The sequence below is a fragment of the Parasteatoda tepidariorum genome, chromosome 4 (genome assembly GCF_043381705.1).
Source record: "Parasteatoda tepidariorum isolate YZ-2023 chromosome 4, CAS_Ptep_4.0, whole genome shotgun sequence".
Classification (NCBI taxonomy): Eukaryota; Metazoa; Arthropoda; class Arachnida; order Araneae; family Theridiidae; genus Parasteatoda; species Parasteatoda tepidariorum.
This window is the reverse complement of record NC_092207.1, coordinates 55,738,921-56,027,278: the sequence shown is the minus strand read 5'-3', so window position 1 is coordinate 56,027,278 and position 288,358 is coordinate 55,738,921. Positions and strand designations below refer to the sequence as shown.

At 28.8% G+C, this 288,358-nt stretch overlaps 7 protein-coding genes across 9 annotated transcripts in view; 2 read left to right on the top strand and 5 right to left on the bottom strand.

Moving 5' to 3' along the window:
* Positions 1-101,983: 101,983 nt before the first annotated feature.
* On the bottom strand, positions 101,984-219,288 carry LOC107449023 (formin-like protein 1). Its single transcript, XM_016064418.3, has 14 exons — positions 219,105-219,288; positions 176,023-176,108; positions 158,343-158,533; positions 156,547-156,697; positions 134,090-134,140; positions 133,903-134,001; positions 131,513-131,665; positions 129,611-129,727; positions 124,395-124,523; positions 113,464-113,490; positions 112,405-112,449; positions 111,370-111,423; positions 108,571-108,982; positions 101,984-105,014 (listed from the first exon to the last, which is right to left on the bottom strand). Exons 2-14 carry the CDS (start codon positions 176,095-176,097, stop codon positions 104,572-104,574), a joined length of 1,947 nt encoding a protein of 648 aa, XP_015919904.1. The 5' UTR covers positions 176,098-176,108; positions 219,105-219,288; the 3' UTR covers positions 101,984-104,571.
* A 12,621-nt stretch (positions 219,289-231,909) lies between these two features.
* LOC107449019 (glutathione S-transferase kappa 1) lies at positions 231,910-240,719 on the top strand. The gene is made up of 8 exons (XM_016064411.3): positions 231,910-232,169; positions 232,314-232,395; positions 234,215-234,315; positions 235,182-235,310; positions 237,821-237,856; positions 237,945-238,061; positions 240,054-240,147; positions 240,248-240,719. Exons 1-8 carry the CDS (start codon positions 232,098-232,100, stop codon positions 240,298-240,300), a joined length of 684 nt encoding a protein of 227 aa, XP_015919897.1. The 5' UTR covers positions 231,910-232,097; the 3' UTR covers positions 240,301-240,719.
* Positions 240,720-247,333: 6,614 nt separating this feature from the next.
* Positions 247,334-252,502, bottom strand: LOC107449011 (adaptor protein complex 2, mu subunit). Of its 3 annotated transcripts, none has more exons than XM_016064403.3 (2): positions 251,988-252,502; positions 247,334-249,086 (listed from the first exon to the last, which is right to left on the bottom strand). In XM_016064403.3, the coding sequence occupies exon 2, from the start codon at positions 249,066-249,068 to the stop codon at positions 247,761-247,763; it is 1,308 nt and encodes a 435-aa protein (XP_015919889.1). In that variant the 5' UTR covers positions 249,069-249,086; positions 251,988-252,502; the 3' UTR covers positions 247,334-247,760. The 3 variants fall into 3 exon arrangements, with proteins under 3 accessions (XP_015919889.1, XP_015919890.1, XP_071035978.1); XM_016064404.3 differs by having other exon boundaries at positions 251,689-251,994; XM_071179877.1 differs by lacking the exon at positions 251,988-252,502 and adding an exon at positions 250,430-250,536.
* Positions 252,503-256,997: 4,495 nt separating this feature from the next.
* On the bottom strand, positions 256,998-263,106 carry LOC107449001 (uncharacterized). The gene is made up of 3 exons (XM_043053101.1): positions 263,095-263,106; positions 260,068-260,163; positions 256,998-258,366 (listed from the first exon to the last, which is right to left on the bottom strand). Exons 1-3 carry the CDS (start codon positions 263,104-263,106, stop codon positions 257,008-257,010), a joined length of 1,467 nt encoding a protein of 488 aa, XP_042909035.1. The 3' UTR covers positions 256,998-257,007.
* A 7,490-nt stretch (positions 263,107-270,596) lies between these two features.
* Positions 270,597-282,093, bottom strand: LOC107449007 (ribonuclease H2 subunit B). Its single transcript, XM_016064399.3, has 11 exons — positions 282,013-282,093; positions 281,707-281,752; positions 280,405-280,455; positions 279,460-279,564; positions 278,095-278,159; positions 277,781-277,895; positions 277,534-277,698; positions 275,780-275,861; positions 272,602-272,653; positions 272,338-272,412; positions 270,597-270,730 (listed from the first exon to the last, which is right to left on the bottom strand). The coding sequence occupies exons 2-11, from the start codon at positions 281,744-281,746 to the stop codon at positions 270,641-270,643; spliced, it is 840 nt and encodes a 279-aa protein (XP_015919885.2). The 5' UTR covers positions 281,747-281,752; positions 282,013-282,093; the 3' UTR covers positions 270,597-270,640.
* A 4,165-nt stretch (positions 282,094-286,258) lies between these two features.
* On the bottom strand, positions 286,259-287,811 carry LOC107449014 (chromatin complexes subunit BAP18). The gene has a single exon (XM_016064406.3). The coding sequence runs from the start codon at positions 287,525-287,527 to the stop codon at positions 287,054-287,056; it is 474 nt and encodes a 157-aa protein (XP_015919892.1). The 5' UTR covers positions 287,528-287,811; the 3' UTR covers positions 286,259-287,053.
* Positions 287,812-287,933: 122 nt separating this feature from the next.
* LOC107449002 (rhomboid family intramembrane serine protease rho-7) overlaps positions 287,934-288,358 on the top strand; it is a 13,329-nt gene continuing 12,904 nt past the window's right edge. Inside the window, exon 1 of the mRNA XM_043051894.2 lies at positions 287,934-288,118. Coding sequence (XP_042907828.1) covers positions 288,078-288,118 — 41 coding nt within the window. The 5' untranslated portion in view covers positions 287,934-288,077. The remainder of the gene's footprint in view (positions 288,119-288,358) is intronic.

Below are 288,358 nucleotides of genomic sequence, written 5' to 3'. Positions count from 1 at the left end.
ATTGGGCATTTACTTAAATTTAAAAAGACATCTCTTCATTGGATTTTTTCTTCATTTTCTCACTGAAAAAAATCATCAATTTAATTAAATCAAGTGCAGAAGCAATTGCCACGAAAAATACTTTTAGTTTTTGTCAACCCTTTTATATCCTCAATGAAAGTACTAAAAAGAAAGAAACTCTTAATTCTCGCACCCCCATCCGATGAAGTGGTTACAGAAGAGATGTTGGACCCCCGCCCCCATTGCTGACACGTTCACTAACCCCTTAACAGTAATTATCTTTTAATTAAATTGTTGCTTTTTTTTCCTTCTTTTACGTCCCCCCACCCCTTCTCCATCCTTTTAACTCCGCTAGGACCCGCACGACGATGTTAATTCGGCTTCACTGCGCGAATAAAGTTGATGAGAAAGGGCACAAATCAGAAAAGAGTTGTTTGAAAAAAAAAAAAACTCTCACCGCATACTATTTAACGCAAAAAATTTTGCCAACATTTTTTTTTTTTTTTTCGTTTCCTTTCTTTGTCCTAGGCGTAACATTTGTAAAAGAAGGCAAACATACCTTGTTTGTGTGAGCTCGCAAATTTATTTTTATCGCTTCTTATAAAAAATTCAAGTTGAGATAAATATTTTTTTTCCCTAATTGCTCAGAGCAGAGCGTTTCAAACGCTGCAATATTTTGTACTTAAAATTAAATGAGATTAAATAATCTCATAAAAAGTTTTCAGATCTTTTGCGAATTAATAAATCACAATATTGGTTAAATATAACAATGATTTTTCCTGTGAAATAAAACATGGCTTGTATGCATGCATTTACATATTTATTATAGAACAGTGGTTGCCGACTGGCGGCCCGCGGGCCACATCCGGCCCGCGAACTGAATTATATTAGTTGTCATTATTTGCGGACAATTTTCGTAGAAAATCTATATGGGTTTAGAGTGCTTTTCTTTATTTAAAAAAAAACCTAATTTCTTCGTTTCTATGAAGTTTAACATACCAACGCTGCAAGCAATTTATTTCTCAGGTAAAAATCTACTTCTTAATTTAATTTGTAATTCAATACTTTGTTTTGTACCACATGATAAATATCTGACAGTAATATTTAATGTTCCTTCAAACATAAAAGAGTCCTATATAAAATTTCAATAAAGTTGAGGCCTGCCATTTGACTGGTGTTTTTAATTGCGGCCCCCCGCCTCATGTAAGTTGGAAACCCCTGTTATAGAACTATATACGTACATGTTTTTTAAAATGTAATTTAATTTATATCTATATAATAATCACTGGTGGTATATTTTTGGCCATATGATAAATCAAACGCTTGAATTTATACGAGATTNAAATATATTAGTTGTCATTTTTTGCGGACAATTTTCGTTGAAAATCTATATGGGTTTAGAGTGCTTTTCTTTATTAAAAAAAAAACCCTAATTTCTTCGTTTCTATGAAGTTTAACATACCCACGCTGCAAACAATTTATTTCTCAGGTAAAAATCTACTTCTTATTTTAATTTGTATTTCAATACTTTGTTTTGTACAACTTGATAAAAATCTGGCAGTAATATTGAATGTTCCTTCAAATATGAAAGAGTCCTATATAAAATTTAAATAAAGTTGCGGCCAGCCGTTTGACTGGTGTTTTTAATTTCGGCCCCCGGCCTCATGTAAGTTGGAAACCCCTGTTATAGAACTATATACGTACATGTTTTTTAAAATGTAATTTAATTTATATCTATATAATAATCACTGGTGGTATATTTTTGGCCATATGATAAATCAAACGCTTGAATTTATACGAGATTCTTTATTATTATTATTATTGTTGCTATTATTATTATTATTATTATTATTTCGTTTATTCAAATATATTTTTTGTCTTCGCTGTGTTGGAGCATTTAAAAGAATTTTCGTTGCAAAAAATATTTAGCATAACTAAAAATCGTTAATCCCTAAGTCAAAAATTTGGAATATTTTTGTATATAAATAGTTTTGAAATTTTATTTTCTATAACAAACAGTCAGAATTAAATTGTATAACTAGCAAATTCACAGAATTAAGTTCCATAAGATAAATAATTTACAAAAAATTTTCGAGTGTATAAGCTGGCCATGTTTTTTTCGTGCTTGCTCCGTAAAAAAAAATCAGATTTATTCCATAAAACTTTCATGAAAAAACCATAGTTTATGAATTTCATTATTCAAGTAATGTTAATATAAATAGAACCATAAGCCAGAACCATGTTATAAAGTAATATTGATGTAAATTTAACGAATCTTTATTATCGAGCAGAAAACGTCAATAGAAGACCAACTCTGGCTGGTAATTTTGTGTAGAAATGTAGATTGTGGACTATGTTACATTGTTTAATTAAATTGGCGACTTCTTTAATATATATTATGAAATAGTTTCACTAGCTTAGTCTATTAGCAACAAAAACCTGAAATTAAGTTTCATTGTTGCTTAAGTCCTTTTATATTTTAATATCATTAATCTATTTAGAAATTTAGTCTCATCTTATGTTTCGAAATTACTTCTCTTTCTACTGAAAATTTTCTACTTTTTCTCTCTCGTAGCCATTTTATTCCAAAGCTACTTATTTTATATCTTCGATACACATCAGCTTGTCCATCTCCTTTTCTTTCTAATGCCGTACTCAAAACATAAACGAATTCCCGACTTCAAAGGAGTTTCAGCTATCCTATGAAAAACTTTATTTAGTTCAAATTGCCTTTGTTTACCTTAGATATGGAACAAAACATCGAAGTTTTTCTGAGTTCAAACGAGTAGCAATGCGACTCTTACACCATTTTAATTTCAGCTGAGAATATTTTTTGTCAACACTGTGGTCAATGTTGGACAGGAGAAGGTCATAAACTAGCCTATTATCTAGGATACATATGAAGAACCATAGACTGTGGGTTGTTATTAGCTAAGTTCACATCACAGATCTTTACTATTAATCAATTCTAAATCGTCAGAAACTGCGTAGTTTCTCCATGCTCAAACCAACGGCAATGTGATACTTACACGTAATTTGTTGTAACACAGTGTCAATGTGCGCCATTAGTAGCACAAAAATCAACCAATCAACTATGAAGAACCACGACTGTGAAATATTGTTAACCCTGTCTCGAACCCTTTCTGAAATCGCCAGAAAATAGTCAAATGCTAGATATTCTTCATCTGTATATTTGTCATTGTTTTAGCTGGATGCGTCAAAACCAGCCATTTCACATCAATGATTCAGATAGTTGGAAGATCGGTAAAAGTGCTGACAAGTCCCGAGAAATCTTATCACCCAAAATTATCTCCCTCACCCCTCGACATCCCAGAAGTGTTCCATCAGTCACATGAAAGTTCCAATCAGTGGAGCGGAAATTGCTGGCAACAACCATCCCTCTTGCAAAACAGCTTAATTGAAAACAGTTTTCCTCAAAAATTGAAGTGCTCCAGCAAACTAAAAGTGGTAGAAAGTATACATCCACCACTCGCATATTAAGGTGGAAATTCAATAATAATAAAATTTTCTGTGTTGCTTGCCTGCTCCCCACGCATCTCTTGTACCTTTTATTGGACGGAAAAGGAGGGGGGGGGATTATTCTGTCCCTCCCCATCCTCCGCTTCAAAAAGATGAGCAAACACGTGCTCCTATATTTTCTCGCTCTTTACCTTATTTACCCACCTCAACATTTTTGAGCTGTTCTAGAAAGGATTCCTCCTCAACTCCTGATTGGTGACCGAGGAAGAGGAGTGACGTGTCGAGAGTTAAGTGACAGGTCATTGGAGACACCTGTCAGCTTCTAGAAGTCTTATGGGGCCGTCCCTCTTATGTCACGTAAATGCCGTGAAAGTGTGAGATTTTAGGGAAAGATTGCATTGACTTTATATCTGAATTGAACAATCGAGAATTGCAAGACTGTGTTCTTTTCCGATTTGAAATTGCAGCACATTTAATAGGTTAAAAAATAATTGCCAATAAGGCAGAATGGAATATTTCTGTTATAATACATTGTAATGACATTTGTTAATTTATAATTTTACTTTTTTCTGTAATTTGGTGAAAGTTATTAATTAGTTATCAAATTATTAGTTTTTATGAAAATTTCAAATATACATGCTCTGAATTTTTACTTCGTAACTAATAATTATTTTTTTTAAATTAATATAGTGAGTTTTCCTTATGAATGCATTTTGCTATTTGAAATTAACTCGAAAGTCAAGAATCTAGACAAACACATATCATTAAAGAATATCATTCAATGTCGAATTACTGTTAATTAAAAGTATATCCATATTTATCTCTTCTGTAAAAGGGTTCACACAAGAGGTATTAAAAATTTGGTCTATATATTGTCATCATAAAGGAGTGATCTAATATAACTCTATTTACTAAAACCATTTCCTAACTAGTACTTGAGTTGAAATGGTTCTAGTAATCATAATGATCTAGATAATGGTACTGGTAAATAAGATTTAGTGAGTCAAATTACCCGAGCTCGCCTGACTCAGAATATTAAACTTTGCTTTGTTTTATTGCTGTCCCTGAAATGGTTATACAATTTTACAAGTTTGGATTTATAAATCTATTTATACTCGTCTGTCTTGGCTTAGACCAGTCGATGTTGTAACTTGAGTTAGTAAGCTGCATGTTTATCAGTCAGCAACTAGAAGGATTTAGGAATGTTTAAGGTTACACAAAACTATGGTCACATTTACATTAAGTAACTACCGACTTTATAAGAAACGAAACTTCGAATTCAAACATTTTTAACTTGAGTTGCTCTTCCTGCCGCTCATAGAAGCATTAATTGTTTCTCATTTTAACCTCTGCTTGTCATTATCTTCTTGTAATGAACCTTATATAAGCCTATTTTAGACCATAATTCACTTGGTATTCGTTAACATTGCAAAGCGTTATGGACTTATGATATACATTATACAAAAAAAGTGAAATAATTTCATTGCTATTAATAATCTTAGACTACTAACTTAAATTTTAAATTACTAGAAGATATTAGTTTTAGAATATATACTTAGATCTGTGTATGGTTTAAGCCTTAATCTTTTAAATGGTACAATGGCTTTAGTAGTTAAATAAATGACATATAAAATTATACGAATCATCTTTAACAAATCAAATTATCATTTGTTATCCAGAAAAAAATGCGTAATCATTTTATCAACATTCCTTCATTCTGATGGGTTTTTTATTGTTTAAATTTTTCGTTTAAACTTGGCTATCATTAGAGATATCTTCAAAATAATTAATAATATAAAACGAAAAGCATGAAAAATTTGCTACTTTTTTTATTTATTTGTTATTATTATCAATGTAATCTAGAAAATATAATTCGCCTGAGAAAAAAATAAATAAGAGTGTTATTTTTTTTAAATCTTTTTTTATGTCTATATTTAAATACATTGTTGTGGATTTTACAGAAATTTGTTCGAATTTCTGTTCTACCAAATTACAACTACGTGGATCTTTTTAATTGATGACCTTTTTATTGCGTGACATTCTTCATGAAAAAACTAAAAACAGCGAAGTAGTTTACAACATCTTTTAATGTCTTACCCCGTCTTCGCTTAATAACTGTGAATTTAAATGTTCGTTCACCCTATTCCGTGGCTAATTTAAGCCATAAGTGGTTTAATATATCAAGACTTAAAATATAAAATCAAAACACATCTAAAAATAGCTGTTGCAAAAAGAAAATCCAATTTTCGTTCCCATTTTTCTAGTACCATAATAAACAACTGAGTCTGTGTAACACCGTCCTCTAACAATCTGCGATATCTATCATAACCTCACGCCAGCCAACGTCCTCAACCTTTCGGACAATAACTCCTTCCCAGTCTTTAATAAAGACTGTATATATATATATTTCTCATATTTTATTTCCTCCGTCCCCAAAATATCTCGTCATATTTCTCCCCAACCCCCTACCATCCCTTCCTATGCAGAGATGAGGTGATTTATGCTACATGGCCTTAAATCATCGCCCCATACGACAATGCCCTGCATCCATGGGAGGGTGTTAGGGGTTAGCGAGCGAGAAAACGATTTCATGCCTATCTGAGGCCCTTATTAATAGCAAAACATCTTCATGGATATCCATAGAACCCCCATACGCATTTTGCTTAGGTATTTCCATTGAGGCATTATGGGGCGATGCGTCTTACTCTTAATGAGTTTTGTATGGAAGCGCAGATTTTATTGTAGATGCAACGCGGTTTTTTCTCCTAAGGAATGTACCTTGAATATCACTTTAAAACTAAAATGTGATCCAAATTTATAGGTATAAGATGCAATTTTAAAATAAGCGTTTGTATCTTCCCCCCAGTTGTACAAAAAAACAATAGTTTCACTTTTAAACTACGTTATGGTTCAAATTTATAAGCTTGAGAATTATTTTATTGCCACCGCCTAGATGATCAAAAAGTATTGAAGAAAAATAGAAATATCATTAGTTTTAAATCAGATTAATATATAAGAAAAAATACAAAAAATCTTCCGATGCATACTCATGTCTCAAACTTTAAAAACTAACACATATTTGCAGAGAATTCACAAAATAAATAAATAAACCTATTCAAGTGTAATTTTGTATGAAAATACATCAAAATAGGGCAAAGACGAGGATTAAAAAAAGTAATAGCACGAACGCAAGATCATGAATTAATGAGTATTTCAACAAGATAATCAAAAAATGTAGTGAAATGTAAGAAGATTTAATATTGGTAATTCCCCCCTTTTAGAACTGTAATGCAAATCTCACAATGAACTCTCTTATTATATATGATGTTAGCAAATGTTTTGGAGACTCTAAACGCCATTCCTACATTAAGGCAATTCTTGCCCCAGGAGAGTTTTTTGGAGATGTTTGGTGAATTACCAATTTTTTGCCAAGAATATTCCAAATATGCTTATGCGATTCTAGATCAATGATCTGACTGATCGTTCCATTTTGCACCTCTGGCTTTAAGATATTCTTTAACCAGTCCAGCTCAGTGTTGTTTTGGGAACCGACAGAGATTCTTGCAAAAGGTTCGAAAAATCTGAGCTCTATACCTCAATTACTCGCTTAAAATGTGATGGCCCAAGATAACGTAACACCTGAAGCAGAGTAGTTCTCTTTCATAATGTTGAAGGCATGGTAACGGATCCCTGTTTTTCTCCGACAAAGCTGGTCTTGAAGCCGAAGATATTCATCGAATGGAATGAATGGCCAGCTTGTTCCTGGCAGAGATATTGCAGCTGGCTGCATTCCTTCCTTCCTTCCTTCCAGAAACTTCCCGAAGCTGATAGGGCTTAGACCCCTCTTTAAAACCTTTAAAAATACAATTCTGCATCATCATCTTCATCTCCTTGCTCTGATACCCATTATTTTATGATCTTGCCATCATTCCATTTTTGTTCTTGTAATACACTGAAGTATTTTCAAATAAAATTTCAGGTGATTTGGTTCACTGTTTCTTAATTCTGCAATGTATTTGTAAATTAACTTTTGGACATGAGTGATGGCTGTACTTACAATGCATAAGTACATCTACTTATAATATATATAAGGTCATAAATGCATAGTTTAATTTTGGAAAAAAAATTCTTTGATTTTTAGGAATTAAATTATAGATATTAGCAATGAAATCAAAAGTTTTAAAATTTGGGTGTGGTATCGATACAGTATGTGTTTGATGAAAAGAACAAAATGAGTATAATTTTAAAAAAAGTATTGATATTATTCGTTTTGCTAGTAAAAACACAGCTAATAAAATTTAAAAATAGTTAATATAATACTTTTGAACGTGAAAAAGAGTTAGTATACTTTGTAAAGTAGAATACCGTAATTGGAATTTTATTTTTTTGGAATTATTAGTTTATTGGAATTTTATTTTTAGAATTTAGAGGAATGTACATAAATATTGTGAAATGTAACAAAATGGAAAAAAGTAAAATAACGAAAGTAAAGTAAATTATTAGATAAAGTAATTATAAGTAACATAATATGAACAAAATTGATAGAGTTTGGGTGAGGTATTAAAATTGATAGAATTTCTATGCCATGTCCATACAATCGTTTTTATTTTTGTAAACAAATTGAATGGGTTTCTGGGGACAATACAATTGTTTAGCATATAACAATACAATATGTTTAACATTGAAAACAAAATTTTAAAAAATTCGAAGAAAAATATCGATTTCCGTTTTAGTAAAGGCCAAAAATATTATAACCTATGTTAAAACCAAGGCCAAAAAAAATCCCTAATTATTCTTATTACATAGATGGAAAAAAAATTGTTGAAAAGAATATTGCCTACATTTGATTATTTATTGTGCATTTCCCGTTTTGCGTATTTTTTAATTACGTGCACTGCTTGCCGATCATCAAAAGAAAGTTGTGGTATAATTCTTTTACTGAGTGTTGTGATGATGAAGATAAAGAATGTGAATTGGCAATATGTATTCCCAATATGTTGTTGTTTTTCTAGAATAAACCAACAAAATTTATCTATTTCTTTTTTTCTTCTCTTATTTTGAAGCCTGCCAATTTTTTTCTATTAGAGCAATTTTTGATTTTTTGATTTGTCAAATTGTAACGTTTTTTTTATTATCTCACTTGTATTGTTTCCTTTTATAAAGTGTAGTTAGAATAAAAAATATGACAAATAAAATATAAATATAAGTGAATGAACGCTTTTCATTTTGTTTTCTTAATTTTACTAGCGATTCTTACTTTGATTTTACATTCGTTATGCTTGGAAGCAAAATGGTGTCATTACAATTAAATAATGTTTGACTCCAATGCTCTAATACGTTAAGAACAAAACTATCAATGGCTGAAACATTTTCTAATCAGTATGTTGGACTTGCTGCAGTATAATATTTGTCCTTTCTATGTTGTACGTAGTCAAGCTCTTATACCAGCCAGCAAGTATAATCAATTCAATAACTGTTTAGACCAGTAAAATTTGTCACTGCCTAAAAAACCTGTTAACAGTGTCTGTATTTTAGCCTGAATAAAATGACACGTTTTTTGTCGCCTTTCCAATCTGATACATTTCGATCAACTCTGAGCGCTTCTTTTTCATTTGCTTTTACCACACTGTGATTCAATTAAAAGCAACAAAGCACAATCAGGGCGACTTCACCTTCCCATGTCCCACATTCTTTAAGAATTTCAAATAAAAGGCAACTTAAAGAGCCTTCCGTCCCTCAAAACATTATCCAGAACCTTTCACTTTGCCTCCCTTCTTATCGACTAGCGTTCACAGCATTCCGATAGTTTCGAAACCTTTTAGATTTAATTAACTGAAATTCTTATCCAATTATTGAAGATGCTGCCACGACCTTTAAGTCAATTTAAGGCGCATATATGCGTTGTTAATGTACCTTCTTCCGCAGACGATATTTTTTTTAACCATCCTGTTCCTTTTCTATCGTAGAATTTATTCCATTTTGTCTTTTGGGTATTCTCGACAAATAAAACTAATTTGCCGGAACTATGTCCCAACAGAACGAAAATACGAGGTTTTGTTCTAAAGATAACTCATAGAAGTATTGTCATTGTACTGAGTGCTATCACACATTTGAATTGTATTCACACATTTGTGAATCTATATTTTGAGGTGCCAATGCATACATAGAGCATAACATAGAATTATTACATACATTACAACGTGTATACGAGCATCGAGAAAAGTATATTAACTCTTTTTCTGCCGATTACTTGCTTACTTTTGTCGCCAAGGTGTGATGTGGCGTAATCGCTAAACTGCCAATCACACGCCAACGTGGAGGTGTAGAGTAATGCCTCGGTAGCCAGTCATGTATTAACGCAGGAAGTGCTAAGCCTCAGCATTGAGCCTCCGCTTCATTCAATCATTTATACAGAGAAAAAATTCTGGTTATATTACCGTTACTATATGGTAATGATATTTCTGGTAAAAAAATAATTACTGCATATTTAGTAAAATCGATAAAACTAAAATGTAAATGTAACCGAATAGGTGGTTTTTTTAATGCTATGCTGTAAGGTGTCATGATAAAACTACAAAATTTTACCAGATTTACCAAATTTTATCGCATATTATAAAACCATATTCTATTGTTAATGTTACCAAAACGTTTCGGTGAAGATTACCGAGCTTTTTGGTGTTCCCGTAGATCCAGAAACATGGTAAATGTGTCATATTCTGGTAATTTTAACCATACCTTTTTCTTAGTGTACAGTGGGGAAATAACTATAAATAATCGTCTCGTGACTGGTCGTTAATGTGTTAAAATAGTTCTGTTTGTGTAAAAAAAAAAACATGTAAAAGGGACAAAAAATCCAGCTCATATCATTTTTTGGCTACTTTATATTTCAAAACGAAAATAAAAATAGATCGCAAAATTTAAAAAATTAAAATGAAAAAAAAAACGTATTTTAAAGTGGGAAAGAAGTTTTTGTCATAACTTGCAAGTAATTATATCATATTAGTGCATTTGTTAGTGCATGCTAATTGCTCTGCCAAATATAATTGCGTGAAAACAAAATTGTTTCTAAAAAAAAATTTAATAAATTGGACCAAGTTAATGATTTTTAATTTTACTGTTTTGTTTATTTCAATAGATAAACATTTTCTTTTTGATATTATTCATAATATATATTAAAAAAAATTTTGTAACAGGATAAACTAATTTAACATACTTTTTGTCAGTGTCTATTTTTGTCTGTTCATGATTTTAATATTTCTCTTAAATTTCATCCTTGAACGCGTAATGCATTTATTAATGTCAAGGCTATCCTATCACCTAACAAACTGTAATTTCATTTATTTCTATTCTATTGTAAGTCTCAATTTTTATTTTACATGCTAAGAATTTATAAAATACATACATAATTGGAATATAATGTCAAAAGCTTTTATGTAACGCATTTTTCTTTTTCTTTACAGCTCCAAAATAGAATAATTAAATACAAATTACTTTCCTCCGTTTTTGGATTACGACTTCAAATTCATTCGAAACAAACCAACAGGTAAGCAAAAAAATCAAATTATTTTATCGTGAAATGTGTTTTTGATTTCGACTTGAATTTCAAAAAGGAAGAAATTAGTGGTTGAAATGTTTTTTTTTCTTATGGAAAAGAAGCACGGTGAAGTTGTAAATTTAAGGAATAATTTTCTGTTCTTTTTGGAATGCTAGAATGTGCATAAGAATTATAAAAATCTAAAAAAAAAACTTATTTAAACTCAAATGCTCTAAAAATCTTAACAATTTAACTTTAAGTCTTAACAATTATTTGTGGTATAATTATGCTAAAGAATTTAGAACAAATAAAAAATTATGTTTTGGAATTAAAACTTTGATATAGATACTAAAAATTAAATTTTACTTGAAATATTTTATTCCATTAAATAATAATACATAGGCACACTTTGTGACAAACATTTCGTCGGTGTACATAGGTTTACTTTGTGACAAACTTGCCTTTTTTGCAGTATTATTAATTTTAATTTAAAATATTTGTTTAAATTTTTGTGCAATTTTTTGAATTTGACATGATTTGATTTGAATATGCTTCAATTAAAACTGTTTATTTTTTAATATAAAAGCGTTTTATATTGTACATAACCATTTTTATTATCTATTTAACCTCTATCAAATTTAATGTATCTATATTTTTTCATTGTTTTGATAGGAAAGAGAGTAGGTATAAAGATTATTGATTTACTCTCTGAAGAAAACAACAAAAAAATAAGGATTATTTTAATTTTATTTCCTAGTATGTAATTTTTTTTAACACTTATTAAATGAAAAATAGGAACATATTGCATATAACTCAATTTCAAAAATTCTAAACAAATTGGAGAAATACTTCTTTAATATTTAATCAATATTTTGGGGTTATAACACTTGAAAGTTGTACAAATGCCAGGGTTTTAGATATTAGAGTTCGTATACGTTAGGCGTTATTTCTAAATATTTTGTTATCAAAAACTAGCTGTCATAAAATCAAAAATTATTATGATATGGGGCTTATGTTCCGTTAGATAACATGCTGGTTTCAAAAAATTGCCCTTGGCTTATAGAAATTATGTTTTTTTATAGACCTAGTGTAACAATGGCGCCAATGCCATCATTATACTATTTTTTAATTATCCAAAATAATAAAACAATCACATGTATTAGCATCGTAGGATTTTTTTCATGTCTTCAAAATGAAATTTTTATTTCTATTTTTCTACATTTTTGCTTACTAAAAACTATTACACTTGTTCCAAACAAATTGATCATTAAAGCGAAATTTTATTACAACAACTGTTAAAAAACAGTTTTGTTAAGAAAATTTGCCTTTACTTTAAAAAATTATCAAAGTAGCAAATTACATTTACAATTAACATTTACTGAATCATTTACAATGTAGAAAAATTTATTCTAGTGTTATTTAATTTTTATTATCATGAAAATTTCAACAAGATCAAAATTGCCAAATATTTCACCCTGCCTGATTTACCTGTTTTTTTATTTGAAAAAAATCCAGCTTATGAATAAAAGAACTATTGCAATTTGACGGTTTTTTGTTTTTATTGTAATTGTCTCCCATTATCTGTAGGTTTCCCGTTCAGCATTTATATTACAAATAAGATGACTCGTTTAATTTTGAAAAATGCCTCAATAAATCGGTGCCATACTTAACCGAAACACTGTTTTCTTTTGAGGTCGAACGTTTTGAGGTACTTTAAGTTAGCGCTTTGAACCCCCATTGCGCTACTTCTTAAAATCTCTGACAAAATCCAGGCTTTTCTAGTAACTCCCGCCGTCAAAATAGTCGTCGACATTTTCCCTCCATCCTGAATTGTCACTTACATATGCAAAAAGAAACCTCTCTTTCCAAATCGAACGTCTTTAGAAGAAAGTTCTCTCGATCCAAAAACACCTCGATTTTTATACCTTGCCCACCACCCCTTCATTTCAAGTCAACTGTTCGAACGTGACGAACAGCCAGATATATTTGAAGTCACGTAAAACTCCATCCCCCCTTTCTGCGACGGTAAAAGTCACCATTTTTATCCCCCCCCCGCATCTTTTTCTTTCACGATTGAAAATTTCCCGTATTTTAGCTTCATCGTCATAGCGACCAACTCGAAAACCGATTCCTTTTTTTTTTCCTGTTTTTATGCATTTTTAGGTCTCTTGAGCTAAAAAGGAATGGAAAAGTTCGGTCTTTTTTCTCCTTTAAAGAACGAAATATTTTCCATGTCTAGAAATTTAATTTGGGATATCCTTTATAAACAATTAATATATGATTTAGATGTCTTCTGTAATGTTTTCTTACTTACGCCTCGCTTACAAACGCCTCGATGCATCCTATTTCTTACATACTGCTCTTAACACTCCTTATGAATTTGTGACAAAAATTGGATTCAAAAGTCCTCTATCTCATTTCATTTTCTTTAAAGCTATCGACAAATTTTGAGGATTCCTTAAAATTCTATCGTTTCCGATCGAAGAATAAGTCGTACAAATTTCATTCTTCATTGGTTTAAAGATATGAATTTCGTCAAAAGTACTACATGTATTGACATGATTGATTTAAAAATACAACAGAAAGTAATAGGCGTATCAGTGACTGAGTACTGAGTCAGCAATAAGATTCGAATCTAGAATACCTGCTTAAAATGCGAGCGCACTAACTTTTATACCATCCCGTCATATAAATCAAATGGTTTCAAATTCAGATATATTAAAAATACTGGTGAAGATCTAGAAATCACTGAGATTACCCATGTTTTAGAAAATCAAATTATCAAATATTTGAGAATTCAAACTTCATAAAAAATCACACGATTTCGTGGCAAAATGATTGTCAAAAATAACGAAATACAGCTCAAAGACTGCTGAATCCTTAAAAATTAGTTGTTTTTTTTTCCTCTTTTTTTATTTATTATTTTTTATTTATTTATTTTTTATTTATTTTTTTATTTATTTATTTTTTTTTTTTTNTTATTTTTTTTTTTTTTGGTAAGGGCAATGATTCGGATCCGTCATACAGATAACATATTATTTTCTGACAATGATTAGATTTTGGCGTGCTATACGTTTTATTTCCTATCAATGATATCATTAAATCATTGATAGACAGACGTTAAATGTTTTCTTTTCTATCGATGATTTAATTCCGTCATTTATCACGTTTTATTTCCTGTTAATGAATAGGTTCCGTCTTATGACGTTTTCTTTTCTCTCAGTTATTAAATCCTAAGCTAAACTTTATAGTTGGGTCTCAGTACTATGACTGTTATCAACTACTTATAAATTGTATCAAAATTGTAAACCCACAATTCAGGAAATAGCAGAGCATTCTATACTGTTTACTTATGAAATGTTACAATATTATGACTTTGAAGTTTTTTGTTGGAAAAAGATGCATAAAAGAAGATTTCAGTGATTTGTCATTTGCAAAGTTTGAAATCAAAATAAAGCAAAGAAATATTTTCTGATCTACTACTTTGGTATTCTTTTTTAAATTATTTTTCGACTAATGAAATATTGCAAAGAATTCGCAACCAGTTAAAATCAGAGTTATTGTATTTTTTTCCTTCTTCGCATTTTATTAGTTTTTATAATGTCTTTTTTTATCATTGTTGCACGGAAACAAATATCCTGGTAAAATTACCGTACTGTATTGTAATAATTCTCATTTCTGTTAATATATGTATTATTTTGGTCAATAAAACCAAAATATACGGTATTTAGACCATTCATTTGGAATTTTTTCATTTCATATGGCAACGACTTACCGTAAAGTCGTAAACCGTAGTACCGTATTGTTCTCATTACCACACAATTAGTAAAAAAATACCAAACTGAAACGCGAATTTAACCGAATAAATGGTTTTCATGTCATGTTTTAAGGCAGTGGTCGGCAAACTTATTGGCCAAAGAGCCAAATATGAACATTACAACAATTTTAAAAAAATTTAGGAGCCAAATCTGCTTGTTTAGTAAACTTTTGTTACACTAAATAAGTAATACACTAAATAAAACTATTTCATACTTAATAAATATGTATTAATGCGAACAATGTGCTTGCATCTCCTTGGAAAGTTTGAGTAAGTCAGGTTTGTATATTGTTGTTTTTAATTTTAGGCATGATTCCAAGTTCTCATCAATAAGACGACTTCTCAGTTTACTCTTGACAATGTTCTTGTTGAAAAAGATTGTTCGCATATATATGTAGAACCGAAAAGGGCAAGAAGAGCAAACGCGAGTGCTGGTCTGTGATGCCAATTTGTACCCCCACTACTTTAGAAAAAGTGTACGTGCATATGCTTGTGGTATTTTTGTATCACACCGGAGTACGCCGAAAACATACGAACAGTTTCAGCCGGTAACTTGTGCATTGTTTGTGTTTACGTTTACGAAAACTAATAAAATTAAACTCGATGTTCGTTACGTATTTTTACAACAATATAAAATTTTAATTACCTATCTATCTTTTAACTTAAACAAAAAATTATACATGTTCTCGATTTATAGAAGAATTTTATTTTATCAAAATAAGATGCAATCTTTTTCTTACCAAGTTTTTTTTAAATGAAGATATTATGGCACCTTCCGTGGATATTTGTGCCAGAGCCGCACTTAAGGAGACAAAGAGCCACATGCGGCTCTGGAGCCGCACTTTGCCGACCACTGCTTTAAGGTATCATGATAAAATTACTAAGTTTCACCACATTTGTCAAAATTTTTCCCATATTGTAAAACCATATTTTAATGTTAGCTATACCGAAATTATTACGAAAGTTCTTCGGTAAAAATTACCGAACTTTTAGAAGCTACCATAGACCTAGAAACGCGGCAAATTTTATTATATTCATAAGAATATGATGAAATTAATAAATTAAATTAACAAAATAAATTATTGTTTTGGCCATACTTTTTTTTCTCAGTGTGTGCTTTTTTTAAAAAAAAAAGATTTTATTGAATTTTCATCGTTGTATGATTTTTTTTATCTTTTTTAATAAATTTATTAATTAATAATAAATTGTTTATTAAAACTAAAACTTATATTTTTAAAGTTACTTTTTAGTGTTTTTTTAAATAAAAATAACTTTTGAATAAAATGAAGCTTTTTAGATAAATTAATTTTAATTAAAGACATTTTATCGCATTAATTCAGTGCGTTGAAACATATATTAAATACAAAAATCAGTCTTGAAAGTTTGTACCGGCAATCTTACTATTTTTATAGATAAACTAAGTTAAAAAATTTTAGTTGTTAGTAAAGTATAAGTTATTGAAATAGAATACCAGCATTATGAATTGTGAAATTCTGTATAATATGTCTTCAACGCCAAATCGAATGAAATAGTGAGATAATTATTTAATAACGAAGTTTATTATGGTTGTTATCTAGGAAAATAGTATCAAATTTCGATCATTCTTTTCAACTGCACTATTCTGGTTACAAAAACAATTCTTTTTATCCTTAGAATGTTTCTAAAAGAAATAATTTTTTTTTAATAGTGAATTGGGATATGATATCCAATTATATTCTTTTCCTTCAATATTTTGGTAAAAAAATGATATTTTGTAAAAATAACGTTGATATTTTTTCCATTAAACTGATAGTTTTTTATCTATGAAAATCCCGTTAATGATGCTCATTAGATGATTTTAAAGTATAAATGTTAAATTTGTGAATGATTTTTATACTATTGTTGTGTGCTGATATACATGGGGGAAAATATTGTTGTAAAACTACCATAATATATGGTTATGACATTCCTAATAAAAAAAAAACTCTTGGTAATAAAATCTAAAAAAAATAACAAAATTTTTTTAAACCTTTCATTTGATTATTCATATGGTAACGGTTAACCAAAAATGCTGGTTTTCAAAATTATAGTTCTTATTGCGAAACATTTAGTGAAAAAAACAAAAATGAAAAGCACAGAATAAATGTTTTACAGAATAAATGAGATTTACACCGTGCTCTAAGTTATCATTGCAAAATTGTTAAATTTTACCACATTCATCAAATGTTATCACATATTATAACAACATATTTTATCGTTAATTTTATCAAAATCAATACCAAACGGCATAGGTAAAAACTATCGACCTTTTTGGTGTTTCCATTTAAACAAGAAACACGGTAATTTTACCACATTCTTGTAGTCAATCTGTATAAATTGGTGCACATGTACTCATATGATCAAATTAACTCTTATTTTCCAGACTTTACTAAAAATTAAATAAAAGCCAATAAAAAGTTAATCTGGTAAGCTAAAATGGCAGCGTAATATAAAAGCACGAGTTATTTAATGTTTCTCATTACTATGACACTTATTTGGATTTTAAGCTATAAACTTAATTCTTTAATATTTTGTATTTGTTAATGTTTTCTAACCGAAGACGTTTTTTAGACTATTTAACGTGTTTGATTAACTAGTTTATTAGCACCTAGTTATTTTTAAGATGGTTTCCTTTTTTAAAGCACGGTACTTTAAACTCGTGTTGTTACGGCAACTGATACTATTGTTGATTCTTAATATAGCGATTTAATGTAGGAAGGAATCAGTAAAGAGATTTTGCGTAGCGTTACGGTTTTCTGCTGATGTTATTTCAGCTTAACAGCGTATTCGACGAAATTTTCCAACAATTTGTAAAATCGTTTAGCGTTAAAAAATAGGGTTAGTGTTACGATTAAAGTAAAAAAGACCACTATTCAAAATTTATATTATATTATGATTTCGGGTTCTGCTGTTTCGTTGTCATAGGGAATCGGCTAACCACGGTGGCTCAAAGGATAGAGCGCTTGCCTCCCAATGAGGCGAGACTGTTTCGAATCCCAGCGATAGATGGCTCTGCTCCCGGCTAGCACCAACCACAGTGCTAACGTAAAATGTGCTCAGTTGTACACTGAATTAGATCAGTTAGAGTCCTCATGCCGTCTGGCTAACCGTAAGTGGTTTTCGTTATTTTTCTCTCTCTGTAACACAAATGCGTCTTAGTTCCATTAGAAAGTATTTCACGAAGGCTAGTTTGTCCCTAGTGCTTGATGCAGGAGTTCCCTTGTCTTCTGGATTGGGTTCAAAATTACAAGGCTACTGAGTTGAACATTGATAGTCTTAAACTCGGTATTGTATTGACTGTTCAATGCTGGTTATAAAAATCGGTCCATAATTAAATATAAAGGCTTATAAATAAGTTTTTTCTGGAAAAAATTTTTTAAATAATATTTCGACGGAGCAATATTTTTTTCTTTTATAGAAAATCTCAGTGTACTTATTTTTTAAAAATACATTATTTTTTATATCTTTTTTTTTAAACAAACATTTTTTGTTGGCCTCAAAGTTTGTTTTCGTACTCGACTTCTTTTTAACCTATAAAATTCTTTAATGCTATCTATCATTTTCCTAACTGTTCACAATGGCTTAAATACTTATGTCAAAGAATAAAACGGAAGAGAAGAGTTGAGCTGTTCCCTGACTTTGTTTTCGATAAACAAGGAATAAGTTTCTCTTTTGCTCCACTGAACAAAAGGGGATACACTGTAACGAACACGATAGTTTTGTATGCTTTTGTTTTTGTTGAATTTTTTTTTTTATTCTTTTGATGTCTTCTTCCTTCAAGTATGTATTATCATTTTTTTAAGAGTTGGATAAAAATGTGTAAAAAGTTTTTTTTTTTTTTTTTTACTCTGAAGATGAAATGTTTTGATGTATTTTTTTAGTTGGCAAAATGGCTGAAATATTGAATTGTTTCGCTTCAATAGCTTTATTGTTGTTAAATTAGAGTAAATATATTTTTCACGCTCTCTAATTTTTGTAGCATGTGTCATAATTATGTGGAATTTTGGCGTTGTTTGTTCCAGTATACTGTTAGTTAATTGTATTATGTTTATTTTACTTAAAAACCGTAGTTGAACAGCCGACACAATTTTGGATTTACGACTACTAATGTTCAACTCCATATCCTTGTAATTTTGAACCTGAACCAGAAGACAAGGGAATTTTCGCATCAAATATTGGGAGAAATTTGCATTCGTGGAAGACTTTTTGATGGGACTAACCCGCATTTGTGTTACGTGGAGAGGAAAACAGTGTAAACCTCCCTCTGTTAGCCTGATTTCAGGGGAACTCAATCCATCTACCACCGAAGATATTTTGCATCAGCACTGTGGTAAGTGCGAGCCGGGTGCGGAATTCGTATCGACCAGCCACCACTAGGATTCGAACCCGGTTCACCTCATTGGAAGGCGAACGCTCTACCCTTTGAGCCGCCACGGCTCATTGTAACGGTCTCTAAAATGTCACACTCAGCATTATCTCAAAAAAAAAAAAAAAAAAAAAAAAAAAAAAAAAAAAAAAAAAATTTTTTNAAAACTAAAAAAAAAAAAAAAAACTTTTTTTTTTAATCATAAAAAAAATTTAAACTTTAACAATTAAAGAATAATTTGTTTTTAAACACCAAAGCATTATAAATTTTAATAACAAAAAAAGAGAAAAAAATTCCGATAAAATTTATTATAATTTTTGGACAGCAAATACCCCTAAAAATGCACCGCAGACCTGTATTTTTCAAAATATAATTAATTTACGTATTTTTGTCCTTCAATACGACTCTTAGTTATATCATTATATGGTTACATCATTAGCTATGCTAGTTATGTCTTTATATGGTTATATCAGTTATATTATTAATTATACTAGTTATGTCATTATATTGTTATATCGGTTATATCATTAGTTATAATTATATCGTTATATGGTTGTTCAGTTCTACGTCCGAAATGCCTTTATTGATTAGCAAAGTAAAAGATACTTTACATACAGATTTTGCCCATACTATGAATTATTAACCATTATATTAACGATTTTAATGCAATAAGGATAATTATGATTTGAAAATTTTATGAGATGGTTTCCCTTTTACGTTTCAAAAAATTTCAGTACTCAGGCGTGTATCGCATGACTGTTTTTGTTTTAGCTTAAATAATTTTGTTTTAGCTTAAATAATTCATTTGATATAAATTTCATGTTAACGTATTTAAATTGTACTGGCCAAAATAAATAGAGTAGTAAATCTTGTATTATATTAAGGGCATGTCCATTAAAAATAAATATAAATGGCCTTTTGGAGGTAATTTCAATCGTCTACTAAAGGCTGGGATAGCCTGGTTGGTAGGGTATTGGACTCAAGTTCGTGAGAAAGGGAGTTCGAATCCAGCAGGCAAAGGAATCCTCGTGTATTAAATGGTGACTGGTGCCCGTTAAATTTGTCATGGTCACAAAGTCCTCGAAATTCCGTAACAAATCAATACGTCTGGGGGGAATAATCCGGGAGTTCCCTTGTCCTCTTAATTACAAGGCTACAGAGTTGAACATTGGTAGTCGTAAACTAAGATGTGTGCCGGCTGTTCAACGACTGTTATAAAATAAAATAAAATCGTCTACTACTTGGATCTATCTTCCCCGCCAATCTTATCAAATTACAGTATAAAGTTCTGTCTCCCTGTGTTCTGCATCCGTAAAATCTTTCTTTTTTTTTTTAAATTTTATATCGTAATTTTTACTGTACTATTTATTTAATTACTTTTATTTTTAGGGTAAATATTAATGTAAAAATTACGGTATATCAGATTGTTTTGTTCCATAAAATTCCACCGTAATTTGATCTGAAATTTTTTACTATGTAGACTCCAATGTGCAAACATTAGGAACTGGCTGCCTTTATTAAATAGTTCAATTTGTCTCAATTATATAAGAATAACATTCTATAACGAAAAGTTTATAAACTACTGCTATTTTTTTAATAATAATGAACAAACATTTTTGAGTCTTACATCGGAATGTGTATTCGAAAAATACTTACTAAAGATTTCATATTCCTTATTTAGAAATATGAAATTAGCCGTTTTTCAATTTCATTTCTTCTCTTTCTTTATCTCTTGTTGGCTGTATGCAAGTTGGAATTTGTTTTACTTTGAATATAAGAGAGCAATAGCTTTCGAATAATTTGATTCTATAAACTGCATATTTCTATAACTACATATTTCGATGACGAATGTCTGTAAATAAAACGTAATACCAACTACATTCAGTTTCAAAAATTAAAACTTAAACTATTAAAAATTAAACACTTAATTAGGTTTTAGAAGACCTACTTTGTTTGACTTGCCTTAATTTTGAAACGGTAATATTTCACTGAGTGGCTCAAACGTGCAGACGATTTGTAAAACCATTTATAGAAAACGGATGAAACAGACACATACTGTTTGCCACGCAAATAATTCATCATGTTTCAAAAGCCATGATTAATTTCATCTACAGATGATGATGCGTTTACAGCAACGTTTTCTACAGCATTTTAGATCATTCAAAATACTTTTAAAGACATTTATTAATTTTTTCTTAAACTGTAACATCTTGTTGCTGTAAAAAGTGGTTATAATGCTGACATACTTTTATGGTTGTTAACAGCCTGCAGCGCCATCTGTTAACACATTGTGTTACTAATTTCAGTAGTATTTAAAAGACTGATTCTCTGAACAGAAAGCAGCAAATTGTGCGCCTCTATCCCCTTTTTATTTCATTCATGTTCCCAATTTTCGGTAATTCTTGGAACATATGTTATTACACTTATAAAACGTAGATACTGCTTCAGAGTGTTTATAATGCAATCGATTTGTATATTACAAAAATTCTTAATGGCAGTATACTTTCTATTTAATTAATTTAGTTTGCATTCAATTTCAATTCTCTACTTGTTTTATCCACTGCAAATAGTTATAGACTAATTTTGCTTTCTTGTATCTTGAATGCAAAAGGCATGGCTATAGAATTTCCCACATAAAAGCGATAATAGGAATTACAAGTGAATTTCGGCATCTTTCGACAAGGAATGCCTGTTAGCGAACAACTACCTCCTATACAAGGATCGCCTATTAGGGAAACTAGAATCTGCAAATGGAATGTACAACAGACTCCATCAAAGGAGGGTTTCACTAATTAACCTTTAGAAATCGAGTTATTTTCGTACATCTTTTCCCTATGCTGCAAAGCCTGAATTGGATGGGTTAAAATAATTAACAGATTAAGGAGAAAGCGATTCGTTTTCCATTTTAGCAAGGCTGCGAAAGTTCCAGAAGAACTGTACGAAGTTTGTTTGCATCACCCCTCCCCGTTCTTTTCTCGAATGAAAAATGGGAAAAGAGTGTATGGGTTTGCAAGGTTTTGGAAAACGCTTATACTAAGATTAGCGTTTCATTTAAAAATCATGTATCTTATCGGAAAACGCTTAACTTACGTCTGACAGTGAGATACATTAATATGAAGGATGGGCTGTGAAAGAGCAACGGACGAACTGAAGTGAAAAGAGTGAAAATAAAAAAAGAATGACTCAATTCTTTGCATGTTTGGGTTTTGATGTATTGGTAACGTCAATCCGCGCTGTTTTGGAGTACAATTTTGATTTCTAAATTTGGCAACGCAAGATTTTTCATTTTGTTATTATAGGTTTAGTTAAGCCTAATTTTTTTCGCCTTTTCCGGTTTTCTCGAAGTAATTGCGAATCTTAACGCTTTTTTTTAGTTCAACAATACAAATACATTTTTATATTGCCTTTTTTTGTTAAATTCAATAATGCAGATAAATATAGGTTTGCTTGTTTATTTTTTTTATTAAATTCAATAAATCAGATAGACTTTTGTAACGCTTTTTCATTGACTTCAGTTATGCAGATGCACTTTTTCATTGCTTGCTTTATAAAATTCAATAATGCTGATAGGTATTTGCTAAGTTTAATTTTTTTTTATTAAATTCAATAATGCAGATAGACTTTTGTAAAGCTTTTTTTTTATTGAGTTCAATAATGCAGATGTAGTTTTTTATTGCTTGCTTTATAAAATTCAATAACGCAGTATCTTTTAGGTAGTAGTATCGCTACGTACGTACGTAGGCATACGTTGTATGTAGGTACGTATTATCGCTTTGTTTTTTTTTTATTAAATTCAATTATTCAGATAGATTTTTGTAAAGGTTTTTTTTATTGAGTTCAGTAATGCAGACGTAGTTTTTTATTGCTTGCTTCAAAAAATTCAATAATGCAGGCAGATATTTGCTAGGTTTGTTTTGATATTATATTCAATAATTCAGATAGATTTTAGTACAACTTTTTTTTATTATTTTCAATAATACAAATGCATGTCGGTATTACTTTTTTTATTGAGTTCAATATTGCTAAAAAAATTGCACGGTTTTTTTTCTTTAAAAAAAATTCAATACTATAGATAAGTTTTTGTAAAGCTTTTTTATTGAGTTCAATAATGCAGATATAATTTTGTAAAGTATTTTTTATTACGTAGATTTCTGAAAACCTTTTCAATTTTTAAAAGCAGTTTAAAATTTATTTCATCTTTAATGTCAATAATTTTGGTTTCACTTTTTACTAACAATGAAGATTTTGTTAGTTTCAACTTAATAATGTAACTTAAAATTATGGGGTTTTTTTAATATTATTTACGTCAGTGACATTCCAAAGTAATGGGTGTCGAACGATAATCAAATTCATAAAACAAGAAAACTATTTGCTGAGTTAAGTATCAGGGCAAAAAGAGCCTGTTTTGGGGATTTTTTTAAGGAAACTAGCCCGCATTCTTGTTAAATGAAGAGAAAGTATGCGTTTCATAAGAGGTAGTTTCAAAATCTGCGCGTTACATGAGTGAGTACAGTTACATGTAGAGAAAGTATGCGTTTCATAAGAAGTAGTTTCAAAAGATGTGCTTTACATGAGTGAGTACAGTTATATGAAGAGAAAGTATGCGTTTCATAAGAAGTAGTTGTACAGTCACAGTTACGCGAGTGCAATTAAGAGAAAGTATGCGTTTCATTCGAGGTAGTTTCAAAAGATGTGCGTTACATGAGTAAGTATCGTTACTTGCAGTAAGAATATACGTTATATTGCCTGAAAGTTTAGCTTCAATGAAAAGCCCAACTTTAATGGGAACAATTTCAGGTCCGCCTACTACTGTTGATTGTTTATTTCAAACACAGAGGGAAGCAAATTCTGGTAAAATTACCATACTGTATGATAATGACGTTACTTGAAAAGAAAAAATTACATTACAAACTGAATAAAAAGAATATATAATTCTGAAATTAAAATCAAAACATACGATATTTAAACCATTCAGGCGGTAATTTTTCCGTTCATATGGTAACGGTTTAGCAGAAACTCTAGCATTCAAAATTATAGTTCATATATCACACATTTAGTAAAAAATGCAAAACTAAAAAGTAAATATAACCGAATAAATGGTTTTTATGTCATGCTCTAATGTATCATGATAAATTAATTATCAGTCTTTACCAAATTTTATCAGATATTATATAACAATATTTTATTGTTAGTCTTACCAAAATCATTACCAAAGTGCTTCGGAAAAATTACCAAGCTTTTTGGTGTCCCCATAGTTAATTGCTGGTAGTTTTGACCATATATATATATATATATTTTTATCTATGCACTTTGCTTTATACAGGTTGGTCTTAAAATAATTGAATTAATCGACTTTAACTAGAAAACGAACCCAGATCTCTTGTATGAGAAATGAGGATTCTATTTTTTTCAAACTCTCCCGGCTCTTTTAGAATTAACCAGACTAGAACTAACTCGAAAAATATGCAAAACTCAAGATAATCATGAAATAATTGTTTGCCTTAGCCTAAGTGTTTAATGTATAAGAAGGGTTTTTTTTTAATCTGAAGATAAATAAATTTATATTTCCATAATATATATTTAATACTTCATTGCCTAGCAGCTACTAAGCATTAGATGAAAAAGAATGAAGGTTCTTGTTGGTTATAACTATTTATAGTAAATATTTATAAGATGTGGGTTATCGTTTTTTAATCCCAAAGTCTTCAATTCTTTGCTTGTGAAAGTTTGAAAAACAAAAAATAGTGTATATCGCTTATTTCAACAAAACAAGTGTATTTTGCTTACATGAATTCAGTAGAATACCTTATTATGGCATGGTAGAGTTTGATGTTAGGGAAATAAAGAGAAGTTGCCATATTCAATAACGTCATTCAGTTTTTGTGCCACATGATTGATTACTTCTCTATTTATCTCTAAGTAATTCAATAATAGCTAACAAAAATGGAATTTCGAGTGTTGAAGTATTGATAAGTTTCCGTCTTACCATATAAAGACTTTTTTTTTTGAAGTATTGGCTGTCATTTCATTACGGAAAAAAACACTTTTTTTATAAGAATATAGTCTTTAATCTCCTTCAATGTCAACAAATAATGCAAATCATAGCTGCAGAAAAAGTGCTTGTTGCGTCTGTCTACAGAATTTTAGTGCCAAAGTGTAAAAATTATTAAATCGACTTTTATTTTTCATTCCTATAACATAATTAGTTTTCAATTTCTTTTCAGTTATTTTGTATAACATTTTTTCTTTAATTTAGTAAAAAATAGCAACTCTAAATTCCTGTTTTAAATATAATTAGTTAAATTTATAAATTCCAGAGACAATTAGTTTTTTTTAACTGCAAAACTGTTCGCTGCAGTCATGGTAAAGTATGGAGATTGGAGCCATTTAGAACTCGATTCCTTTACCAACTATTGAAACTTTGGTGTTTATAACGGATAAATACAGCATACTCTTTTAGAATGATCCGTTTTCTCCCTTTAAAAACTTAAATTGTTAATCTAGAATAAGTTTATATTTGAAATTAGTGTAAACAATTCTTGTTAATAGATCGTATAAATTCAGTAATAAGAACATTTAGACTTAATTTTAAGTTATTACTAACAAACAATTTTAAGCTCAAGACAATCTTATTGTAAACAATTTCATTATGAATTGAATAACATCAAAGATAGTTTGCAGTGTTTTTAGCAATTTTTAATTTTATAGAAATATTTTCTTATCACCTTATAAATACATAATTGTAAAGAATAACAATAGAATCCTTTTTTCTTAATTGAAAATTTTATTGTTTTCCACCTACAAGATAAATATATAGTCTTTATATAAAATAAAGGTTTATGAGCCTCGAAAATAAGTTAACACTACTGTTAAAAATTTTACTGATCACCCCCTCTGCTCTAACTTACATCTCAAAGCATAAAAACTGAAGCAGAGGCGCCATATCCATTAAAAATTTTCTCCCTCATTCGCAGAAGTTGTCAAGATATTACGCGATTTTGAATAATTGAGAGCGCCTCTCCCCATAGGCAATTTCCCTTCAGCAAAACTCGAACAGAAACCTTATGCCATATATTTAGTGGACGTCGTCACCTAGACTTAAAACAGCCGTGCAAATATACGATTTAAAAATCATCACACACAGAAGTGCATATAAAGTTAGTGGGTTTTATGGGTTTCTTAGGCAAAAAGAAAGGCGTCTAAGAAAACTGCACTTTACACCCAAACTTATATACGGACGTGATAAATAAAGACCGATACGAGTTATCGATTTCGTTCCAACCTTTGGAATACGCGAGGCTTGAGAGGAATTTAGCTATTAAACCTAGGCAAACTATGGTGGATAAATTCTGTGAAGAGGTATAAACATCAAGGGAGAAAGTAATGGAGTAACGAGTAAATAAAATACAAAAGTCTATACGCATCCTGTATGAATAGATTGTTTTGTTTTTCCATCATTCTGATTTTCTTTCTTTGCTTCAACTTGCGCGATTTTTCAAATCAAAGATTGTTGTTTGGTTAGTAATATTTTTTATTAAAGGAATTGTTTAAAAAATGCCTAAATTTTACGAATTAAATTACTTTTTATCACTATTTTTAAACAATGAATCAATACAATATTTTGAAAATAAATTGATGCCACACTCATGTATGGTATCAATTAATTTATTTTTCATTCATTTTTCATGGCTCATGTTAAGAAATAAATTGATACCAAAGTCTAAATTTCACCGAATTATTTAATGATACCCTAGTCCAGAGGTCGCCAAAGTGTTCTATATAGACCCCCAAGGGTCTATTTAACAAAAGCGGGGGTCGATCCGAGCCAGGGAGTCGAAGAAAAAACAGTTCTTAATACGCAAATCACACATACTTAATTGAGTATGTAAAATTTGTGATTTTTTTTATAATTGACTAAATCTCACTTAATAACTCAACACATAAACTCAACATAAATTAATAAACGTATATTTATTCGGATGAAACAAGAATTTACGTACCAGCGAGCAATGGCACGAACTCTGCACTTCTGGTTTATAAGTCATATGCATATGTGCGATTGTCCAAATGTCACGTGTGACGAGCATTGACGTTACAAACGCAAATATCATACGCAGTTTCAGCTATCTTTGCAAACTGTGAACAGTGTTGAATATTTGCAGTGTCATTATTAAAACTTTTAAAGTTTTGGATAATTAGTTGTTGTTTCGATAAAACCATTCGTTTAGTTTAGATATCAATTTTAGTTATCAATACATGTAAAAAAAAGGTAAGCATTAATAATATGGATTAGTACAGCCCGCTAAGATTAAGAAGCAATAAATTTGTAGTCACTTTACTTATTATTCCTACTTATTTATAATAACTTATTGTTTAATAAATATTAAAATATTTAAATTTCAACATTAATATATTTTTCATAAAACTATTGTTACACAATGTACTATTACTTTAATAAATGTTTAAAATCATAAAATAAATATACAAACACAGTATCTAAGAGAGTTTTATTTTAATTAACAGAAAATTACTTCTATGGGGGTCGATGGAGATTTCAAAAAATTATATAGGGGTCGATGATCGAAAAAGTTAGGCGACCCATGCCATGCCCTAGTCCACGTTTTATTAAAATAAATTGAGTTGTCGACTTCGTTCCAAACTTAAAGAAACTGGAAACTTTTAACTATTAAACCTAGACATGAAGTTTAATAGTTAAAAGTTTCCAGTTGCATAGAATTTAACTATTAAACTTGAACAAACTATGGTGTATAAATTCTGTGAAAGATATAAACAACCAGGGAGAAAGTAATCGAATATCGAGTAAATAATGAAAGAAAAAAAGTCTATATGCGTCTTAATGTATTTTTTTCACTCTGATTTTTCTATATTTACTTCAAATTGTACGATATTTTAAATCAAAGATTACTGTTTGATTGCTAATCTACTTTTCATTGAGCAGTTGTTTCCCAATGCTTTTAGTTTTCTAATTAAATTACTTTTATAAACTATTGTTAGAAAATGAATCAATACTATACTCCATATTTTATATGATTTGATACCAAACTCTACATTTTACCGAAGAAGCTATTGATGCCCAACTCTATATTTTAGATTTTTGAAGAAAAAAATTTTTTTTCAGCAGAACTATCATTTTTCTTTCAATTTAAGCCTCACTTTTCATTTCGAATACTATGCGTTTTTTGTTGCTGTTGTAGTTTTTTCTTTTTTTAAAAAAATTTAATGGCAAATGGACCTCTATAACGATTGCTTATATTCTATTGTACACGTAGAAAACATTTCTGGTCAAATTACTGTACTATAAGATAAAAAATAAAATAAAAATTTAAAAAAACCTAATTTTGGTTAATAAAATTAAAATTTATGGTATTTACACCATTCATTTGGTATTTTTCAGTTCATATGGTTTACCGAAAACTGGTTTTTTAAAATTATAGTTCTTATTACCGCACAGTTAATAAGAAACATTAATAATAAAAGATACAAAACTAAAAAGTAAATTTAACGAAATGAATGGATTTTATGCCGTGGTCTAAGGAATCACATTAAAATTACCAAATATTACCAAATTTTATCTCAGATTACAAAACCGTATTTAATTTTAATTATACCAAAATTTTTGCTAAAGTGCTTCGGTAAAATTTACTGAGCTTTTTTTGTGATCCCATAAATCCAGAAACAACTAAGATAAATTGTACCATATTCCAGTAGTTTCGACCATTGTTCTTTTCTAATAGAAAAAAGTCTGATATCGCCTGATATTCTTTTTGTCATTAAAATAGGCGTATTTTTATAATTTTTCATAAATTAGTTGTAAATTACTTTTTTTTTTCTTTTTAAACTTTTTGCTTTTTTAGTTATTTTTTGAACTTGTTACTGCCCTTTTTTTTGTAAAAACTTGTTAAATCTGTTTGTAAGTTTGCATCGATAAATCGTTCGCATAATAGCTTAATATTCTTTCGACCTTAAAGTTGAGTATTTTATTTACTTATTTTTTTAAAGAAGTATTTTTTTCCGTTTTTGAGCAAAATAGTTTGAAATATATATTTTTATAGCTTATATTGACATCTAAAAAAAATATTTAACTATTTATGTAAGTTTGCAATATTTGCATTCTTAAAAGCGTTTGTAATTGCGTGTTTTTTTACCTTAAAGTACAAATTTGTAATCTTTTTTTTTTAAATATACTTTTATTTTTTTAAAACCTATAATGACATTTTTTGCTGTTCAAAATTTATAAGCATATATATCTCTTACCTTAGTTACTGGAATTTAAAAAAAATACTTCAATTGAAGCAAACATATTTCTGAATAGTATATCCAACAAAAGAAATTATGATGTTATTCTATTGTTCCATAGAAAAAAAAACATAAAGATTTACTTTAATTAAGAAATGAGTAAATTAATTAAAATTTTTAAAAAAAACATGTCACGATGCACGATAATAAAAATAATAAAACGAAGCAAAATGTTTTTGAAAATCAATGCTGCTGTGTCTCAGAAAAACAACATTAAAGTGTAATGTCATAATTGCCTTTAAGTATAAACAAAATTTCAACGGATGAAAATTGAAAAAAAAATTTTAATCCGCACGATAATGAAATGGGAACAACACATAGCAAAAATGTTTTGAAACTCGATTCACTAGTGTTTTTAAGAAAAAAGACGCATTCATTTTTATAGAGGATAGATTCAGATTTCTTTTAATTACAGAGAATTTTTTTTACCCTTTCTAAAATTTTAAAACTTTTAAACAATTTTATATGTATTTTCTGGGTTTATTATCTCTGGGTATTTTATGTTGTACAATACATTAAGTAGTCGAATTAAATTTTTATAGTTAATCCTTCTAGAATAAATTTTATATTTTCCATTCGATAATCGATATACGACTGTGGTAAAATTTAATTATTAATTTGTTTATTTATTTTTATTACGCTTTCAACATAACTAAAAGTGAATACCAAAACGTTAACAGTTTGCTGAAATAAAGACTTGGAATAAATGCTATTAATAAGATAGAATTGAAGTTGTTAATCTTTTAAGAGAATTATTATTTTATACATTATTATACCCAGCTTTGTTTTGTTTTAGAAAAGAGATATAAATTCTTTACCTTCCAAAATATTAAAATAATTATGTTATTTTCTCTTGTCTTTTCTATTTCAATTTTTCAGTAATATTTTCTAGGAAATAATACTTTAAAAAGTTTAGATTGTTTTTAAAAGATTGTGTATTTGTTTAGCGACCTTTTATAATTTTATAACATAACCAAAATGCGTGCATCAGACTCAAAATTGCGTTTAAGTTTCATAACGTTTGTACGATATAATGTTGTAGAATCATAATGTTTGTACAATATAAGATTCAGAAAAAATTCCATTTGTGCCGGTGAATAAGGTTTGTTAAGCAGAATTCTTTGATTAAAAATAAAAGTCAATATTGTTAGAGGATGTACCTTTGCATAATTTCTACATAAATATAAAAAAGAGCCCTATATAATAAAAAGTATATTAAATCAATGTCACTTAATCAAAGCTTTATTCCAAACAGGCAGGTTCTACTCAGGTCCAAGAGATCCTACCAAATACTGAAATTAAGAATAACAGAGAAATGTTAATGTATGCAACAGAGTAAAAAAATTGAATTAAACTGTGTCAAAATATCCCCGAGACAAATACTAGTTAATTTTAAACCCGTGGATTCAAAATTAAAACAGCATATACTCATTTATTAACAAAATGCATTTTCTTAAAAGTGATGTGGGTGAAATGTATGAGAGAGATATTCGTTGACTCAGGGGATTCGAATCAAGGATCTCCAGGTTCGCAGTATGATGCTCTAACCACCTAGTTATACACCCTAATCGAGATAGTTAGGGTGCTTTAAATAGTGGCTGTCGTAATAACACATCATGGCATGTAAATTTCCAATTTCAATGGTAGAAAATCAAAGGATTGCAATTTAGAAACCCACTAGTTTTTTGGGAAATTATAATCTCGGTTTTTGCTTATTTCGCAATTTTATAAAATCCTTTAAGATAATAGAATGTACGTCATGGTGTCTCGTTGCGGCTGCCATTATATAAAGTTTCCTAACTCATCCTGGTATTGGGTGAACAACTATAGTGGTTAGAGCATCCTGCTACGAACCTAGAGTTTTTGTTCGAATCCTGCCAGCGAACATCATCTGACACATCCCCCCCCCCTCATATCACTTTTGAGACTGCATTTTGCCCAAAAATGAGCATACGTTGTTTCAATTTTGAATACACGGGTTTTGAAATTCGGCTATTACTTATTTTCTTACTATTTTGAGACATTTTTTAACAGTTCTATTTTTTACAGTTTTATATTGAGTTCTTGATTTTGTTTTGTGGTTTAAACCATACCGTTTTATTGTTGTAAAAAAGATTAAAATTATTAATTGAATTTATTGAAAATTATATTAAAACTGTTATTATTTGACTGTAATATAAAATCAATTGTTTTTAAGTTAAGTTTATCTACTCTTCTAAAGTAACCTTAAATCTACTTTCTCTGTATACTGCAAGGGTTATATATTGCAAAATAAGTCGCAGCATGTGGAATAAAACTATTCTATTTAATTCAACAATGTATAAATTTCCTTCTTGTCACATGTCCAGTACGAAACGATTGTTCTCAAAAAATAAGGCCAGTCTCAACTGTCAAAAACTTTTATCCGAAGTGGCAGATCAGGCTCTGTTACATTTATACTTTTCGATGATAGTTTTCTTTTTTTTTCCTCCAATTCTTTCTGAAGATTAAATCTAAAATTTAATGTTGGAAATTGCTTTTTTATACTCACAGATGCAATGACTTAACAACTTGAGCAATTTTTGTTATTGTATTTCGTTTCTGTACTTCTTACAAAAATATCATATAATAGAAAATTTAATATTACGTTTTGGTTTAATATTTATAAGCACTGATAGTTGTTTGAAAGTGCTTCGCTTTCTTAGAGTCTTGTTCTATTTTTCTTAAATCCAGAAGGGAAAAATAAATGTGTTTTTTGGATGAGAAACTAATAACAAAATAGTGACCTAAACCTATTAAATTAATATTTTATTTATTTGTATATTTTAAAATATATAGAAATAAATAAATGACTCATCAAAAATAAGATAGGTAATCTTAGTTCAAATATAAATTTAGTAGTAAAATTTAAAATTTTGTAGTACCGAACCGTTAAAATTCTAAATTTTTTAAACACTATTTAAAAGTTTGAATAAAACTTGAATTTTCAAAAATAAATGATCTAACAAAAAAAAATCTTAGAAGAAAAAGGCTAATGTGTTAACTAATTACACAAGTTAGTTATAAAACTGTATGAGAATTACAAATATTTTTCTTTCTTTTTTTTACTTATTATTTATTTTTATAATGTTTGAAAATAAGATTTCTGTTCTTTTAAAAATGCTTCTATCAACATTACGGCTGTTAACATTAGACTTCGTTGTCTTGTAATTTTTCCCCAAACCAGAAGACAAGGAAGTAAACACTTGGCCAGGCATTTGTGACAAACACTCTTCCTTGAATGACGCTTATAATGATAAAAACTTTCATTTGCGTTACATAAAGAAAGAAAACCATGATACGTCCACCAAAGGGGGTATTGGTTGATGTAAGCATAGAACAGTATTCGAATAAACCAGCAATGATCGAGATTTTAACTTGAGTCAACTGCTGACGAAAATCAACAGTTCCATTCCCTCAACCAGCTGAACTTAATCTGCATGATGACGCACCCTTTCTTTTTTTTCTTTCTTTTTATGCATGCATGGGGCTAATTTCAGTTTTGAAGAATACTAACATATCTTCAACATTTTACATATTAAGTTTAAAATTTACTGGTTTTATCCATTTTTGCAAAATTTGTATTAAATTTCTGTTTTCCAAACTAAATTATAGGCCACTTATTTCATGTTTATAATTGATATTTATTGCTGCATATTTGGAAGTGCAGTGAAACCTTCAATAAAGACCACCTCAATGTAGACGACCTCATCTATTTACCTTCACTTTTTGGAGGCACGGAATTTTTTTCGATAGACTCTGTGCTATGAAAACCTCTCCCAGAAACCGGGAAAGCCTCTGCACCAAATACTGAAAATGATCTAATAAGGAAACTCGAAAAATTATCGAATCAAAAATATTAACAAAACAAATAAGTAGGTAAAAATGTATTCAAAATATTTGTTGCGTGTTCTTATTTAGAAAACTCTTTTTAACGATCTTTGAAATAAATCTACAACCTCATGTTGCAGTAAGAAAGACAATGTTATCAATAATTTATTTTTAGAGTTGAAAATTAAATTTAAAAAAAATATTTCAGACGAAACTAAGCATCTCAAGCAAACAAACCTCTTCTCATTTTTTAAAGTTAACTAATTTTTATGATACATAATTCAATACAAACTTAAACGAAAAACATAATTGCTCATTTATTTAAAATAATTCTATCATTCATAATTGGGAAATTTGTTTTTACTCATAAGTATATCAGTAGGGATCATTTTTATTCACGCTAAATTTATTCATATATCCGGTTTTTAATTTTAACACAAGTGGCATTTCCGCACCAAGAAAATGACACTGACTAAAATTAAAATCGTTGCAAAACAACATGTACTTTCGATAACGTTTTGAAGTCAGTGGAGGTGACTCCTAAGGACAACCAACCTCCACTAACGACCGTTTTACTGTGGACACGAGAGTTTCACTATGTATCTAACCATTGCTGTGTTCCATTATATAAAGTCATCAAGATTAAGATGAACCATAAATAGCATTTTATTCGAAGAAAAAAAATTTTAAGTGTTGGTTCTGTTTAGATCGGTAATTTTTAACGAAATGCTTTAGTTATGAATTTGCTAAAATTAGCAGTAAACTAAAGTTTATGTGATAAAATTTAGTAAATGGGATGCAATTTGGTAAATGTTGTAAAGTAGGTAAATTTATCATGATATCTTAGAGCAAAGCTGAAAAACCATTGATTCTGTTAAATCTACTTTTCAATTTTTTTTTTTTTTTTTACTAAACATGTAATAAATAATTTTGAAAACCAATATCTCACGTACTAAGGAATTGCCAAATGAATTTTTGCACTAAGGAAAAAGTATGGTCACAAACTACCCGAATATGGTAACATTTACTATATTTCTGGCTTTATGGAAATACCTAAAAGATCGATAACTGTTATCGAAGCGTTTTGGTAAAGATTTTGGCAAAATTAACAATAAAAATATGATCTTGATATAAGTGATAAAACTCGATAAACGTAGTAAAATTTGTTTATTTTATCATGATATCTTGGACATGGCATTAAAATCATTTATTCGTTTAAAATTACTACTCAGATTTGTATTTTTTACTGAATGTGTGGTACTAAGAACTACAATTTTGAAAACCAGACTTTCCGGTAAACCGTTATCATATGAACGGAAAAATTACCAAATGAATGGTTTAAAGACCGTATATTTGGTTTTTAATGACAGAATTGCTGTTTTATGTATTTATTTTTACCAGAAATATCATTTTCATACATTTCGGTAATTTTACCAGAATTTTTTCTCAGTGTAGAAATTAAGCNTTTTTGAACAATAAAAAAATTATTTCAGAAAAAGCAAAGCATCTCAAACAAATATACCTATTCTGATTTTTTAAAGCTAACTAATTTTTATGATACAACATTAAATGCAAACTTAAAACAAAAAAACATAATTACTCTTTTATTTAAAATAATTCTATCATTCATAATATTGAGAAATTTGTTTTTACTCATAATTATATCAGTATGTATTATTTTTATTGACTCTAAATTTTATTCATCGATCCAGTTTTCATGACGCCAACACAAATGGCATGTCCGCACCAAGAAAATGACACTGACTAAAATTAAAATCATTTGCAAAACATCATGTACTTTCGATAACATTTTGAATTCAATGGAGGTAACCACTAAGAACGACCGACCACCACTAACGACCATTTTACTGTGAAATAGAGAGTGATCGCTCTCAAGAGGTTTAACTATCTTAATGATATAACTGTGCTTCATTATATAAAGTCATCGGGGTTAATATAAACCATAAATAACATTTTATTAGAAGAAAAAAAATTTCAAATTTTGATTATGCTTAGCTAATTTTTATCGAAATGCTTCGTTAATGAATTTTTTAAAATTAACAGTAAACTTTAGTTTTACATTATGTGATAAAATTTAATAAAAAGTAGGTATATTTATTATGATATCTTGGAGCATAGCTGAAAAACCATTTATTCTGTTAAATTACTTTTCAGTTTCGTATTTTTTACTAAATATGTTATAAATGATTTTGAAAACCAGTATTTCCCGTACTAAAGAATTTCCAAATGAATTTTTCCACTAAGGAAAAAATATTGTCACAAACTACCAGAATATGGTAAAGTTTACTATGTTTCTAGCTTTATGGGAACACCTAAAAGATCGGTAACTGTTATCAAAGCGTTTTAGTAAAATTAACCATAAAAATATGGTTTTGTAATAAGTGATAAAAGTCGATAAACGTAATAAAATTTGTTTATTTTATCAGGATACCTTAGACATGGCATAAAAATCATTTATTCGTTTAAAAATACGATTCAGTTTTGTATTTTTTACTGAATCTGTGGTACTAAGAACTATAATTTTGAAAACCAGAGTTTCCGGTAAACCATTAAATGGGAAAATTACCAAATGAATGATTTAAATACCGTATATTTGGTTTTTAATGACAGAATTGCGATTTTATTTATTTATTTTTACCAGAAATATCATTTCCATACATTTCGGTAATTTTACCAGAATTTTTCTCCATGTAGAAATTAAGCCCTGTTTAACCAGGGTTCCTGCAACCTTTTTGTACCCAAGTACACATCCTGGATGACCGGTTGGACAGCGGACACCGTTACCTTCTCTTAAAGATTTTTTGCTTTCATAGCATTGTATGTACTTTACTGTGTTCCCTCAGTAAATACGTAAAAGATCGACAATTGCAATGGTGCCGCAAGTACGGAGTTGAGTACGGCTACCCTTAAAAAAAACCTTGGTTGTGCCATCCTGTTTTACATAAACATTTCTTTCCCTTATTGTATGAAAATCAACAACTAAAATGATTTGCAAAATGCCTACTTTTTTATATAAATCTTTATCCTCCAATTTTCTTCCCCGTCCTGTTACGGATAATTCCCGTCAATTGAAGCCAAGTTGAAAGCTGAGAATGAGAAATTTACTCTCTCCGACTATAACGTTTTTCCTGCCTTGTCACAACGATAACCACAAACACCGTTAATCTCAAGTTTTAAATTCTTTCTGCAAATATAGGGAAAAAATAAAAATGTTAACGTCGATGATGGGATCATCAATCAACATGAAGAGAGAGAAAGAAAAATATTATTCGCCAAGTTTTTTACTTTTCTTTTCTTGAGAAAAAGTAATAATTCTACATTCGTGTGTGAATTTCTTCCATTTATCGAGCAAGAAAAAGCCTTGTGGTTTAACTTTTTCTTTTCATCTTTTATTTATCTGAGACCATTCTATTTATTCTTTAGTGCTTTTAGTTGAAGAGAACATTTGTATTATGTATTTTTCTCCCATTTCAGCCGATTTTGCTACCACTCTTAAAATAATTCTTAAGTATTATAAATGAACACAACTTTCAGGTGGTTTCTTTATTTTTACAATAGCAGTGTTAGGAAACGAAACACGCTTATGAATGTATATAGCAGTTTTTAAATATTCACCACGTCCATTTTACTAAGCCTTTTATATAGACAGATAATGCTGCTTTATATGTGTATTATCAACTGCTTTATGCAAAATTTTTAATACCAACATTCCCTTTATATGAAATTTTTCCTGCTAACTATTATTTTCTGTGAAATGTTTAATACAAACTATTCCTCATCTTTCTCGATATGACATTTTAATATTAATTATTAAATTTTGTGAAGTTCGGGGCATTTTACAAAACCTTTTAAAGAAAAAATAATACTGATTTATATGCATATTATCAATTGCTTTATGTACTGCTTTATGCAAAGTTTTTAACGCTAACATTCCTTTTGTATGAAATTTTTACTACTAACTATTCTTTACTATAAAATGCTTAATAAAAACTGTTCCATACCTTTTATAAGACATTTTAATACATCAATTTTATGGATTTATTTTAATTTCAATTTTATGAAATTCGAGACACTAATTTAGCAAAATTTTAGAGTTAACTACTCTCTTTATATAAATTTTTTATTACAGATTATCCCTATACACTAATAGAAATTCGTTAATAGAAAATGGTTAAATAGCAATGTATTTAATCGTTATTTTTCCATATTCAGCCAAAACCGTCAAATAACCAAAAAAAGATAATATTCAAACTGTTAAGTACGGGAAGAAATTGTTATTGATTATTTTTACGTAATACGGTTTAACGACCAGAAATCTATCTGCGTCAACTAGGCCCACCTTATGAAACCATTTTGTTCCGTGCAGCTAGATATTCTGTGGCTAAGATGGCTAATCAGTCAAACTCATAAACGGCTGAACAGGGATTCGAATCCCAGCGTTGAGACTACAATATTTCTTCCATTCCTTGAATATATGTAACGTTTCGAGTGTCCTGCACTCTTCATTCGATGACTCTTAACTATTAGAATACGAAACTATCATTCACGCATGAGTGGCGCAGCACATACAGAGCTCTAATCTCCGTTTTATTTGTATGGTTTAAAAAACTATGCTAGTTGTAAATGGGTCCAAAACCGTTTAGTTTTGTATTCATGGTTTTTTTACTGTACCAGTCGTAAACGGTTTCATAACCGTAAAAATAATGTTCCTGACTATAAACTTTACGGTTAATCGGATGAACAGACTGCTTCTGGTTATTTTAGTTTTTTAGTTTGCATAATCGTTTTTTTTCTTGGGAGGGGGTGGTCCAAAAAAAGATTGAGATCAGTACTTGTTTCAAAATAATTTTATTTTGAAAAACTATTTAAATTTGAAAGGTATTGTTGAAAGGGATTGAACGAATTGGTTTTCATTTACTAATTTTAGTTTAACAGAACACAGAACGGTTTAACAGAAACAACCAACGGAACTTACTTTATTTCAGGTTTAAACTTTGCTTTAAAACAAATTAATTAATATTTAACTAAAATGTCTTGCTTTGAAATGCTGAATTATTATCACTAAAAACCCCGTGTTTTTTCTCCTAACAAAGTTAATCCCGTGATTAACAAAATGCGATCGTTGTAAATGCTTTTGTACTGTTGTTGATGTTGTAAATGTACTTTTTGTTCAAAAATAGAATGATAAGGACTGATAAAAGTATGGATTGGAGTTCTAATCCTTGTTTTCGTTGCTGAAATGGGCTTTGGTAAGAGATGTGTTAAAACTCTTCTCTTTTATGACGAAAGAGCAGATGATTGTAATACATTAAAAATGTGATTTTATTTAAATTCGATATAAAGATAGGTGTTACAATTTATGAGGCGGTATTACGAATTCGAATGATTGGTCTGTCTTGCAATTCTTTCGTTTAAATGGCAAAATAAATGCAATTTACATTATTATATTTTACTCTTGTGTTTATGCCGTTCTTATGCTTAAAACGCAATTATTGAATGAGATCTAAAATTTAATTAAGAAATGTAAAATTTAATGAGTTGATGATAATTTTTAAGCGATATTTTCTCGTGTTTTTGAACAATATTTAAAATAATCCTTTAGAAATTATGTAAAAAAAAACTACATTTATTTTTATAAAATATTTTACGTTATGTAAATCTAGTTTGAAAACCATCCCTAAAAATTTGATATGAATATTTTTTGAATGACAATAAACTTAAAAGTGTACAGATAACATTTTAGCATGTTGCTATTTTATAAATATTTGTTCTCTTAATCATAAAATAAACATTAATCGTAAGTAGTCTCATTTAAATTAATTGTAAGTAGTCTCATTTAAATTAATTGTATAAACATTAATGCAAATTTTATTTAAACGAAAACTTGATGTTAATTTTTTTTCTTCAAATATATCTTTTTATTACTTTTTTTTCAATCTACTATATATTTTTAAATCTTTTAAAACAGATATAGAGTGCACATCTTGCAAACTTAACGTAATTTTCTGCGTTATTGTGAAGTTTACTAAATTAAAACTTTTAGAATTATTAAGAATAAAATAATATTTTAAACATGTTTTTTTTAATTTAAACTCTTCACTAACAGAAAGTGAACTTAATTTGCATAAATTGAACTTTTTTTCACTAAAATAAATTATCTGCGTTAGTACTAGCATTATTGCAAAGTTTACCTTAACGAAACTTTTAGAACTCGCGAAGTTGAAATAATATTTTACCCTATTTCCATGACTTTTACGTCTTTAACTTCCATTTGAGCTCAAATAAATTCAATCTAAGACGATTTCGAACTTTACTCTGAACAAAAATCATGATTGTTGTGTAAACATTCGAACAATACTCGTTTCCATGTTAACATCATTCAGTAGAAAATGAAGGCTCAGTATTGGGGAGGGAACAACTGACGCAAAGAGAAAGCTTCTATTCTTCTTCCTTTTCATTCGTCGCTCTGCATCTTCCTTTTTAGACTTTCCGTTCTAAACCACACAAAAATCTTTCCAACTTTAAAAAAGGACTCGTGTTTGAGCTTTTAGCGCAAACGATGTCACGGTTAGAAGCCATGCCTCTAAATTTCGTTTTATTTTTTAGTTTGTCGCAGGTGGCAACGGCGGTATGCAGGCTAAAAGTTGCCGATTTTTTCCCCCTTCTTCTTTCTGGCAACTCTTTTAAAGCAGACGATTCCTTTCTTTTCGAATCGGATTTTTGGCGGAAATTTACATGCATTGGAGTTTTGTAAATGTATGTGTTCAATACTTCTTTTACAGTGAACGTGTTCATGTGGCCATGTAATCACGTGATGGAGATAGTCCCCTTAACCCCCCTTTTCAGTGTGAAAGCGGGGGTGGGTCTGATTTCTTGTGAGTAGTATCTTATTCTACATAAAATAAAGATTTTTCTTAAATGTATACCAATGAATTCTAGCTCAGGTCCCCCCTCCCCTACCCTCCTCTTGTTCAATTCTAATAGAGAAAAGAAGAATTCGTGCAGAAGTGGCGAATATTAACTCTTGAAATAGATTTGGAATTCGAATAAGTTTCATTTTTCCGAAGAATTTGCAATAAAAAGTTTTGCAGGAACTATTATTAGCTTCTAATCATAATTAATTAGCTTTAATTATGAAATGCAAATTTCTATGATTAGCTTCTAATCATAATTTTTTAAACAGTGTTTGACCTGTCTTCGCCGAGTACTCTTTTTTTCAATGCTTCTTAATTATACTTTTGTCTCTGAAGACATTGTGGGACAAAATTTCCACAAAAATCTGTAGCAAATTTTTTTTCAAAAACTGAATAATTCACGAATGAAGTATCCCTCTAAAATTTCCTATGAAAGCACATGAAGACATTGATAGTGAGATATATTTATGTATGCTCTGGTTAAAAAGTCAGTTTTTGAAAATGAAAATATGAAATGCGCTAAGAATTTAAAAGGAAAGATTTAGTTTTATATCGTCACAACTTTGCAATAATTATAGATGATTTCGATTTGAAAAGATATAAAATTGGAAAATGTTTTTGTTGTGTAAAATATTTTATTTTGATAATTATCAGTTATGAAATAGTTTTTTTGAAAAGATTTTCTTTAACTGAATTCAAAAACTTAAATTGCTTTTCATGTTCTGCATAACTTTCAAACCAGCAGTTTGTAATTTATATAGATAAAAATATTTTTTTACATGTCATATGAATAGCTAAAACATTGGGTTGCACTTATACGCCTTGCTGATATATAGTAGACAAAAGTATATTTACTGTTTCTTCAAAATACTTACTAATAACAAAACATTTGTACGACTTTTACTATTTTGAGAAAAGGAGGATTCATTTTGAAAGGTTATCTTTGTATAAATGAGTTAGATAGCCAAAATCCCGCTTATCAGTGCAGATAACTCTTCCATATTCAACAATTTTCATCATAAATTCCAGACAACAACCTGATTCATTTTTATGTTCATTACAATAAAAACGTCATTATTTTTTTTTTTTAGAAGCGAGAATTGTTGACACTTCATCGTTCCTATTTTGGTTTAAATTTTGAAGCGGGAAAGTGCTATTCCATTTGAACACCCACCAATCAGCACACTCATTACCAAACTTTAATGGCACACTAATTTTTAGTACATATTCTCTACCTTTTTCCTAGACCCTTCAACACCCCTTTCTCTTCAAAATTACACGCACCCCCTTTCCCCCATTTACTCGACTCACTCAATTTCTCTATCCCTTGTTGAGGTTGTTGGCGAAGCATTGTTGTGACTTCCCATATATCGAAAAGGGGGGGTTGACAAGGGTAGAAGTCGTGTCATATTTGTCATCATCGCCAACCCTCTTCCCAAAAACCACTGGCCAATCCCACTCTGGGGATTAAATGAATTTTCCTCCCAATAAACGCTCTATGTTGGCTTTGCTTCCTTGTTGAAGATGGACTCTTGCAGAAGACCCTTTTAGTTATGATTTATTGGTACATTTTACTGGAAGTGTGTCGAATAGAATGTTCCGCTGCCAAGCAGGAGATTTAAATAGGATAAAAGTTGTGGTAAGTCCATTATTTCTTGTTGCTTACTGAAATCTGACTCAAAAATAAAGAAATTAAGCATTTAGCCTTCGAAATTACCTGTCCAATAGTATTTCTCCATTACGTAAAGTAGAGCGCATTCCGTTTGCTAGGTAGGAAAGCTTGATTACAAATACTATTTAAAAAAAAAGATTTTTGTCCTCATGATTTCTTAATCCTCTGGCTAGCTTGCATGTAAAATTCCATCTTCCCCTTTATATTCTTTTCAATAAACTATATTTTTTGTTTGCTAAGATCTGTTTCAAAGGACTTAAAAGAAAGAAAATATGCCTTAAACTCTCGAAAGTTAGTAAAAAAAAAACTCCCTGTACAACAGTGTACCATTACATAACGTTGGGAACATTTAGTTTTCGGGGCAGGAAAACAATGAAAGTGAAAGGTTTAATTACAAATACTATAAAATGAAGATTTTTGTTCTCACTATTTCTTGACCCTCTGACGACCTTGCACGTAAAATTTCACCTTCCACCTTATATGCTTTACAGAAAAACAAACTGATTTCTGTCTTTATAACACATGGAAATTGTCCAGAAAGGAGAAGCATTCTTACAAAATAGTCGTTTTACACCGCTTTAAAAAATCTGTCGATTTTACTCATCAAAATTCTAAAATTCTTATTTAATTTCCAATTAATAATAGTAATAGGAATTAATATTATGATAATATAATACTAATGATAAAACTTAATTGAAAACATGGATACGTATTAAATGATTACAATCTGCATATGTTAAAAGAAAAAATACTAAATCTTTTGTGGGGCTCTACGTTGTTGAAGTTCGTGACAAAAATTTATTTCAAAGTTCATTAAATAAACCAACAGTTTTAAAATATCTATAAAATTATCAGAGTGTTGCATTTGAACTATTGCGTAAATTCCATATTCTAAAATTTAAACCTGTGGTGCAGATTTTATAATAAGTATTTAAGCTCTTCATCTCGCATTTTCCCTTATTAATTTATTTCCCTAACAGAAAAGTTTATTATTGTCATTATTATTAAAATTATTATCAAATTTTACTTCGACAATTTCAGCCAAATGTGAATTTAGAGGCGAAATCCTATAAAATTCTGGTGAAATGGGATGTTTTACTGAATTGTTTACTTCTTCCAAAATTAGATTAACTTGTGTGCACTTTCGCAATTATTGTCTGAAAATTAACCTTTTATGACCGTTTTGTTCCTTTTTTTAATAAACCTTTTTTTTTTAATAAATCAGTTGTCATCAAGTATAATCCCATGATTTCTTCTTTTAATATTTACACCAAAAAGTATTATTTAAATTCTTACTATTTTTGAATTAAAAGTATTCTATACACTGTTATAAATATTGAATTTAACCAAATTATCTTACAAATGTGAAATATTAATCGCTTCTTACTTTGCTGGTTTTTGATTTGTCATTCTATAGAAGAATGCCTCTGCATTTTGTGAAATTTTAATCGTTTCATACATTACTTGTTCTTAATTATTCATTTTGCAGCATGTCTGAGAAATGTATGAAATATTAATCGTTTCATACTTTGCTGGTTATTAATTAGTTATTCTGTAGAATGTGAAATATTGAAAGTTTCATTTTTTGTTGGTTTGCCTTTAGTCGAACTGTAGAATGCCTGTGCAATGTGTGAAATATAAATAGTTTTTTAATCATTCAGTTGAATGCTTGTTCATTGTGGGAAATATTAATCGTTTCATACTTATATAGATAGATTTTTAGAATACCTGGGCATTGTGTGAAACATTAATCGTTTTGTATTTTGTTGGTTTTTCATTTGTCATTCCATAGAATGCCTTTTTAGAATACCTGGGCATTGTGTGAAACATTAATCGTTTTGTATTTTGTTGGTTTTTCATTTGTCATTCCGTAGAATGCCTGAACAATGAGGAAAATATTAATCATTTCATTCTTTAATGGTCGATTTTAAGCATTTTGTTCTATATATTGACTATAACTTACATTATAGCAAAAAATATATGTTTTGCGAATTTATCATTAAAATAGTCATTTTGCTATTGACTTATTCCCATAAGTAAAAATTCGTCAAGTGAAATAAAAATATTTAATAGAATTTATGTATATTAATTTTGTATCTAACTTACATAGTGTTATATAAAAAATTTATATTAATTTTTTATATAACATCAATGTCTTTTTTCTATTTCTTACTGTTTTCGGATTATGAAAATAGTACCTTCTTAGCAAATTTGAATGTTCATGTTCTTAATCTAAAATCATATCCTTCACCTTATTCACTTTTCTCATTATAAGAATCTTTTGTAACTTTAATTTTATTTTTAATTAAGAGTTGTTGAGTAAATATTAGCACTTAATGTTTTAAACTACTTGATAATGAACCGTAATAATAATCTTAAGCCGTTTGACTCCTGGGTTAAAAAAAAAACTCCCATTTCCGTTTGTAATTATAATTGAAAACTAAGTAATCCTCTTAAAATTTTATTTACAATTCTCTTTGTACTTGACAACTAAAAGCGTTCGCTATAGATATTTTACTGCGTATTAAAATTTGCAAGTTTTTATTTCGGAAATAACTGAAACATTTTAATTTAAATAATTTGATGGGTATTAACTTAGTTTAAAAATGGGGTTGAGATGTGTTATTTAAAAGTGAGTTTCCAATTTCTATTGTGATGCAATATTTAATTGCGTGTGAGAGAAAATTGTTTTAAATATGGAAAATTAACTCTCTAGAAAAATCTTGGCGCAGTTTTAAAAATAAGTATCGATATAAATTAGAATAATAGGACACTAAATAGGACTTTGTTGTTATGTATTTAAAGCTTTTGTGTATTGTTTGAATAATATTTTTTTTGTTCGATTTTAGAGCATTGTTCCCATATTTATTAATAAATTAAATAGTTTTTTATGTGTTAGATTGCGGAAAATGGTACATAGTGCGGAAATGTTTTTAAATCGTTCTTTTTTCATTTGCACCTTCAATTTTTTTTTTCTTCAGATTTCACTGTCGCCCGATTACTTATTACATTGATTAGATATCCAAAAAGGGGTAAAAATGACCCTTTAGGCATTCTTGAGATAATGTGTGGTCAGTGTTGCACACAAGCCGTCTATACTTCCCAGAACAAGCTGGTATCCTTCTATTTGAAGCTAGCTAGGCATCTAGTCTCAACTGAAGATTGAACCACGGTCCTTGCGGCTCAGTTACAATGCATATTTTAGGTGTGAATCATTTATTTGAATATAACTAGTGGCATTCAAAAAATTCTTTAAAATAATTATTTAAATCCTTAAATCGGACTCAATTTTACTTGGAATACAATTGAGGTATTTTGCTCGGTTTTGCTCTGTAACTGACGAAGATAGTGTTTATTTAATAGCAAATAATTTACTATAAGATGTTAATAATTTCGAAGATAATATCAAGTCATAAATTTATTTGAATTCAATCTGAGTTCGGATTATTACGGCAAAACTTTTGTTAATTTTTGAAATAAACATTACATGTTGTCGAAATCGATTACAATTTCTGATGTACTATATAAGTATCAACTAACTATAAATTTTCCGAAGAATGTTCTTTCACATTTATAAAATTTCAAATCAATACTGTAAAATATTAGCATCAAATTACTGTAAAAGTATCGGCACTCAGGGTGCCGTTACTTTTTGCCGTAAAATCCATTTTTACCGGAACATGTTACAAAACAAAAATCTGATGGATCGTAATTTTACAGTAATAATTACAGTAAAATCGCACCAATATGAATATTTATTGTAAAAATGACGGTAAATTTTTTTACAGTAAAATGGATTTTACGCATGATGCATCTAAAGTGCCAGCACTTTATACCGTAATTTGATAAGGAATTTTTTACAGTGAACTTCTAAAAGCTTAAAAATTTGAACGTGCAAGTTAAACCTGTTACTGCTTACAAAACAATACAATTATTTTTAACTTAGGAGGGAACATCATACAAATTAGCACCTTATTTAAGTTCCAGAAAAAGTACATAGTATTATGGTTGAAAGTTTCGATATTGAGTTTTATTGCCGTGCCATTACCATGAACTGAATTGCTTGAGAGAGTTCTAAATGTACGCTATATTTACGTATATCCAGAATTGTAGAGCACTTATGGACCTTTAATGAGTCCCTACTGGAAAAAAACGGGGAACGAACCTAGAGACCGAAAAAAGTCAGGTAACTGACTCTTTGTTTTCGGTACTAGGTTATTATCAAATTGTCTAAGCCCAAAGATAATCAAGTGATTAAAAAAAATCTTTTATTCTGACGTTTTTTAAACGTTTTAGAACCGTTTTTCAAATGACTTGCGCGTCTTGCACAATAAGATCTTGCACGAGAACTGTATGGCTTGTATCAAAAGCGATAACTGACACACATTATGGAATTTGCTGTAAAATCAAGTTTGAATTTTTGAAAATCTCTTTTGTGTGTATTGTGTCCTAGATCCATGTCCGTTGGTTTTTTTATTTATTTTGTTTATCCTATATCTGCATACATTAATTCTATTAGACATGATGCGTAGTGTTTCTAAAAAGTGCTTAAAGGTGCTTATTTTTGATTTTCCTTTTTTAAAAGCCCTTAAAGGTGCGTTTTACATTGGGTGTTTCTAAAAAGTACTTAATTTTCCCTCTTTGAAAATGCTGTGTTATGACGATTTTCGCCACGTATTATGTTAAAGCGTGCTTTTTCACACTGTTTAAGTCAACGTGTTCACAATTTATTCAAACCACAATCCACTTCGGCGTACCGTCGGTCCATAGCGTATGAAAGCGCCAATCATTTTATATGTTTGACGAAATACCTGCGAGCGCGTCTACTGAGCTGGGTTCGGTAAGATTATTGAACTCTCGTGTGCAACTTTGCTACATTTTGCAAGATATTCTCAATTTCGGGCTTCATTTTCACCCTCTGATATCGAACCGAAAAGTCTTTCGATCTTTTTTATGTTGGCTAATATAATTAAGAAAAGAGTTATTTGTCAGAAACTAGTAATTTTATCATGATCATGATCTTTGAAAATTATTTTGCATTTTGTTAATGTATATAGTGCTTAAAAATATTTTTTGAGTGTTTGAAAGGTGCTTATTTTTTGTTGAATGATTTGGCTGCTCACCCTGATTAGAGGCCGTGTAAGTACCGATTTTGCCTACAACTCAATTCCAGAAAAAATGTCTGTTACCTGGTTTTAATTAAAGAAATTAAAACAGTAATAAAAATTATCATTGCATTTTAATTTTCTTTCTAACCCAAAAGTTACTTCTGGAAAATCCATTATTTTTATATTATAAGAAAAAAATTTCACCTAGTGGTAAAAGCAAATAAAAACTTTATATTTTGTAGAGAAAAGGTTTAAAACTAAAATCTAATGTCGAAAATATTTTTTTGTAAATCTGAAAAATTTCATCTTACTTCAAATTCTCCACTGCTTATATGAATATATATTAGCTGTTGAAATAAGCTTTCAGAATGCTTAGCAAATACTTGTAAAATACGTTTTTATTTTCTTCTCAGATTTATATGTATCAGCCGTGTAAAAGGAATTTAAACTTTCTTCTTTCCCTGGAAGAAGTAATCGATCGACGGTGTCTATGTAACGATTACTGCATTTACTATGGATTTTATGCCGTAAATGTCGTTAAAAGATGAAATCTTCCGTAAACTGACCGTTACATTTTTTTCTTTTGGTATTTTGCAATATTGAACCTTTTTTGGGGGGAACAGAGTTTTTTTTTTTTTTTTTTTTTTTTTTTTTTAAAAAAGAAGCAGCACGTTTCATTCGAAATTTAACGATAAAATTATGATAATTTTAAGTGTGTAAATTTTTGTTTTAGCTAAGCTGGAAAGATTAAGTAATAATTCTTATTCAGTTTAATACTGTGCTAATGCTATTTACTCATTGTGCGTATTAATTAACGTCACATTTTTAAGAAATTACTTATTTCGTAAAAATTGATTTGCATTACAAAATATAATTACCGCCAGATCTACACTTACAAAATTTGTGTAAAAACAAAAGCAAATTTTACTGTAAAAGTTCTTAGTTTTAATACAAAAATACGCTTAATTAATAGTAACAGAATTGCTTATCTATAAGTGGGTAAATCTTACCTTTTTTATAGTTAATAATATTTCTAACTTTAAAACAAGTTTTTCTCATAAAATCATTGATTTTCTTATTTATTATGATTCATATGTAATAAAACTTTAAAACAAGTTTTTTTCATAAAAATATACTTATTTTAAAAAAAGAACATGGAACTAAGCGGAACTCTAGGGTTCCATGGAACCATCGTTGGGGCTCTCAAGGACTAATGTTTGCAGTTGTAATAAACCATTTATGAGTTCTCAATTACTATTGTACTTCATTTATCACGCCGGGGTTCGGTCAAAAGAAGGTCGATTCATTAGGGTTCCCTAATCGAATAAAACTGATAATAAGATTTTAAAAAATGGAATCTATGGAACTGGAATAATTTAAAATGTTAAACTCCGTGCTGTTGTAGTTCTGCACCGTACTCAAAAGAGCCCCAAGTTTTGCGGAATTGTAAAACTCGCATTTGTGGAGGTCTTTCTTAGAGAAATTTTTCCGCATTGGTGGTAAATGGATAGAAGGCCTTCCACGTTTGGCCCAACATCAATAAAACTGTAATCTCTGCACTCTGCGTGCAATACTCCGGGAACTTTAAGCCAATTCTGTAACAGAAATTGTGTACAGATTTTTCAACTATCATCAAGGATTTTAACACCTTAATTATTTTCAGATGCGAGTGCACTATTAGAGCATATAGCGTTAGTCTAAGACTACTGCATCGTAATAAACATTATGGTGAGCCCGATACTTGCAGAAGGATAAGAAATGACTTATTCCAAGTCTAAAATCAAATATTTTTATCGCAGTATACCGCAGATTCGTTTGTGGAACATTTTATACTTAAGTTATTTGAAACCCAAAAAATGAACCTTCCTACAGGATTTTTATTTAGCTCATATTATTAAAAACACAAAACAAGTGACAAACATTTCTTTCGTAGAGCACTAAAATGGCCACGTCATTCACTAGACTTGAATTTTAAGGATGTTTTGGTTTGTTCCATTTTGGTGTTTACTGAGAACATCTTTGAATATGTTGCTGACAGTAATACCCGTTTCAGATAATTATGATTACCATGTGGTTATATTAAGCCGGTAGAATATATGCACTGAGAAAAATAGTATTGTCAAAATTACCAGAATATGGTAAAATTTACCATGTTTCTGGCTTTAAGGGAACCAAAAAAACTAGGTAATTCTTACCGATGTGCTTTGGTAATGATATTGGTAAAATAACAATAAAATATGCTTTTACATGTGTGATAAAATTTGGTAATTTAATTGTATAACTTTAGAGTAGGCGTAAAAACATTTATTCGGTTAAATTTACTTTTTAGTTTTGTATTTTTTACTAAATGTGTGGTAATAAGAACTAAACTAGAATTTCGAAAACCAGAATTTCCGGTATACCGTTACCATATGAATGAAAAAATTGCCAAATGAATGGTTTAAATAACCTATATTTTGGTTTTATTAACCATAATTATAGACTTTTTACCGGAAATATCGCTGCCCTACAGTACGTTAATTTTAACAGAATTTTTCTCCTCGTGGTTTACACTGAATTTTATTTGTTCGATTAGTTGTTTTTATTTAATATTAGTTAAAAATCTCCATCGATTAAAATGTGAATGAATTCTAGCTCAACTTCCCTGTGTTCATAGGAGTTTTAAAAAAAAACAAGAAATATAGGAAGAAGTAGGAAACATGCTATGTAGCGTTTTTAAAAAGTGCTTAAAGGTGCTCATCTTCGTTTTTTTTAAAGCCCTTAAAGGTGCTTTTTCATTGGGTGTTTTTAAAAATTGCTTAATTTTCCCTTTTTGATAATGAGATTTTTTTTTCTCTGCTATACCACGTATTATGCAAAAGCGCGCTTTTCACATTGTTCTATTCAACGTTTTTACAATTCATTTAACCTCAATCTATTTCAGAGCACCGTCGATCCATAGCGTATGAAAGCGCCAATCATTTTACAGGTTTAATGAAATGCTTGCTAGTCCGCATGTGCGCTGGATTCTGTGAGATATGGCACTCTCACGTGCAACTCTTCTGCCTTTTGCATGATATTCTCAATTTCAAGCTTCATTTTCCACCCTTTGAACTCTCTTGCTCATTTTTAATGGCTAATATAATTTTTAAAAAAAAGTTAATCAAAAACTAGTTATTTTATCATGATAAATTATTTTGCATTTTGTTAGGGTATATAGTGATTAAAAATATTTTTGAGTGCTTACAAAGTACTTAAAAGGTGCTTATTTTTTGTTGCAAGATTTGGCTACGCACCCTGGGAAAAATATGAGAAATCATATATTAAAAGTTATAAATGAGAAGAGAAAAAAAATCAAATTCACGATATTGTAGTGTAATTTTTCATTTGTGTCTAACTTTTCATTTAAGCGGTGTCAGCAATAAAATTTTTCTCCTCTTCAGAACTACTACTGCTAGTTGAAATGAAGGGGGGTGAGATAAAAAAAAAAATTTCACAACTCTTTTCATACTCTCTTCCATTCAATCTGTTGGTTAATATCGGGGACCAGCAGTACTGGATTCGCTTTACCCCTTTCCCAACCCCCGACGAAGCAAACACTTCTTTCTGAAAACTATTCGTATGAAAGAGTTACGTAGCCTCTCGACAAGCTGACGTCAGCGCCCTCTGCCGTTCGAGAGGGCCGCTTTATTACTGGAGAATTTGCGGCCTGCTTAAGCCTACTTAGTTTTTGAAAGGCGTCGAAAAGGGCTGAAAAGCTTTCGAAAGTAAAGAGAAAGATGAGTGATAAAAAGAGAACGAAGCACAGTTGCTTCTTTTTTTTTATCCTCTCCCCTCCGCGTCTTTTCTTCGTCGAAATCTTTAAGGTAGATTTGTTTACCTTTATGAATTTGTCTGCTCTGCTAGGCGAGAAATATTTTCGTTTTCTTTCCATATTCAAGAAAGTCGTTTGGTTCGGAAGTTTTTCTTCTTCACCTTGTTTATTAATTTTTGACAATATGTTACACGAGTTTCATTCTTTTTTCTCCCTCTTTGAATATTCAGTTTCTGGAATTTAATTTGGTGTATAGTTAAGTAATTAATATTTTCTTAAAAGTAGTTTTGACTTCAGTTAAATACCACCTTAAAGCAATCAAGTTTCTTGCTAACTATCGTTTTAAAACTAATGAAACGATGATTTGCCATGGATCGTTTTAGAACTAAATTCCGTTGCAGGTTTTAAAATTATAAAACAACTGGATATGGATAGTATTTGTTTACTTTAAAACGCGTGTTAAAACAATGCAATACATAGCTCAAACGTATTTAACTTCTCTTGCAATTCATAACGTGGGAATCCATTTTGCTAATTTAATATACTTTTTTTTAAGTAATACATTTACAACAAAACAAATTGTTGTTTATAATCATAAACAATAAATAATTTGTAAGAATTTGCCAACAGTTGTAATTATTCTAAAAAAAAATTATTATTCATCACAGCGGATTTTATAGTGTAAATAGCAATTCTATTATGGAATTTTTTAAAGGTGACTAATCAGTTAAATTTGTTCTTTATCACTGATGGTTTATCATTGACAGTTCGAAATGTTTTCCTTGTTTAAACATAAAATGGCGTTGCTCCAAATTTTGCACTTAATGAATTAAATTACTTTACTTGACTAAAATGTATCATGGGACGAAATATCTTTCATTCCAAATTATTTTAATAGAAAGCTTTTAAAAGATAACTAAAAAAGAACGGACTATCGAAAATAATTAAGTTCTATTGAGGGGCAAGCTGATGCTAGTTGAGCCACCTCTCTCGTAAGACTTTGACGGGGGTAAAATAAGAGAGAGAGAGTTAAATATTGCTATTAGACTAATAAGGTATTATGTCTTGGTGTATTTTTTTTTTGCACTGAATCTAATGAAATGAAATTTAAGATGATTGCACAAATAGTATTAATGATAAAAAGGTTTGACTTGCGCAACTGCAATGTTTGACTTGTACTTATTTACGCATCAGATCTATCTTGACAAATGATGTACGTTTCGTACATATGTTTTTATGCTAAATCGAGCTAAGTCATACTGGAGACAAAAAGATCTTTAGATCAAAAGTTTCAAAGGTTTTTTTATGGACGAAAAGTGTTATTTTCCACTTTTTACTTTTGGCATTGCTATAAAGCGACTGTCTAGAAAAGTGAGATATTGTTTATCAGATAGTGAGATATTGTATATTATGAATCATTTAGAAGTTATTAATGTGTTATTTATGGAAGTCTAATTATTTACCTACATCAATTCATCAAACAATAATGGCAGCTCAATTATGGTCAAAATCCAAATACCCATAAACGAGTTCGCGCGATTTAAATTTCGTTGCAGAACAGACGCTAATATATTGAAGCTTGTTTACAAATCATAAAACTAGGTTAGACTGTTGGTTATTTATAGAATGAAAGGCCATTAAGGAGGCTGTATGATACAAACTAATTATTCACTCAAAAAAAATCCCATTCTGCCGCAAACTGTTTTGTACTATCCACTTAGTAGGTGGTAATAAGTAGGATCATTGAATTTAAATACAATGAGAGATTGATTGAATGAGAGAATGATTCCTTCAGTGACTGGGCAGTGCTCCTCCGCCTTTTTATGGCTCTGGACCGGTCAAAGTTTGATAATTTTTCCACGGCCAGCTGAGAGGGAGAGTAATTGTTTTGATATGATTATTTTAATTTAATTGTATATAAACATGCCTCCAAAATAAAATGCAATTTCATGCACATTATTGGTGTAGCCTTATGTAACATCTCTCAGTTCATGGTAAGTCGTAACAAACCGGAGAGAAATACACACACCACAGTAAATAAAGTAGAAATAGTTCTTTGAGTAGCCCTGTACCAGTTCCTCCACGGACCATTCCGCGGATAGAGACCATTGCTATTGCACTCAGGGCATTGCAATATTTCTTTCAATTAATGTAAAAAAGCATAAATAGTTTGATTTTAAATTTTTAGAAAATGTTTGATTCTTATAATGAACCTAAACCTGAACATTTTTTTTCAAAACCCAAGAATCGCAGTACCTTACACAGCATAAATAATTTCAAAAGTGTAAATATGATTATTTTAATGTTTGCGTGTTATACAACATCATTTCACTAACTCTAAAAGCTGTGACATGTAACTAATTTTGTAAGAATCAATTGCTAATAACATCAATAACAACAATTTGCAATAACATCAATGGGATGTTTTGCGATATATGGAAACGTAAGAAAAAAAAGCTAATAAATCATAAATAGGTTATTTTCCACTGTATAGAATTATGCAAGATTTAAGTGCTTATGAAATATAAATAGGATATTTTGTGCTGCGTGAAATTATTTAAATCAGATACTACATAAACATGAATAGAATATTTTGGGCTATATGTAAGATTCCGTTACTAACAAAACAATAATAAGATATTTTCCACTGTGCAGAATTACGCAAGATTTAAGTTCTTATAAAATATAAATAGGATATTTTCCTCTGTGTAGAATTATGCAAAATTTATGTGTTTATGTAATATGAATAAGATATTTTGTGCTGTGAAATAATGTAAATTAAATACTACAGAAACATAATTAGGATATTTAGTACTATATCTAAGATTCAAATACATACAAAGCATTAATAGGATGTTTTGTAATGTTTGAGAAATTAAGTTAGAAACAAATGTTAAATTCACTTAACTCTACTAATCTCCATTTAAGAGACAAAACAACTTGTTTTGGCTCCACAATATTTTTGCTTGAATGTAAAATCTTCCAAAAGCAATCAATTAGGTTTTTAATGGAGAGGAAAACCTACTTTCCAATGAATAATGTATAAACATCCTGTAATACCTTTTCTCTTAGAACTCTTTAGCATAGAAACTATAACAAAGTAATACGCGTGACTAAAACTTGTTAAGCTGCTTAAATAATAGTTTGAGATCCTGTTAAAGCTGTTCTTCGTTTTCTCTAAAACGGGACACTTTCTATTTTATATAAAGCTGCAAAATTACTTAAATATCTTCCTAGAAAATCTGTTTGAAATACTTTTAAGACAAAAAAATTATACCAAATTGGATTGGGTTGATGAAGAAAAATTTTCTCTTTTAGTACTTAGTCCTAGAATATCTAGATTTGTGGAATTGCAACCAATGTATTATTAAATTTGAACATAAAATGGAAAACAAGTGTTGTGTTTTTAAGATACATTTTGTCGTAAAAAATGTGCGAATATTTTTTCAATTTCTGAAATCTGATTTTTAGTTAAATGTTTAACTATTAAAATCTATATGGTTAATGAAATATGGGGTTTTATAAAATTTAAACTATTTTATGCCATGTTCCAAGCTATCATGATAAACTTAGCAAATTGTACGATATTTACCAAGTTTTATCACTTATTATAAAGCCATCTTTTATCGGTAATTATACCATGAAGCCAAAAACAGGGTAACTTTTACCATATTCTGGTAGTTTTGGACATACATTTTTTCTCGGCTTTACAAAACGTTATAAATACTTTTTCTTGTCTTAATGAATATAGAAATTTATTGATTTATTAATATGTGTATGCAGAGTAAAAGTGTGTTTTCAAAGTATGTTGTTGCATGATAATTAAAGCTTTTTTGATAAATTTTATAAATGTTACCAACTAAAAAAAGTACTTCAGAAATCTTGATTACATTGATTTGTTAAAACATCGAATGCTTTTTAATATTTTCTTCCTGAAAACGTAAATGCTTTTAAAACTACACGACGTCTAGCTTCTATGTATAATTAATTTAACGACATTGTTTAAGCGTGTCTGTGATTTTGAAATGCATGTATTTCTGTAGATGCCCCGAGTAGAATTTTTTTTTCAGGGTGTACAATTATATTTATTCAATGACAAATTAATTTATGTTTAATTTCATGGCAAACGAATTTAAGACGAGTTTGTTTAATTTCGTAGCAAGTATTTGTGTCAAATAAAAAACATCGTTCTGACTCATGAAAATAGTAAATATGAATTAATATTGGATTTATTGTCATTAAAAAATAAATGATTTTCATACAAAATTGAAATCTTCCTGATCAATTTATTTCCAAACGCAACGAAATACAATCTGTGTTTTGTGTATTTTAGGAACAATGAACAATCCCTATGGTTCGTGAGATGAAGCACTATCCAGAAACGGAGCTAGTTATTACCGTTTAAAAAGAATCTGGTCCTTAAAGTTTGTTCAAGCTGCATGTATGTGCTGTGTTTGGGAATGTTGTACTGCTGGAAGAGAACCACTACAGTTTATTTTCTGTGAATAACGAAACTGCATCACTTTCCTAAACTTACCCAGACATAGTAGATAGAGCACAGGATTATATATATGGATGAATAGAGTAGCCCAATTTGATACTGAGAGCTATCATTCGATCGGTGATCGCATGTGGATGGAATTTAATTTGGTAAGACTCATTTGTCACATTTTTCACTTAGTTGATAAGTTAAGTTTAGTTTCAATTCTTTGACGAAAACAAAGAAATAATTATTCAATAAATACTGCTAATTTCCTCCAAAAAACATCTGAAACTAAACGAAAAAGCTCTTCAAAAACAATGTATAAAATTTGAGTTTTTTTTAAGAATAACAAAAAAAATTTTAAAAGCGTACTTAAAATGTTAATGTAAATGTAATGTTAATGTAAATGTAAATCAGTGTATATTATCATATACACTGATGTAAGAAATTAATAGAATTTTCAGACTTGGTCGATTATTTCTAGAACTACTGGACCGATTTTAATGAAGTTTGATACTTTGATACAATACAGAACAAATAAACATTCAATAGTTATAATACGCAAGCATACTCGTGCGTACCACTCGTTAGAGTCGGAAATTTCTCTGCAAATTCTCTTAATTTCTAACACCAATGTAATATTAAAGTTTTATATAGCCTTATTGTTACTAAAATCAGAAAATTAGTTATTGTTATTGTAGGTAGAAATACTAAATAATAAATTCACAAAAAAACGAGTTTATAATCAACAGTTAAAAGGGAAAAATAGCATTTGATTTCGATGAATTTTGTGGCTGACAAATTAGATCCTTAGCATTTTTTAATTTTAGAAATTAACGCAGTTTATAATTTAACGCTGCGAGCATTTATTTTTTTGTTGTTATCTTGTTTTGTTTAATTGTTTCTTAACTATCAATTCTGCGTTTTTTCAACCATTTGATTCTTATGCAACGTTATAGCTAATCACTTCTAAAAGAGTAAATTATTTATTTTGTCTCCTTTTTCCATATAAGCTAGAAACAACTTAATCACATTCAGTGAATAAACAAATTCGAATAAATGGCACCAAAATAACAAATTTTACGATTATGGTGATGATATATACAGGGTTCCCACGGTCCTTGAGAGTCCTTGAAAGTCCTTGAATTTTTTTGTGCTAAATTTAGGTCNAATAAACAAATTCGAATAAATGGCACCAAAATAACAAATTTTACGATTATTGTGATGATATATATCATTCGTGTTTTATTATAGTGTCTAATGATATATCAGTTGATAACTTTTGTGTTTTATTTCGTATTTATTGAAATCAGAAAATGCAAATTCTTTTGTTTGTTTTACCTTACGTATTTTCAAAATTACACATTTTTAAAGCAGTTGTTTCATTAAATTTAATCGACACGTTTGTTTTTGCGAATTTTTATCACGTGGTTACGTAAAGATGGCACTAGTTTATTTCTTTTCTTATAATTGTTTAACCGTACAGCTTAACAATTTTGAAATTTTCTTTAAACAAAACTGTGTTTTTAACAAAGCAAAAAGTATAACTCAAAAGGTTTTATTTTTAAGAAGTTTTAACAGTATACTATTTTATTATACATCTTTTTAATCAATCGTAAACACATCACAAAATTGATCATCTTGATCATTCTAATATTATAATTTAAAATATCAATCAAAGCTTACAAGAAAATATTTTGTCAGTAAAAAATGTTTTTGATTTAATAAAAATTTTGCTTTTTTCGCGAAAGAAAAATAAAAGTTAATGTAAGAAAGTTTAATAATAGTTTGATTTTACATCTGTTTAATAAAAATTTACAAAAATAACCCTTGCAAATTTTTCATTTCTGTATCGTACCATAATCAAAAAGAAAAAAATTTAAATACGTTTTCATTATTTTTCGACTAATAAGACTGACAATGAAATATGGTTTGATAATGTGCAATAAAATTTGTTAATTGTGGCAAGGTTTAGTAATTTTATCATGATACCTAAAGACCTGGTTTCTTAGGACAGGACGCCGTCAGCTGGAAATCAGCGCTAACCTCTGATTGGTCCATTTGTGAGTTTGATAGTATACGTCATCGAACGCTTATCTTGAACTTCAATTGCCGTCCAACTCAACTGCAGTTGGATTACAACGTGACGTTAACCACAGAAGCAATGGCGGACAACATCCAACAGCACATTGAAATCAGCCAAGATTTTGATTTTGACATTAAACATAGCTTCTTCATTAAACATAGCACTCTTCATTTAGCTCAGCTATAATGTGTTTTTTCTTGGACAAAGTCATTATTTGTTCTCTAAAACACTGATCGACTAAAACAAAATCAATACAAATTCAACATAAATATTTGTCTACGTTATTAACGCATGCGCAATGAGAGATAATGTCTGCGTTGGACCGACTGCTCACGCTGAGCTAACAAAAAAGTATTTTTTTGGCGTCAGCTCTGCGTCAACTTTCCGCTGACACCCAGATAAGGCGCTTGTCCTAAGAAACCAGACCTTAAGAGCAGGGCAGAAAAATCATTTATTCACTTAAATTTACTTTTCCGTTTTGTACTTTTTACTAAACGTGTGGTAATAAGAACTATAATTTTGAAAACCAGAATTTTCAGTAAACCGTTACCCTATGAACGGAAATTTTACCAAATCAATGGTTTAAATACAGTTTATTTTGGATTTATTAACCTAAACAAGGATCTTTTTTTTTATCAGAAATGTCATTAATACGGGTAATGTAAGGTAATTTTTCCAGAATTATTTTTCTCCGTGTCGAAACTATAGCATACTTCTTGCACTCTAATATTAATTCTTAGTTGAATGCAGCTTCCACGACCAAACCAGTCTCTAAGAAGACGGTATCGAGTAAAAAATGTAAACTTGCACCGAACATCCTCAATTATTTATAAGACGAAACAAAAACATTAATATTGGCAACAGGATATGGAACACCATTGGAATTATATCCTGCTTGCGTTGACCATAAGCGCGTCTCATAGAGTTGAAAACGTACAATAATGCAAAAGCTACAATGGAGAATGTTTGCATAAATTTAAGGTTTCCAAAAATTAAGGAATTTCTCTGAGTTTATGAAAACAGAAACCTGAAAAATTTTGATAAGCCATTGTGATTAAGGTTTCCAAAAACAATAATTTTTTATAACTTGTGGATGAAAATTAAGACTTTTTTTGAAAAACAGCTGTTATATTTTTCTCAAAAATTTGCAGTTTAATAATAATTCTTTTGTCATAAGTCAGTAACCCTCACCGCTAATCCTTTAAGGAATTAAACTCCTATGGTTATTTTCTTAGTTTTTACCTGTACTACATCTATTCTAAGGTAGTTTAATTTTCTGTTTGAAAATAATATTTTTTAAATGCTAATATCGAAGAAAAATATCTTTTTTTTTTATCTTAAAATCATAAATAACAATTCTCAGAATTTTGGCAGTTTAATAATAATGGTGTTTGCATGTATTCGACACTTTACTGGAGAATTTTCTAATAGCTCATTTTATTCTACAAAGTGTTTGATATAACAGCTAATTCAAAACTGAATGAAGCTGTTTCAAAGATTTTTTAAATACTGAATCATATAATGCTATATAACTTTACAGACTGGAAAGTAACGGGATAGTTATTTAGATATGTAAATAGATAAGCAAAGTTCTGGAGGTGAAAAACCTGTATATTGAACAAAAATTAATGTCCATTATGGTCACAATTTGAGAATTTCTAAATTTAATAAAAATCATTAAGGTAACAAGCCTTAAACTTTTGACTATGCCAATTTCGTGTGTATAAAAATGGTATTATTTCTGTAAACTTTGCCATGATCTAAGATCATTTATTAGTTTTAGTAAAAAAAAAGTTCATACCAATAACAGAGTGATTTTTTGTTAATTTTTGGAAAACAGCATCTTGTATTAAATCCGAATGAAAAATTTTCCTTTAAGATAATTGTTTAACTTAAGCTTTAAAAATTAATATTCTCATAGCATTTTTTAACAAAAAATTCAAAAAGAGAATTGAAAAGTAAGACATAAATCTTTTTAAACGTTACTATTTTTTAAGTATCTATTACTTACTATATTTTAATATTATATCTATATCTATTACTTACTATTTTTTAATATTATATCTATATCTATTACTTACTATTTTTTGATATTATATCTAATATCGATTACTATTTTTAAAGTATCGTTCCTATTTTTTTAGTAATTACGGCAATTATCACTTTCATTTGAGAAGTTTAGGGGGAAAAAATTTAGTCACATGTATAACAAATTTTCAATATCGAATGTAAACTATTACACAATAAGCTAAACTATTTTTATTGAATTAGTGTTTGAATAGAAAAAAATTGATGAGATATTTTAATTTAAATATATTGAGTGATTACAATAAGTCAGGTTGTTAACTCAGTTTTTAATTTTTTTTCTGTGATTAAACCTATTTTCTTCCTCTTCTCATTTCCAATCGTACGAGAAAAAAATAATATTCCGTCATATAAAGAAATAAGAATAACTTAAGCAAAAGGCATTTACGAAATAATCAAAAATACTAATAACTAAGCAATAATAAACATTCTCAGCTTAAGACGTGAAAGGAATTACTTAACATGATTTAATATTTTTATTGAAGGTTTTACATCCACCTAATTTCATCTTACATTTTTTTAAATGAAAAAATAGTTTAGTTCATCTTCAAAAATTCTCATTTTTCATTTTTTTCCTTCAAAAAAGGAATGCCGCATCTTAAGCTACCGGCATAGAGGCTTAAAAATTCGTCTTTTGTTCTAGAATTTTTATTAATGAGGTCGTCTTTTGTTAGAGAAATCAAAGAGTTAAGGGAGATAGAACACTTGCCAACATTTTAAAAAATAATAACGATAAAAATTTCTAAACCTCATGAAACTGTGATTTAAAGCTTATCAACGCTTTAAATATCTCGATGTTTAGTCTCTCGTCTGACTTTTATCCTCAAGAGTCAGGTTGGAACTTTCTGGTAATCACAACAGCCGAACACCCCCATTTCTGGTTATCTGGTCCTCTTCATCTTTGTGGTCGTTGTCAGGACGACCAGTAAAAGCGGCCATTCGCTAATTGGTGGCAGAAAAGTTGAAGAACACTTGTCCCTAACAAAGGGCTGGCCGTGCCCTATCTCGATGGGGCGTTAGGGCGCAAGCACGTACAGGGGCGGATGCCTCCATTGTGTGAGGTTGACGAAGATCAGAACTCATTCCATTCTTCGAACATACACTTTAAATTTTCCATTGAACGAGTATGAAGATTGGTCTCTTTTTTTTTCTTCTTTCCCTTCGCTTTCTATTTTTCGACCACTTGAAGAAATTCAAGATATCTTCAGCTATTAAAACTGAATAATTCATTAGTTGTTCGAATATTTTTTGTCAATTTTATAGCTCTCTATATTTAATTGAAAGTGTCTCAAACTCAAATGTATGACACAAAAGAAGCAAAGACGTTTTTATTCTTGAAAAAAGCGCATGTTCGTTTTCTAGTTTTCCATTCTGAGATCATTTCAATATTTAAAAGTTTAATGAATGCTTAAACTAGTATATTTCTTGATTTTTACACTACTTTTAATGAATACGTATATTCAAACAAAAAAATATTAAAAGTATTCTTTTTGCTTCTTTACGTACCATCTATTTTCAAAAAACTCTCATGGCGATGAAAATTCTCACTTTACTAAAGCAACGAAGCTTTCTTTAGACGAATTAATTACTAACGCTTTGAAAGGATTTAACTAAAAAAATATAATGTATTTAACTATGTGAGAATACATTATATATTTACGAAGATTACTTCTATGGCATTTTTCACTTGTACATCAGTAAAAATCAGTTGAAACTATCATTATTTTAAAAAGAGAAATCTTTTTATAAGATGTTAATTAAAATGTCCTGAAAAAATAATTTTATCGAAAATACTGCAAAGTACTAATATATTTTTCCAGCCGACACAAAATTACTATTTTGAAGGATATCAGTTTTAATTTATTTATTTATTTAGTGTTTAAATATTGACCACTGGCATCGATATAAAAATAAGTTTCAGGTTAAGTAATATGGGTTTTAGGGCAAAAATGTATTGATACTGCAAGAATATACTAAATACTCATTTAATTTCAATCTATTCTTGCAGTATGATCTTAAATCAAAACCAATAAAAATTTATTCTGTTATTATTATAAGATTATCCCTTCAAAGTATAGGTATCCTTCTATTTCTTAAACATACACAGAGGAAAAAAAGTATGGTCAAAACTACCAGAATATGGTAAGATTTACCGTGTTTCCAGCTCTATGGGAACACCAAAACTCCGTAATTTTTATCAATACGCTTTGGTAATCATTGTGGTAAACTTAACAATATATGGCTTTATACTATGTGATAAAAATCGGTAAATATAGTAAAACTTAGTAATTTTATCGTAATACTTTTAGGCATGGTGTATAAACCATTTATTTGGTTAAATTTCAATTTATTTATAAATTTCAATTAGTTGTATTTTTTACTTAATGTGGGGTAATAAGAATAGTTTTGAAAACCAGAATTTCCGATAAACCATTACCATATGAATGGAAAAATTACAAAATGAATTTTACAGTCGAGCTGTTAAGACTGTTCAAGATTTTTGAATAAGAAAACGTTTCGTTCATAGTTCCTATAAATAAGTAAAAGGCTTTAAATTTATCATTACGAATTATTAATGTATGAGCTAATATGATAGAGGTGATTGATAGCTCAGTTTCTATTATGGTGAAACTGGCTCAAATTATAAGCTGCTGATTTATAAGCTGCTTCTGGCTCGCGCCGACCACAGTTGTGATGTTAAATATCCCCTGGAGTAGGTATAGATCATGAACCAGATTTGTCTTCGAGCTAACCTTACAGATTTTTGTGGTCATCCTCGCCATGTGACGCTAAAGTGGGTTAGTTCTAACAAAAAAAAGAGCACAATGAAAGTGTGCTTGTTCCTTCCAGAAATTCTCTCATTTTCTGAGTTGGATTCAAAAATATGTAGATAAGTAGTTGAACAGGGAAAAAATTCCAAGATAAAAAACAGTTTTGTCATTCCTGCCATTTGTTCCACTGATGTAGGCTCTACTGATGACATCAAAACGCTTTCAAGTTTTTAATGCATCTTACTATTTATGATTTTAAACGTTTTCTTCGGTTAATTTGGAATTAAGACTAATGTTTAGTTGGAATGTAAGTTCGTGTTGTCCTTATAGTATACTTTTTCAAGAAAATTATACATATTCACTTTTTAGGTCACAAATTACTTTAAAAAACGAGTTAGTAATTTGCAATTTAAATGTGTGAATTAACAAATGCAAAAAAAAAAATTATTGAGCTCCGGAATCGGGAACCATCCATATCGTTTTTCTAATTCTCATCGAAAATATGAATGTATTGTTTTCTTACATTTTTATACCAAGAGGCCACAGCTATAAAAAAAATTTACTTTTGGGAATTGCATATACAGTTGAGCAGTGATATTTCGATACTTAAGGGAAGCACGGACATTCTACAGTTATTTAAAATAAAGATTAAAATAAACAAAAATTGCGTGTACTACTAGCGGAAAAATGTTAAATCGCTTTCTTACAATAGCAATTAAATGCCATTATTCTAATTTTAGTAATTATATCCATAAAGCAATTACTACCGTCCCGAGATATGGATGTAAGTTGAATGTATACAGAAGAACACATAACCTTCTGATACGCCGAAATCATTTTTTTACATTCGTGATACTGGCTGTTTACTCTATACCTGGTTATTTATAAAAGGTGGTGGTGGCGCCCGATTTACATATTTTGTACCCTGAAAATATGATAATGCTCTTTTAATATTCATGTATTCCACAATTTTCCGACGCTCGCTTGCAATCCCTTCATCTTCAGAATATATTTAAATTTTGTATCGCACCCCTCTTTCACCCCTTTAATGCGTTGTGTCTAGGTATAAGTGAGTGTAAACACTGCCGCCGGTGAAAGGTCCGGCTCCACTTCTTCTAACCCGCTGAAAAATAACTTTTTGTTCATTTCTTATATTCTTAGACTATATATTCTGTTGTTTGATAAAGCACGTTCGCGAACGTAAACTTAAAATAATTGTTGATACTATTTTTGAATAAAGAAACGGATATGGTTTGTGGAAAGTTGCAACATTTGTTTTAGATCATGATTGCTCTTGCAAACTCAGAGCACAAAAATTAAATGAATTTTTTTTATTTAACTTACAACGTCATACAAAATGTTTTTTCAATGAATTGTGAAATATGAATTACAATAGTATTGTAGAACGTTTTCAAGTTTAATCTATTTAACTTTTTTTATTTAAATAAATGTCAAGATTATTTTCTGCAAAGTTTTAGACTAACAATAATTGCTTGTTACTTTTTAAGACGTTGTGAGCAATTCTTCATGTTTGTTGTAAGAAATATTGCTAAAGAAGCTCTTTCGTATACAATCAATCCCCCCCCCAAAAAAAATATCGTATTTAGCTCTCAGTTCACAACAACGACGATAAAAATATCTTCAATATTGGACGAATCATTAGTTAGAGCCCCTTTACAATCAGGCTAGCAGTGGGTGGTTTCTCTTAAAGTTTCCAAGTTTCTCGTTAAGTTTCCACGTTTAACTATCCACGTACATGAGATCGTTTATGTTCTTGATTCAGGAAATGAAAGACCACAAATACGATCTGATATCTTCAACGTCGTACATTTATTAAAACGAAATAATCTTCCTTTCGGGTCTTTTGGGTTCTTTTGATTTATCTATTCACTAACCAATAAACTTATCCACTGAATCAGTAAATTTTAATCACGTAACAATAGCCAAAACCCATCCAGAGAATTTAAAAGTGAGAAGCAAGGCTCAGGAGAATCGCAAATTCCTGTTTGAGATGTCGCGTCGTGCCGAGGAACCAGTAACGCATGCGCGTTTTTGATAATCATGCAAACGAAGGAGAATTTTTGCCATCCCGTGTCAGTCGTGTTCTTGTGCACGCAATCACTTTAAACTTATTCAAACATTACATTTCTATTGTTTTTTGATCAACATTAAATGACTAACATTTTGATCGAAGCAAGATGAAATGAAAATGAAAAATGTACGCTGACTATTAGAATAAAAAGAAGCACCTTTCAAAAATTATTATGCCAAACAAGTTGGACGCCAGTCACTTATTTCCCATATTCACTCTTCCCCTCATTAAACCTGGAACTAGTTCGCTCTCCTTTTGCTCCTAGCAATTGCTTGCCCTGCACTATTCATGGTTAAAAGAACTACCGGGATCTTTACTTCCATATTCTTAGATCCATCCTCACCATCAAGGCTTCACATTGACTTTGCTTCCTTCTGCAGCATTTCTCACAATTCTTGACTCTCCCACATGGTCAAGTCGGTTTGGGAACTCTTACTTGATCTTTTGCTTACGGGGCTTAACATTATAAAGCCATTCTGGTCCACTTACTGTACCAGCTGTAAGCGAAAGGTCAATTTATCCTATTCAAGCAGTTAAAAAAATCGGCATTGCACATTCAAAGAACTGACTTTTAAACAAGAGTCCAGTTTACTAATTCACGCATCTGTGACACAAAAGCTAAAATTTTTAGAAGCACAAATAATGTATTAGAGAAACACGAGGTAATTTTCTTTATAAATAATGCGGTTCAACAGTTCTCTTTAATTGTTTTGAAACTTGATGGTGCTCACATTAATGCTATAATGGTCAGTAATTACCCCCATTAATTAAATGAAACGAGTAACCACAACCTAAAAAGGGTATTGAAGAATAAAAATAATGGAAAAACTTCAAGGAATAAAACTGGTTATACCTAAAAAATGACTAAATTAAAAAATATAGAGAGAGAGATCTATTATAAAATAAAATGAAATTTCTTACAAGAAAATTCTAATCAAAAATTAAATAACCGGGCTTTCCGATGCACACATATAGGTCGCCTTCTCTTTCTTTTAATAAAATTTTATCAGTTTTTGTTATAATTATTAATTTCCTTCAACTGAATAATTAATTTTATTTTGTTTCTAGGTCTGTGTGGGATGGATGGAGTTGCTTAGAACATTCGAGGGTGGAGAAGAACACTGTACCGCACTTCCTGAAACCTGATCTCAGATGGTGGATAGATGGATCATTGGGAAATGTCTAGCACCATTTGAAATCAGCGCTTCTGGGAGCTTCCCGACATCCTAAAGAAAGATCTCGTTTAGTCTTTGGGCTACCGAGTTCGGATGGTGGATAGATGCTATTAGAAAGTCTAGCACCATTTGAATTCAGTTCATCCAAAGAGAATGGCTGCTTTCAACCCCTTACCTTCTTCTGAACTGTTGGATTGAACATTAGAGACCTATATCGGTAACTTGTTTTGATTTCTTATTTTAATATATATGTATCTATCTGTTTTCTTTTAAAAATAGTGACTGACCAGGCACTTATTTTATACAAAACAATTCAAATTGTCTAAATTGAGCCATAATGATTGACCCATGTTAGTTTCCTTTTAATATTTAGCTCCCGAAAAATCATTTTTTATTTATTTTCGTTTTTCGAAATTATTAGTTAGCTTGATACTATGATTATTGTAATTATTTTATTAAAAAAGTAGCATCTAACAAGTTAATTAATTTGCAGAACACGCTCGAAACATTTGCCACTTCGCCAAATGCAATAAAATCGTAAACTTGGCGAATAAAATTGTGTTTTGGCAAAAGTATTGGTGAAAGATTTTTTCCACTGGAAAGAAAAATATATATTTAACTTGATCCTCCAAATGATTCTTTTTAAAACAAATTAGTATTTTTTATTCGATTACAATAATTTTCGGTAGTTGCATCTCAAAATCAACTAGAAATGGGTCTNAACCTGATCTCAGATGGTGGATAGATGGATCATTGGGAAATGTCTAGCACCATTTGAAATCAGCGCTTCTGGGAGCTTCCCGACATCCTAAAGAAAGATCTCGTTTAGTCTTTGGGCTACCGAGTTCGGATGGTGGATAGATGCTATTAGAAAGTCTAGCACCATTTGAATTCAGTTCATCCAAAGAGAATGGCTGCTTTCAACCCCTTACCTTCTTCTGAACTGTTGGATTGAACATTAGAGACCTATATCGGTAACTTGTTTTGATTTCTTATTTTAATATATATATATATGTATCTATCTGTTTTCTTTTAAAAATAGTGACTGACCACGCACTTTTCAATTTTAGACAAATTAATTCAAATTGTCTAAATGAAACCATAATGATTGACCCCTGTTAGTTCCTTTTAATATTTATCTCCCAAAATATTTTTTTTTTACTTTCGTTTTTTGAAATTATTAGTTAGCTTGATACTAGGAACATTCACATTATTTTATTTAAAAAGTAGCATATAACACGTCCAGTAATTTGCAGAGCCTGCGCTAAGCATTCGCCAAATGCGATAAAATCATAAATTTGGCGAATAAAATTGTGTTTTGGCTAAAGTATTGGTGAAAGTTTTTTTCCACTGGAAAGAAAGATTCGGGGTGAATATTTAACTCGATCCTCAAAATGAATTTTTTCTACACAAATCAGTATTTTTTATTCGTTTACAATAATTTTCGGTAGATGCTCCACATTACCAATAAGAATTGGGACCAAATAATATGAGCCTGAAACAGACTACCAAAAATAGTTTTCTAAAAACAATTGCTCATAAAAAATTTTTAAGATTTGCATTTTGGCGAAGACTTTCGAAAATTGGCGAAGACTTTTAATATTTGGCTAATTTACTGGCTTATAGTTCGAAATCCTTAGCTCAGGCCCTGAATTCAGGGTTAAATATAAAGTAATTTAGGAATTATGAACTAGGTAATTTATCACAGCTTAACTAAAAGCATAATTACCAATAAAAAAAGTGTAATTTTCGATTAACTGGGCGCAAAGAAATTCAACTATTTTATTTATTTTATTTTATTTTATTTTATTTGAATTTTCTGTCTTTAAAAATAAACAGTTTTCCTAGGTCTATATTTTATTTTGGAGAGTTTAAAAGTTTTGGAGCATATTTGGATTTTTATGACGTGCGACAGTGCGGGAAAGAATCAAGTGATTAAGTAATTTATGGATAATTAATAGAAAAAGTAATTATCAACATAAAATGTAAACCATTTAAGAACTCATAAATTTTTTATAAGTTTCAATAATGTAGGAAATATGAAAAATTATGAATACAGTTAACATTTTAATAAATGTTAATTTGTTTTTATAATTTCATTCTAACATATTGTGCTTTCAACAGAAGGGTTCTAAAAATGTTTTTCTTCATCTGATACAAAAAAAATTTTTAAAAAATAAATGTGATTTGAATTACGTCAGGGTTTCCTAACATTGTTTTGCAATAAAGCACCTAAGAGATTTTATAAACTTTATGTAACAAACATGTAATTTTGATAATGAAAAACTGAATTATTCATTTATTAAAACCCGAATCAGGACTCCCAGGAGCCCTCCAAGAACGTTAATATAGCAATAAAGATTTAATTATAGTAAATAGATATTTTTGATTCCACTAAAAATTTTATAGATCACAATATATCTTATGTTTAATTTTCAATATGTGATGATGCTCATATCACACCCCTGTTAAACTGACTCAATTAAAGGTCGTTTTTCTGAGGAAATACTTACTCTATTTCCAAACTCTTTTAATTGTTTGATTCCTCTAAGCTCTTTCAATCTTTTAAAATCGTATTTTTTAACATTTGGAACATTTAATTTTTGGAATTAATAATTAAAATTTTAAATAAAGACCCATGACCAAAAGTCCTTGTTTTAAAATATGTACTCTAAAAATATTTTTTTAAAAAGAAGAAAATCGAAGATTCCGAGGAAGGGACACGTTTAACAAGAAAAATATGCTATTATTCACAAAGCACTTTTAAAGTTTTCTGTAGATTGCAACCGTGAGGTAAAAAGTCTACTACATCGTTTCGAACTATCTATCAGAATTCAGTAAACTTAATTTAAATCGTGATGACATGAACATTTTAAGAATAGATGGTTGCAAATTTCAATCCAAAAGCAAAAGGAATGTTAACCCCTCTTAAAGCAGTACAATCCAACCAGGGAGTTCAGTCTGATTACATTTTATCCTGCAGCATTTTAGAAATGGTATTTTCCAGAATTTTCTGGAAAATGTTTAACTTTGTATGAAATCGTTATTGTTTAAAAATTTCCTAATGCTTGGGAACTTGAAATTTTTACGCATAATGCATTCTTAATTTTAAGAGCTATCTGTCGCAGAATTTTGTTTCTTAAAATGCGTGAGTCTTATTTACACTGCAAAAATAATCGGGATCAAATTACGATAAAAATTACCGGCACTCATGCTGCCAGCAACATGTTTCAGACCCAGAAAGCCGTATTTCTTTTTTACTTTAATAATTACCGTAAAATCACTTAATCACTCCAATTAAATAAATATTTATGTAAAAATTTTGGTAGAATAATTTACAATCAAAATGTATTTTGCACCCAAAGTGTCGGTAATTTGATTCGTAATTTTTGACAGCGTAAGAGTACATAAAAACAGCTATCGGAGCATTGTTTCCATTTATGTTGACTTATATGTTTGCAAGTCAGGCTTTTCAATTCAGATGCAAATAAAACATATTTAATTTAAATTGACCTACGTTAGACATTCTAACACTGCACTAAGAATTAGCGAAAAATACAGGTATTTTATTGCGCAAAGTAAATTAACAATGAAGCAAAACAATAACGTGAATAAACCACACACACACATATAGACAAACTTGCTTGCTAAAATATCAGCCCGATTTTGCTAAAATGACTAAGTTGCAAAGATGAAAAAAAAATATTTACGTACATCAAAACTTTTTATTGTTCAATTTTTAAACATGTTAAAAAATAATATAAATCTGAATAAATGTAGTATATATTTTGTGAGTTTAGGAAAAGAAAAATTTACTTCGTGCCAAAATATGTGAAAACCTTTTGCTTTAAAAAAAATTTAATCTTAATTAATTTTATTAAGTGAAAAAGCAAATATTAAAGTATTAATTTTTTTCATAACATTAGACATTTTCGTGGAAAACCTGCTTAATATCAACTTGCCCACTAGCCACTCTATGTAAGAGACATCGATTAACAAATTTAGTGGTGTATATCGTACAAATTTTTACTGTTCTTTTAACCCCCTAATGATTTATGGCGACATCTGGTACGTTATAATAAATTTTTATCTATTTTCACTGATATCAAATTCCTGTTAAACAAAGTGGCTCTTAAGTTAGGAAACCTACAATTAGTCATAGTTTCATTCTAAATCATTGCAATGTAGGTATTTTTTTCCGAATGCTTGTTTTTAAATAAAAAAATAATTCATTTCGAAAGAGAGTTGAAATGTTGATCTATTTCATATCATTTTTAGATATTGTGTTTGCGTTCCTGTCTCTAAATTAAAGTGTGCGAACATAAAACTTTTTGCTAATATTTATATTACTTGAAATATCCACATCTCTTTGTAAAAAGAATTTCTATGCCTAAATGAACCCTCGTGATTTTAAAAACAAAATGATCTTTTCCTAGTAGGCTGATTAAATTAAATTAAAAGATTAAGCTTATAATGGTGGTTAATGACAAGAGCATATTAAAAAATTTAGTAAACAAAATTTGTCACTTATTTTAAATATAGAGATAGAAAGTGTAAAACAACTTATTTTGTTACTAAATGTAAAAACAACCGATGTTGACGAAAATGTTGCCAAAAATCTAAAGATTGAAATATGCTAATATAATTATTTTATTAGAAACTACTATCTCCATTCTGTCGGTCACCAACCCCGAAACTGCTAACACGGCTCCTTCCAAATAGATTCACGAGCGGTAAAAGTTCCCTCAAGTCTTGTTTAATGCCCAGGTTTTTACACCTTTATTTCTTTCATGGTTTATTTTAATTATATTTAGGGCTACACTCTTAGCTTTTTGTCGCACGCAGATACTCGGATCTAATCGTTTAACCTAATCTAAAATTAGAATAATATACATACATTAAAAAATGCAACATTTTGATTGCACGAATATGTTTAGATTCCAAAAATAGATATTCAATTCGAACAAAAAACTGTTTTATCTATTTCTTCATTTATTTTCTTTTTATGTTTCTTTGACTATAAATAAGTTTAAATTATTTAAAAATATCATAAAAGAAAATAAAAATATAAATCAAAAAAAAAAATTTAAATCGAACATTTTTAAAATACAAATTTATTCTATTAATTTTTAACCGGTAATAAGTACGCTTAAATTTTCAAATCATCCTGAAAGAAAATAAAAAATTTTAATCACGCATATATGCTTAAAAGTTAGAATCATAAAGATTTAAATCGAAAAATAATTATATATAAATAAATAAAAACATCAAAAGAAAGAGAGGGGATCACGTCATATGAATGAGAAAGGAATGGTTGGTAGATACTTTATTTACGTCGCTCTAGAGCTACACAATGGGCTATTGGCGACGGTCCGGGAAACATCCCTGAGGATGATCCGAACACATGCCATCGCAATTTTGATCCTCTGTAGAGGGGATGGCTCCCCATCATTGGTATCCCGATGACATGAGCGCGAAGTTGAGCACTTTACGGTAGAACAGTTTAACCAGGACGATACCGCGCGCCCTCGGTATCTACGCAGACTGATCAAAGTGGTCACCCACCACTTACTGACCTCAACTATTGATGCTTAACTTCGGTGTTCAACTGGGAACTGTGTCTTTACGATCAGTCCCCTAAGGGACCGAGAGAGAGGAACGGACGGCTTGGTGGTAAAAGGCAAAAAAATTATTTGAAGAACTCTTAATATTAACTTATGCTAACTAATATCGATCACTTAAGTAATATATACACATTTTTTAATGAAAGGAGTATCTTTTGCTTTGGCTCTGTCCGAAAAGATAGGAAATATGTATATTTATTAACTTTTCACAATTTTATTAAAAAAATATCAAAATTTTAAAATTTGAAACTGCGAAACTAATTATTTGTATTTTAAAAATTTTTGAAAAATTTCATATATCCATTTCGTGGCTTCGAAAAATTTTATCGAAAAATTCGAGAAAAATCTGATCTGCGAAAAAGATCATATTTTCCTCCTAACGTTTTCGCTGAGCAGAATTGCGCGACACAAACAAGAAATCTTCAACTTTGACACATACTTACTCAAAAAGTAATTACCGTAACAATAACATTCTGTTATCAGAATGTTTACTAAACATTTGTATAGAAATGTGCACCATTTCATGTTGTTTCATCGTATAGCTTTTGAGTTATTACAGTGAGAAACCCACGTTGCGAAACTTTTCTGAAACAGCAATGACGGGGCAGTTAGATGCTTTTCCTCAATCGTAGAGAGATATTTTATTTTATAACCGTCGTTGAATAGCCAACCCGATTTTTGGGTTTACGACTCCTAATATTCAATTCGGTAGCCTTGTAATTTTAAGCCCAATTCAGAAGACAAGTGAACTCCTGGCTCAAGTATTGGGAGAAATTAGTCTTTGTGGAGGACTTTTTGATGGAACTACCCGGCATTTACATGGCCATAAGTTCCTGCCACGGTTAAGGCCTGGTTTCTTAGGACAGGACGCCGTCAGCTGGAAATCAGCGCTAACCTCTGATTGGTCCATTTGTGAGTTTGATAGTATACGTCATCGTACGCTCATCTTGAACTACAATTACCGTCCAACTCAACTGCAGTTGGATTACAACGTGACGTTAACCACAGNATATTACTGAAACTATTATCATATTTAACTAAACTGTTCTGCGACATTTTCTGAATTGCACTCTATTTTGATAGGAAACCCAAACTTTTGCTGATATATAATATTCAAAAAACTTATTAGTTTATTTAGTAAGGTTTTTGTATGTTTTCGTAACTTAATTATAACTTGAACTTATATAGTTTTTTTAAGGTTGGCTTTTAAAGCCATGACATCCGTTTTGTCGTGAAATATTTCACACGCACAAAAGTATCGACTTTTATTTTTTTAATTATTAAAGCTAGATAAAATTTTAATGCGAAGTAATTTTGCAACATTCGTGAAGGAAAAATTAACAATATTCAAGTTCTTTTTGTTTGTTTGACTTTAAATGATACCAAACACAATTTGACTTGTAATTATGTATCATTAGCTTAAAAGGTATTAGAATTACATATGCATTCTGTACATTTAAAGCCTTGTTATAATTTCCTCATTAAACATTTAAGAATAATGCGACTTATCTATTCATATGAAATTCAAAAATATATAAATAGGCAAGAATAAATGAAACTTTCTAATAAAATTATTCTCAAAAATGAACTTTGAAAACAATATTTCATTGCAAAATAAATGGACTATATACTCTACACACAACATTGTAACACATAACTACACACAACATTGTCTACCCACGTAGAGTTCCTGCAAGGTAACTCATACTCTCAAATGTCATTAAATTCTGCCTTTCTCTAAGCCTGCTTTATTTCCCGTTATTTTACTTAAAATTGCGGTATATGTCCTCTTCTAAAAATGGTATTGAATGTTAAATGAAGATTTCGAGTATTGAACAAATATCGTCTGATTTCCCAAGGGCAAAGGGACTCCAGCAAGTATTTTAGTAAGTATGAACTGCCCCCCTCCGAAATGCTATGGAATGAAATTGCTCAGAATTTCGATTATGCTGTGGATTTAACTAACAAGAAGCTATACCTCTTGAAGTTTTTAAATTAATATTATTATTAGTTTTATTAGAATCTAAGATTCGCAGTATCAAAATTCACAAATTATGAAGAACTTACTCTCACTACTACACAAATAATGATTTCTTTTTTTTTACACATAATATGTATTTTGAATTTAAAAATTACATTTATTCTTTTAAAATTACTATTTGTTACCCACTATTCCGGATTTAAGAAAAATTGTTTAAAAATATTAAAAAATAGATTTGAGTAAACGTTATGTAATTATCAATGAGAAGCGAAAAAAAAATTATTATTGTTTGTCGACCAGGAGTTGGAACTTAGCTCGGCCCTCGTCACGTGGTATCCGACGATACTATTACGCCACTTTTGGGAGAAGAATGTGAACAATGCTATTGAAGATTATCAACTAATAATAATAGGAAATATCAATGAAAACAATATAGTTATTCTAAGATAACGTAACGTACATTCCTTTTACATAAACAAAAATAAGCATTATTCAAAATTCAGTTATTCTGCAGTTTGCTTATGCGTACCGCAACATCTTCCCCTGAATTTTGAATATGCGTACAGCAACAAATGCCGAGAAAGGTAGCCAGTTGGTGTACGTATGACAAAAATATCAATATGAAATTAATAATAATTTTAATACAGTTCTTATTATTTTTTGAATGCGAGTATATTTTATACTTGTTATTAATAGTATTTCTAATAATATCTAGAATATTGCAACAGCGTCAATATGCATAATGATTCTTTTTATATGACAGTAAACACCTGCTACACCTTCTTTCCAGTTTCATTACAAATTTACTATTCCAAAGGAAAAATAATTTTAAATAGCAAATTATAAAAAAAATTTAATTTCCATTTATTTTTTGGGAATGACAATAAATAAAATTCATGATTAATTTTAACTCGTGAATCTTTTTTTTTAATTCTGTAATATTGCATTCGCAAATAGTGAATTTAATCGCATTTCTTCATTTCACAAATAAACTTCGAATAATTTTTCATTCAACAAACAAAAATATTATAAAAATGGAATAGAATTATATAAAAATATTCCTTGTATTCATTAATACAGAAATACAACTTATTTGATTGAAATACTTATTTGCCTTTTAGTTGCATACATCACAAACTTTTTGTGAATAGTACCTAAATACACAGAGCTTTATAATAACTATATTTCAAACAATTTAGGAAGAAGAATAATGTACATAATTAAAAAATGAATTGTTTAATTTTAAGAAAATAGTAAAACACAAGAACTAAAAAAATTAAAAAATCTGCAATAAAGATACGTTTAGTAGTATACGGTAACGTAAAATTTCTTTAAAAAATAATAATATAACGAATTATAAACGAAAATGATTAAAGATTTTTTCAGTGAAATGGATATTTGTTTATCATTATATAAAACATGGTTTAAATTATTTCATTCATGAAAATATATTATTTAATAAATCTTTCACTTTTCTAAAAACAACAGTTTTTAAACTTAAAACATATTTAACTAGCTAGAATACCTCTTGAGGTACTGATCCAGGAGTTTCCTTGTCTTCTGGATTGGTTCAAAATTAAAAGGCTACGGAGTTGAACATTAGTAGTCGGAAACCCAAAATTGGGTCGACCGTTCAACGACCGTTATAAAATTAAAATAAAATCTCTACAACAAAAAATTTGAAATCAAACGAGTATCTTACATACAAGTTTGAAAATGGCCCACCTTAATTTAACATGTCATACTCAGTTAAAGTCTGGTTGCTGGACTTTCCTAACAATTATTCATACGCGAATTTTTTTCACATTACTTCATTCATTTTTCTTGTTTGTTTTACACAAAACTATGTTCAAAAAATAAAAAAAAAATTACAAGTTGCGGTGGCATTAAAAATAGGGTATAATAAGACAAATAACCCATATGTGATTTATTAGTGGTTCTTTTTTTCTCTCATTCATAAACATTCATGCAATTATATATTTGAAAATAGAAGTATATAACACATTTAATACACATGGTTGATTATATGTCCTAATGCATATTACTATTAGATTAACTCTTATAGTCGTAAAAAAAGAATAATTTATAAAGTATATTTATTGAAGATCTTTATTTTTTGAAACGTAGTGTTTGTACAAAACCCAAAATTTTTCTACCATCACTACCAATGAGCGATATTTTACTCTCATCACTCCAGATTACTTGCTTCCATTGATTTTCTGACCATTTAAAATGTTCTTTTGCCCACTTAACTCGTTTTTTGCGTTGCTTTTGATTTAAATATGGTTTTTTCCTTAGAATTCTAGCTTGTAGTCCAAATCCTGATAAGCTTTTTCTTATTGTTCTTGAACTTACTGCATTCATTTCACATCTAATGGCATCTGATGACATTTTTCTATCTTGAAGGTATAGCCATTTAATTTTTCTATCGGTAGTAGCACTTGTGCATTTTTTTCGGCCTGATTTGGCATCCTGAATGCCAAAAAATACATCGAAACTGTCCTGAAACCAAAATTGATACCTTCCATCAGGGATCTCTTCCCCAACAACGCACCATTTATTTTTCAGCAGGATTCAGCTCCATGCCACACAGCAAAAGTATGCAAAGCATGGTTTCAAAATAAAGGCATAGATATATTACCATGGCCAGGAAACAGCCCTGATCTCAATCCAATTGAAAATTTGTGGCGACGTTCGAAAATTCTTGTACGAAGAAAACCTCCATCCAATAAAAGACAGCTAAGTGAAGCTATAATTGATTCTTGTCACCATGTGATTACGAAAGATGAACTCCAAACACTCGTTCACTCGATGAAAAGACGCTGTGAAGCTGTCTTAAAAAATAAGGGTTTTCCTACTAAGTATTGATTGTGTTAGTATCACTTTAAAAAATGCAAATCTAAGATAGATCTTACTATTAGTTGCATAACTTTTTTGTAATACAGATATTGTAATACTGAAGTTTATTATTAAACTCTACAATAAATTACCTTCAATTTGGTATATAAACGTTAGTATTTAATTGAAAATTAATATATTCTACAAGTACACAAAGCTGTACAACATGAAACTTTCAAAAAATGTCCACACTTTTGACCACCACTATATATATATATATATAGCTATTGCTTGAAAAATGCAAAGTCTGTCACCAATAATTGGTATGACAGTATACGGCACCACAGCAACCGTTTACATATAAAATTGCGATAACTATTTTAGAATGAATCTAAAATTAAATAACTACTTCGCAACTAAGTTTTTATTTCTATAAAAATACAAAATTAGTCTAAATGCTTAACTTATAACTAACTATTCAATACTACTTAAATTATTACTTAAGAAAAACTAACAAAATAAATAATAACAATAGTACTGCCATTAGATAGAAAAATATACGAATTGCTAAATATTCGGGCGGCATGAAAGAAATAGATTTATTGATTACTAAGTGTTGCGTTTTTGAACTTTTAAAATGCTTTATTTTTGTACGACGATAACTTCATTCATTTCTTTGATATAAAGTTTCAAAGCCATCCATTAAATATGTAATCAATCATCATTACGCCCAATCAATCACTCGTAACAACAAGTCATTTATTCATAACATCTGCATCATGTTTATCCACCGTTCTGAAATAGCTGATTAATATCACACTATTAAATTCTATTTACAATATCCAGCTCTCCTGATAAATGAAAATATACCCAATTGTTATTCTCTTCTAAACGGTTGGTTATTTTATCATTCACTTATTATTCTGATTCTGAATTGATAAATTTTCATCAGCTTTGCAATTACCATTCTTGTATTAAATTGAAGCAACATTTAAATTGTTTGAACGTAATATTCTTGAATTCTCATTCAATCAAAACATTTATTTTGCAATAAAGTATACATTATTTTATGAGTGATAAATTTAAATATAAATCTATCTGAAAAACAATTAAATTACTTTTTGTCTGTTCTGATAGAATCTTTTTATTTGTAATTACTGTTTGGAGAATTTTTTAATTAACTATAAATCCATTTCAATGATTTCTAAAGTCACATAATAAAGGTATCCATGTTTGGAATAATTTTTTTCATATATTTTTAACTAAGTAATGTCACTTTTTACCTGCACTGAGATTGACCAGCAGTAGATTTCAAGCATTGAAGTACTCAAAAATTTGTGAAAACTACATTAAAATTTGGAAAATTATTTTTTTTTTTTTTTTTTTTTAAAAAAAGGATTTATTGCATTTTCAGCGTTTTTATTTTTTTTTTAATTTTCATATTTTAGATAAACAATGTTTATCAATTACATGAGATTTTTTAACTTCTTACATAATTTTATATCGCTGACATCAAATTGCGACTGGTTTCTCTCTGCAGTTTTTTAATGACATTTTTAGTCGAAATGTACAAGTTTAAAAACGTTATCTATAACAGAGGTCGCATAAAGGTTGCGACAAATTTCGATTAGAGTTAGGGCACATCCTCAGTATTTAAACTACATAGGGATGTGTCATAATAGGGAAGCCGCCCTAGTCGCATAGGACCGCATTTCTGGGCATGAGTTTCTATGCAATTTTAATCCTGATGGTGTGCCTTAACTCCCCTAGAAATTTGTCGCAAAACATTTATGCTACCTCCTGTTATATTTAACGTTCTTAAACTTGTTCATTTAGTCAAAAAATAGATTAAAATTTTTTAAGAAAATCTGTAACTTTAGAAACGAAACTAATTTCAGATTTGAAATCCCAACACCCGAACAAGACAAGTTCAAATATTTGTATAAATTCAACAAAAAAATATGTTCCCTGTTGTAGTTTATTCTATTTAATCTAACTTACTGTATGATTTCAGATGATGAACTCTTGTCGTTGCAACTAAGTACTCATCAAGAACAGACCTTGATGGGCAATTTAACGCCGTGGGACGTGCTGCGCTAAAGTTTCTGAAAAAGAAACCGACAAAAGCTTTTAGCTCACCTTCAAATTTCGACATTAGCGTTTCCCATTTTGAATTTCTGACATTTCTTGCTATATCATTGATTACCAAACCATCTCTCTTCGTAGTGTCAGTCAGAGAAATCAATAAAGTGTGTGGAAAAGAAGACGACTTTTCAAGACATCAACGATCGTTGAAATCTAAATAGTTCGTTGCAATTATGGAATAAATATACAATAAACGATAATAGCAAATAGAATGAGGAAATGAGCGCAAGAAATGAATAAGAAAAGGAAAAAAGTATGATCAAAACTACCAGAATCTGGTAAAATTGGCAGTTCCCGCCCAGTATATAGTTCTATCGGAACACCAAATAGCTTGGTAATTTTCACCGAAGAGCTTTGGTAAAAATAACAATAAAATATGGCTTTATAACGTGAAAAATATTGGTAATTTTATCAGGATTTCTTATAACATGCCATTAAAACCATTTATTCAGTTAAATTTACTTTTCAATTTTGTATTTTTTACTGAGTGCGTGGTAATAAGAACTACAATTTCGAAAATCAGAATTTTCGGTAATTCGTTACCATATGAATGGAAAAATTAGCAAATGAATGGTTTAAATACCGTATGTTTTGGTTTTATTAACCAGAATTATGGATTATTTTTTTTATCAGAAATGTCATTATCATACATTCGGCAATTTTACCAGATTTTAAAGAGCGTTTAGGAATTAAAAAGAAAAAAAACTGCTTCATTCTATTCGTACGATATTAAAATTCATAGCTCATTGTTGGCTCAAGAGAAATTATTTTGTTCATCGTAGAGTGTTCTCTTGTTTACAGAAGCAACTGTTGGAGCTGAATAATGATCATAAATCCTATTCCCAAAACAAACCATCAGGATTTCATTTCATGTGACAAAAATTGACTCTTGCCACTTTTGTGACACTCCTCTGCTTATGTCATCGTGGAGGGATGCGTTGATCTCGAGTTTCATCAGATCACAAGAATTGAAATGAATTTTAGTAAAAAGTTCAAGAAAGAATAGAGACTTCCTCTTTGTACATACACTCTTTTCTAATGTGTGCATAAAATATGCGAATTTAATGCAAATAACAAATGATTTGACTGGTTTATTAAGAGTAGGATTTTCGATATTATGAGGCTCTCTTGAGAAATTTTTGTATTGTCAAATGTGGTGCGTGATAATGTGTTGTGGAGTGATGATATAAAGTGTTTTATTCAAAATAAATATCTGTGGGGTGTTTTTAAAAGTAACACTAATCCTTACCCAATTAACTAAAAATCTCAAATTGTGTGAAAAATTAACATTGTGATTGGTTAATGAATTCCCTAAAAGCATCAGTATAGTTATATTATTAGTATATATTATTGTACACTATAAATTTCTTAATTATGAATTTTTTATTTAAATTGATTTATAAGGCCAGAATGAATAAAATTGTTTTAAAAAACAACCTTAAACACAGCCTTACTTCTAGTTGCTTTTTTTTATAATAAATTTATTTTTATTGTTATTTTTAGAAATAGTTAAAATATATTTAATTGGGTACTTGCTACGGAAGAGAAGAAATACTCTAAGAGAAGAAATGAAGTAATTATGCCTAACGATGTGCTGCTTTAAATCAGATTTAATTGGATACCTATACGCGACGTCACGCGTGTGTTAGCGAACCTGATTGACTTCTAAATCGACAAATGCCACGAGTTACCTACAATGACGTCGCTTGCAAATTTCCAAATGATAAACAAATAAACTCTTGATAAACAAAAAAACAATAATTAGGTTTAAAAAAGCAATTTTCGCGCATTTTAATTAACGAACAATGTTAAAAACTATAAAAAATTAGGTACAAATAAGACATCCGGATGCAAACAAATTGATTATCAATCTATAGTTTTACAAATGGAATCTATGTTCTTAATATCATAGCATACGTAATATCACAGCATTCTTGATAATTAGCATACGAAAATGAAGATGAGGAAACTTTACTTACTGCTATAATAAACTCGAGGTGACTTTAAATTGACTTTTTCTAATGAAAGCAGATTGAGAAGGAAAATGCATCTGAATGCAAACTTTACTAAATCTTAAATTCCTCTCAAACGCTAAAAGGACTGAAATATGCATGAAAAAATACACCGCCAGTCTTTGCAATGATAGGAAAAATTCATCAAAATTGTAATCTAGTAATTTTAATTTGTGCAATACAGTTTTTAATCAAAATGCATTTATAATATTCGGATGCATTTATGCGGTGTTGATGGTACCGGCAATTATGGTCCATGTTAGCATAAATTGCTAGAGGAGTCTAAAAACATTTCAAAACTTTCCAATGAGGGTATATAATGGTTTGGGGAGCTTTTAAAAAATTAAAGAGAACTTTTTATCCCATTCATGTGTCCAAGAGCTCTAAATATTTTAGTTTTGAATATTTTTTAAAAAAGTTATCAAACATACTTTTTAGAAGTTTTTTTTGTTGAAAAAAATATTGATATTAGTGGATAACAATTTATCAAAACACAAAACCACCAGCACCAAAATCTTATTAAATGTCCATTTAACTATAGAAAGTAACCACTCAATACCATTACCTAATCTTTAGGCTATAAAATTTGTTTTGGACATTTTAACTCGTAGAGTGTTTTAGCAAAATCATCACTTCAAATCCATTCAAGAAATTTCTTAACAGAAATAAAAGAAAACTTATTTAATCAATCGTGTATCAATTCTGCATTTTAGCATTTACTCAAAATTTGCGTAATACGATGAGTCATAATTAAAACTTTTCACCTTTTCTAAAATTAAATAAAATTTGGAAAAATTATGAAAAATAAATATGACTGTAATATCCTAGAAAGAATTTTTGACTTTTTTAAATCTTTTATTTTTATCACAAAATATAAATAATTGAGAAATAAATATTTTTAGAACTAGTGCATAGGAAAACAGTATGAAATCATTTGAAGTTTAAAAATAAAAATATTTTTTATTTATTTAAAATTAAAGAAAATTAGTATAAGGTTATAACTTTGTAGAGCACATATGCTTCAAACTTCTTTCCTGTTAAGGTATATAATAATTGTTTTGTGTATTCTAATTATTTTGTATGAATTTATTCCTCAAATACCATATTATCTTGCTTTTTAGTCAATTCAACCAATAAAATTAATTTCAACCAAAGGCTCATTCTTTATTTATTAATTTGTTAATCTCTCTTATTATAAGACGAAAGCAAGTGTTAGATTCAAATATGATATCAAAGGAAACATCTTTTTTCTTAACATAAGGTACCGAATTCCTGATTATTAATATTTCTGAAGACTATCGATAGACTTTCAAAATAAAAATAAACTTCAATGGACTCTAAATCCCAATATAATGTGTTTTAAAAATAACACATACCTTTCATATTTTTCAGTCTTCGTTCCAATTATAAAATTCTCCAAACAAAAATTCTGAAGATCTCTCAAAATTTAAAATATTATTACAAAAAGATAGTAGTTATATTTAAAGTATCATTATAAAAAGATACTTCATGTATTTTTTAAAATAATTATAAGACTTGCATGATATTCCAATTTATTTTGTCTTAAAAGAAAGGTTTTTGCTATTATTTATAAATATTTTATCAATCTAAAATTGAAAAATAAATAATAAAAATGCAAGGAAAACAATACATGTCTGACAAAAAAGTAAACAGTTCAACAAGTTACTCGCATTTTCCTCTAAGCCAATTTATTGACATTTGCTGCAATCTTTTTTTTTTTCTTAATACATTTTAATTGCTTAAATAATACCTTAAAAACAACTCAGAGTGTATGGAACAAATTTGGTTTAAAATAAAGATTTCATGTTACACATCTTGCAATTTTCTTGTTAGTTTCATTAATTAAATACCGAATTTCGCATTAATATTAATTTATAATTTTATGTTAATTGATTATTTTAAAAAATATTCAGTTTAATTAGTTTCTTAAGTCATTTGACAATACAATGTAGTAAAAAATTTTATACAAATATGAGCAAAAACCCACTTTGCAATTAATGAGAATCGAAAGTTACGAATCACCTCAACTTATCTTTTTGAAAACAAAACAATTTTTCACGAATAATATTTACTGTATAAGGATTACGAATCAGAGAATAAACTTATTTCTTCTAAGTTATTGGAAGAGAATGGGAAAAAAACGTTTCAAAGCTGGATGAAATGGAAGAAACTTCAAATGACTAATACAAACAATTGTTAAACGATAAGAATTTAAAAGAATAGTTTCAATTCTTACAAATAAAATTTTATACACTGCATGAAAATAAAAATTTTCGCTTTTATTTAAAAAGAACTATTCTTGCATCAATTATTGCAGTTTTGTACAGAATTTTCGATTTTTATATAATGTTTCCATAAGATAACAGTTTATTTTTTAATTGGATTAAAAATATTCTTATTTTCCTAAATAAATGTGTAAATTATATCTAAATGTTTGCGAATATTATTTTTAGTTTACTAAATATTCAATACGATAATTTTTTTTCTGATTTTTTCATTCATTTAAAATTAAAATGAATGTACTGTGCGCAAAGAAAAAAAACGCACCACTCTGAATAACTTTTAATCTAATGATCGAAATAAGAATCAATTCCTCAACTGTGCTAAGTGATTTTCGCATACGTTATCAGACACAAAAACGTACTTTCTCTGAATAAATATACATTTTTTGATGAATAACCCCAATCTGGGAAAGATGGTCCCAATAATTTGCTGAGGAGAGCGGTTCAAAGTTTGGACTCCTTAATGTTAATTTTACTTTTTTGTGTATTTCACCATATATTCGAAACTAATGGTGCGAATCAAAAACAATTTTGCACAATTATGAAACTTGCTTTCCCAAAGGTAAATCCATGCAAAAAAAATTTTAATTTTTTTTTATTTACTGAAAATCTAAAAAATTTTTAATTGTATGGTTTTTTACTTTATTTTAAAGAATGTAATGTTATATGTCAGTTTTTCAAGAATTCGGTGGAATAGGTTCCGAGAAACCGAATTTTGAAGTACTACTATTTTTAAATTTTGATTTTTCAGGAACTATTCGACCGATTTCGTTCAAATTTTGTATTTTGACAAATAAGATTACATTATTTAAAATGTTGTAAAGATTCGTATACCTAACTATTTTTAACAAAAGATTTGCGCGCCTATTTCAATTATTATTAAGTAAAATAACAAAAAAAATTATAAATAATTACTTTTTGCGTGATTTATCTTTGGAGCAGTAAGTTTCATAAATGTGTACAAAAGTTTTTTGATTTGCTTTATTAGTTTCTTAGATACGAAATACGCAAAACTTATAATTAAGGGTTCTAAGCTTTGGACCGCTTTCCTGATATTATCACAATATGCCTGTTATTACAAGATGCGTTATAACTGTTTTTAAAACCATTCTAAAAATAAAATTTTCCTAATTTTGTGAAAATGTAAACATTTTTGTCAAGTTTATATATTTTAGAAAAATGGAATTCTAAAATATTTTTTTAACCTAGTAACTCGTGTCGAAAAATGATCCACTATCTTACTGTTCATTTAACTTAACTCATCTGAAGCTTTAAACTTTCCTACATTGCCTGTAAAGTACGAAATACGAATCTACCAGTAAAGAGGATTCATCTCAACTGTCAAACGATGCCACTCTTTAACCACCAAATAAGAGGGTGCACGTGACTGAGGAGACTGATGTTTGGGATGAAGAGAGATGAGGAAATATAAGAGCGGGCTTGCTCTATTTGTATTACAGCTCTATGGTCGGATTGCGTAACTTAAAATATCGCATATTTGAGGTCACCCCTCAAAATATTAATATTAAATCCTAATGCGGGAACAGCCGATCATTAGCCGATCATATTTTTAGCACTGTACATTTGTGGTTTTCATAAAATGCAACGTGAGGGACACTTTTTGAGCTTAAGCTATTACCGACTAGGATAGGAGCTATGGTATTCACAAAAATTTGTGTAAAAAAACATATATTTCGACATTTTCTGAGAAAGACAAAAACGAGGAAATGGTTAATGTGAAATTCGCAAAAGCGACCGTAGCTCAAAAATTGAAAAATAATTCGTCACATACGGGTCAAAATATTCAATGATAAAAATGTCTGGATATGATGAATTAAAAGTTAATTATTTCTATCTTCACTTTCCGCAAGTATTACTGAAACTGTACAAACGTCAATGTATCCTAAAAGATACTGATTTCTTCACATCTTGCGTATCGATATACCATTTCATACAAATGAATAATCAGAAATGTTAATTAAATATATTAATTAATCGACGAGTAAATTAAATTCTAATCAAACCTCAAAGTTTATCGCGAACTTAGTGAATTAATTTAGCACTAATTAACCACCAAATTATCATTCGACTACTAAACCTTTAACCCTTGGCGAACAAAGAACACGAACAGATCTTAGGTATTCTTTGGCCAAGCTTTAACCAAACAACTAAATCCTTACATCACTAACTAAATCAATAACTAACTAAATAAATATCTAACTAAGTGAACTAGTATTGACACTGAGAAACTAAATTGTGGTCTAAACTGGTAGAATATGATGAAATATACAGTATTTTTGACTCCAAAAAGCTTGATAATTTTTGACGAAGAGCTTTGGTTATGATTTTTGTAAAATTAACAATAAAATAAAGTTTTACAGTATGTGATAAAATTGGTAAATTTTATCATGATACCTTCCTTAGAACATGGCAAAAAAACAATTTTTTCGGCAAAATTTACTTTTCAGTTTTGTATTATTTACTAAATGTATGGTAATAGGAACTATAATTCTGAAAACCAGAATTTCCAGTAGACCGTTACCATATGAACAAGAAAATTCCGGAATTAATAGTTTAAATACCGCATATTTTGATTTTATTAATCAGAATTGTGTTTATTTGTTTTTTTCTCTACAGTACGCTAATTTTACCAGCATTTTTATTCTATCTATAACTAAACAACAAAGCAATCTAAACCTAAAATATTAACCTAAAACCATAAACCTAAAGCAACGATTCGCTTAAAAACAAATTAAATCACTAAATAATTTACCAAAATGTAACAGTCAATTACTATCGAAATCACTAACAATGAAAGCAATGCTTAATCTAAATAATTTAAATATTCATAAGGAGTTAATAGCTTTAACAACAACAAAAATTGTATGTCGTATATAGATAAGGCGTTGCATGATTGTATTCAATCCACTAAAAAAATCACCACTATGTGGATAAAATATATGTATCTAATCATATTTAATGTCTATATGAAATTTAAATGATTTATGGGAGAAGCATTTATTACGTTTAGTTTTTCTTACTTTTAAAAAATACAGAATATTCATAAAAGAAAGTCTTAGTTTCAATGAATTCTTTTAACAAATTTAAATTGAACGTAAACTGAAGGTACAAATCAATAATGCTCAATAGGTACACCATTCTAAGTTATTCGGCCGAGATCTAACTTAAAATTCAATTCTTTTTACAACATTTTAGTTAAAAAAGCTTAACTAATGGTTAGCTAATGTTTTTGCAGCAAGGGATATCGTAATTAAACTTTTAACAAAACGCATGTTAAGCTGAAATTGCAGTTCACTTTTAGTAATTTGCAAAACGCGTTATAATCAGGAATCGCCATTTTGCTTAAACAATAAATCAATATACGGGCATTTTATCATCTGATTTTTAAATAGAAAAATTTAGGAAGAACTGGATTTTAAGGAAAAACTAAGCACAGTGAACATAAAATAGCAAGAAAAACTAGCTTAACTGATGTATTTCTAGCTTTTAATAATCGAAATTACACTTTTAAAATATGCCTTTGATATTGGTAATATCTTTGATGCAACATCTCGTCTTTTAAATTTCAGGGACCTGTACGGCCAATGAAATAATACGCAAGCAAGTAACTACTAAACAGAAGTTCAGATTAATAAAATATTATATGCAACCATTTCTCTCCATTTTTTAATTAAAACTTTTTAGAACTAATTTTTTTTCCTTTCTTATATTAGGACATTTTCTCAATTCATTCTCGTAAGAATCAAAAGAAATCTAGTTTTCTAAGAACGCATTTTTTAAAATTCTTATTTTTCCTTAATTGAATTCAACAAAAAATAGCCAAAAACCGAACAAATTACAGAGATTTTATTAAAATTATTTTTTATGGAGTTCTTTTTATTTTCCTTCACAAAACTTTAAATAAAACTATTATTAAATTTTTGTCTAATGAACTGTCTAAGAACTTCATTGTAAACATTTATTTTTATTTCTAAACCAGATAAAAGCTTCAATAAAATTTAGCTAAGGAAAAATGCAAACAATGCCGTTTTCTTTCAGCAGCAACGTCGATAAAAATAAAATAAAATATCCCTCGCTTTTTTTATTATTTTCAATTAAATTTCAGTTAAAAAATACTGTTTTAATAGCATTTTTAAATAAGTCGATTCTTTTAACGCTTAAATAATTAAATTTTTATTTTATTTTTATATAGTACATGAACATCAGGGGGAATGTCATTTCTTACACCAGTTTATAAATTTAATTCCAATAATTTAATGTTGTAAGAGATGCATTAACGCATTACGTTTGCTTGCTTGCTTGCATTAATTTATAATATATATGTGTACATATATATACACTAACTTATAATGGAAGAGGCACTTTAAGTTTTTAACATTTTGTTTAAATTTCTCGAGAAATACTTAAAGGATTAATTTGTAACTTTAGAGATGTTCATGCGATTTAATGCTTTCCGAGGTATGAAAGACCTACACTAAATTACGAAAAAAGAACAAGTATTTTTGAACTCCCTATGCCAGAAAATCAAGCAATAAGCTTGTATCTTGTATAGATTACTTTGGTTGTTAGTTAAATAACTGCATAAAATTTTGAAAATCTAGAGTGAATATTTATGTAAATATGTAACTTACATAACAACAAAATTTAAATTGACATTGCAAAATTTTTTTAAGAAATTAATTTTTTCACCTCAGGTTTTTTTTACTGTAACTTTATAGGTATTCAATGGAATTAAACAAAGTTTTTGAAGCAGTTTAAAATTAATTACAAAATTTTCCATTTAAAATGTTTAAAAAATTTGTTAAAAACTGCGCAAATTATGAGTATTTAAGCTAGTTCTCTCATATTACGCATACATCGAAAATATTTTAAAAAGCTTTTTCATCATTTTGTATTGAATCGTATTCGGCAATTAATAAGAACAATTTATATGAATATCTTAAGAACTTAAAAATGTTTCAAGTAATTTTCTAAGTAGTTTTTGTACTTTTCAAAGGAAAGCTCAAAATTAACTGGTGTTTTTCACAAATGCTATTTCGTATCATAAGATAAAATTTAATAACAAATTATAATACCTTACAATAGTCGTCCGGAAAAACTTTGATGGTATTGAGAAAGAAAGCATGCCAAAGAAAACGTACTTTTATGTGGGTGATCCCCCATAATGCTGGTCTCAGTTTTAATATATCTTGTTTAATACTGCAAGATTGAAGTTTGTGGATCGCTATCCTACCCCTTATCATTATATCATTTCCTATTAACTTTCTAATTTATGTGAAGAAACTTAGCTCAACTTTTACACGTCATTTTGCTTATAAACGATCTGCTGGAGCTGACGTCATAGATCACATGTGTGGGTATGTGTGATCTTCTTTTTCTTTTTCTGCCAGATTCCATTTTCAACGAAGTTAATGTTTAAACAGAACATTAATATTTTTTTAGAAATAGAAACGTTTTATTTTTCTAAGAGGCGAGATGTTTGTTTTTTTTTTTTCTTTTTTATAAACAAAAAATCGAATTTCAAGATATTAAGCTAATGTGAAATAATAAGCTGTTGAAGTTTGTAACTTTGCTAACTACAAATTTAATTTTTGATGAACAAATATATTATCAGTACTATGAGAACATTATAAAAATATCGATAATTCATCCAAATATTTAATAGAATAAAACTTCAAACTCAAACTTATAGTTTGTCATGCTAGAATTTTTCAAAACTATAATCTCTGTGAATAGAGTAGGTGTCTCAAAGGTTGCCCAATTTTTCCACTCTCCAAACTTTTCCTCTCTCTCTCTGTTGTTCTCTCTGTTAAAGCAAATTTTGCTTCTTTTGCCCTCTGTATTCCAGCATTTTACTGAAACTTACAACAGTAGGGAAAAAAGCAAGATGACCGAAACAACTATGACGTATAAAGGGAGAAAATGAGGTGAGAAGAAAAATTGCGTAACCTTCAGATACCTATTCTTTTTATGAAGTGTATAATCAAATATCCTATTAATGAATATTTTTAGAAAAATTAACTACAACTTTGGCCTTCTAATTCAAAAAAAGTATAAGGAAATTCCACAATCATATCTTTTATGAGAGTCTTTATAATCATATCAAAGTTACGATTGATGTATATTTAAGAGAAGTCCTATTTTGAAATCATATTATTTTTAATATATGGGGTGTTAACTTTACTTAAAAAAATTGCGATATATTGCTTTTTATATTTTTAGAAAACTATTCTTACATAAATATATTATATACACATTGTTTTAAAACAACCTACTAATAAGGAGCTGGAAAGTGAAAAGATTGCTTTCAAGAAAATAAATCTTTTGAAAAACACTAACATGGTCTTTATGCAAGGCCCATAATATTTGAAAAGTAACAAATACTTCAATTTATCTAATAAATCAATTATCTAATTCAGAATTAATTCAAATTATCTTAATTATACGAATGGAAAACAATGTATATGATTTTTATATATTTAAAAGATTCACCATTTATCATAAGATAATTTTCATCTTACTGTTTCTCACACTATCATTGAATAGAAAAACCACATGATATGATTATTACTAAACAAAATAAGACTCAAATTCCTTTTAACTGATCTAACCATAAAGTTAATTAATGTTATAACGATACTTATTTGTACATTATTTATTTATCACTTATTTAAAGGCATTTATTTGTTATTTTTTATTTACCAATAGAAAGATATTTGACAGAAATATGTATTTATTATTTCTTTTTTAATTACATAAAGGGGATTTTATTATTACAAGCGAAGCGAGTAGGTGGCAGAACCTCGTAGTAAATTCATAAATGTGATATATTTTTAGTTCCACGAAGTTTTCTTAATAGCATTATAATGATTTTTAAAATAATCAGATATTTAAGAGTCCAGGACATTTAATTAAATTTTCGGACGATCTAACAGTTAAATTTTAGTCCAAAAATTCCTAAACCCAGTGAAGGAATAAAAGAGCTAGTGAATTTGAATATTCTCTTTTTTCGTTTGCTTATATTAATCTCTATTCTTTTTATAAGTTCATCTTCTTTAAACCAAGTTCCAACTGCGCATGCGTATCGCTCCCATCTGTCCTGCATATGAAGAAAACTGCACTCCATGCTAACGAGATTTAAAATCATTGTCAATGAAGGATCCCTTTAAAACATCTTATCTCCCATCCCAACTAAGGCAAATTTCGGGGGCTTCTGGGAAAATCTTCTCGAGTGGAAAATCCTATTATAACCCGAAGTTGCTGTTCTTCGCTTAAAACTCTTGATTCGATTTGAAAGGTGCCTTTGTTGTTGGGCGAGGCATTTTTAATGCCTAACGTAATGGATGGATGTTAAAAAGAATTAAGAATTTTCTTCTTTACGCAGATGAGAGCAAGTTCTTCAAAGATGGAGAAAAAAACGGAAATTTTCGCGAATAGAATTTATGCATTCTTCTTGATTTTTCCCGATGAACACCTATTGATCTAGCCCAAAATAAAAATTTGAACGATTGCGATTTAAGACAATCTTGCATTCGATCTAGAAATCTTTTTTATTTAAATCCTATAAAATGTTATCGTCTGTTTCCTCCAGAGAAAGCAGACGATAAAGGGGAAAGTTTTATATTGTTAGTAATTGTTTTCATTTTCACCTGTTTTTAATCTGTTTTAAGTACCTCTTTGGAAAAATGTGTGTAAATGGAAATATTTAGCCTTTAATGGTGTTTCGTTACTTAATATTGTATTTGTGTAAGTATTTAAATCTAAATATGCAGCGTTTTAATCGATGGTTTTCAAAAGTTTGGAAAAACCTCAACATTTCCTAAAAGAGAAAACTTTTGAATCAATTTAATGGACAAAATTAAATTATACTTAGACTTAACTATATAAAAACGATTATATTATTGCTAGCCACAGTTTTGAACGAAGTTTCTTCGAATAACAGGCTGAAATATATAGATTTTTTGTTGCCATTAATCATAAAAAAAAGTTATTTCGGATAAAAGAAAACCTAGATGAATTTATATTGTTTTAATTTTGAGATATTTTCTTAATCTTATAATTAATGTTTCCTTTTGAATTTTTCTTAAGCTATGCTATTTTCATGCGGTTATGTTTATTTGCATACTACTACTTAGTTTTCTTATTAGTTATACAATTCATACTAAACGGGATAGTTGTTCATTCAGAAGATTGTTTTCAGTCTTAATATTTTCAACTATTTACCATAATCATCATTGTAAACTCTGTTTCAACAATTTAAAACCAGGGTTAAAAAAGTCTTAATTAGACCACCTTGAACTCGCATATAATAAATCTTCAAGCAATTAGAAACTACAGAATCAAGTTGGCGGAATAGAAATCATAGCATTTCTAATCATCGCCAGCAAACAAATAGCTTACTCGGTTTTGAATTTAACTCTCAATATCGTCCGTCAGTAACTAGTTTAATGCAGTTTCTGATGTCAGCAGTAGTTGAGACAAAAATACCGTGTACCGTTTTCATTCACCGATTCATTTTTGTTCAAGTCTCCCTTAATATACAAATAAATTTTTTTCTGCTTGATGATATGCTTGTTGGAATGACATTAAAAATTAACTACAGCCACAATATATCTATCTATCTCTATACACTAATGTACTATATTCCTTTTTGAGAATATTCTATTGAGAATCCCTATAGAAATTTAGTCTATATAAATCCTTATTTCTTATATTTCAGTTTAATCCAAAACAAAATTGAATATTAGGAACAAAATTGACCTAATTGTTAAAAGGAAATTATTTTGCAAAAATCATCTAATCCAATTTGATAATTTCACTAAATAGCTTAATGTTTTCAAGTCAAAAAAAAAAAAAAGATTTCGCATTTGGTCACATAGTATTTTTGTCACGTACCACTGCACAAGAATAATGTAGACAGTGTAAGGACAAAATTCACTGCAAAACTTCTAAATTTGATTCTTTAGCTGTTCGCACAATTGCACACTGGAGATTACCCGAGAGGACTAAGTCAAAACTCATAAAGCCTAGCTTCATTTTAAATCTTCCTTTTTTTATCATTTTATTCAAAAAGAATTATTTTTATTTACGTCGCTTTTAAACGAATGCAATTAGGTTCATTATTTCATATTTTCATGTTTTTCCAATTTTAATTGTTTTAAATGGAATTCATATATATATTTTATTCGTTTCATTTTAAGTCTTTTCCTAAAACTTTATTTCTTATTTTGTATCAAACATGCTACAAAACTTATAATATTTTTGTTAGAAATTTTGTACCTACAAAAATATATAAAACGAATTCCGTATAAAACTATTTACACGGTTATAATTTGAAAAATTACAAAATTCTTAAATATTTGTTTTTCTAAACCTAATTTTAAAATATTTTACTCCAAATGTGAACAGAATGATCATCCTTTATTTGTTATTACCGAACTGGTTATAATAATTCATTAGAAAGAAGTAAAACAATTATTTTTACATAAACCAAATTGGCTAGTTATTAATGAATAGAATCTAATAAATTTTATAAAATAGAGAAAAATTTAATCATATTAAGAATTGAGACCAATATTGTATGGTAAGACATTAACAATTTTCCGTAGAAACAGAAAGAATACTAAAAATTGTGTGAGAAGATTTTATACTAATAAAATAAACTTAATTGATTGGATATAGAATGTCAATCAATCTCCAATCCAATAACGTTTAAGAATCGGAACGCCTTCTTATTCAGGAAACTAAAACGAAATTCTTAATCTTAAAGAAATTGAAATTCAAATCAGATATTTTATAATTACTTCTTAATAGAATTAAAAAGCAGGATGTTCCAAAACTGTAAGGAAAAATTCGATTGAAATTTTAAAACAAAATTAGTCATTTTTAATTTTTTTTTCCTATAACATCGTGGAAGGGGCTGAATATTTTTTTTTATTTATGCAAAATTTATTTCATCTCATCTGTCACCTATACGAATCATTTTAAATCTTTTTGCATTTCAACACTTGAAACAGTGTGCTCACTAAAATAAAAACGAAACTCGTTTTGTTTGAGACTGCAAGTTAAAGAAGGAAAAAAAAACGAACATTATGCATACAACTGAAAGCTTGCAACGATGTCCTTAAAACTGCATACAAATTATTTATGTAGATTTAAAAAAATATTTTACTAGGATTTACATAAAACATTGATTAATAAAATTGATTAATAAATAAGAACATTGATTAATAAATAATACATTGATTAATAAATAAAAATAATTTTGGCAAAAAAATAATTAAGAAAATAACCTATATTCTGGTTAGTTGAAGAGATTTAAGCTCTCGCATATTTCATTATGTAATTCAAAATAAAGTTAAAATCTTTAAGTTAACACTTTTAGTAAAATATTTTACTATTGATTATAAGGAATAATTTCAGTAATAGCCAAAGTTTTGAATGAGAGTTGTAGAACTCATTTTTTTTTTCTAAAATAGTTTTACGCATTTAAAGGACTCAGTAAATTTATATTAGTTATTTCAGTTATTTCAGAGAAATATGAATTCATTTGTTCACTATTGCTTACTTAAACTTCAAATATAAAATTCACCATAAATTCTACTATTATATCAGAGAAAATAACAAAAAATATGAGTGTTGGATTAGATAAAATCGCTAAATTTACAAAAATTTTGAGAATTATTTATTTTTTTCACTATTCACTTTTTTTATAAGTGATAGTGCATAGAAGAACTTCTAGAACTATTACATTATTATTTTTGAATGGAAAGTGAAGTTTTTATTTCTTGCTACATCTCTCAAAACATTTTTAGAAAATAATCCGAATTTCGACAAGCTAAACTATTCTTTAAATCTAATAAAATGGAAATAATAATTTTTTTTTCCTTGCTCCGAGAAGAAAACCGAAAACTAATAAATATTTCAAAACCTCAAACATAGATGTCACTACCAGCGAAAAATAAAACTTCGCTAACTTCCTTTATTCGTTTTGCTGTTTAATATTCAGAGATTTCATGTTATGGATCTGATTAATATTCTTTTGAATTTGAAAATAAAAACTTTTTTCAGGTATTTAATCTGAATAAATATTTGCATAATTGTCATAATTCACTTATTACAAATAATCATTATAAACTCTTATCGTGTTTAATTATTAAAGTAACTATTACTTTAATTCCTTAATAAAAATAAAAAGTGAAGTAAACTGCGTTCAATGAATTAAATATTTTAAAAATGAAAAAAATTATTCTTACAGTGAGTAAAATTCAGGCTTTAAAATTATCACATTTATTACATTCACTTATAATTTCTAAAATAATGAAGAGCATTTACTCTTTAATAACTAGTAGTGTGAAAAGTGATGTTCTGAAAAATGGTTATTAACCAATCAGAAGATGATATTCTCGCTGCTCAGAGCGTTTTGATCAGATTTTTCTGGTTTGAAGTAAAACATAAATATGCTATGACTTGGAAATGACTGTCGAGTTTCAATAATTTGAATGTATGAATGATTACTTTTTAAATCTAAATTTCACAAATAGTTCGATTATCTAATAAAATAAATAACACAATGCGCATTCAATCATTTTTAAATACATTAATTACAATTTGCAAAATTAATACCATAATTATAATTAATAATTGCGATTAATAAATTTAAAATAATTATAATAAAAAAAGATTTTAAGGTTATGAATTTAATTAATACAAAAATTGGTTAAACAGGTTAGATGAGATAATTTTTCTCTCGACTATATTATTCCCTTATTCCTTATCTTATAATTAGCTTATTCCCATGAGCAGCGGTGATCGTTGCATTATTAGTTGCTTCTGAATTATAATAATACATTATTTAATTTTAGTCCTGGTTAAATTTGAAGCTTTCAGCAGTTTTATTTTGGTAAATGAAATAAATTTATTGCAAAAAATAATGTACCTTTTTATCTGAATTCACAAAGATAGCTTATCAGGTAAGCGGTTTACATATGGTCTTATGTGCGAAAATCTACCCTAATTTTTTAAAAAGTTACACGTGACAAATATTTTTAAAAGATAAATTTGAAATATTGGTATTGAAACTGCATTTTAATGTTCAGTAATTAAAGTGCGATTCGTCATATTTCATAACTAAAGCGAAATAAATTTAAAAGTAAATCTGTGTGCGTAGCTAAAGATTTCAGTGATTGCTTTTCTCTGCACTGAAAGAACTCAAAAGATATTAAAGTGCTCTTGAAAACGATGAATGATATAGAAGAAGGAATAGAACAGCTCAGCACTTCTATTTTAAACTCGAAATTCAACTTATGTTCAAATCCTTCTTTTATGCGAAACTTGCGAGAAACATTCAGAGGAATTGTGGCCAAGCGAGAGCAGATGGGAAAAAATTTATAAAATCTTAAGAAAAGTAAATTCAATATGCGCAGTTATTGGTATTTAAAATTGTAAAAATGAATAGGCTTGAGAAAAAAAAAACCGCGAGCAAATCTTTCTCAATCTGAAAAGAATGAAGAAAAAAAATCTACGTAAAAGCGAGGCTACGAGAAAATAAATATTTCTAAATATTTCCAAGTGAATTGAAAAGAAAATGAATCTTTGCCGTTGCTAGGGTTAAAATATGTTCCAGAATACTTCTTTTTATGTTTTGTATTTTAAAACGAAGAGATTTTCGAGTATTTTTTCGAATGAATAGAATGCGGTGGCAAGGAAAGAAAAAAAAGTTTCATTTAATTTTTTTTGTCGTACTAGGAAAAAAAGTAGGATAAATTGGAGGAAGAAAATTAAAAGCTCAGCATTTTTTTTTAAATGTTTGCATGGAATTATTTAAGAATTGTTCTTTAACAAATGTCTGCACTTATTTATTGTCTAGCTGAATATTGTTGAAGTCAGATACTGTAATGCACTCGTTGTTTTATATTAGAAAGCTATTTTAATGAAATTTGCAAAAATAGAAAACTTCGACGTGTTTTAAAATATATGCATTCAGTTTATACACTCAGTTTTACATTTTAGGATTGCTAGACAACTTTGGGTATTAGTTGTATTTTAATTAAAAAGAAAATTTTCCTCCTTTCTATGATAGTATGAACACAAGACATTAGCTTTCTAAGTTCTATGAATTCCTTCATAATTTGTAAAACAAACGTTAAAAATATCTTATTTTACTTGGAAAGTATATTTCAACCATGAACACAAGAAATGCATTAATGCGAACATAACATATGAAACTCCAGGCATATCAGATCATATAATAATAGTTATGTGACAGTGAAAATAAGAATTATAAGGAATTCAACAAACAAATTACTTTTGTAATTAGAATTTATATTATTAGTAACTATGAAAAATTATAATAATTATTAAAAATTATTGGAATTTTTTTTTTAATTAAAACTTTCTGTTGTTTTTTGTAGACAATTAGTCATCGCCATCAAACTCTTAAAACCGAAGATATTCTACAATATGATAATTATAATTTTTGGAGCATTTGCTAAATTATTCGGTACATTTATGTAGCAGGCTAATTGGAAAATCTAGCTCTTTGAAACCATTACTAACATTTAGCAATGAACCAGGTAAATTGGACATCAGTATTTTATAATCAGCATAACAATTTTAGACTTATTGCAATAAGCCCAGGTTTTTTTAAGAAATTCAGCTGGCCGGATTTATTTCAGGTCGTTTTCAATGAGTTGAAATACTTTTAGGCTGATTGATTATTGTTAAAATAGTCTGATTCACTTTTGTATACACAAAGCCAGGATATTACAAATTGCAAAGTTCATTACGATAAAGCCTAAGCAAATTCATGCTAACTGTGTAAATCATTATACAGTGAACAAGAAAAATGGGTCACCCTGAATAACTTTTGATCTAATGATCGGATTTTCACCTTCTAGTCAATCACGTTCAAGTTTCACGTTCTCAATCTTAATGACTCGAGAGGGTGATCTCAAATATGCTAATTAATTAGTGCAAACGATATTTTAAGTTACGAAATTAGGTTAAAAAAACGTACTTTCTCTAAATACGAGTAAATATACCTTTTTTTGGATGGATTCGAATTTCTGACCTCCAAAATTAGCCGCATTCTGGGAAATGTAGTCCAAATAGTTTGGTCAAATGAGCGGCCCAAATTTTGGACCCCTTAATGTTAATTTTACTTTTTGCTTATTTCGCCATATATCCTAAACTAATCATGCGAACCAAAAATAATTTTTCACAATCATGAAACTTGCTTTCTAAAGATAAATTCATGCAAAAAATAATTTTTTATTATTATTTATTTCTTATTTACTAAAAATCCAAAAAATTTGGAATTGTAAGGTTTGTAATTTTTACTTTATTTTAAAGAACGTAATTTTATACGTCAATTTGCTGAAAATCGGTGGAATATTTTCTGGGAAATCGAATTTTAAAGAACTAGTATGTTTAAATTTTGATTTCTCAGGAACTATTTGACCAATTTCATTCAAATTTTGTATTTTGACAAATAAAATTACACTTTTTAAAATGATGTAAAAATTTGTATGCCTAACAATTTTTAACAAGAGATATGTTTTATGTTTTAATTATTATTAAATAATACAACAGAAAATTATAAATTGTTACAGCAGTGACTGTGACTTCTGTAAAAAAAAAAAAAATATTTTTCGTTTAGTCTACGACTTTCGTAAGTTCTAAAATATACTTCCACAAATGCTACACCCCCTTCCTCCTCTATAGAACATTGCCGTTTTACATCTAAACACTATTTTCAAGGCCGCATCAAGTTCACTAGTTCACAGTCGCAAAATAAAATAAAAAATTAATAATTTTATGGGTGATACCTTTAAAAACAAATAAATTTGCTTATAAAATAAAAAACGTATTTATATTCCAGAATACATGTAATTTTTATCTCGTAAATATAGAGAAAATATAATGAAATATCTCTTACTGTTATGAAATAGTTACCTAATCTATTTTTAAATACATGATTTACTAATAGAAAATCTTAAAACAGACAGTAGCATCATTAAAAATACAATTCTTTGATGAATGTTCAGACGATAAATTCCTTTTTATGTGTTGCCAACAGCAAAACAAGAATAGCGTTTATGTTTAATTTATTCCACCTGAATCGTTTTCACAATCTTATTTACGCTTTTGATGAGCTGTTCAGATTTTATGTGTTCATTCAAGTCTAACAATTCCGAAAAAGCTATTATCAGTTTCTGCTCGGAAAAAATTCTGAATTCTCGAGAATCGATGACAATATTGAGTGATAAATCATTAAAAATTCCATTTCTCTCGTTTAAGAAGTGGAAAAAGTAATAAGCACTTTTCTTCAGTTGAATAAGTAATGTTGAATGAAAAATAACTATTTTTAAGTTTCCCTTCCAAATAAAACTCTTTTTTTCTCATTTTATCACCTTCAGTTATGGAGTTCGATAAATAAAGAGACGTCTCAATTACTTATTTAGAAAACTTAAAAATGTTTACTAATAAATGTATTTTCTTCTAAATTAAAGATGTGATTATTGCATTGTTAGCTATATGAGACTGCTGTTTAAAGCAAAAGATTAGAGAATCTTTATATTCTAATTTTCTATACTAAATATATTTCATTTACGTTACATGGAATATACAACATTTAAACTATTCCATGCATTAATTTACATCGCAATATGTCTAGACGTATCATATTTATTTAACAATAAAAGGATTTACCTTTAATTATTAAAACACGATATCGAAAATGCGCTATATTTGGAATCACTTGCTTATAGTATGGTGTTTTTATTTTTCATTTTGAACCCGAGATTAGTAATAAAGGAATAAAAATACAGTCTACTGTGAAACTATTGCAACGCATTCTGCTAAGTTTCTTTATACCTTGGAGCATTTTATCAACAATAAGCAAAAGACTTTAGTTAATACTGTAGATTTCAAAAGTAATCCTTAAAAGATTTTTGTTCCCTGACATATTTTTATTTACTCCAGTTTATTTTATTTTCATTTAATTCTGTTAGATAATATGATACTGAGAAAGGACACAGAAATCTACATTGATAATTTATAATAAAAAAACTGTAAAAAAAACAACTGCAAGAAATTTTAAAAAAATTAGTCTATACTTCAAAGGGATTAATGGTGCATTTTAAATGTATAAAAGTGCATAACATTCAACATGAAAATATTTATAAGAAAAATAGGGAGAAGCTGAAATATTTAAATCTAACAAAATTCAACTTTGATGCTAAGAAAAAATGTGCCTTGACACCTCATCGTTAAGGAAGAACATTTGAGAATTTTGAATTAAAAATAAACAAACCACTTCATTGTTACAGCGAATTTCTTCATTGAATTAAAAATAATTTTAAAAAATAATAAAATCATTATCTAACGAGTAGTTAAACTTACTGCTGCAAAGGGGCGCTGCAAGCGACAGAGTAGAAAGCACAAGACATCACCACGACGGGTTTCTTGAAATGATATACCTGCAAATAACGTTGTGTGGGTATCTCGATCCTGAATGGTTGTTAAACGTGGCATTCGTTTACGTTAGCAACTGTTCTTTCCATTCTATTTCGAGTAATCCAAGCCCACCAAATATCAATTCTCTTAAGTAACACATTCTATACTTTTTTAACAAAGATTTAAATTCTTTCTCTATAACACAAAGGCAAACACGAAGCCATGTAGAACATAATCAAAGTAATTATGCATTGAAGTTGCAAGGTACACAAAACAAAAATGCATCATGTTTACTATAAAACGCACAAACAAATAATAAATCTATGTTTAATAAAAGACGTAGACGAGAAGAAAAAAATTTTAATGAATCCGATGTGTCGTATTTAAATCGCTACACGTTAATTAACATTCTAACTTATGTGGAGAGCTTTATAACACGCCATCTTGTTTATAAACGATCAGCTGGAGCTGAGGTCATAAAATAGGTCACGCACGTGTCTGCATATCAGTGATAGTCTTTTTCTCGAGTTGCAAGTACCGAATTGGGTACTTGCATTTCGAGAGGAAGATTTCCCATAACCACACATGTGGCCTATGATGGCAGCCCCCAACTAATCGTTATCACCAAAATGGTGTATTAAAGTTGAGCTAAGTTTCTCCACATGAGTAAGAATGTTAATTAACGATAAGTTAATTAAATACAGTGCCGTATCGCACATCGAATTCGTTGAAATATAAATCTTTCTCGTCCACTTCTTTTACTCCACTTAGATTTTTTTTTTTTTTAATACCTGGCAACTTTGATGCATAATTTGTTTGCTTATGTTCAACACGGCTTCGTGCCTATCTTTGTGTTAAGTGTCTGTGTAAATATATAGTGAAAGAATTGAAATCTTTCAGAATAAATCTTTGTGAAAGAATTTAGAATGCGTCACTTAAAAGAATTGTAATTGACCGGCTTGGCTTACTCGAAATAAAATTGAAAGAACAGTTGCTAACATAAACAAATGCAACGTTTCAATTAACATCGAAATACCCACACTACGTCACTTGTAGGTATCCCATTTCTCTTGGTCCAACTGCCTACAGAACCCTCCAGAAACACTTAAAAGGCCTGGTTTCTTAGGACAGGACGCCGTCAGCTGGAAATCAGCGCTAACCTCTGATTGGTCCATTTATGAGTTTGATAGTATACGTCATCGAAAGCTCATCTTGAACTACAATTGCCGTCCAACTCAACTGCAGTTGGATTACAACGTGACATTAACCACAGGAGCAATGGCGGACAACATCCAACAGCACATTGAAATCAGCCAAGATTTTGATTTTGGCATTAAACATAGCTTCTTCATTAAACATAGCACTCTTCATTTAGCTCAGCTATAATGTGTTTTTTCTTGGACAAAGTCATTATTTGTTCTCTAAAACACTGGTCGACAATAACAAAATCAATACAAATTCAAAATAAATATTTGTTTACGTTATTAACGCATGCGCAATGAGAGATAATGTCTGCGTTGGACCGACTGCTCACGCTGAGCTAACAAAAAAGTATTTTTTTGGCGTCAGATCTACGTCAACTTTCCGCTGACGCCCAGATAAGGCGCTAGTTCTAAGAAACCAGGCTTTGAGCTAACAAACCAGTATTTTGTTGGCGTAAGCGGGACGTTGACGTCCCGCTGACGCCCAGATAAGGCGCTTGTCCTAAGAAACCAGACCTTAACGGAGATGGTTAGTTGAATCAGAGTGGTTGTGAAAAATTTATTACGTAGTGTCTCTGACATAAATCAGTTTTTCACAACCACTCTGATCACTCTCAAACGTATTTATGTCTGTACGTTTATAATTGTTGCAGGGATGAATAATAATTCTCAGTGATTCATTATTTTGAATTTTTAAGCTTCATTTCAATGAAAATTATGGATTTAAGATTGGATTGCAAGAATTCATTTCAATGCTTCAATTTTTTTCTTCAAATTTAGCATTTATGTTGAAACATAAAATTTTTTAATCAACTCCAAAAGTTTTATTTTACATTTTAGTTAGTTACGTTAAAAATATTTCTGTCATATTTTTTTATTCAAGTCTATTATATAAAAAATTCTACTATAAACAGAGAATATAAAAAATATTTACATTACCAAGGCTTTACCACATTTATTCTTCTATAAGGTTAAAAGGATTAATTGTGCATGTCATCTATGTTAATACGTATTGTAATCAACATTGAAATAAATTTAAAAAGAATAAAAAAGTGGTGAGATACTGAAATAATTAAATTAAATAGGAATCTACTCAGCAAAAGGAATTTTTTCTTTATTAACAAACGATAACTTTAACGAAGCATCTAAGCATTTCATAGAACTAAAATAAAACAAATAACCAAACGATTATGATGAACTTTATCGATTCAATCAAACATAATAAGAGAAAACGATTTACTCATTACTGTATCAATTTAACTGATAGTTAAGATATTTGCCGTAGCATGGCGCTAAAACTGTTTAGACTACGCGCATCGATAAAAATAAACTGGTCGCCTTTTTACATGCTCTAACATGAGAGTGGAAATTCTTCATGCATTTCTTCGTAGATTTACATTAAACGTTTTCATTATAATGCTAGAAAATGTGTAAAAGCGAAGCAAATTTTTTCTAAGTGTGGCAAAATAGAATTTCTCACCCAACTGAGTTCAACGAGACGATACGGTTAAAGTTTAAAAACTAGTAAGAATAGATGTTAAACGTTTACTTTTGTTATTTTTAATGGAAATTATGAAGCTATCTGTTTGTAAATCCTTTAGTTATTTCCTTTAATTTAATTCTAAAAACGCTTGCTTTGGACTAATATGCTTTTAGTTCAATATAATGCTGTACTAAAATTATTTTTTAAATAAAAATAATTATCCTACTTTAGTAGTTTCAAGATCTGAATTAACTTTATGATTTTGGTTATCTAATGATACTCAACACTTTTTTAATTACGTAATATTTTTAAACAATAACGAAGAAAACAATGCATTGAGTAAATCACATTTTATTTTCGTATTGTAAAAAACATTTTACAATTATTTTGAAACCAAACAAAATGACAATGTAAGGAATTTTAAAACATTTTTGTTGACAAAAATTAAATTTTTTAAGCCATCATTACACTGAATTCCAAACTCAGGTTAATTTTCTATAAAAGGCACTAAATTGCTCTTTTCTTGCTAAGTTAAAGGCACTTTTAGCTACCACATTTTCTGGATTTGAAAAGTAAATTATCGCCTTTAATCAACAATTTTATAAAGATTAAGAATATATTAGCTTATTATAAATAACATTTATAAATTTAAATAAAATGAAAAGTCATAAATTAAAAACAAAAAGTATTGATTTATTATAACAAAATTATTTGAAACTATTCGCTTTCATAACATTTTCCCATTTATAATATACACATTCATTAAGTTCGAATATTTTCATAGATATTCTTATTGTAAAAAATATATATCCTATGTAAAATCGTAATGGTAAATAAATAGGTAAAACATAAAGTTTTTTATTACTTGATGCTATAAAAATATCAACAAATTATAAAGACATATCATCAAAGCAACCCAAGGAAAATGGCATTCTGGGGATTTCACTAAAATGAACAAAAATTTATATATATGAACATTTGATTGTTTGTTTACTAAAACCAATTGTATGCTAAAACCAACTATTGATTGTTTGTTTACTGAAATGTTTGGATCAATAATAAAAAAAGTTAGTTAAAAGAGCAGATAAATTAAGGTTACGGTGATTTGAATATCTGTCAAATATTTTTTATTAACTCTTTTTATATTTTAATTTTATAATTATTTTGATGGAAAGCTAAGATATCAGCACTAGTAGCTCTGATATGTAACCTTTTTAAAATAGTAGATTGTTTCTCTCCCAAAATTTATGTACAAGGTATTGCTATATTCAGGGTGTTTCGTAATACCCACCTATAATGCATATTTATAGAACCTTCTTATAAAAATAGAAAAGGACAGAAAATTGGATAAAAAATATTATTTAAGGCATTCGAACTCTGATTAGTGGTTGAAGTAGAGGAGGGAAAAGGAGGTAATAAAATCATTAAAAACTAGACTATTAGTCTTGCTTTCGCGTTTCACAAGAAACCACATCCTCAAACCAACTGTTTTAAATTATGATTTTTTTTCCTTAAATGTTTTTTTCCTAATTATCAAAGTTTTTTTATATCAGTTTTGCAACAATTCTAATATATATATATTAAAAACAACCATTACAGAACATTCTATGCATATGTATGAAGCAATGCATATAATATCTTTGTTTTGTTAAAAATCAAAAAAAAAATTTACATTGTAATTTTACACCAATTTTTTTACGTTTTTGATAAGTATCTTCAACAGCTCTTTATTGAATAAGAAATTGAGACTCTATTTTGGAAACATTCTCAGGTTGATTCTTTTTCTAGATTCAATTTTTATCTGTTTCCAAGAGTTGTTGGAATTTAAAGTAATTGTCCACGAGATTGTTATAACAGCAAAGAGTTCTTTTGAGAAAATGTCTTTCTTTAGGAGAATCAAACCAACACCATTTAATTAAAATTGATCGTTTGCAAAAAAAATTCTTCAAATTGAAACTTTTTATCTAGAATTCATCTTCATGCAGTTTTTATAAATATGTTTAATTGTTTTGAATGAACCGAAATGCATTTCCTTTCATCAACATATTAACCTGCATAATTATTTTATTTCTTTAAAGGCACCTTTGGGTCTAAACAACATCTTTTGGATGATGAAAAAACTGCATAGACACAATCAAACTTTCTTGCATTGTACTTAATACCACCACAAAATATTTCTTTGCTTCCAGTTTAAACTGAAAGATGTTCTTACAGGATGTCTCAGAAAGAACCGACGATTTGAAAAAAAATTTAAGAAAAACTGAATGAAATAGAAACATATATTTCACTTCGTTCTGTTTGAAGAATTGGTATTTTTTTTTCTCCATATTTAAAAATTAGTTGCAAAGTCTAAAAACAGATGGTGCTGCTGACAACTAGACCTATCATGTAGCTGGCAAAGACGTCTGCATGTCGAACAAAATTATTTGCTCCGGGGTCTGTTAGTTTTGCCCTCAACTTTGAAAGCATTTGCTCAGTAAGCAATGCTTTCAAAGCAGTTAGCTATGATTTTCACAGTTAGCAATGCTTTCAAAGCAGTTAGCAATACTTTTCTCAGTTAGCAATACTTTTTGTTCAGTTACCGTCATTTTTTGTTCAGTTTATGTCATCTTTTTAACGAATGTTGCAATTAATTTTGAATCTTCGTGCGAACAAAGCGTTAGTTTATTCACACAAGTTATTCACAAAAATTACAGCAAGACGCATGAAATCGTACATTTTTATTCCATTCAGTTTTGTTTTGTTTTTAATCATCAGTCATTTTTGTGACATTCGTCAATAATCGGAACACAATACCATGATTACATTCTTTGTAAAGTTTCCTATTATTGGAGCCATCTGTGCGACCCTCTTTGGGAACATTTTGTTCCTGTCACAAACAAGAACTGAGATTAACTCTATATGTGTGAATTAACTCTATAATTTAAGGATCAAACAAGGCATGTCTATCCCTTATAGCTCTAGCGATCTCCCGATGAATCATGCCATCTATACTGCTTCCAAGTTGGGAAGCTGGTCTGGCCTGTAATTGAGTTTGGTGCTGTTTGTTCCATAGTTTGTTGCTCCCTGGGTACTTTACTGAAGAGATAGTGTGATTGTTGGCAACTGTTGTAAGATTTCCAGTGCTGTGACTGTTGTTTCTTGATTTCTCGTTTCCCGACAGAGCTCTAGGCAAGAAAGATTTTCCTCTCTCTTTGCTTCTGTCTCTAGAAGAAGAGGACGAACGCTTCTTGGTTGATTTCTTTTGGCTCTTTGGGGTTGCGGGTCGCTGAGGCAGGGGTGGAGGAATGTTTTGTACACCTAAGATGTCCACGCATTTGATTCGGTTCTGACCTGGCTGCAATATTACTGTGCCTGGAGGTATTTCTAAATGAGATAAAACAAATTTAGTTACATGCACTTACAGTATTAAACTTAGTATAACATGTGTTATGTTATTCCGTAAGAAGCATACAGGGAGCTCCTAAATAACTGTTCTTTTTTATGTTTTTTTATGTACAAAAAATGGCTTGTTTCTTGTCAAATAATACCACTAAATATTACACCACTTTAGTCAATAGATACCACTAAATTATGAAAGACAGAACAAAGATATTAAACCCGTCATCTCTACACTTCGGATTGTTTGGCGGAAAAAAAATACCTTTTTACCATGGAGGTCTCAGAAATTTTGGCAGCTTTAATTACAACAATGTGCGGTACTGCTGTTCCGCACATTGTTGTAGTTAACACATTCTGGATATGATGTAATCGAATAATAAATCCCACTATAGAATAGAATAAATAAATCCCACTATATGTTACTCTAAAGTAAGAACTGCTCTAGCCATTCATCTGGACCCGTGGCGGTGACTATGGTAACGAGGTACAACTATTTCAAGCAGGGGTGTGGGGTCATTGTTCAGGACAGGTTTTGGCACGGGTCGTCGAGAAAAAGGGAATCTTTTTCTTCGATGTACTGTGTTAACTTTAGAGTGAAGAGAAGCTACCCTCCATGAAATGCGCTATTCTTGTTTCCATAGCAGCAGACGGCCTCAGACTTAGTGACGGGGGGAGTTCTTACCGTAGACAAACATACCTCCATAAACGATATGTAAAATAAGCACTGTAGCTTAAACACTTGGAAGATTCATTTATGCTGATCTTTTCTCTCTGTCACAATTGAGAAATATATTACAAAGATAAAGATGAATAATTAATTGTCACTTTACTCCTACTAACCATTCAAAGAAACTGCCCTTTTAAATTATCCATGGAAGATTGAAAGATACTTGGTAAAAGGCATAGACATTAAGATGTTAAAGTTTCCAAATAAAAGAATAACAATTCTGAAGAATATTTTCGTAATTTTTTCGACGTGATTCTTTAGAGAAAGCGTGAGAATCATTTTTTCTGTTAAATTTGTTTAGTTTTGTACTTTAAAATCAGAGCAGTCGAAACAGTTTTATTCGTTTTCATGTTAAATCTTTCAAGTTTTGTCTTTTTACTAAGTGTGTAAACTTTTCCATCATGCTCAAACTGCAACATCCCCTGCCGGAGTGCATCCTGTATCACCTAAACATTACTGTCGAGGATCGATTTCTAAAAACATCAATAGTGTCCTCAAAGTTAATGGAACATTTGCACAATTTCAAAGATCTGGTTTAGAGCTCATCTAACCCCTGGGGATAACTACCACTACCACTTAATACATGGCAAATAAGAATTATAATTTTTAAAATCATTATTAATGATAAACCATTTATCACGATAGGTAAAACTACCAAAAAAATAATTTAAGTGCCGTAAAGTTTGGTTTAATTACCGAAATTCATTGAAATCTCTTTACAAGTATGGAAATTTTGCCAGATTTGTAATAGCTATATGAAACCATGACTCTCTTACCTTTGCCAAATTTTCCCAGTTTCCCGAAGCAATTAATTATTATAACATTTGCGTTAACATTTCTAACAGAAATTTTACTAATTAATTATAGAATGATTACAATATCCAGACGTCATAAAATAAATACTTGAACCTATTATTTTCTTTAGTAAAAAATTAAATTTTTAAAATCTCGTTCTATGAAATCAATATAAATGCTCTACTTTTAACATTTTCTGAAAACTCATTTACAATTTCTTCATAATTTACATAAACCAGTCGCATTTAGTCAATCGTTATCATTCTCTGATTTAACTAATAGTTACCATTAGATGTTTAGAATACTGTTCTGAAGTAAATGCTAAAACATCTTGTAAATGACAGAGAGTAAATATTTGTTGACATTAAATCATTCGTTAATAAGGTTCCAGGTGTATGCCAATTATTAAACAAGTATTCCTAGTTATTGAATCAACAAATATTTACCTGGCTTTTGAAATAAATGCAAAATAATTGAAACTTATATTTACACTTGTATTCTAAAAGGGGCAGGCATAATTTAAATACTAATGGAGAAATACTGTCTTCAATATCTAAATGTTCTATAAGTTGTCGTTTCGCTAAATGCTATATAGGAAATCTATATAGGATAGTGCTTTCCAAATAGCATAGAAATAATTAGCCATTAATATCGAGAATTGGTATTTTGTATTATAATAATTGTTTTAAAATACGAAATCAAACGTGAGGTATTTAAAAAATAATAATAAATCAGGATATTTTTAATTTTTTGCTCTTGTTCTTTCTCTTATTGGTAACGTATTAAGGTGGATTCTTTTTTACTAGAACGTGAAAAATTCGAAGTAACATTAATTCCCTGAGAATTTTATATTTTTACATTCGTTAAAATTCCAGCTTTAATTCAAATTTTCCACTATTATTTTTCTAGTTAGAAGTCAAATCTAGAGGAAGTCAAAACGTTTTACTATCTATATAGTTTTAAACTTATTAAAAGCTTTTAAATGATCTGATGTGCAAATTCAAGTATAGCTTTAAAAATGATTCAACATTTGAATCTAAAACTAACGTTGAAGATAAAAATTATTTTATTTTATGGATGGTATCGAACATTTTGCAAATAACGTAAAATTAACCAATTTAAACAAACAATTATCAAAATAAATAACGAGGATGTCAACAATAGCAAAGACAGCTTGATGAATGTCTGAAATATTTGATCCGATTTGATATTAATCATCGGTATTTTAATATTTATTCGATGCTTTAATATTCGATTAAGATAGACTAGGAAAACCATCAGTTTTGGAAATACTGGCCAAGCGTATACCGGATACTGGCATTTAGTTATTATTCATTTTGTTGCGTAGTCTTAGGCAATGATTTAAGGGTTAAAAAATTTACCATGCTTTAAATAATTTCAGTTGCGTATAATAGTTAGTTATACGTATATTTATTTAGAATAGTATTCTATTTTTAGAGACATAAAAACTTAATTAAAAAAGTAGTTATTTAAATTTATTTTGGATCCTTTCTATAAAATGGCAGTAGAAATTTTAAATATAAACGGTGCTATGATGCCGCTACTGTCATACCAATTATTGAGGACTGAGCTTGCCAATGGCTTGTGTATTAAACAATACTGAAGCTATGACTCCAGAGGTGCGTGAGGAAGTAGTACAGAGCGTAATAGAATATTGGGATGAGTTGTCTATCTTATCTCATGACAGAGATGACTTCTGCAGCCTATCAGGCTGAAATGTTGTAGTTATGGTGATTTGCAGATTTAATGGAGGATTTTAAATGATTACTAAAATTCAATACATAAAGAATGGTGGCAATATTTCGGACATCTGTTGAAAATTGTTAAAATTCTAAAAGGATACTCGGCTAGTCTGTCAAAGTAGGCTAGTTCTATAATAACGTATGGAAAAGTACACAAACTTTTAAATTGTTTTTAATATTTTTGTTATGAAAAACATAAATACAGAATTTTAGCATAGACTTAAATCATTTGCAATACAAAGCTAAATACGATTACCAGTTACTCCTCCACTAGACCGGGATCTCCTGCATGCTGTCCCTTCCGAGAACCTGACACGCACGCTACTGTGCCGTTTTTCCATTCTAATTCCTGGGACATCCGGATAGTGCCAGTCGTTGGCATCCAGCTCTGAATCGAGTGCTGAATTGCTGCTGATTCCAGAATCGGAGAGTTTGGGATGATTGGGTGGCAGAGGAGGTGGGGTGTCTGGTATCCTGAAATCTGCCCCGTTTTCAGGATTCAGTATAGATCCGGCTGGAATGGTGGGAATATCTATGAGTATCTCATCCAGTTCAGAATCGTGGTGAGTGGGCTCCATAGATGGTATTGTCTTGTAACGGGAATTTGGTGGGGCCGGTCGACCAGACTCTTCATCAGAGGAAGACGATGACGTGGCCATTACCCGAGACTGAGAAATGATAATATATGTATATATATATCGTGTATTTCTTTAAATTTCTACTGTTGAATAATAGTTAAAATTGATACTTTTATTATTGCGCCACATACAGAGTATCCTAGAAATTTTAATCAAGAAATAACGTCAAATGGAGAAAGAAATGATATTATAATTGTTGGCTAATATTTTTTTTAAAAAATATTCAAAATAATAAAGCAAAGTTTACAGTTTTTAAAATGTATAAACGAAAAAATGAGTGAGTGTAAATATTGCCCAAACGTTTTTAACTTTTGAATTTATTCCTTTTGAATTTAATTGCTTTTGAATTTGTAACTTTTGAATTTATTCCTTTTGAATTTAATTGCTTTTGAATTTGTAACTTTTGAATTTATTCCTTTTGAATTTAATTGCTTTTGAATTTGTAACTTTTGAATTTATTCCTTTTGAATTTAATTGCTTTTGAATTTGTAACTTTTGAATTTATTCCTTTTGAATTTAATTGCTTTTGAATTTGTAACTTTTGAATTTATTCCTTTTGAATTTAATTGCTTTTGAATTTGTAACTTTTGAATTTATTACTAATAATAATTAGTAAATGAGGAAGATAATGGCATTTAAGATTTAAAAAATAGTACTTTTCAAAATGATTACAGAACATGTTTGCATACTACTAGGTGAGAAGTTCACCAACACTCAATTAATTTCAATATTATTTCCATTAGCAAAATTTTTTACACAGTTAATGTATTGCTATTATATAAGATTATTTGTTGCATAACAATTATTTATTTATTTCTACTGTGTACGATTTTTTCCACATAAACTCTTTACATAGCTAATTTACAACTATGATGCAAGAGTATTTTCAGCAGAACTTTTTTACATAGTTTAATTTTAATTATTCTCTAACATTTGCTACGTAACTAACTCCTTTACACAATTTATTTACAACTATTTTGTAACATAATTTGCATGTAACATTATATGTAGCATAATTCCTTTACACAATTTATTTATAACTTTTATGTTAGATTATTTGTTACATTCTTAGATCCCTTTTCTCTAATATGTAGTATTATTAGCTAAATAATTGATTAAGTGTTGTAGTATAGTTAAGTACCTATTAAATGTTGCAGAAATATTTTCAGTTTTCGTTTATCGTAATAGTAAATGAAAACAGAATATGCTGTGCCAGCTACATGATCTATACCGGGTTACCATTATAGTATTTGGAGTGGATTTTGTTTACTATTCTCTCATTCTCCTATTTCCTTCTAAATTTCTTCTTCATAGGTGTAATTAGAATTTTTTTTATTTCGTCAGTTTTTTTTATTAATTTGAAACTAATTTGCTTAATGTATTATGCGTGTTTAGCGTATACGTTGTAGTTTCTAATGACATTTGGGCAAGACAAGCACACCAACCATTAGTCTTTTTTCAAATTAAGTCAGGAAGGTGCGTCTTTCAGTTGACATGAGAGCACCACAAAGATGAAAGTACCTTTTGGGTCGGAACCCAACGGATAGATGGCAGCACCACTCATCCGGGAGGCCACTTTATCATTTTAGAATTGAGAAAGCTAACTAAATACTAACTCAACTCATTAAATTGAGAACATTCATCAATTTAGTTAGTCGAGGATCGAATCCCGATCACTCAGGATTCAGGACCATCGGGGTTCTCTAACCACTCGGCTAACACGGTTCACGTTTAACGTTTTGTTTAACGTTTTACTCATTCGTTAAAGATTATCCAATTCAAATATATTCAATGTTAAAAAGTAAATAAATAAAGCTTAAACAAAGCTATGTTTTTAATTCTTTTGAGAGAATATTATAAAAAGAAATTTGTGTTTTAAAAATAATTTGAGGAAAACAATTTTACGTCGATTTCTTTAAAGTCTGATTTTCGGTTTTCTTTGTTATTATCTTGTCCTTAATCTTATTTTATCTCCGTGTTACAATATTTTCTGGATATTAACACAATTTTTTGCTCATCAAACTGACATTACTAGTTCACGCTTTATACTACTGATATAGAACATAGCTTTTTTGACAGGGCTAACCAGGTTGATTGTTTGCGAAAACGCTATATACGAAACATTACATTTTGTGTAAGCTCTTAATTCTAAATAAATAAATAATTTGTCTATGCGCATAAAAAAGGCAAAATGTATATTTTAAAATCATTTAATTATAAATGACTTTCAAAAACCTCTTTTCTGTTTCTAACTCGATTATTACAATGTTAAAAAATATGAAAAGAAATATATTAAAAATATTTTCTCCTTCAATCTGATAAAAAAAATTTATAATTTTGTTTATCATTTTATCTTTTTTTATAATTTTTAAAGAAGTAATGAAAAACAATGTAATTTTTTGTCTTTGATTCATTACCTTTAAAGCCAAATCTTGCAGTCTTTGCTCCACATTGTTCCACTGACCTTTAAGCTAAAAGAAACGAAGAAAACTGAATTAATAGGATGTTTTCTCTGCTTGTAGCGAAAAAATTTAATCTGGTTAAAAGTTTTTCCAGAAGTAATTTTCAAAAGCAGTTTTTTCTTCCTTGCAAGCAGCGTAAAATAATTTGATTAAAATGGAATGTGTTTAAATAATTGAGGGGGAAGCATTTTTTAAAGCAAAATGCAAATTTTTTAGGGATTTTTTTTTAATATAAAACAAAAGTAATAATAATAAGTAAAAACTAAATCAGCAATTAAAACTGTATCTATAATTAAGTAAATATTAAAATTTGATTAAAATACTTATTTACGAACAGATCTAAAAAAATCAAACTTAATGTTTTGGAAAATAATTAAAAATATTTAATGTAACTGAAAACAACCGAAGTATTAAATCCGATTCTCGAAAAAAAATCACTAGGGATTTTTTTTCAGAAAAATTTCTTCGAGTATGTATTTTATTAAAAGTTTTAATTAAGAATCGAACAAAAAAAATTAGGCAAGACTTTTTTTTTAGTATTTCAAAAATAGATTAAATCACTTTGACGGAATCAAAATAAGTCATTTTTGCAAGTATAAATGACGGGCATTGTAGCACAGATTCCTCATTAGCCAAAAAATTTAAGATTTAAAATATTTTCAGTTTTAAATATGCTAAAACAGATATCAATTTAACTTCTGAAACAAAAGTTTAATCGAAATCAGTTGAATATTTCTTCGAGAATAACCGATTTCAAAATTAAACTTCTTTTAAAATATCAAGTTTTATTTAACTATTTTTAACTATGTTTACAAAGTTTTTTAAGTTTTGCATTTGACCAAAAATACCAATAATAGTTTTTTTAACGTTAATTCTTCTGATTCTTTATTATTTTCAGTTCTTTCATTATTTTAAACATATATTCAGTTTCTCACATAACTTCCCTTTAATCATTTATTCTTTAGTTTAACAAAAAATCCTAAAATTTACCTGTTTGTGTATGCTAATAATCCCTTTACGTTCATCTCGAAGTCTCTAAAAAGATAAGAAGTATTTCAGTCAATTAAAAAATAAACTGTTGCTAAAATCGACAAATTAACAAATGCTGTACTTTCAACGTAAGAAGATGATTAACATTCGGAGAGTTAATTTCGACGAGAGACTGCTATTGTGCTGAAAAATTTTCCCTGGTATAAAGCGTTTTATTTGGTGCCAAATTTCCAGCCAGTTAATTTTAAAATAAATTTTCAAATACTAGGCATTATTTACCGTGTTTTTGAATTCTGAAAAAATGCTTTCATGTTCAACTCAAGAGCCGCGTTGTCTCAGGAGACTACCATATGAGGGGACCCAGGTTTGAATTTCAGCGATGACTACCAGATGCGAATCTTTCTCCCGGTTAGCACAACTACAGTTCTGACATAAAGTATCCATAATTAGTGCGATACATATTTACTTTGTATCTTTTATAAAGAAGACTTGTTCCCATAGAGGAAAAATCCGTTGTAGCCACTTATTTACTTTGCAGCTTTTACAAAAAAAACTTACTTTTGTATCGTTAAAAACCATTCAGACTAAGTGTTTCCGTCGTAGTTTTTACGGAATAAACTTACTCTTGTTTGATTTTAAAAAAAAAGAAACTTTGAGTTTACAGATTTGCTTCTAAATTTTACGGTTTCGCCCCAGCAATCCAGCTACCAGTTTCAAAGTGTTAATCTCACGGAAAAAATTTTTTAAAATTCTATAACTACTTAAATCTAAAAATTAATATGATACATATTTAGAGTCATCAATTCAAATATTGGATTAATTTAAATTAACAAACAAATGAATTTAATTTAACGAACAAATGAATTTATTTCAACAGTACAAACTTATAAAAGTTACACAAATGTCGACTTTTTTTGAAATTTCTTCTTCAATAAATTCTGAAAATTCAATTTAATTTCAGGTTATCTCTTTAGCTTTAATTGTCACAATATATTTAAATAAATAATCATAATCATCTTCGATCCACAAATTACAATGAAAACATATCATAAAACTTACTTTCAAAGCCTCCTTCAAAAGTTGTACCTAAAAAAAAGTATAACAGTTTAATTAATGATCAAATCCATTTTTCAAACAGTTATTTCTCCAGTAAACACATTGAAAGTAAACTATGAAATAGTATTTATTTCAATTAATAGATTGTAAGAAATAGAATGATTTGATTAATAACCAATTGCGCTTGAAAGAACCGATGATTTAATTTATGGCAATTATCCAAAAAGGGGACGGAATAAAATATGCCATTTAGGACAAAAAGGAGCAAAAGATTTAAAGTCCCTGTGGAGGCATTTCAAAGTAAATTATATTTTTTGTTTGCATTTCAGTTTCAATTGGAAAGTAAAACAATGCAAAATGAAAGTGAAGGTGGTATGCAAAAATAAAACTCATTTATCTAAAACTAATTCTTTGAACTGAAGTGAAATGCATGCTATTTTGAAAACGGTTCTTACGTAAAAAGAATTCTAATGATTTGCATACGAATAGACTTGAGTTTTCACGTTTCCTTAAAAAATTGAATAAAGGAAATAAAATACATTGTTCCTGTCTTTGATAGTGGAAAATGCGGATTATTTAAAATCGCGCCTGGTCTTTTGTAGTTTATAGATAGGGCATACAAATAGAAAAAATAATTGAAAACTTAGAACTCATTATGATACACAGATATCAATTAGCTATGCAATGATGAAAATGATAAAAACCAAGGAAAATTTATAAACTAAATGCTGATTTTTTTCAATCGAATAGGGAATAAAAACTGTGGATAATAAAATAAAATAAAAAAAGAGAGTGGATTTAAAAACATTATTATATTTATAAATATAATTATTAAAGTCAGGACAACATAAATAATGTTGAAAGAAAATGAAATTTTATTGTGGAATATAAAGGGATATTTCAAAATGGCAGAATGAATTTATTTATGTAACACATAATTATGATTTGTATAATGTATTATTGATAAAATCGTCATGAAAACTTTATCATCGCTTATGAGTGCAGGCTTAGTATACTAGCATTAAATAGGTTAGTATGCTAGCATTGGATAGGTTAGTATACTAGCATTATGTAGGTAGGTATGCTAGCAGTAGATAGATTAGTAAAGTAGCATTAGATAGGTTAGTATACTAGCATTAGATTAGGTTAGTATACTAGCATTTGATAAGTTAGTATACTAGCATTAGATCGGTTAGTATACTAGCATTAGATAGGTTGATACATTAGCATTAGATAGGTTAGTATACTAGAATTAAATAGGTTCGTACCTAATATGATGTTTAAATTGTTAACTGAGAAAAAAAACCGTTTATTGACTGCTTTCATCTAATACATTTAAGCAACCAGAATTTTATCGCACCAAATAGAACTATCTAATAAAGCCACTTCGTTTTTTTGCAGATACTACATATTACAACTCTAAGGGCTATTCTGTCAGTCTCATAACCGACAGAATAGGGGTTCGTATCCCAGCGTTGACACACCGATATTTTCTCCATTCTCCTCATGAAGAGTTTCCAGCGTTCTAGACTCCCCAATTTGTGAAGCTGGACTGTTAGAATACGATCCTCCCATTCGCTCATGGATAGCAGCTTCATAAGACGGCTTCATACAAAAAAGGCTAGCATTTTTACGCTAGTTGGAATTGGTTAAAAACCATATAGTTTTGTATTCATGGTTTTATTCATGGTTATAACCATACTTGTTATAAACGGTTACAAAACCATAAAGATAAAAAATGTTCTTCACTGTAAATTTTACGGTTAATTGAATGGGGAGACTACTGCGGTTATTTTACCGAACTTTTAAAATCAAAAGTCTAGCCATATAGTATCGGAGAATTAAATGTTTATTTTTTTCGTCGACCAGCAACAAAGATATAACAAATTTCATATCTTATCTACGCATCCTTAACTGAAAATCTCGTTTTCTAAGCCTTGGTCTCTTTAACTAAAATCCGCAAGATTTACTGTCGAACAGCGCCAAGAAGTTGGGTTCCAGTTTCTGTCCATGATCGATAGAGTTTTAGATGACAAAGAAAATGCTAATTATCCTTTAAAAGGAGATTTTTATAGTCCTTTAATGGATTTCTCAACTTCTCACACACTTGATTAATCTTTTCCAATATCGATATTCTTAAGTAAGCTGTTTTTAAAAGGTATTTAAGCTAGCTTGTTACGTAGCTAGCAGAAAAAAAATTCCAAACCAAATTTGAGAACAAAAATTCAATCTGCGAAATATACCGTTGACAGGAGTTTTAATTTAAATATAATGAAATAAGTTGAGTTAAATTTATGTCGCAGAAAAGTTATCAAATTTTTTTTTCAGCTGTTTCATAGTTTCTATCAACTACATATTTAGTAAACACTTAGTGAATTATGAGATTTAATCTCCTCATTTAAATATTAATTTAAACTTAAAATGAGATGCCATTAATTAGCGCTATTAGTTAAACTTATGATAACTACTTATCTGTTATTTGGAAATCAGGAAAAACTTACGACGCCAAATTGATCGCAGTGTTCAAAAATATTAAAAAGAGAGACACTTACTACTAAACTTGAACTTGTTAATAAAATACTTCAAAGAATTCAACTTTTGAAGGCTCTGTTTTATGTGTTTCCATGCGTTTCCTTTCATTAGTGTTGTTTCAATTCAATTAAATGATATAAAATTTAAAATCTACCAAGAACAAAAAAATAACCGGCTGACATGGATAATTTTCGCCAACCTTTAACAGGTACCAAGCTAATGATCAGGCATCTTAAAGCAAAATTATTTATGACTTTAATTAATAGTTGAAACAAAAATTCTGTTCAAACAAAGAAACCCACTAATACTAAAATATAATATAATTCCTACTGTTTTCCTTTGTAAATAATACTACAGTTTCGTCAAAAATTCTTAATAAAAGTAAATTTTCTACTTGAATAAATAAGTATCAATAAAAATCCATTTTTCTCTACATAAAATCAGATATAAATTCCCCAAATGCAAAGAATTAAACTATAATATAATTAATACATCAAAATTCTGATTTAATTAATGATTATAAACTCCGATACGGCAAATAAGATACGCTCAATAGTTGGTAAAGCTTTGCCTGCTACTAGAGTCTCGCGTGCAGGATAATTAATCTGCGATGATAATTATTGCATGATTAATTCAAACCCAAAATAATGAATGTCAGTCGGGTTCAAGAAACATGCTTGTCAAATGCGTGTTTGAATGAATAATATTTTCAGAAAATTTCCACGCAAATGGCAACAGCCAGAATCTCGTATAAAACGAGAAAATAAGATTTCGACGAGAAATTGAATTAATTTATACGAATCGCGGCAGATTCTTAATTCAATGTTCTGATCGAATTAAAACGCTTTCTTCGTTCGAGAACTAAGAACGACATATTCTGTGGGTTTATTTGCATATTCAAAACAGCGTGAAATCTTTTAAGAAAGGAACGTTTGTAGGTGAGTGGCTAAGCAAGAATTACATTTGAGACAATTTAAATTATTTTAATCTCGACGGATGTTGGGAATTAAGTATGGCTTTAATTCAATTCCTAGTTAAAGTTAATAGCCTGAAAATTCTATAATTAAAAATCCATTTTTTAAAAAAAAAAACAAAAATGAATTTTGTGAAGTAATTTATAAAGTTTCTAATCAAGTTGTATTTCAATTAATTATTTAATTTTACTGCAGTGTGTAAATTATTATTAAATTAAAATAATTATTTTCATAGCCTAGCGATAGATGTTGTGGTAGAATTTCTATCTATTTAGATGATGTAGTTAGATTTCTAAAACTTCTCTTTTTCTTCTAAAATAATTATTATATTGTAATTGTTTTTCTAAGTATAGATTAAAAAGGTTGTTATATGCTCTATGGTGAGTAAGAGAAATCTTAACGGTTAAAAATATGTAAACAGTATTTACCGAAAAAGTTTTTTCTTCTAAATAAATCCAAAATAAAAATCAGAAACCTTGAATAACTTTTGATCTAATGATCGGATCTTCACGTTCTAGGACTCATTCTTTATGGTTTGAGGGGATGACCTCAAATATGCTAATTTATTAGTGTAGACTATATTTTAAGTTATCAGATACAAAAATGTACTTTTTCTGAATAGACATACCTTGTTTTGACGGATTCGGGTTTCTGACCCCCAAAATATAGGGAATAGCCGCAATCTGAGAAATATGGTTACAATAGTTTAAACAGGAGAGCACTCCAAAGTTTGGAACCCTTAATGTTAATTTGACTTTTTACGTATTTCGTATTCGTTCGTAATTTTAAAATTCGCTTATTCAAACATAATTTCTCGCCAAAATTTTTTCCGTCATTTTAAAGAATACAATTTTACATAGCAAAATACAAACTTTAAGCAAAATCGGTCAAATAGTTCCTGAGAAATTGAATTTTAAACATCTGACTTTTTAATGATATTTAATTTCTTCAAATTTTATCCGATTTGCCATAAAATTTAACAGCGTGAATTTTAAAGATGTAGTCTCCAATGAAAGTTTTATTAAATAATCAATATTTTTATTAAATAATCAATAAAAACTGTATCATTTACTTTTTCGAGGGGACTGTCACGTATTACGCACCAGCAGGAAACATCTCAATCATTGTGAAAAGATAAAACTGTTAAGCATTCTATTTATTTAGCAGTTAATTTGTATATGGGATAATAATAGTTTGATTTACTTAATTCACCACTACTCAGCTCAAAAAAAAAACTAAATAGTTACACTTTGGACAAACATTGATTAGATATGTGAATAGGCTAACATTGTTTAAAGTAAAAGCAAAATAAGGCTGTCAAATTAACGATGCCTACATTTAAGCTACTACTTTTCATTTTTCCCGACCCTGATTTTTGTACGAATGCATGTATGACTCACCAGTCCCAAGAAGGTAAAATTAATCCTAAGTTAAAAAACTCAACATGAAAATTCTTATAATATTCTAAGTGATGTGGAACTTCTAGTTTAATGCAAAGGGAATTGAAAAAGTTCTAAATATGCTATGAATATTCTTGTGTTAAAGTAACTCCGGTTAAATGTGTCTTTCGTTCTATTTCCGCATAACATTTTTCACGATCAGAATTTCAACTTTTTTAGTAAATATTTTTCGGTATAAAAAGTACCTCTAATTATGCCGATTCAATTAGCTGCAATTTGAAAGATCTTTTGAATAAAATATCTGAAATAGTTTTACCCCTCATAATTGATTTGAAAATAAATTTACCAACTTTATTTTGAGAACTAAAATTCAAAACTTTGAATTTTATAAATGTACTGTTCACAACTCCGAAGATAGATCAATAATGGCTAACAGTGCCTTCTTAAACCGTGGGAAGTTTCCATCTCCACGAAGTGGAAAAAGGAGTTAGTTTGACTTAAAAATGTCTTTGAACACGAGTTTTTCTTTATAACCAAAAAAACTTCCCCTTTTGAGTTGGGTTTAAAAATAAAAGACTTCCGTAAGAACAGTACATCTTAATATTTGCTTCGAATTCGATACAAAAGTTTACAAACCCATAAAATAATTTGTAACACAAAACATATCTTGCTTAGTCTTGCATAATAATAACAAGAAGTATGAATTTTAAGTTTAAAACAAATTATGAAAAATGCATTCTTCCAAAATGTTTTAAGTTTGGCTTCTAATTTTGGATTTGGATTTCTGATATTAAATTTATGTTCCATAGTTTTTTTTATTTTTTATTTTAATGTTAAGCTGCTTAATATATGAAAAATATCCTCATTTCGTTTATTAAAAATGACAATGTAGACTTTCCCTTTTAATTTATTTTCAATAAAAAAAGCTTTTAATGTTTATAATTAAAGACTTTAGATTTGCAAGTAAATTTTATAAAAAAAAACATAAAACTTAATCTATTTAAATAGAGGAAATTGCTGCCAAAAAGTGGAAACTGTTGTCATGCGTGCAGGAATCAAAATGATAAAACTAAAAGAATTGAACACTTTCAAAGCTATAGTAATGATCAAAAATTCATGCTTCAAGAACATTACTTTAATTAAACTTTTAAAATCAAAGTTAAATAATCAAAAAAGAGCAACAGAGTCTCTTGAAAAATTTGTTATTTTAGTTACTTTTATGGCGTTTTTCATTTTATAAAAAATGCAATTGAACAAAATAATATCTTCCAAATTATCTTCCATACATAATATCTTCCATGAATTCCACACATTTTCAAAGCAAACGAATAATTTAAAATATTTCATTGTTTCATTAGAAGAATCGTCTGATCGATTGAAATTAAGAAAGTTCTACTCCTTCATTGTGATGGCATCTATTGTCCAATAAATAATTTATTCCGGGAGAAAACGAATTTTAAGGAAAAGCTCCCTTTTATCGACAAGATAAAATCGAATTAACTCGGAAATGGAATTCATTTTTCCTTCATTATTTACGCTTCTTGACTCCATTTGCGTGAATAAAGCTTCAACTACTTTCGAACAAATTTCCTTTCTCATTTAATTCACTTCCTTTTCTGATTGCTTATCAAACACTGAAATTCCTTGTTTTACGAATTTTAAAAAAAAAACTTTTAGCACTTTATAATAAGGGCTTAATATAACAGGAAACCAAATTAGTGCAAAAAAAATATTTAAATGCATCTCTCAAAAATGCATATTTAATTTTTAAATAAAAGATAAAAATGTAAGAGTGGAAAAGAGAATGAAATAAATTAATAAGTAAGAAGCACAATGCCATAAATTAGGATAAATATCGAAAACATTTATTCCGTCACTTATAAGTTTAAGTTAATTTAGCAAAGAAAATTTGACGTTTTAGTGACTCAATTTTATTACCCATTTAAAGCTTAATGTCATAGAAAATTATGGGCTTTTTTCTATGCATTAAGTAAGAAATGTATTTTTCTAGAGAAGAGCACAATAATATTTTCAACTCATTCTGAATACTGTAACACAGTGTGTTAAAACTATTTACGAATTGAAAAAAATTAAGGAATCAAAAATAATAAATGCTTTTATTTTTTTCAATTGATGGTTAAGATTAATTAAATTTTAAATTTGTAACACGTTTTTTTGAATTTACTTACTAATTAAGCGCATCAATTTACATTTAGATATGATAATTTCTTTTGAGAGAAATATGGCTACTTTAATATTTCAGCATTTTAATTTTCGATATTTAAATAAAATGCTGACTGTGGAAAATGCAAATTTTAATAATTTCCTGGCAGCTACAAGCAGAACTTATCATTATTTCACATATGAATTGAAATTATCTTAAAATTCTGATCACATCTTGATTCACTAGAGTGCTTATATTCATTTCCTCTGAAGCTTTGTTACTGGTTAAAATATCAAGTTTTAATCATCTCTTAAATGATGCAAATAAAAACGAGCTTTTGTAATATACTTCTATCAAAACCGAAGGCCAAATCAATTGTCTTTTGAAAGTGATGCAATCTATTTCAACTGTTCGAGGTCTGACAAAAAAAATCTCATTTTTATGACATTAAAAAAACGTTTTTTTTGTATTGTTTATTTCATTTATTATTCAAATATTTACTGCTTTAATCATGTATATTTTGACAATTATAATTAATTGTAAAATATGATTCTACATAATCTATACCTTTATTTTAGATATAATGTTAAGCTTTAGTACAATACATAATAATATCTGAAAATTATTGATCAAGTGCAATAAAAAGTTTCTAGATCAACTGGCATTATACGAACAACATTTTATCGAATATGTATTTCTATCATAGTAGCTCCATTTTGTAATATCTCTGGATCATCAAATAAACTTCATAATTATCATAATAATATTTTGTTATTCCCATTAACATGAGTTTATACATTATTTCCGCTCCCTTTAGCTAACGAGTCATCATTTTGAAGTTAATTTTCAATGAGTACATAAGGTAACTAAAGCGGAAACTCATCGTTTGTGCTCATTTGTCATGGCTAGTTATTCTAAACTTGCTCTATTTGCTTAATATCATAACTTTGAAGTTTTATTATGGTCTAAAGGGTCATTTGTGTTAGATTCCGTCCTAAATATGCATCAGAAGAGATATTCATTTTCAAGTACTGTACAACATTGACTAATAAAATATATATGTTAAGCCAATCTAAATATAATTAAAGTATCTACAATTAAAGTATCTATAAAAATGTTAACTTTTTTAAATATATATATACATATAATTATTATTAAAAGCATTTATTTATTGCTTAGTTTCAACTTAGAAACTGCTCTTTACAAATAAAATCGTGGCTCAGCTAGTGGTAGGATTGAATATTAAGTTTCAAAAGCACAAGAAACAGATTCGATTATGCTGCTCTAATATGAGCCATATTGCATAATAAATCAAGTCTGGTGGAAAAAAGGGGGAAATTAGAGATATCGTAAGGTTGTAGAATTTCCTAAAGTTAGAAAATTATTTGAGATAATCCATGATCGGATTTTTTACAGCAAAATATCGCATAAAAAATTTTCTTTATCATTTGTCGAAAAAATGATTTAATTTATAGTAGCTTGTATGAAAAAAGTATGTGATACTTTTTCTTTAGTTTGATAAAATTTAGATCAAAATAATTAGTTCATTAATGAAATGCAAGGAAAATTTCGATGTGTTTATATTAAAAAGGCAAATTCTTAAATTTAGTAAAGAAAACTGAAATGTATTATACGAAATGTATTTCAAAATTTAAAAGAATATCATTTGTTTATAATTTACATATTCTAAGAAAGATTATATCTTTCTTAAAGTAATTTTTATGTTTAAAATTTGTCTCACTGTTTAGAATAATTGAAATAAATTTCGCACAATGCAAATAAACATAATAAGTGCTTATGTTGGAATATTTTCTTACAGAACAATCCAATGGCATTAAAAATTTTCTTAGTTAAAAAAAGATGTGTTGTTGAAGTGTGATAGGATCTCGATTAACCATCAACCATCTCAATATCTCACTGTCTCTTTTTTATTATAATTAAATAATGCAACAAAAGCCGTAAATAAATATACATTTCTACGATTTACATAAGAGAAATTAATTTACAAAAATGATTATTGTAGTTTGAATGATATTAACTACAATAATCATTTTTGTAAATTAATTCAAAGTCAAAATATGATAAAGATTTCTTTTATTATTTGAGAGTGTAATAATAACACGCGAAAGAAAGCAAACTTTTCATTTTATGATGTGCTCTAATCTTGCAGTCTTTATTACCAAAAATTTAATATTGAAAATTATTTTTATCACAATAAACTTCAAAGAGATCAAAATATTTGGCTATGAAGGTTTTACAATAATAACAACAATATCGTAATAATGTTGAAATAAAATAATTTATCTCTGCAGTGTTGGGTTGTTTTAATCTTGAACGAGAAATCCTAACGAGCACTAATTTTAGTATTTATGAAAGCAACTTTAATCCTCAAAGCAATATTTCAAATGAAATATTTTTTTTCTGCTAAAGAAATTGAATTTATCGCAATAAATTTACCCACACTGAGAAATAAAGTACGGTTAAAACTACCAGATTGTGGTAAAATGTATAGTGTTTCTGGCTGTATGAGAACACCAAAACACCGTAATTTTTATCATTACGCTTTAGTAATCATTGTGGTAAACTTAACAATAACATGTAACTTTATACTATGTTATAAAACTTGGTAAATATGGTAGAATTTGGTTTTTTTATCGTAATACCTTTAAGCGTGGTGTAAAAACCATTTATTCAGTTAAATTTCTATTAACTTCGTACTTTTTTGTAAAATTAACAATAAAATATAGTTATATAATACTCAATAAATTTTGGTATTTGAGGCAAAATTTGGTGATTTTAACATCATTCCTGACATAGGAACCATTTATTCGGTTAAATTTACATTTCAGTTTTGTATTTTTTTACTCTATGTGTAGTAATAAGAACTACAATTTCAAAAACCGGAATTTCCGTCAAACAGTTAACATATAAACGGAAAAATTACGAAATGAGCGGTTAAAATACCATATACTATTTTGATTTCATTAGCAAAAATTGTCTTTGATTTTTTTTTTTTTTTTTACGAGAAATGTCATTACCAAACAAAACGGTAATTTTACCGCATTATATTTCCTCCGTATATGCATCGTAGTGCACTTATTCTTTTTTATATATCATAAAATATATCAAATTTAAATGCTGTTAAAAAAACTTTCACTTATATTCAAGTGATAGAAAAATACTTTAATTGTGATTTTTTAACATTTATAAGCCCTGAATTTTCCTGACTTCCGACATATAGTACTGATCATAGCAGATTTTTTGAACAAACTTTACATAATTTGTTTTGAACTACCATATCAATAATTATGTAGGAAGGAAAATGAAAGTTTAGGTTATTTTAAGAAGGCTCATTTGTTTTATATAATGCTTTTTATTTAATAATAGGTTATTTTTCTAAATATGGTCAAAATTACCAGAATATGGTAAAATTTACCGGACACACAAAAGAGCACGGTAATTTTTACTGAAGCACTTTGGTAATGATTTTGGTAAAATTAGCAACAACATATAGATTTATAACATGTGATAGACTTTGGTAAATATAGTACATATTTGTTAATTTTATTATGATTTCTTAGAGCATAGCATAAAAACCACTTATTCGATTAAATTTACTTTTCAGTTTTGTATTTTTTTTTACTAAATTTGTGGCGATAAGAACTTTAATTTTGAAAACCAGATCTTCAGTGAAACTGTTACTTTGGTTTTTACTACCAGAATTACGGTTTTTTTCCCTTACAAAAAGTGTCATTACCATACAGTATGGTAGTTTCACCTTAATTTTTCTTCCGTGAGATGAAACTTATGCTCATAACAGAGTTACATTCTTTAAATTCCTTCCAATTATCTAAAATCTCTTACCTCCTTTCTAAGGTTTATGTTTTCATGGTGTTTCTGTAGCACGTCTTGTAAATCAACGTGCAATTCTTTCCATTTATCTATTTCGCCCCAAATTCTGTGAGGGCTATTTCCAAACTTCTGCCTTAATTGCTGCAAAAGTAAAACTCATTATTTTTTCATACTGAACAATAAAAGTATTAAACTGGATTCTTAACTTAAATTCATGATTCTGAGCTAATTTGAAACGTTCAGAAGTACATTGTAAAACTTACGGTGTGTAATACTTATCCAAATTTGGTGTTGAAAATCTCAAAAAATTGAGTGAATTATTACTTTATTTCAAGTTAATACGGAATCGAGCATTCTTACACACTTCAAAAAGTGTAGTTGAATCTTAACACTAATCATTAATGAAACTTATACCAATCTGCAGATAGTTGGTAACGATGCCATTTGTGGAGCTCTGTAAATTTGACGAATAATTATATAAACTATTTAACTGAATTCTAATGTAAAATGTTGGTATGGAAAATTTTTAACATGTAATAAATTCTTTATGACCATTATTAAAAGTTAAAGGCTAATAGTTGTGCAATTTCAAGATAGTAACAATATAACGGTCAAAATTGCGGTTTGTATACATGAAGTTGGGAAGCTATGTTAGTTTTTTTTTTGTCGCATTGAATTGAAAAAATGGTCATAGCCTAATTAATACCTAATAAGTTTCGGACCTCTGTTCTAATTTATCAAACATATTGATTGTGGTCGACTATTTGGGAAGTAATTTCAATGTTCTAGTCGGATTAATTTCTCAAAAATCACTGTTAGAAAATGCATGTATGTTTTCAATTGTATATTAAAGATATTTTTGTTCTCACATGGTATGCATAAATCTGTCATATGCATAAATCTGTTCATATGGTATGCTTAACATAATTTTATGGCATTTAACTTCAATTCGCTTTGGATTTGTTCGATTTCATGCCAATACACTGTCTGTACTGCGTGTATATTTGATTAACAAACTAAGTTTACTTTAAGAATAATTGGTTATCTATCTTAAATTTATAGTTCTTGTATTTTACTGAATCGTAAAAGTAACTTTACTGATACTTATGTGTATCATATCTAACTATAATTATAAATAAAAACATTCAAGGTGTCTCACTACACCAGGAAGTATCCTTGGTTTTGGTGTAACGGAATACTCAGTGAACCACCAGTTTGGTGTAAAATAGTTGCCACTCTTTTTGGTGTTCAGATAAACGAGAACTTTTTACAGTGTATTTGCTGGGTATTAAACAACTTTTTCAAAACACGCTTTACAGCATAAATTTATACAAAAATTTTAATAAAAGATAAACCCTACGGTATACAGGATGCAAATTTTAAAAATATTTAAAAAAAATCTAATAATTTATTTTTTTTCCAGAAAATCAAGACAAATAAGTTAATAAATGAAAATATCCTGTAAGCAAATGCTGAATGAAACAAGGAAAAGATATTTTGCTACAATATGCCAGAGCAAAATAAGCGATTGCATTAAAATTTTGTAATTTGCCACTTAAAATTACATTCTTTAAAATTATGCAAAAACTTGTACACCTTACAATTCAAAAATTTTCGACTCTCATCAAATAAAATAGTAAAAAATATTATTAATTATAAGTTATCTTTTGCATGGAATTATCTTTACATAAAAGAATTTTATTACAGTAAGCAAAAATATTTCGATTCGCTCAAAAAGTGCTTGAGATATGACGCAATGATCATGAATGAGCATTAATGTGTTCTAACTTCGATCTGTCCCCTAAGTCCCTATTAGAACCATATTCCCCAGATAGCGGATACCCTGCATTTTGACGGAATCACATCCGTCAAAAAGGTATGTTAATTCAAAGAAAGAACGTTAGTGTGTCTGATTTTGTAAATTAAAATATCGTCTGCACAAATTAAATAGCACTAATATTGAGTCTTAGTCGTGAAATTGTGATCATTAGATCAAAAGTTATCCAAGGTGTTCAGTTTTCTCTTCTTTTTTATTTTTTTGCTTGCTGTACATTTATGGTCAGATTGTGGCTACCCTTCCTTCATATTTTGAGGGTGAAAAACCTCAAATATGTCGAAAGAATATATTTATTTAACTCTTTTGTGTCTGATTTAGTAACTTAAAATATCGTTTGCGCTAATTAATTGACATATTTAAAGATAAACCCACGAACCATTAAGACAGAGACTTAGTACGTGAAAATTCGATCATTAAATCCAAAGTCATTAAGGGTGTTTACTTTGTTATTTTTCCTTTCTGCTCAATCGAAAAGATAATGAGAAAAACAGAGATTGCAAAGTTTCCACAGTAAAGTTCTTAAATTGAAATCTTACTTCTCTCGTGGAAAAAGTATTCTATTTTAAATTCACGGCAAATAAAATGTACTTAACCTCTACTAAAAGGAATAATGTCAGCATAAATGTCAAAACTATTTTTATCTCTTCAATCCCCCCAGGATAATAAGTAAATGAAAGAGGAAACTATGCACAGTAAACTAGAATACCACAGGGATGTTAAGAACTATCTATGACATAAAATATATCTCACCAATAAATACATGTCCTAATTATCAACATCGCAGACGGCTTGATTAAAATCAGCCGAGCAAGACCTGGCCATGTCTTCATTTATATTAACTAAAGAATATGGCTAGATTTGCCCATTCATCCGATGTACCTTTCATCTTACCTTATCGAATATATATTTTCTTTCTTGGGAATGGCAACAACCATTAGGTTGGGGGAAATAACGATAGTCTTCATCATTATTTGTCAGTGTTTATAAAAGATTTTAAAATATGTTTGATTCACTTTTAATTTTCATCAGGAAACCAAATTGGTTTTTAAATATTTTTCATCATGCTTTTCTCACTGGTGACTCAACAGATTTCGATGGCGATTTTTTCTTGCTTAAATATTGATTTGAGAAATTGAATGTGAATACTCTTCTTGCTTCATTTTTGAAAAGGATTCTACAATTATATATTAAAAGCAGTCGCTACTGAACATTGTGTGCTTCGAACATCACGTCTATGATTCTGAAAATAAGCTTTACTATCAGTTCATTCTTGATTTTATGTTTTACTATAATAGTTTTCTGCCATTGTTATGTCATTCTATAATTGTCATGATATTAAATTGTTGCAAAAGTATTAAATTGTTGTAATGGTATTAAATTATTGCAATATTATTTCCTGATTGTAATATGCCATTATTGTAATTATATTCCCTGATTGTACAGATCTTAAAGTTCATGTAATGACATTACCTAATTCAAAAAATTCGTTGATTGTGAAAATATTTAATTATTGTAAGGATATTCCATGCAGTAAATTCTGTGATATTCCCTCGGTGTTATATGCCATAGTTGTAAATGATATTTTATTATTATGATAATAAATTATTATAATAATAATCCTTAATTTTAATATCACATTATTATAGTTGTATCAAACTGTTGTAATGATGATCCATAATTATAATGATGTTGAACAATTGTAATGATATTCCATAATTATAATTATTATAAATTATTCAATGAATTTTCATAATTATAGTGATATTGCAATTGTATTTTCATAAATTAAGGGCTATTAAGTTGTTGTAATGATTTTCCCTAATTGTAATATTCCATTATTGTAATATTTTCTAATTGTAATAATATTCTGAAATGTTAGTTCAAGATAAAATATGTAAAAAAAATTAATGATTCGGAGATAGTAAGTGAAATCCAAATTTATGAACACTTCAAAGCGAGGCACTCAAAAACACAGCCACAAATGGCAAGATCCTGATTTATAACACATGTCACGTTCAGCATCCCGATTTCATCTCCATTTCAGTTCATCGCTTACATTATAACAAGATACATTTGTCTAAAACTCAGAAAAAAGTTCTATCATAAATTTAAGAAGTTACTTTTCACAGTTCATCATAAATTTAGTGAATCATCATTATATTTAAAATTATGATTTATCACTTGTCATCAAACAAGTGTTTTACCAACATTTAGTTAACCGCTTGAGAATTCAACAGATTACTTATCATTTCGATGAATAATTTGATATATTAATTTAACAACCAAAAAGATACGCCGAATCAGATTAGGTTTTTCTTCAAAGATACAATCACCTTGAAGAATGTTGAATGTGTGGTTGATTAAGTCATGAAAAATTAGGTTCTTTGCTGATTAAAATGTTGGGAGAATTTTTTAACAACGAATGACAATGTGATAACGAGTGAGTTATTACTTTTAGTTTTGCTTTACAAAATTTCACTTTATGTTAATTCTACATAACAAGATTTATAAAAGGTCATAGTGAAAGGTAGCGCGTATTTTCTAGATACGCTGTTATGAAATATGAGTAATTGTAAGTGCTTAAATATTAGAATAGTACCGAAATAAGTCAAAAATAAAAACTGCTTTTTTTTTACTTGGAAAAAGGAAATATAATGACAACAACAATCTATAATGACCTAAGAGTTATTGAATTGATCTCGGAATAAAATTAAATTTCTGATATTGGCATTTGCTATAAGAAATAAGTGCAGAAAAGTAATAATTTAATAAAAAATGTAATTGAAAACTAAATGCAGAAGGATAAAAAAAATTTAATGCAGAGTTAAAGTAAGATTCTGTATGTTTAAAGAAATCCAGGCGACGACTTAAAGTCGATTAAGAGCAGTCGGAGGAATTTTTTGCTCGCTCTCATGATCAGAAAGATAAAACAAATACAAAAAAAAAAATACATAAGCCCATCTTTTCCGTATCCAATGCCTAATGGAAGGTACAGTTACAAGAGCGTATAAGTTACAAGATGATCTGAACTTTTTAAATATAAAAGATATTTTTTATTCTATTTGGTCATTTCTATCCACTTATTTCAACAAAAAAAAATCTGAGGAAAAATAACGAAGGAAAATAATGATAAAAGAAAATAAATGATGAAGGAAAATAAAATAATGATCAAAAAATAATGATAAAACTTCTCAAAAAGATACACAAAACCAAGAGAAGTATATAAATAAGCAATTTAAATGCAATAACTTTTGAGTTTTATTCGTATGTTCTATCATTGTGCATTTGGTTTTGTTTTTTGGATAAAAGTTTTATTTTGATATATCTTATTCTCGTATTCCGATTTATTTAAAATGATTTCGTCACATAGGTTACTTAAATGAAGCTTTACCTTTTCTAGTGAATCCACATCGAATCCGGCCTCTTCGAGTTCACTTTGTATTCTAACCCTGTCGGATAATTTAGCACATTGATCCAGAAGAGTGTTTAAAAATATGAGTGTCACCGTCTGAAAAAAGAAACATTATTTACCTCAAACCGGCAGAATTCATGGCCAGAACATTAAAAAAAAATTTCTGGATTCCGAATAAGTTCTTAAAATAAAAAAGAAAAGAAAAAAAGAACGAAAAAAACGAGCAATAGGAAAGAAAATAGTTCAATTTTTCGCTCATGAAGTTATCAGGTAATCCAAGACAATATTTTAAATGGGCTAAAATAAAAGTTGTTTTTTTTGTTTTAATGCTCCAATCTCACTTTTAAAGTTTTATAAGTCTTGTTTTTTTACCAAATACTTTCAAATTTTAGAATTTGCCATTTTAAATTACATAATTTAAAATTACGTAAAAAGTTATAACTCATACAATTAAAAAATAATTTTGATAATTTTTAAAATACTGAAAATAATGTATATTAATATTATTGTATAGAAAAGAAAATTCTAGTACCGTAAATTAGCGAACCTTTGTCAAGTTATTTGATTGAAATTCTCTATGATTACAGTCTAATAAAGCCCTCACTGCTATAAAAATGTGCATATTTACCCACAAAATACTTAAAGAAATCAAATAAACATTTTCAAAATCACTGCTATTAAAAATAACTAAGTTTCAAATTTTTTCTCCAAATATAATCAGTACAAATTTTGTTTGATGTAGCAGTGCTGTTTTTAAAAGATCTAATCACAATCTTTCTGATTATGCAGAGTGACTCAGTTCTATTTACGTAATAGTAGTAACAAATATTTTATTTTCAGAGTCTATTTTTATATCTTACAGAAATAGAGGAAAACTAATTTAAGTTAAACTAGTGATGTATAGTTATAAAAAATATTATTAGAAAATATGCTGTATTTAATTTATTTATTTTGAATTGAATATGCATTTTATAATTCCTGAAATAAATTAAATGTACATGAATGAAAAGATGCTTGGGGTTATTCTTGATTCATCGTATCTATCCCTTCCTGTTTTGAATAGCAGTTATGAAAGAGAAGAACGTGTCAAAAATAAGAAATCCAAAGAAAAAAAATATTATTCGTATTCACAATTACTTATTGAATTTCGCCGATTCTTTAGAATTGTGTAAATTTCATATTCACACCATCGCCGGGTTGGAAGGGCAATGATAGACGAATGAAAAATAAATAAAAATGAAGGGAAACCTCCTGCCCCGATTTCATAAATAGTCTTGAACAATGAGAATTTCCATTTAATAACGGAAAATATAGAAGGAAAACTTCCATTTCCCACTATGCAGCTTGCATATCAATCACCCGTAGAGAAATCAACCGACCGTAACCTGCGCCATCTATTGGGGATGAAGGGCATTGGGAAAGCAATTCCAACTTCAAAATGAGTTGGCGCTCTATCTAATGATAGATCTATCACTACACATTTACAGCAGACGAAACAGATGATATTTTATATGATCAAACTCAACGAAAATGCTTTCTGAAAGAATGGAATAATTTCAGAGAGGGGGTTTTGGGAAAGTAACTCTTTCTAATCTTTGACATAAAGAAAGCGATGAAGAAGATACAGCATTATTTATAAGGGCTGGATAAAAATAAAATGTTCTCTAAACAAGTTTTTGGTTATTCTATTCATTAAAACCATGACAAAAAATAGACAGTTGTATTTTGAAAAGACTTTCGTTTTAAATTCTTCAATTTATACTTTTTTGAGTAAAAAGGTTCCGTGTTAAACCTAACAATATTGTTGTTAGTTCTTATAACGAATATTAAAAATAAATCATTTGTATGATAGATTCATATCTACTGAAATAATTTCCTTACCTCTAAACCTGAAGAGTTGGCGAGATTGCTATTCAAGACAGAAACTAAAAATTTGAAACGCACTGATTCTCCAAACAAAATCCTGACTGTCGTCATAGCTTCAAGAACGCGATTACTGCCAATTTCTGGTGCTCGGCATACAGCGGTTAATATCTGGGAAAAAAGATAAATATAAATAAATTTAATAAACAAATAAAATTTTAAAACTCTACTTATCTAGGTTACTTTAAGCCAAACCGGTTCTAGATATTCGAGTAATGTGATAAATATTCAAATTAATGCATAATATATTGTTTCAAATTAATACAGATAATTAATTCAAATAATTACTATGAAATAATAATCTACAGAGATTGCTCAGAATCTATTCACATGAATATGCGGAATGCTACGTCTAACTTTAAGTGCAAACTCTATTGATAAACGTTATTTCTTCGGGGGAGCAAAAACTATGTTTGTACTTGTAATCATCACCAATAATTTTTGTCACTTTAGGGCAAATTTGGGTTTTAGACTTTAAATTATTTTAAAAAGTTCTTAAAAAATTTATTTCTAACAATGTAAATAGTTTTTACAAAAAATAACTGTTTACAATAATTAGTTACTATAATTTGAATGTAACTCCATTAAAAATTGCAGTTCCAAATTGCTTGTCGTATTTTTTTCTAAAAACGATATGCATTATTAGAACTTGAATGACAATCTTTAAAAAATTTTGCTATTAAAATAACAATTAAAAAATCAAATTTAAAGAGTAACTTAACTATATTAAAAAATTGAAATAACTGAATATTAGTAATCATCTGCCAAAAAATTATCATCACGTGATTGTAATGAGAATAAGGTTAAATAGAAGTTAATTTCCATGAGGAATTTTGAGGTCAATAGGAGAACAAAAAATTTTTTAATATGTTTTTAAAATCATTTTCAAGTTGAAAACAAAAGTATAATTTTTTAATTATAGTCATTATTTTTGTGCTGTCGATCAGTTAAAATCACGAAGAATAAATAAAATAAGAAAATGTCATTTGTATTTTTTTTCCAACATTTTAAGACGACATGCAAAGTTCTATTAATGCAGTAATAATGAAAATAGGAAATCAAAACAATAACTATATTATATTAATCATCAAAGAGACTTCGAGAAGGGGGTTTGAATTATTAGAAGTGCCAATAAGAAACATCTAATAAAAATAACCACTGGAAAAAAGTATGGTCAAAATTTACCCTGTTTCTGGCAGTATGAGAGCATCAGAAAGCACAGTGACAATCGTTGAAGTGCTTTGGTAATGATTTTGGTAAAATTATAACAAAATATTGTTTCATAATCTGAGTTAAAATTTAGTAATTTTATCCTAATACCTAAGAGCATGGCCTTAAAACGATTTTACAGTTCAGGTTTATATTTATTACAGAAGTGTTATTTAAAACCATAGTTTCGAAAACTAAACTTTCTGCTGTACCGTTGCCATATGAGCGAAAAATTACGAAATGAATAATTAAAATACTGTGTATTTTGATTTTATTACCAAAAATAGGGCTTTTTTACCAGGAATATGTACACCGAGCATCACGGTAATTTTACCAGAATTTATTTTCCCTGTGCATAAGATAATGGAATTAAAAATGGAACCAGTTATAACGGTAAAAATAATTAAGATAAAGTTCTTATTATATGGATAGTATAACCCTTTCAATGGAAATGCCAGCTTTAAAAACCCTTTTCAAAAAGGAAGTCAAAAATAGCATACAATACACACAAAGTCGCAAATTAGTGTTTAAGAGCTAAAACTCATATTGTAATATAACATAGCACTATTGTGGCAGGTGAGACTGAAAACAACAAACCTGTTTGATTGCCAGGACAAACAGCAAGGAACCAGGCCAGGAGACAGCAAGGATTGCCAGGAAACAGCAAGGATTGCCAGGACAAACAGCAACATCGACACCCGACACATCGAAACACATCCAAGTTTCAATGGGCAATGAAACTGATTTTATTTTTTTATTTTTTAATTTAACGAGCTTCAATCAAAACTATTCAACACATTCCGACTGCGCTTTTAATTTTTAATATTAATTTGTGATTCCCAACGTGCAAGTTTTTTTTTTTCATTTTTGACAAGGAATGGATAACGTATAGTAAGGGTGGTGAGTGTAGAGCAACCCTTTATGTTCTTTTAATGGACATAGCCATCAAAAACTACAAAGAATAGATTCCTTTTATCTCATGTCACTCATAAAATTGCATACATTCTAAAACATTTCGCAGCAGAAACCGATTTGGTATCTCCCATACGTAAAATTCAGTTTGTTTAATTAAACAAAATAGATTATCGGAAACTTCAATTGAAACAAAAGATTCATCATACATTATAACTAAAACTTACTTCAAGAGCGACAATCCTCGATTTTACATGAGAACTTGTTATGCAGGATGAAACAGTTGCGAGACCTGTTTTGTGGTCAGCAATTTTTATAACTGCCTCCTAAATAATAATAAAATGAAAATAATTTTAGTTGAAAAAAATTTATAAAAGAAACCAAAATAAATAGTTTTAAAAAAGTAATACATACAGAACTCTTGGAACAGGCTTTTAAGCACAGCAAACAATAAAATTCATCAATCTGAAAAAGGATAGAAGAAAAATTATTTTTCCATCGTAATTTTTGCCAGCACTAAGAAAAAATCTTTAATTTTTCTTTATATGAACTTAAAAGAGAAGATGTAAGTTTAAAACTATAATATAAAAAAATGCGTAATATTCGTCTTAAACGATGAATCATCATTTTTCTTTCTTCTTTTTAAAATTCTGATGTGTACTAAAAATTCAAGCTATTAAAAAAAGCATTTGAAATGAATTGCTCTTAAAAAATGTTCATCACAAATTGTCTCGATATGCGTAATTTTATTACAGAATAACAAAAATCCAACCAAAAAATACTCATTTTTAGTTTTATTTTTAAGTTTTTAGTTTCTACTTTGCAAATTTTAAAAATATTATGAGATACATTGACAATTGTGGCACTACAAAGCGTGACAAGTCATATAAATTTTGAAATAAAATATCAATACATTTCAATTAGAAAATGCAAAAATACGATTCATTTTTAGTTAAATAACTAAAAAAAGCCTTAAGTCTTACATACTATTCATCAATTGAATAATTTTGCAGTAGGTAATTTATAACAAGCAATAGCATTTTATATGAACCGTTACGGTTAGTGTTTTATCAAACTGAAGCATCTAAAAAAAATTTAACAAAAATGTCTGCAGATATACGAAAGTCACCATAATTTTTGCCTTGTTTATGGGGCTAAACAACCAAAAATTCACAAATGTGGGTAAAACGCAGCTGCAGCTTTTAACACAAAACGATGGGTGAATTTGCTATTTGGAGCCTTGGTAGGGTTTTGGGAAAGTAACTCTTTCTAATCTTTGACATAAAGAAAGCGATGAAGAAGATACAGCATTATTTATAAGGGCTGGATAAAAATAAAATGTTCTCTAAACAAGTTTTTGGTTATTCTATTCATTAAAACCATGACAAAAAATAGACAGTTGTATTTTGAAAAGACTTTCGTTTTAAATTCTTCAATTTATACTTTTTTGAGTAAAAAGGTTCCGTGTTAAACCTAACAATATTGTTGTTAGTTCTTATAACGNTTAAGTTATATTTGAATTTCATTATTAACGCTATGACCGATAAATAAAGCTATACCTCTGTTGTTTATAATGGATTAAATAAGTAATTATTAAATAAGCAAACCTATGTTTATTCCAAATGAATGAAATATTAATTTAAAGCATAAATTTTGACATAAGGGGATTTAAATTTAAATATCTATACCACTTCATTGTTTGCTTTTCTTTTATTTACAGGTTTAAGATCGCAAACTTTTATTGACACTGGTCATTTATTTTATTTTATTATGCTTATATAATATTTGCATACGAATTATCATTTGAATCCTCCATGAAAAAATTATAATTTCTATTTTCATCTATAATCATTTTGCGAAACTTCATTCATATTTTTTACATCATGAACAGAAAGTTCCACAAAACTTGTCATAATGTCTATTTTACTTCGTTTTCATTTAATCTTATAATAATAAAATGTTTGTACCATGTTCAAAAATTAAAAGAAAGTTCTTTAATTATTCCAATTTTATTCCATCATTTTAATTATATTAAAACAATGACAACAGAGCTAATTTATGAAATCCTTTTCTTTCATTATTTATTCAATTGAAATTTTAATGCATGCAAAAATGCAACATTACACTGTACCCATTTAAAAATAAATGATTTTGATATATTTATAAATATATTAAGAAATATGCTTATTTTATTCTAAACTTTTGTATCAATATAACTAAAAAACAAGGAAAAAGAATTCTCAAATTGATCAAACGTTGCAGCTCCTCTCACAGTACTGAGTAAATGGGGTTTTACCATATCGAAGCAGTTAACTTTGTTAAAACCTGAAAAATGAAAATAGATTACGGCAGACGACATTTTTTTATCGTTTGGCGTTCAGCAAATGCGCTTAATTATCTTTTTCTAATGAAACTGTTCCCTAATGACTTTTCAAATAATTATCATTAATGGTAAAAAAAAATCAAACAATAATTTTTCCAGTCATTTAATATGCCTCCACAGAGATTTATTGATATTATCTAGAATGAATTACTTTAAAAAGCCATTCTTTAAACAATGGAGTCAGAAAAACGGGCACATTGTTTTTGTTAAAATATCGTTGTCAGTTACGAAACAAATACGAACTCGTTCTTATTTATTTAATAAATTTATAACAAAAAATGTGTCTAAGAATTAAGAAATAAATGTTGAGCTTTATTTTATTTTTATACTAAAACGTTTAAAATTGTCTATTTACATAGTAATCTGTTTTACTGTATTAGCAATTTTTTTACAAAATTAGCTTGCGAAAAAGTATTTAGCCTTTTTTAAAATGACAGCGTTTGAAGGACAAATTCACAATACATTGTGGAAAGTCGGAATAAAATTCGACCAAGTTCGAATTCTTGCAAGTTATTACATTTTGCAAAACGGAAACTACTCGATACAGACAATTGTTAAGCTATGTACAGTTCTTTTATAATTTTAGCAAGTTTTTGATTAAATATCACTCATATTATTTTATTAAATATTATGAATTTTTAAATAATAACATATTTTTTATTTCTTGTTTGAATATGATTAGTTTTTGATTACAATGTTTTAATCATTATTAGACTAAATATTATTAGTTTTTTGAATAATAATGCATTTATCACTTTTTAAATATTTCAAAATTTGATTAATAATACAATGATAATTGCTTGATTAAATATTATCAGTTTTTATTTAATAATAAATTAATCATTATTCAATTAAATATTATTAGTTCCTGATTAATAATGCTTTTATGATAATTTGATCAAATATAATCAATTTCTGATAAATAAAACATTTATTATTTTTAGATTATATATTATTTTTTCAATATATTACAGTTTTAATTAGTTATTATTATTTTTTGATTGAACATCATCATTGATCCTTCTATAAGTAAATCATTTTTTGTTTAGTTATCATTTTTAATGTTAAATTAAATATTATTATTTTTTGTATGAAACGTTATTATTTATTATTATTTAATTAAATATCATCATCTATCCATAATTTATTAAACATTATCAGCTTTTGATCAAACATTATCATTTCATAGGTGGTGACTTACATTTTTAACGAATATATTCAAACCAAATGCACTAGGTTTTTTTTCTGACCCACCTCCTAAGGCCGATATAGGATCGAAAATTTTACCTAAATTTCAGCTTGTGGGCTAAATGAGCTCCCTCCCCCCTACTAGTCATTTGTACACTGAGAAAAAAAGTATTGTCAATACCAATATATATTAAAATTATTCATGGTTAAATATTCATGATTATTCGTGATTAAAAAATTAATCATGTTTCTGGCTCTATGGGAACACCAAAAATCATGGTAATTTTTACCGAAGTACTTTGGTAATAATTAATAAAAAATGTTAAAATAATAATAAAATATTGTTCTTAAATGTGTGTTAAAAACATTAAAAACCATTTATTCGATTAAATTTAATTTTCAGTTTTGTATTTTTTATTAAATGTGAGGTAATGAGAAGTATAATTTTGAAAACCAGAAGTTCCGGTAAATCGTCACCATGAGAACTGAAACGCTACCCTATGAATGATTGAGTATTACCAGTTTGTTTTATTACCAGAATTATGGGGTTTTTTTTAAACCAGAAATGTCTTTACCGTACAATACGGTAGTTTTACTAGAAATTTTTTTCTCCGTCGAAGACTGGTGTAAACTAATTTTGCATTTATATCGCCTTTTTTTTAATTATTTTTCTCACAACGGAATTACAAAATTATACATAAAAAAAAAACTTCTTTAATGAGAAAATTTTATAAATAAAAAACTTCCAAACGATAATTTTGTTCTTTTTTAAATTATAAAATATTACAATTTTAAGAACAAATCTGAACATTGAATATATTCTTTTACATACTTTTTAACAGTTTGACCCTTAGTCTAATCAACATTAATTAATTTGGCCATTGTAAGCAATTAAGTTTGATAGTCTTGTATGATACAACGCTGGTTTGCACATCTGTTCAAAAACTTTTCAGTCTAATAATCTTTATGCTCGAATAAAAAAGTTTATAATAAAATCGTAAAATAACGAAAAGAAACATTTGCAACAGCTGCCGTCCGGTATATAATTTATTTTACTACCTAGAAGTCACGCCATTAATTTGCTTGTGCCTAGTAAATAGCTAAGAAACAACTGTGATGCCAATGATCATAAAATAACTTATTTCACCATTCATATTCTCCTTTCTCCTTTTAAAATGCAATGAATAGGATATTACAGATATATAAATAGGTCGTAATGTTTTTAAGAAATCAAGGTTAAAAACGGACGAACAGAATAAGGATATATAGAGCTGAACATTACATTCCGTCGGAATATTAAATAACTTAAGCCTAATACGAACTCAACCCACGGAATCGCCATTCGTATAACAAACTCGGGAAAGAAAAATCTCTTAAAGATTCAGTCCACACATCGACTAGATTTAATTTTGAACTCAGTTAACCCGATTAAATTACTAAATTCAGGGTAAATTTCCTTTTCCCGCGTTTTCTATTTACTGCCATTTTTATAGTGTTGATGTTTTCTCTCGCTCTTTACCGTCAAGGTTAAGAGTGTATTTAATCCCTGACCAAATATAAAGTAGCTTCTTTTCAAGTTATTTGGCGACCTGATGGGTTTTGGCTGATTTTTTTTCCCCTACCTTTTTTATTAATGCCTTCGCACTTCCGTGGTAGTTTGCTTGGAAAAACTGACTGCCCCTGCTGAGGGATTAAATTTCGGCTCAGTGTTTGATCTTTCTGGGAGGGAATCTTTTTCTTGATGTGATGTTATAAAAAGCGATAAAGCGTGAACATTTTAAGAGGTGCTTGGTCTTTATTTTTCAGATGGGGGATTTATTTTATTATAATTTGTTTCATCTGAGTAACGCTGCGAAGAGTTAAAACTATTAAACAGCGCAGTGAAAAACAAACAAGGAAAAATAATGATTAAGGCTTTTTGTTTCATGGGAGCTTTAATATTTTTTTAGATCAATAAATACATTAATTATTGCTTATTTGTACTTCATACTGAGATTTTGTGCTAACATGATAAATCGATTAATGTTTATAATTTGTCATGAAATATGAAGAGGATATTTTTGGATGTCTCTATTTTGTACATTGCAAGTCTCTCGTTATCGTCTAGTTTATCCCAGGACTTTATTTTATTTTATAATCGTCGCTGAAAAGCTCACCCAATTTTTGGGTTTTCAACAACTAATGTTCAACTCTGTAGCCTATTAATTTTGAACCCAATCTAGAAGACAAGGAAATTCCTAGATCAAGTATTGGGAGAATTTTCCTTCCTGGAGGACTTTTTGATGGAACTAACTCGCATTTGCGCTACATGGAAAAGAAAATAACGAGAACCGATCACGGTTAGTCTGACGGCAAAGGTACTCTAACCCATGATCCGTCTACCACTGAGGATATTTCACGTCAGTTGTGTGGTCGGTGCAAGCAGGATGCGGATTCGTATCAACCAGCCAACGCTGGGATTCGAACCCGGTTCACCTCATTGGAAGGTGAACGTTCTATCCCCTGAGGTTGTCCCAGGATTATTGGGAAAAACTTTAAGAGAAGGTAGGGAACATCACAAGGATTCATATTTGCATAGCAATCCAGAGTCGGAAACGTCTTCGTTCACAGCTAGGTGCTGTTGTTCATAAGATGGAATTTTTTTTCTTATAACCGTCGTTGAACAGCCGACCCACTTTTGGGTTTACGATTACTAATGTTCAACTCCGTAGCCTTCTCATTTTGAACCAATCCGGAAGACAAGGAAACTTCTGGATCAGTACCCCCAGAAGTATGATTTGCTATGGAAACATGGAGGACTTTGAGACTCGACAGATTTAACGTGCATTAGTAACCATTTACTCTACGGGGAGTCTTTAACCGGAGAGGATCGAACCCATGATCTCTTAGACAGAGGTTCAGTGCCTTACCAACCAGGCTATCCCGGTCCTTTACAAGATGGATTGGGCTTAGTGGACTGGTTCCCAAACCACCACGTTCTCCTGATTTAAGCAACGTGGATTTCTTTCTTTGGGTGCATTGGAAAGTGTTGTGTACACAACACCTGCAGATTCCGAAATAAATCTGGTTTCTAGAATCATCTCTGCTTCTGTGGATATCCAACAAACTGCATGTGTAAAGCGAGTCCGAAAATACATGGGTCCACGGTGTAGCATATGAATCACTAGCAATGGTGGAAATTTTGAACATCTTTAGTGGCATTTTCGCATAACCTCTACCACAGCACATATAATATCTTATACCAATAAATATTTCAGATGATCTCAATCTTTTGACTCTTTGTTTCTTGTATCCGTCATACTACTTTACCAAAACGTTTTCGACCATAGATTGCTATGCAATTCCAAATCTTTGTGATGTCTCCTACCTCCCCTTAACTATCTTGTCACAATTTGTTTCATCAGAATAATGCTGGAGATAGAGATAAAAAAGAAGAGGAATACCTTATTTTCATCATATTTTCAATGAATAAATATCTCAATCATTTATTTTCTTCCGCGCCATAAAAACTAATTTTATATTTTGTTAAAGATGATTTTTTTAAAGGACTCTACATATGCAGTTACATACAGTTATATACAGATTAATTAGTTTATAATAAAGCGAATACAAAGCAATTTTTTATTTCTCTTAATTTAAACACATTGCATGGAAAAATAACTGTGCTAAAAACCTAATGTAATGATGCACTATTACAGGAATATGATTCACAAATGATTTCTTTAAGATGATTACGTTTCAAGGTTAGGTATGATTATGTTTACAAGCTAAACAGTGTATTATTAGTTAATAATACCTCAATTAAGTAATGCTATGATTTGTAATTATCTATGTTAGTCAGCATGGAGCGGTATAACGCGCTAAATATCAAATGCAGGGAAGAGAATATATTAGGCATTGTGATTGACACCTTAATTAACGATAACAATGCATCATTTTATTTGAATGTCGTTACAGCAATTGATGAGGAATCTGTTCACAGTATATGATAAGAAAAATAAATAGAAATATTTTTACATGTAATTTTTCTCAAATTACAATCAAACAATTTTTACTTACGTACAACAAAATATGAATGCAAATATTATTGCATAAATATGTATCTAAAAAGTTATTTTCTTTAAATGTTATTAAGAATTCAAATAAATATTTTGCATTGTAAAAAAAATTTTTAAACAAAAAAATCCATTGTAAAGATCTGTTTATTATAATATTATCTATTTTAACGGTAATCTAATAATTCTCTCTATTTCTTTTTCACTCTATTCCGTTCAAAGGAATTGCATTCTTGACTCTGATAGATACACCCTACTAAACTACTATGTTTTATATTTATTTTTCTAGTTCTTTCCTTTGTTTTTGTGTCAGACACAGTTTCTAACACCGTATGATTCTATTATTTTGAGTGCTGAATGTATTGTTCTTTTTTTTACCTTAAATTTAGAGCATTAGTATACCCGTATCAGAATCTTGTGCGATTAAACTCCAAATCCAACATTAACTTTAATACAGCATATAATTTTCTTGGTTCTATTTACTTACAATGGAAATGCTTAGTAAAGAAAAATATTAGTGACATTCTTGAAAAATATTAGGATTCCTCAAGAAAACATCTTATTTTAGCCTTATTTAACTATACAATTTCAATCTAATTTGTCAAGTCATTAAATTTCGCGAATCTTAATCGAAAAATATAGTAACCGACTTATTCTTCAAGGTGTCTTTTGGAATGGAATAGATTCGAAACGCATTTGCAAACAAACNTGTCTATTATGATATTATCTATTATAATATTATCTATTATAATATTATCTATTATAATATTATCTATTATAATATTATCTATCATAACGGTAATCTAATAATTCTCTCTATTTTTTTGTCACTTTATTCCGTTCAGAGGAATTGCATTCTTGACTCTGATATGAACACCCTACTAAACTACTATGTTTTATATTTATTTTTCTAGTTTTTTCCTTCGTTTTTGCGTCAGACACAGTTTCTAACACCGTATGATTCTATTATTTTGAGTGCTGAATGTAGTGTGCTTTTTTTTACCTTAAATTTAGAGCATTAGTATACCCGTATCAGAATCTTGTGCGATTAAACTCCAAATTCATTATTAGCTTTAATACGTCATAGAATTTTCTTGGTTCTATTGACTTACAATAGAAGTACTTAGTAAAGAAAACTATACGTGACATTCTTGAAAAAGATTGAGATTCCTCAAGAAAACATCTTATTTTAGCCTTATTAAACTGTACAAACTTAATCTTAAACTTTTTTTACTTAAACTTAATCGAAAAATATAGTAACCGACTTATTCTTCAAGGTGTTTTTTGGAATGGAATAGATTCGAAACGCATTTGCAAACAAACAGTCGACGGAGAACCTTTATAAGAATATATGTCTTTTGGTGAAAATTCAAACCCCCTGAGAAAGAGCGTTACGATGCGAACAGTTTAAACGAGTTATAGATTTCGGCAATCGAAAGTTTGCGGACGCTAAATAAAGGCAAGGTATAATATTTTTTCTTATTTTAACACATAAATTTTAAAGCTAATTTATTCAATTTCACAAAAGTTGACTCTCAGAATTGTCTTTCAGTGATTAAAATGTTCACAATTCTCCTTTAAATTTCATCATAAAGTCTCGGAGTTCCGCCAAAAGAAAATTGATCATGTAGGGTTCCATAACAGAAATAAATTAAGAACAGCTGCTTCAAGGTATCCGATTGGATGAAAATCAGCCATTCCGACGAAAATTTCGATTTTTTATTATTATTATTATCTATATTTGAACTTTAGTTCGTTAGCTCTCCAAAACCTTTTAAATTTTTGTTCTCCGATTTTCAGAAATAAATTTATATTTGTTTTTGCTTTTATTCATATACGGTTTTTCATATGCCTTTTGTTATGCTTTAAGTACTTTAACCTCTTTTTATTTGAATACATTATATTTTTTAAGACAAATGAAATTTATTTTCAGAAACCACTTTTCGAATTATTAATTTTTCTATGGACAGACTTTTCTTGCATTTCAAAATATTTTTTCTATTTCAAATATATCTTTTGAAGAAGGTTGATATCGATAAAAATTTGTTTTGCTAACACGCATTACAATAAAAGTTTATTATACAATTCTTTGACATTTCGTATACAGATTTTTTATATTGCTAGCGATGTTTAGAACTAACAGGTAAGATCTAAGTGTTTTTTACTTTTTGTCAAGTTTTAAGTAAGAATATTTAGAAATTTTCCTTAAAAATTCAATATTAGACAGTATATTTAGTTCTATTTCGTTGTCATTTTGAAATTTCTTTAAGATGTTAGTTTAAAACACAAGTAAGCACATTATTTATCTAGAAAATTAATTCTTCTGAAATTTATGCATTCCAATCTGTTGTAGAAAAATCTGTAGTTTTTAAGCTCAAATTCGACCTTACCTTAAAAAATACTTCATAATTTTGTAAACTTTACTTTAAATTTATAATTAGGACCCCGGTTTACCAAACACAAAATAAAAATTTTAGTTGGGCGCTTTTTTTTTAAAAAAAAACTATGTCAAAACCAGTTGGATACGATAATATCTAAATATATTCTTTAAATAAAATATATTCTGCATACTATGTAAGAAAATAAATGAATTTTTATTCAAAAACAAAAATAAACTCATCCAACGAATAATGTATTCTTGACTTAATTGACGATGCATGTACCGACAATGTATTTATTATCTTCAAGGTTTATCTCATAAAATTATATTTCGATAAATAACAAACAAACAATGCCAAATATTTTAAATATTTTCCAATTCTGTCTATCTGAAGAGGCAGTTACGACAGGTAAGCTTCACTACGCAATTATCAATGATTTTCCTCTCTTCCGTTCTCTCTGGAGAGCTTTGACAGCAAGTTTTGGGGGCAAATTAACTCTTTTAACTCTTGTCAAAACCTTAATGAGATCACAAGCAAATACCGTGTCTGACAATATTTATGATCAAAGTTTTCTCAGCATGTTAACTCATGTTGAAACTCGATACCACTCCTGGTGTTCGAATAAACGAAGGATAATTTAATATCAAAGATTTAAAACCATTATTTGTGATGAGATGGGCCGTGAGTGAAATAATAGATTGATAAATAAGTATTTTGAAATATATTCTACAGTTATCTGGCAAAGATATTTAAGTACTTCGGGTATAATTACTGTTCAAAAAAAATAGTTTGGGTGCTGCTGTTTAAAAAGATGTCAATTTTTATGCTGATTTCCACATTGAAAATGTATCGGTGAACTAAAAAAAATTTTAAGTAATTTTACACTTTATCCTTATCTCCCTAAAATTTCCTCTGTAACGCTATGTAAAATAATCCATTATTTTCTGATCGATTTAATATATCCTACTTCATATGTGACCATTTAAATTTCTCTATACTTATTCAACTTTTATCGAAATTGTCCATTAGTTACTGGTTCATTCGACTGCTTATTTTTCTCGTTTAAAAATGTAACAATAAATATTTGTTCACGTTTTAGGAACAGCTTTTGTTGCATAAGCAAGAAATGATCATTTTGTGATTATGTTGTTTTCATATCATTTTAAATAATGAAATTTTAAATGCCAAAATTCAAAATACGAGCGAAATCGGTCGAACAGTTTCTGAGAAATCAAGTTTTGAAAAAGTTGCATTTTTGAAATTCAGGAACTAACTATTCGACCAATTTTGCTCAAATGCTGTATTTTACCATGTGAAAATACATTCATTAAATTTAAGTAAAAAATTGTATATCTCACAATTTTATAACCGTCGTTGAAAAGTCGCCCAATTTATTGGGTTTACGACTACTAATGTTCAACTCCATAGCCTTGTAATTTTGAACCCAATCCAGATACAAGGGAACTATTGGATCAAGTATTGTGATAAATTTGGCTTCGTGGAGGACTTTTTGTTGGAACTAACTTGCGTTACATGAAGAGGAAAACCACGAAAACTGCCCACTATCCACCACTGTGGCTATTTTACATCAGCACTGGGGTCGGTGCGAGCCGGGTACGGAATTCGAATCGACCAGCTATCGCTGGGATCGAATCCGGATCACCTCAATGGTAGGCGAGACCTTCATCCCTTTAGCCCCCTTGGCTCTATTTCTTACAATTTAAAATAAACTAATGAAAAGTAACTAATAATTAAATAAACTAATAGTTAATTAATAAACTAATTAATAAACTAATAATTAAATAAACTAATAAATTAATAAACTAATAATTAAATAAACTAATAATTAAATAAACTTATAAAAAATTAATAAACTAATAATTAAATAAACTAATAAAATTAGTGAATGCTTATTAAAATTTGTTTTTGCATGGAATTATCTTTACCCAAATGAATTTTATAACTGTATGCAGAAAAAATTTTTATATACTTAAAAATGCTTTGAGACAAGGTGAAATATGCAAGAAGTAAAATTAACACCAAGGAGTCCAAACTTTGGACCGCTCTCCTGGTGAAACTATTGGGATCATATTTTCTAGATAGCAGCTACCCTCTATATTTTGTGGGTCAGAAATCCGTATCCGTCAAAAAAAGTTTTTCCAGTGAAAGTATGTTTTTGAGTCTGATTTTCTAACCTAACTTGTGAGATTGAGTCCTAGAACGTGAAGATCCGATCATTAGATCAAATGTTACTCACAAGGGAAACTAGGGAAGTGTGACTCGCCAATTTTGAAATAAGCTAGTGGGATGTATGCCTTATGAGGAATACTTTTAGAGGGTGACATTCGTTTCGGCCCATAGAAGGTCCTATGAGAGATGAAAAATAATTCAATATATAGAAAAATCGGTATTTTATTACTTCAATGCAAACTATTAGTTAATGTAATTGTCTCAAACTCCAATTAATTTGAAGTTAATTGTTAATTAATTAATTGGTTAATTAATAAATTGGTTAATTAATTGGTTAATTAATAAATTTATTCATTATTAATTAAATATTAATTATTTATTTATTAATTATTAATCATTTATTTATTAATTATTATGTATTTATTAATCATTAATTAATTATTAATAATTTATTAATTAATTATTAATTAATTAATTGATTTGCAATTACATACTCCAATTAATTTGGAAGATTTTAAAAAAAAAATCAAAAGAATTTGATGTCAATTTTTTTTTTAAATTAACCTAACAGGTTTTTCTGAAAAACTACAGATATATAAAATTTTCGAAATCAATTTTGACATTATATGCATTATATAGTACGTGAAAGTACCACAAAATTAATTGGAGTATGAGACAATTACAATAACTAATACTCTGCATTGAAGTAATAAAATACCGATTTTTCTATAAATTGAATTATTTTTTATCTCTCATAGGACCTTCTATGGGCCGAAACGAATGTTGCCCCCTAAAATTATTCCTCATAAGGCATACATCCCACTAGTTTATTTCAAAATTGGCGAGTCACACTTCCCTAGTTTCCCTTGTCAGAGTAATCCGTTTTTAATTTTGCGCACTGTACATAATTAGTATAAAAATGGTAATAATTGCTTTTATTTTATTTAGTTTCCTTACCGTTAACTTATTAAATTCATGACTTGAATCATTTATCTCTTATAAACCAATCTAAGCAATCAATCGAAAGTTTTTTTTTAATTGCATTTAAACAAGTTATTGCATTTTTTTGTACAAATCAATTTATGATTCCGCATCATGCCACAATTTACGAAGTCAAGCTTTAATTAACAAGTCCCACTTTTAACTCCTTTGTTATGTCAACGTAATTTATCAACACATTTTAATTTCATTCTTATCGTCAAAATACCAAATCGTATACAAAGAAACGACAATCAAACGCAAAAGAAGTAAATGTTTTACAATGTTTGTCGCAAACAAAGTAATACTCGTTATTAGTGAATTGACATAGCAAACCCGAATACTAAGCAAGCGCTAACTGAGGACATGAGTGTTGCCATTCTGAGATTCATTAGTTTTCAGCACCCGTCGTAAGCAATTAAAGTCACTCGATCACACAATACAGGTCAGGAACAAACTTCGAATAATTACTCTCAATTCTCACTTCATCTGCAAACAAAAACAAAACTAATGTTCAGTTCAAAGCACCCTCCTCCATTGGCGTGAAGAAAAAAAATAGAAGAAAAAGGTCAACACTGAAGACGTTAAGAATTGTTCCTTTAGCTCTTAACTCACGAGTATGTTCCATATAACGGTTTAAGATTTCAGAATATTGTTCTCTAGCGATCAGGTGAAATTTCCTGGTGTCATCTTTTCACTTGCCAATTAAAAATGTGAATGTGTTGCAATTGGAATCGGCTTCATTTTCTTTTCTTTGTCGCCAAGGTGTGGATCGTTAAACTTTTGCGAAATGTCTGTTTACGCATTTTCTTTTATTCCGGTCGCCAATTAAAAGGGTGTTTTATCGAGTAATCGATGGAAATTTTTTTGTATTGTTTCAGTGATTACTGCGGAATGTTTTCACTGAAACTAATTAAGAAATGCTGATATGCCGCCACTGCATTTCGAATAGTCTCGCTCAAGAATAAATTTTGGAAAGTTTTTTTATAATCTATTTCCTTAATTCATAAAGACTAAAATTTTTTTATCTAGAGCAGACTAATGAGCGTGGAAAACTTTTACGACCCTCATAAACACGGAAAGATTTTTAAGTTAAGATAAACTTACTGCAGAATTATTTTTTCTCACGAACTTAAAACAATAATTTAAGTAAATCTACCTCAAAAGTTCTTTTTTTTCTTTCATTTCTTTATACTGAATTTTTGAAACATTGTTGCTCTTACCCTCTTTTTGCGAGCGTTGTTTTTATAAACGAGTAAACTATTCGAAAGCTTACAGAAGCTTAAGATTTGTTAAAACTTAATGACGTGTATAAACAACGAATAATATATAATCCATATTGATAACTATATACTACTTGGACGTCCAGATATAGCTAGCTAGATTAGAGTTCATAAATGGGCGTAGTCATAGAATTTATAAGCAAGATTTGGTCAATATGATAAAAAAATGACCAATCAAAAACTGGACTTCATTTTTTATCACAATATAAATGGAGCCGAGGCGTCTCAGGAGATAGAGCATTCGCCGGGTGAGCCGGGTTCGAATCCCAGGGATTTCTGGTCCAGTGCTGACGTAAAATATCCTCAGTGGTAGACGGATCATGGGTTAGAGTATATATATATATATATATATATATATATGGTTTTTATTAAAAAAGTATATGACAGGAAANATTAAATATTATATACATTAAATACAGCTTACATAACTTTCAACATGTTAACCATATAATTACCTCCTTTAACTCTGATTTAAAATAATAATTCACTTTAAAAACACATTTGATGTGTTTAGTCTGAAAGTTTCGACCGAAATATCACGGAAAAAAATTCTTAACAAAGCTTTGCAATCTTAAATATTAATTTTGTTAAAACTTTTTGTTTCATTTACTTTCGAACCTCCTCTTCTATCTCTCAACAGTTCCCATGATTGCTTTGCATTCACAATTATTTCAGCAAATAAAGAAATGATTCATTTAAATGTCTGTACTAAGAATGCACCCTTCTTTGATTATGATGCACGAGTAATCAATTTCCCTTCCGGAAAAATTTACTTTGCGATCTTTTTTAGAATCCATTTGTGAACTCAAATCACTTTTCTTTATTTCAAATGACATTTAAGACAAATGATACCCTGTAGACGTAACAAATTTGGTAAATTCGCACACAAAATACAGTTTTTATAACGTTACGTTGTTGTTTAAACACTTAATCATTCTCCATTTTCTGTAAAAGCTCATTAAATGTTTTTGCCCCTGAAAGTTCATAATAATAATAATAATAACAGAAAATAAAATAATAATATTTGAAATCATAGTTATTCTTAAGCATTTTTGTTGAATTAGCCAGCTCTTCTAAGTTTGTTTTATTCTGGAACCCTGAATGGTCGACCTTCTTCTGGCTGAACCCCAAGACTTATTGAATAAACTTCATTAGTAATTGTGGAACATACTAATTAACGAAATGCAATTAATTATTTTAAAAATATGTCCTAGTTAAAATTTCATTAATCATTCTCTAATTATTAGGGGGATTGGAAAGTAATGTCGTTTCAGTGCATTTGATATCTGTTATCAAGATTTTTTTTTAATCAATAATGTATTCACCCTCGTTAGCAACAACCTTTCAATGCTGTATCGAAAAGGAATCGAAATAGATCGAAAAAAATGAATTGGTTTCTTAAAACTGACGAATATTCACTGCGCCGAAACTACATTACTTTCCGGTCCCCCTAATATTTAATGACTGAATAAAGAATGAAATTTTTTCATCATATTGTTTCATCAATATATAAGTCTAAAAATAGGTTTTTATCTCAAGCAGTTGAATTCACAAAGTGGAATCTAGTCTAGAATCTAGTCTAATCCTTCCAAGGAACACTAAGGTTCCGCGGAACACCATTTAGAAACCACTGAATTAGACTGTGGCTGAAAATTTCTGGTTGCATAGGTTAACGGTAAATATTTAAGTTATTCTGAAATACCTCATTTATATAAAGATAATATGTATGATCTATTGTTCGCACAAGTTCAACAGGATCACATGATAAACTAATAAAAAGCAACTAATAACTAGTTTTAGACTTGTGGTTTTAATTTTCACTAATAGGCAATTTCTAAATTTTCCAAAATGAAGGAAAATAATATTAAAGCCAGTAAAAATCTTATTTAAAAAAGTAACAAATGAAGATAACTTCATTGATAACTTATCAGTTCCATGCTAAGGACGGCTTAACCTATCTCTATTAACTTCTTTTTTTACTGAAGTTCAAACTAAGTGATTTTTAAATCCAATGAGGAAACATTGCTCGAGATAAATTGTCTTTAAATTTTATACACAGACATATGAGTTTCAGATTAAACTTTAATTTACAATTTAATTATGCAAAATTCAAAACAAAATAAATATGTTTGATCCTGTAACGGTGTTGTTCTCTCAAAATGAAATCGTTGAAATAAAAATAAAAAAATTAAGTTTTCTCTAAAAGTTTTGTCTGCAGTGCAATTGAAAAACATATTATTTTTCTTAAGTAAGAGATTGACATTGAAGTAATAAAATAATATTTGCAAAAATAGAAACTTAAAAATTCTCTCAATACTGATAAACTTTAAAAAATATGATTTGATAAAATATAACGTCCATTTCGATTTCGGACAGCCTATGAAACTATTTCAAAACTATATTCGATATCTACTTTAAAATAAAGAAATGAAAATATAAAAGTTTTTATACTAGAAGACTCGATAAACTACTACGAAAAATTCCTTCTTTTTCAAATACGATTTAGGATTTCGCTCCATTTTTTTTTCTTTTTATTTAAAATCTGCATTTTTCCATTTTTGTCCTTTTTCACTTTTCTTTGTGGCAATACGCATAGCTTTTAGGGAAAAAACAGACAAGCAACGTTTTTCAGGCGGAGAAAAAAAAAGACTCAGATAATATCTTAAAAGCAAAAAATGCGGGCTCAGTGCAAAAAGATTTGGCCTTAGAAATAGAATACAAAGGATGCAAGAAATTTCCGGAATAAAATTTAGAAAATTATTACTTCTGCGTTTTGACCATTAAACTACATTTTTTGACAGCTCCAACTTTTCAAAAAACTAGACATGTTTACATTATTTTAAGCCACACATATACTTCGTGCTAGAATAAAATTTTCACTACTGGAATTTTATTCGAACTAAAAGCGCCAATTTTTTTAAGTTCTATCAAGTATATTGAATTAAAAAGGTAGTGTGAACTTAATTTCTCAAATTTTAAGCGTAAACAAAAGGTTTTGTGAAATAAATGTTTAACCATTCATAAAATTTGTAACTTTATATCGTCTCCTTTCAATAGTCATGATTTTTTGAAATTCTATTGAGACCAAAATGGTACAAGAAATGATTCAAACGTAGAATCTTGAGACAAAGTACTTAAAAAACTATTCCAAAATAAATAGATAAAGCAATAGCGTGATCTAAAAACAGCCGTTTTGGCAGAAATAGTTTTTGAAGATACTATCACTGATATGGCAATGCTAATCAAATCTCTATAATTCTTTTGAGAAAAAAATGTCATTTTTGGATACTATTTAATTGTTTACATCCATGTAGATCAGAAAATGATGTGGCAGAGCTAATCAAAAATCTACGATTCTTTTAAATAATCTATTAAAAAAGATGTCATTTTTGGATACCATTTACTTGCTAACAACTATGATCAGACAATGATATAGCAGTGTTAATCAGAAATCTACAATTCTTTTAAATAATCTATCAAAAAAGATGTCATTTTTGGATACCATTTGATGCTAACAACAGTTCTGACCAGAACATAAAACTAATTGAAACTTGCATGTAGAAAACAGATCAATCCATTAAATAATAACACGATTGTGTACAAACCATTACTGGTAATTATCATTCAGAAGACAGCAATAATGTCACAATCTTACCCTTGGAACATTTTAATACCAGGAACATGCACCCATTCTTCTCAACACCAAATGATTACTTAGGCGTAATTTATGCAGAGAAAGCTTTGACGAAATGAGCCATAATGTCAAGGAAGACAAGCTAGAACATTCCTCAGGGCATTAAGGTGCCGATTAAAATGTGCCAAATCGATTGTTCTAATGCTTGTCCTGATCAAACTTCGTTGAGGAAACAAGATGCATCACGGATACATCAGCAAACTCTTTCTCGCAACCTTTAGTTGGATAATGATTACCAGAGGATATTAAATTATGTAGGTTTGTAAAAGATAACGGAAATTTACTTTAGCTTAGCTTTAAGTGAAAAAAAATACTTTTTTTTACCTTTTATGCTTTTCGCAATTCTAGGTTTGAAGATTAATTATTGGGGGTTTGTAATTTTAAAAAAACTGAATGACTGGAATTGCAAATTAAATTCAAAACACTGCAGATCAGTAAATTAGTTAAGAGGTGTAAAAAGCAAATGTACAAATGTCCAAAATATTATTCTCGGTTTCATTTTAAATTTTAATAAAAAAAGAAATAGATTGCATAACTCATCATTTTAATGACTGTTGGATTGCAGAAACCCTTCTCACCATCTTTAGTAAGTGTTTCGCAAACAAAATTCAATACAAATTATTACAGGGTTGGCTAGTAATTCGACTGTGTATTCATTTGAAGTGTCAGCGGAAATCTAAGGGGAACGATAGAATTGATCAATATTCATGGAGAAAAAAAATTCCGTCAATTTTCCGTTCTCATGAAATATCCTATTTATTAAATTTCGTGTTTCAATTTGCATTGTACTAGGATTAGCAATTTTGCACAATTTTTTTGATGTGAAAAAGTTTTATCCGAGTGCAAAAAGATATCAAGTTGTTATAGCAAGTGTATTAAATCATTAATAAATGAGTTTTTTACACCAAATAACTTTTCATAATGAACAAGACAAAGAAAATAATGAAGAATGTGATAATTTTATTAACCCTAAACATGAAGAATAAATATCAATAAAGCTTAAATCCAATATTCGAAGCAAATTTATATTAGACGAAATGCACGGTGACGGAAATAGCTTTTGATCTAATGACTATATTTTCACTTACTAATATGCAATTTTACGGGTTTGAGTGTCTAACTTTAAATATGCTAATTAATTTGCGAGAATGGTTAATAAGACACAAAATTTTCATTCTATCAATAAAATTTTAATTAACATCAAGGGACTTTTTTTCCTTATTACCCAACTATTCGCACCATATTTTGTTTAACAGACCAAGATTGCAGAAGAAATGCATGCTTGTTCAGAAAAAGTACGTTATTAAATAAATTCCTTTGTATTTGCTCAATGTTCATGTTAAATAACATACGAAGATAACGTACATTAAAATTAACTTACGAGAAAATAAAAAATAACAGCAACATTACATTACAGTTTAAACGCAAATGCTGCAAATAAAAAACATTCAGTAAAAAATTTAAAATTAAACCAGCAATCAAACTTTTATAGAGGTATCTATTCTGGTCTATTTTAGAGGTTTCTTTTTCTTCTCTGAAAAATTTTTTCCCGCTTATTTTTAATTTTTTATATCTCAAACACTCGTGCAACTTTTAGATTAGCTCTGGATACTATGATTTCTACTTCTTTCTTCTATCGATATACGAGGAACCATTCCTAACTTAATTAAATGGAAATCAAAGAAATAGATCAACTGATCATCAACAAAAGCAACAACTATAGTATATAGTTATCGTTGTGATTAGTAAAAACTTTATTGAATCTTGAAATGGTTAAGCTGTTGCCATATTTCAAAGCAATAACGATATCCATCCTGATTGGCAGTTTGAAGTGATATTTGCTCTGAACACATCTCCCCCCCCCTCTGAAATCTTTTTATGACCAAATATTAAAGTGGATCAAGCTTTTAATATTTTTTGACATTTATAAAATTTCCATTCCTTCTTGCAAAAAAAAAATATCACATCAAACAGACAATTTTTTTTTACTTCTTAACTTCAAAAAGGAAGCCAGTGATCATTTGCAATATTTTCTTCCCCATATAAATTGGATTTCTTTTTTAAAATTTAAATTATATTTAGCAACAGCAAAAGAAAGATTTGTTTATATTCTTAAAAAACATTATTCATAAAAAAATTTTTGGTTAGTATATAACTCCTCACAAATGGACTAAAAATAATCACTTTAAACGAGAGAATTCAATTCCTTTGCTAAAAAGCAAACTCTCGCAAAATTTTTTATTTGTTTTTCTTAATTATCTAGAAATGGGACTAAATTTACTATCCACAATTTTTGTAAATTTTTAATATTTTTAAAAGGTCATAAATGAACAACGCGAGGTCTCAGTGGTTAACTCACTGAGCTGTCATTATAAAGGGATTTGGTTCGATTCCCGTTGGCGACTTCAATTCAACATCACATCATCAAGCACCAGCTTATCAAAAAAGTAAAAGGGATCTCAGCATAATGCTGAACACTTTGTCAACATCATGCCGTTGGTTACAAAATTGTAGAAAACCCTGGCTCACAAGGGACTTTTATGGGTATGCTTTTTGAATTAACGCCATTCCTTGGCGTCAAAAACTTGGTGGTTTTAAAAATTAAAGAGAAAGTAAAGAAAAAGCAAAAGAGAGTAAAGAAAGTAAAGAAGAGAGTAAAGAAAAAGCAAAATGGCTATTTTTACAAAGTAAAAAAGTGAGCTTTTTTTATTGACAACGATTTATCTAATGCGAGAAAATGATATATCATACTAGCTAAAAGTTTTCAATCTTCCGGAAATCCTACTACACATTTAAGAAAAGTATTTTAACTTCAACTCGCGTTAAATCAAATGTCAAACTAAAAACATTCTTAAGCATATTTGAAAACAAAGATATCGCCAAGCTTCCGAAATACGCATCCCATTGTGAGATTAATTTCATCGTAAATCCGGCCGCCAAAGCAGCAGTCAAGGCCTTTATCAGATGATAGTTGACAGGCTTTGTTGCATTGAAGGTTCCAAAAACACAAGTCTTTTAGGGGGTGTTATTAATAAGATGATCGTGCCTTGTTGGCTTTTTGGCGCCCTCCGGGGATATTTAGCCTGTCAGCTATCTCATTTGTTACGACGCTCAAAGTAGCACCTTGATTCATGCTCAACGTATTAAAAGGCGGGATAAATCATGCTGACTGATGGAGCTCTCTATTTTTGATCTCTCTAGAAAAGTAATAACACGATTTAGAATATTATTGGATTTGGAAGATTAAAATTACAAATTCTACGGGTGAAAGGGGAAGAATGTAAATTATTCGGCGATTGTAATTTCGATAATTTGCCTCACCAAAGAAATTATTTGATTTGACCGATCGATTTGCTGTTTGACTGATGTGTTTTTATCCGTTTCATTAAAAGACTTTTTTTTTTCATTTTTATTCCTTTATACGAGAGGGAAATATTTAAAATACGTTCTAATAATCACGGAGAAATTTGCCTATTGTGTACTTTGAGCAGTCGATGGAGTGTAAGAATAATAATTTGACTTATTCTGCGGATTTTACAAACGTGATTCAATAATTTCCTGTAGGAAAATTGCTATCTTTGCCATTAGAAATCTTCTTTTATGCTCGATGTAGACAAACATCGAAGCACCAGCTGCAGTTATCTTCTGCGTTAGCACCATGTTTAAATTTGATAGATGGAAATATAGTGGAGTTTCAATTTGCTACCATCGCAAGTTATAATTTGCAAGGCGTTATTCAAATACTACTTTTGCCATAAAATAGCTTTTGTTATGGGTAACATGAGAGGTTTCACTTTTTCTGAAATATTTTTTAACATAATAACATTTCAAGGTTGACACTATTTGAAAGCTTAAAAGTCTGTCATACGTTCGGACTATTATAGTTTTTACTTAAAATTCAAACTACCCTTTTTAAGAGTATAAAAATGTTATCAAACATCCCTACTTAATAATGGCTTAGCAAACTGGAAGAGAGATTTGACCGATAGAAATATTTAAACCTATACTGCAATAGTAAAATATCTAAAATTTTGCAAGCCATAATTATGTCTCAAGAAACATCACAAAAGCATTTCCGGATGAAAAATAACAACAGAAATCCTTACAGAATATGAACAGAAATCCTTAGATAAATTTAGTTTGTATCCGCAAGCTGAACTATTTAAAAACAATTCCATTATCCGTTTTTTTTTATTATTTTTTTATAATTTGCGAAAATATTTCGTTATTCTTCCTTGCTTCGCTTTTCTCAATATACTTTTTAACAGCGATAACTATCAAGAAATTTTGAATTGAAACAACGGATCAAACCTCCAGCAATTTTGAAAAAATAATTAACTCATTAAAATAAAAAGTTAAAGTAAACAATAATGCACTAGCTTTTAGCATGTTATTCTCTTTTTCCAAATATGTTATAAATAAGAGAGCCAATAAGAAAAGATTTAGTAACAACAATTAAAAAAAAATTTCTAGATGAAAATGATATTAAATGTGATTTCTCCTTGATTTCATTTACAAATGACTAATAGGCAGGAAAAGAACAGACGCTTTTACTTAATAAAATGCGAAGACTAACGAGAGCTCATCAGATATATATATGTTTAAATACGAAAAATGTAGGGTTTCTCTTTATCCAAATACTGCTTTTGCAATGGAAGCATATCGAGATAAATCCAAAACCAGAGAGGTAAAATGTTAAATAAAGAGTCGGGTACTTACTACGCCCTTATTAATTAGACTTTGCTTTGCCCGACTAAGGGTGACGTAAGTAAAGAGTCCGGCTCCTTTTTGCCTCTCCTGGCTCGTCCTCAGGATGTTGAGGAGACAGCTCACCCCTTCATGCACATCTGACACAAATTCTTCCAGAAAACTGAAATGAAAACAATACTTATAACTAAGGCAAAGGGTGCTCTTCTTGTTTTTCAGTGGAGCCATCTATGGCCAAGAATACGACTTCAGCCACGCATACGTCACAACCCTTTTATAGGGCGGACCCATTCACACATCCATTCATTCATCAACAGATCATAATTTTGACCTGAATCAGAGAACGATCGAACCAGTACCCCCAGAAGTTTGATTTGTTATGGGAACATGGAGGACTTTCGCTACTCGACAGATTTAACTTGCATCAGTCATTTTACTACACGGGGAGTCTTCGGCCGGCGGGGTTCGAACCCACAAACTCTCGGACATGGGCCCAGCGCCCTACCGACCAGGCTATCCTGGCCAGCTTTATCTTACATCCATGATGCAATATTTCCGAACATAAAGTTCTTTAAAAACTTTGTTATTTAAGTTAAATTTGTGTAGAATGATACTAAAAATAGATTTAGTAGGTCCATATAATGTTAAAGCCTAAAATCAAGTAACAGAAGAAAAAAAACTTTTTTACTTTATGTTCTTTGTGGTATTATCTGAATTTAGCATAATTTTTATTAGTGACGAGTTTAGAGATGTTTAAAAAAAAGTCTCAGCAATCTTACCTTCTTTTTTTCTTTTTTTTTTTGCTTTTGAAACAAAACTAAGATGAAAAATAATTTGCAGGTACTGTAATAATCTGTAGCACCTGCTGCCGTGCTGGAGAATTTCTGCTACCGAGCCTATTTGTAGATAGAGTTTTTCATCGTTGCGACCAGGATTTGAGTCCTAGCTGTAAATGGTTAGTTCGTGTAATGCTCCGGGTTTGCACCAACTTCAATACAAACAGAGCCTAATGCTTGACCTACGTTTTTCTTTACCTTCTAAGTTACCTTCTAAGTTACTTTCAAAATTACAAGACTTCGGAATTAAGCATTATGAGTCGCACATTTCCTAAATGGATCGCTCACTCAACACTGGTCATAAATAAATTAAATATGTGTTGACTATGTGTTCTGTGGCTAATAATAATATGTCGAATAATATTAATTGGAAAAAATTATATTTCCTACAAGCCAAATAGATATCTTTGTCTTAAACTCAAAAAGAAGTTGCAAAAATGTTACTATGAAACTAAAAAAATGTGTTGCAGGTTTGCTTTTTACTGTACTTAATACCATCGTAAATTTACTCTACTAAATATTATATAGCTGAATAACTTTAGTTCATATCCTTGAACAAAATGTTAAATTCGATATTTCGAAATTTCTTTTTTCTATAAAATAAGTGAAAAAGCATATTTCAAGCATATAAGCTTTGCGACAAATAAATCAATTATTGCTTCGATTAGAAAATGAAATTTGATCTCATTAATTGTTCTAAATTCACATTGATCCCAAAAAGCAACCTCAGCTCTGGATTGTTAAATGCATGTCTTTCAGAAAGCATAGTAATATAAACATAAACGAACATCAATCACACGCTCCTCTCACTTTTCAAACAATGGGAACAAGAATTTCGGATCCTCGCCGAATTGCCGCTAGCCAAATCTAAACGACTTTCCAAGACAATTACTTTCGATATCCATTAATCCCTTCGACAGTGTTAAGCCTAAATTTCTTGAAGATAAAATTTCATAAAAGAGTGAACCTTACCTAAGATACGAAGACTGAATGTCCTCCTCTAGTCTCCTGAGTAGGAAGGACAACCTAGGGATACCAACGGATAGTGTCTCGTCCCCTGGGTGACCGACACCCGGGTCATTTTTGCGTCTTTCTGCAACAAGATGGCGCCGTAGATAAAAGGCATAATCAGCAGCACTCATAAAACGAGGCCGTAGAATACCCTGAGGAAAAAAACATTTTGTTAAATATTTCTTTCAAAAAGATAATATTTCAAATAAACAATAAAAATTTAAATCGGTAGATGACAAACGATTAGATTTTGTTAAATATTTAGAAAATTGTTACGGGTTGTAAAACGTTATTATATTTATTATCATATTATTATTGCTTTATATTATATTTATCAATGTTATTATATTTTATCTATATTTGTTATTGTTATTATATTTATTATAAAACACACAACACAGAAAAACATTATGCTGAAGGAAATAGCAACTTAATATATCTTTAAGGAATGTATTGTTGTAAATATTTTTAAAAACTTTTGAAAAATATATTCAAAATATCGAAGTCATCTAAAAGCGCATTAAAAAATCATTAAACTTGCATAAAGAAATTTTATTGATGTAATATAATTTAAATTTTCCAAGCAAATACACAATTCTAATTTGTGACCCACGGCTCGAAATTGAAACTTGTTTTTTTATATTTGTACAAATACTCACGTTATTAAAAAATTGGGGGGGGGGGGAATAAAGAAAACAGATCAGATATATTAAAACTCTTTGCACTATAACCTGACACTATAACTTATTGTTTACACCTATAACATTATTACTCATTATACTTATTATTACCTATTATTTCATTATACTTATTAATACTTATTATTTACGTAATATGTTGAAAAACAAAGATAGCTTGCTTCAAAGAATTTGAAATATTAATTTTTTATTAGTTTTTCATTCATGTTAAATGCCTTTCCTTATTACATTTTCAGTATTCGCAAGTATTCGCATTTTTATATAATTTAAATATGTTAACAATTGGTTGATATTGTACAGATTCACGAAACATTTAAAATTATCGGATTATATTTCGTAAAAATAAAATATTAAATATTTATATTTACAAATAAACAAACGAATTAATTTGTCTGCAAATTAAAATTTGCTAAATTATTAGTTTTAATTTACAAAAAATTGCGAAGCTTTTCCTAATATCTTCTAATTATGAATGAGGCATTTCTTCATGTAATCAAATTGCACCATTTTCATAATAAGTATAAAGAGCTCTTGCTAAAGTTATGAAAAACTATTGCAGAAAGTGAGTCGTATCAAACATGCAGTAGTTAGAAAATTAAAATGCGGGATGTTAGATAAAACATTATATTTTCCCTATACAAATGTGATGTTATAAAAGTGAATATGTCTGGTGATTACTTTTTTTCCAATAATTCATGCACGAATTAAGAAAAATTTAAAAAGTAAAATAAATGAAATTTTTGCATATATAAAACCATTTTTCTTAAGCGTTTTAATCCGTAATCCACCCTAAGAAATTCCAGATCAAATTTCGATAAAAAAGTACCGGCCCTCAATGTGGCAGTAATTTTTACCGTGAAATGTATTTTTACTGGAACATGAAACGGAAAAAAAATCTTATATACCGGATTTCTTACAATAAATTACAGCGAAATCACTTAAACTCCCTAATTAAAAAAACTGTAAAAATTATGGTATAATATTTTACGGTAAAAATGGATTTTGTGGATGATAAACCCAAAGTGCCGGTACTTTATAACGTAATTTGATCCAGACTTTTTTACACTGTAGTTGGCAAAATTTTAAAAATTATTTAAAAAACTTCATGCGTATATATTTATATGAATAGTAATAACTTAAGAAATGACTATCTCATTAGTAGGTAATTAAAAGTCGAAATTCGTTTTTTTTTTTTTAAAACGCATTATATTTATCTTTCTTTTTATTCTGAGTAACCGAAAAGTTAAATGAAAATTTATAAAATAGATTAAAGTAAAAATTTTGCCCATCGTGTATACTTCTTTTAGTACTATATGATGTCATAAATAACAGACGTGATAGTACAGTGCGCTTAAGAAAATACTGAACGCTTTAATAGTAATTAAAATTTCTCAAACTAAGATGCTAAGATTAAAGGTACGCTGATCTAACATTAAATATGCTAATTAATTTATGTAGATGATATTTTAAATTAAAAATTTATGCGCAAAAACGTACGTTTTCACCTTAAACATGCTTTTTTTGTCGATGGATATGAATTCTTAATCCTCAAAATATGGGGAGTAACCACAATATTGAATTACTATCACATACTTTGGAATGGAGAGAGGTCGCAAGTTAGATCCCTTGAATGTCTATTTCCATAAGTTTCACAATTGTGAATCTTGACAAGACTATTTTAATTCTCTTCAGTAGTTCAAGAGACATGACGAAATATGAAAAAAGTGAAATCGACAATACGTGAACAAAAATTTTCGACTGCTGTCCTGGCAACATTTGGGAGCCATATTTAACAAATTACAGCTAGCCTTATATTTTGGCAGTTAAATATTCGAATGCGTCGAAAAAAAGTTATGTTTATTTTTTAAAAAAAGTACGTTTCTGTTTGAATTCGTATCCTAAAATAGTGCCTGCACTTTTTAAATAGCTTATTTTAGACCAATCTCTCGATTGGTCTAAAATAGTCATTAAGATCATTAAGATTGCTAGTTAATGTGTGAAAATCCGATCAATTAATTGAAATTAATTGAGTTGTTCCATTTTTATTTTGCACACTTTATATTAATATCTCTCGGAATATATCTAGTAACTGGAATTATTCATTTAGATTTAAAAATAAAACAATTAAGTAATTCAAACTATCATATCTTTCTTCATCCAAAAAAAAAATATTATTATGTTTAGTTGAGAAAAAAATAATCATACTTTTTTCTGCTAAACATAATCTATTATTTCCTTATATAATCCACTATAAAAATTTTCCATTTTTTTTAGAGTGAAATATGTCTTAGCAAACAATACGGGAAGAAAAATTAATAAAAAAAAAGGGTTAGAGAAAATCGAGTGAAAGTTCTTTGCCCTGAGAATAATTAGGAAGTAAAATCTATTGAAATAGGAAGAAGAATCAAACTTCCGACAAAAACGTACATAATTTTCTCGAACAATTAAAATACTATCAATTGTCATTTACAGCGAAACGAAACAACTAGCATGCAAAACAGTCGGTACTTTGAGAAGAAATGTCGCAAAGTGGTTAAACCACTCTGCAATTCCCAAGCATGTCGTTAAAACTGACGTATAATTCGTTTTCATGTCTGAAGTAGAAATTATTGTTGGTGTATTCTTACAAATAACAGCTATGCATTTAAACACAAATAGGTTTTTATTTGGCAGGCTTTATTGTTCGCACGACTTAGGAAAAAAACTGGAATTATTTTTTTTTTTCCAGCTCAATATTTCTTTTCAACTATTCTTTTATTTACGCTTTCTCGTTTTTTAGATTGTTAATACTCTCCTGGCAACACTTTAAGAAAGGTGAAGTTTATTCTATAACAAATTTTAAAAGTCAATTTTTAGGGTTAAATAATTTTTTTTTAGTTCTAATTTGCTGTGAAATATTGATAGCAATAAAATTTCCTCGCCTCTTACGAAAAATAAAATAATTTCTTATAATTTCAATAATTTAATTTCTTATTTTATGGTGTATGTCTTTATGAATAGTAAGAAAAGAGATTAAATCAAAATAAAACTGACTTTTATAAAGCAATAAAAAGCATGTACGAAACATAACTCGCTTCACAAAAATGACCCTACGATTTGAAACAAAAATGTTTTATTTAAGAAACCAATTATTTAATCTAACAAAGATTTGGAAATAAGTTTTTATGTTCTTCAACAGATGGCGCTATTATCTAGAATATGGGAAAGATATGTTTAGTACATAACTGACCATTTCAATTGAAATATTTGAAAGGGTAACAGTTATATTTGTCCTTAAAATGCTCCTCGCTGTCGAAAAATAGTGGTATTTTGAAAACATCACTTTGAACTTTGTTTCTCTTATCAGCTCTATCTCTTGACGAACTTTACAGCTAGTTTTGAAATGTAATGAGAATAAATTTTTCTGCTTAATACAAACCACGTAACAAACTGTACTCTTTTATTCCTTTCCGTTGTTCTTTAATTGTTATTTTAAATCGTTGATCTTTTATCCAACCATTTTATCAACTATAATTAATTAATCTGGAAAAAGTAGAGACTTTTATTTCAAGCAGATTAAGTAAAAATTAATACCTAGTTGAGAAAATATCGAAAACGTCAACTGTCAGTTAACAGTTAATTTTTTATTCTTGGGTCAAAAAAACATTATGATTAAATTAATTAACATTAAGATTATATTAATTAATAAAGCATTAAGATTATATTAATTAATAAGACATTAAGATTATATTAATTAATAAAACATTAAGATTATATTAATTAGCAAAACATTAGGATTATATTAATGAAAAAAACATTAAGATTATATTAATTCTTAAGCAAATAGTTTATCAACATTTTGTAAAATGTACTTTTTACAAGCGGACCACAGAATGAAATTAAAACTGAAGAAAAATAATATGCTATTTAGTATCATCACCAAGAAAAATGAGAAATAAAATAAACTTTGTAATTATCACCTCCATTGTTTATCAAAGAGATTGAAGTTCCAAACTAATTAAATAGACTTAATATAAATAAAATACTCATTTACGTAAATTATAGTTCGAACCAAAATGAAATTCAGCTAGAAAATTTCTTTCAAAAAATAAGCCTTGTAAATTATTTTCAGATTTAAAATTTTTAGATAGTGCTTCATTTAAGAATTATAATACTTGTACTCATTGTCAACTAACTAATCAGAAGAAAGTGACAATTTCAAGGAGCTTGTTTTTAATACAAATGCTGCATGCTGTTTTTATGTTGTTTAAGACCCTGTAATTAAAACTTATAGTATTCAGATTTTACCGTTTTATGTCTCTAAATTCTAAATAAAATATGCACATTAATAAATAAATATTTATATAACAATAAACAATATTTATGTAACAATAACAAATAATCATAATAACGCACACAAGGAGAAACAAATTCTGGTAAAATTACAGTATTGTATTGTAATAACATTTGTTATAAAAAACAGCAACATAATTCTGATTAATAAAACCAAAATATATAGAATTCAAGCCATTCATTTAGTCATATGGTAACTGTCCTATGGTCATATTAGTCATATGGTTCACTGGAAATTTTAGTTTTAATTACTGCATTTAGTGATAAATACAAAACAGAAAAGTAAATTTAACCGAATAAATGGTTTTTATGCCGTGCTCTAAGGTATCGTGATGAAATTACCAAATTTTACCGCTTTCACTAGATTTTGTCATACATTATAAATCTATATTTTATTTTTCATTTTACCTAAATCATTGCCGAAACGCTTAGTTAAAAATTACTGAGCTTTCTGGTGTTCCCATTGAGTCAGAAACACTGTAAATTTTATCATATTCTGGTAGTTTCAATCACACTTTTTTTTCTCAGTGTAGTATAATAAGTAATTATGAAATGATAAAACAAAAAATTAGATAATTTTAAAGTATTTTTTTCATTTGTTGAGAATTTTTCGTTTACTCCTAGTCTAAAATATTTAATTTATTAGATCAAGAGAGTGGCGGTTTTATAAGAAATAAAAATCAGAATTTTAAAAAAAACAATTACTATTTATAATATATAGATATTTATGTTAAGCGTGAACTTTATTTTTCAGGGCAAAAACTCAGAAACTGAAACAAAATTAAACTAAAAAAAAATAAATAAATAAACGACCTAAACTTTTTTCAAAACGTTCTCTGAATTCATTATTGAATCAACGTAAAAATAGAAAAACATTATTATATATCAAATTAAATTATTCGTTCGTGTTATAGACATTTTATATACACACCTACGTAGACATGCAAAGCATTAATACTGGATTTTTTATTAGCATGGAGAAAAAGAATAGCTCATAATTAATTATAACATATTTTGTCTTATCTAAGTAGCCAAAGGAATTTTCTCTATCACCTCACAAAATGTACCCATTGCTCTAAATCTTATACATTTCTTCTGGCGCTTTTATTAACGAAGATAAACCAAATTATGAAAAGTTCTCTAGGGAGGAGTCTGCTCAGAATATTAATTTGACTTCGTTGTTCACTAAGTTTGGTTCCTTTTTAACCTTCGATCAATGACCACTCGAAATCAATCGAGTTTTTCTCGTGTAAAAGATTTTGATAATCACCCGTTCATAATATTAGAGATCATTATGTAGGTTAGGGTATAAATCGAGCATGTAATAACCGATTATATCTAATTATTTGTAGTTGAAGAGGAAACAATTGTAAATACATGATTTTTAAACTTCCTTAATGATCGCTTGCATAGTTAAAAGTTCGTCTGCTTTTCAATAACCCATAGGGTGTTAAAAGACAAGTAGTGATTTTAAATTGAGTTCACGGAATAACTAATTCTGAAAAATTATCTTCTTTAAATGGTGTTTTAGAAAATTGGAACACTTAATTGAATTGAACTTATTTATATATTTTTTTACTTTTTTTAAATTTTCTAAGAAAGAGTTGCCATGAACAAGAGGGTCTTCTTAAACAAGTAAGCTATATATAAGCTTTTCTCTGTTACACGTAATTAATTCCCTTGTTTTTAGTCCATTTTCGTGAATTTTCGGTGGCATAATTTAAATATTTATGAACCACTTTTGAAGATTTCCCAAGTCCTTCTTGAGTTTAGCATAAATCCTTGTTCAATATTGCCTCCAACTCTGCATGGCGCTTTGGAAAATTCTGGATCAAATTACGGTAAAAAGAACTGGCACCTTGAGTGCAGAATCGGTAAAATTCATTTTTACCTTAAAATTTTATACCGTAATTTTGACAGTAATATTTATTTAATTGCAGTGAATAAGTGATTTTGCAGTAAATGTTACTGTAAAAATTATGGCATGTCTGTTTTTTTTTTGTACGCTAAGAAGAACTGGAACTTTTTACCGTAATGTGATCCGGAATTTTCTACAGAGTACATCGTCAAACGTTTCTGGCTTTCCTTTACCTTTGTAATCCTTCGTGTCATAGTTTTCACTCTTGAAACATTTAAACCAAATACCCACGTGATGAAACTGATGGAGAATGGGCCCTATAAGCCTCATTCAAAAATTAGTGAGCTTCAACTGATTATTTTTTCTTCTGAAGGAGTTACATAAATTTCAAAATTTTTAAAATTACTTTAAATTAACTATCTCAACAACTATGACATGTTAAGAATATTTTTTTCCAATGTTATAAATCAATTGGACTTAAAAAGCTGGAGAAAATATTTTCAGAATTCCTCCTATCAGGCTCGACAATCAGGAGTTGAAAATTGAAAAATTGAGTTTTTGTAAATTCTCCGTTTTTTTTTTTTTTTTTTTTTTTTTTTTTTTTTTTACAGTGCTGAGTATAGGTTTTCTTAGAATCTTTCTATAGGAAATAGTTGTAGAGGCTGTTGGTTGCGTCAGCTCAGATTGCATGGAAAACTGAGGTAGAAGGATCGAGGATGGGAACGAAGATCGAAGGTAGGAGGACGAACCGAAATAGTTCCTGCGCGGAGGAATACCGGCGGAGGAGCATCAACCGGCGGCCAAGGCAGGGAGTGAAAAGGCTGAAGTCCAGTATTTAAGCAGATGACAGTTTGCCTTCGAGAGAGGTTGTTGTGCAGCGTCCGAGACTTCGTCCCGATATCCCAATTCTTCCCGGTGACGCCCACCTGCAGTATGCGACATTTACAATCAAAAGTTTAAGTTTTTAATTGTTCTTTTAATAACAACTTTTAATGTTTTTAAAGAATAACTTGTTAATTGGAGTTTGTGAAGTTTCGTAGATGGTTTGTTATCTTTCAATATTAAAGAGGATGTTTCTTTGCCATATTGTTTCATTTTTGAAAGTCTTACATTCCATCACCGAACCATATACAATAGTGCACATTTTTTCTAGATAGATTTGAATAGTAATTGAACGAAATACATTTTTCCTTATGTCAAAGAGGGCATGCATTCATGGTTTATATTTCACCGAAAATGGTACTTCTGTTGCATGCAACTCTGCTAAATATTCAAATTTATTTTTTTTAACACTACATTCAATTCTGAAACATTTTCACTTACTAACAGAAAATATTCAGCTAGATTTGATTTATATAATTTAATTTATATTTCAGATGAAATTATCATAAATTCCCCTGATCACCTCGAAATTATTTTGTTTTCATTTATTTATATATTTACTTACTTATTTGTAAATAAATTATCCATCTGGGTCTGCAAAAACCATCGATTAAACTTACAAGAAAACGTTACAAAGTATTATTATTGTTTCGCTGTAAGCTCAAAGTTAAAATAACATCATTTTTTAATTAAAATTTTTTAAAAAAAGTTACTGGAAACAAGCTTTTTTTCAACCCTGTAAAGCCTATGTTGCCCCTTAAAAATATAATCTGAGAAATAGAGCTCCCCTGAAATAGATTGACAGATTTGGAATTCGAAAAACAATATCGTTTATCTCTTGACAAAGCGAGACGCACAAAAAATAAGAAATTTAATTAAGTTTTATTAATTGCGCATGAGCTACAAGAATTCTCAATATAATATAATAATTACATAAATAATAGAGAATAAAATAAAAATTAAAAAAATTAGGTAAAAAACAATAAGAGAGAAGAAAAGAAAATATTTTTAAAAAAATTAAGAATGCGAAATACTAATAATTCACATAAATTTTTTGTACACTTTTTATAATTTTTATATTTTTTTAAAAATTTGAAAATTTATTTCGTTGCCTTGTTTTTATTTGATTAAATTATAATAACGTGGATATACACACACGCACCGAAGAGCCATTACATTATGACCACCCTCCAGGACCTTCTCGACCAGGAACAATGTTTTCATGGGGCACATTAGGACCCATAATCCTCATAGAACAATCCCTGACGTCTGTAAGCTACTTGAACATAGTTGCAGACCAGGTTCACCCATTCATGGCAACAGTGTTTACCAACAGGATAATGCACCGTGTCATAAGGATCGAATCGTCATGGCTTGGTTCGAGGAACATTCCAGTGACTTTCAAGTCATGTATTGGCCCCCAAATTCACCTGACCTTAACCCAGTAGAGCATTTGTGGTCCTACTTGGAAAACCAAATTCGTGCTACCACGCTACCCCCTCGCAATGTGAGGGAATTGCAGGACCAGTTGGTGAGGGCTTGGTACCAGAAACTCCAGACTACCTATCAGCACCTTGTGGAATCAATGCCACGGCGGGTGCTAGCAGTTTTGAGGGCTAAAAGTGGTCCTACATGTTATTAACAGGGTGGTCATAATGTAATGGCTCTTCGGTGTATATATATATATATACATACATCCTTAAAAAGAACATAAGGAAATGTCCACTTAAAATTTACCAGCGTCCAAAATTTCGACAGAAATTTTCGATCTAAAAAGCAATTAAATCCTTAAAAAACGTTTTCTTTCTTGCTTGAAATGTCTTTTTCCACCTTTTTTTTCTTCCTTTCTTCTCTTTATTTCATTGATCAAACATCACGCACGCTCTTCTTTTACTTTTTCTTTCATTGAACAAATCAAACTACTCGCTTTTCTTTTTTCCTCTTCTTCCCAATCGAAGTTCAATGCCAAGGAAAAACATTAGGTCACTTTATTTTCGATTCTCCCTCCGGTAAAAAAAAATTTGTTCTTTCTTTATTTTATTTCTCGAAGAAACAAGAAAAGTAAAAAAAAAAAACCGCCTAAGGATTATTTGCTCGTAGATGACCACACAAAAACCTTCCCGGTAATAATCTACCCCAAAGGCTTTTACGTGTTTTATCGACGCTGCTCTTCTTTTTTAAAGGACGTGTTAAACTTTGTAACAAACAAAAAAGTAAAGGGACAACTGTATATTTCATCGAGAGCAATGCCAAAAGTTCCGTCTGAAGATGACGCCAAAGTTGCCTAAAAGCAATTCCAGTTTATGCAGTGATTATTAATAAAGTATTTTAACATATTCTTTAAACAGACATTCACCTGAGAGATATCTTTCTCAGCTCTTTACCTTTTTGGGCGTGCCTTGTATGTTATTTCGATTCGACATTTCCTTAATTATAAGTTATTAATGCCAATAATGCATTATTGTTGTAGCTCAATACGTAGTTCAATGTGCCAGTTGTACAGTAAATTAATCTGCAAGAGTGTGAATTATTTTTTAACTGATTCTAAATGGATCTATTATTCGTATATTTAGTTCCTTTTTGTTTTCAGTTTCTACTATATGAGGCGCATTATCTACTGCAAGGCGTGAAAAGGGAAAAACACGACTTAAGAAATACCCTTTGGACTGAAATTTGGTGTATTAGTAGTACACCTTAAGATTACAAATACCCATATTCTTATCATGAATACACCTTAAGGGTGTTTTGTTCTAACCCTAAAATAACAACGGGTATAAAACCAGTAATCACGAGAGAAACGCATTTTACTATTTAAACAGTTGAGGTTTGATATGCACTGTGTATTTCTTTATTTTCCTCCTTTTCTCATTTTTTCAATAAAAATACTTTTAAGAAATATACAGCTCAAAAATATTGGTAAAACAATTTCTGAAAAACAATCAAACTCGAAAATAATTTTATTACTTAAAAAATAACAGTATTTATAAAATAGTATTTTATTTTATTTTGTCTTCTAACTAAGGTTGAACAGTCAACCCAATTCTGAGTTCACAACTATCATTGTTCAACTCAGTAGCCCTATAATTTTGAACCCAATTCAGGTGACAAGTAACCTCCTGAATTGAGCATTGAGACAAACTAGCCTTCGTATAGGACTTTTTGATGGACCTAATGCGCATTTGCGTTACATGCAGAGGAAAACCACGATGCAGTGATGATCCGTGCCGGAAGCAGAATTCTACCAGCCAACGCTTGGATTCGAATCTGGGTTGCCTCACTGAAAGGCAAGTGCTCTATCCCCTTAGCCACCACGGCTTACTTTTAATAATACAAAAGTAAGATATTTATGTAATTCATTCATATAGTTTGACAAACACGAATCTAGAAAAAAATTATCTCAAAAGTAATGTGTACTAATAATTTATATCTGGCACAGTTAATAAAAGATGATTATTGGTATGTTTGATACGTTTCTAAACTTTATGAAAGTAAAGAAGATTATTTTTCAACAGGCCTATTTCAAAAACGATGTTTATGTAGACTATCATATTTTATTAACTGTGTCAGATGCCAAACTATGTTTATGATAGTTTTTATCCAAACTCTAACTTTTAAAACAAATTATGTGAATAAAACTTTTTTTTAAATCTAGTTCCTTAAATATAACAAGCACTATTTATGAATATTAATATTTTATCAAAAGATTAATTTAATTTATTATTGCAATTAAATTTTCAAATAATATCTTCTATATAAAAATCACAATAAAACAAATTATTAACTATTATTGATTTTATAAAAATATATATTATATATATATTATTATATAATATATAAATAATATATAAAATATATATTATTTATTTTATAAATTAATAACGATTAAGAATTAATAATACTTGCAAATGATATTTTTATTTTTATAAAATCTAATTTAAAAATGAAGAAAAGGAAATAAAGTTATCAAGATTATTTTTAGCTTTTAACATTGGTTTTTTAACTATTTTAGAGAAATCCTTAGGCGGATATTGTCTTGAATTTTTCCATAAATGGATTTTTACTTAGCACACTTTTCGAAAGGTTAGAGTGCGTAAAATAATGTTTCAGAATAATATTTTTTGGAATTTGAACTTATGACAAGAAATTATTCTGATTGACACCAAGTTTACATTGAACCAAATACATCTCCTTAATCACATATTCCAAATATCATATTTATATTTAGTTACACCCAACCTACCTAAGTTCCTTTTTGTTGTTATGAGATTTGGGACAGTCTCACTCTCTACTAATACAGTAGAGTATTTTTTTAAAAAATATCTTTATATCCAATTTATTTTAAGATATCAAAATTTAATTTTTTTTCCACTTTTGCAAAAAAAAAAAAATTTAGGTGATAGCTAAAAACAGAAAATTGCCCTCTACATAGTTTTAAAAAAATATATCATAGTATCGCTTTTCCATTCTTTACCATTCAACATGCGTACCACTGCGCTTACGGGAACGAATGATTAAAAATATTGATAACAGCTATTCATAAAATATACATAGTTTGGCGATAGTGTAATTAACTATTCAATTTAACTATTTTTTTTGTCTTTTTATTGATTTTAATTAAAATAAAAATTTATGCAAAAATCATATCGATCCAATTTTGCATATTTTTAAAGATTCACATCAACTGTTTCAGAACATAACTTAATGTGTAGTAACATTTTGAGAAGAGTTTTTTCTTAATTTTAAAATTTTTTAAACTTATAATAGTTAAAATTATTTGCGCCCCACCTATCATTGTAATGTTGTTCAGCAATTTTTCTTCCTTAATTATTTTTGCTAAGGCTATCAATAAATGAATTTGAGAACTGTGTTAAAATGTATAAAAACTAACTTGAATTTTTTCGAATATTGCACAAAGAAGTAAGCACAATGTCACTTGCGTTTTTAATTTTGAAAAAAATTAATGTTTTAAGCACGTTTCCTTAATAAAAAAAATTTCTTTAAAGTTTTACTGTTAAAAAATGTTTTAAATATGGTTTTATTTATTAACTAGCTATTCATCTATTATAATTATTGAGGATTGATAAGTTGCGAATTGAGAATTAGGGATTATGATTTATTTTGAAATAACTATCTATCTATTATCCTTTTTATTAATTACCTATTCATTAACCTATAATTAACAAGCTACTAATTACCATTATAACTAGTTGTTGCCATTACTAATGACATAGGTCTAATTTTCTAAAATACCAAATTGCGTGCCAAAATTGAGTAAATAATTCAAATTTGTGGTCGCTAGAAACGCGTTCTTATACATTTATTTTCTATTATCTCTAATTTTCGTACAATATCAATTTTTATATAAAATACTAGATTTAAAACACACCACGCACAATTTTGATGCATATAAGCTTTTGCAACATGAAAAAAATTTCGAAAAAACAGATAAAAGAATAAATAGCCTATCATGCATAAATAATGTTCTGAACTACTTTGCAATAATCTTCACTGACAATTCGATATATTTAATACAAGCAATAACTTTAGTTTAAAAATCTAGTTCATAATCTATTATTGTTGTTCTATTTCATTATCAGCTGGGGTGCAGCTGGTTCATTACATTCTTCGTATCACGCAATGTTATCGTTTTCAAGCAAAACGTTTTAACAACTATGGTAAAAAAATATGAGCCAATTTTTTTATTCCAAAATATTTGTAGAACTATAAATAGAAATAAAAATCGAACAGTTTAATGATAAAGTTTGGTAAGTTCCTGATTGCAGCCTCAATTTAGTATCGAAATTAGCTTCATAAAACTAGGCATGTTGTCCAAAAAGCTTTAGAATTTACGATCAAAATTCGAACACTTTATTCCAAGAGGTTATCCACCGAACGTAAAAAGGCTTTTAATTGCATTGAATTCGCTGTCACTTATTGAAAATTTTGGTGACTGCTAACAATTGAAAGCAACCTACAGCTTGAGGCCAAATTGCAAAAGCACTCTAGGTATATTCACTTGTTATCGCACTATTGGGGATGAAGACCAATTTTTTTTCTCCATCGAATCTTATTGTTATATATTTACCACTGAGATAATGAAAGAGGTAAACCGAGGTGGGAATTAAAAAAAAGGTTATTTTCAGTGCAATGTTAACGGTACATTTTCTAAATAAGAAATCAACGGTGCGTGACTTATGCTTCCAAAATAGGAGAGAAAACTCTGACCGCAAGGGATGTATCATTTAGAATGATTGCTGTGGCACAAGGAGGCATAAAGATGATTGATTGACAGTTATAAATTGATGTCAAAGTATACTGAATAAGAAAATTATTAGTTTTATAAATTGAAATGAAAAATTTTATGTTATTTTTTTTTTTCATTTCGGTGGGCATACCCATGGTCAAATATGTTTGCAAAGAACGTGGCCAGTAATAATTTTTTTTTTTATAAAAAAGGAAGTTTCTCATATTGAGTTATATGAATGGAAAAATCCAATCAGTCATCAACTTTTAAAAAAAATCACTACATTAACAATATGCTAAAACTTAATTTATCAAATTTTTTATGTAAATTCCTGTTTTCTTTTCCTTTAGGGATTACGCTAAATAATTTTAACTTTTCCAAGCATTCCTTAATGGGACAGCTGATGTCTACTTATATAAAATAAATTTACAAAATTCAGTAGTTATTTTACACGTAATTAAAACTTCACAACACGAAATTAAAACTTCATTAGCACTAAGCTTTTGTAATTTTATAATCAATTTTCACAATATGATAAAAATCTAATTTTTTCAACGCAGATCATGATTGCCTTGTACAGGAGCCAACATGCCTAAATCTGAGCTTGAATCTATTTACATCCATGATGTATTTATTCAATATTTTTTGTATCGCATTTTTCAATCATCGAATACGAAAAATAGATATAAACATTGCTGTGTAAAAAATTTGTTTTTAATATTTTTAAAGTTTTCCATTAAAACAAGGAAATATATAATACTTAATTTTTAAGGAAATATGTACTTCTTAAACTTTCATTTCTGAATGAAATATGTATGTTAAGAAAAAAGGACAAAATTTTAATGGTTAGAGAGATATTATGCATTACATAATATGCTTATCATATAATGCAGGCAATAATCTGTAGATGTAAGAGTGTACTTTCTCTGAATAAATATACCTTTTTTTTCAAAGAACATGTAATCTCAATAGTTTTGTCAGAAATATAAGCTGAAAGTTTAAACTCTATATCATTTTCAAATTTAGCATTGTTTACTATATCGAAAATTAATTGAGCAAATTGAAGGCACACAACATAGAATTTGTTTAAACAAAGTTAACTTCATGCACAAAATAATTTCAAATAATTACTTTTTTTTTCATTTTAGATCCAACAACATTTTGAATTCGGTATAATAAATTTTTGCATCGTGTAAAATTATGCATCTAAACTTCAATACTGAAATCTAAGATATAAATGAAGTCGGTCCAAATCGAATTGTAGATACGTCATATTAGAATATTTGTTCATCAATTCAACTGATTTCATCCAATTCATTCCAATTTTAAATTTTAACAATTTAAATTAGCATAAAATATTTGTTAAAACTTCTTAAAGGACCTTACTCTGTAAAATTTGCTTTATTTTATTGCGTATGGTATCGTGTATGGAAATGTTCATATTTTTAACACGAGTTTTATTTCTTCAATCAAGCAACATATCTTTACATAATTTTAATGCTAATACTAATCCATGAATTGATCTATAAAAATTATATCAAGTCCATAAGTTCAAAAAGAAAAAAGGTAAAAAATAGGGCACCACTTGGGCGATTTCTTGATAATTACATTGTAGTAATTAAAATTAGTATATTAGTAAAAATTAGTATAATAGCATTAAAAATTGAAAAATTTAAATAATTTATGAACCATTATTAAATTAAAATAGGAAAAATATTAAATAATTATAATTTCAAATGAAAAATTGAATGAATTTCATTTATTTGAAATTATAATTATTTCAAATGAAAATAATTATAATTTCAAATAAATGAAATTATTATAATTTCAAATAAAAATTATTATTAATATTTTGGAAGGAATTATTTTAGAGAAAACAAGTTAGAAAAACGTATGATAATTCTTTCAATTGGCGTAATTAATTTAAAAAATAATGTGATTAGCGTTACTTTTATTTCATATTTCATGCCCGGCGTTGAACAAACGACCCGATTCTGGTTTTGCGAATAGCAGTGCTCAGTTCCGTAGTCTTTTAATTTTGAACCAAATCCATGAAACAAGCTTGGATCAAGCATTTGGTAAAGCAAACTTTCGGAGAAGACTTTTTGATGGAACTAACCAGCATTTGTATTACATGAAAAATAAAACCTCCCAAGGTTAGTCCGATAGCAAGGGGATTGCATTTTCTTTTATTTTATAATCTACTCTGAACAGCCTACCCAATTTCTGTTTTGCTCTGCTCAACTCCATAGTCTTATGATTTTGAACCCAATCCAGAAGACAAGGGAACTTCTGAATTGAGAGAAAATAGCCTTCATGGAGGACTTTTTGATGGAACTAACCTGTAGTTACGTTACATCGAAAGGGAAACTATGTAAATCTCTCAAGGGGGCTCCAATCCATGATCCGTCTACCACTGATGATATTTTACGTCACCACTGTGGTTGATGCGAGCCAGGCTTGGAATTCGCATTGACCAGAAATCGATGGGATTCGAACCCGGTTCCCCGCATTGGAAGGCGAACCTCTCTATCCCCTGAGCCACCACGGCTCACGGCAAGGAGGTTCTAATCCATGATCCGTCTACCACTGAGTATACTTTACGGCAGGACGGCGGTACAAACCGAGGGCAAAATTCAAATCAAACAGCCATCGCTGGGATTTGAGCCTAGGGCACATCATTGGGAGGCGGAAGCTTGATCCTCTGAACCACCGGGCCTTAATAAAAGTCAATTGACTTAATTCCAATTCGTATTTTGTGTTCAGGTCCGAGTTTATCACTATCAAAAGAGGCTTGAGCTATGTTTCGAATAACGTTAACCCTAATTTTGTGGATGTTTGTGTCCCATAACTGACATTCATTCTTCAGTTCAACATCTAAGCAAAATGACAAATGCTTTGGATAAGTCGGGAATATCCATCCTGTGCTTGCTTATTATGCTTTCAGTTCATTCGGAGGTGCACATCCAATTGATCCCTTCTCATGTCGGTATCAATGCAATGAGATTGCGAGTTTATTTGCAAGAACTGTTGATTTGGAGACTCGCCGGGCAAATATGCATTTATAGTGAGGTGTTTTCCGAGTACAAGAAAACCCTTAAAGTTCTACGGATACTCGAGAAATCTTAGTGGTACCCATATTATTGAGGGTCATAGACGCTAAAAAAGTTGTATTTCATGTTTATCACTTATCCTATAAAAAAGAGCAAAAGGGTTCAAGGACCAGCGCCAAGTGTAGAGCTGTACTAACCTAGGAATCCCATATTTAAACAAGTATTTTTATTCAAAAAAACATACATTTATATCTGATTTCGTAATTTTAACCGTCTTCTCTAACTAAAGCAATTGAGTTGATCCCCTTAGACTATTAAGATTACATAAAGTAGGTGATTATATCAGAAGTTATTACACATGATTCTTTTGTGACGACTATTTTTCTGTCTATTAAAGACCATCGCTAGAATATGACATATTTTTACACTTACAAAATTATGCAACAGACTTGCTATTTATAATGTAATCTGAAATCGTAATAATTTTGTTATATAATATTTATTCATGCTTAAATTTTTTATTGGAATATATCAATTAATCTTAAATCTATTATTTTAAAAAATAATTTCTTACTTTTTTGGAATTTCTTGAGTCCCATTCACTGGACATGTATCCATCGGCATTTCTGGATTTATCTTCAATTATCATGTTAATTTAATCTGAAACATTGAATAATATTTTAAGTTGAGCATTCACAATAATTAAAGTTAAGAAATAAAATGTGAAATTTTATTTATGAAGACATTATAAAAATACTGTAATATTTAGAAGATACTATATTTATTACATGTCTAAAGTCATTTTTCTTTGGCATCAACAGACGAAAACTAAAGTTTTCATAATTGCGAATGAAGTTGGCGAAGAAATGGTTTTTAATTCTAAACATGTGGAGAAGAATATTATTTGGGTAATACTTGAAAGAAAAACCAACAACCACATTGAAACTTTCATAACTAGAAATTTTAATTTATAATTTTGTTATTCTTTTTTTAAATTTTGGCATATTTGAACAATAGGCATTTGAAAAAATTAGATCCTGAACGATCTAGTCGGGACTCTCGTAGAATGCAAAATATTTTGCATTGATCGAAAAAATATTTCGAAAATAAAGCATTATATTATCAGCCATACATTGTAACAAATTTTAAATCAAACTATGGTATAAAGCACCGGCACGTTGGCTGCATCATCTGTTAAATCCATTTTACCGTAAAATACATTTTTACCGTAAAATATTTTTCAACAATTTTTTGCAGTAATATTTAATTTAATTGAGTAATTCAGAGATTTTACGTTAGTTATAACTGTAAAAATTACAGTATGTCAGATTTTTTTTGCTCCGTAATGCATTCCGGTAAAAAAAATATTTTACTGTAAAATTTACCGGTACCCTGACTGCTGTTACTTTTTAACGTAATTTGATCCGGAATACAGTGCAGTTTTTACAGTTGTGAAAGGTATAAGATATATATATATAGTAAGAAAAGCAAGCATATTATTTAAGAAGAACTTCATAGAAAAAATATAGCAAATTATTTTTGTTAACAATTCTTTAAGTAGCAACAGGCTTTAATTTGGGGACAGTTCTATTTTTTTTTATAAAACTAAAAAAAAAACTACATTTTTACTTAAATGAATAACTTTTTCATATTTATTGCATAAGCCAGAAAAATGTTCGAATACTTCAGGAATATACACGTTCGAGTATACTAATATTGTCAAGAGTACACATAAGTTAGAAAAAAAATTAAAACTGAGAAAGGTATATGCCCTTTAATTGAAAATCTGACATTTAAGATTTAAATCAATAATATTGCTAAGAGCCATTTCATTGAACAGTTAAGAACTTTTTGAGATCATAAATAAACGTGCAAGAAAAAAATTGACTGTTACAAGAAAAAAATTGACCACTATCGTTTTGATACATTATTCTAAGATCTTTTTCATTTCAGTTCCGCAAAAAAAAGAAGAAAAAAATTAGAAAAAAATGTTTGAAAACTACAATCATTTCAAGTCCGGCAATTTGTCAAGGTATTTTTTTTCTAAAAAAAAAATTATGTTGTTAAAAGTTGCTTTCACCCCTGGCTCCTCGTCAAATAGAACAAAGAGAACCGGGAAGAAATACAAATTCAAACAACCTTTTACGGAACAACTTTTACCTTCTTTGGAACGTTGAACTTCTGTATTAGCCGCTTTTTTTCTAGCACTGTTTAAATAACTTATACCACCCGTTATGTTAGATCTCATTGAATTTGTACTGCTGCTCTTTTTTTGTTAACTATTCCGATTAAAGCAAATTTACAAGAAACTTAGCTTGTTTTTTTCTTATTTATCAATTTTATTTGTTCATTTTCTCTCTACGTTTTCTTTTTTCCGTCTATTGATACTGGACAACACAGTTCTGTTAAAGTTGCTGTCATTAAAATTTTACTGGACGCATTCATTGACTAATAATTGTAATTTACTAATAATTAATGAAATTTTAAATAATATTAATGAATAATAAATTCGCTAAAATTAACAGTAGTTTAAAAAACAAACCTGAATAACAATGAATAAAACTGGTTAGAATTGAAATAAGAAGATTCTTCAAGCAATTTTAAAAGGAAACTAATCTGAGCTTCTTAACTAAAAATTGCTAAAAACATAAATTTGATACAAATTTTAAACACCGAACTCCTTTACTCTCTATCATATCAAACATACTGCATATACAACTCCTTAAAAATATAAAGACGTGTACACTGAGAAAGAAAAGTGTGGGCAAAATTACCAGAATATTGTAAAATTTACTGGGTTACCGGAACACTGCAAAGGTCAGCAATTTTTATCAAAGCTCTTTGGTTATAGTTTCGGTAAAATTAACAATAAAATAGAGTTTCATAATACGTGATAAACTCTGGTAAACGAGGTAAAATTTGGTAATTTTATCATGATACCTAAATATGTGGTAATAAAAACTACAACTTTGGAAACCAAAGTTTCTGGTAAACCATTACCATGCGAATGGAAAAAATTACGAATTATCAGGTGTTTTTTTTACATCAAATGCCATTACCATGCAGTATGGAATTTTACTAGAAATTTTTCTCCGTGTATAGATGAACCTCTTCTGTACTTAAGGAGATCTTCTGTCAATTTAGAACTAATTTTAATTATTTTCTTACGAATGGCAACAAAAATTACTTTAGAGCTTAAGATTAGACTAACTTTTTTTGCGCCATGAATTTCCTCGTATAAAGTTATATTGAAACTAAGAATGCTTTTTTTTTCCATAATTATAAAACAAAAGAGCTAAAAATATTTGTCTACAATAAATTCAAAGATATAATTTGTGTGTTAACATATTAATTTTAAAAAATGGTACTAATCATGAAAATGAAACGTTGGTTTAAAATTAAAAATATTAATTTTCAAGTAATTAATCAATAATTGAAATAATAATAACTTTCAATTAATAATTAAAGTCATTAGTAAAAGTTATTAATTTTCTACTTTTAAAATTATTAATTTTTGAAAGATAACAAATATATGGTGAACACAAATTGTACTAAATAATAGATGTTATGGCAAACATTCCAAACATGTTTTTTTGAGAAAAAAAATGTGTGCAGTTTTAAAATCAAGTTCTAAGTGTCTCTTCAAAAAAAAACTTACGAATATTTTTGTAGACTTAGTAAATAATACAGCAGAATGAAAAATTCAAAATAATATATGCATTTTAGAAACGTTTTAAAAATGTGTTTAGAAATTGAATCGTTTTAAAAATTGAAAAATAAACATCTTCGTTAGACATAGTAAAAGAATCTTAAATGTTCTTAAGATTTTAAGTTTAAAACTAACGAATTAATAATTAATTTTTAATTAACGAAATAAAGAATTCAAATTAAACTGCTGAATAGCATAAAAATAATGGCGAACTTTCCATAAAAAGAAAATTACTTTAATTACCCGAAAATTACGAAATATATAATTTGTCTAATTTATCTAATTAGAAAATACGCATTTGGAGAAGAAAGATTCTCATAAGAAAGATGGAAAAAAGGAGAAATAGCATATTCAAGCTGTGAAACATTTATTCAACCTCTATTAAACTTTATTCTTTAATTAATAGATAATTACAATCATTTATATTTTATGCATCGAAAATTCCATAAAATATCACGTTATAAACAGAGCCGAAGATACCAAAATATTTTTATCGTTTCTAAAATCGTCTGAAAAGTAAGAAAATGAAAGTTCACTTTCTCAAAACAAAAAAAAGCAGACGATGTATTATTTTATGGCGAGCAGTTTAATAACTCGTATATCTTTCTAAAAAAGTAGCAATAACATCTTTCAGTTAAAGTAGCTTTAGTTTAATAGCCGCAACATGTGCCATAATAAAACATTAGTGCTTAGATTTTTTTGCAACCGATAATTGCTTCGCCATCTTTTCGAAGTTTTAAGCACATAATTCATGCGTTTTTCATATTTTAGAGACTAACGAACAATAATTTGAAACTAATAAGTTTTGAAGAAAAAAACGTTTTGCAAGAAGAACAGAAGATGTTAAAGTTACTTTATGGGTCATAAAATTTTGCAAATCATGAAAGAATTTTTCTAATCACTTTCCTTTTAGGCAGATAATGCAATAAATGTTTAAATTCATACGATGGTAATAGAGTTAGTGGTGACAGTTTGACAAAATTCTGAGTAAAATTTTTAAACTTTTGCTTCGATAATAAATTATGCAAACGCATTCATTTATCATGTTTAAATGAAGACGATTACGTTCTTTTTAGGTTTAAATTAATAAAAAGTAAGTATTTTCTACGAAATCTAACGTTCATATTTAAAACAAAACAAAAAGATTTATTATAAATCTTAAAAATAACTGCAACTCTTAAAGTAAATGAAATTGCTTTACTCATAGAATAATTTTAAAAATATATTTTGAAAAACATTCAACTTTTCTTATGAAAAAAAGAGTAAAAATACTTTCATATAACAATTTGTTGGCTTTACAATTAGTGTATAGCATTGTATTCCAGTGGTTTTTACTCAATTAATTATTTCATTTACAGTTTGTTCGTTTGTTTTTAAAGTTGTTACGATTGACCAATTAATGCCCGATTCTCTCATTTTAATCTCAAATAATATATATATATATATANAATATATATATATATTCGAAAAAACTTTGAACTGTTAAGTCTATATTTTTTTACATCATTTTATATGGTAAAATACGAAGTTTGAGCGAAATCAATCGAATAGTTCCTGAGAAATTTAAATTTAAATATCTTACTTCTTTAAAGGGGCCCAAGATCTGGACTGCTTTCATTACAAAATTACTGGGACTATATTCCTCAGATTGCGGTCTCCTCTTATATTTTAGGGGGTCAGAAATCCAAATCCGTTGAAAAAGCGTATGTTTATTCAGAGAAAGTATGTTCTTGAGCCTGATTTCGCAACAAATTATCATTTACACTAATTAATTAGCATATTTAATGTCCCTCTCCTTGAACCATTCAAAATTGAGTCCTAGAATGTGAAGATCCGACCATTAGATCAAAAGATATCCATAATCGTTTGTTTGCTGTTTTTTTTTTTTTTTTTTTTTGCGCACTGTACCTCTTTTGGAAATAAACACTTCAAAGCTTAATATAAATAAGTAAAAACATTTCTAATTAAAAAAGACCAGTATAATGAAAATAAAAGGGACCTTCAGATTTTTACATTTATTTGCAATTTTTAAACATTTATAGTATGATTTATTACACTGGTAAATTTGGAAAGTGACTGAGTTTTTAGCGACAAAGCAACGAAAAATATGTTGTATATATTATGTGGTATATAATATGTTGTATAATATACAAGAAGTCTCGAGAAAGTAAACTTTAGGAAGGAACTTTTAAGGAAGGTGAAGCAAACTTTCAAGGAAGTCGGGATGCATTATATGGATTGAGAGTAACAGAGCTATGCATGATCAGAAACATCAGAAAAAAGTGATAAATTGAAAAAATTTAATAATCCCTCATGAGTACAAATGGTATATTAGATTAATACAGTTTATAATGTTACTTAACATGCTTGAAGTTTGTTCCATAAGACGGAATGCATGCTGAACGTCTTAGAAGCACTGATTACCGGATACGGTGAAATATATTAAAAGAAGTTGGCTGTACGTAATTCGAGATCAATTCGAGATCGTAAACGAATATTAATTCGAGATCAATTGCAGATTCCATGTGTTCTAGATCTACTATAGCTTTCAAAGATCCCCATATCGAATTTCGTGATTCAGGTGAACGGTTGAGGCTTAAAGTGCTTTTATGTTTACAATAACATTACAGAAGGAGGTTGCAAAAGTACTATTTTTCAGTTTAGAATAACATTTTCAACCGTGGTTCACTTATGTAATTCTTAAACCTAATATCCTAAACCAACCAAATCAATAAGTCTGCGTAATATGTATACATCACACCACTAAGAATTTCTTGGAAAATATGGTTAAATAACAATTTACTTAATTGTTATTTTACTATATTCAAATAAAGCAGTCAAATAACCATAAATAACATGGTATTCAAACTGTTTACTGTGACAAAAACCGTTCATTAACTCTTTTCTCTTAATACGGCGAAACAATCAGAATTTTAGCGCACCAGCTAGACCTATCTAATGAAACCGATTAGTTCCCTGCACATGGGTACATATTACAGTCGAGAGAGTATTATAGAATTATATCTCATGACAAACAGGGGTTCAAGTTCCAGCCTAGACACCACAATATTTCCTCCATTCCCTTCAACACATTAAGAGTTTTTAGCGTATAACACTCCCCAATTTGTGATCCTGGACTATTGGAATACGGCACTCTCATTCACACATAGATGGCGTCCCCATTAAGCTACTTGACACAAAAAAGTTTGGTATTTGCCTTCTCTTACTGTAGTTGAAATAACCAGATAAACTAATTAAATCCCAGTCCACTGTTCATTTGATAAAACCTTACTCGTACACAACCTAACTCTAATGCACATTACCTAATATAAAAAAAGCGTAGCTGTAATGGTCAGTTAAATTCCATTTTTACTGTTTTGAAACTATGCTAGCTTTCAATGGTTAAAAAACGGTTTTTTAACCATACTAGTTGTAAACGGTTTTAAAATCGTGAAGTAAAAAATGTTCTTTAGCGTAAACTTTACAGTTAATTAGATGGGCAGGTTGACGCCGGGTATTTTACCGTAATTTTAAAATCAAAATTCTAACGGTGCACAAACAATGAACTTCGAAACTAATAAACAATGAACTTTGAAATGAGTGTTCTTTTTATATTTTTGATTAATAGAAACCGGGGCAAGACCTTCTGTACACAAAATACTATTCAATATATATATTTAGAAAACTTTTGTTATTCTCAAATGAAAGCCAAACAGTACCACATAAATCTCTGGAAATCTATCAGAGTTTTCTTTTTATTGACGTAAGTATAACACTTTTGCTTTGTGTAGCGTCCTCAGGAAAATTAAGCGCCCAATTGTCTGCACCATAGACCTCGGAGTATTGGAGCGAATCGGACAAATTACCCTCGCAAACTTCTACACAACAAAGAAAAACAAGCAAAGACTCTTTCTATTTAAAGCACGTTTTTATCTTATCTAACCAGATACATTCTCTTACCACCGGCCTCTAGTCAAATTAATATTTCAATATAGGAACTATGAAAAGTGACTGCTTTCTTGTCTAAACTTTGATCTTGGGACTCTTCAAGATCAAGATTACGCTTTCAGTTAGCGTGATGGAAGGATATAACATGGAACAGTGATTCTGAGAGCTGTGGTCTGATATATTGTCTGATTTCAGGGAAGAAGACAGCTTCTTTAGAAAACTTGAATACGAAGTAACTTCATTTGGAGGTTAATTTTTAGCGACATTGTGTTACGCAAAAATCCATGAGCTGTGGGACAAGTGGGACAAACACCTAACTGCGAGAGACAATGAATTCCTGAAAAGGACAGCATATTAAAAATTAAATTGCTTTTCTATTAAAAAGTTATTCAAATTTAGAAAGAACACTGTCAGAATTTTCATTCTAAAATTATGCTTAGATAACCTGCCATCTGTCCATCCAATTAACGGTAAAGTTTACGGTAAAGAACATTTACCATTACAGTTTTGAAACCGTTTACTATTAGTATGGCTGAAAAACCATAAATACAAAACTATATGATTATTTAACCATTTACAACTAGCATGGTTTCAAAACTGTATAATAGAACTTTAACTGAACATTGGCGATAGTTTAGCAGCTTTATGGTGCTACCATCTATGCGTCAATGAGATTATTGTATTCTAACAACCGTGGGGCACAAATTGGAGAATGCAGGACGCTAGAAACTCTCCATGAGTCGAAGGGAATAGAGAAAATATTGTGGTGCCAACCCTGAGACTCAAACCCACGCTCTATCGGTCATGAGATTAACAGATTAGGCTTCTCAGCAATAATATGTACCCATCAGCTTATATACTAAGTGGCTTTATAAAGTGGGTCTATTTGGTGTGATAAAACTCTAGTTTTAGCTACAAGCTAGTTAAAAAATGGGATTTTTTTTCGCGCAGTTAACAGTTTAAATACCACCTTATTTATAGTTTTTTTACTGTTTTGTTTGAATACGGTAAAATAACAATTAAATAAATTGTTGTAAGCCATTTTTCCGGGAAACTTCTAACAGTGATTTGGCATTTAGCTGAGGTTAGGTTTAGTTCCAAATTTAAAAATTCTACCTCGTGCATTTTTGCCATAGACGCATATGCAAGGTGCAGCTTTGCAGTGCCATGTAATATCATCTGTTTACAAATCTAGTTCAGTTTTCTTGCAATTTATTCATCGCTTAATTTTATTTAGTTACATTATATTTCTATTGAGACAGATGTGTCAGATTTCATGAAATCTTAATGAATCATTCTTGAAAAATTTTCAAAACTTCAAACGGGAAAATTTCTGAGTTAAAACTTAAATATGTTTTAAACAGTAACAATCTACTTGAGTTTAGCAGGGGTTCTAGTTATAGCCTTTATTGGCATAAAAGAACAATTTCATCCCAGATAATATTTATACGCCTACCAGCATTCTGGAAAAAAACTAAAAAACTGTAACTCTTTCTAAAAATATATTCGAAAACTCACCACTTTACTTTTCAAATTCTCAAGAGAGAAGCCTATAATAGAAATTCTGTAGCTTATTGTTTTTTTAAAAAAAAAAAATAATAAACTTGATTGGAGAGGTAAAGGGCAGAATTCGTCTTTTTGGAAACTTTGCTAACATAGTTTAGGTTTTCCCTGGATGGTGTTAATCCTAAACAACGGCAATATAACAGCGGCAAGATTCAAATGAATGTTTTTTTCCTTTTTTCACCATGCAAAATAAAATTATTTTAAATTTAATCTTTTAACGAGAAAAAACTTACAATTTAAATTGAGTTTGAAATAAATTATATTTCGAAACAAATAAATGAAGCAATCTATATCATTGAAATACAAAAAAAGGTATAAAAACAAATAACTTTAAATAAAAACAATACAATCATAAAAATATTTTTTATTTTCTGCAATCCGAAAAGGGATGCTAAGCGTTTTAAAATAATAAAAAAGCAAAATAAGTGGGATTAAATTAAAATCCCTTAAAAACTAACTAAATTTTTTAAAAAGTATCAAATCATACAATTTAAAAAAATTTTGAATTGCTTTTAGAAGTAATTACAGCATCAATTCTTAATATGTTAAGCCACAAATCTTTTAAAAGCTTGAAGCAAATAATAAAATTATTCTTTTTAATTAACTACGAAATTACATAGTTTAAGGAATTTTTTGTAATTTCGCTGTTTCTTATTTTTAAATAATTTCTCATTTTTTAAGGATTTAATTGTGCTTAGGTAAGTAAGTAATTTTAATTCATATATATATAATTGTGAATAATTAAAACTATATTCGTTAAAATAGATCAAATAAATCGAAATATGTACTTAAAATAAATTTATTTTATTAAAAATAATAGTAGGATAAATAGCTAATAATTTTTTCGAAGTAGCCCATGACCTAAAATTAGTTTCACAGCTCGTGTGCTTAGAGAACGACAAATTTCTGATTAACTTCTTATTTATTTCAAAACAAGAAAGCAAACTAATGTAATTAAAAGATGTATGTTAGATCTAATTCTATTTTCCCTATTATCACTTTGGTTTATCTCCATCTGTTGTTAATTCTAATCCTGATTTATGGCCTGATTAATATACTCATCTGACGTAGCATTCTACATAACCACCACTTAATTGCCATCAAATATCTATAATCCATACGCAAACAGGTGATTAGATGAGTATACATAAAAAGAACAAGGTGAATGTCTTGTAAACGAGGAAGAAAACAAAGATTATGTCACCATACCAGCTTTGATTAAAATGTCAACATTTCATAGATAATCGCCAAATGTGGTCGCCACTCCCATTAACAAAAATAAGCCAAGTATGCTAAAATGCTCTAAACAAAAATAAAAAGAAACACCTAGTGACCTATTGCATAAATGAGAATTTAATGGAATCCTTGTCTCTTGACACAACTTCGAATCAGTTCTTTCCCCCTTAGGAAAAAAATGTCGTTTTTTGGAATAAAGTGCTTCACCACCAACTGAAGATGATCGTTTTAATATCCATAAAGATTTTTTTTTCATGAATAAATAATTTATAACTCGAAAATATCCCTGAAAAGAAAGGAAAAATTATGGAAAACATTGCATCGCCATTCTCGTCTTTAATACATTTTTATCAGAAAATGTCTGGAAAACATCCTTTCTAAAAAATTCCTTTTTTTTTAAACAGAATCTATGAAGCATTGATAACTTTTGTTATATATTTCAAGCACTGGTAGAAGAAAATTTATATTCTTCAATTATTTTTGTATAATATTTTGTTTCTTAAGCAATGGAATTTTTTAGAATACATAACTAATGAAAACTGGAAAAATAGAAACAATAATCAGAGATGTAAATCATAGAATACCATGCTTTTTCGGATCATAGTCTGCAATTTAAAACAAAAAGTTTTCAAGGAACACTTAAAAAAATATTATTTTTTAAATTTCGTTTTTCAGTTCTTCCATATTTTCAACAGGATGTACCGATAAATTATTTTTAAAAAATTTACTACCGGTGCAGTAATATTTTTAGAGAAATTTCCATGAAAGTAGCATATGCATAAGTTTTTAGTACTTGCTTAGATATAAACTAAATATATAATCTTACAATTTAAATTAAATAATAAAATATAACTTTCCAATTACATTACATGCTTTCGTAGATCTGTGAAAAAATTATGTTCGTAATTAACGTGATTTTGACAACATTCATAACATTCGAATTTTTTTTGGTTTTTTTAATTGTTTTTCACTTTTATGACATTCATTTTTTTTTTTTTTCATAATTTTTAGGACATTTTGTTTTACACATTAACACTTTTCATGTTTGTTTGTTTTTTACGTTCCATGATATTTTATCACATTTGAGGAATTTTTTCACTGGTGTTTTATTTTTTATTTTTTTTATTTTTCTAGCATTTACTATGACTCTGTATTTCCTGCTACGTTGTTTTTACCGAGATGATGCTTTCCCCCTCCCTTTAACATTTACTTCATACCTTAATCAAAACTGCATCTCATTTTCTGTTATCCATGTATTTCAATACAAATACAAATACATTTAAATTTGGAAAATAATGTTTCTGATTTAAATTGTTGTTAAATTAGGAAAGCATTTTCTAGCTTTTAAATGATTTTTATGTCTTCAAAATGCAGACCTTAGCAATCAGCTTACGCTATCAGTGTTAAGCACCTTTTCAGAAGTCTTGAACGTTCTACGGGGGCGATAGATCACTTTTGAAACTGATATTAAAGGTCTACGTAATTAAATATTTAAAATGAGTTCATTTTAAGTAAGCACAATTTTTTTAAATGTATTTAATAATTTTTCATGTATGTTAATAATTTTTTCTTGATAATGATAGTTTTTTCCAGTAAAATTCAAACACCGGTGTCATTTACAGTTCATTTTGAAACCTACTGGTACATAAAAGGCATTTTTAATTTTAAATATTGTCAAAAACTCATCAGCATCAGAAAAAAAATCGAATCATTCAGATCATACAAAAAAAAATAGTTTTATTTCATGAATGTACTGACACACTTTAATTTTAAAATCTGCTATGCCTTTTAAAAATAGTTTTTATTACCAACATTGCTTTTTACTTTAACCTGGTTTCATTAATTATTACTACTGCACTAGTTTATGCTATTACCTACGCCGCCCTCAATAAGTGGTACTCGTCAAAGCATATGAGCGATGATCCGTATAGAAGCGGCTATTCGTTCCATGTGCCGAAAAAGAGAGTCCATTGAAATGAACGAATCAAATATCAATATTTATAATGACAACAAAAATCATTAAAGTTTCGGAGGCTGGTAAATATTTTTAAAATGAAATTAACTAAATAGTAAAAAGATAAAGTACTGCAGTCATGCAGTAAATTCTTAAACTAATAATGTTCGTATAAACCTAAAGTTAAGTTTTTTTTCCGTTTGAAAACATTTTTTAATAATTTATCAAACTATGTTAGTCTGAAGTGAGATAAGATTTCCAGATGGTTTGGAATTCCACGAAAAGACATAGCCACATGTATCAGATAAGTGTGTGCCTCGTTCTGGCATCTAATTTGCACATTGGAAGGAAAAAGAAAAAGCAAGAAAAACACTTTCATTATATTTAAATATTTACTTTTCACTTTTGTTAGAATATCAATGAGTAGAGCTATTTCTCCTTAAAAGATAGCTTCTTTTATTTTCAAATCAAGAAGAAGCCCGAAGGAACTCTAAATTTGTTTAGAAATCTATAAAAAATTTATAACCACATATAAAACATCTTTTACATTTGATTAATTATAAATAAGCATACCTGTTATATTTAGTTATTAAATTGCACTTTTAAAAAAAATTAATCAGGAATAATAAAAATTTAAATCAACTAGAAATCAGAACCAACTCTAAATTTGTTTATAAATCTATCAAAAGTTTATAACCACATATAAAGCATCTCTTAGATTGGTTAATTATAGATAAGCATACCCTTTATATTTAGTTACTAGTTTGCACATTTGGAAAAAAAATTCAGTTTATTTTCCAATTTATATTTTCCTACTTCGTTATAAACTTATATTTTCAAAATTTACATTCTAATTTCCTAGAAGATCTATCTACAAAACTCTTTCACCAAAAAGGTAACTTGGTTTGCAAATTGACAAAAAATCATAACCAGACATACCAGATAATCATCTGTTACATTTAGACCCCAATTCATACATTTGTCGAAAATAATACAAAAAAACAAGCATTTCCAGATGTGTTTTCAAAATTTATATTCCAATTTCCTAAAAGATCGGTGTACAAAACTCTTTCACCAAAAAGGTAACTTGGTTTGCAAATTGACAAAAACCCATAACCACACATACCAGATAATCGTCTGTTACATTTAGACCCCAATTCATACATTTGCCGAAAATGATACAAAAAGATAGAAGCATTTCCTGACATGTTTTCAAAATTTATATTCCAATTTCCTAGAAGATCAATCTACAAAACTCTTTCACCAAAAAGGTAACTTGGTTTGCAAATTGACAAAAAACCATAACCACACATACCAGATAATCGTCTGTTACATTTAGACCCCAATTCATACATTTGCCGAAAATGATACAAAAAAGCAAGCATTTCCTGATATGTTTTCAAAATTTATATTCCAATTTTACTAGAATGTCATTGGGTAAATCTCTTTCACTGAAAAATCAACTCAAAACATGTTTGCGAATGGACAAAAGACCAGAACCAAATATATCAGATAAGCATCTGCCACATTCAGTTATTGATTTGCACATTTACAGAAAAAAAAAGAGACAAGAAAAACCTTTTCCGTATTTCTCTTCGTTCGATTACTGTGAGGTCAGTCTTTTTTGTTTAATGATTCGAAGCTTAGACAAAGCCGCAAAAGAACAAACCGATCGAACCCTTCCATCTCTCAAAAGAAGAAGAAATAAAGAAAGCGTAACCATTCTTACTTAACGAAGCGTACCAAAGATCATTTTGCCTCATTTTCCAACGTGTGAAAACAAAGGATGACCATTGAGTGACTTAAGCTTATAAAAGGCTTAAAACGGGTTAATTGGTGCATTCCATTGTGGGGGAGTAATATGGTTCGGACAAGCCTTTCAGTCCCTTCTAGGAGTGCAACAAATGGAGCGAGGTGGCACAAACCTCAACTTCTTTTGTTCGATATGATTAACCTGATCTTACAATTCGAATTTCATTACAAGACTTGTAAGCAGCTTATCTGAATAATGCTACTAATAGAATATGTATGCTACAACTTCGAAGGTCGAGTTTGCAGTAGAACAGATATGAGTTATTGTTTGCTTTCCGATGAATTCGAAGTAATCGGCATTCAAATTTTGGCACGATGAAGGTTATCGAGATCATACTAGCGAGTATTTTATCTAACACTCTTTTTTAAGTTAGAAACTCTCGTGAATATGGTTGGTAAAAGTCAATCTAAATCAGTTGATATTAAGTCAAAAAGAGTCACTATAATGTCAATACAGTCAATATAATGTCAATACGCACCTTTAAGGGCTTTTAAAAAACGAAAATCGAAAATAAGCACCAAGTCAAGGCAACTAGAATTCCAATTTAGACCACTCAAAAATTATCAAGATCATGCATTCCAGTACTGGGTTTAACAGTTTAAGATAGAAAATCTGTGTACATGATTTTTTTTTATTTAATTAATCGCTGAGCAGCCGACGCAATGTTTTTGGTTTACGACTATTAATGTTCAACTTCGTAACCTTGTAATTTCGAACCCAGTACAGAAGACAAGGGATCTCCTGGATCAAGTATTAGGAAAAATTTGCCTTCGAGGAGGACTTTTTTGATGAATCTAACCCTCATTTGCGTTACATGGAGAGGGAGATCCTCCCACGGTTAGCCTGACGGCAAGGGGACTCTAACCCATGATCCGTCTACCACTGAGGATATTTTACGTCAGCACTGTGGTCGGTGGGAGCCGGATACGGAATTCTTATTTACCTGGCGTATTTATTTGGCTGGGATTCGAACCCGGTTCACCTCATTGGAAAGCCAATAAGAAAGTTTTTCTTTGGGATATATGGTGAGTTTTAGCGTAGATAAGTAAGTCCACCGTGACTTTGAACGTATATACATGAGTATATACTAGAGTACACCACTATATACATAACATATAAACCAGTGAGTGCAGATTGGTTCAGAATTGCGGATTTGTATTAGATACATACACACATATGAACATTCTGTTTTACTTATATAGAAAAAAATTAATATGAAATAAAATGAGATCAATATGCCATATAATTAACTATTTTATTATCTTTAATTATTGAACAATAATAAACGGATAAATATTATAGGATCCTTAAAACATTTTATTATTATTTAGTCTTAACTAAATTTATCTAGATACTTTTATTAAAACCACTGATCTTTTTCTACATAGTTTTCATTCTTGGAAAAAAAGTTAGTGTTCCAATTAGTGCTCAAAAGCTTTTAAAAGCTTTAATACCAGAAACCTTTTAAATAAATCCCATTGGGGACGTTACAAAACAAGGCTATTAAAAGTGTAACGTCCGGTAAGATAAGTCTTGGCGTGTTTTTTCAACATTGATTGGCTACAAAAATCGGTGATGCAGAAAAATATTCTTTAATATTAGATTCAATGAACTTTGGGGGTGATCTTGGACGATGTTTCCGGTTAACGGAAACAATATTGAATGTTTTGTTTTATGATTCAATTTGGATGCTAAATTAAAATAGTTGTTACAATTCACTGAATCTCGAATCATGCAAATAAAGACCATGAAAGATTAAAGTCTTTAATAAGTAAATGTCAATATTAAAAAATTTGAGCTTGAAGTGCCTAATCATTTAATACGTTAAACTTGCCATAAATGGTATGTTATTTAATAAAATCGAAATGATTCGCAATATTGTTTTCACCTTAATATATTGTAAACGCTGATTCTAACTGAGAGAACTTATAGAATAAATTAAGCTAGTTTCTTTTCTTTCTAGACATAATTCCTTTTTTTAATTCTGTATTATAAATAGCTTTTATAAACACCATTTAATTTAACAGGCATTTTTTAGAAAAAGCATTGTAACCAAAGTTGATAACCATTTTCTGTTAATATAGTCATTGAAAGAGAAAAATATTTAAGTAAAAGTACAGCACTCAATGGCAATTATATTTCTGGTCTAAAAAAACCATAATTCTGGGTAACAGAACCGAAATATTTTTATAAAATTACAACATTTAATTGCAATTACATTTCTCGTCTAAAAATTTTTAATTCTGATTGATAAAATTAAAATATACGGTATTTAAACCATTCATTTAGTATTTTTTCCATTCATACGGTAACGGTTTGCCGAAAATTCTGGTTTTCAAAATTATAGTTCTTTAACTTAAGAGTAAATTTAACGGAATAAATGGTTTTTGTGCTCTAAGGCAGGGGTGGATAAACTACGGCCAGCGGGCCAACTGTGGCCCGCCGGAAGGTTTTATCCGGTCCCGCGGACAGAATTTAACTTGCCGATCCGTGGCGAATATAAACAATATACATTATATATCCATTTTCTTGTCTACTTTGTTTACAGCTATTTTTGTTCTTTCTTTTTTAACAAAGTACTGATGACTTTTTTACTTTCTCTATTTTTGTTCTACAAAGCATAAATTGATGGAAATAGTTAGGACAGACAGCTTCAATTGGTAAAATGTTGAAAGCAGAAGTTCTTTATAGAATAGCCGTAGATTGGCTCCAACGAGCATTTGTCTTTCTCGAGGAGCAGACACATGGAATCTAATATAGGCGAATTGTACTTCACATGTCGCAGACTGCGCATTTTAAGCTCCAACGAGCGGAATTTTCTGCCGGCGCGAGTTCTAACATCACTTACTGCGTATGGAAAGACTGCACACAAACAACGTCATTGTAAATAATGGTGAAATTATTGAATGCATAAAATGGCTATTGCTTTTTTGAGATACTGGTAATTTTTTTTAACCCCAAAATGGCAACTAAAGGATTCAAAGTTGATGTAGAGAGCCATGCGTTCAATGGTGAATTGACTTTATTTTATTTTAGAAGATAGAATTTTTATTTTAGAAGGTTTTACTCGGCCCACCAAACTATTTTTTCTCGATTTTTGGCCCTCGACCAAAAAAAGTTTGCCCATCCCTGCTCTAAGGTATGATGATAAAATTACCAAATTTTACTACATTTGCCAAATTTTATTACATATTATAAAACCATATTTTATTGTTAATTTTACCGAAATTATTACCCAAGTATTACGGTAAATATTACCGAGCTTTTTGGTGTTAAAAGAGCCAGAAATACGGTAAATTTTTCCATATTCTGGTAGTTGTAACCATACTTTATTTTCTCTATATACAATGGCGCCGACTTTTTAAAAAAATATTTGGTGAGAGACTTAATAAAGAGTATATATGAAAGATATAAACTGTATTTTTTTTTTTTTTTTTTTTTTTTTTTTNCTTATTCTTTTTTTTTTTTTTTTTGTATAAATGGAAGTAATTTTGAATTTTACTCTGAATTTTACTTTTTTAGAACTGAATGTATTCAAACATGTTATAAGTGAATTAAACTTTGAATAAATCATTAAATTATTAATATTAATTGTTTTATTGTTTTAAATTGATCATTAGCAACAAGCATTTTGAAGTCCAGCATCGAGTTACAGAATGAAATTAAGATAAAAAGTACTCACAGCACCCTAAGTGAAGCACCCGTAAAATCCATTTTCATATTTATTTTATTGCAGTAATTCAGTAAATATTACTGAAAAAATTACAGTATATCAGAGTTCTTAATCGTGATTATACCTAGAATTTTATACTGTGTATTTATTGCATTTAAGTGTATTGCGTTAATATATAAGCAACTTTGAAGGTAGAAAATGTATTTTAACATCTAGAAAAATCAATTGGTAGCACTTTTTAGACATAAAATAAATTTGATTAAAAATATCCCTAATGGAACAGAGTTTCCTCAGTAACAGAGTATGTGTCCTTATCTTTTATATGAAGTATTTGCGGAAAAATAGTTTAATTTGTGGATGTTACTTGCAAAATGATATGAAACATTCATACATATTTAATGTAATTAAAAAAAATTTAATCAACATTTAGTAGGTCAATTTAAAACATTCCAGGACTACATATACATGATATTCAAATAGCTTAAAAAATTAGTGAACATAGCACTTTGTTTTTAATTTTATTCGATTCAGCGCAAAAAAAAAAATAATAAATAAGTAAAAAAAAAAAACAATGCCTTTTTTGATAACTTCAATTCTCCTCGTTCCTCCTAAATTATTATCTCCCACTCCCTAAGAAAGTGGAAGCATACAGTGGAGGTTAGAGGAGCGTTCAGACATTACTTATAATAAAATAACAAAGCTTTTTTCGATTAAGAAATATATATAAACTTGATTATTATTATTCTGAAAAAAAGCTCCTAATTTATTAACTTATTATTTCCTATTAACTTAAACGACATTTTTTAAAAAAAATTAATTTTCAAATTTTTATTTTTATTCAATACCATAGCATTAGTTTTGAAACTTACAATCAAACGATTTTATAATGTTGCACAAAAATTCAAAACAACTTAAATTTGTCTATAGTGTTATTGCATTTCTTTCGTTAAAAGGTATATTCCTGCAAGGGCACCCTAAATTCATGATAGATAACAGTAATTAATTTCAATCCAGAATAAGCATAGATTTAAATAGATACTCTTTCAAGAATAACTATTTTAATTGTTCATTAATGTCCAACTCCAGAAGGCCGAACATTAATTTTCTTTCAATGGCTCAAAGGCCTTCAAGATACAAATTAAGAACCAGCTTCATTCAATTCAAATTCTCATTGAATCTTGCTAGTGTACAAACATACAAACTTCCCCGGCGCTTTCAAAAACCATTCATTAATTAAATTTACATAAAGGTTACTGAGTATTCTAAAGCTTTAACAAGCTCCAGTTACAACAATAAGCGGCGTTCTAATTTCGAATTTATCTTTATGAAAGGTACCACTCGCCAAAAGAATGTTTGTACCCTAACACAAGTATCGCCAAGGTCACGGGGCAAAAATGAGGTTTTACAAGCGCCCAATTAAAATTTAAATGCTGCCATGGATTATCGTTTCGTCCATGGCGATCCCATGCTTAAATCATACGCGATGTTCACTTTCCCAGCGTTATTGACCCAATGAACCCACTTTCACTGTAACCACACCTGAAAAAATTTGTCCCTTAAGGGTTGATGCGATTATTAAACTGTAATGAGACTGCCACTTAAAATTTTAACTGTTTCAGTGTTAGATTGATCAATATCAAATGGTCTTGCTTTTGTTAGATAGAGCGAAAATATTTTATGGACTAAGTGATAAATTTTCTCAGTTGAAAAGAAAAAATTTACTTAAACCTTTGACGCAGATGGAACACCGGTGTCTCATTTATGCATATATATTTTTTCTAACTCTCTAATTACAAGCAAAACTACATTTTGGTATTTTTTTAATTATAAAAAACCAGTCCAATGGTTACTAAAAGAAGATGTTAGATTATCGGAATTATTTTGTACGAAAATATAAAATCCTAAAAAAAAAGCTGTTTTAAATTTTTTTTTTGTTTAATTAACATTGAAAAATTTATTTATAATTAATTTTGTAAATTAAAGAAATTCCAAATCGTTTCTGTTAGAATAAATGCAAATTTGAAAAATTATCGTTTGTAAGTGAGCCGTATTTGGAAGATTTAACCTTTAACCCAGAAAAAGTTATTGGTATTTCAAGCTGTATTTCATAACCATAAATTATTAAAGCACTAAATATAATATTTTTCACTTATTCTGATCTAAATTAGCACAAAATAGTGAAAAATATGTTTAATAAAAATTCTACGCTAAAGAGTTAACCTCTAATTTAACTAGTATTTTGATAGTGCATTTTTGTAATAGCAATTTTGCGATTTTTTTTTTAAATACTTCGCTTTGGTCTTACAAGTGTAATAATATCAGATTTTGTTTACAATACTTAGAATAAAATAAATGAAAAAGAAATCTTTATAATAAGTATTTAAATTTCATTGCTGTGTCTCAGAAAGTATGCTAATTACTAAGAATCTTCTTACGCGGAGAAAAAAATTCAGGTAAAATTACCTTACTGTATGGTAATGACATTTATGATTTAAAAAAAAGATCATAAGTCCGGTTAATATACGAAACCATTCATTTTGTAATTTTTCTTTTCATATGGTAACGGTTTACCGAAAACTCTGGTTTTCAAAATTATTCTTCTTATTACCACACTTTTAGTAAAAAATAGAAAACTGAAAAGTAAATTTAACTGGATAACTGGTTTTTATGCCCTGTCTAAGGTATCATGATAAAATAAACAAATTTTACTACGTTTATCGATTTTCATCACTTATTATAAAGCCATATTATTATTGTTAATATTACCAAAATCTTTACCAAAACGCTTCAATAAAAGTTACCGGGTTTTTTGGTGATCCCATAAAGCCAGAAACATAGTAAAATTTACAATATTCTAGTAGTGTACTCAAGTGCGAAATTAATTAAAAATGTTGCTGCCAAATATCGTTTTAAAGCCACCTTTTACAAAATACAACAGATTAATAGGCATAAGAAATAAATTTATTCTTTATTTTTCATTTGGTAATGATCATCGAAATCCTTTTCATATCTTAAATTATCACTTATGCTGACTCATTTTCTTTCTTTATCTCATCTAGATCACTAAAAGTAATCTCATATTCCCCTAATCCAAATTATTGAAGGATAAATCATAAAATGACGAGTGATATTAGCTGTTTCATTCAAGATATTAATTACTACGAAATACCACTTTATAGCCCTCCTTTTACAAAGTGAAACAGATTAGTATGCAATATAAATAAGTTTTTTATTCTTTTGTGATTGTTGTGGTTCGTTTCAAAAATTTTAACTAACACGGTATATGTTATCTCATGTACGAATATGTTATGTCATTAACTCATGTACTAATATCTGCCTTTCTTCTTTCATATGTTTCAAAAAGACAACCAGAAATAAACTCAAATACCTCCTATCCAAATTCTTAAAGGGCAAACGTTAAAATTGCTCTTAGCCAATCATTTCTACTCTCTAAGAACTGTTTCCTAAGTTTTTCCATGCCTTCATATTCAGGTGCGAATGATATTAGTTGATTCATTCAAGATATTGCCACTAAATACCACTTTAAAAACAACTTTACGAAGTGCAACAGATACGCAGTATAAATAAATTTATTCCTTATTTTCCATTTGGTAATGATTATCGTAACTCTTTCGTAAAATTAACTAACGCTTATGTCAACTTATGTGCAAATATCTCCTTTTCTTTCTTTATATCGTCTAAACCAGTGTTCCCCAACCCCCGGTCCGCGGACCGGTACCGGTCCATGGATCAAATGGTACCGGGCCGGGCATTTCATTGAAACTGAATTTGAATTCCTAGGTTTATACCCCAAATTAAAAATATCTGTGTTCCATTAAAATTTTATTTATTTAAAAAAAGGGGTCCCCGAAGGTAGTGACATAAATTTTTTAATGTTTGTAATGTATCATTGTCTCCGATTTACTCCAGATGGAACCATCTCATTGCAAAGAAACAAGTTCAGGGTTCTCATTGATTTAACGTTCTAGTAAGTTAAAATATTAAATCACTTTATATTTATTTTTTGGTGTAACTGTATTTTATTTTGGAGGCATATTTAAATACAATTAAATTAAAATTTATAAATCAAAATAATCTAAAATATAAACAATCAACGTCACCCCCCCCAGCGGTCCGCGGTAAAATTATCAAACGTTGACAGGTCCACGGCGATAAAAAGGTTGGGGAACACTGGTCTAAACCATCAGGTCCAGGATTCACCTCAAATACCCTTAATACAAGTTCATAAAAGGTAAACGTTAAAATGGCTCGTAACCAATCATTTCTTCACTCTAAGAACTGTTCGCTAAGTTCTTTTATGCCTTCATACTCACGTGCGAATGATATTAGTTGATTCATTCAAAAAATTGCTACTAAATACCGCTTTAAAACCAACTTTTACGAAGTGCAACAGATTAATACGCAGTATAAATAAATTTATTCCCTATTTTTCATTTGGTAATGATTACCGTAACCGTAACCAAATTCCAAAATCTTTAACTAGCATTGATGTTAACTTATGTACGAATATATTATTTTCTTCCTTTATCTCGTCTTAACCACGAGAAATAACCGCGAATATAAATCAAATTTTTAAAGGGAAATGTTAAAATGGCGAGAGTTGTACTGATATTACTTCTCATAACTACTTTAAAACCACCTTTTACCAAGTACAACAGATTAATACGCAGTATAAATAAATTTATTCTTTTATTTTTCATTTGGTTAAGATTATCGTAGCCCTTCCCAAAACTAATGCTCATGTTTACCCACGTACGAATGTCTTCTTTTTCTTATCTCACCCGCCAGAAGTACTTACACAGATTCTACCCTCATAGAACTGTTCCCTGAATTTCTTTATATACCTTCATACTCACGTGCGAATGGTATTAGCTGATTCATCCAAGATATTGCTACTAAATACCGCTTTAAAACAACCTTTCACCAAGTGCTACAGAAGCTCTTTCATGAACTCTATAATTTAAGACACGAAAATGTGGAATGAGAGAAAGTAACTCGACTAATGCTTGTTCTTCATTTTATTAAAGTGCAGAAGTTTGTCATGTCACGAAGCTTAGGACGTGAGCGAGATCGGACAAGGTGTGCTTTTGTATTCCCGATTCTCAAAAGTGGAATATACCTTTCAGGCGGATCTGCTTGTGTCATTTTGTTAAATGTTCTTTTTTTTTTCCACACATCCTTTATCACTCTTTTTTTTTTTCCTTCGGTTGTTGGAGAGAGAAAAATTACTTTCGCTTTCTTTCAACATCATTTTTTGCTTTGATGTCTTTAAAATTCATGATCTTCATTTGGACAAAGTTTTTTTCCCCCTTTGAATATATATTTAAGTAATTCTCTGCTATTCGTGGAAGCTGAAACGTTGTTTCAATTTGCTCTTGTAATTTTATTCTATGAATATCTTGTTTGGTCATTGAACTTTTGCGTTGCTGATAAAATTTCAACGGCTGCCGATTTACTTGATAATACACTGAGTAATTAGACAAAAACAATTTATAATAACGTGCACAGGAAAAAAAATTCATAAACTTTCAACGTAAAATTAGATAATATTTAATCATATAAACTTTATTTCAGTATCTTATGAAATATTTGCTTGTAATAAAAATAAAATATGCTTGCTATTTTGAGGTTATTTAAACAAGTTTTTACATTAAATTTATAATTTTATATATTTATCCTTTTCTGTTAAAAATGTATAGTTTTATACATATTTCTAGCAGTCGTGTATAATTTATTGTATGCAAGATAATTATAGAAATTTTATAATAAATTTTGACCTATATATTCTTAACAGTCACATGAAATTTATTGCTTTTAAGGTTGCTATATAAATTATATGCAATTTTAACAAATATAACTCAAAATCATTGTGTAATTACATGCATGTTGCAAATAAGAATACAATTATAATAAGAATAAAATATTTTAGAAAACTAATAAAAACAAGTTGACTAAATTCAGAAATCTTTCCTTTTTAATTCAGAATTACTAATTTTTTATAAAAGTAAAGAGACTTCTTATTAATCTTATGTATAACTGAATATGGTAAATGCCCAAAAGATTATCAAAGCGAATAGAATTTTTAAGACTTAAATTTAATTTTGTTAACAGGCCTATTACTTTAAGACCAAAACGGAAGAGGATATAACTTCATTCACTTCAAAACTATACGAATTGAAAATAACAGTTGACAAGCTCTTAAAAACGGGTGCCCATTTCCCAGACTTTCCAAGTGTGAATGACACGAAACAAAAGTTTTTTTAACTATAAAACGTGAAGTTGCCGACGAAAAATTGAAAGATAAAGGCGAGAAATTTTTCTTTTGTGGCTTTTCCAGCTTTTTTTATCTTTATTTTTTTCGGCCTCTGAATATTTTTCATGTCCTTTTAATAACGCTTTTCGACTAGGCCATCTATTTAAACGATGACAATAATTTGATCCTTTGTGCATTCAGTTTTAACAATATATGTCAATATTGAACTCCTCTCTTGCTTGCTTTGCCCTCCAACCCCTGCGATTGTTTTGCAATTACTAAAAACTCTTGGCGTGTTTACCCTTAAAAAATAAAGTCAAACTTATTAATAAAGCTTTGATTTTTAAGCATCGAAACTCAATATTATTCAAATAAAAGATCCTAAATTTTTTATCGTATTAACACAGATTTGGTTAGATTTACCCAAATATTTAATATTTCTGTCGATTAGGATGAAATTAAAACCTAATACTTTTGCATTTCGAAGGCAACTCGCTTTGAATTACCATTCATTAACATTTATTTTTTCAATTTCTTTTTTAATTTTTATTTCTGTACTACATATATATTGTATGGAATTGTGCCGATTGTTGAACTTAAAGAATCGTTTTGAAAGGTTTCCTGAAAAAATCGGTATCTGTAGAGTGAAATTGAAAAGTAGTTGACGGCTTCTTCTAATTAACGTTCTTGAAAACGAAACAGTTACTTTTGAATATCACCTCGCCCTACTGGTCAAGAAGTATCTTAAGTAGTCGCTACCCTTTTCCTACTCGNGGTGACCACTTCGAAATCTCTAAACTATCGAAGTTAAAAACTCTTGGTGTGTTTACCCTTAAAAAAGTAAAATCAAACTTATTAATAAAGCTTTGAATATTACATCGAAACTCAATATTATTCAAATAAAAGATCCTAAATTTTTTGTCGTATTAACACAGATTCGGTTAGTTTTACCCAAATATTTAATATTCCAGTCTATTAGGATAAAATTGAAAACTAATACTTTTGCATTTCGACGGCAACTCGCTTTGAATTACCATTCATTAACATTTCTTTTTTAGTTTTTATTTCTGTACTACATATATGTTGTAAAAAATTGTGCCGATTGTTGAACTTAAAGAATCTTTTTGAAAGGTTTCATAAAAAATTCGGTACATGTACAATCAAATTGAAAAGTAGTTAACAGCTTCTTCTAATTAACGTTCTTGAAAACGAAACAGTTACTTTTGAATATCACCTCGCCCTACTGGACAAGAAGTATCTTAAGTAGTCTCTACCCTTTTCCTACTCGAGAATTCAAAAGGTTAATTATTGTGAGAAAGACCACAGTCCACAAAAGAAAACATTGATGCGGAAAATAAAAGAATCAGAAGTTGCGAATGCTGCCAGCCGGAAGTAAACAAAAGGGCTTTTTCCACGTCTATTTTTCTTTTCGTGTAATATTGTAACAAGTTACAACATCTTGTTCTTCTAAAGGGTTGAATATATTGCAACAGAAAACATAAACGAAAACAAAAAATTAACTTGTTTTACTTTCAGAATTTATTTTCTGCTTTCAAAGGAGGCTTAGCATACATTTCTCACCTTTATCCATGGACATGTTCCTTTGCTTTGAGCTCTTTGTTTGGGTAGAAGAACTTTGTTCGTGATTTGAAACAAGTGGTGTCCGATTTTATTATCATTGTCGCTTAACTTCATTTTTGATTGCAGACATTGTGAAGAAACCGATATTTTAATTGGGAAAATTATTTGATGAATATTCAGTATAAATGATGGTTTTGTTTTTACAAGTAAAAATAACTAGCTGCATTTTTCCCACGGTGAAGACTCGCCATCAACGACTTCAAAACCAGAATTTCATTAGTGAATGGCTATGCTTTCAGTGTGGTGAGACTGGAAGGATGTGGTGTTTTTCGAGCCCTAACCAAGGAACGGAACAATCAATTCGCATACTGTAAACAATTGGACAGTTTGAACGAATCTGTCATTCAGAAACGTTCTAAGCTAGTCAATCGTAAAGGAGTAGTGTTCCATTACGACAATCTTTGGTGTTCCGTCAAAAGTTTTTGTAGCTTGGATGGCTCGCCTCCCGTAAGACTTTCACTTGTTCCGCTGTCTTCAAAACTCATTGTGTGGAATAACGTTACAGTCAGAAGAGGCTGTAAATCAACACATTGTTCAGTTTTTCGCAAATAAAGCCAGGTCCCTTTGCGAACGAAGATTATGAAGATCACCAAATGATGGTAAAAGATCATCGAATAAAATGGAACATATATCATTGATATGAATGATATTGATATCATTGATATAACCTTTAACCGTTATGGAAATATATGACTGTGAAAAATTTAGAAAAGAAACGCCAAGACTTTTTACTCAACCCAATATTTAGATTTGCAGTAATATTAAAAATCGTCCTCAGATGTTTCGAAATAAAAGTTTTTATCATGAAAGTTTTTTTTTTTAGAAATTAGTTTTAATGAGAGAAATTTTAATAACCAATGTTAATGAGAAAAATATTTTCAATGTATTAATGAGAAAAATATGAGAAAAATAAAAAAGAACGAGAAAAATATTTTCAACGTTATTCAGTCAACTTACTTTGCATCAATGCAAGTTTTGAAATAAAAGTAATATGGTTTAAATGTTTAATCAATTAAAATATAAAAATCTCGTTTTTTTTCACACAACTTCTCAAAATTTCTCAAAAAAGTATTTTTACTGTAACTTAAATAATCTTTAGAAAAATTTTGGTAGAATTTCTGACATTTTTTTAACGTTTTTTTGCACATAGCTTAGCAAATCATAATTATTTTAATTTTAGGCAAATTCTTAAAGACAGCTAAATGGTATATTAAGCTAAACGTTAATCGTTAACTAGTAAGAGATTTTTATTTCCTTTTTTTCAGATATTTTAAATATATAAGGGAGGTTATTACCAAACACCCTGTACATAAACTTTATTGATTATAAACCTATCTGGTCTACGTATTTTTCCCAGGAAAACCTTAAAAAATCTTCTTTAACTAAAAATTAATTAAACCTGCTTTAGCCGTTATTTGAATATAGCTTTTAACAAATGTTTATGCTCAGTCGACCATATTGTCCAAATCCAAATGAAAATAATTCTTGCATAAATCCTTCTTAAACTCTACGCACATAAAGAAAACTTTCTTATCTCCTTTTTCTGAAAGATAATGGAAAGTTTATAAACGCCTATCACATCCCGAAAAGAGTTTTCCGTCAGGATAAAAAGATAAACGATCTTGATGTGCACAGAGCTTAAATTTACGTTATTTTTGATTTCTACGAGTTGATAAATTCGCTTCTCAGAGCATCATATTTTCTGTTAGTTTTCAAAAAATACTTTTGTGACAGATTTCATAAAAAGAAATTGTTTTTTTTTCCCTTCGAAATGTTTTCTTCATTTCTATTTTTAAATATAATTGAATTTATTTTGAGCTGACCAGATTAAGTTTTTTTTTAAGTTAATAATTCGGAATTTAAAAAATTTTGCATACGTTTGTTTTTGATATTTGAAGGAAAATTTTTGTTCCGTTTCAATTTTTTTTGTTACATTTTTTAAAAATAGAACATTATTCATGGTTTAATTCAAGTATGAAAAATATTTTTATAAAACAGTTATTTATTTAGTCAGTCATTTATTTTAATGTCTTTTTTTATTAAGTCATTTCTACTCTTTACTAAGTTCATTATAACTTACACACATTTTTGAGTTTGTATAGTTGAATTATTGTCACATCGTATTTATTACTGAAATAAAAAATGCATAATTGCTTTAAAAATGCAATTACCTTTAATATGTTTCTAAGAACGATTCTAATTACTACAATTACTACTGAAAAAGTTACTTGAAGTATTACAGAAATTTTACTGTAATTTTTTCTTATAACTATCAAAAAAAAATCCGCTGATCACCAAAAATGTGCGTAAAAAATATCTATACCGCTAAAAATATATATATCGTAAGTTCTCGGCAAAAAAAAATAAAAACTTTTAGGTCAAATGAAAATAGTTATACTTGAAAAAAAGGCATGCATGCACAAGATTGTGGCTAAATATATTTTCTATTTTTATTTTTTCAAAATTACTTAGAAGTGACAAGTGAGATTTATGCTTGTCATTTCTTGAAAATTATTACATAACATAAAAATCAGCATTTCGTACATTAAATCAATGTCAAACCTTCTTATAGAGCATAATTAGCATAATATGAGACAACCTTCAAATTTCTACGAACGAAATTGAATTTTTGTCAACAAAAAAAAAAGTTATTTTGATCTATAAAGGATCACTTTTAAATACAAAGACAAAAATTCGTGCATGAACTCTAAATTAAATCAATGAATGAGTCGTAAATCCAGCACTCTTTCTTTATAATCTTGCAATTCTTGTAATAATATATTACTATCAACTTTTGAGCGTTGACCACTGTGTTAGCAGAAAGTACAATTTTATCCAAAAAGCAATAAGTCTCAAATATTACGTTTTGACTGTATATTTGAAACAATGAGAACGAAATACGATAAATTAATTTTTTTCTATGTTTTTATTAGTTGGAGAGGATTTTTAACTTATAGAAAATGTTTTACATAATTTTGCGCTTCAAACCGATAAGATAATATTTACAAATATGTAATTTATTGATATTATTGTAAAAAAAAAATTGGATTATTCTAGGTTTTTATTCATTTTAATGATAATTTAGGATGAAAATAGATTAATATAAAGTAAAAAGACGTCAAAATATTTCCAGTAACAAAACTCTTTCTTTTTGAAGGAAAATCATTCTTTTTTCGCTTTATTTGCATTAAAATCAAGTTCGATTTAAAGTATCAAGTTTGATGTGACGAAATATTTATTAATCATAAAATATTTATATAGCTCACACTTTATTTTATATATTTTCTTTTTTATTTCATTTCTTTTTTAATATCTATTGATTCTTTTCTTTCCTTTTTTTTGCAATTTTTATCAAATTTACTATAAGATAAAAACTTTACCATAGTCTGTCGGATCCCTACTACGAAAGTATTTAATGTATGAGGGAGTATTTAATGTATAATTTAACTTTAACTTCATTTAAAGTTAATATTTTCCTGAGAGTTCGGCTTCATGCTTCGTAAAAGCACATGAAATTGACTGCAAAACATTCAATAAACCGTATTTATTACTGAAACATATTTTGAAATAAAATCCAGCTTGCTTAAATATGATATTAGCTGTCTGATATTGCTTTATTGCTAAATTGTAGTTTTATAATATATAATATTTCTTAAATATTTTTTAAATGATAGGAACATAATTGGAGAAAAAAAAACAATTTTGAAACTGGTGTAATGAGTTCTCATAAAATTAAAACAAGCAAATTGAAACAGAGCTTACCCCAAAAACACAAAGAAAAAAATTAAAAAAACTCTGAGATTTCAATATTATTTAACTTTTCCATTTCCGAAGCCAGGAGAATTTCAACTTTTTCTACTTGTAAAAAGTTTTTAAATCATATACACATTTGTTTCGAAAAATTAGTTACAATTTGAGATATTTACTGTTTCTATTCACAAGTTATTTCTGTTTACAAACTGTTTCTGTTTTCTTCAATATTGCAATTTAATCTCTTTCATAAAACGTACAAAAAGAAAAAATATAAGAAACACAAATAAATATAATTACGAACATACAAATGATAGTTGCTATAAACAAGTATTATCAACAGGTAAAGCTTTTATCTGTTCAAATTTAGTCATAAGATTATGAACCCCAAAATAAATAATATCTTAGAATATATTGAAGATATAATGTAATAAACTAGACAAATGAATTATAATGAAGAGAAAAGATAAGTTAATTAAAAACTAAAAGTGAATAGTTTATTTTATTAATAAACTATTTATATTATAAATAACTGCATTATAATTAATTACCATTAAAACATTATGATTAATAATAATTATATCATTTTAAGCAATAATAATTATAGTATTGTAATTGTAACAATTATAATAATAACTATATTATAAGTGATTATAATAATTTTAATACAAATAGTAATTTTAAAAAAATATACTGTTATAAGTAATTATCTCATAGTATAACTTTTAGTGGAAATGGTCAGAGCTGATGGAAAATCTAATTAGAATCATTAAAAATAAATAACAAATAAACTATCAGTTCTGCTTATGAAAAGTTATACCTTTTGGCGTATAAAATACATTAATAGCTTTTTTGCCAATTTTATTCGGTTGATTTTAAATAACTGAAGTATCTGGAAGCTGTTACAGTCCTTGACAACAATCTTCATTTGAATGTAATGATGTTTAAAAGGATTATTAAAATACAAATTTTTCAAGACTTTTGAATAATTGTTCAGAATATTTTAAAAAACTTCTTAAATACATCGGATAAAATAAAATATCGGCGCAATCTATACCTTATTGTGAATTACTTTATTTAATCACAGGCCATGAACATTCTCATTTACACAGTGTATGTGTCCTAGCTTATAGTTCTGAAAGTTTGTAACTTTTAAACCGACTCAGAAGAAGTGGAAAATAACAGCAGCAAAATCTGACTTTTTGAGAGTAACAAACATTCATTCTCGTAACAGAAGAAAACCACGAAAACATCTTACAATTAACCCAACTAAGTCACGATGGCTCATTGGATAGGGTGTTCACCTTCCAATGACGTGCACCGGGTTCGAATCAAAGCGATAGCTGGTCTGTGCGAATCCGTTTCTGGCTTGCACCTACCACAGTGCTGACATAAAATATCCTCAGTGGCAGACGGATCATGGGTTAGAGTCCCTTTGCCGTCAGGCTAATCCTGGAAGGTTCTCTTGGTCTTCTTTTCCATGTAACGCAAATGCGGATTAGTTCCATCAAAAAATCCTCCACGAAAGCAAATTTCTCTCAATACTTAATCCAGAAGTTCCCTTGTCTTCTGTATTAGGTTCAAAATTACAAGGCTATGGAGTTGAACATTAGTAGTCGTAAACCCAAAACATTGGGTCTGCTGTTCAACGACGGTTATAATACAAAATAAAATTTACCCACCTGTATGAGAGAATTTCATTCTCTACTGATCATACTCATCATACTATATCAGTTTCATGCTCCATGCAGAATTCAACCATATCAGAATTCAACCATAACTGTCGTCACCCGGATTCAAACCAACATAGATCACTTGTATCAAAATCGGAAGATGTTCCCTGAATTACACTGACTCCAGTCCGAACAACCATACAAATACAATGGAAAGTTTTCGATTCTAGAAACATCAATGGATTTTAAATACTGACATTTTAGCTCATTACTTTGAATTATTTTTAGAAATAATGACTTTTCTAACTCTAGCTTTTCAGGCCAATACAGTAAAGTTAAACGCATTTGTGTCACTACATTTTAAAAAATTAACTTACAAATAATGCATTCCAGTCCAACTCTGATTAAGAGTCCGAATCGCCACTAATTGCAAATAAAAACAGAATTAGAATTTTCATCAAATGTTTAGGAGCACCAAACCGTGAAGCATAAATCTATCTATTGTTAAAATAAATTCCATTCACTAAATGTAATTAGCAGCAAGTTGCATCATCGTACAACTATTGAGGATCCACCACTTTCTTCACCAGTTGCGGTTCGTAAAGTCCTATCATGTATTCCGTGCTCTATTTAAGAGACGATCAATTTGAGGCACCCCTTTATCAAACTGGGATTCATTACTTTCAATCTATAAATTAACAGAGCCGTGAAGCTCTAAATACCGCTCCGGCAAAATTGAATGATAAATTAATGAACCTTGAACTCTTGGCAAAAAGTTAAATTCCTTGAGGAAAGATCAGTGAATATTTTAGCTCCATTTATATTATTTTTAGTTAAAATTTCATTTAGTTTTCCAAGGGTATTTTAAACGTTACTAAATTAAGCATTTGTTATATTAATGTAGTTTTATATCATATTACTTGCTTAAAGTGCTTTTTGATTTTTGAAAAATAGTAATAAATCTTTTAAAATTTTTAAAATTATATGAGTAAAAATTTCTGGTGTTAAGAAATTAAAATGTGTTTACACACACAATTGCACATTATCACCTTATAACCGAAATTGAAACTATTTTGTTATTGTTACACTGTTCTTTTAACACTTTAACTGTTCTTTTAAGAACATTTCAGCAATTTGATTTCTCATTAATCGAAAAACTCCTTGCCTATTATTGTAGACAATTTTATTTATTTTCGAGATCTACATTTTATATGGTCGCGCTTGAGTTATTGCAGAAAGAAACAAAAGAAATAGGCCAAAAATAATAGTAATGAGAGATAATATTTTGCCATCTATACCATCTTAAAATTTATTTCGAAATTTTTTTAAATATAAAAAAATTAATGAAAAGTTCAAGAATGATAAAAACCGTCTCCTATTTGAATGTAGATTATGTCATTTGGTTTGCCTTATTCCCCCATGGCATAATTGCAGCGACATGGCGACATTGTCGCAGAACTTCGCAGAGTTCTTGCAGAAAGATTTTTCGTTTGGAACGTAAAAAACTTTAGTTTGCTTTTTTGCAGAAATTTACACGTAAAATTTTAATTACGCATTTAAATAATCACACTTTGAAGCTCTCAATTTATGCCGATATCGTAAATCCATTTTGACTGTATTTTCGTCATTTATTGACATTTATTTTCACGTGGATTTTAGATATCCTGATATATTTCAGGCGATATGGAAAATTCGAATCGCGCATTTGATCATTTACTTTTTAAGTCAATGATTCCATCGACTTTTTCGGCAGTTATATTTGTATTGGCAGCTTTTGATTTTCACATAGTGTTTAAAACACGATATGTTTTATACGATATTATTTATTACAACAATCAAATCTTGTAACCCCTTTTTGGGGGATCCTATTCGCATGATTTCGCCGTCGATCTGTTTTTCGATAGTTACTGCCTCACAGATTTCATGATATTTGATTATTTTTTATTGTGATGATGGTTTACAAAATGCAACAAAGGAAATAATTAGTGGAATATCTCCCCCCCCCCCAACAAAATACGAGAATATCGCCCGAAATATTCAAAAAAATATTACAGTGCTATAAAGTTTTGTCGCAGAAAGTCTAAACGAATTCTGCCATGGGGGCCTTATGTATCGTAAACAAATAAAATTGCTTCATTTTTATTTCTTCCTATTTTGCCGCACATTATGTTTTCTTAGTTTTTTTTTCCCTATGTTTCTTAAGTTTTTTTTTTTTTTTTTAAGTGCAGTTGATTATTTTTCAAAACCAGGTAATCATTAATTTCATTACGATTAACATATTAAATGTACTTAAATATACTTAATAAATTATAATAATTACGTATTTTATTAACAAAGTGATATTTGCTTTCGAAAAAAACATCGACTTTTAAGAAAGAAACAGCAATGAATGAGGAACAATCAGGAGCGTTGAAGAGCGTCACAAGCAGGGGAAGAGCTCTGTAGTATGTTGAAAGCTTTAAAAATATTTTTTGAAAAAAAAACTTAATTAAAGAGAGATAAATACCATTTTTTTGAACTGTTATAAGTATATAAGTCTCGTTAACGAGTAAAATTACTTCATAATAATACCTTATTATTATTTCACACATCCCGTGTTCTTAAGTTTAACTTTTTTTTTCTAGTAAAAATTAATCTTTTCAAACCTAAGTAATCTTTTATTTCGTTACTTTCTTAACCCAAGTTTCGTTTCAAAAGCCTATGTGAATTATATATTTTATTGAGAAAATGCTTCTTTGCTTTGAGAGAAAATATCGACTTTAAAAAAAATGAAAAGTGATAAATGCGAAGAAGTCATGAGGAACGGGGCGAACATGGGATACGAATCTCCCAGCCATTTTAAAAAATAAATGATTTTATTAGATTGAATGTAACACTTAAAAGCGAAGTGTGGCTGTAGAGTTCCAAAGTCAAACGCCAATACGTATTTATTGCAACATAATCAAGCAATGCTATAAACTGAATCTTACTCAAAGAAAAATTTAAAAAATGAAGGAAGAGGGGACAAAAAAATCACTAGCGTAACTCAGAATCGCAAGACACATAAGCTCCCGGAGAAAAAACTCGCTGGGAAGAACAATTTAATTATTTCATAATCATTAAAAATAATAATAATAGTAATCTATATGCATATTCAGTAGTCATGTTATAGAGAGTGACAATATCGTGAGCACTAGATTGCCCTAGGAAGTCCTTTTGACTGCTTTTTAACTTCATTTAGAAGAACAATGATGTATATAATGACACAATTTCTTAGAATTTTGTGACTATTAGTGCAACCTGTAATTTTTTCATTGTTAATATTTACTAATAACTTGTTATATAACTGTAAATAATATGAAAAGTATTAAGAATTAATTTATAATTAATTTCTTTTGACTGCTTTTGGGCAATATAGGTATATATACTTAGTTTCAGTCTTTCTAGTGTGAAATAGAGATTCCTTGTCAATACCAAGCTTTTATAATATCTTACACACAATCTTAATGCGTAACAATTTTTGCAGTTCACGCTATGGAAACATCATCAATACTTATTTCAAAATTATTCATGAAAATCATTAATTTAAACATTTACTATTTCAAAAATAAGAATACAGAATAAATGAAAAAAGTTAAAAAATATAACAGTTTTTGCTATGACCTATAAAACATTTTCCTTATTATGAACCTAGATAACATCTCGAAATAAAAAAGTACATGATCATATAAATTCCCTTCTTTATTAATATTAATTATCATACCTAATTAGGTGTTAAATGTTTACTAATGAGTTCGCACTTTTATTGAATGTAGTCCAGTTCATCTTGGAAGGAATGCGATATTTCCTAACTGTGTCCGTAATTAATTGGAAAGGTCGAAAAAATTATTTCATTTCTGTATTGTTGTGACATAAATATTACAATTCTAGCTTTTGCAGGAAACAGAAACTGTTACACTGTTATTTTCTTGCTTATGTCGCCATTAAGGTTTAAATAAAATGGTAGGGCATTCTGGGAAGATGTTTTTCCTCGGTAGATAAAGGATGAAAGGAACATATTATTAAAAACTATAATATTATGCTCCATTTACCAAATGAAAATAATATTATATGAATTTGTGGAAAAATAGGGCAATTTTGCTAAAAACTGATGATAAGTATTATCTATAATAATAAAATGAAGAGTTTGTCTGTCTGTCTGTGTGTCTCTTTTGTAATTCCAGAACTGATTAATCTATCATAATGAAATTTGTACAGCGGTTGCAAGGAACAATTTTAGCCATGGATCCTAAAATTCATTCGAAATTTTTAATAAGTTCGTTCGGAAGAGACGCACGAAAAATGGAATTTTTTCATTTGCTTGGAACTCACCATTGATGAAAATGAAAGGGCAAACGATTTTCTTTCTTTCTTTCGAATGTCAGTAATATTTGCTAGGTTATTGCTCAGTAAAAAAGGGAGTTTTTGCATGTTCTTTAGTATTTAATTATTTTTTATTCGTTACGTCAGATAACTCAATGATTAGCATTGAAAATGATAGCATTGGCTTATTACGTCACCAAATAAGTATTCCTAAAGTTATTTAAAACTATGTATTTATTTTGTTCAGATATGTGCCTTCAAAACATGAATCTAAAAAACTACATAATTTAAAATCAACAGTAATTGAAATAAAAATAATAATAAGTTTATGTGCATGAATTCAAAATTAAAACAGCTATAAATAGCTATATAATAGAGCTATAAAATAGCTATTAAAATAGTTATAATCTAGAAAACAAAATTAATGGAGAAAAGGTACTTATTCTTTTAGGGTAGCCATGCAAAATCGCTATACAATTATTGATCCAATACAATACAATACAATGAGGCCTAATTAATTTTGGTAATATGCATAAATTGAAATAAAAATAAGCTGTGTACTAAAAGGAAGGAAATGGTACTAAATCGTTTAGGAAAAGCGTAAGAAATTGTCATATTATTATCGACGCTGTTGATGTTTAGTTAATTTTGGTAGTAATTACTAATAGAAATTAAAAATAAGCGATGTTAAAAGCAATCTAGAGGGGGAAATGGTTATAATCCATTTAAAGAGAAGCATAAAAAATCACCAAAACACTATTGATGACAATAATGCTTAATTAATTTTGGTAATAAGTAATAACTGAAATAGAAAACGCTATGTACTATTAGTATAAAGCAAAATTATTGTGAAATGGAACTAATAGACTTAGGAGAAATGTAAAAATTGCCATATTATTATTCATGCCCATTACCTACTATGTAGTGCCTATTGCATAAAATTAATTAAGCATCATTATGCTTAATTAATTTTATGCAATAGGCACTACAGGTATTACGGTTATTGTTGCAATTTTAATATTTACCAAATACACTAATACATGTACAAAGTATTCAATGAATACATTTGGTACCTTTTAAAACAGTTAATATAGATATAGATAGATTCGTTTTAATATAGATACTGGTGAAATAGGTTTTTATGGTAACTCTAAAAGTATAAATGTTGGAGAAAATTGCTTGATTGTGGTAAATTTTGAATATCATGAATTGCCCTCGAGAAACGGCATTATGCCAAATGATACTAAATACAGTAAATTTTTATAATGATGGGATGAACTAGAACTATTAAAAACGTGTTTTGTTTATTCTAATAAGGTGAAATCACAAGAAGGGCTGCAAGGAATAATAATAAATTGAAAAAGTAAATTATTCCAGTTTTATAAATTGTGTTCGTATATACCTTTAAATTTTGTACATGAATTCGTTCAATACTGATTTATTGATTATTTTCTTTTTTTTTTTACATCCCGTACAAAGAACGCGTATTCAGCTAGTAAGAATTGAAACAAATATTACGTCACAATTACAATAGAAATATATGATCATTTAAATTGAACTTCACATTTTAATTTTATGAAGCAAAAAATAATTACGAAGCATTTCGTTTAACCCTAGGGCCTAGGTCGAAAGGGATTAGCATTAATTTCGATTTTTTCTTTTATGCAAATTACAAAACAGAAAAATTTTCATTTTCTTCTTATTCCTTCTTTGGCCAAATGTTTGGGCAATTTCATTATTAAATAGATAATTTACTTATTATATATACAGCGGCCTAGGCCGATAGGCCCATACGCCAAATACAATGGATCATTTAAAAGGTCAACAGACCCTTATATAAATAAAATACAAAAATTATGTGTATATATAAAATACAAAACTTATTAACCCTGATTATTATTAAATAGATAATGTCTGCGCTACTCAATCGTAGGTTATTAGGTATTAAACAGCAATTAGAAGTATCTACAATAATCCCAAATTGTAGTAATTTTAACGCAATTTCTACAATTTCAACTAAACTCTTAATTTTAACTTAAAAGGGTTGGTAAAAAAACTCGAATTAACAAAAATACACATTAATTTAAAAATAACAATAAATTCTGTAAAACTGAATTTTATGTAACCAAAATATTTAAAACGAAATAAATTTGCCATAAAATTACTATTTTATTGATCTGCAAGTTCGGCAATATTATAAAAAATTAAAAATTCATAAACACGCTTCATAAAGGAAGATAATGGGACCACGTTTTTCAAATTTTCAATCGTAAATTTTCAGTAATAAAAGGCTACTTTGGTACATGTGAGTTACTTTTGTCCGACACAAAAAAACATTTCAATTTTTATACTGAACAAACAAAACAAGACATATGGGTATTTTCAGGTTTGAAAAGTTGGTTTTGCCTTATTTGCGTCTATTTTAATAGTTTGAAGTAATTTAAAAATTTTGTCATTGGTAACGCTGAAATTTTGGCGAAGCTTTATTTTGGTGAGTAAATTGTTTACCTCTAAACTTTGCAATGTAGACCAATCCTGTAACGTGACAAAAATACGTGCCAAAATACAAGTGTCACCGTTAGTAGCCTGTTACAAATTCGTGTTACTGTTTGTCTTTCTTTATCATTTTTTTGTTATTATTTTATTTTTATTGTTATTTTTTTATTATTACTTCTTTGTTTAGTGGTATATTTTAAAGTTTTCATAAACAAAAACTACAAGGTCAAGACCGATAAGAAAGATATTCTTGTAACCAGAACAAAAATAAAAATTTTCCCGTGTTTTGCAAATTGAATTTTTTTAAATGTCTAAAATGTGTAAATAAATATTTTTTGGCTAATTTGTAATGTCATTTCACGAACATATTCTTGCAAAAGGGATTACAATAGTGCATTGATATGTTACAATATGCATAGCAAATAATATATAATATACAAATACATAACAAATAATTAACATAGCTTCCTTTGTAGTATACTCCAAGTTTATTGAATCTGATTTATTGATGCTATTTTCAATTTAAATTTTAATTTCATTATATCATCGACATTTTTTATTTTACTTTTTAAGTGCATTTATTTCTTACTTATCAAAGTGTTTTAAAACTTTTTTAAGTATCAGTTAGGCATCGACAAGTATCAGTTACAATTTAAAAGTTATCACTTTTTTCCTACTTTCTTTTTTCTTACTTGTTTTACTCTTTTACCACAGAATAAATAAACATTTTTAACAGCATTATTAACATTATCTACAGACTTCTAAAGTGTAATTAATTTCCTATTTCGGTTTTGGAGAATGATCATAAATATATATAATAAAATCGAAAATTTAATAAGGAAAGAAAATAATGTGTTCCTAATGTTTAAAGCAAACTTTAATAGAACCTCAATTTGCAATGAAAACGTATTAAATTCACTATTATGCTTAAGAAATTTGTTATACATATTATTTTATGATAAAAGAAAATTTTCTAAGTATGAGTTGGAATTCAGCCAATTATTTTGAAATTTTTCACAGATATTTATTTAGAAATGCAAGAGTTTTAAATTGTATATTTTAATGGCATGAAATGTTTTTGAATTCTTTTTCCAGTTTATTCGTTATATTTTTGGAATATTTCTGATAATGTTCTTACTATTGTTTAAAAAAAGAAGCTAACAGTCCTAAAAACATTTCATTTCAATATAAAAAACATTCTCTAAGGAACATCCTAAATTTTTAGAAGAGTGTTACTAATCTCTTATACAATTAAATCTCATTTTTTTAAAAAATTCAGAAATGTACCTCGTTTTTTCTAAAATTCCATTTTAACTAAATAAATTGAATATAAAATTTTATATTTCCTAGCGATACTCTTTATACTACTCCACGTTATTCTTCAACAATAACATAATCCTGCCTGTATTGACAGCAATGATCGTCTCGTAATGACCTTAATATATATTTTCAACATCCTTATCAAAAATGAAATAACAAAGCATGCCAGTTAAAAGTCGCAAAAATTAACATTTAAGGAAGTGATAAATAAAAGCTCTATTTAATTCTAGGGCGAAACATGGGGTGGAAAATATCAAAACCATATACTTGATAAAATAAAAACTTAACTTGCTTCAAAAAAATATGAAGATGATAAAAGTCGACATGTTTCGAGTGCTCAAAAATTGGCACCCATTCTCAAGATTCACCTGACGTAAAAATTTCATTTCTCGAGAGTCTTAGGAATGGGTGCCTATTTTTTTCTGACACTAATTTGCAATACAAATTACATTAGTTTTAGCACTAATTTTAAAAAGATTATATTAAAGGGCAGAACCCACATTTTGAATAAATCAACATTCATAAATTATATTAAAATAAATTTAAACTGAACTCTTACAATATATTTTTTTTATATCAATATATTTTTTGATACAAAGAAGCTTATTTCTTACTCTTTAACAAAAAAGCATAATTTAACTATGTTCTTCCTTAAAGAATCTCTAAGGAAGACTGAGAGAAAACAAATTGTTTTTTTTTTTTTTTAATATTTTTTAAAACTGTGCATATAATAGTAACACGGAACCTTTCTTTTTTTATTTATTGAACAACTAACCACTTTGTTAACCTAATTATGTGAATGTTGCGAATTACAGGTTTACAACATGGCCGTTATCACCTTCAGTGGGGGAATCTGAAATTCAGGGGATCACTAACCGTTTAAGAGTATTTGAGGAGTGTTTGGGACTTCTTGAGGATCGCAAGAAAACAATAGAGAAAATTAGTATTGAATACACACTTAAAGAGTTTAAAAATAATAAAGCGCATTTTGATGATAGCAAGAAAAAACAAGTTTAATACCCGCTTTACGATTTTAATGTTTAACGACATCGTGACCTATTTGTAATTTAGTTTTAATTGCGTTAATTAAACTAATTTAATTTAATTGTGTAATTTTTTGTGTAATATTTTTGTGTAATTTGAAGCTTTTGTGTCCCTCCGGCATCTTTAAATTTTCCCTAAATAAATGCTTTTTTTATCTTAATTAAACCTGCATTTTTTTTTCCAAAACAAAATTCAGAAATTTATTATTTATATTGCTGCTTATGAGTGAAAATATGAATAATAACACTGGATTTTAACTCTGATTAACAGGCTAATTTTATTAAAACGATTATCAAAAAAGAATAGATATCAAACACTGCCTTTTTACTTTTAGAAATATAATTAGAAAATTTATCCGCGTATAATTGTTATTGTTTTTAATTATTTATTTCTTCAAATTGAAATTGGAACTTAAAAAGTTTATAACTTGAAAACACTGTTTATTCCTGGCATTTCTTTTTCACCCTTATTATTCTTTTATCTTAATGATTTTTAAGAAAAAAATGCTTGAATGAATAAAAAAAAAATTTAAGTGATGCTAAAACTTAAGCAATTAATGTTTTGAAAAATATTACTTTTTTAAGTGTCGACATTTTTATAAATAAAAATGGAGATTACTAAAAATGCATTATGGGTATCATCATTTGAGATTAATAAGTTTCAATTAAGAATTTTAATATTAAGAATTTTATTATTTATTTTTTATTATTATTATTAAAGGGGTTTTTTTTCGTAAGGAAGAGTAGAAAATTATTTGACTAGCAAAAGAGGTTGGGAACCTATATTGCAAAAGAAGCAAACGCATACTACCTATGTTTCCAAAAAACATAACCACTTAGCTAACATAAAAATTTCTGTTTAAAGTATATGAAATATTTAACTTATAGAAACCTTTTCCCACTCGGTTGTAGTTATTGTGCGAACTAAAAAATTTGAAGAAAAAAATATTTGCATTGAAAAAGATAAAACTGTGACGGTTCAGTGAAAAATATATCCTTGCTGATTTCTCGAGCAAATATTATTTTATACTATAATAATAATTAAAATAGTAACTAATCCATTCGATGAAGTTGCGCTTACTGAAATTTCCAATAGTTCCAAAAATTTCGTTTCGAGAAAAACTAATTTAACACTTATCATTTATTGCACTTACAAATGTCGCAAAAATATAATCGATAAATTAACTTTATATTCCACATATTCTACTGATATGCTAATATTTTAATATGTTTTATAGGCGTAAAACTATCAGATTGTTTTAAAATTATTTTTATTGATAAAATATTCTGCAATTATAAAACTAACAAACTGTTTTGAATATGTTTAATTAAATTACCTGTTCAATTAAATTTGAACAACACATTTTGCGAATATAAAGTTAGCAGCAAGTTAGGTAAAAAATATATATAATCGATTTAACGCTTTAACTACGTTATACTACATACGTGTTTACATTTTAACCATTTTATCTACATGCTGAATGCATAAGTCCCGCAGTGGATTAATCGAAAAGACACGGTTCCCAGTTGAACACCGAACTCAAGCATCACTAGCTGCGATCCGTAAGTGGGTGGGTGACCACTTTGATCAGCCTGCGTAGGGACCGAGGGTTCGCGGTATCGGTCCTCGTTAAACTGTTCCACCGTAAAGTGCTCGACTTCACGCGCAGGTCATTGGGCTACCAAAGCAGGGGTGCCATCCCCTCTTCAGAGGATCAAAATTGCGATGGCATGTTTTCGGATCATCCTCACGGATGTTTCCCAGACCGTCGCCAATAACACATTGCCTAGATCTAGTGCGACTTAAATAAAGTATATACATACCTACATACACAAATAAAACTATCAAATAATATGAAACAAGTTAACTGATAAAAAAAAACAATATGTTAGCCACCAATTTTACAACTATGTCAAAATTTCAACCATATATTTAGAGGCCATAAAAAGTAAAACTTCTCCTCGGCATCCCATCATGGATTTGGGGGATCATGAAAGTTTGGACTTCGAAATTTCGTGATACACAACACGATGGTAACAATATGATCAGTGACCAGTATTGCGCACCAACCACTTTGCTTCACCTTGCATGTTGATATCCATTTATTTGAAGATGGGAGAGCTTTAAGCCGCCACCGGAAATCGAACCCCAGTTCTTTACTACGATAACTCAGTAATCTTAATCACTGAGCCATCAAGGCTCATTAAAGTCATAAAATTATCAATTTTTCAACAAAAAAAAATTATGCATGTTTGTAAGGTTAATTCTTAATATAAGTAGTAAAATGAATGTTTCTCGTATTCACATCGGGCCAATTATGACAGTGTTATATAGTCGTTTACGTATAAAATGTGTCTTGTGATGCAATTTTCCTTTTTAAAGAACCCAATCAGTACTCCCCTATGTTTGATATACTAAATTAAAATATAAAATTTTTCATTTTAAAGTAATTTTACAAAAAAAGAATAAATTAATTTAAAGAAAAGTCCCGGATCATCTAAGTTGTTTTGAAAACTAAGCGATGAACAACTGACGGCTTACATTGCATTTAAGCCTAAAATCCCATGATTATTACAGAATAGAATATATTCATTTTTATAACTTATTTTGCTTAATTTTTTAATACATTTTTTACACATTACTTTATTTTTTTATTACATTATAGTTCACATTTAGTTTCCTAATATTGTAATTTCTTTCATATTTATGTGAGAAGGTTTCTTCCAATTGAAGAATTTTAATCCTTTAACTCCTTTTTGCTATTTTTAAAAATTTTCATATCAATAAAAAGATCATTATAGAATTAGTTATATTAATGTAACTGATTTTTTGTTTGGACTATTTTCTTGGCTGCTATTTTTGATATTTAATTTGATTCAATACAGAATTATCATACTCATAACAAAAATTTTACAGTAAATTCAATCTAAGTTGCTGAATTATCGTCAGTTTTAGATCCCCGAAAATATATTTAAAAAAAAAAAAAAAGAATTTATTTACAAATCACAAGTGGTTCTTTTTTTCATTGGAAAATACTAATGAGGAAAAAAACAAAACAAAGGAGTGCATCTTCGATGCGTTTGTTTCAAATCCATCATCTCCTCATTTGAAAAATTTATTATATTTTTTTAAATTTAATATTGACACATTTTTATTCTTTAAAAATATTTGTAAAAAGTTTACTTCATGTGATAATGAAAAAAAATAATAAATTTTACCTTTTATTTAGAGGATAGAATATCCAATGGCTTCACGAAATGCACCTCATGGAGAAGAGAAGTAATCCGATTGTTCTAATCACATTAGAATGTGGCGGGCAGAAGAATTGCTCTAGAAACTGACCGTTTTTTCTCTTTGCTGGACATCATCTGTTGTTACCTTTCCACCATTCAAGCAAGCCGCTCTCGGTCGGCGATAGGTGGCGCTTTTATCAGATGAAACTGAGGAACTTGACATCGTTTGCATTAGATTTCCGAATTCAAAAACATTAAAACTTCAGACATTGTTTGCTTTCGGATAATTTAAAATTTATCACTTACCGTTCAACCTTAACATTGGATTTTTGAATTTTAATGATATAAGGGAAGTTTGTCTTATGAATTATAATTTTTCAAGCATTAAGGCTACATTTGCTGCAGTTAAAAATTAGGTTACTCTTGCAAACGATTTTAAAACTTGAGCGATAAATTTAGAGATTTTATTTCCCTTCAATGGATTGGATCAAAGTTTAAAAATACAAGTGATGGGTTGCTTAATCCATTATAGAGTAATTATCATGGTTTAACCTTTCAAATACTTTGAAACTTTAAGATAATTATCAAATATTTAATGAACTCATCATAAAATGTAATGGCTTGTAATATTATAATTACAAACCATAAAACAATCAAATTTCAGAATAAAATTATATTAAGCATTAGATGGACGATTTTTTTTCCTGGTAAAAAGGGAATCAAGCCAGGGGAACAAAATAAATTTGCTTATTAAAATCTAAATTAATTTCCACTTTGAATATTTTAAAATATTTTGAATGCTTGCTATTGCAATAGTAAGAAAAGGAATAACGTAAGGAATCAAGCAATAAACAAAAATATTTCAAATTGATACACTATAAAAAAGAATTTTTTAATACTGGACAAAAATGTGTCAAAATAGCTCCGAAACAATAATAGTCGCATTTCAAAACCCAATGTATTCAAAATTGAAGCAGTATACTCATTTTTGAGAAAAATGCATGTGGTGAGAAAAATATTCGTCTACTGATGGCAGGAATCGAACAAAGGATCTCTGAGAGGATACTCTAATCACCATAGTTGTACACCGAAGTACAGAATGAGTTAGGTAGTTTTATACAGTGGCCACCACAATTACACATTATGGTATACCAATTTCCAATTTCAATGGTACAAAGGCCACTATAGTAGTACACCAAAGCACAGAATGAGTTAGGAATCTTTATGGTGTACAGTGCGCAGAAAAAACGGACCACCCTGAATAACTTTTGGTCTAAAGATCGGATCTTCACGCTCTAAGACTCAATCTTAATGGTTCAAGGGGATGACCTCAAATATGCTAATTACTTAGTGTAGACGATGTTTTAAGTTACGAAATCAGACACAAAATCGTACTTTTCATGAATAAACATACCTTTTTTTCCAACAGATTTGGAATTCTTATCCCAAAATATAGTCAGTAGCCCCAATCTGGGAAATACGGTCTCAATAGTTTAGCCAGGACAGCAGTCCAAATTTTGGACCCCTCAATGTTAATTCTATTTTTTGCATAATTCGCCATATCTTAAGAAATTTTTAAGCGAACTGAAAAATTCTTGCACACAAATTATAAAATTCGTTCATCTAAAAATAATTCCTTGCAAAAAATTCATTTAGTAAATATTTAATTTTTTTTATTTCATTTAATAATAGTCAAAAAAATTTGAAATGTAAGGTATACCATTTTACATTTTTTAAAGCACGTAATTTTGTATGGCAAAATACAAAATTTGGGTGAAATCGGTTGAATAGCTCATGAGAAACTCAATTTTAGAAAACTGTTTATTTAAAATTCCATTTCTCAGAAATTATTCAACCAATTTCGCTCACTCTTTATATTTTACCATGCAAAAATACGTAGTACTTTTAAAGGAAGTAAAAAAAAATTTACCTTACAATTTAAAAACTTTTTGACTATTATAAAATAAAATAATAAAAAAAATATTTACTAAAATTATTTTTTGCGTGGAATCATCTTTAGATAAACAAATTTCATAATTGAGTGCAAAAAATTTTAATTTGCTTAAAAAGTTCTCGAGAGAGTAAAATTAACATTATGGGGTCCAAACTATTGATCGCTCTCCTGACCAGGCTATGGGAACTATATTTCCCAGATTGCGGCTGCTCCCTACATTTTGGGGGGTCAAAAATCCAATCCATTGAAAAAAAAGTAAATTTATTCAAAGAAAATACGTTTTGTGTCTGATTTCGTAACTTAGAATATCGTCTGCGCTAATTAATTAGCATATTTAAGGTCACCCCTTCAAGAAATTAAGATTGAGTCCTAGAACGTGAAGAACCTATTATTAGTTGAAAAATTATTCAGTGTAGTCCGTGTTCTTTTCTTTTTCTTTTTTTCTCTTTGCACTGTACAACTATAGTAGTAGTTAGAGCATTCTAGCACTCTACTGCGATCCCGGAGGCGATTTTTGAATCTAGCACCGTTTATAACGATCCACTCTCTTGTTTGGCATTTTCTTAAATAAGTAAATAAAATAAAAAAAATTTAAAAATTAAAGGAAGTAAAATAAAACTTGATTCTTTGTTGTTGTTTTTTTAGATTAGGTAACAAATTTTAAAAGAAATAACAGCTTGTATTATAATTGGGACCAACCACAACCAAGAGAAAAATATCCACACACAAAAAAAGAGAAGTCGTTAAAGGTTGCTGGATTGTAAATTAGCATCCCGGAGGTGCTTGGTACGAGAGATACTTAGATACGTTAGAGATACGTGAAACATACGTTCACTCACTCCCTGCGATATTATTTCCAATGCCAATTTATAATTGCAACTCCAATAACTTTAGGAGCACTTAAATTTTAATTGAAGCTCTGTGCTGTATGGCAACACAAATTTTAATCATTTTCTGATAAGTGAAAACATAATCTACATCCATGTTATCTCCAATTTACATTTATCGTCAATCGAAATTCCGACCACTTCCTAATCATCTAAAGGGTTAAAATTGTAACTACAACTCCTCTCAAGAGAACATTATGCACGGTGAAAACTTTTCACGGCAAATTCTGTTTCACCTTCACTTCAATTTGGCATTTTAAACTTTAAAGTCAAGAGAAAAATAAGTTCAGTTACACTTAGAGAAAGCTATGAAGTTTCAAATGCTGAAAAAGTGTTTTCATAACATCAAATTGCAAACAAACTTTAGCAGGATTACTTCACCATTGCCTAATCCTGAGCTAAGCATTTGAAACTTCTTGGTTTACCTGTACACATTCTTTCTGTTCTTAAAAATTTTAAATTCCTTTTGTCGATGTAAAAGAATTAGCCATGAAGAATTTCTCCTACTGTACAGCGTTTACTTAACAATAAGCCAAGTCTTAACTGCATTTCCTGATATCTAAAAGAATTTATCGTTATAAAATTTGCCAAACAGAAATTATCGTTAATAAAAAGTTTCAGCTGCTTTTCAATTAAAGTGATCAAATTCCATCTGGAGTTCTATATATGCTGCCAACACTAGTTTAAGTGATTACCAGGCATTTCCACAAGGAATAAGTCATCAATTTTTCGCAAAATAGAATTTCAATCGAACCACTTCCCGATCAAATTGAATCAAACCGTCTCGAGAGGGTGGTCGAGTAGCGTCACACACCCGTGTATTTACAGGTAAGAACCTCCAAATTTTCAACTATTCAGGGAAAAAGAAAAAAAAAACTTACTCTCGTGATCTTTTAGAAACAGCATAGAGGCCGAAAATGTTTTTACTTTATGATCAATTGAAAACAAGGGCATGGGAAGGAGAGATATAAGTCTGATATTCCTATTCTTTCTCGACAGTGGCCGAATTTTATATTTATTTAATGCGAATTTTAAATACTATTTCTTTAGGAGTTTTTTTTCCCCTCTAATATAAGCGCCATAATTATTTTTTTCTTTAATGTTACATAGATAAGAAAAACGAACGACCATGTCTTAACGGTTGTTTTAGACATTGTTCTTAAAAAGGGTCATCAATTTGAAACATATCTGGTGAATAAACTATTTATTTCTGGATTTTTTTTCAAAACTTCTTACATCTATATTCTATCTCTGGTATTTTTTTTAAACTTTGTATATCTATAGAGGAACATTCTCTATAGATATGCGAAGTGTTCCTTAAGAACCGCCTTTAGTATCTATTTTTAGAAACCTTATCAAGAATGATAACACAAAAGTTTGCAAGTGGGGGTCTCAAATTAACATATGAGTGAGAAAAAAATAAGGTCTGTGTGTGCACTGTAGTTTACTCATTAATATTTTCCTTCACTAAGAATATTCTCTATAGATATGCAAAGTGTTCCATAAAAGCCGCCTTTAATATGTATTTTCAGAATCCTTATCGAGAACGATAACACAAAAGTGTGTAAGTGGGGGTCTCAAATTAACATTTGAGCAAGAAAAAAAGGCAAAAATGTTATCAAAATCTGAAAAATTACTGTAGAAAAACGGGAACATCAGAACAGATTTTGGTTGAACTTGATGGTTGAATGGAGGTTGAACTTGAAGGTGTTTCTTCCAACTCCTCTTTGTTTCCTCCGCAGTCAAATTTGTCTTGTGCCCTTTTGCACTGTGATTTGCCCAAGTTCGTTAGTGTATTTGTTTTTCCTCTGTTAATCATATTAATTTGCTCACACTGATTCATTTTTGATAAAGATTCTAAAAATATGCATGAATTATGATCTTTGCAGAACACCCTACATTAATATGTTCACAAATATGCCCGTATATCACACAGAAAAAAGCCACATGACACATCGTGATAAAAGGTATTACAATTTAAAGTATTCTAGAAAAATATTTATGATCTGTGATTATATTCTACAAAGAAATTAATAAATAAAATGTTGAAAACAACTTAAGTTGTTTATTTATATTAATAATAATTACTTCATTTATACGAGCCTTAGTTACTTATTCAACCATTGTTACTTATCCAGCCGTAGTTACTTCTTTTATAATTCAAATCTGAATGCCTAAAGAGCTTTTTATAATTTATTTAATTAATTTACCATTTTTTTCCTTAGGGTTATTTAAGTTTGCATATGGACTACAATATCACATGTAGATTTCTTATGGGTCATCTTCATTCCCCGCAAAAGCCTTAAGATTTTAAAATTCTTCAAAAATTCTTGTTTTAAATTCACTTCATATCAACCAGGCTGATGAGGTGATTTTCAGGGTATACAGGTTGTTTTTCTGACACTTATAACAAACGANACATGTCTGGTAAATAAACTATTTCTTTCTGGAATTTTTTTTTCAAAACTTTAAAGAGTCTGTGGTTTACTCATTAATATGTTTTTTCATTCGGTGCAGTTATACAAAGTGTTCCGTAAATGCTGCCTTTAATATGTATTTTTAGAATCCTTATCGAGAATGATAACCCCAAAGTGTGCAAGTGGGGGTCTCAAATTAACATTTGAGCAAGAAAAATAAAGCAAAAACGTTATCAAAATCTGACAAATTACTGTAGAAGAATGGGAATATAATGAACATCAGAACAGATTTTAATTGGAGGTTGAAACCTTCTTTCAACTCCTCTTTGTTTACTCCGCAGTCACTGTGCTTTGTCCGAGTTCGTTTGTGTATTTGTTTCTCTTCTGTTAAACATATTAATTTGGTTACACTGATTCATTTTTGATAAAGTTTCTAAAAATATGCATGAATTATAATCTTTGCAGAACACCCTGCATTAATATGTTCACAAATATGTCCGTATATCACAAAGAAAAAATCCATATGAGACATCGTCATAAAAGGTATTACAATTTAAAGTATTCTAGAAAAGTATTTATGATCTGTGATTATATTCTACAAGGAAATTAATAAATAAATTGTTGAAAACAACTTAAGTTGTTTCATTTATATTAATAATAATTACTTCATTTATACGAGCCTTAGTTACTTATTCAACCATTGTTACTTATCCAGCCGTAGTTACTTCTTTTATAATTCAAATCTGAATGCCTAAAGAGCTTTTTATAATTTATTTAATTAATTTACCATTTTTTTCTTTAGGGTTATTTAAGTTTGCATATGGACTACAATATCACATGTAGATTTCTTATGGGTCATCTTCATTCCCCGCAAAATCCTTAAGATTTTAAAATTCTTCAAAAATTCTTGTTTTAAATTCACTTCATATCAACCAGGCTGATGAGGTGATTTTCAGGGTATACAGGTTGTTTTTCTGACACTTATAACAAACGAGGAATAAAACAATTTACCTTATTTCAACTAGAGAGAGTCAGGTACTTATTAGGGTGTATGAAGTCACACACACGTTATTTATAACTAAGCTTATGTTTGAGGTTGTTTAATGCTTGACCAATATTGCAGTTTGAATCGGTAAAGATGCAGTTTTTATTTTTACATTTTAGTGTAAAAATAAAAATAATTTTTTAAAAAAACCTGGTGAGTTTAAAAAATAGGTATTTTCAAGCTAGTCCAGGTTGAAAAGCTAAGTTTTACAATAATTAAGTAAGGATTTTTACTTGTTTTTAAAAAGAGTAAAATTTTAAATAATGTGAGGATTTTTCATATGCAAAGTGTTTGCAATGAAATAATTCGTTCATTTAACATTTAAGTTCACCGACATTAATTATTGTATAAAATAAATTTTTCTAGTCTGCAATACTAAAAAATAATTTCGTCGTATTATTTATATTTTATTTTTTTATATTTTATATCCTTCGTTGAACAGCCGACCCAGTCCGTATCAATTACATGTAAAAATCATTTTTGTGATCCTATAAGTATTTTTAAGCAGTTAAAAAGTTTAAAGTCAATATTTACTGTCAACATTCAACAATTAGTGTCGGGTCGGCCTTATTATTCACCTGTCAAAGTTATTTAAATATATATTTTAATTTATTCTTAGTTTTGTAACATGTTATTTCTTATAGAATAAAGCAGAGTTAAATAAAAACCGATTTCAACTTGATATGATAATTTGTTTCAAGGTTATGAGCATTTTTACAGTTGCTTATGGTTCACTACTTCAAAAACTCGCAATTTCGAAAACCTTAATTTTTTAGAACTAAATCAGTATTGTTTCTTATGTAATTATAATGCTAAATCGAATTAAATCAATTGCAAATAGAAGCATTTATTGTCTGAAAGTTATATGCTTTTTTTTTTTTTAGTTTCCCCTCATGAGCTATATTTTTATATTTAAACAAATGATTGTTGCAACTAACAATTAATTTTATTCTACAAGATATTATAAGTTACATAAGAAATATTTTACTCAGCTTCTTTTAAAAGCATTATTTTAAATCGTTCTCTCTTAGACATTTTCCTTTTCTAAGATTGCTCTCAACTTTAAAACAAATGATCCTATCATCTTGTGGTTAGTTTTATTCGATTGGGTGTAAAATATGCATAAGAATTGGTACCAGCTTTAAAATTTTATATTATTAAGCGATTGTTGACTCTTAAAAACATCTATTAAAATATTAAAATAACTAATTTTTTCCGAAACTCTGATGTGATTGACAATAATGAAGTCCATTTCAGAATCAACACCAAAAACTTATTAAAAACTATTAGTTTTATGAAATTTTGATAAAAACTTTAAAAATATAGACTAGACTTATTGAGTTTATGCAAATATTAGGAATATTTAACTATCAAACTTATTAGTTCTATAATGAAAGATGTAGGTTCAATCATGGTAAAAATAAGAAGTATTAAAATTTCCAAATAATATTGGAATTATATATTTGAATTTCTGTAAAATTGTTAATGGTAGTACTTTCTTCAATGTATTTTATTTCGTGGCTGTGGTATCTGTCACACTTTTAAATGCTTTTAGCTATGATTATTGAATAGAAATTACAAAAGTGGAATGCCATTCATCAGAAAAAGAAAAATAATTCGCATCCACTTAATTTAAATCATGAAAAATAAAACAACAATTAATTTATTTAACTAATTCTGTTGAAGATCATACGATTCTAATATCATAAAACCTGCAGTTAGTATTATAAATATGACTTTCGTAAATATGAAAATCGTTTCTTAATAATTTATCTACTTTTTTTTTTTTTTTTTNTTTTTTTTTTTTTTTTTTTTTTTTTTTTTTTTTTTTTTTTTTTACTCTTAGGTTCCAATACTTCCAAGTTTCAACAGGGAGGCAGAATCAATATTTAAAATAACTTTATTGGTTTTTTAAAAAAAGGAAATTTTAGTTTTAAATTAGAAAAAAATTATAAAGATTTGAATTCCCACAAATATTTTTTTTTCTTTTTTGACTGTCGAATTTGCGATACGTGTCATTTCAAGATAATTTAATTGAATCTATTAAACAGAAGAATTATGTATTTGAATCTTAACACGAAGAAGAAAATACAATATAAAAGAGGAAGTTATGAAATACAAATGTCCTTCGATCATTTATTGAGATGTAGAGTGCACAAAGGAAGTAAAGAAATCTGAAATTAAATCTGCAAAATTAAGTCTCAGAATAGGCCGACCGGCCTGTGTAGGTGTTAGGGAATTGCCCTTGCATCAGAAAGGTCCTGGGTTCGAATCCCGGGCAAGGCATGGATGTTCCTTCTTTCTCTGTCCTTACTGTGGGAGCAACGTTGGCCCACCTAATATGGTGCCCCTGAAAGAGTGGCCAACAAATCTGCCCTTCAGTTGCCTGTATGACCTAGGTCATTATCCAGGTGGGCATTGAGAAAAAAAAAAGTCTCAGAATAGTAGATTAAACTTCAAGATATTTACTTTGATAGAGAAAAAAACAAATCATTAGTCATGAAGAAGGCAAAAGATGGTCTTCGTTGCCATCGCAGATCTAAAATAAAACAATATGTATATCAATTATTCAAGCACTAAGAACTATGTAACTTTGACACATCTTTCCGTAAACTTCTTCGGTCTCAGATATAAAGGAGGCTATTGTGAATTTTTTAAATAGCAAAACAAATGGCGCTTATAAACTTTTTGTAGTTGTTTACGATGGAACTAAGCAAAATTTATGGAAATAAATAGGCTTTATTTGTCAGTTTAAAAGGATTTAAAAAAGATCTACATTTTGATGATAGGCGAGTTTCACTCAAATGGGCTGGTATTATTAAGGCATATTATGAATTTGTCAGGACGGTCCGAGATTGCCGACCCATGGGCAAGAGTTTATTCAACTGCGAACACCTTTCACTAATAAGTTTCAACTAATTGAAAAAGACTCGTCAAAAATAAGAGGACATAGCATTTCTGATCTCAGTACAGATCAAAAATATTTAAAGAATATAAGCCAAGCAGTTTCTTTAGGCAAATATCCACCAAATTTGGTGTTATTATGCCCTTAGAAATTTTCTAAAGCAAGCTCACTACGATGAACAAAGTCCATTGAGTTTACACAAGAAACTTGGATCCATAGGTCAACTTAATTGAATTAGCTTCCTTTAATAAGAGAGTATATGCTGCAATGTGATTTTGTACAAAATGTTAATCAGCCATCAATGCTATTTTTGTGAAGCACTTTCGGTTGTAGTTTCATAAGCCTCATAATGGTATTATTAATTTGAAAAAAGCTTCAAAAAAATGAATTAAGAAAAATTTTAAAAAAACTACTTTGTCAGTTACTAAGCCATGAGGAAAATGAAATAGAAAAAATTCTAAACAATTCATAAGTAATATTTCAGTAAATACACAAACTTTGCAAAATGTTTTATTCTCTTCTGACAATTTTTAAAAATTAGGTATCTCTTTAAAATTTTGCACTCTTTGTTAAAGTTTCATGGATGGTTGATAGTGTAAAACTAAGCTCAGATGGAGATAGGGATTAAAATTCGTCTTAAGACTTCTGGGTTACTACTGCTGACTTATTTTTACAACTAAAAAGTCTTGAAAAATCACACCATCCATTATTATTATACACTCTATAACGAAAAAAATCGACACACCTAGAAGCAATCATCCAATTGCTTTGAAATTTCGTATGCATGAATGTTTTGAACAGATGTGGCTGGAATGATGCCGACTAGGGACGTATAGTCTTTAGCGACGAATCCTGGTTCCAACTGTGTCCTGACGATCATCGAAGACGTGTTTGGAGACGCACAGGGCAGAGGGGGGATCTTACCTTCACTATTGCACGCCACACCGGCCCTCAACAAGGCATTATGGTCTGGGTGTCAGCCGGACCCCTTTGGTAGTCATTAGAGGTACACTTACTGCACAGCGGTACGTTGACGACATCCTAAGACCTGTTTTGCTACCGTTCCTTTTGCAGCGCCCTGGGCTGGTTTTTCAGCAGGACAATGCCAGACCACATACGGCACGTGTTGCTATGAACTGTCTGCAAGCTTGTCAAACTCTTCCTTGGCCTGCCAGATCACCAGATCTCTCTCCCATCGAGCATGTCTGGGATATGATGGGAAGGCGATTGCATCTGGCACGGAATGTTGATGACCTCGTTCGACAATTGGATCGAATTTGGCAGGAAATACCGCAAGAGACCATCCGGGAGCTTTATCGGTCTATGCCACGCCGTGTGGCAGCTTGTATCCAGGCTAGAGGCGGGTCAACACCTTATTGAACTTGTTACTGTAACTCTGCAATAAATTATTCAATTGTTCTGAAATTTTGATCATTTACTATTCTGTACATTGTCTTCCTATCCACCAATTTTCGTTTTAATCGGACAACTCCTTGTTGGTGCGTCGAATTTTTTTTGTTATAGAGTGTACTTGTAGTCTTTTCAATGTAACGCGTTCTTTCAATCCAACTTTCAACGAAACAAACAGCAAATGAATTCGGAAGACTCAGCAAGCTTGCTACCCACAAAATAACAAACGGTGCTATTTTACACAGATATAGCCAAATAAGGGATAACACTCAAAAGCATAACTAACCTTACACCTTTTTCATGCTGTGATATTAATTTTGCTAAATTTGTTTTAGGATCACAGCCTGTTACAATTTGTAAATTACAGAAAACTCTTTTAAATGGTAAAATCACGCGGAAATTTGAACAAAAATCACAGTAATAAAAACTTTCCTAGAATATTAAGCCTATTCACGCGCATATCCTCATAAGCAACATAAGTGGAGGGATACACCGGAAGTTTCTAAATTTCTTCCGGTTTTAGGAAGCTTGTAATTGTTTAAATTTTGTTAACCATTTATAATTTTTACAACTATTACAAGAAATGAAAATATTGTTGAAAAATTTCGAAAAAATTTACAAGTAATGTTTTATTTAATACATAACTTTTGAGTGGTGATTTGTATTTAAATGACAATTTCTGAAAATTTAAAAAATTTACAAAAATTTGCTATGTTTTGAAACTTTTCAAAATTTTAAGGCTATTGCGGATGCATATTTTTGAAAAATATTTAAATTTTTGACAAAATTCACAAGTGATACACCAATCCACATACAAATACAACTTTTGGAAGGTAGAGCTTTCCGATTGTCGAAAACTTTTTTTTCGCTCCACACTATCGATCCGTAACTATTCGTACTGATCACAGTTGAGAGAAAAATGGAACCTGATTGTTGCATTTTCAGGGGGAAATATATTTGATTTGATTTGTTCATTTACGTCGCACTGGAGCTGCACAATGGGCTATTGGCGACGGTCTCTGGGAAACATCCCTGAGAATGATCCGAAGACATGCCATCACAATTTTGAACCTCCGCAGAGGGGATGACAACCCTGCTTCGGTAGCCCGACGACCTGCACGCGAAGTCGAGCAGTTTACGGTAGAACAGTTTAACGAGGACCAATACCGCACACCCTCGGTCCCTACGCAGACTGATCCAAGTGGTCACCCAACCGCACACTGACCACAGCCAGTGATGATTGACTTCGGTGATCTGTTGGGAACCGTGTCTTAACGATCAGTCCACTACGGGACGGAAATATATCCCCGCAATTGGGTTCTCATATTTCCCCGGTAGTGATCGGAAGTGCGGCAACTCCATTCGGTAAGATACTTCTTCAGTACTTCCATAACTACTAAAACATGGAATTAAATTTGATTTTTAAACTAATTGAAATGAAAAAGCAGTTTAACTTGTAAAATTTTAGCAATGACCCTTCTCATTACATGCTGCTGCCGCACTTCCACTCACTGTGAGAAAATAAGGAAACCTGATAAGCGAGTTTTTCGCCGGAAAATATATTTCACCAATCAAATTCTAATATTTCCTCTACAGCAATCGGAGGTGCGTGAATTACATATAATGGGAATGCCTTGGAGAATGAAATCCACCAATCAAGTTCTTTTCGTCAGTGAACGGCAATCATATCTGCGGATAATGCATTGTAAAATGCCCCTAAACCAACCACTTCTGCTCTATTAGATATATGGATATACAAAGCTACAAGCTGGTCTATTGCCACGCAATTACTTTCACTATAATTTGATTATATTTTTTTTCTTTTGTTTTCCTTCTTATCGTCTGTTTTCGAGTTTGAAAGGAAGTTTTGAACTGTCATGAAAGTTTGATTATAATCTGATAATCTTTAAAGGAACTCGAAGAAAAATGGCAAAATCTCCTGTACTTATAGAGTTTTTTTACGATATTGTTTCACCATATTCNGCTTTCTGGGGACCATTTCACATACACAATGGAGTGCTTCACGAGAGGGCAGTGAGAACGTTTCCAAACATGGTGTCACGACCAAAGAGCAGTGAGAATCGAGGCTTGAGACTATTTATTGTGTCGTTTTGCGTTTCCAATTTTATTTTGCAAGGGTCACGGTGCTCAGCTATTTTTTCGAGTGACTGTATTAGATATATGGATATACAAAGCTACAAGCTGGTCTATTGCCACGCAATTACTTTGACTATAATTTGGTTATATTTTTTTTCTTTTGTTTTCCTTCTTATCGTCTGTTTTCGAGTTTGAAAGGAAGTTTTGAACTGTCATGAAAGTTTGATTATAAACTGATAATCTTTAAAGGAACTCGAAGAAAAATGGCAAAATCTCCTGTACTTATAGAGTTTTTTTACGATATTGTTTCACCATATTCTTTCCTTGCTTTTGAAGTAAGAAGTAATTATATTCTGTTAAAACTTATTCTTTTATTAGAGTGGTTTACAGTTTGAAAAAAAATTTGATTTTTGGAAACAAAAAATATTGTGTTATTCTGTTTCTTCATCTTGAAATGTTAAATAAATTGTAATTTACAGGTTCTTCAACGTTACAAAACTTTATGGAGTATAGAGTTGAAATTGAAACCAATGCTTTTGGCTGGTGTTATGAAGACTTCTGGTATTCAAATATTCTACTATTGTATCTATAAATCTATGCTATATTTATTTTAACCGTACGACTAGTTACGTTCGATGTCAATTGTTTTTATTATCTTAAGTTATGTAGTCTATTTTACTACCATAATGGCATTAGAAACTGTTTAGCTTTAAATAAGTTTAGTCTGTTGTGACATATTTACCAAATGAATCAACGAGTCTTAATCATTAAAAGATCTCTCCTATTTTGTATATATGACAGATAGTTATGTATGTATTTGTTACTTTATTAATCCCCAATTGTAAATTCTGAGCAATTTTATCTACTTTTTTTTATTAATTAAATTGAGAAAAGGTTTTCTTCATGCATGCTTATATATTTCCAACAAAATAGTAATATTTTCTTATAAAGTGCTGAAGGTATTATCTCAAGTTTTAGTATTATACTATGTCAAATTTGCAAATTTTCATTTCATTTTACTGTTAGGAAATATGTCCATTTCATTATTTCATCTGTTGAATTATTTGGATAAACAGGATGTTTATTCAGGAGTAATACCTGGGCATTCTGTTTTGAGTATTCAACAAGGCAAATACCCAAAATATTGAGTTAATTGTATGTTTATGAATTTTATTGAAAACTGTAGGATTTTTTTCTTTTCTTTTTTTTTTTATCTATCAGTTGTAATAATATATTAAAAAATCTTAAGCTCAAATCTTTATTAATCTTTTTCGGAAAATAAATCTTGGATTTATTCACTCTTACTCCCATTTTTATTAGCATTTGAAAGTTTTTTTTTTAATTTGAAAACTGGCTATTATAAAAGAAGCATATTGTGTTACATGTATAACTATAGTTATAATTTTTGATTTTAAAATATAACTACTGTGTAGTTAATAGTTTTCAGAAATATCTCTTTTGTCGCTCTTATGTTGTTACAAAAGTTGCTGTAATGAAGTATAAATAACTGTAATCAAGGTAAATTATGGTTATGTCTTAAAAATAATTGAAAACTATTAATATCCTACCTACTTTTATGAAACTATAAATATCCTTCCTACTAGATATTCAACTGACCCATTAAGTATCAGTGTATCACTTAATCACTAGAGTACTCAGTACTCTAGTGATTAAGTGTAACTTCTCCTTTTAAAAATCTTTCTCTGCGCCCGTGCTGTTGCTTGAGTGGATGATGTAATGCATAATTTACAGAATATTTTATATATGTTTGTAAATCTGATTTATACTAATGGGACTGGAATCAGTCTTGAGAAAAAGTCAGTGGTCTAAATTTTGTCTTCTAATTAATATCTATTTTCAATTTGTTTTTTAAATGAATTTTTCAAAACAAAGTTTAATATTTTTAAATGTAACATAGTTTTTGTTAAATATAAATGAAAAAATTACTACTTTTTCATAACTATTGCTGTATTTCCCTTCTGATGTTTCGAAATAATGGATATAAAGTTAAATTAAGAATGTTTTTGTTACTGAAATTTATAAAGATAAGACAAAAAAAAATTAATGATAAGGAAGTGAAAAATAAGTAAAAATATGAATAACTCCAAGATAAAGTTAGAGGTGTGTTCAGTGATTATTGTAAAATAATAAACTAAGTTAACTGTTATATTTGTTTTTGGTTTAAAAATAGACTAATAAAATGAAGAAAAATAAACTATTGATGCATTTGCATAAGATACATTTTGCAATCAGTGATCTATTAATTTCTGAAAATTCTGCTTAGAAATTCTAGAGCGTGTTAATTAATCAAAAAATTCAGTGTTGACATTTTTTAGCATGACATCCTTTCTTGTTATAACTAGTTCCATATTTCTTTTAGGCAATAAACCACCTGCTGTTGTCCCTAGTAAAGGAATTTATATGGCTAAAGATTTAAAAAGACTTCAAAAATATTTCCAAGTACCTTTGTTCTTGCCAAGTGTGAGTAATTTACAATGGATTTCCTGTTTTTTTTTTTTTTTTTGTTTGTTTTTTCCTTCTAAATATTTTTTTTAAGAGACCTAAATACTTTTTATGTTAGTGCCAAAATGGATTTGTACTCAGATAGCATGATAACAATGAAAATTGTCACAGATAAAGAAATGAGCACTCAAAGATTCTAGATGCATTTGGAAACTGTAAAAATATTTAGGTAAAATTAGAATTTAAAAAAAAATGACTGTGCAAAGGTTGCTACGTAATGGTTTGAAATTTATAATACAATGGTTTGAAATTTATAATACAATTCTACACCATTATGCATTTAAGGGTTAAAAAATGTTCAAATGTACTATGAAAAGTAGTAGATCATGAATAAAGCTTTTAAATAAAGCAGTCACTTTTACCCATACAAATGTTTTATCCACTAAAAGAGGAAGCTAAAGGTTTGTTTCTATTACATGCAAGCACTTGAGTACATATTTTAGTTAGCAATTGATAAATTAAGTATTATAGTAAATTAAGGGCATTAGGTTGAATATGTGCGATTTAAAATATGCTTATTGATATGAAAATATATATTTATAAAATTGCTGTTATTAAAATAAGGCACAAGTATTCTAATTTCCTCTGTCTTATTAACTTTCAGCTTAAAAACTGCAACTAAAAGTAACATATTTATTAGTTGTGTTTTTCTTGCACAATTGCAATTTTTTTTAATTGAAATGTAAGCATTTTAATTATAGCATATATTAATTGAAATCTTAATTTTTAATTGAAATTAAAATATATTTAGATTTCAAATATGCTCTTTTCATTAGGATACCTTGTACTTTAAATGTTGTTTTACTATTATTTATCCCTTTCAGAATTTAATGGATATAATTTTCAAACATGGAACTCTTAGTGTCATGAGGTTTGTGACAGCTGTAGATTGCGTAAGCCCAACAGACCTCGAAAACATAACCCGAGCTTTGTGGCTTCGTTTGTATAAAGATGTAAGTAAATGTTTTATTATAATGTTTTTTTTTCTGTAAATTGGAATATCAATGTAAAATTTCTTTAAAAATTAAGCATACTAAAATTATTGGTGCAAGTTCAAATAATTATCTAGTTAAAAGTTTCATATGGCTCTGAAATTTTCTTAAAAATTATTTATTCAGGATACGCATTACTTTTGCATCAACAAATTTGTACTATGCTCAGTGGTGCACACTGGGCCTTAGACTTAGACTTAGAGGTTGGGCAGCTCTGACGAGCAGGGCACATCGACCAGAGGTCTATTGTACCCAAACCCTANGTAAAATTTCTTTAAAAATTAAGCATACTAAAATTATTGGTGCAAGTTTAAATAATTATCTAGTTAAAAGTTTCATATGGCTCTGAAATTTTCTTAAAAATCATTTATTCAGGATATGCATTACTTTTGCATCAACAAATTTTTACTATGCTCAGTGGTGCACACTGGGCCTTACTCCTCGTGGTGCACCCTGGGCAATGTTCCAGTAACGGCAAAGTGGTCTACAACTTTGGCATTTTATCCTGTTCGTTTATTTTTGCCTTGCCATTGGAAATTTTTTTAAAAAATATGCTTAGTGTCTTACAGTATGCTGTATTTTGTTTCATTCTTACTGAATATTTTTACATTCATTTAACCTGGAATAGTATGAAATTTCAGAACTTAAAATTTTTATTTTTGCATTTATTGTAAGCATATTTCAATATCAGCAAAGCAAAATTTTAAAACAAAGTATGGACATGAAGAATTTTGTTTAAAAAATTGCAGTTTATTGATAATTGATCTATTAAAGTTTTAACATTTAAATAGATTTTATTAAAATTTACATTACAGGTCTATTGGTCAAACAAAATTCTTTACAATTATTTTCAGTGTCATTAAATTTATTTGCGTTAAAAATAAATTATTTTTTAATTATAAATATATTTTTATGTATAACTACCTATCAATTTACAAATAGCCATTCTGTTATATTGATTGTTTTAATTTCCTCGATCTTAAGTTTTTTTATTATTTGTAGAAGTATAATTAGGTCTAACAGAACCCCCCTCCCCTTTAAAAGTAATTCTATCTATGGCCCTGACTTTATCACAGATGTGGAATTTGTGCCATGAATTTTCTGCATCTGCATAGTTGAAAAGTACAAATATGTTTTTAAAATAGAAACATTTCCGTGACAACATTGTTAAAAAACATGCTTACTAACTTATTGTTCTGTTCTTGGATGATTTTGTGGTTACCTTTTAAGATTCATTTTATTTTCAAATCATTTGTGTATTTAGCCATTATTGATAACAGGACTTAGAAAAAGAAGGTAAAATATAATTTAATTTTTATAATACTTGTTGATAACTTTTCTAAACCAAGTTTTTAGCAGTAAACATGCCTAGATAAATTTAGATATCGCTGGCTGAAAACAAAGAAAAATTTTATCTGTCATCTTATTGCAGTAGTACGTACTGTAATAAATGTAATTTTTGCCTTGAAACTCAGATTTCTCGAATGTTGCATGCTTTTTTTTTTATTCAAATGCATTTGAAAAATACAAATATAGAATTAAGATAAAAACTTTTAAACTCTGCTAATAATATATTATTATTAACTAACACAAAAATATTTTAGTAATTTTTTTTTTTTNAAACTCAGATTTCTCGAATGTTGCATGCTTTTTTTTTATTCAAATGCATTTGAAAAATACAAATATAGAATTAAGATAAAAACTTTTAAACTCTGCTGATAATATATTATTATTAACTAACACAGAAATATTTTAGTAATTTATTTATTTATTTTTTTAATTTTTGAACAAAAAAATTTTTCATGAAATTTTATAATTTCAAATTATCTCAAATTTGTAGAATCATCCATATTTATTTGTGAATTTTGTTATATACACGTTAGATTAAACCAAATATTTGTAAAAATAGTCTTTGTCTGTCTATGAAATTTACATAAGTAGTGCTGCAAATTAACTCTGCAAGTTCTACCAGGTACAGGCTTTTTTTTATTTATTTTTCTTTACTCATTCCTTTTAATAATTTATTAGCATGTTTTTTTTCCCTGTAAATCTTTTATCCTGCAAAGAATTAAAAATGATATACTGTTTTGGCTAAAAATTATATATTAAATGTTCATTTTTAAATTAAATTTTAATACTCCACTGCAGTACTATTAAAAAGCTCAAAATAATTAAAAAATTCAATTTTCAATATTCATTGATGAAAATAGATTTTAAAAACCATTGTTACCTATGTAAGCTAAATATTTCAGTTATCCTAAGTAGGTCCTTTTCCTATTATTCAGATAATTAAAGTTTTACCATGCCTGTTATTATAATAAGTTTGACGGCATTATAATATTGCCCATATTTTATGATTTTTCATTTCTGTAGAAATAATAAGCAAAAATTCTTTCAGTAATACATTTCAAAGTTAATATGTTAAATTGGTTTAATATTACTGTCATAATGACATCTTTCTGTTTTTACAGCATAAAGATATTCAAGAACTACAAAGCTTCAGAGAGGTACGTGTTACAGCATTTAAAATTTGTCATAGATTTTCAATTGGAAAGCAGATAATTATATATATATATATATATATTTAAATTTAAGGCTGGAATTTCAATTAAAATGGATCCTGCAGTTCTTGAAAAAGCTTTGAATACCGTGAATAGTTCTCTAGTAAAAGATAGATTAAAAGACTACACTGATGAAGCCTTAAATTACGGAGTATGTATTACTTCCTGTGCTAAATGTTTATTTTTGTTTTACTGTGTATTCCGTCATTAAACTTAATTTTGTATTAGAATTTTAAAAAAATTATTACTGTTTGCATATGTTTAATTTTTTCAAAACTCTAAAAAAAACTAACCAATAATAAAATAATAGTGAAAATAATAAAATTCATAACAAGTAGTAATAGTAAGAAGTTAAAAACCTCTTTTGTCCTTTTCATGTTATTTTACTTACCTAAATTGTCCCTTGCATTAAATTAAAACCGGGTTAAAATAGTTTTTTAAATTAGATTTTAATTAATTTTATTTTTCTTACTTCCTATTAAAATAGTTTTTCTCTAATCATTTACTTTTTCAATATTTTATCATATTTTAAACACACAAAAATATTGTACACTAAATTCTAAAACAATTGTAATAAACTAGTAAGTTGATAAATATAATAAAAGATTGAATTCCTTCATCTACAACTATAACAATTATTAATTTTTTTTTGTTAAATTTTGTCTTATTACATATGAAATGTTACATTATTTCCACAAATCATTTCTTATTGTAATGTACTTCAAAGTATTCTTTAAAACAAAATAAAAAAAGTCTGATGTCTAACTTTAGTAGCTTTTTAATTTGATTTCAACAACTATTCTTTGTATGACGTCTTTATATGAATTTGTATATTTTTATTAGTATGTTTCATACATATTTAATGATGCCCCATAAATATAATGCTGTTAAATAGCTTACCCAACCCATACCTCAACTTACCCATGGTTCTAATATAAAAAATGTTCATTTTTTTAAAAAGTAATTTTATGACTTAGTGGCTTAGTTTTTTAAAAATTACAGAATTAATTCGGAATTTTTATTACAATCTCAGAGAATTAAAAAATCCTCATTTAAGTCAATAAAATAAATTTAAAAAATATTATCCAAACCCATAGTTGCCAACTTGTATAGTTAGAAAATTTTTTATAGATTAATAGTAAAATAATAATTAAAGAAAGAATTTTTAAATACTTCATCTACTTAACACTTGCCAGTTTAATCACCTAACAAGTAGATCTTATATTCATGTGTTTAAATTATCCATTTGTCATAGTAAATAAAACTTTAAATTTTAAGACCAAGGTATATACTTAAAAGGATAATTGTTGCTACCACTAAATAACTTTTTCCTTAATGATCCTACTAGTCTGCAGAAATCCTAACCTCAAAAAAAATGTAATTTTCTGAATATTTTGTTAAATATGAAGTAAATTTAATTTGATTATTCCAATCAGATGAGAATAAATTGTGAAATGTTGTGCATTCATAAATCATTAACATTGGTGAAAGCAGTATTTATATTTACATTATTATTTTCTAAATTATCTACCTTCAATATGTAGATCAATTTCTCAAAATATTTCTAGTAATAGAATGTAAGCTTGCTTAAGCTTGTTTTTAAGTCACAATGCATAGTGATATATTGCCTTTCTGACTTTTTTTTACCTAATTTTTTGCATAAAAGTAGCATGAATTATTATATTTTGAGTTATTTTCCTGAATAAATTTTTTGTATTTTTACTATTTTTATTTGGGTATATTCATTATTTCAATATCAATATTAAAAAAAATTTAAGCTTTACTCTGATGGGTCAACATGCCTTATGATAAAGGTAACTTAATTTCCTTTTTTTTTTTTTTTTTTTGAGACAGAGTGTCGNTTTTTTATATTTTTACTATTTTTATTTGGGTATATTCATTATTTCAATATCAATATTAAAAAAAATTTAAGCTTTACTCTGATGGGTCAACATGCCTTATGAAAAAGGTAACTTAATTTCCTTTTTTTTTTTTTTAATTTGAAACTATATTTATAAAACTTCATGTTCAGAAGTTAATTATACAAAGTCTTTGAGAAGCTCTTTTTATACATTCTATATATATATAGTGAGTAAAACAAATTTTTTATTTATTCTTTAGTGTTTTATAATTTTTGTTTTAGGCATTTGGAGCCCCCATGATTGTAGCCCATGTAAATGGTACACCGGAAGTATTTTTTGGAAGTGATAGATTTGAACTTCTTGCTTCTGTATTAGGTAACTTTTTCTACTTTTTTTCCCCCTACTCTGCTCATTTTGGCATGATGGTGCAATTTTTTTTTTACTGAAAACTAAATGTGTATGTTTTTATTTGCAGGGGAAAAATGGCTTGGACCTGCTCCAGCTAGTGTATCCTCTTCTAAGCTTTGAAACAATTTTTGAAATGAATGATAGTAATACCAAATATTTACTATTGTTAAAAGATAAGGATCTTTTAACCATTATTTTAAATTTAATCTTGTTATTTACATATCAGTCCTTATTGGATTTATAAATGCAGCATGTAATTATAAAGTGTATGCAACATGTATTATTATTTTAATAATTTGAGTTTCAGTAGATGAGAAGTTTTTTAATTAATAGGTATTGTTGAAAATTTAGTTCAATGAATCGTTGATGCATCAATTTGTATATACTTCGTATATTTGTTATTCACTTTGCTTGTATATGATTACCCTATGTAAATATTTTGATAAGTAAAATATTTATCTTTTTTGATAACTGGATTTTAATTTTTTTTTCCAAGTTTGTTTAAAATATTTGGTAAATAAATTTTTCTATTTACTAGAGTTAGTCTCTTCAGATTCAAGATATATTTAATTTACCCTTTAAAACAGATGTCTAACATACAATATTATAGATGTCTAACATACAATATTATTAGTAGCTTATTATCATTTCACAACACTAGGTAATCGTATTAATTATGTAATTCTCTAAAACAATGCATAAGACTTTTAAAGTAGTTAAATTACTAAATTTACTATTTATTAATTTAACTGTTTATATGAGTTATGGGTAAAAAAAATTTAAAATCTGATTTTTCTATAAATTAAGAAAAAATATTTTTTCTTAGTTTGCATTTTTCATCTCAATTATCAAACAAGTACTTGTGTTTAAAACATGGCTGGACTAGCTATGTTGTTGTTCTTTCTAATGCCACTTGCCAATATCAGCAAGATTGCTTGGTAAAACCAAGCAAATTTAAGGCAAATTGTGCGTTTCTTGTTTCTCAGTGGCACTATCTATAGCCAGGAATACGACTTCAGCCACACATGCCTCACAAACCATTTATAGGGCGGGCCCATTCATACATCCACAGATCGTAATTTTGACCTGAACCAGAGAATGATCAATCTCCTCTTCAGTACCCCCAGAGGTATGATTTGTTATGGGAACATAGAGGCCAACAGATTTAACGTGCACCAGTTACCATTTACTACACCTGGAGCCTTCGGTCGGCAAGGATCAAACCCACAATCTCTTGGACATGAGCCCAACACACTACCAACCAGGTTATCCTGGCCAAAGAGAAAAAGAGACTATCTATGTAAATATAGCTATCAACTTTAGATAAATTTTTATTTTTGCAAAAAGACACTTATTTCATGAACATGCTTGCCAATGCAAAAATCACTTTCTTTCAAATTTATATAATTTTTCAACTTATGCTATTAGGACAATGCTTTAATATGTGCATTTTATATGAAGAAAAATTTAAAAATAGTGGCTTCTGAAAATGTTGTGTAAAATTGTAGGTGATTTATACAGCGACAAAAAATTGAGAAAAGGACTGAGAGTCAATACAATTTCTCAAGTTATAATTTTAAAAAAGGAAGAAAATTGTAGAGACATAGAAGGTGAAAAAATTTTCCCATCTGCCATTGCCTATTCTCTTCTGAGTGGAGTCGTAATGGCAGGTCAAAAGTTTTCTTAGTTTGTAGTTTTGACAGTTTATGTCAAAATCCCCCTCTTTTTTTTTTTCCTTTTTGTCAGACCTTTAATGTGAAAACAAGACAATATTTATTTTTATATGAGTTTAATTTTCTTAGTTTTGTTAAAACAATTTTTGAAAAAAAGTCAGATCAGGGACATAAAAACTTATGTTATTGAAATGCTTATTTGAATATATAAATGCTTTTACTTTTGAAAATTCAGCAATGTAATTTCAATGCTTATATACATTTAGTCTCTAGAAATACTGCACTAGATGATTAACTAGATCACCTCAATTTGTTTTCTTACTACTTTAGAGCAGATCATAACTAATCTCTTGATGAAACTTTACAGAAATATTCTTAATAAGTTATCCTAAACTCAAAATATACGTTCATTATTATACAATGTTTTAATAACTAAATGTGTATCATCTACAAATTATACACTTTGTGAACTGGCATCTTTTATATCTGCCACTGTAACTGTAAGCCCTCCAATTTTTTGTATTGCAAAAATTTATCTCTTATCTTTTTGAACTAATCTTAGCAACATCAATATAATAAGTAAAAAATATGAATAATTTAATTACAATGAGTAAAGTGGAAAAAATTACAAGTTATGGACTCAAACACAAAAAAGTACACTAATAGCTGTTACAATTAAAACTATTTTCCTTTTCAAATTTTAAGAATCAAACAGAAAAGAATACCATGAGAATATTTGAATTGTATTTTTATTTTTGTAATGTTACTAATTGTAATATATTGGTATAGAAATAATTAAAGACGAACAGTTGAAAATTTTGAACATTAGACGATGTGTGATTCTATTCCAAGAAATTGTTTAAAAATTATTTAGTTCTCACTATATATAATAAAGTATTACTTTCCAAACTTAACTTCATTTATCTACACAAATTTTCTAAGATATTTTACTAATTATTTAGCACAAAAAAAATCATATTTTATGTAATTAATATAAACTTATCCTTATTTCTTTCATGAAAATTTTTAAGAAAGTAAAAAATAAATTGATTGTGTCAGTTAGAAACTCTGCTTGCTACAGCGGAGCACAAATGGAGAAGAAGAAAAAAATTAATTTCATTACTAAAGAATATATTTAAAGAGAAATCTTTTATTGCAAATCGATTTTTTAAAAAAACAGAACAAATATTTTCTTTCCTGGAAAGAATAGCACAACTTTTGAACAACATATTCTTAGTTCAAAAATCTTAAACTGGATCTAATGAAGCATTTTCCATTACTCATAATCTTGGTTAACAAGGAACCACTTTTCACAAAGATAACTAATTACAAAAATATATACTGTCTTATAAAATTTTGTGTAAGTTATTAAAAATTAATTAAAAAATTTAATTATAAGCATACTAAAAAAGAGATAAATAATTATTTAATCAAACATTTTAAGCAAAAATTGAAAATATTAAATAGTGTTGCATTTCCTTGTCCCATAGCTTTCTAACTTGCTCTTTAAAAAAAAAATCTCTTTTTATGAATTTGAATTGAAGAACGTATTTTAAAAATTTAATTCTCTGATTTTTTTAGTTTCACATATTTAATTATTTAGGCTATTATGTGAAATACCGAATAGTCGAATTAGCAGAAAAATTTAGAATTAATAAAAACTTATATTCTTTTAATTTGTTTAACAACCATCTTAATGCCTTGGTTTCCTTTTGCCAAAAAAAAAGTCTTCTCAGAAATATACATATTTTAGACATTTTTTCCAATATATTTAAATGCTGATGTTTGCTTGCTACTCCCAAAAAATCACTCTTGTAATGAGTTAGGACTTTCTATGTAAAAAATAACATACTATTTTTATTTAATCATTTCTGCACATATGCAATAAATGCTGTCAACCTTATTATGATATTAAAATATTACCAGCACATTCAGAATCGATAATTGATTATTAAAAAATTTCTTAATTGTTTTATCACCTGTTTCTGACGATATAAATGGACTGTAAATTTAACGATTGGTTTTAATAAAGGGCGTTCACCATAGAACAAACAAAACAAATTGAAATAAGATATATTTTTAATATTATAAATTATTTATTAGGAGAGGATGCTCAGTATAGTACATCCTCTACGAACACAAACATTAAGAAGCGTTCGCCAAATTGGCAAACTATCATGGCGACATAACACATTTTGATGCATGACATTTAACATCACCCACTATTCTTTTTAATTAGCACTGACTAAATAATATGTCAAATATTCAATTAAGTTTGTTACTAGAGCTTGTGAAAAATTTTATCTAATTTATACATCTATAATTAAAAGAATTCATAATCAAGGTAGACTTTACTCTTAATATATTAACCCCTGAAAAGTTTTCAAAGGTTTACCAAATGAGGAAAGAAAAAAAAAACATTTTTCAATTGCAGAGAATCTTATTGATATATAAAATATAACGATTGTTGAAAGCAAAATTTCTGAAAAAATAAAGCAAAAGCTTTTGCTTAAAAGAAAACACAGGCATAAAAAGGGTAATTAATATACCAATAACTCCCAAATGGAATGAAATTTTTTTTAAAATCCCATTGCAGTCTAACATGGATATCATGAACTTTTTTATAATCACGAAAAAGGTTCATTCTTTCCACATTTGTGAAGCTGATAATAAATGAAGCCTCTTTTAGCCTAAATACATTTCTTAGTAAACTTTCACAAAATATTTTAGAGCACCGAAAATAGTTCACCCCCCCCCCTTTATTTCTCAATAATTTAAGATGATTTCTTGTATTCCAATTCTTAAAGACTTTTTTTGAATAATTTTATGAACCATTTCTCAAAGCCTTAATGAAGAGATCACCATTTTTAAAAATAAGTTGCCTGAATCATCCATTAGGCAAATAAGATATGGGTGCATAGATAAGAAACGAAAAGTAATCCTGAAAATAACCACTGGTTACCCGTTATGTGGCAAGTCAACAAAAAACATGGCAGTTTAAATTAAATAAACAACTGGTAACTTTTTCCACTCTGATTTTTTTTTTTTTTTTTTTTTTTTTTTTTTTTTTTTTTTTTTTTTGAAAATCGTTTAATAATAAAAGTACTTCAATGGAGAAAGAGACTCCTGAAAACACAATTTTCATTAAGATGTTCAATATTTCCATTCAAAATTTTGATCCTTCAGAATCCATCAATTTGTGGTGGTAAGATTCATATGGAAGGAAAGTTCTTTAAAAATTTACATATTTCAGAGTTGTAATTCATACATTAAATGTATTTTGCCTTCCCAAATATTTTTAAATAAAGTTCTTTGAAGTCTGTATGTTTCATTTTATTTTTTCACCTATATATATATTTTTTATTGCTGGATTAGCTTTTTATAGGCGTAAATTATTTCTAATATGAATTTTAATTTAATTTTTTAAAAAAATTTGGTTATCATTGAAAAAAACCTATTGGTATCAGTCACAGACTTATTAGGTTCGAGAAAAAAGTTGCTCATAAATTATTAGTCAACAGGCCACTGGCTACTAATAATTCAAATTTTCAGGTGTATGGAAAAGCAATAGCTCAGATAAGATTGGACGCCCACAAAAATAATAAAACTTAATATAATCAATCCCAAAGAAATAAACATTTAAGAGGAATTAGTTACTGTGGACATTATGTGGTGATAGGAAAGAATCAGTATTGTTAAAAGAGGTTATACAGCATAAGAAAAGAAAGATGGCATAACAGAATTTTAGCAAAATATATAGTAAAGACGTTATCTATGGTTAAAACAACTGAAGTTACATGAAATATGTTATACAGCTTTTAAAATGTCGATAGTTATTATAACTATATTGCTAAAAAAAAAAGTATTAGAATTACCTGACATTTTTAGTTTCTTCTTTTGAGTTCAAGATATCGAAGATCCAAACATTAATCTAGTACAAACCAAATTCAAACTTCATCAGCATTTGTTTGCCTAGAAGGTCCCAAAATTTTTAAGTTTCAATTTTTCAGAAATTTCTTTTAATTATTAATACTGAAATATTGAATTAATATAGGATCAGTGCACCTGTCCTTCTTAAGGTATTCGAACCAAATGGTGTTTAATAAAAGAGCAAAAAAAAAAAAAAACAGCATTTGTATTCTTGTAAAAATTACATGTTGCTGTTCGATCACAGGCTTAAATATTTATTGAAAGAAAATCTGAACATTTTAAAGAAATCTTGATTTTTTTTTTTAATAAGGGTATCAACAACTACACAGAGCAGAAGAGATAATTGAATTACCTAAAAAGGTTTTATTTATTAAACCAAGTTGCCAATAACTCGAAGAAAAGGTTTGATTTATTATATATTTTATTTCAAATATGTAGTACACTTTTAGAATAATGTTTTTTTAAAAAGAACGCTATTTAACTCTAGTAAATGGTATTCAAGTCTCCAAAATAATTCTAGCTAGAGAATTCATAATATATGTTTGCTTCCAATTTCCTATTTATTGTAATAAATAATTAAATTGCCTAAATAAAAGAACTTAGTAAATATTTTCAGTTATTACTGAACAAATTTAATTAGTAGTGTTTATACACAATTCCATTCAAAACTCAATTTTAATAGTTTTATGTTATGCATTTCTTTTTATATGCCTCATTGTATAATTTTTAAATAAATTATCCTCCTAAATATTCCTAACTTAACTGTTCATATTTCTTAATCATTGGCATAGAAAATTGCCTATTTTCTTTACATTTGTTAAGCAACAAGATAAGGTACACTTTGAATTCTCTAGAGTTTCATGGACATCAAAGAGATAGTCTTAAATCAGTATTCCAGTCTCTATTTTTTTTCTAAAGTTGGAAAATTCAATATCTATTTGAAAATTTTATGGGCACAACCATCAGATAAACATCCTACATAATTTTTATGGTCAAATATATATTTGGACAAGGACGAAGGTTATTAAGAACTAAAAATCAAAATTTGCAATTTACTTTAACTAGAAATTCTCTTGCTTGCTCAATTCTATTATATAAACTGATTTCTTAAAATTAGCTACTAATTCTTTTTAACCATATTTTATCAAATATTTCAAAATAATTTTTAATATTTACACTATAAATCTAAGCCACCTGTCTGCCGCTTCTCACCAGACCATTGCCTTGAAGCAATTGTTTCTTGGCATAATAAATTTTTTACAAAAAATTATATCTACTTAAAATAAATGTACTAAAAAAAATTGTTTGCTTACTCTTGTGCCTCCAAAAAAAAATATAAAAATTAATGTCGGAAAACTGGATCATACAACATGGTTTTCAAACCAATAAAAATGGAAAACTAAGTTGAAACATATATTTCTGTTAGGAGATCTAAAAAAAAAAACTATGTTTTTGATAGGAAACACTTAGCTTAAATAAGACAGTAAAAACTTACAATATACCTGTCCGCATTAACTCAGATAAAAGTGAAAAAAAAAAGAGACAGCAAATAAGGAGGCCTCAATATTCAAATTTTATTTCGATATCAAAATCAGAAATGTAAAATACATAATGCACAATCTCCTGATAAAACAAGAAATTAATAGGTATAAAGTTTTGAAAGTATAACAAGGAAATAAGACAATTTTGAATATAAAACAATTTTTTTTTTATAAATAAATGAAGATAAAATATAGATGAACACTTAATACTTCATGATTTATTGCTATAACAGTGAAGCTAACACTAAAATACTGTGTGCTTACATTCAACAAGATGAGAATATTTTAGTAATAACAAAAGGTTACACCATTTAGAATAAATTTTGCTTAGAGTACATCAGAGAGTTAACAATTTTTTACCATAAATATCGACTTTCCTCTTGGGAACATACAAGCTAAACATACATTCAAAAAGCATGCAATATTCATTTAAATATTAGCAACGGGTTTCATATAGGCCACTCCTTCCGATGTAACGAACCCATTTAATAACGTCATGATCACTATAGTTAAGTTTTGGTTCAAACACTTTCAAGTAACGAACTTTCAAGCCAGATGGAGCAAAAGGTACTTCGAAATTCATTGATATAGGAGGACGATTCCACTTCTTTTTAGTATCGGTTTGCAAAAGCTCAATTTCAGCACTCAACTGGGTTTCTTTCATACCTGCCATACGCTTGATTTTCCATACAATAGCATTCTCACTGGCTTTGTACTTAGCTTTGCCCTTCATGCAGATGAGTTGAACACCACTAGTATTTAAAGGGGTAGGAATGCGGACTTCGATTTTCTGTCCAATGAGAGAAGATTTAAAATTAGATTTTAAGACAACTTTGACTTCCATCTTGGTACGGCCTACTTCTCTAACGAGGGGTATAATACGAAAGGGGAAACTAATATCCTTTGTGATTCTGTAACGCATCAGTTCGAATTCTCCATCTGGAGGAATAAAACTGATGCTATGCTCACTCTCGAACTTGCTCAGTTTGACACATTGGTGGAACTGGCAATCGTCAATTGCAATCGATGTTTTACCCGTGCTGCGACTTGGGTCATCCAGTGTGGTAGATTTGCCTTTGCTTTCCATGGTGATTTTGTCATTGATTCCAAATTTACATTCAGGCATACCGGAAAGGTAAGACTTCATTACAACTCTTCCAGCAACGTGAGCGCTCAAAACTTGACCCTGAGGAGACATTAACAGGTTGACATACTCCAAAACATCCAGGAACAACTCGTTTCTCCGGTACTTAATTCCCTCGCGACGCCATCCGATCTGACCAGTGACTTGAGTTGTAATCTGGGTCTGTTCCTCCTTGGTTTGAGATTTTACTCCTTGCTGGGTAATAAAGGTCTTCAGAATCCCGGTATCTGTATTCTGTGGATATCCAAAATCTAATATTTCATCAAGAAGCTCATAAATTAAGACAAAATTATTCTTTACATTCTCTTCACTTATTTTTCCAAAGTAAGACTGCATTACTTCTACCATTTTAAGAAGGAATTCAAATACCATAGCTGCATTGACATTTTGCTTAGTTACAGCAGCCAACCAGATGTTGCTTCGTTTAATGTGGAAAAAACTGGTGCGAGCTATGTTGGTGACTGGACTACGTACTTGTTGTCTAGCGTGAATGACATTCACACGGAATGCATCCACAGCATTTCTTCCTATGTCATCTCTAAAAACTCTAGATACTAGCACCTCTCCTTTATGGTTGTAAATAAATAACCCTCCAATCATGTTTCTGTTATATCCGACCTGAAATACAAACAAAGTAATTTAAAAAATACATTGTGCACAGTCTAATTTACTTTAAGAGTTAAAGAAAATTTTAAATACTAAGTAAAACCATAGATATGATTGGAGTTTAAAAATTTCTGAATTAGTCATAAGAAAAATTATTATAGTAAAATCTGATAATTTTTTTTTTCAGATAACCACTGCATTATTTTTTTTTTACATTAAGATATTTTAAAATTTCTCATGCATTTAAAATTTTTTAAGTGAGAGCAGTGGATATTACCAAATTGAAGTGATAGATTTATGAAACGTACAACATGTTTTACATTTTTTATTACATTTAAAATTATTACTGCAGTGCAGATTTCACTAAAATGTATGGTAGTCACTAGAAAGTCATTCCGCATTAAAAGGAGATTGGTAGCAAACATATTATAAGGTTAAAACCTCCTCTTACACTAATTAAAGGAAGCATTTCAAGATTTTTTTCTTTTTAGCAGGGTAGAATAAATATAAAAAATGTAGACTTTTGTTGAACCCATGCATTAAATTTTAGAACATACTATAAAATTTTTGATTAAAAAAAATATTTACAATTATGAGGCCACTTTGAGTTTATAAAAACTAAAATGCATAAGTAAAATATTTACAAATTCAGGTATTCAAAATTCTATTAAATGCATTTTACTAATTAATATAGAAAACACATGTACATAAACTTAATAGATGAAAATATCCTTTCAAAAATTCTAAAAAGAAATACTTTTAAACTATTTTTAACAAAAAAAAAAATTTTTTTTCAATTATACTGATAATTTTTTCACTAGAAATGACGTTTGAATGAACAAGTTACTTTTTAAAATATAGTTTTAATTTACTCTTGGAGTTATAATAGTAAACGAATTATTGCTCGACCAAAAGAGGGCGTTGTAATCACTCACAATAATTCTGTAATCACTTTTGTGGCAGGCAATGGATTGAACTGGATAGCTTATTAGAAAGCCCCAATTCGCATTATATTTTTATTAAATTTGTTTGTTATTAAATATGGTTTCTTTAATTAATGCACTCATTCGCCACTGAATCATTCTGCAACAAATAAAAAATCAAAAATAAAATAATTTTAAAACTTTATATTTTCAAAATTTAGTTAGCTTTCAGTTTGATAGAGCTGAAATTAAATATATAAGAGGTAATGTGATTGAGGCAAGCAAAGAATAGTAAATAGAAAGCATTTGCAGATAAGAAAAACTTAAATTACACAGCATATTTATAAAATCTAATTTTGAAATGAACAGATTGGCGATGAAAAAAAAATGCAATTCTAACAAATCTAAATTATTTATTTAAAAAAAACTCACTCAATTAAAATCTAAAAAGACTTTAAACAAAATTAATGAAGAATCAAGAATGATGAGAATTCCATTTTTCTCTTGAAGGCATATATCAGAAATAAATTGGGAAACTTCAAAACTACAGAGATAAGATTGTTAAAATTTTATAAAGCAAATATGAATTATCAAAAGACATTAAGCATAATACTAGAATTCAAAGCTACCAATATGAACAATTAACTAATTCGGTATGGAGTAACAGACTACAAAATAATGTCTAACTATTAATAAATAATTAGCAATCATACTAATAAAGTATCCCAATTAAAAAAATATAATGCTAAAAGAATTTATCCAAACAATTTCCCTGAAAAATTTTAATTTGCAACAAAAAGTGCAAGTGCCAAAAGTATAACTCTTAGAAAATTAGTAAAGTTTATATTAAGCAATTATAACAATAAAATCAGAAAACTAATAATTAGTAAACTAAACTTAAATTTTATTATTAATTACGCATCCTTAAACAAAGAGAAAATACATTAAAAATTTATTTAATACTAATTCTACGAGAAGCTTTTGATTGATAACATGTCTGTGTCAATTTAATACTTAGCTAAGCAGACAATGTAATTAGTGGAAGGAATTTCAATTTTGGCCTTTATTTTTAACTATAATTAGTTTTTAAACTTGTTTCATAAAATGATATTTAAGAGATACAAATACGAGGATCTAAAATTCTAGTTTTTAAAAACATTATCAATTTGAAAAACGAACAGTAGTCTTTTAAATTACAATTCTCAAATTAATTAGGTACCTAATAATAAAAACCTAAAATATCCGTAAATATTGTATTACATTTCACTTAAGTAGGGTCGAGATGTAACTTTTTTGACAGTAAAAAAAACAGAAGCAAACACAAATATATGCATTTTGTGCATTCCCAAGAAACAGCAAATATATTTAAAATGATTACTATACACATATGTTAATAGAAAACCTATCGCAAATAATAATGTTTCATAAAACCCTTTAAGTTAATGCAATCTAAATAAAAAATTAAAAAAAAACGGAGGAAAAGGAAAAAATAAATAGCAAAAAACAAACTAGGGCATTAAACTAGGGTGTTAAACTAATCGAATTTCAGAAGAAGGCATACAATAAAAAAAATTAAATAAAAACAAAGCCTAATATGAATATTGAAAAGTTGTATGAAAGTAGACGCAGGTAAATAGAAAACAAGCAAGTACTTAAATTATAGAGAAAAAAAAATTAAACTTATAGGAAACCTGGAATTGTTTAGTCAAATGTCATTTCCGAAAGAAACGAAATTGAAAAGCTTATAACCATATAAAAATATAATATGAAGCTAGTAAGAGAGAATACAATAGTGCAAGTGTAATTAATAACTTGTAAATAAAGAACAACTAGTATTTAATTAACAATTTAGATTAACAAGGCGAAAGAATAAGTTTAACGTCAGCAGTAGTTGCACAAAGGTTCAACGTATAAATATAATGATATTTAATTAATAGTGCTGCAACTAAAGGAAATATTATCGTGAAAACAAATAACTGAAATTACATACTTCATATAACAGAATTTAATTGAGTAAAATCAAATAAACCACATTTTAACAAGCAGGTTCCTCCCACCAGCTATTCGCTGCCTTTCGCCGCAATCTTGCACTGTGCTGCCATTTAAATTTTGTCAAAGATGTTGACATTTAGAATTGAGAGCGGTAGCCTAAAGATAAAAATCATGAGTAAGAAATAATATCCACGAGATAATTTTACTACTATAAGCTTTTCGCAGCAAATGCGTTTCAGATATGCACGCATCTAAAAAACAGCATTTTTGAGTTTTGAAAATTCCAGAAATCGACATGTTTGTTCTCGCAAGAGATTCGTTTTATTATTGAGCATTTTTGTTCCCAATGTTTTACATTGTTTCAATTTTATGAACTAGTTCACCTGCGAAGGGAATTCAAAATGTAAAAATCTGGGGCTTCTGAAGTTCTTCAGTGACTAGTCTGGTAGCATTTTAGTAATCTGTAGGACAGGAGAACGTCATGCAACTTCATGCTGCAATTAAAGAGTTAATGATAGAAGTGCGTGAGTTCGAGACCATTCACAACGCATGCGAAAAAATAGCTTATTCGAGTTGGTGAATAGTACAGTCACTCGAAAAAATATTTTTTCGAGTGACTGTACTACTTAACGAAAAATTTACCAATCAGGTTTTCATTCACACCTCCGAATTTGCATGTGCTATTTTTTTCTCACTTGCAGTGTAAATGGCTCCTTAGTTCTTTCTTTCTTTATTTTTTTTCCATTTGCTCGAGTCATTTTTTTCCCAACGTTGCATACAAATCGAACTGCAAAGAGGATTGATAAAAGAGTTATGGCCATCAATTTTCTGAAAACAAATTATGAATTTTTAGTACCCAAAAGATTGCACTTATCTTGAAAATATATAAATAAATACATTCAAGTGTGTTACAGCACATAGTTTGAGTATTTAAGGTTCTGGGCACTTGATTAAGGAGCTTTTAAAATAATGAATTATTTTCGACTTCTTAAAAATGCTAAACCGTAACTTATTTTACATAATTCATTAAAAATTTTAACTTTTTTAAAAATAGCTAAAATAATTTATGTTTATTTATTTTTTTAATAATTTCTATTTTGATTGACATAACAAATATCTTACTATTCTCAAAAAATACTGAATTTATTGTAACAAATCATAACATTATTTTGTTCGACCATACTGTTGTCATCAATGAAACACAGAAGAACAACAAAGAACGTAGTATGATTTTTGTATCTTAATTTTCAAATACGAAGCTCATTTACAGTGACGTAACTAGAGGAAACCGAACATCTGCCCCCCGGAGCGGAATTAATGTTGCATAATTGCTAATGAATTTTTGAATAAAAGGCATCTAAATTTATTCCTATAATCCTATTTTATACTTTACACAACTCTGAAACTTTCTTTTGTGAATGAATCTGTAAGTAAATGATATTTTTAATTTAACATTTGTCAGAAAGTGTGGCGAATTAACAAATTTATTTTATACATTTATTTCTTAATGAAAATATCTTATTAATGAGACAAATTTTCTACTATTAAATGTGTTCAAAACTATTTTAAAACTTTTTTTTAATGTTTTTGCTGACTAAAAGAACATTAGTGTCCAATGGCCCAACCCATCCAGAAGGGCTCATCAGCATCAAAATAGCTATCCAAGATGATGTCCATTTCAGGATGATGTTTACGGCCTATCCCCGATCCTGGATATAAATGATGTTTTCTATTTGTATTAGAAAATTATTCTGAAAGAATAGTAAAAAGAATATACTGAGAGAATATCCAAAACACGCGAAGGTTAAATTCAGTTCACAATTGATTGAACAATATAAATAACGTTTGATACATTGCTTCAGAACTAGTCAGAAAAATCTCAAAAATGGCATGAAAAAGATAATAAAAAAGTCTTAGATATGATAGAAGTGACATGACCTTGTGATGTGATCAATAATCAAGGAAGTTGTCTTAACAAACAAGTGGAAGGAAATGTGTTATCATGAATTAAAAACAATTAAAACTCAATTGGGATCAACAATTTTTCTCTTTTTTTTTTTAACATTTCCATTTGAAACATTTTAAAAAGTTGTCTGATAATTTAAAGAAAAATGTTTGTGATTTTTATTTCTCAAAACTTTTTCTACCTATCAAGCGGGGATATTTTCTCACAATTGATTTTTTTTAATTTCTGATACGTGAGATTTTTTAACAGATTTTAGTTACTTTTGTATCGCTTATTTTAAATCTGCAATCGGTTCTCTCTGCAAACTACATTTTTTTTTTAAAATGACATTTGTAGTCTATTTTTTGCCGAAATGTACAAGTTTAAAAATGTTATATACAATAGGGCGTCGCTTAAATATTGCAGAAAATTTCAAGGGGTGTTAGGGTACATCATCAGGATTAAAATTGCTTCGATATCCATGTCATTAAATATCGCCATGCGTGCTGCTTCCTTATTTTGAACTGTTTCTTCGAGTACTTCTGAACAGTTAAATAAGTGCGAAGCTACCTTATCAGTGTACAACGGCATTTCCGAACATCGGTCTCTATATAATTTTATTCCTGATTATGGGATCTCTTAACTCCCCTGAAAGTTCGTTGCGACGTTTGCGTGACTCTCTGTTGTTTATAACGCTCTTGTATATTTCAGCAAAAAATAGACTAAAAAGTTCATTTTAAAAAAAAATGTAGCTTTGGGTGTAAAAATTATCTCAGATTTGAAGTTCCCAGGAAAAATTGAGTATTTGTATAAATGCAATTTTTTTTACCCAGTAATATCAATTATTCCCTAATTATCAATAATTACCTAAAATTTAGCGGAAAGTTTAAATAGAAAAGTATATTGCGTAAGTGAATATTTAGCATATACAACATAAAATTCAAAATTAGCTGCTGTTGAAGTTATTGTTCCCACCTTTTGAAAAGTGATGCCCCTACAAACAAAGCTGGCAAAAATTAAAATTACTCACTAGTTGGAGTTAAATCCAGAAGCAAATTAGCAAGACTATATTATAAGTCCGAGCGGTAAGCCAAAAGTACTCCAGCGATCAGTAATTTGAAATGTAACAATTGTCACTAGGTATTTGAACTGACTGACACCTTCAAATTTATAATTAGTCCCGAGAGGTAAAACCTCAAAATTTCGATTAATGATGATGATTAATAAATCTGGTCTTATCCTGATTGATAGTTAAACCCAATGTCTTAACAGAAGCCTCAAGCCGAGTAAAAATCTCTTCGACAGCCTGTTTGGTACGTCCTATTAAATCAATATATTTGAACAGAATTTTGGATAATTTTTTATCCCTAAAAAAACTAAGTTATGAACATTAGAAGTTAAAAATCAATATTTAAGTGAAAATAATAATTATTGATGCCAATAACTAATGAGATCAATAAGATCAAAGGAGGCATTAAAACAACTCAAAAACGGTTTAATTGAGGAGAATTAATAAAAGTGATTCTCAGTTAAATGCATTCTAGTTCCAGTATTAATCGAAAGACAAATAAATTGGTTGCGAATGATTTTAATCCCGCCTTCGTTCTCTCTGAAAGCAATAATAATTTATTTAGAAATTCGAAACATTTTTGTTTTTTACATTTAAACATTAATTTGTAATCCCTAACACGAATAGTTTTAGTTTTCATTTCTTACAAAGATCCTAAAAATATAAGTGAATGCTGGCTGTTACGGTACATATTTTCTTTTTTAGTCTTTATTGCTACAACATGTTCTCAATAAGTCATAAATCTGGTTAAGCGATAAAGCACATAAAAACATTCTACAAGTGTTATAAAATGCGTTTACATCAATTTAAAATTAATTAACTTAATTCAGCCCCGATGGTCGCCGTATTCTTCTTTTCTCTACTTACATTCATCTTAATTTTTTTTATCGCTTTAACTGTTTTCTTTATCTCGAACTTTAAAGCTTTCAAATTTTGGTCAATTATCTGATAGAAAATGCGAAGTTTATATCAAACACAAAGGCTGAACCTAGATGAAATGCATAAATGATATTGACATACAAAAAGTAAAACAAAAGAATAACTTTTCTTGGACATGAAATTTTTGCAATGCTTATAGGTTTGATAATTTTCACCTAATGATGATTGAATGTTTTAATAGACAATTTAGTTGCCTATTAAAATTTTTGTTTTGTTTATGGGTTTGATAATTTCCAACTTATAAGGACTAAATGTTTTAGGAGGCCGGGATAGTCTGGTCGGTAGCGAGCTGGGCCCATGTCCGAGAGGTCGTAGGTTCGAACCCCGCTGGCCGAAGACTCCCAGTTTAGTAAATGGCGACTGATACACGTTAAATCTGTCGAGTCGCAAAGTCCTCCATGTTCCCATAACAAATCAATACCTCTGGGCTTACTGGATTGGAGATCGATTGTTCTCTGATCCAGGTCAAAAATTACAATCTGTGGATGAATGAATGGGTCCGACCTGTAAACGGGCGTGTGTGGCTGAAGACGAATTCTTGGCTGTAAATGGCGCCACTAAAAGACAAGAAACGCACCTTCTGTCTTAAATTTGATCGGTTTCATCAACCAGCCTTGCTAGTGTGGTAAGTAGCATTAGAAACAACAACAAATGTTTTAGGGAACAATTTATTTGTTTGTTTTTTACTTTGGTTCCATGGCTGGTTTTTCGGTGTTCAGGGCAAATATCTAGTTAGTGTAGCCAGTTGCTTTGCAACCAGAAAGGCAAATTTTGTAAAGACAAAGAATTTTAATTTTATAAAAGTGTTTTTAGTTGTCTAGTGATGGAGAAGAATTTGATAACCTGGAAGATTTTTTTAGAAATAAAATGTCCTCTTAACATCGCTGAGTGTTTCCTTGTGAGGAATTTATCGTTATTATTATTGTTATTATTATTATTATTAATTGTGAATCAAAATAATGTTTATACATCATTTATTTACATTAATTACACAACAAATGTTTTACAAGCATGAAGTGATGAAGAATCAAACTATGACTGCCATCTTAAATAAATAGTTTAAACTCAATACGGTGCACAGTTCTGACAATAAATTGCCTTATTTTGATCGCGTGGAGGGGAAGAGTGTTCTGGTTTGTACATCGGGACTTGGATCATTGGTTTGTATTCCAACTTTGACTCATAAGTTGGACGTGACTGTGATGCTTCAGAAGATCTGTAAGATGCGCGAGTATCTTGTTTAATATATGAATTTGTTTGATATTGAACAGATGCTGCATTAGGATCATAATTGGAATGTTGTGGGCAAGGAACCCCAGCATGTCTACTATTTTCGTTGATTTTACCGAATTCAGGCTTCTGGAATCCATATTGAGCTTGAGGACTTTTTGAGTTCTTCGAATGATATGTTTCCGAATAAGTATGACCCTTAGAGGAAACTTTTGAGATGGGAGCATCATAGGTTGGGTTTTGAGGATAAACTGGAGCTTTTGGATAGGTGATATCATATTGTGAATTTTTCGTATGCGATTCGGGGATTTGATAGGCTGAAATTTTAGGATACGCTCCCCCTTGATCTGAAGATTTCGGTTGTGGTGCATTGTAAGTTTGTCGATTATGATAAACCGGATATGATTTGTATGGATTTTGCTCCTCTTTTGATGCAGCATCTAATTTGGAAGGTTGATGGTATTTTGAATTGTCAACTGTAGATTTTGGATACGAACTTTCTAACTCTGATGGTTTAGAGTACGATCTTTTATGTGCTGAATATACGCTGGACTCCCCATATCCCGGAATTTTAGGCTGTGAATATGTGTGTGCTTTTGAATAAGCATCGCTGTAAGTAGTTGGCTTTATAGGTGACGGTGTGTAGGCTTGATGATAATTTTGGCTTTTGTATGCTGTTTGTGAATCAGATTTAGGGCTTGGATGCGCTAAAGCACTTCCATAGAATTTTTTCCCAGGATCTGATACTGATAAATGATCTTGTTTTGTTTTCCCTGAATAAGGTCTAGATTCCTGATTGGATTGACCAGAATATGCTCTATTATATGGACTGGCAGATAAACTATCCCGTCTATAATACTGTCCAACTGTTTCTGTCTTTTTATAGGTAGGATTTATATTTTCTGTTTTGTCGTAAGTCGAAGGGTTAGAATATTTTACCGGTTTCGCTTCAGAATAAATTCGTACGTCTGCAGGATTTTCATTAGCTGTACCAGGTTCATTGGTCTTAACAATAGCTCGGAAACCTTTATCATCAGCTGTGTAATCAACTTGGCGATATATTCCGTACCCATCTGTGTAACCATAAGTTCCTTTTTTGTATCCATAAGAGTCACTTTCTTCTTTGTGATGTATTGCAGATCCATAATCACCTTTTACATCATAGCCAAAATTGTAAGGTCTTGGCTTTTCTTCCTGAGGGGAAAAAAACTTAATCAGCAAACTATTGAATGGTCCAAAATATTTTTGTTTAAATTTTATACCAACTACCAACACTTTACAACGTATTTCTTAGAAAAACAAATGGCTCCCACACCCTGCTCTCTATCGCTTGCCCATCCCCGAAATTGCTGACGCGTTTTGCTCACTCTTTTCTCTTTATAAAGGGTCTTAGTTCATAGTCTTAGAGTCTATAGTCTTGTTTAAACTCCATTTGTTACACTTTATATAGTTTATTTGAATTATTTTAAAAGCTAAGCTTTCTGCAAACATTGCAACTGCTTGCGCAATTCTTTTCAGATCGCTTTGAGACTTGAGCACGCTTTGCTCTCTCTTTTCACTTAACCTAAAATAAAAATATTATAAACGCGTTAAAAAATTCAAAATAAAATTATAATTACATACAAGTGTTTAGATACCTAGAATGGAAATTTAAATCGTAAAACGCGTTTCCATTTATTTACTCTTATTATATCTTCCCCCCAGCGTTAAATAAGTTTAACGCAATATGAAAGAAAATATAATTGAAAACTACTTAAGTTAACTAAACATAACTACATAACCGAATTGGAAATTCAAATCGAGACATTTTAGAAAATAAAATTAACTCTTTGAATTTTTACCCGATAATAAAAAGGCTTAAATTATTGTATTCAACCTGAAAGAAAAGGACATCGTAAGGCTGACTTTCTTAACTGTTCCACTGTTCTTAAGGCTGTTTTTGTGGACGATTTATTGAGTAAAATTAACAAGTATTTATGCCTGGTTCCTGACACTATATGGAGAGAAAAAAAAACTACCACTTCGCATGGTTAATTCGACGGCTACGGGAGTTTAATCAACGATGTGTTAACCACTGAAGATATTTAAACGTTTTAAGGTCTATTATGTAGATGCGGCAAACCAACGCCTCCCATAACTGAAAGCCTCCATACGGTTTCTTATAGGTAGTCCAATCAGACCACTCTGAAAGAAAAACCAGTTTATGAAAGAGACATTTAATATCTATTAAAAATTAGAAAGTGGTAGCAAATATATGTCCAAATATTAGCTTAATTTATGAATATGATTAGTTTGCGTCTCATTTACTTGTCAACCATTACAGATTCAATTCTCAAATATTTTATCCCATTGTCCACAGAAATGCCAGAGCTGCCACTCTCTTCTCGTTACCCAGTGGGCACTTGCGGCGAAGTCACGGCGGTGGAGCAGCGTCACCCACGTCACATAACCACAAACCCGCTTATAGGGCGGGTCACATTCACACACAAAGGAGAAAGGACATAGAACACAGAGAGAGAGAGAAAGAAACATCCATGCCCTGAGCAGGATTCGAACCCGCGACCATCGGCTCCGCAGTCAGACACGCTAACCACTCGGCCGGCAATTCTCAAATATATATGATAAATTTCTGTCAAGTACTTTTGAAACAGAATTTCGGTTCATGTTCACAACTAGTTCGCTTTTTAAATAGTCTCGCAGATTACTTATAAAATCCCGTGTAGGCGGCTTTCTGATGTAGAAGGTTAGCATAAGCGTACAAAATAAATGTCATGGTTGCAGGGGAATGAATTGGGTCGCTGGCATCGGGAAAGAGAGCAATATCCATTGAGTAATCTAGTCTCAATTTTGCTAATTATTGAGATATCCCATAAATATCAAAAGTATTTTACTTACATATGATGCAGCATAACTGCTTGAGTATTTCGGCCTTTCATACTTTGGTCCATAATACTGAGCAGAGCAAAAAACTGATACACACAGCAGTAATACCTATAATTGAAACATTATTGTTATTTTAGATCATTACTGAGAATTTTATATAATTTCTGAGAACTTTAGACCCATTTTAATTAATCATTCGATTTATTTAACTTATTTCGTACTAAAACTACCCTTTTAGGATATTTTATTTTGTAACCGGCCGACCCTATTTTGGGTTTGCGATTAATGTTCAACTCCGTAACCTTGTAATTTTGTATCTAATCCAGAAAACAAGGGAACTCCTGGATAAAGTATTCGGGCAAACTAGCCTTTGTGAAAGACTTTTTGATGGAACTAAACAGCATTTACGTTACATGGAGAGGAAAACCACGAAAACCTCTCTCTGTTAGCATGACGGCAAGAGGACTCTAATCCATGATCCGTCTACCACTGATGATATTTTACGTTAGCACTGTGGTCGGTGCGAGCCGGGTGTGGAATTCGTATCGACTAGCCATGGCTGGGATTCGAACTCGGTTCACCTCATTGGAAGACGAACGCTCTATTCCCTGAACCACCCTGACTCACTTATAGGATATTGGAACAGAACGACGATTTGCGATTCATCAAAGCGATAAAAAGACTGAGGTTATGTTTTTTTTTTCAAGTGGAGCATTCCCGCCACAGCCTATCGTGGACCAGGAAGGTCATGGTTACAAAGACTTCACAATTAGTGATCAACGGCATGACTATGGCAAATGTGGTCAGCACTGCGCACAAGCTGCCTTTATTTCCCAGACAAGCTGGTATCCATCCATCTGAAGCTGGATAAGCTTCGAACCGATACTCAGGATCGAATCAAAGTCCTTCAAAAGGAAAGCTGAGATCTTTTAACCACTGTACCATCGCGGCAAGGTAATGGTAACACGTTGTGATAAAATTTAAAAGGAAAGTGCTTTCTTAATTTCTTTCGTGAGTAAGAATAGTTCAATTTTCACTTTTATCGTAAAATTCGTTTTTAAAGAACACGATTAATAAACTTCTACCCTGGACATTTATGAATATTTTATTATTATTACGAAGCAAGCAAGCAAAAATATGTTAACTGTCATGTTTAATTTTCACAAACCTTAATTAATAATAATTAAATGATAATTTTAAATCTTATATGATTATAAATATTATTCGTCACAGAAAAGGTGCATCATCAAAAAAGTCGAGAATTATTATTGTTAAGAAATAAAGAAATAAATAAAAATAAAAGCTTTTTACTGTTTGGCCTAGTTTAAAATAAGGGATTAAAAAAACTAGACTAAAAGTTTCCCTTACTCGGTGTTTAGAAGAGAACAAATTGAAGGTATGACAAAAAATTTATATTTATAAAATAAGCTAATATGCATTTGCATTGGGGATAAACCCTATTGAACTAAGCTGTTAAAAACTCTTTTGTAAAACTAAGTCAAAACGTATTTCCCCCTTGGAATAAACATTTTTTTTTCCTTTCATGCTTAAAGAATCAATCTATTATTCAAGCAAAAATTACTGCAATTTCTCTCCCGCCCTTAGGAGAAAATAAAAAACATTTAGTTTTTTTTTTTAATTTGGCTTTTCCCAATCATTCAACTTGTTTCTCACTGTTGTCCTAATAAAACATATGATATAATTAGTAACGCTAAAATTTGTTTGAGCTGGCCAACTTTTTGGAAATCTGCACTTAAATAAGAAAAATTAGTAAAAAAATAACATGAAGTTATTTATAGTTTATGGCATGTATCCAATATAGAAATATTTGCTTGAAAATTGAGTAAAACAAATAAAAGCAATTTCCTACAGTCAAAATACACATGCTTTTTTTAAAAAATTTATTTCATTTATTAATCAATTTTATTTATTAAAAACGTCCATACAAACATATAATAATTTTGAGCTTAAAAAAAAAACATAAAAAATTATAAATAAAGAATAAAATTTAAAAAAAAGAAGAAGAAAAATGCAAGCGTAACAGCATTATGCTAGAAATCTAAAAGAACAGATGATTTTCAAAAAGCTTTAATTATAAATTAAAACTTTGAAAATTTTGTTTATTCTAAATTTATAATTAAAGTTTCATGAAAAGAAAAATTTATTATCTTAGAAATTTTACATGCATAAAGCACTTATAAAACTCATTTAGATTATTGTAGCTTATTTCATTTAATAGTGCAGCTTATAGCATTGGTAAAAGGTATAACAAAAAATTCCAAAATACCAATCCATAAGTTGGAATTTGTTTCATGCTAAAGGTATTAGTGTTCTCTATATTGAAATATAAGTAAATTAAAATTAATTACATAAAAAAAAAATTAGCTCTTCGCTTTCTTCTTGACCGATTTTAATACTCAAAAGGTTCTGAACGAAGAAGATGTTAAATGTTCTTTAAATCGTCTTTAGTTAATTTTTTTTAAACGTAAAAAAAATATTTATTGTTATTTATTCAATGGAGTCTTTAAAAGCAAATAAAATATATTGATTTAGCAGAAACAAAGTGAGACAGACACACAATTTTTTTTCTGATTTTTTTCTAAGTTGTAGAAATACAATTCCACAATCAGTAATCAAATAATTTATATTTGCCGTCTTTTAGATATTTGATAATAAAAAATTAAAAAAAAGTTGTAGTTAACGTTTCATGTTGTTTCATTTAATTATTTTATATCAACATCGTTCAAATGGTTTCAACAAAAACAAAAATGATTTTTAAAAACCCTAAAAGTAACTGCATAGTTTTATTTTTCTATTCTTCGGGTAAAATCGAATAAGATCTAAAAGTAATTAAGTCCTATTTCTTCCTATCTAACAAAGAAAAGTCTTCATTTCCCTTTTTTTTTTCTAAACGTAACCGTAAAAAAGTCTTTCCCTTCAACATTAGAGAATTTGAACAATTTGTATAATCATCAAATATAACAAATAACACTAAACTGACAAATAATAAATGTATAGTAATGAAAAATTAGTACTCACCTTTTTCAACATATTCGGAAAGTATTCTTTCCCACTAGATTCCAAGAATTATACGCAAAGTATTTGTAGGATGAAGCGAATTTATATACTCGAAAAATTGTTCTCATTTCAAAGGGGCGTTCGATAGCTTCATCACGCCGCTGATCCCCTGGGCAGAATTTGAAAGCGAACAAAAAGAAAAACCATTAAACTGATTTTTTTTTTCGATCAAAGGGCGGGTATTATAAAATTATGAAACAACAAGTGCTGTTTCTTATTGAGACATCGTTTTCTTATATTTATGTGTAATTGCTCTTTGTTACAACATTTCAAAAAATAAATATGATCGCCAGAAGTGGTGTTTTCAAGTATGTAATTGGTTTCGAGTGTCTGAGTATCAATTGAAAAAAATAAAATAATGGATACAAGATGACCCAAACTTATATGTATAACGAAGTTACTTGATGAGTACATTCCTAGAAAAATAAGTTTAACGTTGAACCATAGTATAGTGCGAAAATGCTGCCACCTTAATAAGGAATTGAACCATGTTTCTGTAAAAGTTAAACCATAGTAATTTATGTAATTAATTTGAGAAGTACGGTTCTACTTAGCGTCGTATTAAGGTTGCAGCAAATATAAATGCTTTTCTGGTTCAACACACTTCAGAACTAGTAACACTGAACCCTAATATCAGTACCTTGAAACATAATGTGGAGCGAAAATGTTGCAACCTTAATAACTTATTAAATTAAATCATGTTTTTGTGCAAAAACTTATTGATTTAGCAATTACGATAACATGATATTACTAGCATCAAATTAAGGTTGCAGTATATTTAAACGAAATAATTTTTCAACAAGATTCAAAGTTTCTAACGGAGTAAAATTACTAAATATAAAATTTTAGGCAAATTATGTACATTTTACGGAAAATTTTGATACGCGATTCTATAAATTTTTTAATTTTTTTCCTCAAATTTTTTTTTAGCAGCTTGAAAGCACTATATTAAAAACAAATAAAGAAACAAAGTCACATGGTTATGCAATTTGAAAATTAAACTTTTGTCAAGGGGGAATAGACGGAGAAGAATTATAAGTACGCTTTTAATCATCTTTATGAAAATTTTCATAAATAAACTAATGATATTTTTCATGCATCTTAACCTTACTTTCATGTATCTAACTCTTATTAAATTACTGCAGTAATAATTAATCAAATAAACTTTATTGTAGTTGGCAAGTTTGTAGTACAGTAGTTTTCTATGGCGTAAGGTCGAAACCTGTATGGTTTTTCACGATTTCTCACTTTCTTTTTCACATTATATTCAATGGTAAGTTTTCATCTACTTGATCCCTTAGATCACCCCTATGAATTTAGTGGTTAGATTTATGAAAGCACTATTTAACTCTCCTTGCAAAATTTTTATTAAACATATTTTTCATACTTTTTTATTATTTTGTATTTATTCAGGTCAAATTAGGTGAAAAGCATTATATTTAGCATTTTAATAATTTATGGTAATAAAATATATCATAAAACACCAGTGTCTTTCTCTGGGTTAAAGGTAAAATCTTACAAACACGGCTCACCTCCAAACAATGATTTTTCAAATTTGCACTTATTTAGATGTAAGAGAAACAGTTATTCATCATTGAAATTTCTTTAATTTACAAAATCAGTTATTGGTAAATGTTTGGATGCGTTGAATATTTTAAATGANTTCACATTATCAGAATAACATTTGCTATGAGACCATCAAAACAAGACAGTACGCATCAGGAAGATACTGAAACAATGACAGGAGGTTTGACTGTATTATTTTAAAAACACTTTGGCAAATTTTTTATTTTTATTGTCCATGTGCCTGATTGAAGTTTTAAACATGACTACTTATAAAAGATCCGTCTTTTATAAATAGAAATATTAAGTTAACTTTGGATGATGAATGATTTAGAATTAATTCTTCTTTCAGTTGTCTGAGACTTGTAAGAGATTAACTTGTCTTGTCAAAGAACTGCAAAATAAATTGCAAATAAAAGATGAAGGAATCAAGTAACTGAACGAAAAACATTGCCTTCTGCAGAGTAATTTCTGCAATGACGATTGAATTGTATATATATATATATATATATTGTATATCCCATCTGCGTCAAAGAGATTTGGAATGGAGAACTGCAGGAAGCGGAGACAAGCTTTTGTTTGGCGTGTGGCTATTGCAAATCCCTAAAATAAGTTTTAAATATACTTTATTATAACCTTTTAGTTGTCTTCATTATTATAACTTCATTCATAAAATGCCAACCGCATAATTTTATATCCCATATACATAATATTTTAAAACAAAATAGTAACACAGGGAAGTAAGCATCTTGTGTCTTCTTGCCCCTCGGAATTTTAAAAACTGAAAAATTAAACAAGAGCTTTAACGCTATAAATAATAATGATGAAGTAATAGTATTTTAAAGCATCATAACCAATGTGCATTAAAATCCCTTTTTTTTTTTAAATGATGGATTTATAAACAATTTTCGGCTAAAGGTAAAAAGTGCATCTTGAATCATTTCTCAAAATTTCCCATAAAAATACTTTTTTTAAAAAAAATATCCTGTTATCTCTTAATTGTTTTTCAAACCTTTCTTGTTAGAACATGCCTTCGATAATTTGTCGTGTTTTAGTAGTTCAGTATTACGTGACTCACTTAGTAATAGAGCTTCTTGAAAATAAAATAATGTTTCGATGAAAACATTAAAAAAAATTAATAAATAAATAAAATAACGATAAATCTTGTAGAATATCGACAAGAAGATAATTACACACCATCAGTTCAAGGTAAACAGAAGTAGAACGCTTCGATCATTAACAAAATTTGCTTCCGGTGATGGGAAGGGGGCTTAATTAGGGTTGTAAGCTGATTTTTTGTTTTTCGCAATTCCTCATACTTGTATTATATTTTATTAAATGTAAGTAAAATAAATAATTTTCAAGAAGAAACACTTCTTTGTGGGATTTTCCGTGGAAAATGTACTATTTCAAGCTAATCCACTTGGAGTAAAAATTTTATCGATTTTTTTAGTATTGCTAGGCAAAAGAGAAGAATTGTGAATATTTCTTTGATTTTTCTCTATCGATACCAGGTTTTCCTTCATAAATTTTAAAAAGTACTCTTGTTTGGTAAAAAAAAATTCCTCTAGACATCGTAGACTGTTCTTTTATTGTACAATCCATAAGTCATGAATGGAAGAGTACAAGTCTTTTGCTTACTTTACCGATAGTAACAAGATGTTGTTTTCCTTGATCATTTAATGTTTTGAAAAAGGCGATCATTTTAATATTTTTTTACATGAATGTCCTGGGACAAAATAAAGATAAGGGATATTCTTTAATTGTTCTGGAGGGCGATTTTGAAGAAAATCACAGTGAATATTCTTATAGGCAATAAGATGTTTCTGCATATTATGCTTTAATCTAATAGAAATCGCGGAAACTTGTAACGTACCTATCTGGAAACTATACTGATGTATAGATTTTATATAAAAATGTCGATTTTGGAAATAATATATCTTATCGTTGCCCTTAGCCCCTCATAATTTTTATGAGCAAGCTGTTAGTAAAAACAAAACGCTGAAGGCTAAACCCCCTGTTGAGGTTCAAAATGTTTTTGTTTTTTTAATTTCCAATGAGCTGCACAATCGGTCTTGCCGATGAGCAGACCTAGTGCGTTCTCCAGAGGTGGTATCCACTCTTTCAGGACCACCACAATGGGTGAGATACCGTTGGTCAAGGTTCAAAATGTAAATGTTTTGAAATCATATGAATATGGATAGATGCGCACTGATGAGAATTTAATTTTAAACGTCAGCCCTCCTATGATTTATTTCTTACTAATAAGAAAGATATCCGATTAAAATGGTACCATTTTGTTAGTTTACCAACAGTTATTTTAATACTTTGTCTTTATCTTGCCAATCAATCTATTAGTACTATGCAAAAAAAAATTTTAATGATATTTTAATCCTGAACGAAAAGCAGTTATGTTAACACGCTAACAGAGCTATTGTATTGATTTATTCTACATAGTATATTTATAAATACATAGTATATTATCTATGTATCTACAATTCAACACAATATGTAATCTCCTTTTGTGAAGCTTAATTTCGGGTTATAATAAAAAATACAATTCAATACTAAAAGGTTAGTTAAGTCAAAACATGTAACTATTATTCTATTCTTTATTATTTTACAAGTTTTTGCACGGATATTTAGCAGTTTCCTTCGTATCATTATTTCGATTTTGTTCCGATGAGATTCGGAGTGATATGATATTCATAGATCTTATAACTAAAAATTTAATAAAAAATAGCAAATAAGAAATAAAGCACCTGAATCATGACAAGAAACAGAATTGCATCTAATTTACTATAAGTTTAAGAAAACTGATCTAATATCATATCTGTTGAATGTAATTTATTTTTGTTTAACCCAACCCTTTTACTGCCGCGCGCCAGTCAACGTCTGATAATTTTACCGTGGGGACGTTAATTGATTATATTTTAAATTGTTTTGATTTAATAATTTTAATTTAATTGCAATTAAAAAATGCCTTCAAAATAAATTACAATTACATACTAGGTATTGCTGCAGCTCTAGTTTACGTTTCTCAGCTCCCTCTTAACCTCTCGTCCTACAAACCCTAAGAGAAATACGCCACAGTAAATGAAATGGGAATAATTTAATTTTCCTTTGGAGGCTCGGTGCTATTTGATCCACGGGCCGTTGCCGGTCCGCAGCCTAGGGGTTGGAGACTACTGGTTTATAAGACTACTGTACATTTTGCATGAAATAAACTATTTATTTTTAAAATTTGTTTTGAAAGTGCCACCTGACTGCATGTCCTTAAGATTAGCAGGATAAATAGGATCTGGATAGATATATTTGAACTACTATATAGATCGTACTATTTTAATTAACCTTTTGAGACACAGTGTCTAATATGTTGTAAAACATTTAGTGCAATTTTACTTTTTTTTCTCAGCTTGTATGCCTTTACAACCATTGTAATTAGGTTTACTCACATTCTTCAAAACTTTTAATTACAATTTTAAAAAAATAAATAAAGGTTAGAAATTTCATTCTAGTGACCTTTTGAACAGTTTAACGGCAAATAAATATCTTTTTATAGTCTTGGGTTTCGAATTCATGACCAAGATGTGAAGAAATACATAAAAATTCTCAAAATTATAATTTTTTTTTATGTAATGATTAAAATTAATAAGCGAAGCACTTCGCTTTTGTATATTTAAAGCGAAGCAAACTTTAATGAGGAATATATTTTATTATTTTATAACAGGGGTTGAACATCCAACCCAATTTCAGAGCTCAAGACGATCAATGCTCTCTGTAGCCTTGTAATTTTAAACTCAACCAGAAGACAAGGGAACTCCTGGATCAAGCATTGGGACAAACAAGCCATCGAGGAAGACTTTTTGATGGAACTAACACGCATTTGCGTTACAAGCCACGAAAACTTCCTATGCTTAGCTCGACAGCAAGGAGATTCTAATCAATGATCCGTCTACCAATGAGAATATTTCACGCCAGCACTGTGATCGATGCGAGCCGGGAGCAGGATTCGAATCTGGATCACCTCACTGAGAGGCGAACTCTCTATCCCCTGAGCTACGTCGGCTCAAAGAGGAATATAGCAAATTTAATGGCTCCTAACAATCGGCGCAATTTAAACCATAAAATAAAGTAAATAGTATTTTCAATTTTAAAATCTGCTGGATTTAAAAATTGATAGTAATAAAGATAATGTGATCAGATTTTTTGTTAAATAAATAAATAATAATGCATAAATATTTTATACTAATATATTATTCTGGTCATATTTTGTATATTTTTAAGCAGCAATGTACTTTCCTAGGCTTTGAAACTTGTAGGCTAGTTCCTCTAAGTCAGTTGAATTGCTAACATAGCTTACCGAATTTATGCCACTGATTTTATCTCTAGACTGATTTCAGTCCCCGGGACTGACGAAAGGCACTCATGATCGCCAGAAGAAAGCTTGAAATGGTTTCAAAAGTTTGAGCTTAATATAGAAACCTGATGTTCGCCGCCTCCTTCGAATTTAGCTTTAGCATCCATCTTGAATTTACGGATGGGGAGAGGGGATTAGAAGAAACTTTAACAGGAAATTGAAATTAAAACAAGTCATGCAAAAAATAAAAGGCAAAATAAGTGGAGAAAAGTTCTTATTTGCTTCGTAGGCTGTAAGAAATTGACCTATTCAACATAATTAATTTTAGTAATTAGTACTACTGGTTTCATTGGGTGCAGCTTCAATAGGTACCAAATATGCCAATATAGATAGATAATATAAGTACCAAAAACGCAATAGAAGTACTATTTTAATAGTTTTTTTTTTACCAATGAAAGAGATTACTATCAGAGAAAATTTCTTGATGATGGTAAACTTTTGATTAACATGATTTGGCTGCAAACAATAGCATAATATTAACTGATACTGAATTTTTTTTTTCTTTCATAGAATGAACTTCTAAATATGTATTTTACAAAACTGGCACAACACACTGACAAAGAAAAGAAAAAAATTCCGACTTGCCACAAAAGTTATTTATCAGATTCCGTTAACCGTTAGCATAAATTTATGCCTCAGTCACGCCTCATTAAATTCATTTCAGTTATACCTTAGTCTTACACATAAATATATTACAAACCAACTATCATAATGCTTAGCATTAGAGAATTCTATAAGAATTCTATATAAAAAATTATTACAACCCCAATTTTTTCGAAAATATACTGGACTTATTACGTAACTTAAATTAATTCATTCTTCCTGACTTTTCCTTGTTCTACGGCCACCCAGTTTATCTAAAAATTTAAAGCAACCAAGAAAAGTAGAGAATTATATATATATGTATAATTTTCTACTTTTCTTGGTATTAATAACGTTTATTAATACCGATTTATTGATTTCAGTTAGTAAATAAGAAATAAACGAATAAAACAAGATTTTCTACATCTAATTTTTAATAATAATAGCTATAAGCTCTACTGGTTTTATGAGAAAAACTTTAACAATTTAGCAAAAAATTGTTCTGGTTTTTAATTCTTGAAAAAACAGTTGCTCAAGAACTTAGCCTATTGCTTAGATTATTCTAAAGACTAGGCAAGATCAAAACGTGATATAAAAGGATCATTTCAAAGAATTTAAATTCCATAATAGCAGAATAAATTTGATAAATTAAAAATTGATAAAATGAAAACTGAAAATAAAAACTTAATTTTTAGAAGCTACTTGCACTTTGTTAAATGTAAGAATCCAGGTATACTTTACTAAATTAATAACTTACTTTTTGAAATGAAAATTAATTTTTGAAAAAGTTTATTTAGATGTTTAATGGTCATAAAACATATTAAATCACATAAATATATTAAGCACCTTAAAGTTGCAGAATTAAATTAACAAGAAAAAAAAAGAACACTGATAACCCTGAGTTTTTTAAAAATTTATTAAGTAAAATCTACAGAACAAACATTACTTCCTCTGAAAAAATGATGAAATACTTCTCATCCCTGTTTTATCGCCTTTTTGTAACCTTTTCTGAGCTGGAGTTAATTTGCTTTGCTAAAAAATAAACATTTAAGCAATGAATTATAAAGAGAAAGAGAGCATATGCAACATTATTTTGAAAGTTAATGTTGTAAGATAAAAATTTTCTTTGCCATGTTAACCATAAAAAATGTATTTCTATTTACTAGAAGAAATTTATTCATTTTATAATAAATTATAAAAAAAAAACATATTTTTAAAAAAGTCCTAACTTGTAGTAACTTGAAGTTTTAAGATCACAATTGTTGTGAATTATTATTTATGGTTTAGCAGAAAAAAACATAAAAAGTTTCAGAAGAATTCCCTTATCTTTCTGTAAATTTTAATAGTTTTATAAGCACTTGCAAAAATTTTCAGATCTTGGTGAAAATTTTGAGATTTTTTTGCTAAAACTATCAGAATCATATTTTTCATAATATTTTCTTAATAATGAATAAGTCAAGTTAATAAAATACTAAACAGTATGGTAATCAACCCATTCCAGTTTAAATTTAAATTCATATACTTCAATAATATATTATATCTTTTCCAGACGTTTACTTTAAAAGAAAATTCAAAGTAGAAAATAAACATTCACATCGGGAAAAAAATATAATGAGGTTCAACACATTTGTCATAAAATAAACTAGAGAAATTATACAATGGAAGTTTAAATGAAGTTGTTGACTATTTTATTTCTCATCTATTTAAAGTGTTTTTTATTTAATTTTTTTTTGTATTGTTTTCAGCAAATAACATAGATGTACATTTACTAACATATAATACAGAAACTCTTTTTTACAAATTAATCTAACAATTTTATCGAAATGAGTTTTTCTTCCTAAGACAAATTTCTTTGATAACTAGGAAAAACTAAAATGCTAAGCGAACAAAGTTAATTACGCAACAGAGTGAAATACGATTTCTACCTGACTTAAATTTAAGATATAAAATACATTGAAGAACTTTATCTTTTCTTTAGGAATTCAAAATTTCTTCAACTTCGAAATTAAAATTTTTCTGACTAAAATTTTTTTGGGGGTCTGAAAAATTTATCATATTTAAGATTAATGAACAAGACAACCTGCTCTAACCATTCATTTTCAAAAAAAAAAAAAGGAATTTTTGTTGCTTCATTTTTTTAAAAAAGAAAATAACCTTTATTTGATATTTTTTACTTTCATTAATTAAGTTTTTAAATGAAATTCCTATAATATATTTTTTGCTATTTTACAATGGTTTTTGTTGTATTTTACATTCAGATATATAATGCTTTATTTATTTTCTTTTGACAAGCTTGTTATAGTGAAGAGTTCTGTATTCTTTTAATGATTAAAAAACCGATATTTGTTTTATAAAGAATAGTTTTTTTTTTTAAATAAAAAACTATACATTCAATTAACCAACTGGTTCATAAACAAAGCTATTTAATTATGAAATAGAAAGAAACAGTATTGAGATAAATCAAAACATCCAATAAAATTTATTTAAATTCACTAGAATATTTAAACTATTTTTATTATATCAAACATAACAGCATAACTTATAAAAGGATAGCTAAACTACGTAAATATTTTGTGAAGAGAGAGAAAAAACATTTATAGAATAGAATAACAATATTTTTTTAATTATGATTTTTGTACCTGTTTATCTTGAGATTTTGAAAGATCATATTTTTTGCTATAATCATCAACAGGATCAACTGCAGTATTTTGTTTCTAAAAAAATTAGAACTAATAAATATACTTTAAACCATTTTTGTATATTTTTCAAATGTACTGGTCAGTGACAGAAAAAAAAAGTATGGCAAATCCGTTCATTTAAAGACATTGAAAAATTAAATTATCAGCATTATCAGACGAATGTAAAGAAGCAAGCGTCTTGTGTAATAAATGAAATCAACTTACTTTAGATTTTACAGGTGTTCCATTTTGCTTTTTCATTAGTTCTTTCTCTATTCTATAAAAAGTTATACAGTAAATTTATTAATATTAAAATGTAAAAATTTAATATAAATATATGACCAAAAAAAAAAAATGCTTAAACATGAAAGGTTTTTATTTGAATAATTATTTCTAAACAGAATATTCAACTACAGATCTCAAAAATCAGTGTTGGAATTAGTGAAGGAAAAAAAAAACGCAATTATTATGTAAATTTTTTAGCGTTTAGGCTTTATCTATGCACACAAATCTTAAATAGCTTCAATAAAACTAGCACTTTAACACAAAACAAAGATTAAAGCAAAATTCATTGCATGCATCACTTAAACTATGATTATTCAGAATAATAAGAATAAAAAAATATATAATTATGCGAATTAAAAATTTATTTACTGTATCAAACCTAATTCGTGCTATGAAACAAATAAAAATATTTAAAGGAAATATTGATTCTAACTATATTTTCTGTTGTAACATTGAAAATTATTTTAAATCGTCTTCATGCAAAAATACTTCAATTAAAAACTTTCGCGGAGGAAAAGTTACGGATGATTGCATTAAAAACAAAATAATTACATATATATATTTATAAAAAAAATGAACATAAAAATATCTGTCACAATGCAAGTAGTTTATGGTAGTTTTGACTAATAAACAAATTCAAATAATAAAATAATTTATGACTCAGTTCTTTGTTATATTAGATGCATAAATTTATTTTGGAGTTCAATATTTTTTATTTTACGTATTTTTAAAGCATGCTCAATACGAAGTTACAGCCTTTACCAACAGTAAATGTTTTCAGTGAAGAAAGTAATTTAGCTACCCAAAAAGCATGTTGTTATCAGGCAAATATTTCATGTGAAATCAATGGGACATTTTTATTAAAAATGTCACTTTTCAAAAATGGAACTGGTAATTTCAGAATAAAAATGCTTGTGTTCTTTGATATGGCAAATCCCAAATTATTAATCGACAACATTAATCTCAGTCTTATTGCATAATCATACTTATGGAAAGTTAACGGTCGGTTAATATTAAAAGATTCATTGAAAAATATTTTACAGATAAAAAGTTTCTACAGCAATAAAAAATATGCCAATTTGTTTTAATTTTAACTGAACAAGCTTGAACATATAGGAAAGCAACACATAGTTGTGTAATATTTCAATGTTATCAGATTAAAACATAAGTACATCTAATAATGCCAATCTCTAAAGTCTTTCAAACATAATTTTTACACTATCAATCAACATACAAGTTGAAACACATGTAATTAAGTGCTAATGAGGAAATCATTTAGATATAGGATACTTAAAGGTCTAATTACAGCAACAATGTTTGTCTAAACATTTTGTTTTGTATTCAAACAAAGGTAACTAAGTTACATTTTAATAATTACAAAAATGGACTAAAACTTAGAGCTAGATTGCAAACAAAATAATTATTTAAAAAAAATGTAACTAGTTTTGAGAAAATTTATAGACATTAACTTAATGTTTCATTACCTTTATCATTCAAAATATACCATTTTAGCACTTATAATTAGCTTTATATATATAATTATGAATTACATGCTATATATAATAGTTTAAAGCTGTAAAAATATTGTAGCAACTAAAATTTACTAAGAAATTGAAACAAATGGGGTTAAAAACAGCATTAGGCGTATGTTTGATTGTAATATTAGTTAAATTAAATTTCAAAGAAATTAATAGTGACACGGCAATCTGTTTGCAGTAATGAATAAACAATGATACATACATTACATATTAATTTTTTATCTCTTTTCTTGAACCATTTAATTTTATTCCAGCAGTACATGAGAAATTTTTTTAAAACAAAGGGGATTTAAAAAAATATAACTTAACCAATTCTAAATATGAATTGCATACTTTACTAACTTTCATACTTTTTTCTATAGGTAACATTTACTTAAGTAGTTAAGAGTGAGCAAAATTATTATTAAATTCAGCAGAACTTTTACTCATAAAAAGTTAAAAGAATAAATAAAAAAAAAGCCGGGAGTTATGGTGTTAGTGTCATTATGCTAACCAAGACTCTATATAGGTCTATGTAATGGACCAAGACTCTATACAGGTCCATGGAAAGTAAGTACAGTCATCTTAATAAGAGCTAAAGTTTTAATTAAAAACATGCTTTTTCACTTTTATCATCTTATTTTCTGCTTGAAGTTAGATAGAAATGTTTTAACTTTTTTGTTTCAGTATTTTTAAGATTTAAAATGAATGCTCGAACTTCATAGTTGAATTACGAAAGTACATTTTTAAAATTATTTAAGTCTAATTTTTATACCAACAGTCACCAACACCCTGAAGAAAGAAAATGAGGGCTCTATCACCAAAATTTAGCCACATTTATGTAAAACAGTAATTTGGCACAAGAGAGTGCATGTGCTAGGAAAACAGTAAATTCTAATATGCTTTTTTATAACCCTATAAAATCAATAAAAAAAATCACTATTTTTCATTAAAAACCACTTTTTCTATCAAAATTATTTGTTGCATGAATTTTGAGGCATCTTATACAGGCTGACCTGAAAAAAATTTGCCAAAAATAAAATGAAATGACAAAAAATGAGTGAATAAATATGTTTTACAAAAATTAAGTTAATTTAATTAAGTAAATTTGGTTGTTAGTATTGCTTATTCTCAAAATTTGAAAGATTTATGTACAGTGGTTTTTCATATATTACAGTTCCTTATTTTTCCTAGTCACCCTGTACTTATTGCTACATTTTACTGTTGCCTTAGATTTGACTTAAATTATAGTTGTTAATTGATTTTAACTTTACAAAACAATTTTTATTTACATAACAGCTTTAAAGAAGATGATAAACAAACAATAAAACAAAATAATTTTTTTTTAAAAGTTAGCAATTAATATTAAATGGTTCAAAAATATTAATCAAATAAATAAAAAATTAGAAATGAAATTAAAAATAATAAAAATATTAAAAAATAAGGATAGTGATTAATTTAGAAGTATTCAATAATTAATAAATCAAAATAACGTATAATTAAAAATTAAAATCTAATTTTATTCCTCATGCGCAGTTTTAAAAAATGAGTTCAAAATTTTTTTCTAAAACATAGTGACATAAAGTAGAAAATTATATTACCCTAAGCATTGAAGCAATTCATCATACAAATCTTCTGACAGATATTCAGAAATTAGATCACAAGAATACTTAGTAAGTATTTCTATAAGAAAAAACATTTACATTTTATTAAAAATGAAAAAATAATTCAAAACATGATAATGAAGTGATGTTATTGTAATTGTATAACATTAAAACACAAATACAAAAAATTTTTTATTGTAAAAAATGGAAATTAAACAAAGTAAATTCACAATTAATATCCGAAAAAAGTATTCAAGGAATAAGTATACTAGCAACAAAAAAAAGTTTGTAATCATAAAAATATTTTAGAATAGAATAGATTTAGGTAAGACTAGTCTATCTAGTCTAATTCATTAGTCTATGCTTTGATCAGTCCATCTAAGAATATCATTACTTTTCTTTCTAGTGAAAACATTTTACTTTCTAATATGTATGAGTACTGTTTAACTTCCAATATCTTCACTTACATTGGTTGAAGAAATAGCTTCTAGATAANAAAAAAAAAAAAAAAAAAAAAAAAAAAAAAAAAAAAAAAAAAAAAAAAAAAAAAAATAATGTAAAGTAAAGAAATAACAATTACAACATAGTTCGTGTTTAACTGAAAATAAAGAAAATGAAAGAAACCATTAAAAGGAAAAAAAACTAAAAATCTATTTAGAAATACTTTTAAAAAATACAAATAATTGAGCTGAAACTACAATTAAAGAATGAATTTATTTTAAATATTTTATTATTATGTTTTTCTCCCCCCTAAAAATCCTGAAAAAAATTTATGAACCTCAAACAACAATTGAATAATTCTCAGAGTAACCCAAAATTATGTAAATTACAAATGTATTAGATTTATGTCATAACAGTAATATTACTAAAAATCTATTGGATCAATAATGGTTTCAGAGTCGGAAAAATTTACATGGAGTAAATAATTAATAAATACAGACACAAAAATAAAAAAAATATTTTAAAACTAGATGAGATAAAAAATGCAACAAAACCATATTTGTCAATGAAACAGTTGCAACAATGTATAACAATTCAGGAAAGATCTAGAAAAAAAAATGGGACAGATGCTGAATGCACCTCACGGTTTCAAAACTAGGAAGTGTAGGTGCGTGAAATAAAACTTACTTTTTTCTATTAAAGCAAAAAAGAGAAACATAGTTTGACAGTATAAAAAAACAACAACTCTAATTTAGATCAAATTAAATAGACTCTTGTTTTGTCTTGACTTTGATAAGTAAAGATCACTAATAATTTATGATTAAATTATGATCTTCAGTTAAAATTTTTTAAGAAGTTACAGAAATTCAAAATTGTTATACAGAAAAACATTAACAATTTAATTATTAAAAGAGATGAAAGAACATAAATTTTAATGTTTTAGAATATTTTGCAGTTTTATCCTCTATTTCATATTAATGTATTAGTGAATCTACTGTAGGTTCATTTGTTAACTATTTTCAGTTTTTCACTTATTTTAAGAACAACATTTTAGCTTTTACAAAAATCAGCACTATCAACAGCAATAGAGGTTTATAACTAATCTTAGCTGCATTGGTACTGTGAGGACTATTGAAAAATGTCCTGGAGCCAACATGCTTGACTGATTAAATAAAATGCAATAGGAAAGGGTGAAATAAATGCATTTTTTCAGTACAGTCTTGAGTTCTGTTTTTGCTTGGATAATTTACAATTCAGATAATCTGACTGCAGTTAATCGAGAATCTACTATTTTAGAAATTCCAACTTACTTGGATCTTCATTTTCTATATTTGTTTGCAAAGAGGCTGCCTTCGCACCATCTGCAATGTCAATGTTCTTACTTTTCAAGGTGTTTACTAAATACTGAACTTTCTTTTGCAACCAGTGTAATGTTTTTGTTTTATTGTAACAAAATACTTTATATCCAGAAGATTCTGAAATAAGATGTTAAAAATAATAAAATAAAAGTTACTGTAAAAATTGTTTACTAGTTTGCTTCGTATGGTTAATAGTTACCTTTGAAATCAAAAACATTAGTCAACTCTGCTTCAGAACAGCATTTGACAAGAAGATGAACATCAGAGTAATTTTCATCAACAAGAAGGTCTTCTAATAAACAATATTTTCCATCCTAGTCATATTAAAAATATTTAAAACAAGAATTTGGTCACTTTTTTAGCACAAAATTAATATTATTTATAATACAAATCTTTTGAGTCGATCATAAATCATACAACACAATGTCTCCAAATAACTCATAAGTATCTTAGAATATTCTGAACAAAACTAAAAATATATATACCAAGAAGAACAAACTAAAATATCCTTACCTTATTTACATATGGGAGAATGTAAAATAAAGGATCTGCAATGTTCATTAGAAATAAACTTCCATCTAAAACATTGTAAATAATATACAATTAAAATTTTACTTGTAAAAAAAATAATAAATAAATAAAAAATTATACACAGTAAAAAAAATACAAAATAATCCTTATAATCTGCATCTCTGTAATTTGAGATAAGTAAAGAAATATTTTATTTTTCATTGCAGTTACTACAATTTTAGAAATGGAAAAAATAAAGATAATTTTTATCTTAAAAATCAGGTTTTAAAATTATCTACATAGCAATAGATTTAATTTTTATGAAAATTGCTTCATATGAATGAAGAAGAGGTATTGAATAATAAAATAATTATTTCGATAATGATTAGTATTTTTCAGTCAAACATAATGCATAATTGTATTTGTTATAATGCATAATGTAATATTTCTATTCATTATTTTTATATAAAAGCTTATTGTTTGCATGTAAAATGTTTTTTTTTTTTTAAAATGTACTAACACAGAATGGTACTTGCGATTTGAACCCTCGGTATAATAATTGTTGTTACCAGCACCAGTTTAATAATTGTTTAATAATTGTTGACACCAGTATAATAATTGTTGTTTAGCCCTAAGAGCTAAAATAAGGGATCACCAACAAAATAATGTTTGCTTGCTAAATTATTTACATAACAAATACATATTACAAGCAACAAAATATGGAGTTTTGTTTACGGTATCAGGGTCTCAGCTCTACTGGAGAGTTGTCTACTATTCTTGAGACAGAGAGTGGTAGTTGTAGTTATGTTATTGGAAAAGAAAGAGGGCGCTATATTAATTTTATGATATAAGAAAATTGGCCTGATATGATTTTTTAGTAACCCAAGTTGGGTTCCATTCATGCTTACCCAAACTATCAAAATCTTGTTTTTTTTTTTTTTTAATAAATTTTTTAAAAAAAAAACATGATTAATTAAATGAAAGAATAAATAGCACATTTTTAATATATCTCACTATTTTAGAAATATTAAAGTAAATAAAATGTGGTGGCTGGTAAGATATAGAATAGAAATAAATTTTTAGCTAAAAAAAGCCTATAACAAATAATAATAACGATTGAATATTTGGAGATAAAAAAACAATTACTACAGACAGTTGGAAGTATATTTAATTTTAGAACCCAATAAACAAATCATGCAAAGAGTAAAATGTGACAGAATAATGTTATGAATCGTCACAGTAATGTTAATTTTAGAAATAATATGTGATATACAAATTAATCAATAATCAAAATATGCATGGTTTGGTATATGTGCATAAATAGTAATTGCTAAATAACTTTTGAATTTAATTAGAAGAATCACAAACCTTCAATAACAGAGTCATCAACCAGCCAAGATGAAAATTCCTCAGCATAGTGTACAATTTCATATAATTTATGGCTTGAGTCAATTGCACACAAAGTTGGACTATCTAAAAAAAAAAAAAAAAAATTAAATATTAAAAATAAAAAAATAAAAACTGCAAACAGATAAGAATGATTATTTTCAATTTGGAAAGATCTCATATCAATGCTTCTGCCAAAATAATCCCAAAATTTTAGAAACTTTGTGGCTTGCAACAAACTTAAAAAAAAAAAAAAAACTCAGAATACAGCATATTCAAAAGATAAAATTTTAAACGACACCAAGATCAGACAATATAAATTTTTCTCTGATTTATTCCAACTTAAACAACTAGACAATTTTCTTCACCACCTTGGTGATTACATTTGGCAAGAACAAGTGTCAATGTGGAAATATTTAGCACATTTAAAAGAATTTTAATGTAGATCTATCAAAAAGTGCTAAAGAAAAAATAGATTCACTGAAAATCTTCCTATTTATGTAAGTAGAATGATAAACTTTTTTTTCATAAACAATAACAATATTCATCATTCAAATGACACACAGTAATATTGCAATATAAATTAAGACACACAGATTTCCTCATCTTTTCATTAATTTGTTGCATATCCTTAAAACATGATTTAAAAGAAATAAAGTATTCAAGATAAATTAATAAACTTTATGTTAAAATTTAAAAATTATTACTCTAATTTCTAATATTTAAATACACATTAAAAGTTAATTTTAAGAACAGTTAAATTATTACTTTTTATAAAATTGTAATGAGACATTTTTAAATTTATTTAATACAAAATACTTTAGTTTTAAAAATTACCAAGAAAGGAAAAATGAACTTTTAAGCTCGAGAAATTAACAATGAAAATAAATGAAAGTTTTTCCAAAGTTTTAGAAAAATATAACTTACTAGTACGTGGATGCTTTAGTTTTACAACACTGTACTGCTGATTATTTGATGCTAAAAATTGAAAAAAAAATTATTTCAAAGAATGCAATAAATTATATTTACTGCTCATGATAGCTTACCAATACACACATATATGATAAATAATAATAAGCTGTTCGAAAAGTTAAGAATTGTTAAATAAATCTAGGCAACAAATAATTCTTAAGAAAAGACAACGAACATCAAGACCTGGGATATCCTAAATTCTAACAATGATTTTGAAGAGTGAAATTAGTTTTATTAGGACATCATACAGTGATACTGTTTTTGTGTTATAGAGCATCAAACATCAAATTAAATCCACTAAAAATCATAGACAGGACATAAAAATAAATTTATTTTAGATCCCTTGGAATGCATAATTTTCCACGGAACAAAAAAAATAAGTAAATTAGACTTGGATAATAAAAAAAAAAATTGACTTTCGAATTAACGCAAAAGGATAAATAATTCTGCAAGTTTTATATAGCTACTTTTCGTTGATTTAAGTATTTGATTACTTTTACGTAAAAAATTAAAACTTATAATATTTGTTGCCGTATACATCGCTAAAATGGAGATTTATTGTTTTTAATTGGCACCTGCTTTTTATTTTATAATCGTTGTTGAACAGCCGACCCTATTTTGGTTTTACGACTACTAATGTTCAACTCCGTATCCTTGTAATTTTGACTAAAATTTTTTTGGTCGGTGCAAGCCGGATGCGAGAATCGTATCGACCAACCATTGCTGGGATTCGAACCTGGTCACCTCATTGGAAGGCAAACGTTCGATCTCCTGAGCCATCGCAGCTCTAGTACCAGGTTTTGACAAAAATGGAAACAAAAATTTTAAAATCGTCAGTCCTACGGAATCAAAGCTTTCAAAATGTAGCTGAATCGAATCACTGATAGAAGCAGCACATTCTAATTTTTAATATACTGTCAGATAAGCAGGTCAAAATTTTTACAATTTCCTCCATTTTTAAAAGTCTGATATCATATTAATGTGTAATTTCAAATAGATATTTATTAAGCAAATAAAGGGAGTAATTTAAATAGGAGAATGTAGGATTTAAATCGTATGCTTTCATAATAATTTTAATGTAATAGATGAGAAGTCTATATTTCAGGAATTTAAAAGAAGACAATGATCTAAGTAGAGCAGATAAGCACACTGGTGGAGCAGCTTGGGACAATATAAGGACTGCATGATGTTACATACATTAATAGATGTTACATATATTAAATAGTACAGACATTATTAATTCAGAAAAAAACTTACTAGGTATAAGGAATACTCTTTGAGTTATCTCACTTGACATGATCAACTAAACGATAAAGAAATAATGAATAAATAATAAACAAATAAAAGTCATCAATTTTATTTTGTAATAAATCTTTATTATTTATTAGCAGCTTCAAATGGAAAGTTCGGGTAAAATTAAAATACTCTTAATTAATATAGTTTCACATCATTACATTCTAATTTTAAATTAGAAATTATAATAAATGACGACATTTAAATAAGTAAAAATAATATACAACTATTAAAAATATGTTATCGGCAAAAGAGAACTTTGATACAGACCACAGAAAATTTTCTTTATTTATATTTACATTCTCACATTCGCGCCCCAAATGAAACGAGTCGAGTTGAGATATACGCTGCTTGTCAGCTCTCAAAATGAATTATAGATGGCGCTTTACAAAAAAGGTGGAATTTTCACTGATTTTTATCAACCATTTAATTTATTTCAACCTTTTCCTAGTCTTCGGATCATCCTCAGGGATGTTTCCCAGGGGTCTCTATCTTTTAAGGAATTGGTAACTAATTTTAAACCATAGTTTCTACTACAGAATGGTAACAAGGAAATGATAACGTCCGATCCTTGGCCAAAGAATACCTAAGGAGGCCTTTTCATTTCAATTCCAACCTTCAGTAAGGATAGGTTCGAAAAGGGACGAAATATATTGCACCTCCAAAACCCGTTTCACTGTCTCCCCTACATTTTTTGTGGGGGTGCGTGTGTTAAGTAACCCGAAACTAATCACTGTCACAGAAGGGGAATTGCAACCTGCGGGGGTCAACTAGCTTTCAAAAGATATCAGAAGAAACTCACTCTTCATCNAGGATCAAAACAGGGATGTTTCCCAGACCGTCGTCAATAGCCCATTGTGCAGCTCTAGTGCGACGTAAATGAACTACAACAACATCAACCTTTTCTTTGCCATGTCTTGAAAACTAATCTAATGGTCTTGCAATTAAAATTTTAAGATTATTTAACCCACTTATTAGTTAAAGTGCTCATCGAAAATGATTTTAATAGATAAATATATCATCAAACTGTTTAGATTAAATGAAACAGGTGACTGGAGGTTCAGAAACGTAACGTAATTATCCAACGTTGCAATTGTAGTTCATTTACGTCGCACTAGAGCTGCACAATGGGCTATTGGCGATAGTCTGGGAAACAACCCTGAGGATGATCCGAAGACATGCCATCACAATTTTGATCCTCTGCAGAGGGGATGGCACCCCCGCTTCTGTAGCCTGACGAAATGTACGCGAAGTCGAGCACTTTACTGCAGAACAGTTCAACGAGAACCAATACCGCACACCCTCGGTCCCTACGCAGACTGATCCAAGTGGTCACCCACCCGCACACTGACCGCAGCCAGTGATGCTTGACTTCGGTGATCTGTTGGGAACCGTGTCTTAACGATCAGTCCACTGCGAGACTCCAACGTAATTATACAATATTATTATAACAACGTAATAGTTAGGACTAAATGAATTTTTATTTATTCACAGAGCATTTTATCTCAGAATGTTGCAACATGAAATAGAATACTTGATTTAGCTGAGGAAAAAATAATCGCTTTGTTTTAAGAAAAAATTAACAATGGCTCTCAAAACAATGAGAAAACATTTTTAAAATTAAATTCATCTTTGGCAGAACAAGTCTTTATTCTTATATACAAGTTGATACACTAATTACATATTTAGTAAGTTTTAAAATTATTTGTATTTAAATAAATATGTATAAAATTAAATTGATATAATTAAAATATATTTATTCATAGTAAAATAGCAAATTATTTTACATACTAAAATGAGCACATTAAAATATGAAAATGATAAGAAAAGAATAATGAAAAATTATAATTTAAATTACATTCTTATCTGCATTTAAGCTTTTGACCAAAAATAGAAAAAATAACTATTATTTTGTTAATTTATTTCATTAACTTATTCCTTATTCTATGAATAAAACATTTATTATTTATAAGATTTGATGTTAGTGACTTATTATCACATTCTTACCTAAAAGTATATACATATTAGATAATGCTGTACTATATAAATTCCGTATATAAATAAATTCCGTATCCTGTATATAAATAATATTTTCTAGATAAATCTATGATCTATGGAAAAAAAATGATGCAACTTAAATCAATGTTTCGAATTAAAATGTTTTTAAATCCTGCCTACCTTTCTTTTTTATTTTTCTTGATATTATCTGCTGCAGTTTTAAAGGAATATACTCCACATCCACAAATGGGCAATAATTTAATGTTTTAATATAATTAATTTCTATGACATGAGACGTGAATTCATATTGTTAATATATTAAAAACTTCACTCCTGACACAGAAGAATATTAACAGAAATGTTATAACTCATATGAACTACAAATGACTCATTTGTAGTTCCTATCCAAGGAATAGAAAAATATACCCGAGATTTAACAAATGTAAAGAAAAAAATATATTACTTAACAAAGGAATCTGTTAATTATAATGCAATTTTTATAGCTTAATTAGAAAAACTATCGATCAAAACTGAAAAATCCATAGAAGATGATGTATCATTTTTAACAGAATTGCGCGCCAAAGATAAAAGGTGAATATTTGTCACTGTTGATCGTTTTTATCAGTTTCAATTTTGAAAATGAATGTCCTGCAGAAGCAAAGATTGCGGGAACTACACATGCCACAATAATTGGGTATAGGATATGTAAATTTTTTCTATTGGGAAAGTGATAGAACTATGAGTGTAGTTAAGAAAGATTAAAAGTAATTTGTTCAATGCAACAAAAAAGAAAAAAAAACTTGTAACATGACAATAACAAGTCCTGAGCTTTTGGCGGCTCTGGGTGATTGCCCACCTCTAAGCATGGCCCTGTAAGTCTTTGTAAGGATATCTGCCAGCAGTATTGTAGCATTAAAATTTCTCTAGAAAAGTGGTCTTCATGAGCAGACGGAGACAAAAAAGAAATTTAAAAGGAGCCATGGTTTGCATGCTTTTTTTTTCTCTCCACCCAACATAGAGGATAAATCTGCCAAAGCATGAAATCCACAAATTGTAAATTCAAAAATTTTTACAATTCCAAATATGCAGAGCGCTCCCTAATACATTCTTTAATATATGTTTTCACGATTCTAGTTAAGAATTACAAAAAAGTACACAAATCAAAGGTCACAAATTAATATTTAAAAGTGGCAAAGAAAACCAAAAAGATGTACTTAATTGCGGGACCCCAAATTCAAGCTATCGTAATAACATATTAAAAATATATCGACTTTGTAGAACTGAACTAGGAGTTTGTCTAGGCCAAATTTACTACTGTTTAGATGTACCTTCACAAATTCAACTTTAGGAAAAACGGTAGTTTCACAAAATACTTTTTCTTAAAATTTTATTTTTGTATCCCGTAAGAAACAATAAATCCATATTTTTACCATATTTATGTGTTGATTTCTTAATATAATTTTCACAAACTATGCCTACATTTTCACAAAATAGGTACCTTTCAGAAAAACCTAGACAGACCCATGATAGCAATAACTGTCAAATTAACGATTGAAAAATAAGTTAGATTTGCGTTAAACTCTGCACAAACGGACCACGGCAAAAATCGGTTATATAAATGAGCGATTCAATGCACACAATTTGTAATATTATGCTAATAATATCAAAATTTTAAAACCTGTGTGGAATGGGGCAGAAAAATTAAAGGTCATTTGATTTTTCTGCAAATAAAGCACATCAAAATGTGTTTATTTAAATGTACCAATTAAGATATTAGAAACTACGTGGAAATATGTCATAATAACTACCAAAAGAATGATTGAAAAGTCGTTGGATTTACGATGAAATCACAGAAGAGTATCAGAAATTATAACTAAAACTCAAAATTTGCAAATAGTAATTGTAGTAATAATAGTATATTTGAAATAAGCACATAGGAATAGTATCCGAAATTATAACTAAAACTCAAAATTTGCAATTAGTAATAAGTTAAAAATATTGAGATTTTTAAAACTATGTGTAAATCGGTAGCATTAACCATCTAAAATCTACATTGATTAAGAGTGCGTGCAACTAAAACTTAAATAAGCAATTTCAAAATTTAATTTTTAAACTTAAATAATTTTTTTATATTTTTAGATGCTACCACACATCGAGAATTGGCGGGCCGCAGGTCATTCTTTTGCTTTATTATCATGCAGGTGATTATTTTAAATTCACGTAATAGTTCAAAATTAGGAAACTTTTATACACTTATTTAAAATTTTATTAAAACTAGTAAGACTTATTTTTGCACTAGTTCAATAAAAAACTCAAGTAAATATTTAAATTCTAAGAATACACATTGAGCTTTTCTCCATGCTTTTTGAAGTAAAATAGAAAGTCTTTGGATATCTTCAGATAATTACCTGTTCGTGCGAATTGAAATCACCAAAAGAAGCTGCCATTTGCTTCCTTTTTTGAAAAAATTATTATACTAAGAATAATTTTTCTATTCTTAAAAAGGAGAGAGGCGAGCTGAGAAGAGGCTAATGAGCTTTTATTTTTCTTACATTCCAATGCTCAGAAGTTGCCAAAACTTGGTAATTATTTTGCAGCATGCACAGATAGGAAAACATATACAGCTTTTGTGAAATTACATACAGCTGGTACACATATGAAAGAAACGAAAACAAGTGAATTAGTTTTTATGATGGAACTAAGATAATTTTTAAAGAATAAACCTTTTAAAAATGTTTCAATTAACATTAATGTTGCATTCAAACTATAATGTAGTTAAAAACCTTCAACATTAATTTCCTATTCTCTGATATTAGCATTAAAGTTTATGATATCAGATATTATGAACAGATTAATGAGAATATTGAAAACCACAATTAAGAAATACAAAATTAAAAACATCATACAAACTTCATAATAAAGACATTTCTTATGATTTATTTTATTATAATGAAATGGACAGTTCAAGAACAAATTTACTTCCTGATGAAACATTACGTTTTTATCACTATATTTTTATGAGTAATGGAATATACATTTATATTTGCAGATACACATTGAGAAGGAGAATATCCTCTAAGAAAACATAATTGAATGATGTAGTCTGTGTATGATGAAACTGTATTTTAATGAAATGGGCAGTTCAAAAACACATTTACTTCCCGATGAAACATTACGTTTTTATCACTATATTTTCATGGGTAATGGAACATACATTTGCAGATATACATTGAGAAAGAGAATATCCTTAAAAAAAACATAGTTGAATGATGCAGTCTGTGTATGATTAAACTTTTTACAAAAAGAAAAGGCCTTAATTATCAGTACTATCATACTCCAGCTTAACAGCAGCAGAAAGTCCTTCAACATCCACTTCTTGCTCTGTGGCATTCAGCATGTTTAATGTAATATCAGCAGATTTTGCGGTAGATTGCGATAGTACGCTAGCACTTCGAACTTTTTCTTGAGAAACAGCAGGCTTGGGAGTTGATATTATTTGTTGTTTTCTTAGAGGTAATCCCGCTTCTTCATAAGCATGTCTCTTCATGCTACTCCTGATTTGCAGCAAAGTACGGTCTTTTATTCGTTGGCAAATTTTGTCAATGTCTTCTCCAAACTTCATTATTGCTTGCCTTAAAGCAAGCAGGTCTGTTTCAGATATTTTATATTTAGTCTCATTTTCGGGATTCAGCAGCATTTCTAGTTCTCCAAGTCTTGTAAACGCTACACCGACATCGGTAAATATTTCAGCAACTATAAGGGAAGTTGGTCGAAGAGCTTGACTCATTTTTGATAAACGAAAGGATTTTTATTCAGATATGAAATACTGAAAACTTCAGAAAAGAAAAGGTAAACAGACACGGCACGTCATGTAAACAAATAAGTCAAGTAAACCATTGAGTGAAGAATTTTAACGTTGAAAAATCCAAACACAACTCTTCGCGTTTTTTCCGTTTTGTTTCTAAATATGATATCCTATATAAAGTATGAAATAAAACGGAAAAAACTAAGTGAACGCATAAATTTGATTCCGTATAAATTTTGCAATCTGGCTATGCCGAACTCTAATAAGGAGTGTTCTCTGAAAATCGAGGCTCATTACAGTAGCTCTGAACCGTTTAATCCGACGCGGTTTGTAAAATCTTAAGAAAATTCAAACGCATTGAGCTATTTGTTATGTGCTCCAATAGTTCAATATTTAGAATATACCCAATTTTACTGTTTTGTAAACAAATATTACTGTTTTGGAGTATTAATATTTTATTAAAGGAAATTATTAAATTATAATAAAACCTGTAAATGCACCTTATGGTATTTATCTACAATATAAAATCGCCATGTTGTCACGTTTTATGCATCGACGATTATGCCAAATGAGGTTAATTAAAAAGTTTTAACTAATTCCAAAATTTGTGTTCATAACCCATAATTTTTCAGTATCGTAATTCAATATTTCTTTAATAAATATTGGTTATTTATTTTTTCAAATGATATTCACCTGTTATTATATAGATCAATTATCTTGTAGATTTGGTATCAATAACTACATCACCATTACATAATAAAATAACGTGACTTGTCACATAAATGTTTTTTTTCTTAGAAATTTGTTTGTATT

Excerpts from the sequence above, each read along its gene's own strand:
- LOC107449023 (XM_016064418.3), bottom strand. The coding sequence starts at position 176,097 with ATGATAATTGAAGATAAATCCAGAAATGCCGATGGATACATGTCCAGT. Across the intron at positions 113,491-124,394 it reads ACATAAACCTTAGAAAGGAG|GTACAACTTTTGAAGGAGGC; the intron begins GTAAGAGATTTT and ends ACTTTTTTTTAG. Across the intron at positions 108,983-111,369 it reads TGCAAGATTTGGCTTTAAAG|TCTCGGGTAATGGCCACGTC; the intron begins GTAATGAATCAA and ends ATCATTTCTCAG.
- LOC107449019 (XM_016064411.3), top strand. The coding sequence starts at position 232,098 with ATGGCAAAATCTCCTGTACTTATAGAGTTTTTTTACGATATTGTTTCA. Across the intron at positions 232,170-232,313 it reads ATTCTTTCCTTGCTTTTGAA|GTTCTTCAACGTTACAAAAC; the intron begins GTAAGAAGTAAT and ends TGTAATTTACAG. Across the intron at positions 232,396-234,214 it reads TGGTGTTATGAAGACTTCTG|GCAATAAACCACCTGCTGTT; the intron begins GTATTCAAATAT and ends TATTTCTTTTAG.
- LOC107449011 (XM_016064403.3), bottom strand. The coding sequence starts at position 249,068 with ATGATTGGAGGGTTATTTATTTACAACCATAAAGGAGAGGTGCTAGTA.
- LOC107449001 (XM_043053101.1), bottom strand. Across the intron at positions 258,367-260,067 it reads GCAGTTATGCTGCATCATAT|GAAGAAAAGCCAAGACCTTA; the intron begins GTAAGTAAAATA and ends TTTTCCCCTCAG.
- LOC107449007 (XM_016064399.3), bottom strand. The coding sequence starts at position 281,746 with ATGTCAAGTGAGATAACTCAAAGAGTATTCCTTATACCTA. Across the intron at positions 279,565-280,404 it reads ACTAAAGCATCCACGTACTA|ATAGTCCAACTTTGTGTGCA; the intron begins GTAAGTTATATT and ends TTTTTTTTTTAG. Across the intron at positions 272,654-275,779 it reads GAATTGCTTCAATGCTTAGG|AATAGAGAAAGAACTAATGA; the intron begins GTAATATAATTT and ends AACTTTTTATAG.
- LOC107449014 (XM_016064406.3), bottom strand. The coding sequence starts at position 287,527 with ATGAGTCAAGCTCTTCGACCAACTTCCCTTATAGTTGCTGAAATATTT.